At 44.6% G+C, this 286,163-nt stretch overlaps 5 protein-coding genes across 5 annotated transcripts; 2 read left to right on the top strand and 3 right to left on the bottom strand.

Annotated features, from left to right (window-relative positions):
* Positions 1–40,134: 40,134 nt before the first annotated feature.
* Positions 40,135–41,992, bottom strand: LOC128943856 (homeobox protein SIX1). The gene is made up of 2 exons (XM_054286792.1): positions 41,433–41,992; positions 40,135–40,423 (listed from the first exon to the last, which is right to left on the bottom strand). The coding sequence occupies exons 1-2, from the start codon at positions 41,990–41,992 to the stop codon at positions 40,135–40,137; spliced, it is 849 nt and encodes a 282-aa protein (XP_054142767.1).
* A 27,574-nt stretch (positions 41,993–69,566) lies between these two features.
* Positions 69,567–75,623, bottom strand: SIX4 (SIX homeobox 4). The gene is made up of 3 exons (XM_054286775.1): positions 74,791–75,623; positions 72,774–73,462; positions 69,567–70,363 (listed from the first exon to the last, which is right to left on the bottom strand). The coding sequence occupies exons 1-3, from the start codon at positions 75,621–75,623 to the stop codon at positions 69,567–69,569; spliced, it is 2,319 nt and encodes a 772-aa protein (XP_054142750.1).
* Positions 75,624–76,829: 1,206 nt separating this feature from the next.
* Positions 76,830–195,732, top strand: MNAT1 (MNAT1 component of CDK activating kinase). Its single transcript, XM_054286765.1, has 8 exons — positions 76,830–76,933; positions 110,964–111,116; positions 112,710–112,783; positions 121,093–121,196; positions 125,746–125,886; positions 131,456–131,581; positions 160,117–160,238; positions 195,534–195,732. Exons 1-8 carry the CDS (start codon positions 76,845–76,847, stop codon positions 195,652–195,654), a joined length of 930 nt encoding a protein of 309 aa, XP_054142740.1. The 5' UTR covers positions 76,830–76,844; the 3' UTR covers positions 195,655–195,732.
* A 1,806-nt stretch (positions 195,733–197,538) lies between these two features.
* Positions 197,539–204,893, bottom strand: TRMT5 (tRNA methyltransferase 5). Its single transcript, XM_054286769.1, has 5 exons — positions 204,820–204,893; positions 202,244–202,893; positions 201,841–201,965; positions 199,729–200,383; positions 197,539–198,768 (listed from the first exon to the last, which is right to left on the bottom strand). The coding sequence occupies exons 1-5, from the start codon at positions 204,822–204,824 to the stop codon at positions 198,704–198,706; spliced, it is 1,500 nt and encodes a 499-aa protein (XP_054142744.1). The 5' UTR covers positions 204,825–204,893; the 3' UTR covers positions 197,539–198,703.
* A 210-nt stretch (positions 204,894–205,103) lies between these two features.
* SLC38A6 (solute carrier family 38 member 6) lies at positions 205,104–240,115 on the top strand. The gene is made up of 16 exons (XM_054286755.1): positions 205,104–205,262; positions 205,780–205,901; positions 206,601–206,674; positions 210,806–210,858; positions 213,740–213,779; positions 223,138–223,216; positions 227,622–227,704; positions 228,175–228,233; positions 232,840–232,905; positions 233,106–233,159; positions 234,672–234,751; positions 235,419–235,519; positions 237,477–237,601; positions 238,457–238,601; positions 238,718–238,812; positions 239,872–240,115. Exons 1-16 carry the CDS (start codon positions 205,104–205,106, stop codon positions 239,950–239,952), a joined length of 1,416 nt encoding a protein of 471 aa, XP_054142730.1. The 3' UTR covers positions 239,953–240,115.
* The last annotated feature ends 46,048 nt before the right edge of the window (positions 240,116–286,163 follow it).

The following is a 286,163-nucleotide window of genomic DNA, read 5'->3' as shown; positions in this document are numbered from 1 at the left end:
CTCATTATTTTCCAACTTTTTAAAGCTATTTTTTCCAGCAAAATTTCAATTTATTACTAGTTAATCTAATAAACACTCCTATTACAGTATTTTAGCTATTTTCTGCCATTTTCTCTAGGCTTTGATTCTGATGGAAAATCATTGTCTCTTTGCTGAAGAGGTGAGCCACACAAACTCTGCTAAAAATCTTCCCCACAGAGGCATCCTTGGTGCGCACCAGACTTGATGGATATTTTTGTTTACAAGCATTAGATCTTGCCTATCCCTTTTCCTTCATCACAGATTGGCTTTCAAGTGTCTCTCCTCAAAATTAAGTGTTTGTAGGACAGGGGCTTTAAGAAGATGAAATATTAAAAATTAAATGTTTTTAGCGCAGCCTCAGAGTAAAGCGAATGAGCCGCTCCGCCTGCGGCCTGTTTTGTTAGAGACAAAGTATTTGTTCTATTACTTATTGATGCTGCTAATTGCCATCTGAGGGTTTGGAGGGCCAGGGCAGCAGCCTGCATTGCTGCATGTGGAGCCCTTCTGAGATAAATGAGCTCTGAGAAGCAAAGAATTTGCTGTGGCAGCCCTGGGATATATGCTGCATTTTGCAGTACGTGCTGTGTTTTTGCAGTGGCACCCAGTGCTCTCCATCCTCTTCCAGAGAGAGAGATGCTAGTGCTCAGAGTGCTCAGCTCTTTTTTTTTTTTTTTTTTTTAGGAAGCCACAAAATGCAGTTGCCTCATTTTAAAAGCCTGAATTTAAAAATGCTGACCCAAGAATTTAAGTTTAGGCCATGCTTGAATGCTTGCATGTTCACTTTCCTGAATCAAAACCAGGTTCTCCTCCCTCCCTCGTGCCCACACTCATCACACACATCCACACACACAGAGGGCTGTGATGGAGGGAGCTCTTAGTGTTCTGTCTAAACTAAATGTCCATTATGGAAATAAACATGCTGGAGGAAGAAAAAACCCGCTGCATCCACATTAGCCCTTGAATAGGTTATTATTTTACATGTACAGTTTACAGCTTTTCATATAGCTGGTACCTCTTGTATTGGAGCATGAACATTAACCTTCCACAGCTCACCTTGGTTTGCAAACTGCAGGAATCAATTCTCCTGAGATGGATGTTCACATCTAGTTAGCTTTCTGCATTATCTCAGCTGGAGAGGTCACTAAAAATAGTTGCATAGCACTTTAAATTTTTAACAGGGAGACTATTATCGTTTAGCTCCATCGTCGCTGCTTTACCTACCACGGTTCTTCCAGCTGAAATAATGCACAGAGCTGGTAGTGGCTAAGTGTTTTCAGAGTTCATGCACTGATGAGCAGGACAGCTTGGACAATATCTGAATTGCTAGCAACAGCACACTGAGCAAGCTGCATGGGCAGTGTAACACGGGTTCAGTAAATCCCCACTGCTCCAACTATTTCATCAAAAATGCCTTTTTTTGCTGCTCTCCTGCACTGCAGGGGCAGGGCTGACCTGTCACTGTGTGCTGCCCTGCTCCTGCACAGTCACATCATGGCCAGCCATCCCCAGGCTCCCTGCAGCCCTGCTGGGGTGTTTGGGGCGCCAGGGAGCATGGAGGGAACATATCCACACTGTGTGGGCCAGGGTGACAGAGGAAAGGCTGTCCTTAGCAGTGCTGCAGCACGATTTTCACTTGATAGCTTTATCTTCATTGCTTTCAAAAATTTCCTGTGCTCTGGTACGAATAAGTCACCTTGCCAAGGCCCTCACAGCCTTCCAGGCATTACAGCTGGCTGTTCTCGTGTCACCTCTGTGTGTCACCACATACAGGGGGTTGTGGGGATGCATTTTGTCTGTTCAGGTTTGTCTGTGTTACAGAACCAACCCAGCCATTGGGAGGTTTCTGAGTTCCACCTTCCAAGTACAGACAGGTGAGAGCACAGGGCCTTGGCCCAGCTGCTCACACTGGCATTGTGAGATGTTTTCTCTTATCGAATATTTATTTAAGCCATGAGGGCAAGGCTCAGAGCAGACATGAAATGCCTGGCAGCACTAGCAGAGCATCAGAAATCACCAAGAGTGATGGAGCAGAATGTCTCCCTCATTACATTGCAAAGTAGACATAATTAATAAATTGCTTTCATTTCTTTAGTAAAATGGTATTAATTATTTGTTGCATAAGTACACAAGCAATACTTCCTTCAGTATTAATTGCTGAGATCTACATTACATCTTGCTATCAATTCAAGCCAGAACCAAACACATCTTAAGAGCAGAAAACAGGTTCTTGTTGACTTCCATGGCCATTAGATCAAATCCTTCTATAGCAACTTGAGAATACAGCTCTCAGGGCTTTAATTACCTGGATATTAAAAACTTTTTAACAAGCTGCACAACAGAACCTAAGAAAAGTCTTTTCCCACCCTTGCATTCTGCATCATATCTCCAGAAGAGGCTGAGCTGCTGGGCATTAAAAACATCCAGAGAGCAGCTCTCACTGCCTTGGACCTTGGGGAGATGGACTGGAGATGGTTCCCTTCTGGAGCAAGAAGGAAATTCCTGTGATGAGTAACAAGGTGGATAAAATCATAGAATCATGGAATGGTTTGGTTTGGAAGGGACTTTAAGCTCATCCAGTTCCAACCTGCTACTATGGGCAGGGACACCTTCCACTATCCCAGGCTGCTCCAAGCCTTGTCCAACCTGGCCTGGAGCACTGGAGGGATGGGGTATCCACAGCCCCAGTCAAATTAAAATTAGCCATTTAGCAGAAGTCCAGGGTTATTTTCAACAGCCAGCATTTTCATCTTGGTGAGGGATGGAAGAAGTACACAGCTCTGGGTGTTGTGTGGTGTTCTTCCTGACTCTCATTTCTGCCTCAAAGAAGTTTCAGAAACTGCTCTTTGAAAAATGAGCTACCTGTATTTTTTACCTTGCAAATTTTTATTCTCGAGGAGAATCCTTCAGTGGGTGCTGTTCTCAGCAAGTCAGGACTGATCACATCCAGCTGGCATCTCCCAGCAACCCAGGAGGAAAGCTCCAGCTTCCAAGGAAGCTGATGGACCTTTAAGTCAGGGATACACCAAATTAACCAGGCTTTCAGTAACTTAAATTAACCAAGCTTTCAGTAAAAGTCAGCAAATGCAGAAGTCTGTGAGCTGAGGGCTTTGCTGACATGGTGGGTCAGTCATGGCCCTGGTGTCCCATGAGGACAAAGCACACAGACATCCTGGCACTGCCATTGCTCATGGGACAACACCCTCAGACCCAGAGTGCCACCCACCCCAGGGCTCCCTGCAGCACTGAGGCACTGGAGGGGCCAGACCCCAAAACCAACAGGATTTGGGGTGAGTCTGAAGCACTTGGGTGCTCTCATGGTGGCTCCTCTGCCCTGCAGTGTCTCTTTGCTCGTCACAAACCCTCCCTTGCCCATGTGCTCTTTGCTTCAGCATCTTTTCAACCCCTGTGGTTGAACCCCTCCTTTCTGCTCCTCCTCTTTTCCAGCCCTCTCCCATCACCCTCTCCCCACATCTCTCTGGAGCAGATCTGATCCCCACTGGGGCTCACAGAAACACCTGGCACCAACCTGGACCCACCTTTCCCACAGCCCCTGGCTGTCCTTGTCACACCAAGCCCAGAGGTGAACCTGGCCTGGCAGAGGAGGAGCTGCCAGAAAACAGCAGAACATCGAGGTCCTGGGAGGATCCCCACAGGGAGGGACTTTTGAGACTTCAAATCCTTTGAAAAGGATTTCCCACTCACAAATGTCCCTTTGAATTGTGAAAACTTTAAAGCTTTTTCCACCTAGAGCATCTCAAGTCTCAGCACACCCAAACGTGGTGCTAATTGGCACAGCATCACCTGTCTGGAACCTCTGCTGGGAGCATCTTTTCTTACATCAAATATAAGAAAAAAAAGTTAGCAAAAAAACCCACATTGTTTGTCTGCTGCTGTAAAAGTCACTTATCTCTTAGAAGCCTGTGAACCCCAAGGTCTTGAATATTAATTCAGAGATTTTCCCATTATTAACAATTAAAACATTGACTGTTTTCCTTATGGATGTCTTCTCTGGGTATAAAATTTACAAACTGATGTAAAGGCTGCCACATATGAGAGGGATGCAATGTTGACTCAAATGTGTTATTCAGAGTTTATGGGCATACTGGGACACTCCATGGATAATGCATTTTTATCTTGGATGTTTAGGGCTGCAGGGGAAAGTTTGGGCCAGCTGGAGGAGACCCCAACAGCACTGAAAGAAATAGAGGATTTCAAAGGGAAGGAGATGCTTTTCTGGTGGGTTTTCAGTCTCTACCCTCACTCTACTGAAAGACTCCAATTTCTGTGAGTTATCTCAGAAGAGCATTCCCACACTGAATTCCAGCAAGGTGAGCATGGCACTGCAGGTGTCCCAGTCCATGCTGGGTGCAGAGCATGGCAGAGCATTGAGGGTGGCCTTGGTGGCACAGAGGAACGGAAATGATGCTCTGTGACACATTCAGAAGTGTTTGCACCCCCCTTGCCATCCCCAGTCCTCTGGGAGCCCCTCTGGGTGTGCCCAGGGGGAGATGCTGGCACTGCCCCCACATCTGATTTCAGAGCCCAAAGCCAAGGGTTCCATTTCCCCACTGACATGAGCAGGTCCTGGTGCTACTGCTGGGGCAAAAATGGGTAAATTGAGGCTGAGGAGAGGAGGAGGTGCTGGGGCACACAAAAACCAGCCCCCAAGGACCATCCTTTGCCTTTTGGGAAGGGGCAGCAGCCTGGATTAGGGCTAAACGGATTTGTGCTTGCAGGACCCTGGGTCTCTAATTGGGTTTTTGTTTTGTTTTTTTTAATTCCTGTAATCCTGGATGATTTGGAGCAGATGCTTCAAGATTACTGACAAGGCCCAAAGGTGATTGCAGGAAAAAGAGCCAAGCTTGGGGGCTGGGGGTGCTGCTGTGCTCGGGGGGCTTTTCCCCTGCTTAGAGGGGCTACAGCACCAGCAGAATCACAGAATCACAGAATAACCTGGGCTGGGTTTGGCCCCGCACCAGCATTTGGCGTTGCTGGAAGTTGCTTTTGCTCTCTTTCTGGTGAATAATTTGATGTTGTGTGCCACAGCCTGCAGGTGGGGGAGGATGGAGCCCATTTCCCAGGAGATGCTGATGGGAAAGACAAAACCATACGGAGTTGCCAGAGAGATTTCATTTTCCCTGCCTGCTCCTGAGCATGTGTGAAAATCCCCGGGGTGCTGGCAGCAGCCCTCACACCTGAGAGCCCCATGTGAAGCTGTGAAGGTGCCCTGCCAGCCAGCCAGGGCTGCAGCTGATCCCATGGGCAACCCACCAGAGGAGGAGGATTCAGCTGCTGGTGAGTTTAACACATCAAATACTGGTGGAGGCAGAATTTTTAAAAGGCAATAAGAGAAAATATAATGATTTTAAACTAATGGGGAGTACATATGAGGAAGAAATAGTTTTTGATGAGCGTGATGAGCACAGGTTGTCCAGAATTGGTGAATGCACCATTCCTGGAAATATTTAATGTCAGGTTAGAGAAGTCTCTGAGCAGCCTGGTCTGGTTGAAGGTGTCCCTGATCACTGCAGAGGGATGGCTGGATGGCCTTTAAATGTCAATTCCAGCACAAACTATTCTGTGATTCTGTGAAAACCTGTTAAACAGAGGCTTGGTCTCAGCTTGGCACCATCCTGCAGCTCTTCTCCAGGGCTGTGGTGGAGCTGAGCAGCTCCTGGTGACACCAAGGGGCTGCATCAAGCAGAGGGACAGCAAGAGCCATGGGACAGGAGGGCAAGAAACTTCATCCAGGGGATAAGTCAGGGATTGTTCAGCCTGGAGAAAAGGAGGCTCAGGGGGGACCTTCTCACTCTGCACAGCTCCTGACAGGAGGAGACAGCCAGGTGGGGATTGGGTTCTTCTCTCAGGTAACAGTGACAGGATAAGAGGGAACGGCCTCCAGTTGCACCAAGGCAGGTTTAGATTTAATGTAATGTTAAATAATCAACATTATTTAATGTCAATTTAATCTTAATCTTTAATTAAGATTAATCTTAATCTTTTATTAAGATTAATAAAATTCTTCATGAAAGGGTGGTCAGACATTGGAACAGGCTGTGAGAGTGTTCACAGGGGTCTCAGGATGAGGGAAGAGACAAGGATCTGACTCCATGTTTCAGAAGGCTGATTTATTATTTTATTATATATATTATATTAAAACTATACTAAAAGAATAGAAGAAAGGATTTCATCAGAAGGCTGGCTAAGAATAGAAAAGGAAATAATGATAACAAAGGCTTGTGGCTCGGCTCTCTGTCTGAGCCAGCTGACTGTGATTGACCATTAATTAGGAACAACCAACATGGGCCAATCACAGATGCACCTGTTGCATTCCACAGCAGCAGACAATCAATGTTTACATTTTGTTCCTGAGGCCTCCCAGCTTCACAGGAGGAAAAATCCTAAGGAAAGGATTTTCCATAGAAGATGTCTGTGACAACAGGCAGTGGTGGAGTCACCACCCCTGACTTGTTCCAAAGGTGTTGTGGATGTGGCACTTTGGGACATAATTTACTCATGAACACGTCAGTGCTGGGTTATCAGTTGGACTTGATGGTCTTAAGGGTCTTCTCCAGCCTCAACAATTCTACGATTCTGTGAAAATTCACTTTCCTCTATACCAGCTCAGTGAATTCTGAGGATATTTCAAAAACCCCAGTCAATAACCACCCTCTGCACAATGTACAGATGCATTGAGGATGATGACCAAGAACATTTGGATTTTCTTGGCCCAGCAGCACTCTGCTGTCCATTCATTATCTCTTCCTTCATCTCTTCATAGCTCCAGGTGGGATGAGCTGCAACCTGCACTTGATCTTTGGGAAACAGCTGCCTAAGCTATACAAAATGTTAAGAGACTGGATCCAAAAGCAAACCTGTGTTTATGGGTCCCCAGCAATAATTTTGCAAGCCTCTAATGCTGCAGCTCCAAGCAGCCATTTAGGCTAAAATCTCTTCCTCCACCTGAATTATTTAACAAATACCATACAAAGACATGTATTATCTGCAATATTCATAGCCTTGGCAGCAGGCTGGAAACACTTGGATTTGCACAGGGTTATTCAAGGCTTTCCTTTGAAGACCAGTAGATTTCCTTTGCTCCTCTGTCACTGAGCATTGCCATACAACATTAATAGCACATAACTGATGATTCATAGGCCATTTGTGAGAAAATGATGGCTCAGAGGTGGTTGCAGTAAACAAAAGCATATCTTATCAAGCTTAAATGAGATGTGTGTGCAGGCTGACTTGTGTGAGGCAGAGATGAACTATGATTATTAGGAACTACAAGCCCCAAGCCAGGGAAGCACTTAAGCACAATCTTCTGCCCCATTGGCTTCCCAATGGGAAAATGGGATTTTTTTCCCTCTGAAATAATGCCTGGGATACTTCAGGGTGCTCCCAGGGTGTGCTGGCCCATGGTGTGCAGGATGTGGGGCTGTAATGACCCTTTCCCATGAAAGCTGATGATGGCAGCAGAGTCTTCCTCACGGGACAGGTACTGTCTGCCTCCACTGCTTGGAAAGGGAGGGAAGAGTTTATCTGGCAATGTTAACATGAAAGGTTTGGATAGAAAAGCTCACAGCCAGGCAGTTTTATTGCTGCTTGGCAGAGCCAGCTGCTTAGAGAGGCTTTGGGTCAGGCTATTTAAAGGCACCATTGATCCCCAGCCTGCTCCCTGCAGCCACGACTCTGAGGCCAGAAAGGAGAGCTCAGGCCTGCTGAGGGTGGCCCAGAACAGCCCTGCTGCAGGAGAGCCTGCAGGTGAGGATGAGGATGGAAGGTGTGTGGGATGGAGGATTGTTGGGCTCTCTCACTGGTCAGAATGACCCCAAGAAAAGTTGGAAAGTCTCTTTTCCCAGCCTGGTGCTTGAAGGAGGAGTCAGGGCTCTTCATTTCTCAGTCTCAAGGTTGTTTATTGTTCCTTATCTATAAAATTCATTCTCCTGTCCTGCTGAGGTCTGCTCAGCAAGACAGTCCAGGCACTCTGCCTGCCCCCAGGGCAGTGTTATGTCTTTATACTAAAAACTACATATACAGTGTTTACAATTACTTCCCAATACCCATCACCTATGTTAGACAGTGAGCTTCTACTCAATCTAAAAGTGCCAACATCACAGCAGAAGAGGGAGGCCCAGAAGAAGAAGGAGAAAGGCTGGACATGCCCAGATCCCTCCATCTTGCCCCTCAACCCCCCATACCAAAAACCCCAAAATCTACTTTTCCACCCTGTGATAACTTCACTGTTATCCTACCTAAACTGTTGTGGCTTGCAGATCTTCATCTAAGGTTGGTAACTTGCTCCATGGGCCATAATCAAACCCACAGGGGCATCCTGGGCTCTGTGCCAGGGTCTCTGAGCCCCCTGGCAGGGTCTGGGCTGCTCAGCACAGCCAGAGGGATGTCCTGGGAGCTGACAGAGGATGAGCAGGGCTGTGTCTGTGTCCCCTGTGCCCTCAGGCTCTGGAGCTGCCTCAGTGTCCAGGCTGGGCTCCCCAGGCTGGCCCCAACCATCCCTGCTCAGATCAGCCTCACAAACACTCCCTGTACCCACCCTGGGCTGCTCAAGGCCTGGGCACTGAGGCGGCAGCAGGAGCACGAGATCCCTGTGCTCAGGGAGGGGAGCCCATCAGGAGGGCTGGAGGAGCAGCTGGAACTGTTGGGATTTTTTAAATTTTATTTTTCTCTCAGTAGTAATTGTTTTTTTACTAGCTAGTGATAGAATTATCAAAGAATGGTAGTCATTTGGATTGAAAGGGATATTGAAGACTATTTTGTCCCATACCCCCTGTCAGGGACACCTTTCACCAGACCAGGTTGCTCCAAGCCCCATCCAACCTGGCCTTGAACACTGCCAGGGATGGGGCAGCCACAGCTCCTGTGGGCACACTGTGCCAGGGCCTCACCATCCTCCCAGGGAAGAATTTCTTCCTAATATCTGATATAAATATCTTTTAGTTCTAGTTCTCTTTTAATTTAAAACTACTCCCTCTTACCTCCTTGTGTAAGTAATTTTCCCACTTTATTATAAGCCCATTCCTGGTGTTGGAAGGCTCCCATAAGGTCTCCCCTTCCCTTTCCAGGATGAACATCCCCAGCTCTCTCCCCTGTCCCCACAGGAGAGCAGCTCCAGCCCTCTGAGCATCTTTGTGGCCTTTCCAACAGGTCCATGTATACCTGAGGCAGAGCTCTGGGTGAGATCTGACCTCCAGCTCCCACTTCAACCCCCTCTGCCTCACCAAAGCCTCTCCTGTTCACTCAGCCACTTGCTAAAGAAAAAACTTAAATTTGGGTGGTGGTTTGGGTACTCATGCCTGCTGTTGTGTCCCACAGACAAATTCTGACTTTTTGGGAGAAAAGTGAGCTCTTGGCTGTGGGGTGGGGGTCAGGGCAGGGCTCAGGGTGCTACCTATTGTTAGTAGATATTTAGAATAAAGACCCAACAAGATAAAGGCCTTTTGAGCCTCTAAAGGGAGGAAACGATGCCTCAGGTTTTGGCTTTTATGTTTTTCAGATTCTGTGCTGCTTTGGTGTGTAGTTCTGAGCTTCATATTAGGGGGTGGTGAGCTCTGTGCACAGAGTAGGGAGACAAAACAATTCCTGCTCTAGCTGGGGACCAAGGACAGCCAAGACAAATTTCAGGCCCAAGAGTGTAAAAAACGGTGGAATGAAGAGAGAAAAACAAGGATGGGACTTCATAACCTAAAGCTGTAATTGGACAATTAACTCCAATAGGCAAATGAAGCAGAACTTATAAAAGTGTGTGACCTGTGACCAGTTGTCCGTTTTGTGACCATTTTGGTTCATCTTGGATGTAGCTCTGGCTGGGCTCTTGTGCTGCCCAAGGTGGATCCATTGAGACCTTTAATAAATCCCTGTTCATTCTTTAACTCAGTCCAGCCTCTGTTCTGGGTCAGCCTTCACACAGCATCACCCACAGCTCCTGGAGCAACAGCTCCACCATGTGAGCCAGGAGCCTCCAGGCACCGACTGCTCAGCTCCGCCTTTATTCACTGCTAAATTTGCATTATCAGACTCTTTTTTTTTTTTTTTGCAAGTGTAAAAATATTTAAAATATAAAATATAATATTGGAATATAAAATATAAAAATATTTCAAAGAGTGAAATATTTAAAATATAAAATATAACATTGTAATATAAAATAGAAAATATTGTAATATAAAATATAAAAATAATTAATATGAAATAAAAGTATTTACTATAAAATATAAAAATATTTAATATAAAATATAATATTTTAATATAAAATATAAAAATATTTGCAACCTGCAATGTTGCTGCACTGCAGCTCCTCAGAGCCTGCAGTAATTCCACATGGGCCCTGCTGCTGGTCTGACCCTGTGTCTGACAGATCACTGTGGGACACAGCTCTGCTTTTATTTCACTGCTTAATTTGCATTGTCGGATTTTTTTTTCAACAAATGTAAAAATATTTTAAATATAAAATATAACATTTTAATATAAAATACAAAAATATTTTAACATAAAAATATTTAATATAAAATATATAACAATTATTTAAATATATATATTTTAATATATTATTAAATATATATAATTTATAAATATATATAAAATAAAATATATAATTTCATTTCTAAATTATATCTATTTTATAAATTATAAAATATATATAATTTTAAATATATAAAATTAATTTAAATATAAAATATAACATTTTAATATTAAATATAAAAATATTTCAAATAGCAAACCTACACACTGATGGTACCACCACCCCAGCACACAAATCCACAGGGCAGCTTCTCCTGGGTTTCCACAGGAGGACACACTGATCATGGCAGGAGTGAAATACACATTGTTATTAAACACATTGTTAAATATTGCAGCCTGCAATGTTGCTGCACTGCAGCTCCTCAGAGCCTGCAGTAATTCCATCTGACCCCGTGTCTGACACATCACTGTGGGACACAGCCTCCCCCTGATTCCCCTTTCCTGCTTTCCTGTTCCACTGTGGGACATAGCTCTGCCTTTGTTCACTGCTTAATTAGCATTGTCAGACTCTTTTTTTTTTTTTTGCAAGTGTAAAAATATTTTAAATATAAAATATAATATTTAAATATAAAATATAGAAATATTTTAACATAAAAATATTTAATGTAAAATAATAAAAATAATTAAAATATAAAATATAACACTTTAATATAAAATATAAAAATATTTCAAAAAGCAAACCAACACCACCACCCGCACACACAAATCCACGGGGCAGCTTCTCCTGGGTTCCCACAGGAGGACACACTGATCATGGCAGGAGTGAAATACACATTGTTATTAAACACATTGTTAAATATTGCAGCCTGCAATGTTGCTGCACTGCAGCTCCTCAGAGCCTGCAGTAATTCCATCTGACCCCGTGTCTGACACATCACTGTGGGACACAGCCTCCCCCTGATTCCCCTTTCCTGTTTCTGCCCCAAGGACAAGGTCACCCCCTTGGCATTTTTTGGTTTGGCTTGTGGTCTCTCCATGGGCTGCAATGGTTTAATAGTCCCGCTGGAGTCTGCCTCTTGCCCAAACACTCCCAGCACAGCAAACCACAGAGCTGAGTTTTGTGCTTGCTCAAATTCCCTTACTCAGGGTCCCATCCCACCCTGCTGGGGCTCCTGTCAGTGCTGAGCCCAGCCAGGGCTCACCAGGGCCGCCCCAGAGAGGTGAAGAACGGGGTGTCACCTCCAGAAAGCTCAGAGGAGCTCGGGCACACCCCAGGGATGGTATCTGTGGGATGAGGGCTGGCAAACCTCATCCTCCAGCCTGGTCAGTAAAACCACGGGGTTGTGGAAAGGAGGGTCTCTGGGTTCACTCTCAGGCTGTGTTTGGTGTTCCCCCCTCCCTGGGGATCCTCTCTGGCTTTGCTGCCCTGCACAAAACAAACCTGACCCATCTGGATACACCAGCCCCGCGTCAAGCCAGGAGTTTGCTCTTTCCTAAGGTTTTTGGTGCCTGCTGCCATTCCCCATTGCTCTCTGCTCCTTTTCCCTCTCCATCCCCCTTGCTGCAGATGTTTTGCAGAGAGGGGAGCACACTGATTTCCTTAGTGATCCCCTGAGTGTTTGCTGTCTGTGCCTGCCCTTTCCTGATGAGGTTTGATGGACAAACACCCTGGCAGGGCAGTGGTGTGTGTCAGTGTGTGTCAGTGTGTGCCAGGTGTGTGTCAGTGTGTGTCAGGTGTGTGTCAATGTGTGTCAGTGTGTGTCAGTGTGTATCACTGTGTGTGTCACTGTGTCAGTGTGTGTCAGGTGTGTGTGTCAGTGTGTGTCTGTGTGTGTCAGTGTGTGTCACTGTGTGTGTCAGTGTGTGTCAGGTGTGTGTCAGTGTGTGTCAGTGTGTGTGTCAGTGTGTATCAGGTGTGTGTCAGGTGTGTGTGTCAGTGTGTCACTGTGTGTGTCAGTGTGTATCAGGTGTGTGTCAGTGTGTGTCAGGTGTGTGTCACAGTGTGTGTCAGTGTGTATCACTGTGTGTGTCACTGTGTCAGTGTGTGTCAGGTGTGTGTGTCAGTGTGTATCAGTGTGTGTCAGGTGTGTGTGTCAGGTGTGTGTGTCAGGTGTGTGTGTCAGTGTGTATCAGTGTGTGTCAGGTGTGTGTGTCAGTGTGTGTCAGTGTGTGTCACTATGTGTGTCAGTGTGTGTCTGTGTGTGTCAGGTGTGTGTGTCAGTGTGTGTGTCAGTGTGTATCAGGTGTGTGTCAGGTGTGTGTGTCAGTGTGTGTCAGTGTGTGTCAGGTGTGTGTGTCAGTGTGTATCGGTGTGTGTCAGGTGTGTGTGTCAGTGTGTGTCAGTGTGTGTCACTATGTGTGTCAGTGTGTGTCAGTGTGTGTCAGGTGTGTGTGTCAGTGTGTGTGTCAGTGTGTATCAGGTGTGTGTCAGGTGTGTGTGTCAGTGTGTGTCAGTGTGTGTCACTGTGTGTGTCAGTGTGTGTCAGGTGTGTGTCAGTGTGTGTCAGTGTGTGTGTCAGTGTGTATCAGGTGTGTGTCGGGTGTGTGTCAGGTGTGTGTGTCAGTGTGTCAGAGTGTGTGTCAGTGTGTGTGCCAGTGTGTGTGTCAGTGTGCCAGGTGTGTGTCAGTGTGTGTCAGGTGTGTGTCAGTGTGTGTGCCAGATGTGTCAGTGTGTCAGGTGTGTGTCAGGTGTGTGTCAGGGTGTGTGTCAGTGTGTGTCAGAGTGTGTCAGTGTGTCAGAGTGTGTGTCAGTGTGTGTCAGGTGTGTGTCAGAGTGTGTCAGTGTGTGTGTCAGATGTGTCAGTGTGTGTCACTGTGTGTCACTGTGTGTCAGAGTGCGTCAGGTGTGTGTCAGGTGTGTGTCAGTGTGTCAGGTGTGTGTCAGAGTGTGTCAGGTGTGTGTGTCAGTGTGTGTCACTGTGTGTCAGAGTGTGTCAGGTGTGTGTCAGTGTGTCAGGTGTGTGTCAGGTGTGTGTCAGGCGTGTGTCAGTGTGTCAGGTGTGTGTCAGAGTGTGTCAGGTGTGTGTCAGTGTGTCAGGTGTGTGTCAGAGTGTGTCTGACCCTAAAGGACAAATCCCACATCCTGCCCTTTTCCCTCTCCCCACGGAGGGCTCAGCATTCCGAGCCATCCCACGGAAGCCCCAAACCCCGCGGGATCTGAGCCCTGCCAGAGGAAGCTCAGGTCTTTTGATGCCACCTTGTGGAAACCTCGCTGTCCTGCTGGCACCTGTGCCCGTGTCACCGAGGGACGGCGTTGGGGACGGAGTGATGGGACCCTGGACACTGAGAATTTCAGATTTCTGTGCTGAGAGGCACTGAGTCCCAAGAGAACACTGCATTGACCTGAGGCCGTGGAAAAGGATTCCAAAATTGCATGATAGAACTGGGATTGTGGGTGTGGAGTTGGAATAGAAGTGTGTCATGTCACATTACACACTTCTTTATATATATTACTATAATATATATTTATATATTTTTATATATATTACTATAATATATATTTATATATTTTTATATATTACTATATATATAAATATATGTATACATTGCCTCCACCCTAAAACCTCCATCTTGCTTTATATATATTACTATATTCTAAAACCTTAGAATATCGTAATATATATATAAAGGAAGATGGAGGTTTAAGGGCAGAGGTTGGTCCTTCTTCTTCACCTTCTTCTCCATGGGTTTGGGTGGTTTTGTGTAATTGGATAAAAAAGTCCACATTGCGGGCAGTGGTGGTTGGGTATTGGGTTAAAAGTAAAAATAATTTAGGTGCCATTTCTTAATTGGACAGTTTATCCTTAAAAGGCCTTGTAGAGAGAGAGATGGGGCTCCATTTTTAGTTTGTTAGAGTGAAGTGCTGTAGAACTCAGGGTTTGTGAGGCTGTAACATGGATAAGAACTAACAAACATCTGAGTCCCAAAAAGAAATTCCATCTCAAGCATTTAATCCCAACCTTGGCAAAAAAGAAGTTGAGACTCCACTGGGGTGCAGGTGGCTGGGGAACATTTTGGGGTGAGGCTGGGTGCAGCTGATCTCACTGAGGCTCAGGTGTGACCGTGCTCACAGGGGTCTGAGGATGAGGGAAGAGATGAGGATCTGACTCCATGTTTCAGAAGGCTGATTTATTATTTTATGTCATATATATTATATTAAAACTATACTAAAATAATAGAAGAAAGGATTTCATCAGAAGGCTGGCTAAGAATAGAAAAAGAAAGAATGATAGCAAAAGCTTGTGTGTCAGACCAGAGAGTCTGAGCCAGCTGACTGTGATTGGCCATTAATTAGAAACAACCACACGAGACCAATCACAGATGCACCTGTTGCATTCCACAGCAGCAGATAACCATTGGTTACATTTTGTTCCTGAGGCTTCTCAGCTTCTCAGGAGGAAAAAATCTTAAAGCAAAGATTTTCCATAAAATATCATGGCTACACTCAGGTATGCCCAGAAAAGCCTGGAGGGATGAGGATCCTCCCGTGTCAGGGCAGGCCAGGCTCTGCTGGCACTCAGTGTCACTTGTGTTGTCACCACAGCAGTGACAGGAGGTGACAGGGGGATCCTGAGTCTTGTGTCACATCCAATGACACAGCCAGGGGAAGGCAGATCAGCTGTGGGCATGGGAGTGCCTGCTCTGGCTTGTGCTCCATCCCCCTGTGGCAGGAGGAGCAGCAGGAGAAGCAGCTGCCCTAAAGGGATGCAGAGAGCTGGAGTGAGCCTTGCACAAGCTTTAGGCGAGTAAACCCAAAACTGCAGGGCAAATTCATTCCAGCTCAGCAGCCAGAAAGGTGAAAGTTCCTGCCCGCGGTGTTTGGAACAGAAAATCCTCCATGATTGCACTGCTGGCCAAGCCTGCACTGGACAAATCCTCTACAAGGGGTAACCAGGTAATTCTCATGTCTCCAGGTGTGCCCTTGGCATTTTAATACCTGGACAGGATCAAGATCTTTATTAAATTGACTTACAGGTGTTTTGTGCTCATAAAAAATACCCAGAAAAGAGGATCTGTGCGTGCCCCATCTGCTGCTGCTGTAAGGACTCCAAATGCATCCCTCCCAGCAGAGCATCCTTGCCAGCAGGCTGCAGGGGATTTATTGGATTTATGGATTTATTGGAGGATGCCAGAGGGAACTCCTTCCTCATGTTGGATCTGGACAACAGAAAAGCCAAGATTTTTCCTCTGCTCTTGATTCACCAGGCTCCTGCTTCACTGCCTCCAGCAGGGAAAGGTTCTGTCTAATCTGGCCGATAAATCAGTCCCTGAGGGGCTCTTCCCTGAAAGACAGGCAGAGCCCTTCCCTGGCATCACACAGCATCAGACATCCCACAGAATACAAAGTTTGCCTTAAATATCTCTGTGCCTTAAATATCTCTGAATATCTTCCTATAACCCTATGTACCCTGATTTCAGCCCCTATCAGCATCTTCTGATACCCAATCCAAGCATCTTTATGTTGTTTTAATTTGGGAAGTGTGGACAATGAACATTTGAAAATTTTCTTTTAAAATTACTTTAAAATCTGAAAATAAATAGAAAGATTATGTGTCTTGGTGTGTTATTCTGTATTTAAATTTGTCTTCACCTTATGTTGGTTCTACACTGGCTTACAGTTTAGAAATCACGATAACTTCTGAAACAGTAAAAGCTGCAAACTAAATGACCCTAAATCAGGTACCCACATCAAATACAGTCAGTGGGATTACTATCCAGGTCATATTTCAGAATTTTGGCACTTTCAAGGTGCTTTTGCAGACTTGTATTACCACCTGGGGTACTTTGAAGGAGTAAAACTCACATAGGAAGGCAGCAGCAAAATACAAGCAATGTTTGTTTTCCACCACTGGGAAGGGGCTCCCAGGGATGCTGCTCTGCCATTTGCATGGCTGACAAAAAAAAATGGGATTTATTGAGAGAATGAGGAAATGTCTGCTAAATTGTGTCCTGCACCACAAAACTTCTGTTTGGATACCAACAAGTGTGAAATCCCAGGGAGGGAGTCATAACCAATGCCAAGACAAAAGCTGTGAAAATGTGACCCTCTGAAAAGTCAGGTTAGGAATTCTTTCCTAGCAGCAGTTTTCAGCTTGATATGAATGTTATCACTTGAACATTCCTTGGTTTGTACCACTGGGATTGCCTTTGAAAAGGCATGGCATGATCTCATGCTTTCCTTTCCTTTAAAAACCTTTGGGGTTGAACCACAAATGGTATTTTCCCCTGAAATCCTGCTCCTCTGCCCAAGAGGCCACAGAAGTGGGCAGCAATACAACATTCCTTCCCAGGTCTGAGGGAAACACGTCTGCATTCATAAATTTAAACATCTGGCCCACCACAAAGTAGGTCAGAGCTCATCTCCCAGGGAAGGATTTGTCAGAGATCCAGGGAATTGTGTTCTGTCCCTCCTGTGTCATTTACACTGCAGCAAACTCAGAGCAGCTGGTCCCCCATAGGTGCTGACTGTGCCCTGAAGGTGTCAGTGCTCCCCTGGAGGGGAATTAAAGAGCGACTGATCCCTCCCCTGTGTGTCCTGCACAGGGGGAATGTGGCACGTTGGTCTGTGATGCCACACCATCAGCACCAGTCTGTCCCTGAGCCCTGGCAGGCCAATGGGAACGAGAAAATGTGGGGGAAATTCTGTATTTCACCAGTGCTGTGGCTGCCAATGGGAATGAGAAAATGGGGGGGAAATTCTGTATTTCACCAGTGCTGTGGCTGCCAATGGGAACGAGAAAATGGGGGGGAAACTCTGTATTTCACCAGTGCTGTGGCTGCTGCTGGGTGCCTCCAAATGTCTCCAGGCAAAGCTGTCACCCCAAGGTTTGGATGGCATCAGGTGTGGCCATGGCCAGCTCTGTGCTGATGTCTCTGTGACTCCTCTCTCTTGAACCTGAGCACTGCTCCAGCCTGGAAAAAAGGTTCCCCAAAAACTTGTATATCTACAGAAAGGGACAAGAGCTGATAATTGAAGCCACGTCTGCTGGAAAGTCTCTCTGTCAGACTGCTCTGGGCTGGGTATCACCTCCACATCTGCTTGGTGTGGTCAGCACTGTTGAGACAGAGTGGAAATTTTCCAGAGCAGAAATCCATTTTAATTTAGGTGAAATGTACATCTTTGAGTTAAGTCTGTAGCTTGCAAACAGAGCTGTTTGGTATGACTGCCTGTTCTCACAAAAACCTGTGCTCTAAGAAACTGCTTCAGCTGAAGCACAGTGTCACAGAGGCATTTTATGGAAAATCCTTTCGTTAGGATTTCTTCTCCTGAGAAGCTGAGAAGCCTCAGGAACAAAATGTAACCAATGGTTATCTGCTGCTGTGGAATGCAACAGGTGCATCTGTGACTGGTCTCATGTGGTTGTTTCTAATTAATGGCCAATCACAGTCAGCTGGCTCAGACTCTCTGGTCAATCACAAGACTTTATTATCATTCCTTTCCTTTCAAGCCTTCTGATGAAATCCTTTCTTCTATTCTTTTAGTATATCTTTAATATAGTATATATATAAAATAATAAATCAGCCTTCTGAAACGTGGAGTCAGATCCTCATCTCTTGCCTCTTCCTGGGACCCCTGTGAACAGCACCCCAGGACAGAGATAAGGGAGGGTCCCTTGAACTCTGAAACAGACAGAGAGGCTGCAGGAGACAGGGCAGGATGAGCCAGGAGTCCTTTCTGATAAAAAAACTAGCAGCAAATGTAATGCAAAATCAGTAAAATAAATAAGTATAAATCTATTGTGAAATTACATGCATATGGATTTAAAAAATAAATAAAAAAAGATCTGGAGTTCCCAGAAGTACTCATGTCCTTTTAAAAGAAACATTCCTCACATGCATCCAGCACTGTGATATATACACCAGCTTTACAAATTTCACAAAAGTTGTGGAGTTTGTTTGCCTCCATAAATCATTGTGGCACCAGCCTGGGGACATCCTGCCCCACCTGCACCTGGCCTTGCCCTGCTGCAGCAGATCCCACCCTCCCGAGGCACAAATGAGGGCCCCCTGGCCAGAAAACTGCAGAGGGAATGTTTCATGCTGGGATATGGGATGTGCCAGCTCCCCTGCCCTGAAAGCTGCAGAGGGAATCTCTCAGGACCTGATATGGGATGTGCCAGCCCAAGTGCCCTGAAACCCACAGGGGGAATGCCTCAAGCTGGGATATGGAATGCGCCAGTGTAGGGGGAATGTCTCAGGCTGGGATATGGGATGTGCCAGCCCCACTGCCCTGAAAGCCGCAGGGGGAATGTCTCAGGCTGGGATATGGGATGTGCCAAGCCAGAAAGCTGCAGGGAGAATGTTTAATGCTGGGATATGGGATGTGTCAGCCTCTGTGCCCTGAAAGCGGCAGGGGGAATGACTCAGGCCACGATATGGGATGTGCCAGCCTTGCTGCCCTGCCCACCCCAGTTGGCTCCAGCCGCTGCTCCTGCCCTGCCCATCTGCCCCTGGGAACAGATCCCAGCAGCCCTCCAGACACGTCCAAACCCAAGGAAATGCCCCAGGCACAAGCTCCAGCCCGGAGGGGGCACAGAGGGGGCACTGCTGGCCAAAAGCCCCGGTAATTGGAATCCCTGCCCGCAGGCAGCGAAGGATGCTGCGGTTCCCAGCGGGGAGAGGCGAGCACTGGGCTGAACCCCCGGGCCAGGGGCTGCTCACAAAGCACCCAGAACACAGCCCTGACACCCTCAGAGCTGTGCCCAGCCCCGGGAACAGCCAGATCCGATCTCTGTCCCCTTCCCTGCAGGGCCCTCCCAGGCCAGGCTGACCCAGCCCCGCATCCCCGGGACGAGCTGGGCAGGGCACCCGGGCTCAGCACGGCCCTGCACCCAGAGCAGAGCAGGAGCAGTGCATTGGCCCCGGTTTCCTGGCAGAAAATCGGCAGGAAATGGCTCCAGTCCCAGCTCCCCAGAAATGGGTGTCCAGGTAAAACAGGGTGGGAAGGATCCCAGGATGCCAACAAAGAGTTAATGATGGAAACAAAAATGGGGAAATGTTTAACGGGGCAGAGACAGACATGAGATGGAAGAGGCCAATAAGGACTAATTTTATTTCTCTCTACTCATTAATTACTAATTATTACTAATAATTACTACTTATTCTCTCTAATTAAAAGGGGTCAAAAGCAAAGTGTGGAGCTGAGCCTGGGTGTTACCCCATCCATCTCACAAACAGGACAGGCTGTCAGCCCCATTTCCAGCACCGTCCCTCCTCTCTGAGACTTCATTTGAATATTTTTCCAAGGATTCTGGCACTGCCTCCGTGTTGCTCACCAGACCAGAGCCCCACTGTGCCTGCAGGAAGAGACAGAACCTTCACTGTTGCTTCCCCAGGCTCTGCAAGCACGGCTGGCACAGGGCTCCTGGAATTGCTTCCTTCATTTCCATTTAATGAAACACCCTGGGAGGAGAGGCTGGCTCTGCCCTCAGGCCTGTCCTGGCTCTTTCTCTCTCTCCTGTGCAGGCAGGACATGAAAATTGGGACATGAAAATTTCATCTACAGGCACATGTGGGTCTTGCTCAAGGATGAGAAGCATCCATGGAGGGACCTGTTTGGATCAAAGTGTCCATGGAGCCAGCATGCAGGAATGCCCTTTTAGGGGCTGAACCCCACAGTGCTGGATTGGAAACCAGAGGAGGAAAAGAGTAGAACAAAAAACATAAGACTTCCAGAGATGGTCCTCTGCAGGTGTGGCTGGATCTTTGCAGCCCTGAGCTGCAATGGGTGCTGGCAGTCAGTGCATTCCCAACCAGGGATAAGGGAAAACCCAGGTCCCTGGGATGGATATCTTCATGTACAGATGTGCCCCTCTGCCATGGAGTCCAAAGGGATGGCAGAGAAATGAGAGAATCAGATAAATGAGGCTTTTTTTACTGGGGAAGGGCAGGGAAGGATGTCTGTGCATCACTGCCAGAGATGTCCTGCACTGAGAGTGATTTCCTGGAAGAAATTTTCTGAAGGAAATTTTTCCCTGAGGAGATTTTTCTGAATGCAGAAGACCCAAATTTCCCCAGGTTAGAACACGAGTGCAACATTTCCCATTGTTTTCTAACACTTGCTTTCACCCCAAGCAGCAAGCAAGCTACAAAGGATCAGCTCTGCCTATAGAATCGAAAATCCAGAAAAAAAACCCACACAAGCAGAAAGTTCAGATTTATTGCCAAGTTTTGATGCGGGAGGGACAGGACTCAGTGCCTGTGTAGTGAAACATTTACATTTATTCTGCTGAATCAAATTCAGGCTGGATGTGACCCTCAGGAGCCCCAACCCTGGGGACAGACCCAGTGGGGAGCCCCGACCATGTCCCCCCAGCCCTCAGGTGGGGCTCCCATCCCTGGCCATGGTCCAAGGGAGGCTGCTCAGAGTGCACAGAGATGGGACGTCCATCATCTGGAGCTGATGTCCACAGCACCCAGGCCCCACCTCTCATGAAGCCCTGCAGGCTTTGGCCTCAAACTGATCCAAAATTCCCATGTTTTGGTTCCTTTCAGCCAACTGAGTGCTTTTCATTTTGATTTCTTCCCCTCCTCCCCTCCTCACCCCAAAGCTAAAAGATCCTGACAGCTTGGGCCATTGTGTCAGCTGACTTTCCCTTCCAAAAATAATACTATTTTTGATGCAAACTCCTCAGCCTGCTCTGTTTTAACTCTCTCCAGAGCCCTGTAAGTCTGTGAGTGCAGGGATGCCTGTGTGTCCTCTGGCACGCTTTTGCACATGGAAAGAAAGAACTTTTCCCTACCTGAACGTTCCTGTTATTGAACCTCTTTGAAGTGGAGCAATAAAAAGTCCCTGTGCCCATGTGCAGAGCTCCAGACCAGCCCTTTAATGTCTCACATGCAAATTTCACTGTAACTGTACCAAAAACTGTGGAAAGCTGCTCCAGATTATTGCACTGGTCTCATGACTGAGTTGTTCTTCAAATAAATCCTACAGATCAGAGAATGTCCCCATCCCATGCTCCAGCTGGGAGCGTCTCCTTGCTGGGAGCTTTCTTTGCCCCATGGCCATGTGGATCTGGGCACCTCACTGTCAGAAAGGATGGAGAGAGGAACACAGAGAATCACCAAAAGCATAAACTATATAAAAATCTGTGCCTTTGCACTGGAATAAATAATTTAACAAGGGAATCCCTGACATTTCTGGCGGCAAATGCAGTGTGTGCTGTGTTTATCTGCAATTCTGCAATGAAATACCCAGAGCCACCAGGGCTCTTTGATGTGTGTCTTGGTTTGGAAAGACAGGAGTCTGCTAAGGAAGGCAGGAGCCTCCCCTGAAATGGAGAATGTAAACCCTCCCCACCCCTCTGAATTGCTATAAATTTTAAATTAAGGGGCTCTCCGGCAAAAATATGGGAGCAGGAAATAAGAGTTCTTTAGTAGGGAAGAAAAAAATCAAAGGATAAAATAAACAATGCAGTACACTAGAATAACACTGACAGAGTCAGAACACAACCTGACACCCTGTGGGTCAGGGTGTTGGTGGCAGTCCCGTTGGAATTGTGGCTCAGCCCTCCTGCAGTGTCAGGGGTGGTTCTGATGGAGCAGAGATCCTGTAGAGAAGGATGTATTCTTCCTCTGAAGATCCAGTGGGAGAAGAGGCAGCTGCTGCTCCTCTGGGGAATCCAGTGGAGAAGCCGTGCTGGTGTTCCAGAATCTCCAGATTATATCCAGGTAGGAATGCTTGGCTCCTCCCTCTGGGCTCACATCTCCCAGTGGGATGCTGTAGTTCTTATCAGTCATGCAGGGACATTCAATAGCTGTTATCAGCAGATGTCCCCTCCTGAGGGAGGTGTGATTGTGGTGACTCAGAAAGAGAGATAAGGCAAACTGCCCACTTGACAAAGGTAATCTGCCATACAGATGGTAATAGAAAACATCTTGCATTGCAATCTTCAACAATGTGAGATGTTGCAATGCCTTTTTCACCCTGCCTCGCTTTTCCTCCCAGCGAGACAGAAAATAAAGCAAAAGCCAGAGGTGGAGGGATTATTGTAACCCTGGTGGCAGCACTGAGGGCAAAACCTCATTCCCACAGGGAATGTGCACTTAGCACCCACCTGTTTGCCCAAAATCACCCTCCAGACCATGCTCCCAAACAGGGGACGGTGATAGACCCCAGTCATTGATGTGGTCTCAGCCTGTAGAATAAACTTCTCCTTCCACCTCCCTCATGGGGATGTGTCTCATCTGAAGCCCCCAAAAACACCCTCAAAAATCCCTTCTGAGTGAGCAGAGAGAGCATGCACAGAAACATCTATGTATGGGACAGTGGTGAACATGGAAGGAACAGAGCCAGATTTGGGTGTATTTATCCTCAAAAGGAAAACTTTCTGGGTTTTAGTAGGCAGAGGCACTGGCTGGCCCAGCCTGGCTTTCAAGACACCTCAAGACACAACCATAAAAAACTCCCCATAGCAGGGCAGGGGTGGTTGGCTGTGGGGTTAAAAGTAAAAATAATTGAGGTGCCATTTCTTAATTGGTCAGTTTGTCCTTAAAAGGCCTTGTAGAGAGAGAGATGGGGCTCCATTTTTAGTTTGTTACAGTGAAATGCTGTAGAACTCAGGGTTTGTGAGACTGTAACATGGATAAGAACTAACAAACATCTGAGTCCCAACAAGAAATTCTGTCTTGGGCATTTAATCTCAACCCTGACATAAAGAAGTGAAGACTCCACTGGAGTGCAGATGACTGGGGAATATATCACTGGACATGAGTGATGTGGGTAAGGCAGATCCCAGGGCTGCTGGAGATCCTCTCTGTCACCTTGGGCACATCACTGCTGACCCCTGGAGTTTCTTAGAAATGGGATAACTCCTTTTTCCCCCACTTCCTTCTCCTTTTTTCCCCCACTTTCTTCTCCTTTTCTCCCCAACTTCCTTCTCCTTTTTTCCCCACTTCTTTCTCCTTTTTTCCCCCCACTTTCTCCTCCTTTTTTCCCCCTCTTCCTTCTCCCTTTTTTCCCCCACTTCCTTCTCCTTTTTTCCCCACTTCCTTCTCCTTTTTTCCCCACTTCCTTCTCCTTTTTCCCCCACTTCCTTCTCCTTTTTTTCCCCTACTTCCTTCTCCTTTCCCCCCCCACTTCTTCCTCCTTTTTCCCCACTTCCTTCACCCTTCTGCTACAGGAGCTGCCACATTCCTACCCCAGCCCCGCTCCTGCTTGGAGCAAACCCAGAATCCAAGGTTTCTCCCGTCCTGGACCAGGCTGGGGTCTCCAGATGATGTTCTGGGCCCAGCCCAGCTCCACGAGAGCCCTTGCCCAGTGCAAACAGAGATCTCTGCCCAGCTCCAGCCAGGGAAAGCAGAAAAACAAGCAGGGAGAATAAACATCCGGATGAGGGCTGAGGAGGGAAAGCAAAACACTGCGGGGAGCCAGGAATAATAAGAACCAAAAACAAATAGAAAAGAGCTAACAGGAGCAACAGATCTAAAAATAAAATGAAAGAGCAGCAGCAGGGTGGAGGGGCTGGGATATTTTGGGGTCTGGCAAAGCTTGTGGGGCTGGGATTTGCTGTGGTGGGGCTCAGCCCTGGGGCACAGCCAGGTTCTCCTCTCTCTGCCTTCCCTCCCTGAGGAGGGGGAGGATGGAGGATGAAGGCTGGGACACCCAGGAGCTGTTTGGGTGGCAGTGGTGGCAGCAGGCTGCTCTCCAGCCCTGCCACATCTCCCTGGGGCCAAGAGTGTTTGCTGCAGTGCCCATCCTAGGGACAGATGGCCCACCCCAAACCCTCCTCAGTCCCTGCACAAGGTGTTCATCCCTCCAACCTGCCTCTGTGCTGGCCCAGGGTCTGTGAGGCAGGGGCCACATCTGCTCAAGGACTGGGGGGAGAAGATGTGACCCCTGGACACCCCAAATCACTGATGTCCTTCCAGGAAGGGAACCCTGGAATCCCAGGAATCCCAATATGGCTCTGCAAATCCTGTCAATCCAGAGCCATTCCTTTGCTCCAACATTTATCTCCAGAGGTAAAACCACTGAAAATCAAACCACTAAAAACCCATTTGTTGATTCCCATTCCCTGAACCCCCCAGGTCCAGGTCATACAAAATCAGTAGGGGAGAAAAATATTTTTTTTTCTTTTTTTCCCCCAAGGAATTAGCTGGCAGAGGGAAGGTTGTGCAGGACAGACTGAGCCTGGCTGTCCCAGGTGGACAGGGAGCACAGGCTTCACAAACCCTCAGCAGTTTGGAGATAGGCAGGGAGCCACCAGAGGTGGGTTTAAATCTCCCCCTGTGATGCCACAGCCAGGCAGGGACTGATCTCTGCTCTCTGCAAGCTGACCATGGCGCTCCTCTGCATAAAAAACAACTTCCTTCACATTTCAGACATTTGTTTTTCCTTTGTGGTTGCCCCCATTATTCCTCTTCTCAGGGCTGGGAACTTGCCCCCATCTCCTTTCTCTGCCCTCAATGCTCTCCTCGCCCTGGCACCTCCTCCAGGTGCCACTTCCATGGTGGGAGCTGCAGGGACTCTGGGAGCATGGAATAAAATAAACAATAAATAAAATAGTCTGGGAGCTAGAATAAAACAAAACAAAACACTTTGGCCACCTCTGAGCCCCTGACTCTCAGTTCCCTCTCTCAAAGGCAAGATAAGCTGGGTTGAGGCTCTGCTGCCACCAGAGCCACCACATCCAACCTCTTCTCTCCTGCTCCTGGGAGCCCACGGGCTGCAAGCCTGCCTAATCAGAACCAATGGCGAATTTTAAAGATGAGGAAAAATAAAGCCATGAAATTAGAAGAAATCAGTCAGGGTGGAAAGCCACGGAGGCCACATGCCAGGAAAGTGAGCTGCCTGCCAGCTTGGCACGGAGTGAATGCTTGGCCTGTTGGGGTGAAATGCCAGAGCTGGGCAGGCTGAAGAGGCACTTTGCACCTTCAGGGGGAAAGGACCAGACAGAGCCTGGATGGCAGATGGGCCCCAAACACTCACTTGGAGATGAGGATGGCTGTGGGGGAGGATGAAGGGACCTGGCTGGGGTTTGTCAGCACAGCCCATAAATGACAATGGGGGACAGGGTCCCTCTGAAACCAGAGCTGGAGCTGCACAAAGCAAGGGACAGTCCCCAAAGGAGTGCTGAGGGCTGTGGAGCAGCAGGAAAAGGCTCCCAGCAATGCAGGGAGCATTGGAAAAGGAAGAGAGGGATGCAGCCAAGAGCAGCATGTGATGCTCCAGCCCTGAGAGTCGGATGTTCAAAGGGCAGTGAAGCCCCAAAACTCTTTCCCTGCTCAGGAATGGGACCCCCAAATCATCACTGAGTGGTGTCCACCTGGCACAGCCAAGTTCAGAGCCTGTCCTGCACAACCTTCCCTCTCTGAACTAATTCCTTACGTAAAAAAAAAAAAAAAAAAAAAAAAAAAAAAAAAAAAAAAAAAAAATTTTCCCTGGGCCTGGGTTTTCAGGGAATGAGAGCCAATAAATGGGTTTTTAATGGTTTGATGGGTTTGTACCCAGCAGGGCAGCAACACCGGGGCTCCTCACTGGGGACAGAGGAGATGGGAGCCCATACATCCCTGCCCTGATCCCTGCTCTGGCAGCGTGTGCTGGATCCAGCCCCTCCCTGGCTCCTTTCCCAGCTCCCCAGGACCCGGCACAGCAGAGAGCAGAGCAGCCCCTCACACCCAGAGCAAGGAGACAGAGAAAGGAGCAGCCATAGCCAAGTTTCCCCCTGGTTTTCCTTTCCCCCTGGTTTTGCTTTCCCCGTTCCGTTTTGGCTGGGTCCAAGGGCAGGGCTTGGGATGCAGCCTCTCCCTGCTGCTCCCAGCGGGGCTGGAAGGAAACGCCGGCACCTCCCTGGCTCTGAAAGCTGCACCCGGCAATTCCTGCCTGGATCCGGGATGGGATTGAGGGAAAGCTGCACCCGGCAATTCCTGCCTGGATCCGGGATGGGATTGAGATAAAGCTGCAACCGAGATGGGATTGAGGGAAAGCTGTACCCAGCAATTCCTGCCTAATTCTGGGATGGGATTGCAGGGAAAGCTGCACCCGGGATGGGATTTCAGGGAAAGCTGCACTCAGTAATTCCCACCTGGATCTGGGATGGGATTGCAAGGAATGTGGAAATGTGCTGCTACTTTGTGTCTGTGCTGAGAAAATAATGAAAAAAAAAATTTAAAAATTGGATCATTGAAGTGTGAGTCTGACCTGTTAAATATGAGGATTTTCCTCCTAAAAGTCTCATGGTTTTGTCCATGAGATTCCAGACCCCAATTCTGGGCGGGGTGAGTTTTTCCAGCAGGTTTCTCCTGAAATGCCCAGCAGGCTCCTGCACTGGTCGTGCCCATCCCAATCTCTGCTCCTGCTCAGGGATCAGCTCCTTGCATCCCTCCTTCCCCAAACCGGGCTGCCTGTGAGGAATTGATGCATTTCATGCCCTAACCCACACAGGTAGAGGATTAAAAGGCAAACAGGGGCTGGGTGCTCTGTGCCAGCTCTGCTGGGTCCCCTGGCACAGCCTGCCCAGCTGCACAGCATCCCAGCTCGGGAGCTGACAGCACAGGGGAAGGGCAAACTGAGCTTTGCCATGGAAACATTTGTTCAGCAAAGAATTGCAAATTTTCATGGTGAGTATCTGGTTTCCTCCAAACTTAATTGTTGTTGTTTCTGAAAGCTGCCCAGCCGGTCTGGATCTGGCTTTCGTGAGCATTTTTTTCTCCCTAATGCTTAATTTTCAGCAACTAGGATAACTGCTCCCTTTTTTTTTTTTCAATATTTATTTTATTTTTATTTTTTCTTTAGGTTTCTATCATTTTTTTCAACATAAATGGATGCAATGGCAGCACTTTTGTGCTTTTCTGCAGGGCACAAATTCTTGCTGAGAGGTTAACAGTAATGATTAAAGAATCACAGAAGGGTTTGGGTTGGGAGGGACCTTAAAGGTGATCATGGGCAGGGACACCTTCCACTATCCCAGGTTGTTCCAAGCCCCATCCAATGTGGCCTGGAACAGCTCCAGGAGTGGGACATCCACAGCTTCTGTGGGCAACCTGTGCCAAGACTTCACCATGCTTACATAAAGAATTTCTTTCTAATATCCTAAATAATCTAAATCTCCCTCTTTTGATGATGGGTGACCCAGGAAGGGCCACTTGGATTTTTAGGCTGAATTGGAGAGGTGGGACTGAGCAGCTGCTCTGAGGACACAGGGGAAATTTCAGGCTTTTCACAGGGCCAGCAAGAAGTGATGACAATTCGGGATAAAGCTCCTGAATGACACATTTAAGCAGAGAAGGAAGGAAAAGATCATGTCTGACAATCCAGACGGATATAAGAGATAATTCCTGCAGGGTGCTTTTCCATTTGGGGGTGCTGGCACATCCCTGTGCCCCTGGATGTCCCTGTGCCCACGATGTCCCTGTGCCCACGATGTCCCTGTCCCCACGGGTGTCCCTGTGCCCACGGGTGTCCCTGTGTCCCTGAGTCCCTCGGGCTCACCTCACTCCCCGCCTGTGACCCAGCGCTGCCTTTTCCCCGCTGGAGTTTTCTGGCTTAACTCCATTTTTCCAGGCAGTGGGGAGGCAGGGGCTCGGCGTGTCCCCGGCAGGGCTGTGCCCGGTGACAGCAGGTGGCACTGCAGCCCCAGGAACCGGCCGCTCCTGCATTCCCTGTCCCATTCCCATTCCTACAGTCACACACACTCCCACTCCTGTATTTCCACCCCTGTATTTCCATTCCTGTATTCCTATCCCTGTATTCCCACTCCTGCACCCCTGCACTCCCACTCCTGCATTCCCACTCCTGCATTCCCATTCCTGTATTCCCACTCCTGCACTCCCACTCCTTTATTGCCACTCCTGTGTCCCCACCCTTACACTCCCATTCCAGCATTCTCACTCCTCTATTCCCATTCCAACATTCTCACTCCTACATTCCCACTCCTCTATTCCCACTCCTGCAGTCCCAATCCTTCACTCCCACTCCTTTATTTCCACTCCTGCATTCCCATCCTTGTATTCCCACCCCTGTACCCTTGTATTCCCACTCCAGCATTCCCACTCCTTTATTTCCACTCTTGCGTTCCCACTCCTGCATTCCCACCCCGGTATTCCCACTCGTCTATTCCCACTCTTGCATTCCCACTTCTGCATTGCCACCCTTGTATTCCCACCCCTGTACCCCTGTATTCCCACTCCTGCACTCCCACTCTTTTATTCCCACTCCTGCATTTCCACTCCTTTATTCTCACTCCTTTATTCCCACTCCCAGCTCAGCACTCAGGCTCAGAATCCCCCCTGGCCCTCCAAACCTCATCCCCCAGCTGTGCCCCCACCACCCTCCATGGTTTCACCCAGTGAAATCCCAAGCAGTGGAGTTTGGGATGTCATTTCTAAGCCATGCCAGAGCAGGGTGTCCAGGGAATCCCGTGCACGGTGAGGTTTTGGTGCAGGGGTGAGAGCTGGAGCACAGGAGCCCCATCCTCGCTCTGGCAGCTCTGCTTTTTTGGGATGCAGGAGGCTGAACGTTGCTAGTGCACAGGGAAAGCAGCAGGAGGGAAGCAGTCCATGAAATCAAGGTGATCTGCCTAAAGTGCAATCACAAAGCCACTGCAAACCTGGGGGATTTGGGCAAAGAACCTGATTTGCTGTAAAACCATGAATGTGAGGGCAGCATGTAAAGAAAACCCAACATCCCTCCATTAACTGTGCTGATTTATGCCAGTAAATTTATTCCCATCCCTCCAGTTGTGCCTGCTAAGAATAAAACCAGGGATGCACCACAGCCTCTGCTCCCATCCTGTAACTCCTCTGTGAGTTCAGCCTTTATTTTTAGCTCGGCTTCCTCGGGGCTCTGTCTGATCTGATTTCTCCAGGGAGAAGATTTTTCCTGCTGGATGCCACCCTCCTGCTGGAAACCCCCAGCACTGCTGAAGGGCCTCACCTCCTCAAGCAAAGACAAATGGGTCAAATTTGGTTTCATAATTGGCAGCCAAATAGACCAAGACCTAAAGAAGCATTGTGGGGTGAGACAGACGAGTGGCACACAGATATGGCAGAGCCAGGCAGTGGCTCTGGGAAAGGCAGGAAGGAAAATGGGATGTTTTCCTTTTTCCTCGCTGTGATTTGGCTGCTGCGCCTCTGCCAAGCCCTTGGTGACAGGCTCCAGGGCAGATCCCTGCCAGGGCTCGGTGCTGGTTCCTGCTGGCTGCTCCTGGATGTTGTTTCTGGCCAGCAGCGGGCTGAGCTCATGTCTTGTAATTGCTGGGTGGGCTCGAGGAGACCACTGCGGCTTCCGAGCTCCCGGGGAAAGGGAGAAAATGAGCGGGATTAAGGAATTTCACAAAATTACAGGCGTTGTCGTTTCACATCAGCCTTGCCAGGAGCACCAAGCCCTGGAGAAGGATGGGCACTGCAGGACACACTGCTGTCCATGGGCAGGACTAAAGGGTTTGGTTCCTCATCAGTCTCACAAAAAACTGTGAGTGTGTGTGTGTGTGTGTGTGTGTGCATGTGTTTGTGTGTTTGTGTGTGTGTGTGTGTCTGTGTGTGTTTGTGTGTGTGTGTGTCTGTGTGTGTGTTTGTGTTTATGTGCATTTGTGTGTGTGTGTCTGTGTGTTTGTGTCTGTGTGTGTGTGTGTTTGTGTGTCTGTGTGTGTCTGTGTCTGTGTGTCTGTGTCTGTGTCTGTGTGTGTGTTTGTGTGTGTGTCTGTGTGTTTGTGTCTGTGTGTGTTTGTGTGTGTGTGTGTCTGTGTGTGTGTGTCTGTGTGTGTCTGTGTGTGTGTGTCTGTGTGTGTGTGTGTTTGTGTGTCTGTGTGTGTCTGTGTCTGTCTGTCTGTGTCTGTGTCTGTGTGTGTGTTTGTGTGTGTGTGTGTCTGTGTCTGTGTTTTTGTGTGTGTGTTTGTGTTTGTGTGTTTGTGTCTGTGTGTGTCTGTGTGTCTGTGTGTGTTTGTGTGTTTGTGTGTCTGTGTGTGTTTGTGTGTTTGTGTCTGTGTGTGTTTGTGTGTCTGTGTGTGTTTGTGTGTTTGTGTCTGTGTGTCTGTGTGTGTGTGTGTCTGTGTGTGTTTGTGTATTTGTGTCTGTGTGTCTGTGTGTGTGTCTGTGTGTCTGTGTGTGTGTGTGTCTGTGTGTGTTTGTGTGTCTGTGTCTGTGTGTCTGTGTGTCTGTGTTTGTGTTTGTGTGTGTGTGTCTGTGTCTGTGTCCGTGTATCTGTGTGTGTGTCTGTGTGTGTGTGTGTTTGTGTGTATTTGTGTGTTTGTGTGTGTGTGTGTGTGCACATGCAGCCTTTCCAGGGCAGGCAGTGGCCCTGGGAACACAAGATTTAAGGGATATACACAAAATTTTAGGGATCTATCCCACCTGCAAGCTCAGTTTATCACAGATTTCTCTCTTATAGCAGGATTATAGCTGAGGGATGAGATGTCAGAGCAGGGGCAGCGCTGGCATTTATTCATTTTTGGCCAGGTCTGTCTGTTGAGGTGCTGACACCTCATGTCAGCTCCCTGCCTGGCTCATGCAGGTTTTCCTGCAGCAGGGAGAGACAGAAAGGCACAAATTCCCCTGGAAAATGCCGACTGTGGAGCTGCAGCAGCTGGGCAGGAGTCATGGGAGTACACACAGCACCTGGGACTGCTGCTCACCAGGATTTTTGCCCTTGGTGCAGGAACTTGGCATGGGTTTGGGAGCCCAACCTGCCTCATGCACCCTCCCAGCTGACATTTCTGCTGTAAATGTTCACTCAGCAGCGTTCAAAACTTGTGAGCAGTCACTACACGGTGCTAAATGCTTAAAACAAACACAAATCTCTTTCAGGTGCTCAAGCATTGTCCTGATTCTGCTTCAGGGCACAGGATCCGAGCATCCCCCTCCCATCTGAGTGAAAGGAGGTTCCATTTCCAGCATCACCGAGCAATTCCTTGCTGCCACTTTTCCCATTTCCTTTTCCTTGAGGAAAGGGCTGACATTCAGAGCAGGTGGGATCTAATCAGCCGGATGCTGCGGCACCTGGCCCAAACCACGGCTTTTAGAACCACAATAGAGACAAAACCCGCTAAAAATCTACTTTTTACCTGTAAACAAGGGTCTGATCCTGCACATCTTGCTCCTGGGAATGGCTTATCAGGTGGGTTGTTCCGCACAGCGGCTCTATCAGGTGCATTTATCTCTCTGGGTACGTGTATCTGCATAGGAGATGTTTACGGGTTCTGTCTCCCGCTCAGCAAGGCCATTAATCATCCCCTGCTCCACCCAAAACACCCCAAAAGCGGCGATGGCCGCTTCCATTGCGACTCATGTGATTCTGATTCGAGGCTTTATCACACCAGAGCTGCCAACCGCAACTCCCCAGACCCCAAAAAACCCCCACGCTGTTCTCACTGAAAACCAGCGAGGTTTGGACCAGAGCCCGTCGCTTTCCTACCGTGGCTTCAGGCACCAATTGTGATACCTTGGGGACAGCTCGCCCCGGGGCTGGTGGCCTTTGCTGGCATCGCTGCCACATCCGAACCCGCCGGGAGCCCCATCTCGGCTGAATAACCGCGATCGTATTTCCACATGAAAGTGCCCAGGTGGACAGCCCGACTCCGGCTGGAATCCCTGCGGTTTCCATGTTCAGCAGGGAACAATCTTATCGGGCAGATCGCGCACAGAGATAGCGAGCCCCGGGCTGGGCTGGCACAAGCGCGGGTTGCCTCAGCCCTGGGGAAGGCTCTGCTCCCTCTCCCAAACATTTGTTTGTTTTCCCCACCGCGGGTTTCAGGTTCTCCTGGTGACCATCACCCCAGCTTCCCTTCCGTGCTCATTGTTTGGGAGCTTTCCTCATGGATCACTGGGCAGGAGGTTCTGCTTAAATCTGGCTTCAGCCCCCGGCCCCTTGCGTGTTGCCTTGAGAGCTTTCTTGCAAATATTTTTATTTTTCCCCATTTTCCTATGGTCCTGCTGTGTTTGAGGGTGGGACGGGCCCCTGTTGGGGCTGGATGTGGTTTCCCCCTCCCTGGGCACACCCATTTTGGCCGCTTCCCCTCCTGCCAGCTCCTCTTTCAAACCTGGCAGCTGCGTGGGCACCTGCTCCCCGCTCACACAGGCAGGAGGATATATGTGTAATATTCAGGATATTCCCTTTCCCTGCCTCACCAGTGGCTGCAGAGCCCAGGGACGAGGACAGAGAGGGGTCCTGGGCAAAGCCAAGCCCTCAAAATGTCATCCTGAGCATCCCAGGGGGTGCAGAGCCGGATTCAGGGAATGCAGGGACAGCCCATCCCCTCCTGCAGTGCCACCCCATCCATGCCATGCCCTGTGCCAGGACAGTCCCTGCTGTGGCAGTGGCAGGGGCTGAGTGCACCCATCACACACCCATGAAGGGTTTCTGGGAGGTCCCTTCCCTTCCCTTCCCTTCCCTTCCCTTCCCTTCCCTTCCCTTCCCTTCCCTTCCCTTCCCTTCCCTCTCTCTGTTTTTCAGTATCTTGTCCCCAAAGCCTTCATCCTTTAGCAGTTCCTTGAATAAAACATTTCCTTGCTGCAGAAAGGAGAGGGAAGATCATTTTCTGCAGGGATCAGGAGGGTGTTCAGCACTGTGGCAGCACTGCTGCAGTTCCATGAGTCCTGGAAAGAGTGGCACAAAATGTGTTTTGGGTTTGAAGTTGACCCTGCAGCTGCTGCAGAGCCATGGTGGTGTCCACCTTGCACTCCCCTTTGCTGGGGGAGTGTGTTATGTCTCAGTCTCATTCACAGGTTTGGCTCATTTTGCCTCTTTTCCTTCTGGTTTAGAGGATTTTAACAAATCCCCCTTGTACTGGTTCCTTCAGATCTTCAGATCATGCAGCATCACCTCTTTTTCTTATCCAGGGCAGATTAGCAAATTCAACACATCCATAAACCAGAAGGGAGCACTGTGATGAGCTGGCTGGACATTTGGTGTGGATCAAGGGGCTAAACACTTCCCTGAAATTCATCACCTTGTGGGGGCTTGCTTCTCCTCCATCCTAAACCCACCATGTAGGATCTTGCTTCTTCTCCATCCTAAACCCTCCCAGCTAGGCCTGAGCTCAGCCCTGGGTGGGAGCAGGCTGCAGAGGGGTGTGGGGGTGACCACTGCTGTCCATCCTCACCATGGCCATCACAGCTTTGGCCCCTCCACTGTCCCAGGCTCCTGTGGGGTGATGCAGTCACACAGGCCAGCAGAGAGCCCCAAAATCCCGTTGCTAAAGCTCTCCTCAGCCCAGCCCTGCCTGCTGGGGAGCTCTGAGGCAGAGAAGAGATGGGGATCTCTGAGCAAGGCTCCTGCAGCTCCCCATCTTCCAGCCCTGCTTTGCCTTTGCCCTCCCGGGGGTTTTTGAACCCAGCCCAAGTCACCCTTGGGGCCTGGGGGGCTCAGGAGCAGATCCTGCACGCAGGGGTGGCAGATAACAGGGTGACAAGGGTGACAGACACAGCTGGGGCAGCCCCAGGGGCCATCAGCCCCTTGGCCAGCCTGTTGTTCTGTGTGTCTGTCCACTCCAGCTGGCACTGTGTCTCCTGGGAACAGCACAGCTCCAGCATCCCCTGTGCTGTTCCCCCCCAAAATAATCCCATCTCCCCATCAGCTCCTCCTTGTCTTGTGGAGAAGCTGCCTCTAAAAATAGAAATCCATAAAATCACAGAAATGTGGAATGGTTTGGGTTGGAAGGGACTTTAAAGACCATCCCATGGGCAGAGACACCCTCCACTCAACCTGCACAAAAAAAAAATATCACCGTGCAAGTCAGGGTTTGTCCTTTAGGAAATGTCCTTGCTCAGAGCCCTATCCAGCCTGGCCCTGAGCACTTCCAGGGCTGGGAGACCCCTCCAGGCTCAGGCAGGGATGTGTGTCCAGCCTGGGCTGTCCCAGCCATGTCCTTCATGTCCTTCCCTCACTGCTCACCCAGCAGAGCTCACTGGGGTGGCTGGAACAGGGCAGAGCATCCCCAGCCCAGATCCACCGGGAAGGGCAGTGCTGCAAAGCCCCAGGGCTTGGATGCCACCACATCAGGGGACAGAGCTGTCCCTGCCATGGGCACTGCTGAGCCTGCACAGCATTCCCAGCCCCTGCTCCCCTTGGGGCTGCTCCTGCAGCTGCTGGCTGGGAGACCCAAACAGGATTCCTGGTAAATTCTGCACTTCCTTTGCGCCAGTGCCTCTGCCCAGCCTAGGAGGGCTCCCAGGAAGGGAACAGCACTTTATAAACTGAGTTATTTCCCTCTTGAATTCTTTCTTTTCGTGTTTCCCTGCCATCTCTCACAGAGAGATCTTAATTCCTTAAATACATCTCTGATTTGCTCTAGGATGATGCTGCCCCTGTGTTGAAGGAAGCTGCACAGAGGCTGTGTCTGCCAGCATCCCTGGCACTGCCACAAAACCCCTCCGGTGCCCTCCTGGTCCCTGTGACACCCAGCACCCCTCACAGGGCAGTGGGAGCAGGGCTGGGGGACACAGGCTCCCCTTGGGGCTCAGCAGAAACACCCTGATAGTTTGCAGATGTGATTTCATTTTTCAATTGTTTCTAATTTTCTTGGGCTGTTTTTATTTTTTTGTTTGGTGTGGGGGTTTTTTTTGGTTTTTTTTTTGTTTGTTTGTTTTTTGGGGGGTTTTTTGGGTGTTTTTTTTCAGTTCTAGAAAAGAGACAATTTCTTCAGGGAGTGTTAGCCACAAGCCTCATTTGGCATTGTGTTTTAGTCAATTGGTTTTGTCTCCTATTAGGAATATTGTGTTACATAATGATAAGATGCAGTGAGTTATTATGGGGACTATAAAGGGAGGCAGTGTGGGAGTGCAGAGCACCAGCCCGTCACCTGCCCTTGCTCTGACCTTCAGCAGCTCTGTCATCTCCCCAGGTCTCAGTTTCCCTCCTGTAAAACAGGTCTGATCCACGCTCCAGCCATTATCTTAAAAGCTTTTCCATCCTGAAATCAGAAAAAGAGGAATTTTCCCCTTTTCTTCCATCCTGAGATGAAGGCATGAGGATTTCCACATGAAATCCATCTGAGTCTGAGCAGACACCACAGCATCTCCATCCCTGCAGAGCTGGGCTGTGGATGAGAAGCTGAGACAGGGATGAGGAGTTGTTCTGCCCACAGAGGTATTTTCCAAAAGCGCTGGACAAATGAAAACAGGAAACCGTAATTGAACTAAATCTGCCTCTTTAACCTCATTATTAGGATTGGGATTATATGCTTCAGAGGAAGTTCAGCCTCTGTTTAAAACTTGAGGAGGTGTGGATGAATGGCATAAACCACAGGGAGAGAGGGAATGCTCCTGCACTTGGTGGAAAGTCCAGCTGGAAGGACAGACAGACAGACAGGGTGGCAGGGATGGGGGCTCAGCCTGGTGCCCTCCTTTCAAGCAGAAGTTGGGGTGAGCACTAAAAACCTCCGGGCAGCCTGGCAATTTGCTCTCTCTGCCTGAAGACTAAAGCAAATTTCCCTTCATTTCCATATTTAAAGCTGTGTCCCCACGCAGCCGGGAAGGACGGCAGGGTCTCAGGTTACCCCGTGCTCTGCCCACAAGCCCTGCAGATCCGGCCTGGCCACCTCTGCCCTCCCCACACAGCACCTGGCGCCCTCAGAGAGCCTCAGCCCCAGCAGGAACAGCAAAATCCATCCCTGGACACGGATTGCCACAGCCAGGGTGTGCAAATTCTGTGTCCTGCTGCTGTTGGTGACACGGGGAGGCTGCAGCGCCTGCCCTGAAGGCTCCTTGTACAGAGACCAGTGTCACCCCTCTGCAAGCCCTTCCTTGGGTGCAAAATCACTGACAGCAAAGCACTTTGGGTGGGCAGACAGAGAGGTTTTCCACCTGTGCAGCATTCATGAGTGCAGAAAAGCAGGAGCAAGGGAGAAGCTCAGAGGTGAAGAGTTATCTCGGGGCGTGCGCTGTTTCTTTTACAGAGCCTGCAGATCCTGGAGCACTTCAGGAATAGTTAAACAGTTGTTAAATAGTGCTTTATCTTCAGGCTGGATAACAGCAGAAGCAGCCACTGGCTGCCTAGTGACAGGCAGCTCCATCAAACACCTCCCCAGGAGAGAGGGGGTTGGGATGCCTTGGCCTAATCCTGACAGCACCGCACACCTGGACTCATTCCAGGTGCTGACATCCCCAAAAACCTGTGCTTAAAATTAAACTCTGGCTGTTCAGGCCTGGTTTGCAAAAACACAGAGCACAAATGTACCACATTTTGGCTCTGGGCTCCTGGAATTGCAGCTGGGGATGTGCAAGCTTTAAGGAGCCAGGCCTGGAAATGCTGGATTTAAATCCAAGGGCTGAGCAAGCATTCACTCCTCACCCAGCAGCTCCTGTGGAGGGTTTGCCAGCACACGAACCAGGGTTGTGGGGGCAGAGACTGGGACTTGGGGGGCTGGTGGGGAAGGGGATTGGCAGGAGCTGCAGCAGGACAGGGCAGAGCAGAGCTGTGGTTTGGGGACAGGACAGCGCTGGCTCAGCACGACCCAGGAAATTAAACAAGGAGAGAGCAGGGAGCTGGCTGCCTTTCTCCTTGGGTATTTGCTTTTATACACTGAATTTCCTGCTTGGGGAACCCCAGTGCACCCCACAACGCTCCCCAGGCTGTCCCAGAGGTGGGGATGGGCTGGGGATCACCGGGCTGCCCGTCTGAATCCAACAGAGGAAGAAGCGCTTACAGTGGAGGTGACCTTTCTAAATCCCTGCTTTGGACAGACATTTCCAATAAGTGCTGGAGAAAAGCCTGCCAGTTCCAGCTTTCTCAGCCTGCTCTCCATTTTCCTTCCATCCTCTCCAGGCTGAATTTAATCCGAGAAGGTTCCTTTGAGCTTTTGTGTGTTGCTGGGGGAGATGTGGGCGCACGAGGGATCGCGTTACAACTTTCATTTCCTGAAATGTTTGAGGGAACATCCAGGGTTTTATCCACACATCAGGCAAAGTTGACGGCTCGGATTTCAGGTCTTGTCACTCAGCTGTCACCAAACAAATGAGGCTCTCAGAGCTGGAGACGGGGAGAGCTACCTGCTATTCATGACCCCGACAGCAGGTGATCACTCATGGGAAAAGCAGGTAGAATTAATCATTCTGCTGCTCTGTTTCCTCCCCTTTTTTGGCTGACCTGGACACAGTGTGAAATCTGTCCTGGGGGGGTGAACGGGAGTGGGGAGGGGGCGAATTAACCCCTTCCTGCCGGTGGAAACACAAAGCAGAGCTCAGTGAGACGGAGCCTCGGGCTGCTCCCCGGGCTGGCTCTGCTGTGAAAAGCTTGCTGCGAGGTCAAGCCTGATCGAGGAGAGCTCAGCAACCTGTGCCTGGCTCGGCTCCAGGGCCGCCCTGCTCCTACCTGACGGCTGGCCAGGGAGGTATTTCCAAGGGGATGCCCTCAGCACCCTCCATCCCTCCTTTCCACCTCCCACCTGTTGCCAATCTCTCCCTTTTGGGAAATGGAGAGCAGGGGGTGGGAAGGGCTCTGAGGTTGGGGGGCCTGCGACTACCCCCGGGCTGCAGGTGTGTGCTGGAAATGGGGATTTGGGCAAGGGGAGCATCTCATGGCACCTTCCCCAACCTTCGACAGCCAGCCCTGTCCCTGCCTACACGCCTTTGAGCTGTTTGCTTTGAAAATACCTCCTGGTTTGGACTCCTTGCTTGGCTTTCCCGCCGCGCAGGGCTGCGGCCCCGGGCAATATTTATCCTTCCTCTTCACCGAGCCCGCGGTTTGGGAAACAAACGGAGCTGGAGTTTATCCATCCTCCAGGCGTGGAGCCCGCAGCTGCTGCCCCTACAAACATCCTGCATTTCCCCGGGGGCTCCCCTTTTCTGCCCGACGGGCGGGAGCGGCTGCGCTGGATGGGACCCCCGGAAGGTGATGAAGAGCCCAAAAAGGGACAAGAGGGCGAGCCCGGAGCGGGGACACGGACTGTCCCGTCCTGTCCCCACTGTCCCGGCGGGTCGGGCAGCAGGAGCCGCCTCCTGTCCCCTTCCCCAGCCGGGCTCGGGGTCGCTGCACAGCAAGAGAGGGGCTCCGTGCTCCCCCCACAATTCGGCTCCGCAGTGCAGCGCAAGCAGCTCCGTGCGCGGCATTTGCGCGCCGTGCCCTCGGTGCCGCGCTGTGCCCGCCGGACAGGAGGTCCCCCCTAACCCGGCCATGCCCCCCAAAGCTCCGTGGGCACAGAAATCCCGGCGGGATCCGCTCCCGCTCCCCCGAGGGGCGGCAGGGAACCCATCCCAGAGCCCCGGGCCGGCTCCCCCTCTGTCCCCGGAGCCCAGCGCGGTGACATTTATAAATAAATCCCATCTCCGCCGGGCACGGAGCCGCTGTCCCGTCCGGCGGGGATCCCCGCGGGGCTCCGCGCTGCGGATGGCGCGGGAGGGACGCGGGCGAGACCCTCCTGCAGAGGGTGACATTTCTCCATGGCCCGAGACCCCGAGCACAAACACGGCCGAGACTCAAATAAACACGCACTAAATGATGCAAAACGCTGACAGGGGGGACCGGCAGCGGCGAGGCCCCGACGGGGCGGGCCGGGCGCTCCCTCCCGGCCGGCTGTCCTGCTCTCAGGGGGCACAGCGGGCTCCACGGCTCCTCTGTCCCCGTCCTTGCTCCCTTACCGAGGCGCCGGCTCCTCCTCAGCTCCGCTGCAGCCCGTGGGGACGGGGCGAGGGCGGGCAGAGGGGCACGGGCTCGCCCCCGCAAAGAAAAGCGCAGCCTGGGTGTTCTGCCATCAGCGTTGTTTAATTTAAACTGTTTAGGTACAATAGAAAATAAACCCGAAAGCACATGCGATTTTTGGTAACAAATACTCGAGACAGGCAGCGTCATCCGCGGGCTCTCTGCAAGCCGGAGGGCGGGCACGGGCGGGAGAAGGCAGCGGGGAACCGGCGGGGCACTTTGGGAGGAAATGGCCGTCGATTTTATTATTACTATTATTATCCTAATTTTTAGCCGCATCGATGCGTTTCACCACCGAAGAGGAGAAAAGTGGGGGACGCGGGTCCACGGGAGCCCACCCAGTGTCTGCCTCGCACGGCCGCGGTCAGACACAGGCACTTGGTAAAACTCTAATACTGCAGCTTTTGATATATTTTTTTTCACTCCTTTTTCTTTCTTTTTTTTTTTTCTATATTTTTTCTTTTTTTTCTTTCTTTTTTTTAATTTAAACTACATCGAAATCTTTTTGGTAAGGCTAAATATGAAAAATGTAAACGTAACTTCCCCTCCCTCCTCCCACTCGGCCACAGGGCTCGGTGCAGCGATTCTCTCCCTCTGTCCCCGTCCCAGCTCCTCGGGGACCGGGCCAGGCACCAGCAGCAGGGATGTGCCGGCCGACCCTGCCCCACCGCGCCCGCGGCATTTGTTTGGGTACAATCGGATCCAGCAGGGATTGGGGTTTTTATTTTCTTTTTTTTTTTTCCTTTCCCTTTTTTTTTTTTTTTTTTTTTTTTTGTAATTCCCGTTGGGGCCAACTCGTTTGAACTCGAAGGGCCGATGAGGGTTATTGCCGCTCTCTGCGTTTGGCTACGTGGAAAAAAAACAATAATTAAAAAATCGTGGTGATAGTGGGAGACGCTGGGGGGGAACTGGAGCCAGAGCCGGTGTGGGGCTGTGTGAAAAGAGACGAGAGTCCCGTTAGCAATCAGCGGGTGACCTGTAAAACCGGGTGCTGTCCTCTATGTACAACCCAGAGCCTCTGTCCCCGAGCAGAACCTCCTCTCCCGATCCTCTGCCGAGGCCCTTTAGGATCCCAGATCCACCAGGCTGGACGTGAGGGGTCCCAGCAGCGAGTCCTGGAGCTGGTGGCCTTGCAGGCTGTGCGGGGTCTGGGACGCGGCCAAGCCGCTCAGGGAATAGCCGGAGCTCCTGGCGTGGCTGAGGTTTCCCTGCAAGAGCAGGACCGAGTTCTGATCCGGGCTTTGGGGAGGAGAAAACTCTTCCTCGGAGCTGGACATGAGCGGTTTGCTCCCGTCCAGAGGCGAGAGTTGGTTCGGTTTGTTGGTGGCCGCGTTGTTGTTTTCCGTGTTCTCTCTGCGGAAAGGCAAAAAAAAAAAAAAAATTAAATTTGTATAAATAATCGCAGGACGGGGATGTTAGGGCGGGCACGAGGCGGCGGGGATGGGCGTTGTGCTAATGCCCACCGTAAATCCTCCCCGTTTAGCTCCAGCGTGGGAGCAGATGCTTCTCAAGGGGGGGAAAAACAATCCTAATAATTTCACAACGGATCGTCCCTATTTCTTTTACCCCTCCTACAAATAAATCCACCGAACGGCCCGATAATTTAGGTGAGGAGGGAAAATTGGAGGAAGGGGGTTTTTTTGAGGGGCGGTTTTCCTTTCCTTTTAATTAAAAATGAAAGTGCGGCCCGGGCCCGAGCTGGGTGCGGGGTTTTCTCCAGCAGGCTCGGTGGCTGGAGGAGATTCCCTCCGTGGCTCTCTGTGTCTCCGGGCCGAGCGGCCGCCTCGCACCGAGGCCATCGTGTCGCCTGCCGGGGTGGCCTCGGTACGGGCGGCCCGGCCAGCGCCTCCTCATCCCGATCTCCCTCTGCTTCCCTCATCTCGCCATCCCGGAGCTGCATCCCTCTCCTCCTCCGAGCTCCAGAGCTGCCCTGCCCGACCCCGGCCGCACAGGACCCGGCATCCCGAGCGCTCCCCGGATCGCTCCCGGCTCGCAAACAAAGGCGGCCGAGCGGCCTGGAACAGCACGGTGGGGGCTGCTTGCTGCCCCAGGGCAGGTGAGGACGAGTGAAAAACCCATTTGGGTTTCCACGGAAGGGGAAAAGGCAACGCGGTTTACGAAAAAAAAAAAAAGAAAAGAAAAAAAAAAAAAGAAAAGAAAAGAGAAAGAAAGAAGAAGAAAATAAAAAGGAAAAAAGCGGGGGGGGTTTTGAAGGGAACTGTGTGTTTTCGTCGCTCCGATCCCATCCGGCTCCGCGTACTCGCCGCGCTCCCGGAGCAGCTCCCGGGGTTCCCAAACGCCCCCCGCACGGTGGAGGAGCAGGGAGAAAAGCGGGGATCGGGGATCGGAGGGTGGCACGTACCTTTCCTTCGCCTCCGCCGCTCGGTCTCGCTGCCTTCTGTTCTTGAACCAGTTGCTGACCTGGGTGGTGGTGAGGCCGGTGGCTTCCGCCAGCTCCCGCTTCTCCCGGGGGGACGGGTAGGGGTTGTGGGCGTACCATTCCCGCAGCACGCCCCGGGATTTCTCCTTGAAGCAGTAGCTGGTTTCCTCGCCGTCCCAGATGGTGCGGGGCAAAGGGAATTTTCGGCGGACGCGGTATTTGCCGACGGCGCCCAAGGGTCTGCCCCGCAGCTTCTCGGCTTCCACGTAGTGCGCCTTCAGCCAGAGCTGCTGCAGCTTGGGGTGGTTGTGGGGAGAGAACTGGTGGCTCTCCAGGATCTTGTAGAGCTCGCGGAAGTTGCCGCGGTGGAAGGCCACCACCGCCTTGGCCTTGAGGACGCTCTCGTTCTTGTGCAGGTGGTCGCAGGCCGGCAGCGACCAGAGGAAGCGGCCCAGCCTCTCCAGGTTCCCCCCTTGCTGCAGCACCTCGCACACGCAGGCGACCTGCTCCTGCGTGAAGCCAAACGACGGCAGCATCGACATGGCCGAGCGCGGCGGCGGCCGCAGGACGGCGAGGAGAAGGAGGAGGAGGAGGACGAGGAGGAGGCGACGGGCACCCCGCGGGAGCGCGGCGGCGGAGGGGCGCGGGGTAGGCGCCCGCCGGGCCGGGGCCCGGAGCTGATCCCGATCCCGGTGCCGGTGCCGGCCCCAGAGCGGGGAGGCGCTGCGGCGGCCGAGGGCGGCGTGCGGGGCGAGCGGGGATGCTCGTCGCGGCGCCGGGGGGAACTTTGTCCCCGCTCCGCCGCCGCCGCGCTTAAAGCGCCCGAGCCCCCGCGCCGCGCTGATTGGGCACCCCCGGCCCGGCCCGGCCCAGCCCGGCCAGCCCAGCCCAACCCAGCCCAGCCCGGCCCGGCGGGCAGAGCCTCGGCACGGGCGGGCGGGGCCTGGCGGCGGGGACGCGGCCCCGGACACGGCCCCGGCCGCGGCTGCGCGTCCCTCCCGCCGCCGCCTGCGCCGAGCGCCGCCGCCCCGGGCGCATCCCCGGGGAAGCCGCTGCCGCCCGCCGCTTGTCTTGCTTTCTTTTTTTCTTTCTTCCTTCCATCTTTTTTTTTTTCCGCCCCAAAACTCCTGCCCCCCGCCCGCCCGCTGCCAAAGCAGCCCAAAGTATTTAATTACCTTCGAGCTGGGGATGGATAAATAATGCGATAACGCTTTGGTGAGGAGCTGAATAAGGCGCCGGGCCCGTGCGCCCCTTCCTGCCCCGGGGGGGCCCGGCGGGTCGGGGCAGCCCCGAGCAGACCCCGGGCAGCAGCGCTGCACCCACCGGCGGCGCTTTAATTAGCCTAATCCTCATTTGCACACCCCCGCTCGAAAGCAATTATTTAAAAAATTAGAAAACAATTAGGCTCCCTAAGCAAAGATAATCTATTGTCAGCAGGGAGGTGAGGACAATGCGGTGAGATAAGGGCAGGGCGCGGGGGGCCGGGGGTGTCTTTATGGCTGTATTTATCTTTGATTAGATAAGTCGAAGCCCGTATTTTAAGCACACTCCAGATCGCTTTGGATTCAGGAATGAGTTCGTTCCGCGGGCGCTAAGAGCCATCGCGGGGCTCTTTAAAACCTTTTTGTCCTCACTAAGACAGTCGGATTTATTTGACCTACCAAGTCGGATTTATTTGCGTTCAGTGCTCCGAGGGAAGGGGAGTCCGCTCCGGCCGCGGGGCTCGGAGCCGGGGCGCTCCCTGCCCGTTCCCTGCCCCATTCCCTGCCCCATTCCTGGTTATTCCCTGCCCATTCCCTGCCCGTTCCCTGCTCCATTCCCTGCCCGTTCCCTGCCCGTTCCCTGCCCGTTCCCTGCCCGTTCCCTGCTCCATTCCCTGCCCATTCCCTGCCCGTTCCCTGCCCGTTCCCTGCCCATTTCCTGCCCGTTCCCTGCTCATTCCCTGCCCGTTCCTTGCTCATTCCCTGCCCCATCCCCTGCCCCATTTCCTGCCCATCCCTGCCCATTCACTGCCCGCACCACGACGTGGGAAAGGCCGATATTTTCCTAAACCCGGATTGTTGTTTTTCCCACGTACTCCGCGTCTCGGTGCTGTTTAAATTAAGCCCCTGCCACCCAGTCTGTACAGCGACTGCACTATGTCCGCTGGAGTCAGGGCGCTTCCATATCCCATGACCATGTGTCTGGTAATTTTCCCTTGCCATTTTATTTTAGTACTTATGATGCTGCAGATGAAGTCTTAAAGAGCTGCAATGTCCTCCCAGAAGGAATGTCTACTTGGAACAGATCCTTATTGACAAGGCAGCTGTGTGGGGACCGGAACGGAGCCTTAAACCCGGCTCTAAAATCAACTAATACCCTAAAGTCTGGAGCAAGTGCGCAGAATTACGAGGCATGGGCTCGCCCGCGGCCGCGTCCTGCAGGAGCAGCGCCCTGCCCAGCCTAGGGGTGGGTTCCCCCATCCCTCGTTTCTATTGTTATTCATTTTAACTTTTATTTTCTTCTTTCTAGTGAGGGGCTCGGCTCGGGAAGAGCTCGGACCTGAGGGTTTGTGACTTCTGGATGAGGACGAGAGAAACGCAACGCGGGGCTGGGGAAGCCCCTGGGCGCTGTAACGAGAGCGGGCTTCTCTTGCCCTCACAGTTCTCCTTTTTTTGTGTTGTTCTCTTTTTCTTCTTTTTCTTTTCCTCCTGTAAAAGGCCGACCCAAACGAACACGGCTCTTGCCGGGAATAAGCAAATTATCCCGATGCGGCCGGCGGAAGAGCTGACGGACACGGGCGAGGGCTGAGCGGAGTCTTCCTCGCGATCCTTGAGCGGGGCTTTATTCTCCCCTCCCATCAAAATTCACAAAAGGAGGGGACAGACCCGCCGGGGTCTACCTGGGAGTTGCTGCAGGCAAAGAAGCTGAGCGTCAATGTTCCTTAAGGCTCCGGTGGTGGTTTTCCTAAAAATTGGGAACCTTTCATTTTGAACCAAGGGAAGAGGCAAATGTATTTCCAGAACCATCCCATTTAACCCTTAGAAAATCACAAAAGCAAAGACAAAAATGAGAGTTTCGAGCCGCTCAAAAAAAAAAAAAAAAACCATAAATAAGGAGGCAAAAAAAAAAAAAAAAAGGAAAAATAAGCAAAAAGCCACCGAACAGGACAACGGCGCTGAGCTGCCGCCGGCCCCTCTCGGTGTTTGCTTTGCCGGTGGAGCAGGGGCAGCATCACGGGCCAGCATCACCGGGCAGCATCACCGGGCAGCATCACGGGCAGCCTCTCCCCGCTGCCCGCCCGGCCGCAGCTCCCCGGGCTGTCCCCGCCGCCGGGCCCGGGCCCCTCCGCTGCTCGCCCCCATTGCCCGGGCACCCATCGGCTCTGTCTGTGCGGGAAATTCATTTATTCCCTTGTTTATTCGATGTATTTGCACAGCGCAGGGCGGGGATGAAGATGGAGCCCACGCAACGCGCTGCGGGTTTTTCCTCGATTTCGCCAGAAAATCAAAACAAAGCAGAAAGAAAAAGTAAACCAAATATATCCCCCGTTTCCTTCCGAGCTTAGAAATAAAGCTCTTCCCCAAGCAAAAGTAAAATTTAATTTTTTTTCCCTATAAGTGCGAGGGTCTAGAGGAAACAAATAGCGCAACAAAATAAAACCAGCAGCGGGTTTTGGGAGCCGCTTCTCGCCGATGAGAACCGGGGCTGGAGACTGGGAACCGGCGGGGCAGAAACACAACGCTGCCACTCGCCCAACATTTCGAAGGCGAAACCCAAAACCGACCCATTAAGTCAATGAGGTTTGTGTTGTGGAGGCTCCTTTCCCATCCACTTGCTGTTCTGAAAAATAGATCGCATTTCGTTATCTCGAGCGAGGATCTGCAACGTGATACCGGATCCGCGCCGCCTTCCCCGCCGAATGCGGGGCGCGGGGAGACAGCCAGCTTCCCGGCTTAGTCCCCAACAATAAAGGATTTGTGTTTTCTTTCTCCCCCTCTCTTTCCTCCCGCCACCCTCCCTCCTTTATTATTCTATTTTTTAATGAGGAAGAACAAACCCCTGTCCATATGCAGCGCTCTTCTCTGTGGCCCGGCTCGGCCGCAGACCGGTGCGACCTTTGATTACGTGTTGGTGAATTGCCCTCCCGACACCTGCACAAACAAAGGCGCTGTCCCTGCCCCGGCGGTGCCACCGAGGGGTCCCCCCGCGCCCCGCGGGGTCAGGCCGGGCCGGGGCTGCCCGAGGAGGGCCGGGATGCTGGGGCGGGACGAGGATGAGGATGAGGATGAGGATAAGGCCTTCCCGATGTGGCCGATCCCCAGGGCACAAAGGGCTCTTTCTTCGCGCACTTACCGGGACATTTTTTCAAAGGATTAGAGGTGATCACGCGTTGTTTTCTTCTCTCCGAGGGCCGATGCGTCTTTCTGTCCCTGTCCCCGCCACCTCCACCCTTGTTTCCTCCCGCTTTTGCCATGGCACCCCCAGATCCCGCTCCCCCCTTCCCTTTTCGCTAATGTACCTCCTGGACGCTGATTCTTTAAAGCTACGAAGAATTTCCTTTTGGGAGGTGAAACCCTCCAGCTCCTCCTGTTCGGAGGAAAGTGCTAGTGATGGTAATACGGGGTGACACTAAATAAACAGTTAAAGCAGGGCTGGAAAGATGGAGTTAATTATCCGGTGAGCTACATTTAAACCGAGACCAGGAGGGGCTGATTTGTTTTGGCGCAGGGAACTGAGAAGGAGACGAGCCACCGAGGTCTCCTTGCTCCTCTTTGGTGGCTCTTTGACTTGTCCTTGTGTCGCCAGCCCGGGGACCGCGGTCCTTTGGCCCGGGAGGGGGAGCCCCGGCCGGGACCCCCGAATCGCGGCCCGCGGCTGCAGCGCTGGGAGCCTCTGTGCGAGCCGTGCTTGGGAACAGGCGATTTCAGGGGGTCCAGAGGCGATTTTTTGCCGTGTTTGTTTGCTTTTGCTTCCCAGAAGTCAGATAAATTCTCGCCGGTGCCTGTGCTGTCAGGTAAGTCTGCATAGCAGCAGCCCCGCGATGTGCTTTTGTTTTTTAAATTTTCCCTCCTGCTTCTTTCCTATTTTCCTCCGTTTTTTCCTCCCTCTTTTTTTTTTTTTCCCCTTTCCTTTCCTTTTTTTTTTTTTTCCTTCTTCTTTGAGAAGTCTGATATTAATAATCCCCGTATGCCCCGCTTTCCGGGTCATTACGGTACTGCTGGTCTCTAATCAATCCTAATGCGATGGCAATTGGAGTCTCTGATGAATGCATCTCAGGTTTCTTGTAATGGCTCTACCACATTTTCCTGGACCTCCTTCTTTAACCTGAGATGCCAGGGGGACGTCTCCGTTCTCAGCTGCTGATTACTTCAAGATGTTCGGGCTGGTGTGGGGAGAGAGGCAACGAGCGAGGCAGCCTGCCCCTGAATAATCTGGAACTGAATTGGATGAGCCATTTCCTAAATCAAAGGACAGCGGCGGGGTTTAACTCCTTTTCTGCACGGGAGCTTTGCCGGCTCTCCCTGCAGCCTGCGCGGGCTGCGCCGCCTCTCCCCGCGTGTTCGTGTCCGTGACACGGCTTTGGGGTACCCGAGGGTGCGCAGCTCCCCCCATCAGCTGCAGCCCCCCATTCTAAAGGGGAGACCCCCACCCCTCCATCCCCAGCTGCTCTCTCCATCCCAAAGCCCCTCAGTGTCTCTGTGGGTTTCCAGCCACCCCACGGGTGTGGGACCCCACGCCGAGGGGGAAAAGGGGGAAAAGGGGCTCTGGGATCCCCCCGCGGGCGCGCAGGGACGCGCGGTGTCAGCGCTGCCATTCGCTTTCTCCCGACATTGTTTTTCTCTCTTTTCCCAGCGTTGGCCGTAACGCGAGGCAATGTTGGCTGCAACTTCTGCCTCTTTCCTAATTTTTAAAATTTTTCAAAAATAAAATACTGCCGCAGGAATTAGGCTGCGGCCAAACCAGGGTGAAGCAGGCAGGATGTTCCCTCGGGATGCGGCTCCTCCGTGGAGCAAAAACCCGCCCCAGCTGCCCCTCGGCAGCCTCTCCTCGGCCCGCAGCTGGGTATGACCCAGCGCCACCCAACACGCGTGGGCAGCTTCGCCCGCGCCCCCACGAGAGCAGGGTGTGCTGAGGGCGAGGGGCAGAATAATATCTGGAACGAATAATTGAATCTCCCAGCGCCGGATGCGATGTGGAAATGAACCCCCGGCAGAAAAGCAGCGAGGGGTAAATCCAGCGCCTTCCCCGCGGGCTCAGGCCCTGCGTGGGGAGGCAGCAGCGCGGGTGGGGTGTTTGCACCGAGGCCGTGGGTGGGTCCCCGCTGCACCTCGGCCCGGGTGCCGCATCTGCCGGGAATGAGTCACTGCAAAGAGAGACAAACCGCGGGCCCTTCTCCGCGCAGGGAGCTCGGGGAGGCGGCTCCGGCAAGGCCGATCCCCGCGGGCTGGACCGGGGGCTGGGCTGCGTGTCACCGTCCCGCGTGTCACCGTCCCGCGTGTCACCGTCCCGCGTGTCACCGTCCCGCGTGTCACTGTCCCGTGTGTCGCCCTGCACAGGCCGCCTGTGCGCTCCCACCGACCTGAGCACCCCCCGCCTGTGCCCGCACCCCAAATCCACCCGTGCGCGCTCCCCACCCGCGTGTGCAACACTCCACCTCCCCCGAATGCACACTCCTGTAGAGCTCCTCAAGTGGCACTGCCACCCTGCCCGCGCTCCCCTGTGTGCTCACACCGAGCCGTGTGAGCGCTCCCGCAGCCCGACCTGCGAGCACGGAGCCACCCGGGTCCCACACCCCACCCGCATCCGTGACACCCATCCTCATCCGTGACACTCACCCGCGTCTGTGACACCCACCCATGTCCCGCACCCACTCGCGTCTGTGACACCCACCCGGGTACCGCACCCCACCCGCATCCGTGGCACCAACCCGCGTCTGTGACACCCACCCGCATCTGTGACACCCACCCGGGCCCGTGACACCCACCCGAGTCCCGCAGCCCACCCGCACTCGCACGGACCGTCCCCACTCATGTCTGTGGCGGGGAGTTCAGGGGTGGGTCCCGTCTGTCCCTGCCTTAGGTGATGGCTAGGACGGGGGCGCTGGACACCGGGAAAACTGCAAAAAAACCCTTATTTAAAAAAGGGAACAATAACAAAAAGGGCAGCAAGGGTGATAGTTGGTTTTTGGGGGTTTTTTTGGGATTTTTTTGGTGCAATATATTGTTATAATGATTTCTCTGCAAAATGCTTGGAATAAAAAACTAAATTACATTTTGGGTCCTCCTCAGATCGAGGCAGGTACTTTGAGGCTCCCCTCCCTCTGTGCCATCCCCCAGCACAAATCCTTCTCCCCACCTGGCCAGCGCAGGATCCACACTGCTCAGGGTGATCACTGCGAGGGTGGCAGCTGGGCTGGGGGCAGGATTGACATCCCAGGCTCTGTTTGCCTGTGTGCTTTGCATTCGGGTGCTGAACAAACATTTCCATCGCTGGGGGACCGTGCCAGCTTCAGCAGGGCCCAGGGAGGAGGCACCAGCCCCCTTTTGGAGGGGTGGCTCAGTGGGACACGGGACTGTGGGGCCCTGTGGGGACCCAGTGCTGGGGGGCCCATCCTGCTCCCACCTTCCCGGTGGCTTTCCAAGCTGGCTGCGAGGAGGGGACCTTTCACCTCTCATTAGTGATGCCATCAGTGGCTGGGCAGAGCAGAGCTGAGGTCATGTTACATATGGCACACAGTCTGCTCAGCGCCGGCAAGGCCAGCTTTGAAATTTTAGAGAGGGGAAAGGTCACCTTGTGAGAGCCGGGTCTGGGGGTCCCCGCTCTGTCTGCGCCCTGGGTGGGTCTCCATATGCCTCTGTCTGGCCCTGAGAGATGCTCAGCCCTTCTTCTCTCCCACCTCCTGAATTTGCAGGGAATATTTTCACACTGCTTTCCCTTTTCCCTCACAGAAAGCCTCTCCCTGTGCTGTTTTATTTTCTTGTTTCTCTTCCCAGCACAAACCCGTCTCTAGCATCTGATTGTTTTTTCAAACAACATTTAATGCAGCTTTCCAGGACAAAATGAGTTGTCTGTGTTTATCAGCAGATCTCTGCAGACGGATAAGTTTACTCTCCTCAGACCTGGGTGTATAATTTCATAGACCTTCAAAAGTGTCGTGCTTCCATGGTGATTAAAACTCGCTCCTGAATCTTGCTGGGGCATTTCAGGTTTCATGCCACTGGATCTTAGAAAAGCACATCTGTACAGCCATATATCTTTCATCTGAAGGGCCAAAAAAAAAAAATTTTTTTTTTATTCCTACATATTTCGTATTTGGGAAAATATGACACATTGCAATAAATTAATTCCTGTAATTCACTACATTGAATTTCAGCAGGATCCTGTTGGAGCTTCATCTGGAATGATTCTGGAGGTGTTGACTGCAGGGAAGAAGTTCACCAGTTTCCCACGTATCACAACTGACAGGTAAGTTCATGCCCCTTCTCAGCCCTGCTGCAGAATTTTATTTTGCACTTTGTGTTTTTAAATATGTGGGGCCTGATCCTTAAGCTCTTCAAGTAACTTGGCCAGGAGTCTCTGGCATGCAGCTGTTGCAGGGAGATCTTCAAAAGGACATTTGCTTCTTCACAGGTCATAACTAAAAAGGCTCTGAATTAAATAGATGCTTATCTTAGAATTCAGGAGAAGTTGGAGCTGAACCAACATGCAGTGGATTTGGGATATGCCTTTCTGTCTGCTCCAGTGAGGCATCCAAAGAGCCAAATTAAAGGGAGCTTGATGTAATTTCCTGCAAATAGGGCTACTTGCATGGATTTTAATTTTTAAGTAGGAATATTCTGCCTTTCAAAGAGGGAATTTCGGAGCACAAGTATGAAAAGGCTTATTTTCAGAAATTGAGATGCTGCAATCTATTTATGGTTTTTTTGTCATAAACAATGTTTTCCTAGCATGGGGCTAAACTGTGCCCTTGGTTATTGAATGCAAATCTGCTGCTTTAAATGGAGTTCATTGCAAGTGGGAACGGGACTTAGCCATCATTTTCCTCTGCTGTCTAATCACTGTAGTCTGAAGAAAAGCAACATATGTATAATGGTAGCTGAGATGCAGGAGGGGTGGAAGCTTTCTACCAATGAGAACCACATTAAATAATTAATTCCCAATTGCCTTTCTGCATTAGTGCTTTTGGCTATAAAAGCTGGTCAGCTTTGTAAGGCCCCAGGCAATGAAACATTTGGTGCATTGTCAGTCCAAAAGTGGAGGTAATAGATATCCAGCGTGGCTGGAAAAGTGCTGCTCTCCATCCTGCCATTTACATATTCCAGCTGCACAGCCTCATTCCTCATCCCTTCCTCTGCCCTACTCAAGTTTGACAGGACAGCATCTCTTCTGAGCTGGCTGCTGGAGAAGCCCAAATTGTATTTATTCCATCAAAAAAGAGATGAACTTAACGCCTGAGTCTAAAAACGGAGCGCACGAAGCAGCTCTCTGTTATCAGCAGACAAATCTGACAGGTTCATAAGGAAAAGACTGAATTTCCCCCTCCTACCCCATTTTTACCCCCCCTCCTTGTCCCATCTGCTGTCCCCCAAGCCCAGCCTGTCACCTCAGGTCACGATGGGATCTTCGGCGCTCCTGCGTCATCCGCAAGAAAGGTCTTGCCACGAGAAATGACTTCAGAGAGCTTTGATGTGCAAGGCACCAGAGGCTGCTCCCCTCACCTCCTGAGATCAAGATACCTGTGCCTGTGTGTGTGAAGCTGGGGAAGAAAAGGAAGTGCTGGGATAAATTGCCTGGGGGAGGTGGGAGATTCTCTGTTTAAAAGCAGGTCTAGACAAACATCTGTCAGAAAATACCGACGTCTATTTGATCTTGTCTCTGAGCTGGGGGAAAGACTGAATGGGGCTGTCAGGTCCTTTTCAGCCCTGAGAGAACACAGTTACACACATGTATTTATATCTGCTCAGGTGTGTGTATAAATGTATGCATCTCCACACTTTCAGGGACAAGCTCTTGGCCCCTGTGGTAATTTGTGTCTGTGAATCTTGCAGGTTAATTAACACTCAGCTTTGCTCTCTCTTGGCTTCACCAAATTTGAGTTTCAGTTTTATTTTAGTGTCCTTTGTGCCTCGAGTGGATCAGATCACAGAGCCTAATCCCCTGATGGTGTTTTTCTCATGTTCAAGTGAAGTTCCTTCAGTTCTGGGAGATTTCTAGCAATTCCACTTAAATCCCAAAGCACAGCTGTGAATGCACGTGGGGTTGCACTTCTTAAGGTAAGGTTAGAGTAGAAACTTATCTTTGCCATCAGCTGTAATAGATGGGTGCTTGGTGAAGTTGTAAGGTTGAGCATGAAGACAGCACAAAAAATTTGGGGTTTTTAGGGTTATTTTTGTACACAATCACTTTCCAATGCTTTAAAGACAGCATGGTCATGGCTGCTGCTGGCACCCCTATAATTTCCTTCCAAGCATGCAGACCTCAACAGGATCACTAAGCTGCAGGGTGCAGCTTTGAGGAGTGTGCTGGCAGCTCATTTGTGTTTGTGCATGGAGCGCTGGGAGACACCAAGGGCCAGGACTTGTGATCCTCTACAAAGCTTCCAGTATTAATTATAAATACTTGGATTAAAATGTATTTTAAAAGGAGTTTTAACCCTGTGATGCTTCCCTAAAGGTGGGGTCCTGTGCAACTCAGCATTGGAGACAGAGAGTGATGGAAAACTTTCATTCCAGGGATGTAAAAAGGGATGTAAAACAGCCCTTTGCAGGGCTGAAGTGGAGCAAAATGTACAGCAATTTTCCTGTTGCTGCCCCTAGAGCACAATTACACCAGGCAATGCCAGTGTTCTCTTGACATCCTGGGGTGTGGAAGTTGCAGGAATCAAACAGCACAATTTTGTTGCAGAAATTGAACTCTGAATTCCTGAAGCCAAAAACTGGGATGAGCCAGGCTGCAAAGGCTGATCTAGGATTTTAGGCTCCACGAGGGTTTCAGAGGTGGCTTCTCCTGCTTATCCACCTTATCCTTCCACATGATCCCTCGCAGAGCAGAGCCCTTTGTGGCCACATTTGTGATGTCCTGGCTGAAGCCAGCTGCTCCTGCAGAGTGCACTGGTGCAGCAGGCTGAGCTCTGCAATCACCATGGAGGGGACACATCACTACATCTGCCAAGAACACAGAGAGGCAGAAACCTTTGTCTTGGGGACAGGCAGGGGCAGAAAGCCCTGATGGTGCCTGAGAACGAGCAACTAGAGCTCAGGAATGTGTCCTTGGGCAGCTGGGAGTTAAATTCACATTCTGGACTCTCCTAGCAGAGCTGAGCTCTCCTGCATGTCCAAGCACTGTGAGCAGCAGGGAGGAGCAGGGGAATGACGAACTCCTTGGGTGCAGGAGCCAGAGGGGCTCTCGCAGGGTGTGCTGTGTCCCAGCTGATGATGGGTGTGGGGCAGGTTTTGACATCAGGACAAGGAACTCTTTGCAGGCCAGGGCTTGGTCAGGCTGTGCAGAAAAGGCAGGGGGAGAGAGGGATGGTGACTGTCCCCTGGAGCCACATCCCAGAGGATGGTGACTGTGCCCTGGAGCCACATCCCAGAGGATGGTGACTGTCCCTTAGAGCCACATCCCAGAGGATGGTGACTGTCCCCTGGAGCCACATCCACGAGGAAAGAGCTGTTCCAGGGGGAAAATGAGCACACAGGAGCTGGATGCTGGGACAGGGAGTCCAGCACACGGTGCTCTGCAGCAGGGTGAGAGAAATCACACTCATTTTACAGAGGATCCCGTGGAAGTACAAAGGGCTCAGTTGAGCTGTTCCTCTTCTCTTATCTCACCCTTTTTTGGTTTAAACGCCGCTTTTCCAAAGGTCTGCCTGCAGAGGGTGGGGCAGGCAGGACACCAAAGGCAAAATTCCTGTTTGCCCTTCCCAGGTGTCACATTTGCATGCACCAGAGGAGTCGGTGTCAGATGGGTTTGGGGACAAGGCAGAGGAGGAAGAGGGGGAATCTTCCTCCCATTTTGTTTTGTACGTTCCTTCTGCTGGTGAACTGTTACCACCGTGGCTGGGGAGGTTTCTTCTGATGCCTCTTGGGTTTGCTCTGCAGCCAGCACTTCTGATTCTGTCTGGCCACATATTGTATTTGGCTGGTTGTCTCTCTCACTCTGAAAATTCCTAATTTTTTTGTTTAATTTTTTTTTCTTTGTGGCATTTTAATATCTCACAACTGGCACCTTTACCAAGAGATTAAAGGTCTGTAAACAAACAGCTGTTTTACAGGCAAGCTTTAACATAGGCAGCAGGTGAGAACCCCTTGTGAAAGAGAATTTGGGGAAAACGTCTTGAGTGTGGGTAATGCTTTTAAAATATTTCTTCCACAAAACTATGTATTACAAATAGTTCCTGAGCTAACACTCAAGTAAACTACTATGAATTATTCAGGTAATTAAAACTTTAAAGTAATTTTAGGGGAAACTAGGAGAGAGTGAAGCATTGTTGACCTTGAAAAGTTTCTACAGTGATGAGAGAAAATCCAGATACTTTTGGATGGGTGGTAGAGGCAGTTCAGTTGCTTCTACCTTCAACTTCAGGGAAGGAAAGAGAAGAGCCTCAAATATTTTATGCTAATAATTTTTTTCACACTCTGGTAGAAAGCCATTGGAAATGTGTCCAAGGTTGTGCTGGAACTGTCTTGGCACTGCAGGTCTGGCCTTTTTATTGAGGTTGGTGAAAGTGCTTCAGATCTTGGCCCTGGGGATTGGGGAGAGCTGGTGTGGGGATCATGCAGCCAGCAGACACACGCTAGGAGCAGGGATCCCATGGCAGGGAGTGGGTTTGTCCTCCTGTGAACTTGTGTAAGAGCAATTTTAACTCAATCCCTTTCCTTTTGATGATCTAGAGCAGATCTCTTTCCCTTCATCACCTGAGGGTTTCCATGTTCTGTTCTCCACGTAAAACTTCCCTCTGGTGAGTTCTGGGGAGCTCCTTTCCTGGCAGGGTGTCTCCCTGTCCTGCCTGGCCCGTGGTGTGGAATGCATTGGCAGCTGCTGGAAGGGTGCAAGGGCTCAGCTCAGGGGTGACAGCAGCTCAGAGCCCTTCCCAAGGGCTGGATTTGGCAAATCCCGAGGGCAAGGACTCCCCAGCTCCAGGGAGCAGCGTGGGCCTGGCTCTGCATGGAGCTGGCATGCTGGGGGACAGGCTGAGGCTGCGGAAGGGGCTCGGTTACAAGGGCTCCAGGACAGAGCTGAAATGAAGCACAAGGGACAGAGTGTGGAGGTGGATTAGCTAATTAATGCACAGCTAATTAGGAGGTTGGAGCCAGGCATGCAAGCCTTGCTATCCTCCTCTCCTGGTTCTGACCCCTCTCACTGTGAGTGTGACACAGGGAGCCACTGCAGAGCACTACAGGAAAAGTAAATATTGTTGTTTCAAGCAGGGAATGGTTTATTCCACAGCAGAACAGAGGCTGTGTTCTCTTGGAGAGCCCACATTGAGCTCAGGGGGTTGTAACTGACCCAGGTGCCAGTGAGGTGCCAGGTGTGCCACCCTAAACCCACGGGTGACAGGGGGATGTGTGTGGGGCTGCTGTGAGCACATCCAGAGCCTCCAGAGATGCTCCATCAGCTCCTCCCTGCCTGCAGGTCCTCTGCTGGGCTTTAGGCCAGGTGCCCAGGGCAGGATGGAGTCTCTGGGTGCCAGTGGAGCTGTGAGGATGCAGCTGGAGCAGGCACAGGAGCCAGAGATGCTGGGGGAGAGGAGGGCACAAGCTCTGCCCTTCCCCACTGGAGCTCTGTGATCCTGTCTATAATCCCCTTAGCTTCAATGGCACCATGGTGATTTACAGCTCTAATGCTTTGATCCAGAACATGATGGACCATGGGACACAAATTAAAAGATGAGAGATGAGTGCAAAGCACAAGTTTCCATTTGTGGCCAGCTATTTTGTGCAGACGTGACAGCAACCAGGTGTGAAGATCCTGCAGGAGATGAGGGGAAAACCAAACCAGTGCAAGCAGATTTGTTAGAATGTGAATGGGAGCACAGCAGAGTAAGTGCTATTAATAGGATTTACACAGATTAGTAAACTAATCTGTGCATTTCAGATTGGATTTCATATTATGGAAAAGAAAATTAAGCCACATACCACACAGACTTTCCAGGCAGTGATTTGTGAGTGTGATCTCTTTGCTGGTACAAGTGGCTGCTCAGCAAGGCTGTGACAGCTCTGATGGGTGGGTCAGTGTAGCCATGATATTTTATGGAAAATCTTTTCTTTAAGATTTTTCCTCCTGAGAAGCTGAGAGGCTTCAAGAACAAAATGTAAATGATTATTTGCTGCTGTGGAATGCAACAGGTACATCTGTGATTGGTCTCACGTGGTTGTTTCTAATTAATGGCCAATCACAGTCAGCTGGCTCAGTCTTTCTGTCCGAGACAGAAGCTTTTGTTATCATTTCTTCTTTTTCTATTCTTAGCCAGCCTTAGGATGGAATCCTTTCTTTTACTCTTCTAGTATAGTTTTAATAAAATATATATAATAAAATAATAAATCAGCCTTCTGAAACATGGAGTCAGATCCTCATCTCTTCCCTCATCCTCAGACCCCTGTGAACACGGTCACAGGTCAGGGACACCCACTGGGAGCCAGGAGGGGGACAGTGCTGCAGCATGCAGAGCTGTGCTGGTGGCTTTGGGAGACACACAATGAAAGGAGCAGTTTGGTTAAGGAATGGCTCTTAAAATGCATTGCCAGGAGGTAAAGCAGTGCCCAGCCTTGGCTGCATCACCACTGGTGCAGAGTTGTGTCCTCCTGGCTCAATTAAAATGTGAAGCTGTGGCTACCTCATCCATGGAAGGGCTCAAGGCCAGGTTGGATGGGGCTTGGAGCAGCCTGGTCCACTGGAGAGTGTCCCCACCAATGGGATGAGATGAGTTTTAAGGTCCCTTCCAACCCAAACCATTCCACATTTCTGTGAAAAATAACTTTCCCTGCTCTGCACGTGGAGTGAAGAGGAGCAGAACTGGTCCAATGTCACTGAAGTGGGGAGTAAAGGGCTCCCCAAAGGGAAGGGCAGAGTTCCATTGCTGTGCCCTGCTCCTGGTGCCAGTGTGCAGGACCTGGGCAGGGACGGGGAGGTGGGAGGCATTGGCACAGCTTAGGGAGAGATTGAGCACCCAGGACAATTCTGAGCAGTCATCTGTGTAAGCTGAAAATTTCATATATTATGTATAGATTATTATTATTATTATTATTATTATTATTATTAATAATAATAATAGTAATATATTCAGATTATAGAATATAAAACCAATAGATGTTACATATGAAAACATAATATATAATATATGTAAAATATACTATACATTTAAATATATATTTCAATATATACTGATTACTATTTATATTTATATATTTATAAAGATATAAGATTTATAAATAAATATTTATATATTATATTATACATTATACATTATACATTATACATTATATACTATATACTATGTACTATATACTACATACTATATAATGCATTATATTATATATTATATATTATATTTTATATTATATATTATATTATATAGTATATATATAATATAATATATAATGTATAATATATAATATATAATATATAACATATAATATATAATATATAATATATTATATATTATATATTACATATTACATATTATATATTATTATAGAATATATTTTATATTTTTATGTATATGTTTATAAATAAATGTGTTTGATCAGTAGAGTCTGGCCTCAGTATTTTGACTGAGCTATTCCAGGTGGGTGAACCCCAGCCTGGCTGTGCCTCTTGCCATGGAGGAGGGAATTGCTGTTACTGTGTTTATACTGATGGGAAGATATACACCCAGGTATTTAGGAACTAGACTTTTGGTTCCAAGTGATTAACATCAGCTAATCTTGGGATAGTTACAGTTCAAGCTGCCTCTGAGTAGGGCTTGAAAAATAAAGTCTAACTCATCTTTCTCTTTGTGCTTCCTGTTGTTTTGCAGAAATACAAGTATTTGGAGCATTTAAATGCTCATTATAGTCAGGACTGAAGGAAGAGCACCATTTTACTTTCAAATTTCTATTTTAGGCCAAAGTTTTGAGGCAGAATGAGCTGAGCAGCCCAGTGATTTTTCTTCTTGCAACACCTTGTTAGGTTGCAACAAATGAAAATCCCCAAATTGGTTTGGTTTGTCTGGGAGAACAAACACTTTGGATTTTTCCAGGGCCAGGGCTGAGGGTGGCAGCCAATAAAAGCCACCTCAGGTTTTTATTACTCAAGAAGGTTCCTCTCCCTTTTTCTGCCTCCTTTCCCACAGCCCTTGAAGTTTCCTCTGGTCCTTGCTGTGGGTGATAACTGAGCTGAAAACCATTTGTTACAGCTGGGGGCCATTTGCTTTGTGCTAATTATGGACACACCAAAATGCAGTTTGTGTGCAGAGATGTGCTGAGGTGTGGTGTGGAGCTGGTAACCAGTAACCTGCCATGGACTGGTGTGTGCTGCCAGCCCTGAGAGCTGCCAGCAGCAGGGTGCTCTGGAAATCCTCTGTTGCACAGGGATGTAGAATGAATTGGCTGGAATTCCTTGAAAACAGAATTGCTTTTACAGTGCCGATTTTAGGAAATGCATCTGTATGTCATTTTTGGGAGGTTGTTTTTTAGGTCAGTGAAATGTGTCTCTAGCTTGAGTTATACTGAGGTTTTTTTTATTTTAAATCAGCTATTAGGTTCACTAATTATACTGCAACAGTCTAGGAAATTATTTCAAAAGCCTAATCATAAGTTTATGGAAATTTGAGCCCAGAGGCAGCTTTGACAAATATTCTCTTGAATTTGTAGACTATTTATTACTTTTATTTCTAAAATGGCACCTACTTTATACCCTTGTTTATTTTCCTGAAGTGTCTTGTTACACAAAGTGCTATCAGACCCAAAGGCTTGGAGAGAATGAGGCAACATCAGATTTGAGATAAAATGCAGATAAGATAGATACATGGATGGATGGATGGATGGATGGATGGATGGATGGATGGATAGATAGATAGATAGATAGATAGATAGATAGATAGATAGATAGATGGGATACACCCAAATTTATATGTATTCTGGCTTGGAGACCTTCATTATCTCCAAATTTATTTTTGTATTTTAAAGCTAGGAACTTAAGAATGAAGTTGAGCAGGAAGTTGTGGCCATAACTCCTTTCCCTACTTCCCCTCTCTCACCATCTACTAAATATTGCAAAGCCCATAAATTGTGAAAGGTGACAAATCAGATTGTTGCTTAAGTATAAGATTGAGACTTGAGGCCAGGAGATTTCAATCCTGCATTACCTGGAATATATAATTACTGACAGACTTGTTGGGATTCAATTTCTACCAGCTATAAAGTGGGATTCTCAAATTCTGTCGTGCCAGCCTCGTTGCCTTTGATGACATGATACCCTGCTTGGAAAGGGAAGAGCCATCAGATGTGACACAGCTTGGCACCCACCAGCCTTTGGTGCTGTTCCATGCCCCAATGAACTGGGGAAATGTGATCTGGGCAAAGCCTCTGCAGGGTGGGTGGGAAATTGTTCTGAATCAGTGATTGTCTTGTGCTTCCAGGTCAAAATATCACCATCTCTTGATCAAAGTGATCTCTTGATCAAGTGTTTCAACTCAGCACAGCTTTGGGCTGTGTTTGCAGGGACATCTTGGATGTTGGAAGAGGGTGTGCTTATTAAATACAGATGAACTGATGGTGCTGTGCACATTTCACAGGGTGGGGACCTGGATGCTGCAACATCTTTGGGTGCCTGTGCTGGAAGCCGAGCTTGCAGGACAGGAGGCGCTTCTTCCACTGGGTATTGCTCTGGTAAAACCTAAGCAGGAGTGTTCCCTGGTTTTGGGCTTAGGTATAACTCTCCTACTGCTTCCCAGTGTTGTGAGTATGTTCAGCTGCTTATTTCACATCCATTTGTGCATTCATTGTGCAGAGTTAACCTGAGCCTCAAGCCTGGAGATCTTCATCCCATTCCTTTGGAAAAGTCAGCCCCAGCAAATGAAACCCCTTGAGAGTTGCTCAGGTTTGTGTTTGTTACCCAGTAATGGCAGCAAGAATTGCTCACCTGGGCATGGTGAGAGGCTCCCGCTCCTTCCACATTTCTTCACCAAGATCTGAGCCTTTTTCACTTAAGTTTTGGATCAGTTTGGGTTACAAAAGCAAGTCTTGTTTCAGGTGAATGATGCTCATGACAAACAAGGAACAGTCATTTGGTGGTGATCTGGAGGACCAGACCAGCTGCTTATTTCACATTCATTTATTATGGCTTCTAAAAAGACCCTAAAAACTGAGAATAGTTAAGAGATGAACAGAAATAGGCTCTACCCTGCACTTTCATCTGAGGGTCTGCTCCTCATAACCCAAACTGGTGTAAAATGTAAGTGAAAAAGACTCAGATCTTGGTGAAGAAATGTGGAATGAGCAGGAGCATCTCACCATGCCCAGATGAGCAATTCTTGCTGCCATTATTGGGTAACAAACACAAACTTGAACTACTCTCAAGTGGTTTAATTTGCTGGGGCTGACTTTTCCATAGGAACGGGATGAAGCTCTCCAGGCTTGAGGCTCAGGTTAACTCTGCCTTTGGCTTGCACAAGAAAAAACCCCACAACAGCCACAAGAAACTGAGGCCAGGAGGGATTTACTGAGACCTGCTGAGCATGGCAGGAGGTGCCAAATGTCCTGCTGACACCCCTGTGCTGGGCAGTGAGGTGTCCTGCAGCCATGGAGGGCTGGCTGGTGCTGTGACCTCTGTCCTGGGAGCAGGCACGCTGCAGCCCTGCTGCTCAGGCTGTGCCTGGAACGTGCAGCATGCCCTGGGCTCCTGGGAGCACTTCCAGGCCCTCCCTGATAAAGCCAGACCCCAAAATAGGCTGCTATCAGCAGCCTGCTGCCAGGTGCTGCTGGTTTTGCAAGCCCTGGGTCCCACCTCATATCAAGAGGTCTGCAGGGCTGAGGGGAAGATGGCAAATGGGAGCAGCCCCTAAAAGCCTCCCTTGGAATTTATCTGGTGGATCCTGGGGATTTCACAAGCCAAAAAATGCCATGGGGAAGATGCTACAGGGCTGAAGCCCCTCAGTGCTCACTGACCTGGAGGCTGGCCCTGCTGGGGTCTTGCATCCAGTCCTCGTGGGTGGATGCGTAAGAGTCTTATTTTTCTGATCTGGAGTTCATTGCTTTCTAGGCAAAGTTGGGGCACACCAAACCTTGAGGGTGATGTAAGGAGGTAAAACACCTCAATGTTTTGAAGCTCTGAGGAGAACAGCACTACATTAGTAGGGAAAAGGAGGAGAAATGCCATAGCAGCCCTCAGAAGCTGATGTGACTCCCCACATCACAGGGGTGTGATGTGCCTAAATCCTTCCACGTGCAGGTGGTGTCACTTCCCCGGAGTTTGCAGCTCTCTCTTACTGATATTGAGTCTTCCTCTCCTCCAAGAGCAGCACTAGCAGGGCACTCAGCCCCTTTGCCTCTGCTGTTCTTCTGCCACAGCCTCTGAGCCAGGAGACAGCACATTTAACAGCAGCAGGTCACATATCTGAACCTGTCTGTGGTGGAGTTTTGGGGCTGTGCTCTAATATATGTTACCTGCAAGAAGAAGAAGAGGCTGCACCTCTTGCACAACTTCATAGTGGACCTCAAAACAAAGATATTATTTTTTATTCTTAATGTGGTCAGTGCTCAGTTCCACCTGCATGCGTACAACACAACAGATAATGCATTTTAATACAGACAACTTGTGTATTTGTATGAGCATTGTGAATGTGCTTGGGATGGTGTTGAGTGTTGACTTTTAGAACTGCCTTCTGATCCCCTACCTTGGTTTGATCAAGCAGCAGTAAATAGCAAAATCTCCAGTATTTACCCTAGGACATGACTAACATCCAAATTGTCATTTGTTCTCAATGTGCTCTTTTGAGAAGCCACTGACTGAGGACGTGCAAGAGCAAGGACATGCACAGCTCAGGCTCTGGACTAACCCACCCTCATTCCCCTGAGCATTTCTCCCCCTCAGGCTCTGGACTAACCCATCCTCATTCCCCTGAGCATTTCTCCCCCTCAGCTCCTTGGGCTTGGTGGGAGGCGAGTCAGACCTTTCTCAGATTGCCTTGATCTGGAAGTGGGTGGCTCTGGAGTCCTCCAGGGCCTGCATGAGCATCACCCTGAGCTACAGATCCAGGCAGGAACAGTTTTTGGAGGCTGAGTGCTTGGGGGCTCTGGGATGCTGCTCCAGGGCCAGTCTGGTTATCAGCAGGGCTATTGGTCAGCATGGGAAGGTGGCTGGAAACACAGCAAATAAATAAAAGCAAGCTCAGCTGTGGTGTCAGCAGCAAGTCCTGCTGCTGCTGTCATGGGATGATGCATCCCAGAGGGACTGGGCTCCCGAGGAGGCGCCATGAGCCGGTGGGCAAAGCAACAGGGGGAGGCAGAGACCTGGCTGTGCACCCTGCTTGTGCCACCCACCCTGCACAGCCCCGGGCACATCACCTCACCTCCCTCCCTCCCCTCCTGCCTCCTCCCATCCCTGTGAGCCTCAGGGGCTGCACTTACGGCTGCAGGCAGTGCAAGGGATACCGTGAACATGGAATTCACTGCCTGCCAGCGCGCAGAGCAGGACGGAAAATGATGCGGTGTAACATTCTGGGAGTCCTTTCCTAGCACAAGGTCTGTCACAAAGCACTTTGGCTGCCACAACAAAGCTTATTGATCAGCCTCAAGTGTTTCAAATTGGGTCTTTCTGCCCGAGAAGGAGCAGGATGGAGAACTGAAGCACTTACAGGGGAGAATATCATACATGAGTTATTGAGTAACCATCAGCACGGCTCCAGGGCTGCTCTGTTCCTCCGGACTGAATGCAACTTCTGAGCATTTTATCTCTTTTCTTCAGCGTTTTCAGGCTTGTGCCAGCTTCTGTAGCATATAAACTAGGTGCTATTTTTATTGAATCTGGCTTTAGTGCTGTAGATTTTTCACATGTGTGTTGGTTTTTTATTGTTGGTCTCATTCCTGAACTTTCTGGCACCTCTAAGTGTGAAATCGGTTATGTGCACGTTGCTTGGCAGATGAATTCCTATTTCTGGGAATCATTTTCCTTCTGAAATGTATTTTTATATTAAAAATGTGATCTGTATCCATATACTGGCCTAAGATTCCAGCCCAGAGGTTTCTGCAGCCAGAGATCACCACAACAGGGGATGCAGCCTGGAAGGAGACCTCTGCTTCCCAAGCTGTGAGTACTCATATTAAAATCTTGTTTTACTGACCCAACCTCTGCCTTTTGGAGCAGCAAAATCCCCTTCTGATCTGGCACCAGGGAAAAATCAAGACAAATATAGAGGATAATAAGTGACGTCTTCCAGCAATGTCTCCCTGCTGGATCAAGAGAAACCACCCATCTCCTGAGCCTTCCCACCACCAGCTCCATCCCAGCTACTGCCTTGGCAGCTCCCCCTCCTCCCTGCAGCACCCCAGGCCCTGTGGGAAAGGCAGGGGCTCAGGGATCCGGCTGCCCACCCTTCCCAAGGTGCTGTCCCCCCTTTTTCCATCCGTGCACAGGCTGCCAGGGAGGAAGGAGCCGTGGCTGTGGGTGGTTTTCTCGCCCAGGGTGACCTGGAGCACATCTGCGGAGCGCTCCAAAGCAGCAGGAATGCGCTCCGTTAGGACATGATTCATCCTGCATACCGCATGGGTGGCTGCTCAGGGAGAATTTGGCCATTTGCATACGCTGCCGAGAGACCTTCCCCTTCTCCTCCTTGTTCCCAAAGCCCTGTGCTTCATCCAGAGCCCCTCTGGGGGCTGCACAGCCACAAATCCCTGCCCTGGGCATTGCCCTGGCAGTAATGCTCCTGGAGCACCTCATGGTAAGGCAGAAGCTGCTCCAGCCAGGTCGAAGGATGGCTTTCAATCCTCAGCAAAGCTGGGACGGAGCTGCTGCTCGGGGATCAGTTTGGGATTTGCTCTCTGCAGGCAGGAAAATCCCATCCTGGTTCTGCTCAGGCAAAGGGAGTGCCGCGAACACACTGAGCCAAGCGCCCGCTTCTGGGAAGGAAACAGGAATTGGGCAACCAGGCAACTGGCTCTGGCTTAGGGCTGCTCCAGGGTAGCTGGATTATTTACTTGGGCAGCTGCAGAGCCGGATCAGCCTGGAGAAATGAGGGAGATGCTCCCCGGGCTGGGAGGGGATCCCTGCGCTTGGCCAGCGGAGCTGCGATCCCTGGGAAAGGGGGAGGAATGGTGAAAAACAACAAGGTCATGTCCTAAAACACCCAGGTAACATCTTAAAACACCAAGGTAATGTCTTAGCAAGTATAAAAAACACAAATTTCATGTCATTAACTCTATCTATTAAAAAAAAAGAACCAACTCCCAGACCTCACCTTGCTTCTTCTGGCCTAAACCCAGCTTAAAGGGATGGAAGGGTGTTTTCCTGCTGGCTGTTAATTATGTCTAATGTATCTAAAGCTTCAGTGAGGGAAACTATTTCACCTGCACAGATTAGTCTATTTGGATTTATTGTCCTTCATTTTGGCACCAAAATGGTAACCAGGCAATGCTGGTACTTGGAAGGCAGATCTGAAGTAATATGGTAATGTGCTTAAATCCTTTAATATCAGGGGAACACAGCATTTCAAGCTGTTCTCAAAAGGCTGCCAAAACCATGTCTGACACTGTGTGAAACATTTTAAAGAAAAATTTCAACAAATAGGAATTTAGCAAATAGGAGTACACCTACCCAAAAAAAGCCCCTGACACAGAAAGCATGCCAAAGTCATGGGAACCACAAGTAAACACTGACTAGTCCTAACTAGCAGGTGGAAGTAGATTTTAATAATATCTAACTAATTACAGTACAAATTCGGTTTGAGACAGAAATAGGTTCAATATGAGGTATAAGATTTATGTTTTTTAATTTAGTATTTAAGAATTCTGACAAAACCCCCTCAAGTCGACAGAAAGTCTCATTCTTGCTTAAATAGGGTGCAGATCAAATCCCTGGCAAGCAAAGACACTCCCAGTTGCCATCACCTTTCATGATGAGTCATTAGAAGCCAAGTTTCTACTTCAGATTGCTTTTCCAACTCAAAATTCAAAGCCCTCACACGACATCCAAACAGAAATATTTACACAAGATGTGTATAAATATAAAGTTTATTCAGTATAGTGTTTAGAAAAATAAGTTCACATCATCTCAGAATACAAATAAAACACTTAATTGTCCAGGCACAAACCCCTATTACAGTACAACAAACATACATACTTTAGATCTCTTTGGTTGGGTAATTAAGCACAGATTTGTTTGATGATACACTCTGGGGCAGCATCACCTAACAGTGCAGTAAAGTTCTTGATTATTCCCTCCTCTAACACGTACATTCTGCTTCAATTTAATATTTGTTGTAAGGCACAATAAAACCCATACTGGAGAAATAACTGGTTAGTTCTGGACAAACAGTACATGCAGCAAAAGAACAAACATCCTCTGAATGGGAATCCTGAAAGCCGGAAGATTCACCCCCTCCTTGAGTTCAGAAATTTAAGAAGCAAGTTTTAAATTATATGAAACATACAACTAAGGTACAAAATATCCTTCAAGATAATAACTGCTAGGAGATACAGGAAGACTTCAGGCATCCTTGCTTTTAAAGATATCATTATTTTTGTTTTCAGAATTATAACATTACTATTTTTTGGGATGATTTGACATTCTTCTCGACCACAAGCACTGGGCAGTTCATGTCCCCAGAGCCCTGCACACAAATCTCACATGATACTGGAGGGATGCACCCCCCCCTTGTTCATCTGCCCTTGCTGAGGAAAGTGCACAGACACTGGAAATCTATGTACATGAAAAGCTCCTGTGCACACAGGGCCAAATTCCACCCTGAATTATTTAACTGAAAATCATCACTGAGGTGGTTTTACATGATTTGAAGTCAGAACCTGTCCATTACTGTCATCAGTCTCAGACTGAGAGCAGCAATGACAGTTCCAGACTCACCTCTGGGTGAAGCCACTTTCTGATTGAGTCTTCCTGAATCCACAGGGAGGGGAAAGCAGTAAATGGGAAGAGGTATTTGCTTCGATAAACTGTGACTGTTTGGTTCTACCCAAGTGCCAGCCTTGTGCTCTGGTTTGTGCTGCCACTGTGTACTGGGCCAAATCCATCCCTGATCTAACACCAGTGAAATGAATGGACCATATTCCCAGCTGGCAAAAAAGGACATTAAAGTCAATGGAAATGTGCTAGCTTAGCCTAGCTGAGGACCTGGCCAATGCATGTCTGTGATTTACATTGCTGAAATGTCCTTGCAGGTAAGACCACAGGGATAATGCTGCAAATAGTCCACACAGAGCATTCAATTCATTGTGTTTCTGGTTTTCTGCAAAACTCTGGGTGAAACAGAGGCAGCTTTAATCAAAAGTAGTAAAGAAGAGAGGGGTTTTTAACATCATGCTTTGTTAAGAATTTCCTTAGGCATATTTTTCAAAGCTGAGTCTGGGACTAGTAAAGCAGTAGAATTTGGCAATGTTTTCTGTAAGATTTCCAGTGGACTTAGAAGCTACAAACATATGTGAAATGATCCTTTACTCTCATCCATAACAGAGAGGGAGGGAAAAGAAGGAATGTGTATGCCAGGTAGACATACCATCCATTTAAGTAACAGAATGTGATAATAAGGGCTGTCTGTGGGGCTTGGACACTCACTGCCTTCCCATGTGTGGGAGATCAGCATTCAAATCCCCTAAACACCACGTAAAAATCCTTGCTTTGGGAGTCAGTGGAGCAATGCCTTATTTACAGCAGCCAAAGATCTGGCCCTGGACACTTTTTGGGGCTTTGAGTACTGTCTATTGAGAGCAGTGAGCCTGCCTGCCTGAGGGCCACAAAATAAAAACTTACCCTTGTAAGGAATAAAAACTACTTATTTAAATTTCTATTTTAAACACACTGTACCGTGCAATGAGTCTTTATATTGTGCATATGTACCTGCAGGAAACATGAGGTTATAACTATGTTATCTGGAGGGAATGACACTTATTTTCAATGGGAGAAAGAAAGAAAGAGTAAAAGATAATAGGAAGTTACTCGATATCTGGAAGACTAGAATAGATTAATCTCACTTTGTCCCAAAACACTGCTTTTATGTACATCCTCCACTCCAACTGGAGAGTGGGAAGTCTCCTATTAGAAGTACCAGACACTCCAAGAAACGTGCCACTGTAACAACATACACAGTTTTTCACATCAACTGTGCTGCAAAGCCATGGAATTCAGAGCCTCACTAACACAACAAATGCAAAGAAGGAAAAATTAAAAATAAAGTAACAGGTACTGTTGTAACACCACAGTCTCTTCAATTATGAGAGATGATCACACCAACAACTGCTCTGAAATATTCCCTAGCTTGCCTCCAAATATAGTCTGAGCTTCACAGACCAAATGTTAATCCACCATCAACTCCTTCAGAGCCAAGCACACGTTCTCCATTAAAATAATAGCGATAGGGGGCATTTCTAATTTTCCAAATGGCTGAATGATTTCATGCAAAGCATATACAGCTACTGTCATCACCACCTTAGTTACATGGGTGCAGAAGAGGTGGGAAACAGACAGCTCATGCTGGGGCCCAGCAAACAGATAAACAAGCAGAGTGGTTGGGAGAACTCTGGACTATCCGATTCCCTGCTCACACGGAACGTCAGGGAAAGCTGTGCCAGGGGAACATACAGCTCCATGTCCTGCTTGTGATAATCTCTGCTTTAAAGCACTTGCCTCAAACCCCCTGCTTGCCTGGGAGCACGTGGGGACAGCCAACTGCTGATGGGCTGCTCCCGCCTGCGGAGCGTCAGCGGCTCCGTGCAGCTGCAAGCGCTGCCCTTGCGCTCTCCTCCTTCCCTTTCCTGCCCTTCTCCCTGCAGCCCTGGCTCACAGCACGGGCTCCAGTGCACACTGACAGAGCTCAGCCTCAAGGTTCCACAGAAATCCTTGCAAAATAGGCAATATAGTGCAAAACCACAACGAGAATGCCGATGCCGTGCTCACGGTGCACAGAGAAACCTTCATTCCCAAAAGCTTTCCATGGAACCAGTTAAAACCAAGACAAACACACTGGGATATGCCACCTTAATTATCTTTCCTTTCCATTTTCTTTTTGTCCTTTACAAGTGATCTTGTTCTGTCCTGAGCCTGCTTCAGAGCCCACAGAAGCTCATGAAAATGTTTCCTATTGCCTTCCAAAGGCTTTGGAGGAGGCCCCTGATGAGGATGAAGACATGCTTTAGTTATTTTATATATTCACATCAAGATAAAATACAACAAAACCAAATCCACCAGCATTAACAGCATGTCACTTCTGTACATCTGAATTCTTACTGTTTTAAAGCTATAAGGATGTGCTTTTCCATGCCACAAAAATAGGAGGAAAGGTTCAGATCTGCTCCACCTGGCTCCAGGGAGAAAGGTGTGGGCACCATCCCCAGCCAGGCAGGGACCTCGGCTGCTGCAGCTCCCACCACAGCTCCCAGGCTGCTTCTCCTGGAGGATATTCAAAAACACACACTCAACTGCACTCCTGGATGGGGGCCTTGCTGCACCAGCAGCTGAAGCTGTCCCACATGGGCTCTTTGGCCAATTTATGAACACAGGGTTCCCTTCCTTGCCTTGCCCATCCAACCTTTCCTGCTCATCTCACAGAGCCAAGAGCTCAACCCTGTGGTCCCCTCCTGCTGATGTGGGGCAGAAGGACCCATCCTTGCCCCTCTGCACTGCCAGGAAATGTCACCCACCATGTCCAGAAGCCTCTCAAACCTCTTCTTACTCGTGCAAGCAGGGGCACCCAAAGTCAGGGGGTCTACTTGCAGAAGTAAGGCATCAGGATTTGGCCCTGAGGACGGATATCTGCAAATCAGTGTTTTTATTCCTCCTGCCACTGTGCTTTAGTAACAAAGATAAGGCCACTAGGAAGAAAGGCACGTGGAATTCTGTAAAAAATACACAAAAGGGTTCAACTAAATCGCAAAGTACTAACAAAACAAACAAAAAAAAAAAGCCCTGAACACAAAGACAGAGGGGGTAGAAACAGTGACCTCCTGGGTTTGTGAGACTGGGAATTAATTTTCTAGTTTCAGTGTGATTAACATTTTACTTTTACAGTCTATTGCTTGAAAAAAAAACTACAAAAAAGTAAAACCTTGTCAGAAATAACTACGCTTACTTCCTGCTCAAACAATAAAATAAATTAAACAGCCAGAAAACGTTTTCCTTTTCAATGCATTGTGTCTAAAGTGAAAGGGAACATAAACCATAAATAAAATCCATTGTACTAATTAAAAAAAGTCTCCTTTATAAGAACTGAAACAATATTTACATTCATACTGGATAGAAAGCTTCTGAATTGCATAATTAGAGTTTCAAACGACGCTTTTTCTGGTGCACTGACAAAATGCTAGCTGTAGCATTTAGAAACCTGTACATGATTGATGTGAGACTTTTGGTTTAAATGGAAGTCTGCTGGAAAATAAGCAAACATACCAGTAACAATATTATGATTTTGTTTTGTTTCTTAACCTCAAACAACATAAAAGTAGCCAGAGAGGTATCGTCTAGAGTTCCTCAGAAATCTCTCAATGCCCATGGACTGGAAGTAAACAGAAAAAAAAAAAAAGTCTGCATTGTTTCTACCGTTTTGGAGTGAGATTTTTGTTTTCCATCTGAAGCTAGGAGTGTATACTTACTGTTAAGAGTATGTTGTACTATGGAGAGTCTAGTTAAATTTTCAGGGTAGTATCTGGTAGCCAAACCTGTACCCGTTCCTCAGTACTTGCCCTGGCCATTTCCTTTCTCCTTTAACCTGTTTAAAAGAGAATACTGCATGCAAACCAAGCGTGGCAACCTAATTCCATTGCTGGAGATTCCTCTGTACATTGATTCAGACCACTTAAATGTTCTTCTGGTTTCTAAAAATGAAAAAAACCCCACCAAACAAAAAAAAACCCACAAACACCCCACTAGGTGTTTGTTAGGGCCTCAACAGGAGACTTATCTATTAAAACAGAAAGCAAGAAAAGAAAGAAGCTACAAGTCTTGCATAACTTCATCCATCTGAACTGTCTGCAGTTTGGCAAGTTCTTTTTTGTCCGTTTCCAGTTCTTCACATACCGTGTCAACCATGTTGCTCATAACATACTTAGATTTGGAATCCAGCATCATTAAATTGCCAGTTGACTTGCTCTCAGAATTAGGCAAGAAATTCTCTTTGACATCAGGTACAGCTTGCAGAACCAACCTGTGCTCTCTGCCAAAATCCTGGTGCACTTGTGCAGGGGGGTGGCTGACACGGTCTGCACTGGCTGAAACGATTTCTCCAAGCACGGGCTGTGCTGTGGAAATGGACAAGAGATCCTGACTGGTGATGAGGGGACAGTTCTGGAGGGTTGCATAGTTAGTGTTGCTGATAGATATCACTGTAGAGGTACTGGTCACGGGTGAAGACATGGCCTGGCTCTCTGAGATACCAGAGCTCAGTTCTGCAGCATTTAAAAGAGTCGGTGGAGTGAGGGAAAAATTGTGTGAGGGCGTTACATTCACTAAGGAGGAGGCCAGGGACTGCAGCCCTGCACTGGATATATTTTCAGAAGACATGTTGACGCTCAGTTGTGTGTTCTGACTGACTGGCATCAGCTGAGAAAACACCAGGCTTCTTTCCAGTCCTTCTTGCTTGACAGATCCTACAGCCTGGCCCGAGTTGGGAACTGTATAAACCACTGCACTCGGAGTGAGGGGGCTGAAGAAAACCTTTCCTTGCTGCACTGTTGAAGATTCAGTCGTGAAAGTTCCTCCATCAGATGTGCTGGGGTTTGCTGAAACATTACCTAGAGAAAGGAAAGCAAAAGAAAAGAAAACAGAGTTATGCAGTCCTGGTCTTTTTTACCTTCGCAGTATACACACACACTAATATTTCATGCAACACTGCAGAGCAATTTTTGTAGCAGGTGAGAGAAAACTTGCTGTAAAGAAATCAATGCTGTTAAAAGAAGTTGCTTCTAGAAAGTTAAAAAAAAAAAAAGAAAGAAGTTTCTGATATATTAGATTAGGTATCTTTCAGACTCTCATTAAGGAGCAAACAGTCCCCAGCCATGTGACTGAAATGAATGTGCTTTGGCCTTCACTAGTTGCCACCACTCAATTTCCATCTAAGAATAGAAGCATGAAAAGCCATTAAAGATAGTTCAGTGACAGACTACAGCTTGTGTGTGGGAACTGGAGACACGTCACATGAAATCCACTGCTGCTGGGGAGAACCTGCCCGAGCCAACGCTCACAGAAAACACGAAAAACCGGTAATTTCTATTGGTCTGACTCGGTAATAATCCTCAAGCACTCAGCTCTACTCCCTTTCACCTTGCTTTTTTGTGTTTTTCTGAAATCCTAATCCTGCCACATCCACCATGCTGTGAAAAGCCACCCAGCACTGCCTGCCCTTGCTGAGAGCCATGGCACTGCTCGTGTGATGTTGCAGTGAGCCAAAGCAGGGAGAGGTGGCCAGAGATGACCTGAAGTTGTTTTCACTGGACTTGCCATGTCAGTTGTCATTATGGTAATTCCTAAAATAAGAAATACTGGCTCTTGGGACTGAGTCCCACTTGGAACACCTCTCTTTCTCAAAAGCAGTTTAATGATAAGAGATTACAGTTAGACACAGCTGAATATTTTAGAGCAGCACTGAAGATGAATTTCTCACATGGGGAATATTTTAATTCCCTATTAATTTTGGTTAATCAATTATGATTCTTTGAAAGATGTTATGCATATGGGTAAACTAGAATAACAAAGCCAGGTAACTTGAAGTTACCTGTCAGTATTATTTACTGGCTTACTTGAAATAGCCTGCAGCATGCTTCACTTGGAATAGGCAGCCAGCTATCCATCCAAGACAAGCAGAACTTTTCCCTGCACCAAAGATATGGTGGATCACTCTCCAGTGGGCAGTCAGTACTTTTAACAATGGGAAAAACGGTCAGAGAAGAGCTTATTATGAATCTTAGGACTTTCAAACACAATAGTCCTACAATACTTAAAAGGACAGAACTTCTTTCTCACCTTTGCTGGCTGTTAGTTTATGCCTTGGAGCATGTGGATTAAGTGGCTTTAGTAATTACAGGTGGCATTCAGTTTAAGCAAGATTAAAGAGAGAAGACATTTAGTCTACGTGCCAATAACTTCCAGTGCCTGTGAGTGCCATATTTTAGGACCTTATAATTGTGCACCCATTTGAAAAGTGGTTGCACAGCTTCACTGTTCCTCTCTGTGCTTCAGCAAGAACAATTCACACCCTATACACATTAAATTCAAAGAAGCACATGAGCATAATTTGACTTTCATTACAGTATTTACAGCTCCTGAAACTAGAGAGAATCATTCCAGTTTAATGACTTTCATAATCAAATAAATATAGTGGCCAATGAGTACCAAAGATGTTCAGCTGTGCTTTTTAACTGATCTGCTTCAAAAAAGGGATCCAGAACTAGGTTTGTGCTCCCCGGGATTCTTCCTGGCCAGCTGCAAGATTCAGGCTATGGTATGCTAAGACCAACTCTAAAGCAAACTTGGGGAGGAGCCTGCACACTTGGCACATGAACCTGTGATGACATATTTCCCTTGGACTGAGGGCAGCTTTATCCTCACATTTTATATCTACGAGCTAGTGCTTACTTCTATTGTTCCCCTCAAGTTTAATCTTTCTTAATTATGGAACAGAAAACATACAAGCAACTGCTCGGTCTTGTTGTGTCTACAATAATTCAAAATGTATTTTTGTGAAATGCTTTTGTTAAGAAAACAAAAAAACAGAACAACCACCACAAGAACAACAAGGGTAACAATTTCCAGCTGCCATAATTTTCATTTTTATGAACCTTCTCATTAAAAGAATTCAGTGGCAAATGGGGAATATTTTGAATTACTGAAACATGTAAAATTTACAGATATTTGTGAAGACTCCTATCACAGACTTCTGTGAACAGCATGAGATGAAAGGGGTGTAAATTACTAGACCTCCTTCCATGCTCTTAACAGAGCAGCTCAGCTTCATCTAACAATCTGCCCATGAGCATAACTCACTATAAAGGAAGGCAAACAGTATTATTTGATGTTCTGTGCATGGCCACGACTGAGATACCTTGTTGATACTTTGGAAGAAAAGGACCATAGCCTCTAAAATGCTAAACGCGCCTGATTTCAACTTTTCCTCACACCTCTTAGTGCAAGAGGCAAAGCTTTTACCTTGTGAAGCTGCCACAGAAACTGGAGGCAGCTGCAGAGAAGAAAAACCAATGCTTCCGTTCAGCAGCTGGCCATTTGTTCCTGAATTGGGGATCTGGACAATGCCATACTGGTTTATTTGGACAGGAGCAGTAAAAGTAACCACGGAGCCTCCATCCTGGGAAGCAGCAGTTTCCACGCCTTCCCTTTTCACCTCTGAGCTCGGTATCAATCCTGGGAAAGTGACTGGGATGTTGCTAGGGCTGAAGGCTGCTGTGGCATTGGGGACTGAAGCCTGAAGGAGTTTGAAGTCTTTGACATCTTCTGAGGACGATGAGGACAGTATGTCAGTGATGGACACCCCGTTGCTCACGACGCTGGCCGCAGTTTTGGGCGAATTTAAGGTAACAGTCTGCGAAGTGCCCACGCTGAGTCCATTGAGTATGACACTGTTGGGTCCCTGAAGAAACGAGCTACCATTCAGGAAGACAGGAGAGGTACTGGCAGGCATGAGGTTCCCGTTCAACAAGACGCCGGACGAACTCAAGGCTATTTTAGTGTTTCCAAGCTGCTGCATGTAGACAGGCTCCATGTGGCCGGGAAGGCTGAGGCTGGTAACGCCGTCGGATGAGCTGGAGAGTGGATGGGGAGATAAATCCTCCCGCCCCTTACTGGATTCATCTTCTGTGCTAGGGTTGCCATCTGACTCGCTACGGGAAAAGATGGAGAGATGACATTGCATTACCATGGCGTACAGGATCTCTGCAGCAAAGGGGACTTCTTGCTTTAACATAAGTATGTGAGAGTTTCCACGAACAATTTTTTAATGTGTTTTGCCTTTACGAGGCACTTTAAACGAATATTTAAGGCAAGGGAGGAGTTTTCTTAGAATAGAACACATCAAACCAAACACTCGCCCAAAGGAGAAACTTTACAGACTGGGTTATGGAGTTGTAAATAAATTCCTCCACCCCGGCGACCGAAGGGGGCTGCCTGGGCCCGGGGTGCCCACACGTGTGAGACGGGCCGCGGCCATTTGGCAAAGCGCTGGGAGGTGAGGCAGGGCCGGGCAGCGCCGCCAGACGCTGCGGGCTCAGCCTGGCGCCCCGGGCCCGGGGAAAGGGGCAGACCCCGGCCCGCGCTGCCCCGGTGCCGGCGGAGGCACCTCCGGCCGTGCCGGGGGGAGGGACGCAGAGATGGGGGGCGGCCTTTGTGCCTCCGCCCGGGGCTGCGCCGGGTTTTTTCGCTGACTGGTCCGCCCTCGGCTGCATTTTTCGGTCGCTCTCCCCTCCCTCCCCCCTCGGCCTTTGATGTGTCCCGCGGAGAGGGGCCGCGGCGGCACAATCGCGCCCTTGGTTGAGAAATGCCTTGGGGCCCCCTCCGCCGGCCGCTTTCCCTCCTTCTCTCCCCGCTCCCTTCCTCCCTCCCCTCCTCCCCGCGCTTTCTCCCCCCTTTCCCGTCCCTTCCCGGAGGAAGGCGGGAGCGGGGAGGTCACCTCCACCTGCCCGCGCCCCCGCCGCGGGGCGGGGGGAGCCGAGCCCGAGCCGCGGGCGGAGCGGGGCCGGGGCCGCTCCCGGGAGCCCCGGGAACCGGCCCCGCTCCCCCGCTGAAACCCGAGCCCGGCCCGCTCCCGAGTCAGGTTTCAAAACAGAGGGAGCGCCGGGACCCCGCGCGTCCTCCGGCCGTCAATGATTAACTCTGTCAGGCGCGACAATTGAATAAAAACAAGGAGCGGGGGGAACGAACACCCCCGTCCCGTCCCCTCCCGGGAGTCCGCCCCGCGGCTCCCCCGTGCCGGGAGCGGCTCCCCGGTGCCGGGAGCTCCCCCGGGAGCGCGGGCCGGCGGGTCCGGGAAGTTTCCCCGCGCCGCCTCGCACGCCCGGGCCGGGTGGGTGTGTTGGGAACGAGGGAGCGGGGAGGAGGAAGGAGGGGAGGACGAGGCGCACCGAAGGTAAGCGCCATGTTTGCAAGGGAAGAAAGAGCCGGGAGAGGGAAAGGCAGGCGGGAGAGGGGGCGGGGAGGAAAAGTTTTCCCTCACCTTTTGGACTGGGTCTCGGAAGGGTTGCGGTCCCGCTGCCTGCGGTTCTTGAACCAGTTGCTGACCTGGGTGAGGGACAGCCCGGTGATCTTGGCCAGGTTGCGCTTCTCGGCGGGCGAGGGGTATCGGTTCTGCTTGTAGAGCTCCTTGAGCGCGTTGCGGGACTTCTCCTTGAAGCAGTAGACCGTCTCCTCGCCGTCCCAGATGGTCCTGGGCAGGGGGTATTTCCTCCGCAACCTGTACTTGTCCACCGCCCCCAAGGGTCTGCCCCGGGCTCGCTCCGCCTCGGTGTAGCGAGCTTTGTACCAGAGCTCCTGCAGCAGCGGGTGGTTGGAGGAGTCGAAGTTGTGGCTCTCCAGGATGCTGTAGAGCTCGGCGTAGATGCCCTGGTGAAAAGCCACCAGCGCCCGGGCTTTCATCAGGCTCTCGTTGCCACGTAGCAGATCGCTCGGGGGCAAAGACCACAGGAACCTGGCCAGGCGGTCCAGGTTCCCACCTTGCTGCAGCGCCTCGCACACGCAGGCGACGTGGTCCGGCGAGAAAGCCAAGGGGGTCTGCGAGGAGGAGGAGGAGGAAGAAGAAGATGAAGAGGAGGGAGAGGAGGCAGCGTGGTGATTCCTGGCCAGGAGTTCCGTGTGGAGCAGTACCTGTTCCGCGGCTCCCTCCTCGCCGGCGGCAGCGGAGCCTGCATGCTCCATGGGGAACTGGGCAGCGGCGGGAGGGGGCGGCGGCGCGGGCCCGTCGGGGGCTTCGGAGAGCATTTCCATCACATTTTCCTCCTTGATCTCTACCGCGATCACGATGTCGTCCGTGGCGGGGGAGGCAGAAGACATGTTTCGGTTTGTTTTCCTTTTTTTTTTCTTTTTCTTTTTTTTTTTTTCTTGTGTGCTCTTTTTTTCCCCCTTCCTCCCTCCCCCCCCCCCACCACGTTCCCTTCTCCTCCTCTCCCCCCTTCCTATCTCTCTCCTCCTCCTGCTCTAGCCGATCAGGTTTCCCCCGGCCCCGCGGTGACCATCCGGGATCGCTGCTGTATCCCGGCCGCGCTCCGCCGCTCCCCCCGCCGCGACTCCCGCACCCGCCGCAAGACTATGTGGCCCCGCCCACCTCTGCCCCGGCCGCGCCCGCCCATTGGCTGCGCCGCGCCGGGAGGGCGGGGCTACGGCGTCTCCATGGCAACCGTCAATCAAGCGGCCGCGCTCCTCTCTCCGCTCCCCCCCCCTCTCATCCCCACCTGGAGCCCCCGGGGAGCGGTGGCTCCGTCACCTGCGGCTTTCCCTGGGAGGGAAAGGGTTAAATCGCTCCCGGTGCTGTCTGCTGTCCTTACTGGGGGTGAGGGAGTTTTGCTGTGTCCGCTTCTGGGCCCCTCACTTCAAGAAAGTCATTGAAGTGCTGGAGCGAGTCCAGAGAAGGGTAGCGGAGCTGGGAAGGGTCTGGAGCACGAGTGCTGTGGTGTGGGCAGCGCTTGAGGGAGCTGGGGGTGTTTTGCCTGGAGAAAAGGAGACTCGGGGTGATTTTATCGCTCTCTGTGACTCCCCGAAAGGAGGAGTAGCCAGGTGAGGGTCGGGCTCTGCTCCCGGGCTACCAGCGACAGGACGAGAGGACAGAGTCTTAGTGGAGGTTTAGGTTGGACACTAGGAGGAATTTCTCCGCAGAAAGGGTGATTAAACATTGGAATGGGCTGTCCAGGGAGGCGATGGAGTTACCATCCCTGGAGGCGTTTAAGGATAGACTGAACGTGGCACTTAATGCCATGGTGCGGTGGACACGCTGGTCTTTCCCGAAGTGATTGATTCCGTGCTTCCTCTTGGTTAGTCAGGGGTAGGTGTCTCCCGTCTCCCGCTGTTATACCCGGAGCTCTGGGGCCCGGACAGCGCCCGGACAGCCCCGGCGCTGCCCCCGGGCTCCTTCCCGCTAGGGCGGGCGGTGTCGGGGCCGGGCCCGGGCGGCGCACGGAACGCGCGGGGCGGCGCTGGGCGGCGGCGGGGCCGTTTGGCGGCGGCACCGGAAGGCGGAAGGCGCGGCGGGAGGAGGGAGGGGAGCGGGAGGAGGCGGCCATGGACGACTTGGGCTGCCCGCGGTGCAAGACCACCAAGTACCGCAACCCCTCGCTGAAGCTGATGGTGAACGTCTGCGGGCACACGCTGTGAGTGGCGCCGGGCCCGGGGGGAGCGGGGCGGTGGGGCCTGGGGGAAGGAAGGGGTCGCTCCCCCGGCCGGCCCGGGGGTGGCGGCGGCACCGGCTGTGCCAGAGCCGAGCGGCGCTTGCGGGGCGGCTCCGGGCCGGTCAGGCCGCCTTTCCTCCCCCGGAGGGTCCGTGCCAGCCCGGGCTGGCCCCGGTGTGGGTCTGGCTGCCCTCGGTGCGTTCTGTGCGGCGAAATTGCCGGGAGGGACCCGCGGGACGCGGCGGGAGCTCGGGACACGCTCCTGTCCCGCTCCGCTGCCGAGCTGCGGCGTGAGAAACGGGGAAAAATTACATTTCCCATGGAGTTAAACATTTATTGTTTAAAACTGTGCTGGAGTAGTAAAGAGTAAAGGTGTTTTGTTGTATTATTGTAATGTGTTAATTTTGCTGGATGAGGAGTGCTTTGGTGAAGGTTTGGTGCTGGTTTGAATGTTGGAAAATGCTCTTGCGAACCGGTGCTGATGGCAGTCTTAACTCATTCGTGGTTTTTCCTTTTTTGTTTTATTTGTTGTGTTTTTTATTTTTTCCCAAGACCAGTCATTACTTTTTTCCCTTTTCTCCCAAAACTCAGCTCTTAGATAGTACTCATCACTGGCTGTTGCTGATTTTAGTCACAGATAGTCTTGCTGATTTAAGTCACAAATAACCTGAACTCATTCACTTTCGGATCTGGAGACCATCCTTAGTTAGTGTGGAAGTTTGAAAGGCTGTGCTCTCAATTCTTTCTGGATGTACACCATACAAGGCCAGTACTGCAGTAGCAGGCCTTTAATATATTTTTTATTTTTGTCTTGTCATCTTTCCTGTGATGTGCATGTTTTTAAACCACGTGTGAACTGCATTGAAAAGATGCAGCCTGAGAGCTTTTGCTTGCCTTGGCACATTGCTGTAAGCGAACAGGATGAAGGAAGTCAATTATAAGGAAGGATTTATCTTGTCTTAGGAAAAAAATGTTACTTTTCATTCTGTTCCCTGCTCCTGTTCCCTTCCCTGGCCGTGGAGGTGCGGTGGTGTGGCAGAGGTGGCCTCGGCAGTGTCCCTTTGGTGGCAGCGGTGCCGGAGTTCCAGGGGTTTAGAGCGGTGCCTCAGTCTTGCATTGACCAAGGATCAAAGCAATGATCAGAGCGGTCCCCGTGTGCTTCCAGGCTCCTCCAGAGCCTCTTCCAGCAGAGGACAGCATGTCTCAGTTTGCTCTCCTGCTTTGCTTCTCTTGCTTTGGGCTTTTTTTGTAGCTGAGCTTTGCTGGAGACAATTAATGCTGTTTTCTGCTTTCCTGGCTGCAGTTGCTGACACCGTGTTTGGGGTTGGTATTCTTGTCTTGGTTCTTGTTTCTGCAGCCCAGCTCTTGTTGTTTGCATCTCTGTGTGGCAGAGCAGGAGCTCTGGGTTTGTTTTTGTTGCAATTAAGGACTCTCCATCTCAATGTGGTTCAAGTGTGCCACTTTTCTTCTGTGTTTTCCTTCCAAGAGCTCCCTCAGGGTTGTGGATCTATTATCGTTTCCATGCAGTGTTACAAAACCTTCATGCTGGAAGTTGTTTCTGAGTAATGGTTAATGAATTTCCATAGTAACTCATCTAGAAGCTCAGATGACCCACCTGTGAATCAAAGGAAGTAACTGACTTGTTCTCATAAATTCACATTTCAGTCACAAGGAAGGAATGTTTAATGAGCTGACATAAGTTTCTGATGGAGATTTATCCTTAGTCAGTCTATTTTGATATTTTGCAGTTGTTAACATTGAAAATGCTACTCCTAATTTCCAATCTAAATTTATTTGCTATAACTGAAGCATTTAAGAACTCTACATGAATTTTATGCACTTGTGAACTCTTTATTACTTCTCTTTTGTAGGAATGTCTGGAATACTTTGAGGGCTTTCTCTTTGGTTTTTCACTCTGAAGAAATCCCATTGCTTCAGTCTCCTCTCTTCAGTGACTTTTATGTCTTTTTTTTTTTTATTACACTTGGGGGTTATTCTCACTGGGGTTTTTTTAAGGCCTTTTCCACTTGGTTTGCATTTTATTGAAGCTGGACATGGTGTTCCATGTGAGTTATTAGTACAACAGCCAGACTCAAAATTATTTTGTGTTCTTCTCATTTTCTGTTCTTTTTCATTCTTTTCCTGCCTGCATTTCATCCAGGCAGGATGATGACTCTTGATGTATTTAGTTTTTTTGCAGTGATATATTTGATTTATATTGAACATAAATCCCAGATTCTTTAGCACTTTGCCACTCAGCACATTGTGGGCAGAACAGAATTCAAGCTTGCTTTCCATGTTATGTTGTACAGGTTATTATTATTATTATTATTATTATTATTATTATTATTATTATTATTACCACCTTTTTGCTCTGTTAGACAAATTTGTTACTTCAGGTGACTTTTATTTGCTTCAAGTGACTGTGGATTCTGAGCCCCTCCATCCAAGTTCTTGAAACTGTCTGAGGTTATTCTCTGTTAACATCCTGATATTTTCTGATGTGTAGTTTGTGGGCAGAATGTCTGGGAGATGTTGGAAATTGTTGCTTGTCACCATAACAAATCCAAGTGAGGCACAGCAAAATATGAAGTTGCCTGCAGTAAATTCATTGCTAAAAACCCTTTCCCCTGGTTACTTTCTGTAACAGTGGAGAATGTGAAAAGATTAAAGCCATGTGAATGGGCTTGCTACCAATTTTCTCTCAGACTGAAGTAATGATAGCTTATCTCTGGGTGTGGGTTTCTAATCATCTCTGAGTACTTCAGTATGTTCTGCTTTTGTTTAGATTGTATGGCTTTCAGTTTAACAGTGTCAAAAGTCCAGTTAAACCAAAACTATATAGCCTGTAGTTGCTGTTTCACTGCCTGTATTGTTACTGTGCCATTGGAGGGAATTATATTCCTTTGATGTGATTTGTTCCTAAGAAATTGTGTGTTGAATCTCTCTGTTCTGTTATCTGACATATACAGGAGATAGGTTCTTTCCTCAGATTATTTTGGCATCTTCCCAGGATCTGATGGCGAGCCTGACTCTGGTCTGTTTTCCTGTGTCCTTGTTTCCTGCTCTTTAGAGGCAGGTGCTTTAGTCCTTCTTTAGGTTTTAGAGCTTAATGCAGAGAGCAGAGACGCTCCAAAACTTCTTTTGTCAGTTTTCAAAGGGTAAATATTACATCTATCAGATCAGATTTGAGAACCTTGAAGCACTGCTAATGCTGTAGCCCTGGGTATAGTCCCCAGGTTTATGGACTGCAGGTCCATGGGTTTATGGAGGCTCATTAAGCTGTCTGCAGGAGCACATTGCCTTTGTGGTGCTTTTTGTTTGAAGTGTGCTGAGAGATCTGCATGGAAAATTCAGAGCCGTGCCTTTGCTGGCTCGGGAGTGTTGGAGCAGCTGCTGTAATGCATTTCCCAGCTCTGGCCTGGGCTCCTGCTCCTTCTGCTGTGCTAGGAGATACATTAGCCAGCTAATCCATCTCACCGAGTGCAGACTGATGCAGAAAATGCCCCAAGTGCTTTGGCATCATCTGTTAGAGATTTTCCCTCTCATTGGATTGTGGGTTAATGTGCTCCTGCTTCAGCTGTGCTTGCATTGCAGGCATTCTGAAGGAATATTTGCATTTTACCTTCAGTGCTGCCTCCTGGTAGTTTCTTTCCTAAAGTCCTGATCTTTCCTATTCTGTCAACTGTGCTGTTCCTTAATGAAGTGACCTCCAGTGATGTAATTTGCACTTGTGCAAAATACCTTGAATTTTAAAATATTGAGGAGCCTTTACTTGGCTGAGATGATTTGTCAGCAAGCTTCAGATCTTTGTTTCATCTGGTTTTCAGAAAGCTTGTGGTTTTATCAGGAGTTCATTTTGTTCATTTTGTGACTCTGTTTTCCCTTCTGAAGAACTGTGAGAGTTGTCTTCTTATGCCTTCTGTCAGGCAGGTCGTTTCCACTTTCATGTTCTTAGGTGCCCTCTGATTAGAATGAAATTAGAAGAGCCATTCTTCTTATTATGGTTTATTCCCCCCACCTCTTATATAAAAAAAAGCACCTCAGAATATCTGAGAACTTGTTGGGCAACACATGTCCTGTTTTTTCTTTCTTTTTGTGACAGATGGTTACACTGAGGGTTCTTCTTGCTATGAAATCCTGTGCTTTGGAGGTTTGGCTGTTTATTCTTCTCTTCCTCCTCACTTCATTCATTTAAATCTCATCTGGGGTGGATGCTGTGTGTGAAAATCCCTGTGCTGGCCTCCCATCTCTTTCCTTGTTGTGACCTTGACCCTGCCATCAGATTGGGTCTGCATTTTGGCAGCACATGCAGGTAGCATTTCTCCTCCCTCACCCTTTGCTTGAGCCCATGGTAGAAATCTCCCAGGGCTGCACTTTGGCTTGGGCAGTTCTCCCAAGGGCACTGGGGCTCTGGAATGTTTCCTGGCACATCAGAGTGCTGATAAGCACAGCAGTGGAGATAAGGGATAGGCAGGTGGCTGCAGAGGATGAAATCAGACATTTGGTCTTTTATAAACAACATCAGGTTGGGATTCCACTGCAGTTTATTCCAACAGAACCATGCCAAGGCTTACAATTGTGGGAGTGGGTTTTTTGTGGGGGTTATTTCGTAGTAGTTTGTTTTCCTTGGTTATTGCTTCTTGACCACTATCACCAAAAGTGTAACACCATGTGTTTTTGGCATCAGAGCAGTGTTAAATAAGCCTTTTCCACTATAAATCTTCCCTGTCACTGGGAGGGAGCATGATAAATTAGCAGTTAAAAGTTGTTCTAGGATGGGACTTAGTAAGGAAATGCTTAGTTCAAGAATAATGAATGTCTTTTAAAGTTTATTTTCTTAAGTATAACAGAGGTTCAAGGCATCAGATACTTGGCTTTAAAAAAACTTTTGTGCAGGGAAAAGTGTGTCTAATTATGGAGCAATGCTTGATTAAAGTCCTGTAATGCATTAGTTTCTAAGGTGCCCTGATGGCTTTGCTTTCTTTTAGAAGTTCACTCAAGAATTATATTCAAAATCCATTGTGCATGCATGACAATTTTTGGTTTTTCAGACAATTCCTAGAGTCTTTTCTAAGCATGCAGATGCTGGGTGCATGCTTGCCAATGGAGTTGTAATCCACCTGGCTTCACTTGAGACCATGAATTATCTTTTCCTCTGCCTGCTTGGATTTCATGGCCTGTGTTGAGTTTTAGGAGGCAGGTTAAGCATATCCCACTGATTTACTTACACAAAGAGGAGGGGAAATGTATCCACCCAAACCTGCATTAAAAGAGCATTGAGCTTGTTACTGCAAACAGGAGTGGGTAAAGAGATTTATTCCTGCCTGTAAACTTGGACCATATGGTCTGCAAGAAGGAGACACAAAAGTGTTGGTAAAAAAGGTGCTTAATTGGGGCTGCTGGTTCACCTTTGTTATCCCACTGCCTTTTGCAGGGAGCAGGAGGGAAACTGGTGTGAAAAGCTCTTCCTTAGGAGTCAGTCCTGGTGCTCCGGCTTGTAGAGAGAGGAAATGTGGGTGTCTGCAGACCAGCAAAAGCAAAGAAACTCCTTTTCTTCCCCAGTGCCATGCCAGCTCTTGTGCTGTCTTGACAAAGTGTCTTTTCCAAGCGTGGCATCTCTGGGAGACAAGGGCTCAGGGAGCAGAGCAGCCTCCACAGAAAGCTGGGAAGCTCCATTTCAGCTGCTGTCAGTTTGGTGGGTTTGGGTTTGTTCATGTTTTGCCACAATCTTAGATGGCAGCTGATGAACTTGCTTCATTCTAAGCTTTTCTGCTCTCTTTCCTGTCTTCAAGAGACTTCTGGAAATGTGTCTGAGCTCCTTAATAAAATATAGTTTTTTTTTTTTTTTTTTTTTTTTTCTCCTGTTCCCAGAGGGAGGTGTATTTATTTCTCATGTAATTTGTTAATAAGACTTCAAAATGAAGACAGTGTGGAAAAGCTGGCTGTCTCTAGGCCTAGCTTTGTGCTGCTCATGGGAGACATCAATTCACCAAGCTGTGCTGTGGGGATTCTCTAATCTGCCCTGCACCCTGTTAGGTGTTCCCAGGGATTCATTAGGGGGGAAGTGCATCCTTGGAGAGCTCTAATCGAGGTGTTAACAGCTGCAATGCGAAGAAACAGGGCTTGCATTATTTGGGTATTTATTTTAATGTCAGAAGCTTTTGGAGTTTTGTGGCTGTCACATTCCCTGGGAGGCAGAAGCAGAAACATCCCTGGTGGATTCAGGGGAATGGGGGCTCATGCCAATGTGTGGGGCTGGACTTGTTGGAAAACAGTTTGGAATCTTCTTGTTTCAACCCCTTCCAAGTGAAAGGATGGCTTGGCTTCCTGCTGCATTCTTCTCTGCAGTGTGGTTCAAGAAAATGCCTTTCTTCCAGGATGGGGGAAAGCCCTGGAGACTGTGGAAAATAACATAAAACTGTATTTCAGCCAAGGGAGTTTGAGTGGAGAACTCTAAACTGGAGGTAGGCAGTGAAGATCTGTCAGACCTGTAACTTTTAATTTGAGCATGTGGGAATTAGGGGGGGGTTTAAATATGCATTTGAATTTGATTTGGCAAGCTTTTTTTCTAAAGAAAATACCTTGAATGCAAGATATACAAGGACAATGATTCACGGCTGTCATTTGTAAACATAAAGGTTGGCTGTAACATGTATGAATTTTAGGCCAAAAAAAAGTGATGTGTGGGCTTTGGAGCACAAGCAAGTGTGAGTGTGCTGGTTCAGCCATGGAGTGTGGACTGAATATTTGTGAACAGCAGCAGGCACAAGGAAAGAGCCACCAGGCTTTGGTGCTTACCAGACCCTTGCAGGAGCTGCTCTGGTTTGCTGACATGACAGAAAATTGAGCTTTTTTTGGTCAGTTCATGCTGTTTGTAAAGAACTAGCAAATTGAAGTGGCTTGTGAATGGTTGGTCAGACATCAGAGGTGGTGCAGGGCCCTCTGTAGGAATCTGTGTCTACAAATGAGGTAGGAATAGGGTGGAAGGAAGGACCTTCCTATGACACAATGTTAATTTGGCTTTTTTAACCATGCTTTAAAATTGGCTTATCTGGGAGAGCAAGTGTTCTACTTTGTCTCTGAGGCTTGGTTTTTTGCTGTTATTACCACATCACACCTCAGTTTAAATCCCTGCATGGTAAATCCTTGCCTGTATGAAAAGCATGAACAATCTTGGTGGGTTAAAGCAGATTGGGACTGTATGCAGTTGAAAATCTCAACCAGAACTTGGAACTTGGTGTGGTCCTGAACATGCCTGCTTTGCTTTGGGGAGATAAGTAATGAAAGCTGTGTAAATCTATTTCATTCCCAGAAATTTCCACCTCTGAAAGAATTCTCTTAGTTTCTTCTGTGTGACTTGGGAGACACATCAGGGAGGTTTTTACTCATTTTGTCAGATTTACTATGAGACTTTAACTGATGCTTGATTGAAGTAATTGCACAATCAAAGCCTGTCTGCTTCCTCAGAGGAAGAAGCAATTTTTTATTTTATTTTTATGTTAAGTGGGATGTATTCCCTCTGAAAGAAAGCTTTTTCCTGACTTCTTAGGGAATAAAAATCTAGGTCATCTTTCTTCTTTGTATTTTTGGAGTTTTTCCTGTGGTTTTATTAATTGGGATTAGATGCTCTTTGGATCCAGTTCCATCCCATTAGGCTTCCAAAGTCTCTACAAGTCAGTCATGGGAGGTGATTAAATCTCTGCTGAAATACCCAAGAGGTTATTTCCTTCTGCCATCCAGTTTTGACAGTGGATATTTGCTTTTACATTTGGCTCTGAGTCATGGTATTGATACTTCTGATGAAGTGGTGTTAATGCCTCAGTTTAATTCTTTTGTTTGAAAACTGGCATATTTAGAAAATCATCTCTTTTCTCTGTTGAGCTATCAATTGCCATGTCTGCTTGGTAATACTTCTTGTCTGCTTAGCAAAGCTCACAGGGCTCTACTCTTCGTTCCCTGTAAGTACTTTTTGGAAATGTAAGTTATGGTTCTGCTCCTTGTGACCTTGGCAAAAGGAGAGCTGTTGTTTATATCCTGTCTCTCCAGTCAGTAAATGGAAAAGTAAATTCTTTTTTCTTGTTTCTGGAAATTCAGTCTGTTTGAATCTGCAGCCTGGATTGAAGACTTTACAGGAGCATGCAGTGACAGGACAGGGGAATGGCTTCACACCAAAAGAGAGCAGGTTTAGATGAGTTATTAAAAAAAGATTCCTTACTGTGGGGGTGGTGAGGCTCTGGGATAGGTTGGCAGGAGAAGCTGCCCCATCCCTGGCAGTGTTCAGAACAGACTGGATGGAGCTCTCAGCAGTCTGTCCTGGTGGCAGGGGATTGGAATGAGGTGATCTTTGAGGTCCCTTCCAACCCACACCATTCTCTGCTCCTGGAAAAGGGTTTGGGTGCCCACTTGAGGAGTTTGTTCCAACATGCTCAGCCCCTCCTGGTTTGGGTGAATCTCACCCTGCTAGGGTGAATATGGTCATGGTCTGGTAAATCTGTGGTGAGAACAAGTTCTTCTCAAAAAGAAGGCATAGACAAGAACTATTTAAACAATTTCGTATTAGGCAGGTTTTTCTTTTCTCTTTCTTTTAATTGCATCTACTTCATTTTAATTGAAGCCAATAATTCTGTGGGTTTGTGAGGAAGAAGGACAACGAGCTTGCTTCTGTGTGGTTGCATTAGCTGTCAGATGTTAATAAGCCATATGCATATGTTTAATATTTATGAAATTAAGCAAATAGATTCCTGAGTCATTTTAGGAAGCACATGTGTCTTGGTAACTGTAAATTCACAGCAGGGCAGGTCCAGAAGTGCCCTGTTGCAAATGCCCAGAAGTTGCATTTGTGTGCATGCTCTTTGTTTGGGGCTTTGCTTGGTTGTTCCTCCCCCTGGACAGCTGAGGGTGAAATCTGAAGAAAAGCCAGGTCAACATTTTGGAAGATGAATTGAATACTCTACTGTTCATATCTGGTGAGGAAATAAGGAAAAAAATTCCCTGAAAGCAACAGGCTGTGGCACAGGCACAGCTGAGCTTGCATGGGGACACTTCAGTTTCATGTTGCTGCTTCCCTCCCTTGGTTTGAGGATATGCAGGGAACAGACCCACTCTGGCTGCAATAAAAATCACAAATAGTAGTCCTAGCAGTGATCTGAATTTTGTAAAGACATTTATCTGGTTTCTCTTTTTAAAAAAATATTTTGCAAGAATTAATTTTGACGAGACCAGATCTATGAAAAGATCTATAGTGTATGCTGCTGTATATAACAAAATTAAACTTTGTCATAGCTGAAAACAAATGATATTAAATAGTTTTTTTTTTTTTATTATAATGTGTGGGGAGAGAATATATAAGGAAATTCTTGCAGGTTTTTTGTGTGGAATGAAGGTGAGTTCAGATCAGTGAGAACAGGATGGCTCTGTCACAAAGGAACAATGAGGAAGTCATCTGTCTGATAAATATTTTGCCTTCAAATTGGGGAACATGAGGTAATGATTTTTGCTGTGCCCACACAGTCCTGCCTCAATGGCTGGCACTAAGGTTAGATTATGTCTAAGCATTTGCAGAATCCTGGGCTTAACATGAGCATGACAACTTCTTTAAGATTTTAGAGAAGATAAATGGCTCTGCTGAGAGTTAGGAAATATTGGGATGTGACAGAGTGAGAAGAAATGTATTAAGGTGAAAGTCCCCAAGAATGTTGTGCTCTTCAGTTTTTTATTAGTTCCAAGAAGTGTGGCCAGACTGCCAGGGTGGCAGAGGAGGACTGATGTTCCTAGACAGCAAAAGGCAAGGGAGTGGTTTGGCCAGTGTTGACACCTTCAGACTGCTGAGCCAGAATGGGAAGTGTTGGGTCTAACTGGGCAGGAAAGTCTGGCACTGGGATTAGAGGTATTGCAAGAGCTGCCCTCAGAGCCAGGGTGAAGGAGGAAGATCTCTGATCCCAGACAAGTACAGGCAGACAAATGTTTAACTTGTCTTACTTGCAGGGTGTCATATGTTTATCTGTTAAAAAAAAAGATATCTTTGTGGGGATTAGGAACTGAACAATCTGTAGGTGTAACTAGTGGCTGGGTAATCTTTACTGTGAGTACATGAATAGCCTTGTGTAAACAGAAGAGTCCAGATTGTTCTGGGGGTAGTGTCTGTAGGCTTTAAAAGGCTGAAAAAATCATCCTTACACACCCTGGACAAACTGTCAGTGGCAATTGCGTAGTTTGATAAGCTTGTGACTGATGTGCTGTGAACTACAAATGGGAGGCTGCCTTTAAATCCACAAGATCCCTTGTTTTAGGGAAAAAATGAGAAGTTATCTTTAGTTTTGGGGTATGTTGTGTTGTGTAAAGAGAGAGACGGAGATTAGCAGGAGTGAGGGCAATGCCAGGGTGATGGGATGTTGCTGAACATTCAGCTGAGCAGGCTTGGAGGAATTCAGGAGCTGCAGAAATATTTGTTGAGCTTAGTCTAGAAGTGCTGCATTACTTTGAACTTTTTAGTTTCTACTCTTGCAACAAAATTTTGCCAAACAAACCCTTGATTTCTATTCTGTCTGCCTGGTTTGGGGGAAGGTAATATAGGGGGTGTGTGCAGAATGAGCTGCCTTCACATGGGCAGGATCTCAGTGGTGGGTGAGTGGAACAGCCCCTTGGAGATTTGTTTCTTGGGATGAAGTTAGGGAGCTCAAATTGCATGGGGTCTGTGGGGAAACCTTTGCTGCCAGCTGACAGATTTTGGAAGGGAACTTCTCTTCTACAGGGAGTTTGTGACTGGGAAACACCTTGTGGCTCTGGGGAAACTGAAATGCTGGAGTGTGGTCCAGAGGGAAGGCTGCCTCCCAGTCTGACTGTATGGCATAAATGAAAGTGCAGAGATCACAAGGGAGACTTGCTTAGGGAAAGGGACATGGCTACATGAGGAGTTGAGAGAAGGAGTGATGGCGGGGACAATCTTGGAAAACTGGGGAAAAACTGGAGCTCAGAAGTATGTAGCAAGATGTGAAGTTCTTGGAGGGTGAAGGCATGGGGAGGCTGTGGCAATCAGAGGTGAGGACAGTGAGTGTGTGTGCTTGAACATTGTGCTGTGGGGCTGTAGGTGTCTAAATGGAAATTTTCCAAGCCTGGGTACAAAAGTCTTGGCCAGGAGAAGAGGAAAGGTGCAGGAGGCACTCAGAGCTGTGTTCCCTCACTGGGCTGGAGCAGCACCTGGGTGTGTGAGTGCTTTACAGAGCTGGCCAAGTGCCTGGAGTGCAGCATTTTTAGGGGCTCTGCTGTGCCCATGGGACGCCCCTGTGGCAGTGCAGGCTCTGGGTAACTCCTCCTGCCCTCCCTGGGAGCCGGGCTTTGAGCAGAGGAAATCCTATAGAGCGCTAATGCTAATCACTCTCTAATCAGGAATGTGAAATTTGGGCATGCTTCAAGCATTAATTATCATGGCTTAATTTCCTTATCTGGTAAAGTGGGGATAATGCTACCTCATGGTGGTTTTGAGAAGGTCAGTTATTTAATGCTGACTGTGCATGCCAAGGAAAACTGGAGAGGGGGAGAAAAACAGTAAACGTGTCGCAGCAGGATTTGAGCAGGGCAGAATAAACAAGGTCTGAGGATAAACTGGCATTGCCTGAGTGTGTTAGCTGAGTGTTGCCTGTCCAAAAGGCTGAAGAGGTGGGATCCTAACAAACTGCAAAGAGCGCTCCCTCATGCTGGTGCCTGGCAGGCCATGCACTTAAACTGTGTGTTCAGAAAAACGTGTAATGCCCAGGCCATATATCATGCAGGTTGTTAGAGGAATAACATGACTTTGAGGCTCTGCCCTGCCTGGCTTAGTTGGCATAAGGTAATGGATATTGAGGGGAGGAGCTGAGTAGCAGCCTGATTGCATAAGCCTTTTTTCCAAAGGAAACTGGCTAGCACAATGTGGAGATAAAATAAATTTATATTGTGGTGCACGACCACAAGAGGGATCAGACCACTTGAATTTTCACTTTTTCAGTTTTGGTTCTGCTTTCTTTCATGTAGCCTGTGTTACATACGGAGATTTTAATTGTCTGACTTGCCAATGGTAATATGAGAAATTTGGTTGAGTAGTGGGCTTGCCTAGAGTTTGCTTTCTGTCTGTTTCTTGGCTTCAGTCTCTGCAGTAAAAACAAAGCTGAATTACTGCATGACTGTGATAAATAGATTTACATTTCTGCTTGCACAGGAAGTTCTCTTACTGTTTGCTAGGTAAAGCTTCATTTCCCATACTCTGTTTTTTTTTTAAAGTGAATATTCTAAGAAGTGACTGTGCTGTGGAGTTCAGATAAAATACAGAGCCTCTATTTTATAGGAGCTTGATCATTCAAACCTGATTTCTCTCTCCTGGTTTCTTTCTTCTGGAGTATCAGTTGTGTAATTGGCAAACAAATGCTCTCCTGAAAGTGACCATTCCTTGAATATAATGGACCACAGTTATTTTTTCTTACACCTAATTAGCCCAACATTTTGTTTTAAAATCCATTTGCTTTCTAGGTAGAGTAGAAAGATGCAAAGTTGCTTGAAGGAGAATTGTCCCAACTTGTTTCTACTGTGTCCTTCCTCCACAAATATAGAAGCAGCTCTATCATTGAAAATTTAATGAAGCTTTCATCAATACAATGCTGTGCCTCTTCATTCTCTGAAATGTATGCATTTTTAATGAGCTTCTAATTCTAATTCCAGGTAACAGGAACAACTGAACATAACCATAAATCTGATTTATTTGTGAACAGCGTGTCCCACATAATTTACAATTCCTTAAGTTGTCACTGATGACTTTTGGCTGCTTTTGGTAGTTTATTAAAAATGTTTTGTTTCCAACTTTTTTTTTTTTGTAAAAATCAGCATCAGCAAACAGAAGCAATGACCTTAAAACAACAAGGTGATTATCCCAGTGTTGTATTGGAGTATTTGCATTTTTAATTTTTTTTATTTTAAATTTCTTAGCAAGCCTGGGGTTAGTTCCTTAGTTAAAAAGTACAATAGTGGGAAAATATTTTGGATATGTGGGAGAGCTGGTAATACTGAACAAAATATAGTATTGTGATAATTAATTGCAGAAGATGGAAATAGTCTAGGAATAGCTGTGTACTGCACTCTGGACAGTCTCAGACTGGAGATATGAAGCATCCAATAATGTTGCACTGCTGGAAGAAGCAACCAGTCTTGCTTGGCTTTTTCTTACTGGGAGTTAATCATAATGCGGAAAAAATAATATTATTTACCAAATTTTATGCAACAATGACACCTATGAGTACATAATTACATTTTCAATTCAAATAAGAAAGCATTAACATTGAAACATTGTTTTGGTCATATGAAAATATTTTATTGTTCTATCTGCATTATTTAATTTATGGTCCTTTTATTGTTTCTCATAATCTTAACTGACATTTATCCATAAATATTTAATTTGTGTTTTGGATGTTAATTGCAGAAAAAGGCCACATAGAATGTGATGCCACTGAGTAGGGAAACATAAAATTTAATAACCAGAAACATTCTCTACTACACATAGCATTGCCTTTGTAATAATACAGAGAGTAATGTAGAAAGAGGGGATGGGATGAATACCATTCTTGGCAATGTGCAATTTTTTGTTTTATCTATTAAGTTCCTTGAAAAGAAATATTAGTTTAGTACCAGGAGGAAGCTGCACTTGCATGGCATGTGTTTGTATCCTGACTTCTTTTGACAGTTCTTATTTTCTTACATTGATTTCCTTGGAGCATTACACCAGCAGGATGTTTTTCCATATACATTTTTATAAACACTTTTTAGCAGCTTCACAAATGGAAGCAGTATGCTGAGCACGTTATATGGATATCCTGAACTGTTTCAGGTGTGTGAAGCAGCCCCACAATTCTGTTCAACCTTTGGAGAGACTCAGAACTTGTTGTCCTTGGTGGTGTCTGCGTGGTGCAGACCAAGGGAAGGTGTTGTGCTGGCATCTCCTGGGAGGTGCAGCTCTGGAGCAGCGTCCTTGGCACTGCCAGCCTTGGCACAGGCTTGGGCATCCCTGAGAGCCAGAGTGGGGCAGGGGTGGTGCCACTGCTGCCCTCAGCGAGCCCTGCCCTGGGGAGGGAGCTGTGGGAAATGCAGCACAGCCTGTGGCTTGGAATCCCTGATCTGGATTGTTGCAAGAACCCTGTTTTTTTACCTTTTAAATGCTTTCCTAAATGATTTCAGGGCTTTCAGAAACTCCTTCCTTACAAGTTTGGATCTGGTGTGGGCAATTAAATCTGGCATGTCCTGAAGTAGGAAAATGAGTGTTTGCTGTGTTGGTCTCTTCTAGAGACTTGACCCTGGGCAGTGCCAGCTCTGTGTCACTGATGGGCACTTCCACTGTGGACTGATATCCCTATTTACTGAATTTATGATGGCTAATTACAAAAAATCAAATTTCTACTTAGCATTCCTGTAGGGGGATACAGTATGAGTAAATGAAGGTGGTACAGAATGTAATCTTATCCCCCAATGAGTTACAGCTGGACCAATTACTAAAGATTAGGAGCAGGGCTGATGTTAACAGGCCATACCTATAGCCAATAAGAACAGTGGTATAAAAGAGTGGGTTGGTGGGATCTGGGGTCAGATGGCTGCTACAAGGGCCAGGAACAGTCAGTGCTTAGAGGAGCTGCCTACAAGAAACATTGAGGAGGTGTGAAACTCTGGTGGTATGGAACTCTTGCAGCATAATGATAATAGAACTCTTGATATATAAGACAATACATTCCCAGTTCCTGGTTGTTTGGAATGCAGAGCTGTACGTCAGAAGAGTGGATGAAGGATCTGTGTTAGCAAGGCTGTTGTTTTAAAGACTGCCTCAGTTCTTCAGGTGCTGGAGTGCCAGAGTAGCCTCACATGTGCAAGTAGTTCATGGAAATAGTGAAAAATCTGCATGTGATAATTATTTTCAGGACCAAACCTCTGCTATTTATTTTCCCTTCTAAAAAACGTACATCAGTGTTTCTGATAGTTGTTTTTCTGTTAAATAGTTTACTTAACACAGACAAACAGTTTATTTAAGATAAGTTGATAGCACCAGACTTGGAGTTTGTCCTAATACTGTCACTTCTCACATTTGGCTTGGACTATTTACCGGAAGCTGAAGGTGAATGAGATGAGGGAGAGGTGGAGGTTTGTGTCATCTGCCCCTTTAAATGTGATCAGTTCACATTTAATGGCTGTTGCTCATCTTCTTCTGAGTGATACCAGACCTTCTGCTTGCCAGTCTTGACTAGGTCAGATTTTTACTAGGGACTATAATAAATACACCAGTCCAACTTCATTTCATAATGAGAGAGCATTTTTTTCGTTCAAGACTGGAGCAACTACATTAATAAAACTCTGTTTGTTTTTCTGTCCTAATAGCTCCAGAATTATTTTTCCAGTTGTTTTGCGGACACTTCACCTAATTCAGAATGGATCTTTACTCTGTCTCACAGTTTCTTCAAGGATAATTCGAGTATTGTTGCCTGGAATCTGTTGAGGAATGCATAGATAGTGCATAAAAGCCACATTCCAAGCTTTGTTTTAGAGTTTAGCACCCAAAAGTTAGAAAATTGCAAGATAAGGACTCAGGCTTAGTGTGGTTCCTCTGTTTATGTGGTAAGATACTATTATTGACATGGAATGGTATTTTTCATCTTGCAAGATGTGTTTTATGCTGTAATCACAATATTTTAATCCATTACTTTTTGGACATATCAAACATGTACAATGAATAAGAGGAGCATTGATTTCTTCCTTTTCTTTAACGTTCTTGATATAAAACTTTTTGTGCCTATGTATTTCTCCTGTGATATTAAAGCAGTGCTGCCTCTTCTTTCTGATGAGAAAAATCAAAATGGTTTTATGGGGTCTCTACATTTTATATGTGCTAAAAGGGGAAGGGAGGTGGTGGAGTCACCATCCCTGGGTGTGTTTAACAAAGCCTGGATGTGGCACTGGGTGCCAGGGTTTAATGGAGGTGTTGGGGCTGGGTTGGACTCCATGATCTTGAAGGTCTTTTCCAACCTTGTGATTCTGTGAACTTCTTTTCCATCAACACCTCATCTTCAAATACACAGCCTGCTTCCCCAGCAAACCAAACCAGCCTTCAGAAAGCCTCCTGATGCCAAGTGTTAAACTCAGAATGTGCCAATCCCGTGAGTAGCTGCTGGGCGTTCCAGAAAAGGGTGTTTTCATGAGTTAAGGAAATGATACTTCAGCTTTTCTGTGCATCATAATTTTGGAATTTTTACAAGTTTTACCATAGAGTGTTAAGGAGTTGAATGGACTTCAAGATCATCTGGTACCAAACCCCCCTGCCATGTGCATGGATACCTCTGAAGGTCTTAAATTTTGTGTTACATTTACCTTTGCCAGGCATCTATAGTCGTACCCTTTCCAGTGGTTTTATTATTGCTTGGGCCAAAAATGTTATGGCTCTCTCCAGACTCTGTTTCCAGCACAAATGAGCTTTGTTACTGGCCAGGTTGGTGTAAAATATTTTTATGCTTTGGATGTGATCAGACACCACTGGTGATGCCTTTTATGTATAAGGACAACAGGAAGACAAGTGGTGTGGTTAAGAGAACAAATTAAAATTACTGGCTGCGGGAGTGTGGTGACTTCCACTGAGCCTCCCTGGTTACTCCAGCTAATTAAAATCCAGGTGTTCTGTGTCACATGCCTGTCCCATCCTCGTGTTCCAACCCATTTTTTGGCACTGAGTGGTGAATCAGCTCAGGAAGGTGATTCCTTTTAGGGTTTTAGACTTTAGGTTATCAGCTGAATTACCTCCTTGTGCTGCTCCTGGGCACAGGTGCTGTTGTAGCAGGGCAGATCTAAAATAGGATAAGCTACTGTAGGACTGGACTTGACCCTGCACTTGTAGTAGCCATATTAGATACCAGTAAAAATAAATATATGAATTTGTATGAGGTGGCTGCATGTATCTTTGCTGATAACTCCAGTGCTGTCCTGGTGACATTCCTGCAGCCTGAGGTGCCCTAGGTGTGTGTCAGCCATGCAGAAAAAGCTTTGATCTCACATGATCCCACACAATTTCCCCAGTCCCTGCTGTGGGAGTTCAGATGTTTGTTTTAGTTGACAACCTGAGCTTGCAGAGGCTCCATTTGTCTTTTGTGGCTTGGATTGGGATTTCACTTAAACAAATGGCAAGGAACTGCCTCCTCATGTTATGTAAAGTTTGCTCCTGAAAATAAAAGGATCACTTGTGGATTACTGCAAGTGTTGCAATTTGAAGAGAGCTGTGCTGGGGAGGAGACAGCTTTCTTCTTGAAGTGGGGGAATAGTTTTCAGATCTCTTCTTTTTTAGATATTTTCATGGTTCTTTCAAAACTTGTGCAGGGATTTGGTTCACAGTGGACTTGGAATGTTGTCACCAGTGTGAATGAAAAGCTGGTGTGAGAGATTACTCAGGAGGGTGCACAATGTGGTCCTTCAAAAGAGTGATGGGTTTTGTTTGGCTTATTTTTCTTCTCTACATAAATGGAAGTGAAGGTAATGCAAAGCCAAATCTGTTTGGAAGGTAATAGGAATGGCAGTGAAGCAAGTTTGATATTTGATGTGTCCTGGCTGTTGTCACCAAGCTGCTTTTTCTCTTCTCTCTCTCTTTTTTTTTTTTTTAACATGGTTTATATTGGTGGTAGGCAGAAGACCTTTCATGAGTCCCAACTCACAGTTCTCTGCAAGGAAAGGAAAAAGGCTTGGATGAGCTGTAGTGTAAAAAGTAAACAGATTTGGGCAGGGAAGGTGAAGATACATAGGAACAAGAACCAGTTTCCTCCTGATTTAGTTGATGCAGTGTCTCCTGCTATGGGACTGGCCCAGTTTCATGCATGAGTTTTCAGTGGAGCGCCAGGATGGGATAGGAAATAACCCTGGAATTAGAACTTCATAGAGCATAAGTTTCAATATTTGTGGCTCCTTATCTCTGTGTTATTTTTTTTTCACACCTCTCCCCCTGAAACAGAGGGGCAGCTGGTGTCAGGGGCTGTTTGTGCATTATCACAGAGATCACATGTGTGCAAGTCATCTTTGTCCCCTGGCTTGGGAAGCCATCCCACAACTTCTGTCTGTGCTGGTGTGCACAGAGGGAGAGAAGAGCAGGAAAAGTCTCACTCCCATCAGCATCACGAGAGTACTGTGTGTCCCCAGGAGCCTTAACCTTGGGGTCTTTTCAAAGCAGAATAGATGCTGTGCAGGTGAGTCAGCCTTTTGTGCTAAGGGCCAGGTGCTTGACTTATTTTCAAGCTGGCATGCTGGGACACACTGGCATTCATCACATTTGTAAACACTCAGAGCTGAGGAAGGCCATTGTCTGTAACCGGTTTTCCTTAATGCTCTGGGAGTGACTGCCTTGACGCATTTTCCCCACGTGGCTTCGGCAGCCTGTGAAACACAGAGGAAGCGTTTCTGCTCTGTGACCTTTGCAGCAAAGTCATCCTCAGGGAGGACAAGCAGGAGTGAGTGTCTGCATGTCTGCACTTCTGGTGCTGTGCCCAAATATGTGCGCTTTTGACTCCAGAACAGGGAGTGAAAGACTCCGTGTCTTGGGCCAGCCCTTGGGCAATGCAGTTCTTGTCCTCTCTTTTCTGCTCTACGTGAATTTGATGGTTCACAAGTCGTTCCTGCAGAGCAGGAAGAGAAATCTTATGGTTTTAGCAGTGGAAAGATTGTTTCTGGTATTGGAGTGGAACAGAGCGGGTTGTGGTCTGTTGTGCTGAGTTCTAGGTCATGTTTAGGCTCTCACTTTTCTGGATGAGAGTTCAGGTTGCCTTTCAGTAATCTAGGTCCAAGTAGTCTAATATTAGTCTAAAACCTCATAATTAGTTGTTGTAGCATTTGTTTTTGGACAGAGACTGAAGAGTATTTGTCTGTAGCAAAGAACAAATGAAAAGTAGTTCCTGGTGAGTTTTTTACAATATGTGGCATAAGGATGGCCTCAGTGCTGGGGCTGCTTGCAGAGATGAATGTTGGGCTGTGCTGGACCCACACAGTGTTACTAGGGAAAGCAAAAACTCCAGTTAGATGGGATTTATCCAGTACATGTAATAAGTGTTTTCTCAAGTGTCTGTACTCTGTTTTTTTCCTTTTCTCCTCTCTGTGTAGTGGTTTTTTTGTTTGCTTTCAGTAGACCATTGTCTTGAGGGGGTCTGGTCCTGCAAACAGTAATGAACAGGCTTTTTATTGACTGGTGATACCTGTGAGACTGTTCAAATAAGTTTATGGGGCTGAATCTGGGGCCTCCTTGAAGCCCACCAAATACTGAGGGTTTGAGACCTCAATTCCAGAGTGCCTGGAAGCCACTTCACCTCTCCCAGTAGTCACTGACTGAGGGATTAGGCCATTTTTTTCATAGAAAGATAGACCTAAACATATTCACATTTTGACACATTATATCTGAGAATGTACAAGCTGTGAGCTGTTGTTCAGCCACACGTTTTTAGCTTATCAATGATGAAGTCTTGAGTGTTAACATGCCTGTTAAATGGATATTTTGGGCACGTGAAAAGTGGCTTAATTGTATATTGTCAAAACCAAAGAACCTCTTTTGGCCTGAGCATTTAATATACCATTTAGCCTCACTTGAATCTGGTTTTGATAAAAGCTGCTGAGCAGAAATCACATGGGTTTGTCTTTCACTGCTCAGTGCTGTGAGGCAGGTGCTGGTGACAGTCTGAGCTGTCAGACTTGGTGCTCAGAGTGACAATTGCTGCCTCACTAGCAGAACCTAAACATACATTATCCTGTTAGTGCATTCACATCTTTGTGCAATTAAACTTATTATGTTTAAGCTGCCTCCTCTGTGTACGTTCCCACAGTTTTAACAGTTTATCTTTTAAAGCCTATGAGAATTTGAGTGAGATTTAATTCACCTGCACAGCCAGGGGCAGCAGTGGGGTGTGATTGTGTCTGTGTGGTTTAAGTGCAGCTGCCCTGAGCAGTGAGAGTGCTCCAGTCAGTATTGCCAAGGTCTTCAGCAACCAGATAAGAGGGCGTGACCAGCAGGAAATACTCCTTGGTGGGGGAGAGTCTTTGTTCCATGAGAACACTTTCAGATAAAAGGTGAAAATTGATCATCTTGGCATTCCCTTGCTTTAAAATTACTCAAGGGCTGGTCAGCAAGGAAGTTTCCTTGCACTGTTTGATAATACTGATTTCTGCCAAAACCCCAATATTTCACACCTATCTCAGTTCTATTGCTTGGAAGTTTTGCAGATGAATACTTGTCAGTTCTGGAAGCTGTAATATATATTGCTGTTAGGGTGATATTTTGGGGTTGTGTATTTTTTTGAGTAAGCATCTATGTCTCAAAACCATCTGAGTCATGTATTCTATTTTTTAATAGAGTTTTGAAGGCTCAGCATGTTGTAGTGGTTGAGATATGACACTAAGCATAAAGAGCCATTGAAATGCCTCCTGAAAGGAGGGGAAAATATTATATCCCCAGGATCACTGAATCAATTTACACATTTATTTATTCATGGTGATGGGCAATGCTTGTTTGCAAGCTCATTGGGGTGTGTTGATGGGTTCAGTTTTGGGGCTGGCATCCCCCTGCCCCAGTTAACTCAGGGCTGCTGTTGGTGGGGAGCAGGTGATGGTTCTGCTTCACCTGTACAGACAGGGCAGGTCTTGCTCTCTTGGGTTCAGTCATCTTGGGAATGTGGCACAATCTTTCTGCTTTCCATGACCACCTTCAGCACTTTTTTTCACGCAGGAATTTTGTTGAACTGGTTAAATTTGTGCATTGGGTTCAGGTTGTGCTGTAATGGGTGTCACCAAACTCGTTTTACAGGGGTTTCCAAGGAAAACACCCACTGTGGTGTTTTCTGCCCTGGGTAGGCTGTAAATGGCTTTTTCTGTTGAGCTGCAGTTGCTTTTCAGGTACCTGAGTTGCACAATGGCACTGACTCATGGACCACAGCCCCTGTCCCTAACTGGATTCTTTTGAGGCTTTAATTGTTGTGTGCAATAACCAGGGTGCAATCTTCAGTATCTACAAGCAATCCATCTTTTCCTTGTCTTTGGATCCCTTTTGTTTTATTTTTACCAGTGAACTTGGCTCATGGGCTTTGTGGGAGCAGGAAAGGTGATCACTTTTCTGTAGCATCCTAATGTTTCTTGGAGAAAATAATGGGAAACTATGGGATGCCTTACACATCTCTCCAAAATGTTGCATGTGGTTTTAGGGGGTGGAAGCAGCATGAGTTGCCCTTTAAAATTGAAAGTTAAGGAAGTAGCTGAAGTTCACAGGAATCTGAGAGCTTTAGAGAAATTAACAAAAATGTGGTATAAATAGCAGGAATATGAAATAGCATCATAAAATGGTGAGAGTAGATTTTCAATGTGGTATCACCTTAGAGAGTAATTTTTGGGTAGAGAAAATGAAATATTTTGCACATGCAGCTTGCTTTGGTCAAGAAAGCTGGAGGTGGGCAGTGTTACATGGGTACCCCAAAATGTCAGGAATTGGAGGGGTCATTACTTTCTGAAAAACTCATCCTTTGCGGTATTTTGTGTCTTCACTGGATCTCCCAATTATTGGTCATCATGGATTTTGCTAGTGGCTATTGTGTTCTGGAAGGATCAACACAATCAAAAAATCACATGTAAAATAGATGTATTGGTTTTTAATTTGTTTTTCAAGTGGGTGGTTGTGAAAAAATCCTTTTCATTATTGTGTACAGCTTACAATTTGATTGAGATTCAGAGCATAAAAAGCATGAAATCCTGAATTTCAAACTTCCTTGAGCTGTGTACTCAGGGTTGTTCTCCCCTGATTTGTTTTAATTTGACTGCTTTAGTGGCACTAGATAATATCAAGCATTTATTGTGTGTGATTTATATGGATAGGGAAAATACCATACACACTTTCTCAGGCCAGGAACAATGTTCTTTACACATGGCATTTAATACAGTTGTGAGCCTAAATAAATGCTGCTTTTGAATATGTGCACAGCTCCTGTGTAATTATGGAGCAGTGTGGTTTATTAGGAGAGAACATGCAGCATTGTGGAGTGCTCCTCAGCTGATGGTTGGATAAAACAGATCAGCTCAAATATTGTCTGGAACTGATCCTCTGAATTCTGGGCCAGATTTCCTTTCCCTTACTTGTTTTCAGTGGCTCTGGTTAGTCAGGGGGAGCGGTGGGCTCTGGTGGCACAAAGCTCAGGGATGTAGCCATGGATAATGGTGGGGTTTGGTTGTCTGTGTGATATTTACAGCTGAAGTACTGAATGGAAATGGAGAACTCTTGTCTTTTCCGTTAACATTACACAGAGATAGGAATGAACAAAAATACTCTGCAAAATGAGTAAGTTAGACCAGTCCCACAGAGGATGCCAGGTGGGGTTTATGCTAAAACAGGCATTCAAAAATACTCTTCCAGGCTATTTCCACACATAAAAACAAGGCACACACAAAATCCCAACAATCTGTGCTCTGAATGTTCTGTACAAGGGAGGAACTTCACATAATGAAGAACAGATCTGTGGATATTTATCTGACTTCAGATCATTTGACAACAATTTGATCATGATCATCTCACCAGTGTGGGGAGGCAGCTGTGTGTCCTCCTCCCTCCTGTCCCAGCATCTGCACCCTCTGCTGAGGAACTTCACTGGGGTGTTCTGCTTTGTGTGGTTTGTGGCAGAATGGGTACTGAGAGAAATGCTAACAAGAACAGAATGTATTTTGTTACAACTTTTTTCCTTTCATCTTTTTGATCCTCTGTTAATACGAGTTGTCTCGCTTCTGCTCCCTCTGTGCAACTGATTCTCCTCGTTGCTTTTCCTACTAACAAACACTGAAGGAATAAATTTGCATCACAAGTTTTTATTGTGATAATATTCTTTGAAATGTGCTGCAACTCTGAGAGGACAGCTCGTGTTTTGTCTTTGCAATGGTGAGTAATGTGTTTGCTCACTTTGTCCTTTGTGTTTGATAACCTGGGAAGCTCCCTCCAAATTCACTGGGGTAGGGCTGGGTTTTTATTCCCCACAATCTGTAGGAAATGATTGAGATGCCAACACAACTAATGAAGGCCTGATATGTTCTCCTTATTTTTAATACCTAAAAGTAACTGCATTGAATATGACCTGACAGTTTAGCTTCAAAAAGTTTGCATGACATTCATCAAGAGGTTTAATATCTAGAATAGCAGTTGCCATTTATTTTTGAGCTTGAAGAAAAAACCATTTTTTAAAAATTATTAGATTTAAAATGCAAAATAAGAGTTCCCTACCATGCTTTAAGTAGGTCAGGATTTCTGCCACCCTTAAAAAGGAAATTGAAACCTGACCTGCTCAATGACCAGGGTGGGATGGGGGAAGGAGGTTTTGGTGTGTTTTTCCTTTTTCTTTTTTTCTTTTTTTGTTTCTAATAAGTCAAAATATATTTGTTTTTTGAGATTTGTTTCACTGGCCACGTGTCGCATATTGTAGGGTATTTCAAGACATCCCTGAAATATTTATCATGCTGTGTCCCACCAAGAATGTAATGTTAAGGTCTCCACTGTTTATGAAGCACAGTCTATATTTTATCTCATGCTGAGAAAAGATGTGATAATGGTTGTTTTGGGATTATGTGAAAATGAAGTGAGGAATGACCCTTAAAAATTGGTAGGAAATGGGAGATTCCCAAATGAGACCAGGGAGGTGGGGAAACAGAATTGCTGCTCTGGGGTTTTTCTAATGAATATTGTCCTTGCACTTAGAATGGGGAAAATTAAGATTAGGAAGAGAAAGAAGCATTTAAAGGAAGTGCCATAAAAATCTGTGGGCTGCAGAAATGAAAGCTGACCCTGTAATTTGGGGCACTTGTGTGTGTCAGTGGTGCAGTTGCAGGGAGTGCAGGCACAGAGCCTGGGAAGGTGCCTGGGATGCTGAAGATCAGCAGTGGATCAGAGGTGCTGGGATGTAAATGAGCTTCAGCACCAGGTGGCACAGCCACCCCTGAATGAGACACCCATGCCACCAGGAAATGCTTTACTTGGTTTTGGGCTCATTCTTTACACTTCTTTAACTTAAGGTTAAAAAAGAAAGTAGATTTGCCAAAGCATTTCTTTTAAAAACATACTTGCCTAGGCTTATTTCTTGAAGGATTGAGTCTGAGTTTGGATGAAAGATGGCAATAAAGTGTTACTGGTTGCATCTTTTGTTTTTCTGCATCTTACTGTTCAGAATAATTTGGGCTCTGCTCTGTGAGGTACTAAAGGAGTTCATAGAGATCATTGTTCCTTCTCTGGTGTCCAGCTATTCAAATTGCAATAGTAAAGCCAACAGAGATTTAGCAAGTCATTCTAAATGGTGCTTTAGGGCAGGGAATAAATAATGTCCTAATCAACTGAAATTCAGTAGGGAATGGTGATATGATGTAAAATTTAAATATATCTTCATTGGTCCAGAAAAACCATGTGATCTCAACAGCAAAAATACTACTGAGTCTTTGTAGTATTCAAAGGCTGCTGGGGCTTTTGGTGTCACTGAAAGGCAGCAGCCTTGGAAAGCACCAGGTTCCCTGAGCCTGTGTTGGACTGGAGAGGAGTGGAAGATGATTTGTTGAGTCATGACCACCACCTTGTGCTGCAGAAAGGATTTTTTACAGTAGAATGTATCAGGATTTTTGCTAGTAGAATATATCTCCATGACAAATTGCATGTTCTGTCTGAAGTAGGACAAGCTGGGGATTCTCACTCCAGGTTCTTTGTGTGTTGTATTGGCTATTAAGGACAAGCAGAATGGTGTGATTTTACCTTTTCTCTTTCAACCATGTAAAAAATTGATACAAGTGAATCCAAGTGAAGTGAATTGGGTTTCTGACATATATGTGTTATGGGTTATGCCAGATAAGAGAAATTTCTTGCTTTTTGATAGAAGAATTTTAATCTCTGTTGAATTTGGGAAGACTTCTTTAGACTGAAGGCTGAGAGTGATTACTGTTAAGAGCAGAAGGAGCAGATGATTGAATACTGAAAAAAAAATTTAAAGGAAGACAAGCATAGCCCAGATGTTCTAAGATGCACATAGTTTTAGCTTTTCTCTCTCTTTTTTATTTTTCTTCCTAAACTATTACTGTTTCAGGTTTCAGTCATTAGAGCACATAACCAGGACTGTAGATATGAGTGGAGACATCATCTCTACCAAATCTGGTTACCTATTGAAGACTATCAGGTCATCAAATCCTCCTCTTGATAACTTACAAAACTTTTTAAAACTAGTAATGTTAATTTTTTCAAACTATTTTTTTGTCCTGTTACTCCTGTTGATTCTGATTCCAGACCCCCTCTGATGTGAAAAATACAATTTCCAGTAAGAATGATGAAAAATACAATTTCCAGTAAGACTGATGAAAAATACAATTTCCAGTAAGAAGTTCTACTCTATTAGTTGGACTTCTTATAGTTGAGTAGCTTTTTCGGCTGTTTTTCCTGAAAAGCCAATCCTCCTAATCCTGTGGTTATCCAGTTGCCTTTTTGTGCATTCATAGGATGAGCTCATCTGGTTTGAGTGTCATTGACCAGAACCACACTGATCACTTCAGGTTAAACCTCACATCCTGCTGGGGACTGAAACACCAGCAGCTCTTCTGCTGCCACCCTGGGTTCCATGAGCCTGTTCCTGACTGTCCCACATGGCAGGGGGACCATGAGGTGTTATTTAATTGGTTTAGGGCTGTCATTTTCTCTGCTTGCTGCTCTTTAAGTGATGAGCTCCCAGTGGCTCTGTGACTTGGTTCAAATACATGAATTAATTCATTTTTTTTCAGTTGCGTTGCTTTCTGTTTCTGTTGTGGAAGGGCTTGGCTATAAAGTAACCTTGTGTGCTTTGTGTAAAGTATTCTGAAAAAATTTGTCACGGTCTTTTGGCTGTCTTAGTTTTAGAAAGTCTAAAAAATAGTATTTACCCTCAGTCTGCTACCCTGTGTATTATTGCATGGCTTGTGTTTTAACTGTTCATTGACTCAGCTTTTTAGAGGTGTGTTGATCAAGCAACTTGTTGGGTATGCTGAAATAATAATGATGGACACTTTTTGGGTCTTATTTCTCTCTCCTTATACTTTTGGTTCAAGATAAACACACTTCCCCTCAAACCACAACACTGAGTATGCTCCAAAAGCTTTGGAGGAGGGAAGGAGAAATTCCAATAAACAGAGAGAAGAGCAGCTTTTTATGGCCTCCCACCCAATGGAAATCCCTGGGATCTCAGTTCAGGGATCTTGTTCAAACTGTAACCTGCCTGTGTGGTGCACCCAATGGGAGAGTTTATCTGGTGAAAAATAACCCCAAAATAACTGTGTGGCTGCACAAATGTTGTCCTGGCCTGAGGGAAAGGACAGCAGGGGAAGGACAGTGCTCAGCAGTGAGGTTACAGCAGCTTCTCTGGTGTTGCTGCTGATTTAACATGCAGGGATACACTTCTGCTGTTCCCAAGCTGAATACATAAACTCAGGCTTGTTGGGACTTCTGCTGCTTATCAGAATGGCAGATGATGTCTTAACCTTTGAGTTTGGCCCTTCATTTGTAATTAAATAAAAAGAAACACTTGATTTTATTGTATCATAAACCAAGATTTATGCAGGAGCTCCCACTTGGTCATGGCAACTTGTTCTTTCAGTCACTTCAAACCAAGCAAGTTTAGTGGTAGGGAGGATATAATTTTGTTACATTTTGTTTTTTGAGCACTGATAGGGGTTTCAGAGCTATCCAGGACGTGGCTGATGCAGTTATTGCTCCACCAGGCTGTTTTTTCAGTTGTTTTTAATTGTGTGTGCGTACACCCACACTGTCTCTGTATTTGAATAGCTTGAGGAAACTGGACTGTGTACTTTTCATGCTTCAAGTCAAACACAAGTCTCTGCTCTTGGCAGGAATCTGGCTTAGTTCCTCCCAATACCCAGGAGAGATGAGCCAACATTTGTAGATCACTCAACAGTATTTTTGTGAAAGATGGGTCAAGATTCTGATTTTTGAGAGATTTTTCAAGCCTTGCATGTTTCCCATTGAGACCCCAAACCACTGCTGTATTTTGAAAGACCTTGGTCATATGCCTGGCTCTCTGACAGATGTGTCTTATCAATTTTATCTTCCTACTCTGAGATTAGACATGAAATATGGGAGTGTCTCGTGACAAGCCTCAGTAATGTGGTCAGGATATCCCATCATGCCACAAATACCTTTTAATGTTTTTCCCCTTTTACCATAAAGCCACATTTCCTTGTCTTGTTCCCACATGCTGTTGTTGCACTGTTAAAATGTGTTGAAAATACAGGACAGAAGGTAGAAGTCTTGTTTCAGTAAAAGATTTCACATAAAAGATTTGTTGTGACTATTTTGGGACCCCCAAGTGTTTATTTTTTATTTTCTATGTTTTAGTTTTTTTCCATGTGATTTCTGGTTTGTGTAGGTGTTTGGTGTGATAATGCTTAGAGTACTTGGTACAGTAAGATCTGTCAGCTCAGCCACATGGTGCAGGACTTTCTCATGAGGGAAGAAATGGATATGAAGGGAGACGGGGGCAACATTTCTGGTGTGAGATCTCACACTTGTTAGTGGCAAATATGTTTGTCCTGTGAGACAATGGGTGACGTGGAGCTGGATTGTGTCTCAAAAGGTGCAGTCTTGGCAATTTGGACAGGCCTGGGAGATTTCATAATTGTGACTTAAGTTCAGGTGTGCTGTGGGTAGCTGTTGATCCTGATAAACATTTTAATTTGATGTTTGCTGAGAACTCTGAAGACTTGCAAAGTTCTCACTGAAGGAGAATAAAGCACAATAGCAAAGGTTATTGACGCAGCTGAATTATTATTTTAGTGCATGTGTTTGCCCAGTAGACCATAATGGATTTGGAGTAGTTGTTCTGGTACACTGAGTAAATTCTGGGTCGGTTTTGGTGTGCCTAGTCATTGTGAAAGCACTTATTTCTCAATGCCACACAGCTGCTCTTGGAGTGTCAGGAATGGCCTGTCAAGTGCTGGCCTGTTGTTTGGCCAAAGTGGCAGAATGGTGCTGTAAGACACGTTTTTGTGATTGTGTCCTTAACTGACTAGGCAGCACTATGTCAGGAAAAAACACTTTATTTAAATACTCATAGAAATATTTTTTCTGTACTATCTAGAGTTAATAACTTAAAAGCTTCTCTAATTTTTTTTCCCTAGGGAAAAAAGAAAGGCTCATCTGTACTGGATAAAAGTGATTTAAGTTTTAGCTTGCTGCAAATTCTCTTGTCAGGTCCAAGCCCCTTGAAATGGTTTTGTAGTAGAGATGTTGAAACACGATGGGTGGTGGAAATATTTATTATTAATTGACTCAGTATGTCTTTTTTTTCCCCTTTAGAAATACCAGTCAGTCAGGGCTGTTGTTCAGCCACTACCTGGTCTGCTTTATTTCTGGTGCAGCTGAGAGGAGCTGGTCTGTATAGCAGAGTATGTACATGGGAGTTTGGAAAATAAAGGTTAACTGTGCCTGGATGTCTCCTAAATTTTTGAGATGTCTGGGCTCATTTAACCTCCTCTTTTCTGCAATGTGGAGCAGAACTTGTCTGACAAAACCAAAATGAAACAGAAGTGGTGTGCGTGCATCCTTTTCCCAAAAGATATAAACAATCTAGAAGGAGGATTGTGTTCTCAGGAGCTTGGCAGATGATGCTGAGAATTGACATAACACAGATAGAGGCAGAGCACCAGAGTCTCTTTTTGCTTTGTTGCTTAAAGGAGGGAGTTCAGATCAGCTCTCTGGAGTCCTGGTTTGAAAAAAAAATGAAATGTTAGCAAAGCAATCTCTGAGATTTTGTGTCACACTGTGACTGGGCTGAAGAGAAGGGAGCTGCAGATCACTGCAGATAGCTTATCAGCAGTGTTTAAAACCCAAAATTCTCATCTGAATCTGATAGAGTTGTGGTTCCTGCCTGAAAGCTGTGTCCTGTTGCCATGACGAACTGCAGTCTCTGCATGGCACAGGGGTTCCTGTGAGACCTGTTTGTTTACTAGTTGAAGACAAGGCCCATTGTGTGGGTTTTTTGGGCCAATTAAGGTTTTGAGATCATTGTGAAGTTGTCTCCTCACAAGGTAAGGAGAGCAAAATCCCCTCTGATAGAACTTTACAGAATCTGGACAGGATTCTTCCTTCTCCCAACTCCCTCTTGTATCTGGCAGTCAGGGAAGACATGGCCCTAAAAACACAGGCAGCAGCTACTGCAAGTACCTGAATAAGGATTTATGGATTCCTGAAGCTGAGGTGTGAAAAGGAAAAGCCTGATTTTTATCCCTAACTCCCTACTGATCTCTTAAGCTCCTTTATTCTGAGGCTCTCAGAGGTGCTTGGCGTCACCGAAGTAGAACTTTTCTTTCCTCTGATTTTGCTCCCTGTCCTGTAGCATGGCAAAAAATGGTTTTATCTGGGTTCTTATGGATCTCAGAGGTCATGGCTGCTGCAGACTCCAGGAAGAACCTGTGTTTGTGGGTCCATCAGCCCAGAAAATGAAGCTGCAGTGGCCAGCTGCAAGTCATTGATGAGCTCTTGGCTGCTCCGCAGAAACCACTGTGACTTGTTAAATGTACTGAGGGCTGTGAAATAAACAGGTTTGACAGCTGCTCTCCCCAGATTGGGCTGTTCTTGTCTCAGTTCAAGAATCTCTGCTTGACAATATCAAATTGTCTAATCCAAGCTAAGCAAGAAGCCCAGGAATGTTTCTAGAAGCATCTTTGATTTAAAAAACTAGATGTCATTCTGTAAGCTTTCTCATGCGTGTGTTTTCTGTTTTTTAATATTCCCTCCCCATAAATCAAATCATTCCACTTCTATAAGTAAATTTCCCTCTGACATTGATATTGAGGAACAAATGGAAGCATCATTTTTGCTGATTCTCTCCACTCCTGTTGTTTGTGGTTCAAGTCTTGGCTATGTATTCAAGACTGCATTATTATTTTTTAATCTAAACTATTTCTTCCATAGTAGAGAGGATTGTTTTGTTACTTGAAATTACAGAAACATCTTGGTTATAAAAGCTGAAGAAAGAGAAGCTTAGAAGTTCTAAGTGTTTGATACTGTTTAATGAGTCTACTAAAAATAGGCTTTGTAAAGAAGGTAGCAACTCATTCTGTAATACTCCTAGTCAACAGCAAAAGCCATAAAGTTTTTTTTTACTGAAATGATTAATGGCTGCATATCTAAAGTTCTGCAAATTTTTGTAATGCTCAGCAGAATCTATAATTTTGAGAGAATATCTTGTGTTCCTGCTTGTGGAAAGAGCTGTTCTTTAATCTGTTTTGTTTGCTGCCTTGCCAGCCAAGCTAAAAAAGTGAGCAGCACCATCAAGCTGTGCTAATGGTGTGAGCCATTTCCATCCTCCAGCATCCCAGATTCCTTGTCTGCCATCATCCCTGCATGCAGTGAGTGTGTGCATGTGTCAGGAATGCAGCATTGGGCACCAGTCCTGTACCCTCTGAAGACACTCTGTCCAAAACAAACACTCAGTTCCCTGTCAGTGTAATTTAGTTGATAAATATCTTAACAGCTTTCTGGGGAGGAACCTCTGCTTGTGTTCTGCAATGTACCAAAAGCATTTTTAGTGATCCTGAAGTTCTTGGACATGAGGGCCTGTAGTGCTGTTTGTGCTTTGATGGTGCCAGACCATGTAGATGCTTTATTGTTTGCTTCCCCCAAAAATGTGGTGTGATAGACTGCTCAGAGACTGGGCCTTTTGTTTAATATTTTATGGGGATTAAAGAGAAGAACAACAGATAAAACCACTGTCCATGAAATGAAAATGAGCATTCTAATGTTTATTGGTGTTAAAGACCAGGACACTTCATTGTTCCTGCTTGGCGTTACTGATAGCTGTCCCTGTTGTATGTCCATGGGTAAATCCTTGGGCATTTTCTGTTCGTATCTTCATCATGATCACATGTTCTCAAGGTACAAACTCCAGTCCAAAAGGAAATGATTTGGTGAGTGTGTGAATTAGAACACAGATTGCAGGAGAAGCAGCAGCATCACACCATTTGTTTAGCTCTCATGTGAAGCTGTTGTCTTCAGACAAACTCAGTATTGAGCAAATGTATGGATATGATTTTTAAAAATACGAACATTTGTCTTTGTTACTTTATATATGTAGCATATCTGCATACATAATACACATGCAAATGCAAAATTGCCTTTTAAGGCTCCTTATTTAGGAAAGCACAGGGCCATTTGTTTTAGCCCTGATTTGAAGGTGAGTTAAGGAGGTGCTTTGGTGCTTTGCTCATTTGGAGAAAGCCACATATAATGTGTTGGCCAGTGAAAGATGTACAGAATGGTGTGCTGCTTCCATTGTCAGCTGTCCTTACAGTAAGGCCTGTGGGGAAGAGTTGGACTTGGAAAGAAAAGGAAGAATCTCCTGAAATGATGTGGTTTGAGGAGCTCTGTAATACCAGCTGTGGTGTTGGGGTTGTCCCTCTGTGCTATTGAATAAGTTTCTTTGACTTTGAAGTCACAGAAATTGCTACATATTTTAATAACTAGCTAACTAAATAATCCAAGTGGAAGAAAAAAGATGTATTTTTGAATTTTACAGTTCAAGATAATTTTTTCTCAAGTCACATTTTGAAATCTTTATTTGAAGATGTGAAAGAATTCATTAAATCCACCTTTATAACAATGTGCCTCCGTGGTGATGACACATGCTCTGACATTAGTAGTCTGCAGTGAAACCAAAAGGAATTCCTTGGAGCAGGGTTGGGCAAGTGGCTTTTTTCCCTTCCTCAAGAATCAGATGGAAATGTGTGCCCCAACATTGCCATTGGTGGCAGAGTGGCTGCTGTTTGTGGGAACAAGGATGACAGATTTGTTGGGAAGGAAGTTTGGGATCTGTGTGAATTATTTCTGTCTGGAGATGGGAGAGGAGGCAGGACATGGTCTGAGTCCAGCTCTGCCCTTGACTTGTCCCATGCAGCCCCCTTTGAATTCAGAGGGAATTATCTCCAAATAAATATCAGGGTGGATGCGCACGAGTGAGTGAGAATGCAATCACCTGATGTGGGATCCCCATAGTGAGGTGTTGACTCATCTTTTCATGTGTGGAAAGCTATTCTGCAGCCTTAGGAGCAGTGCTTTCAGCTGGGGAAGGCATGGAAGCACTTGTGTGAAGTGCTTTTCCAAGGAGGGATTTTTTCCACAGTCAAGTCCTGTGCAAACTTGAAGTGCCTTTGATTTAGGGAAGGGGGGAGTGAAGCAGTTTCAGGTGCTGCTGTCTGTGAATGACACCCTGCACATGGAGCCCCTGTTCTGTTGGTCCTCAGGCAATACTGTGATAAAAAACAATGCAAACACCTGCACTTGGATCCACCTGCTGAGCTCTGTCTCTTTGCTCCCTGTTCTGTAACTTCGGGAGAAGGAGGCAGGGACTTTTCTGTGCTTTGGCTGCTGTGTTGAGAGGCACAAACAGCCAGAGCTGCCAGAACAGAGACAGTGAAGCTGTCCTTGTGTTGGGTTCCTGCGTGCACAGACAGGTTGGGGGAGGCAGGAGAAATCCCTTTCCCTGCCTTGCCTGCTCTCTTGCATTTACTCTTGCTCCTCCTGTTGTGGGGACATAAATTGCTTTCGTTATATTAACATGATATTTATTTCTCATTATTTTATTGAGTTCATGTCCCAGCAGCTTCTAAATTTCAGGCTTAGTGTGCTAATGAAGTTTAATTGTTCCCTACCCAGATAATTTGTACTTATAAATACACTTTGTTTTTTAACTAAAGGAATTCTGGGGCAGGAAAATGCCCAAGTTAATTCAAGGTTTGCTCTTTAACATTTGCAGCTGCTGTGCAAAATGCAGGCTGAAGCTGTAGTTATCTGTGTTAGCAACAACAAAAAAATTGCCTTTTTTTTTTTTTTTTAAATTGTGAGATACAATTGTGTTTGTTTTGCACTTTCTAATCTTGAAAACAGAAGCTGGGCAGAACTGGTTGGCTCTCCTCACCTCTGCTTCTGTAAGGACTGGAACCAGTTTAGTTGGGGACAGGTCAGCAGTGTGAAAGTTTTGTTTAAGATCTTTCTCAACTATGTCAGTGTTGTTTCTCTTAACTTGTTTAGCTTTTTTGTGCTGGGTTTGTGAAGGTAAAACATGGCTTAGCCCTTAATGTACAACTGTTTTGGCTTCAATCTAACAAAGCTATAAATAGGCTCCCCTTTGCCTCCCTAGCAGTAGGAAATGACTGCAGCAGGTGTTGTCCTCTGCTAGAAATTTGCACATTATTACTACCCAAGTACTTTTTTCTTAAAATCAGCTTTTTTGTTACGTGTTCTTCCTTTAATAAATGCCAACTGACGGGTCAGCAAGTATCTTGTTAAAATCTGAAGTCTTCATTAGGTCAAAAGAAATAAAACCAGAAAGGTATTTTTGTTTTATTTCTGTGCAGCCTCTGTGTAAAGTTTATTTTACATGCAATTTAAAAAAGTATTACCAGAAGGCACAGGAGAGCTGCATAAAGCTGACTGAAATGGTTTTTATTCTTTTGGCTTTGCTGGGCTGGATTTTAACTCAGGTTTGTAGCAGTTCCTCTGTGATAGGACTGGCAGATGCTTGGAAGTCTGCAGGCAAGATTTGTGTCCATGCTTGGATTGAGTTCTCCTTGCACTGCAGCATCAAGAAAATAAACAGGGTTTTTGTGCAATGAGGTCATGCCTAGAGTAAATCAGGATCTTGCAGTCTGGTCCATGTGAAATGGGTTTGCTGTGTCAGTAACAGCTTCCCCTTGATCCAGACCCCATCATTTGGTGCTTGGTCCCAGCAGAGAGCTGGGGATGTTTGGGCAGGGAGAATCAGAATCCATGTTTGTGCTGCTGAGCCTGTTCTGCTCAGGAGGGAGGAGAGCCTTGGCCCCCTGCCCCTGTGGGTGCTGCAGGAGGAGTGAAACCAGGGCAGATGTGCTGTGCCAACAGCAAAAGGGGGCACGCTCCTGTGTTTCAGTTCTGTTTAACACTCTGTGCCTTTGCACCCCTTCCTTTGTCCCACAGGTGTGAGAGCTGTGTGGAGCTGCTGTTTGTGAGAGGGGCTGGCAACTGCCACGAGTGTGACACCCCCCTGAGGAAGAGCAACTTCAGGGTGCAGCTCTTTGAGGACCCTGCTGTCGACAAGGAAGTGGAAATCCGGAAGAAAGTGCTGAAAATGTGGGTGCCACCATTTAAAATAACAGAAAGTGGATGTATTTCATGCATCAAAAGTTTTAAGATTTGACTTGTTCAGTAGTACAGAGGAGATTTTAATTTTTTTTAAGTGACAAACCATAAAAGTTGACTCCATTTATCATGGAGGGATTTCAGAGAATCTGATTTTGTGCAACAATTGAGAGCTGAATTCTCAATTTAGCCTTGAGGGATTCCTGCTTAGCATTAGAAAATGTTGAGTGTTTCTATGTGGCCTTCTTTGGCAAAGACTTGGCTCCAAAATGGAGATGATTAGATATTGAGGGGGTGAACATGGCAGCAGAGCCAGAAACAGGACCTTGATTGTTCTGTTCCCTGGGGACCTGTTCTGAGAGTTGAAGGCCAATTCCCTTCAAAATCAAAATGGGCAAAAGAGAGTTCACATGGTTTTTTGCTTCACACAGCAATTGTTAGTGGAAGTGGTTCCTTGCAAGCCTGGTGTTACCAGTCTGTCATGCAGATTTGAAAGCTCTTAAAATTGAGATAAATGAGGTCTGAGATTGCATCTCACTCCTTGTGGCCAGTAAAGCAGCATTTTATAAGGAAAATATGGGAGCCAGTTGATGTTTTAATAGAAGAAAATCTGATAAATGTAACAACCCAGAGAGAGCTGTGTGTGCCGAAGTGAACTTACAGGTAAATTATAAGCTTGTCAGCCTTTATCTAAAACTTGGGACAATAGTAAATGAATCATATGTTGATGAAAGTGTGCCACTGAATACCAAGCATGGGAAGCAGTATTTTGATGTTGGATTTTAAAGTCTATTGAAGTTAACAGAAGTCAAACTGGAATAAGTCAATTAAACATGGAATAAAGTTTAGTTAGAAGAGAAAATGCTGGAAAATTCTTGGCCTACTGGGGTTTGCCAGATTAGTTTTTAGGAGGCAGAAAAAATGCCCTCAAATTGGAACATGGCCTCAGTTGGGATTTTTGTATTCCTGAGTGTCACACTCCACAGATCAGACAGAATCTCAGCTTTATATTTTCTTGGGAAGATAGTCTGCCTGTCTTGGCTTTCAGAAGCTGCCCATGTTCTAAGCCAGTTGTCCCTTCATCTTTTTACTTTCTCCAGCTCTGAAGAGGTGAATGTGAGTGCTGGAATGGCCTATTGATATGAGATGAGATAATTGTGTAGCATTTTCAGTTTGCTGCTGACAAATGCTGTCTGTTGTTGGCACAAAGCCAAAATCCCTTTTCTGATTGTTCTAGAAAAGCTTTTTATTTTTTGTTCTCTGTGGGTGTTGCTGTTGTCTCTGCCTTTGTTAAGAGGCTGACTGGGAGTTACTCTGTCTTGGCCTCTGTGCTCATGTTTACCTGTAACCCTGGAAAAGGAATTGGCAAACAATAGGCAAAGATAGCAGAGATTTCTTCCAGGTTCCTCCTTTCCTTTGGAGCAGGCACTTCTGTCTCCCAGTGAAGATTCTGGTCAGTTTGGGAGTCACAAAGCACACAGCAGATAAAAGTAGATCAATGCTTAATCAGCTTGCAGCAAAAGCTTTGTTGAATGGAAATTGCTTCTTTCTGTGTTTTATAAATACTTTTCTTTTCTCTCAAAGATACAATAAAAGAGAGGAAGACTTTCCCACTCTAGAGGAATATAATGATTTCTTGGAAGAAATAGAAGAAATTGGTAAGTCTTAATGCTTGAATTTTTGATGTGCTGTGCTTGTGAGACCATAGGCTTTTATCTTCTGACTCAGCTGCCTATGAGAATGTCTAAGTTCAGTTTCTGTAATATGATTTATCACAGTATCAGATTTTTATCTAATTACTTTTTTTCTGGATTTAATCATATTTGTTGAACTGTAGGACATTGTTAAGTAAAACATTTTATCTGCCAGAGAAAAAACACAATCCAATGAGGAAACCAAGCTGGGAAAAAAAGGCTTGCAGGGGACTGTCAATGCTGCACTGGCAAAGATTAAACAAAGAGAGGAGAAATTGAAATTTTCATTATATCCCTCCATTAGCTTTATCTACCATGACAGAAGCCATATGGTGTCTTTCATCATTTTTGCTTCTGCAAGTACAGTAGTTGAAGCTGCTTTGAAGCTGCTGACCTTACATACCACTGTGGTAGCATTTTATGTTGCTGTGCAGAAGGAGAAGGTTTAGGAACAGACGTGGATTTCTTTCTCTTTGGATTAGCTGCAGCAGAACTTTGCCCTTTGGGGAAGGGACAATGTTATCAACAGAGTTTATTTTCTTCTTAGTTAGGGTGACTTGTGATTTATGGTGGAGTGATGGGTTTTGCTTAGAAAAACAAGGATGTGTTCAAAGGAGTGACTCCTAAATGGTTTGTTCTTGGTTTTTATGAGCTGCTGAGGCTTTTCTTTTTTTTTGACCTGGAGGAAGAAGAGGTGACTTAGAGACTGCAGGAGGGGCAGTGAATGTGATTTGGAGGAAACCATGGAGATGACACTTTTCCTTCATTTTTCTCAAAGGAACCTTTGCTGCTTTTTGCACTGTGGTGTTTTGTAGAAATGTATCCAAACACTTACTGCTGTGAGCAATGGATCATGTTTTTGTTGGCACCAGGATGCTGAGGCTGGGAAACACCAGTCACACTCACATGGTCCAGATATCTGGAGGAGATGATGTGGGTGTAGCTTTGTTTGTATGTTTTTTGGAATGGTGTGGGGGAAAGGAGGGAGTGAATAGAAAGAATGGCCAGAGGATCCTGGAAGAATCTGTGTGCTCATGGGAAGCAAAACTGCTTTTTTTCATGTAGCATTAAATATAATTTCCCACTTAACTGCTGTTGCAGGACTTTTTAACATCTCTAACAAGGGAGTTGAAGTTTTGCCTGAAATTGTGTGAACCTCATGAATTTGTGCAGGATGTGAAGGTTTTATAGCTCTTGGGATTAGGTGGTTACATTGCAAATGGTTCCTAATCTTGTACTGGGAACTCGGTTTTAGAAGCAGCAGAAACCTGGCTGGTCTTGGTAACCTTATGAAAAAAAATTATTTGGCCAATAATTGTTTTGGCCCTGCAAATGCATAGTGAAGAAGCTTGATAGAGTTTTTAGGAACTGGAGTTAGTTACCTGAGAGGAACACCTAAAATACTAAAAGGAATTGGGAGTTCAGCTGCATCCTAGTTCATTCATGTGGCTGCCAGGGTGGTGAGAGGAAGGAAGGGATGCAGTCAGAAGCCTCTTTAATTTTCGCTGTCCCTGAGTTCATTTATGAAATCCCAACTCCAGACAGACCCCAGAGGACAGGCTGGATTCAACAGCACCACTTTAGGCAGGAGTTCAAGCCGTGTTTGCTCTCCCTGGTGACAAAGCCCATTGCACATTTGTCCCCAGGCCCATCCCTGCTGTGGTCCTGGGCAGAATCCCCCACCTGGCACTTGTCTGATGTGACATTTTCCAGTGCGTGTTGTGAATGGTGTGACTGTACAGAGTGTTAAAAGCCATTGTCTCTGTATGATAATTTCACACTTTACTGCTGAGAGGAGTTATTTCATTTTTGTGTGTCTCTGAATTCCCTGCTGGCTTGCTCATGTGGAAAACTGGGCTGCAAGATGGGAAAGAAAGGATGTTCAGGGCAGCTTTGCCTTGTGGAGCCAACATTCAGCAGACTTGCAGTAGCTGCTGGTGCTTGGGAAGGTTTCCCCTCTGCTCATGCCCCAAACTTTTTCTGTGAGAGGGTCAAAGTGCAGCTTCACCTTTTTTTCCCTCTTTGCTGGAAGGTTTTGTTTCTGGAGTTGTTTTAGAGGGTTTTTAATGAAGTAGTTGCTTAGCACACACAAAATGTAAACATCCTGTGAAGGTGTATTTCTTGTGACCCTCATTCTGATAGGTTTTCCAAATATTCCAGGTAGGTCAGCTCCAAAACTAGCAATGGGATGAGACATAGCAATTGCTGGCCTCACTTAAAACACATTTTCCCCCTTCATATCAGCTGTTTTTTACCTACAGACTTTTTCTATTGAAATAGAGGAGTTGGATGGTGCAGCAGCAGTGTGTGTGTGTGGGAAGGTCAAACAAACATTAGGGTAGTCACCTTTTAAGATTTCTATTATAAAAACCAGGTTTTTGAAGTGGTTTAGAGTGTAGCCACTGAGTAATGCTTTGGGCTAAGATGTGTTAAACAAGGCTTTAAATAAAAACCATATTTTAAAGCGAGTTCTCCCCAGAAGAAAAATCAGTTGGGCAATTTGAGAGCATTGTAAGCACAGTTTGTTGTCATTAGCACTAGGAATAAAAATACAGTGAAAGAGTTAAAACCTGCCTTTGGGAAAGGTGTGGGCGACATGTGTCTGAGTGAGTCAGGACTGTGCCCACATGGTAACAGGGACCTGGTTAAACCTTTGGGTGTTGCTACAAGTCGCACTCTCTGGACACAGTGTGAATTTCGCTTGCTCTTTCTACAAAGTTTTCTTCCCCCGAGCATTCCTGCTTCCCCAGAGTATCTCAGGCCATTTTTCCAAGCCCTGTGTGAGAGCTCTTGGAGCAGGACCCGCCTCGCAGCGAGTGCCTGGCACCTTCCCTGGTACCTGCGTGAGGCCCCCAGGCGTTACCGCAGCACCATTGTTCTGGGGAATTGCTGCTTTTTAAAAAGCATTCAGCTCCGAGAAGGCTGCTCTTATTTGTGTGTTCCTGTATCTCCCTGATCCTCCAGGACTTTATGCAATACTCTCACAACACTTATCTGACAAGTGATCCTTGGGTAGGAAGGGTTTTGCTATCTCTGATCACTTGTGGCTTGTGCTGTTTATTGTGTTGTGGTTTGGTTTTTCCCCCTCTGTGTGTGTGTGTTCTCGAGGATGGTGTTGCTGGTCCTGACACGGGCAATAACACAACTGGAAATTGGGCAGCTTTATCAAAAATCTGTTTCAGTTCACATCACACTGGTTCTGCCAAAATGGTCTTTCTTAGAGTGATGGGGCTGAGTGATTTCAGTCATTCACTTCTGGCAAAGGTATTGAGTCAGTAAAAGACCACTGAGGATGAGCAGAAATAATCATTGATACCTAACTAGACTTTTCTGGCTTAACTGTGGCTTTTCTTTTGTTTCTGATAATTACTTTGTTATAATCCCAGAAATGTTGGTTGGAAGGGACATGTTAAATTCTTTTCCATCTTTTCTCTCCCTCACGGCATTCCTACTCCTTTTAAAAGTGCAGGGATCAGGCTCAAAAGCACAAGGGAAGTTGCCACAGAACCCTGGGACATCCCAGGCAGAATGAGGATGAGGTTGTGTCTCCCTCTGTAGCATTCTGCCATATTCCTAGCCTGGGATTTTAGGAAGATGATAATTTAGGAGTTGTTTGCAGTAGGATGGGAGGAATATTGTTTATAGTGAACTAATGCTAGAAATTTTCAGCCTTAGTATAAAATAGGGAGATTTTGAGGAACTTAGTCCTGCAGTGCAGTGGTATTCATTCATTCATTCAATTATTGTGCCATTTAATTAAAAGTTTTGTCTTATTTTCTTTTTTATAACTAGGAAAATATTTTTCCATTTGTTACAGAACTGTATAATGAATGCTGTTCTTTTGAAAAACAGAGAAAGTCCCTGTAGAGGCTGAATTTCAGAACTTGGGAGTTTCACCTAAATAGAATGAAATGCTTCACCAAAAAACACAATAGTCTTCCTGTTATACTTAACAGATGTCTCAAGGCAAGTCATTTTATAAACCAACCAATGTGAGATGGATAAGTAGATAAATAATTGTTGCATACAAAACAGCTTCTGTTTCTTTTCCCTGAAGGGCTTCAGGCCTCTTATATCGGCTTATGCTATATTTCAACATGGACAAAAATAAGTCTGTCTTCTCTTTGAAACCTTTTCAAACCAGCCATCTGCTTTGCCACTCATATTCAGATCTACACCAATATTTTTTCAGGGTAGGTGTAGCATGTGAGTTGGGATTTTTAACTCTTTCTAGTTTTTCTACTTCTATTTTTTTCTTTATTTAAAGGTAAGAAGTTCATTTAAAATAAATTTCTGGCAAAACTCAAAGCAGGCTGCATAGTGCTAGCTATGTTGAAGTTTGTATGTTGAGTGATAGCAATTGTGTTCTTTGGTTTTATAGTTGTTGACCTTTAAATGCCAAGTAACTTGGAGGGGACAAGGGACAAGAGAGGGAAATAATATCTTAATTATTTTTTGTGCCCTAGTGCCCCTTGCAAAGCAGACTTGTCAGCTGTATTGTGAGGATACAATGGCAAGAATTTGTATTCTATAAATATTGATGAAAAGATGTTTGAAGCTCATGAAAAATTTATTAGAAAATGTGTTGAAAGATGTTTTGGCTGCTGGCTGGCCACTGGTAACCATGCAGTGTCAAAGAGCAGCTTGTTTTGCTGGTAGGTGTTTATTGTAGAAAAGATGCTGTTTTCATGTACTAAAGGGCAGCTGTTGATGCTGAAATTGGTGTGGGCAGATCCAGGTTGCACTGTTACACTTTCCATTGTTTTGTGGGTGTTTTTTTTTTTTTTTTTTTACACTTTTTTGCACTCTTTTACTCTGTTTCCACTCTTGCAACAAAATGTTTAAGTGTTTCAACTCTTGAAATGTGGACAGGTCAGTGTTGAGGAGATGCTGAGACCAGGACAGTGTTCCTCATCAATGCCTATAGATCAGTGTTCTCTTGTCCAAATTTCCTCTGGCCTTTGAGGAGGCTGGAAGTTTGAATTTCTGATTGCTGGTGTCCCACAGTATCCTTGAGTGACAAAGCAGGAGAGGATGGACAGAGCAGAGTCAGCGTGGTGTGAGCAGATCTGACTGCTGGGAGGGTTGTGGCTGTGGCTTGGTTCCAGCCACAGCAGGAAAACAAGGGGGATAAACACTTCCACCATGAGCAGAGCAGTGGGCTTTTAGGGTGAAAATTTCCCTAACATTGATGCAGAAATAGATTTTTTAGATAGAAGTGTTACTTCCTGTGAAGTACCAAAATACAGCCATTTTTGTAAGCAGCTCTCAATAAAGGTAGGCATCTGTAAGTGTTTAAAACATTCCTGCTTTTCCCCAGTATGAATTTTAAATTTTAAGCTTCTTGTTGTACAGACCAAATGGTGACCAGTGTAACCTATTAAAGATAACTGAGGAAGAAGCCAAAAAACAAACCCTGAAGGTTTCAAGCAGCAATAACTGCAAAACAGGGATCATCATCTTATGGCTGGATTTATTTTTAGAGAAATATTCACGATGTTCAGGAGCCTGAAGGCAATTTGGCATCTCCTCATGCACCTGAAGGTGGCATCTGGGCATCCTGCTAGCCCAGCATGGCTCACGTGCTGTTTCTTTCTTGTGTCATCACTGGAGAGTTCAGAGAGCTGCTGTGTGGAGTGAGGTTGTAGGAAATGCTGACATTGCCGTGCAGCTGCTGTCACTGCAGAGCCCTGGGGTGATTGTGTGCCAGCATTTTCACTGATACTTCTTCTCTGCCCTAATACTCAAATATAAAACTTCTTGTCAGTGGGCAACTGTAGGCTGGAAATTTGGATGTCAGATCACCATTGCTACAACCAAGAAGTGTGTGTTTGTCACAATATGAAATAGGAAAATGTTATTCCTTTTGGAGGGGAAAAAAACCCCAGAACATTTGGGATGGGTAGCTTGCTCCCAAAAACCAAGGAGCTGAACTTTGAATGGCTTGTTTGGGTTATGGCAGTGCCCAGAGGTCGCAGCTGGGGTGAGATAAAGACAGGAGGGAGAAGTGCTGCCTGGATCTATGGCATGGAGATACAGCAGGTGGTGTGTAGGGGAAGGGAACCTTTATTCCCCTTTTTCTGGTTCTTGCCAGTGGGAGACCTCCAGCACAGAGGCCCAGTAGCAAAGTTTGTAAATTCAGCTCAGGTGTTGATTCTCAGATTCTTAAAGCACAAACTCAGCCATCTTAGATCTTCCCTCTGAACTGAGGATGCTGGGGTGGGGCTGGAAGAGTTCAGCTGATTCAGGAGCCAGACTGAATTTAAATGTCATTCCTCTTGATACTGCTTATTATTCAAAAAATGGGAAAAATAAATACAGGTTTTTTTATTTTTAAGGTTAAGAGGTTATTGTATCTTGCTGAGCCCTTTTTTGTTGCAGTTTGAGGAATTGAGTATTTTTAATAAGAGTAAGATGATGTGGTGGTTTGGTACTCCTGGAAATAGAGTATTCCAGTTTCCATCTGTACCCTTTTATTACTTCCCTGGTACCCTCTCTGGCTCTCAGCCCCTGTGTTGAGCCAGTTCAGGTTACTGAAGGGTTTTTGTTGACATTGCAGAGTATCTGAGGGAGTTTTGGAATCAGAGCAGGGAAAAGAGTAAGGCCTGTGCTTGGGGAGAGGGGCATAACAGCAGGAATGCCTCCCTTGGCAGCCAGAGCTGGGCTTGTAGCACTGAGCTGCATCCACAGCTCCACCATTTAGGACCTTCCTGTTTCTTCTCATCTCCATTTGCTCCTGGCATTGATTTCTTGATGTTTCCTTCACTGCTCTCACCTTGTTTACCAGCCTGGGCTACTTTTGGTTTGGTTTGCCTAGAACCCTCCTAAGTGTTCATTTCTGCCATGTTACCTGTGGGGAGGATGGAAGAAGGGACATGATGGTCTCCAAACTGAGATGTGTGTTACCTGATGAGTAACAGCAGAGTTCATTCTGTTCCCTCTAGCAGCCTCATTGGTTCTTTATTCCCCTTTATTGTTACCTGTGGGGAGGGTGGAAGAAGGGAAATGATGCTCTCCAAACTGAGGTGTGTGTTACCCTGCTGAGTAACCACACACTTCATGCTGCTTCCTCCTGTTCCCTCCAGCAGCCTCACTGGTACAGATGACTTGGCAGTGGTGCCTGTGCCCAGGCTTAGCTTGGCCCTGGTTGCCTAAAAACCTGGGAAAAGAGAACTGGACCCAAAGCTCCCAAGTGCCAGGCTGGTGTTTGTCCAAGAACCTCCTTCCCTTCGGGGTGTGACACAGCGCGGTCGCTGCGCGGTTGTTTCTTGTGGGGGATTTATCAATGGCAGAACAAATTTCTCTGCTGCTCTTGCAGGCAGGTGACAGAGCTCTTGGAGGCTTGGAGTGCTCTGTGCTGGCTCTGCTCAGCAGCTCTGAGGCCATGGGCATGAGCCGAGCATCCACTCAGGGTGGGGATCACCAAGAGACTTCCCAGTGATAACGGGTTCAGTTGGAATTCACTTGACCCACAAGTGAACCAGTGACCCAGAGGTGAAGGGCTCAGGCATTGTATCAAATTACAAATCATCCAAACCATCTACATCTTTCAAGCTGTTGATTATAGAAACTGTTCAATTTCTTGAGATACCATGTGTAGATAATTGGGAATGTTGTGCTAAACTGTGGAGCTTGCTGGCCGTCCCTGCTTGCTCATAATTACATGAGATATAGTCTGTCACCACGGAGAGACATCAAAAGAATGTCAGCTGACCTATTAATCTGCAAGCATCTGCAGATTCCTCATAATAAAGGTAATTGTACTTTGGTGCCTTTTAAGTTATCAGGCAATGTAAATTTTTTTTTTTGTGTACCTGAGAATTCAGTCACTGTAGTTCTTGTGCATGAGATATTCCCTGGGAAATGGAATTACTTAATTTCCAACCTTGTCTTCATAGGGCTGTATTTGATCTAATTTAATTTTATAGGAACCACCATATTCTTAGCTATAACTGCTACTTGGAAAGGTCAGTGTTTTATGAATACTATGATGATTATTCATGTGTATCATTACAGTGTCACAAAATGCTATGCAAGATTCAAATTTTCATCTCCTACAGATGTGGAAACCTACAGAAACTCTGCTGGCTTTTGTTGGAGTGCAGTGACTTAGCAGATTCTCTGTCTTTATATGGCATGTTTAAATAAGTTCTGTTACTGCAATGTTTATATTTGGCTAGAAGGGATACAGAGCATAAGAATAGTGTTTCTTTGTCATAGTCATGCATGCTGACCTAATACTTTTGCTTTCTGTCTTTATAATATTTATGCAGTATTTAACTTGACCAACAATGTGGACTTGGAGAACACCAAAAAGAAAATGGAGCTGTATCAAAAGGATAACAAAGAAGTCATTCAGAAGAATAAGTTAAAACTGGTTAGTTAACTTCTCTCCCCTACAATTTTATTCATTTGTTAAAGAATTAAAGGATTTGTGGAGTACTTTCTTAAAACAAATCAAAGCTGAAAGCACTTACAGGGTTCTTTGTATTTAAATATTGAGGTTGAAATGTAGTTGTGCTTTATTTTGGGGAGGGCTGGAGGAGAGGGGCAGCAGCAGAGGCTGTGTGTAATACATCAGCAGGCATGTGTGCTGGCAGTGGCGTTGGACAATGGCCAGGAGAGATGAGGTTCATTCCTACACCAGGACAATCGTTCCTTTCTCATCTGAAGGAAAAAAGAAATCCAGACCCAGACATTATGAAGCTCCCAGGAGAGAGTTGTAAAATTGAGGCAAAACACAGGCCTGGTTTGTGCAAAATTTGAAATGAAAGATGTTGAAACAAACATTAAAACTTTTGTTCAAGAGCTGATAACAGTAACATCAGGGATATTGTATATATAATCTGTATGCAAAACACAGGGTTCTTTGAAGATTCATTCATTAAATTATGGCTCACATATCATTTTGTTCTTTAAAAATAAACTTGCATGCATTTATTCCTGTAAGAAAAGTTTAATCTGTTAAATGTTTTTTCAGCGTAAAAATACACATTGTTATCAGTTCTTGAAGGAAAATGTCTGCCCAGAGTGTGACATAACAAAGGTTTGTGTTTGTAATCCAGTTGCACTAAGGACTTGCTTTCAAATCAGTAGGGGTGAAATCCTCACTCCCCTGAAGTCTGTGGCAAAACTCTGGGTGATTTCTTTAGCTCTAGGATTTCACAGGAGGAGATTGGAATCTGAAAAATGTTTGTTTGAACCTCTTCCTTTTAAAGGCAAGGAAATTTCCCTAGGGGTCCATCTCTGATCTGTTATCCTGTCTCTGACACTGTGCAATATCCTCTGCCTCAGAGCTTGAGGAGACCTGCCAGGGCTTTGGCTGTGTCTTATTTTACAGTGGAGCTGCAGCCTCTGGGGTCACAGTGGGAGCAGCTCTGCCTCAGCCCACCTTCCCTGCAAGGACAGGGGCTCTGACAGCCTGGCCAGGGGCTGGCTGGTGCTGTCAGGCAGCTCTCTAATGCCCTGTACCCCTCAAGCACTTCTGTTTGCTGTGCTCCACAGTCCTGCTCTGCTGGGCAGGCCTGTGTGAATCCAGACTGACTGAAGAGCTGGAAACATTTCTCCTTTTTTTTTTTTTTTTTCTTTTTTAACATTTGAAACAGTCATAATTTCTTTTTCAACAACTGAAACATAAAAATAGACTTTACACAGTGGTTATTACAAAAGCTGCATGATCTTGTCCATAAATCTCCCCCTCTCCTAAAAGCTGAAGGGTTGCTTTTCCTCTCCAGCTCCTCTTAGCAAGTTTTGAAATGTCTTTGCTCATGTGTGATGAAAGGTGTCCTCCTTTCTTGCTTAACCTTCTTATGGCCAGTCATTGTCCTTCTATTCTTGTCTTAATTTTTCTGTCCACTGTAGTAGGTTGAGGGATATAGATGTTTTCTGTCCCTCTTGTTTTTGTTACCCTTTGCCTGCTCCAGTGTGATTTGTGTTTGGCAGGCAGAAGGGGCCAGAATTGAATGCAGAGATTCTTAATGCCTCTCATAAAGGAAATCTGTTTTCCCATCTCTGCTGGAAATACATTGATCCTGAGACTGTTCTTCTCTTGTAGTTTAGAAAAAAAAGTGAAGATCTTGGTGTTCTTGTAGTTACAAATTGGTTTTTTTTTTTTTATATATAGATATTTATATACACTTTTTATTTATAAAACCTTTCACCCTGAGTGCAACTTTTCCACTGTTTCTCCCTTAAATATTTGCACTTCTCCAGTCATAGGGCAACTTGTTGCTTCCTACTTTATCACTAGATGTTTAATTTCACTTGCTGCTTTGTGCAGTCTTGAAATAGTTGTGTCTGGATTCTGTGATGTGAATGTGCCTGTTTTCCCAATTATCCTTTCCTGAATGTGGCAACACATGATTTTACTTTCTATTTACTTCTTCACTTGTAGGCTTGAGTTTACTCCAGGCTTCACTGTCATCATCTTTCCCTTCACATATTAGGACTGTGTTTAGATTATCTTTAGTCTGGACATAACCCTTGCTGCCTGTTGAACTCATCTCTTCTCTTTTACTGTTTAAAGAATTTGATCTGACACATGATAATTCTTCCATTTTCCTGTAGTCTGCTCTGGTTTAGGTTTGTTTATCAGTTTACTTATTTCAGACCATAATTTTTCCAGGCTGTTTCTTCAGACTAGGTCTGTCAGCACTTCCCTACAAGTTTTCTTCTGTTTCAGTGCAAATTCGAGGCAGTCTTTAGAGATAAATGTGGAAGAGCCTTGGAATGTCTCAAACACCATGAGCTCTTCTGTCCTGTTGACCAAACTAAATCCCTTAATTCTCAGACATAACCTTAGTTAGAAATTTGGGGATTTTCTTGATTTTTTTTTTTTCCTTTCATGAAATGCAAAGACAGCCCAATTCCAGGTGGTTGCTGGTTGGTGACCAGCTTTTTATCAGTGTCACTGCACCAGTTACAAAATGGAAGCAGCTTCTGTTGGCTTGGTGGCAGGTGGTGACATCTCCCAGGAGTAACTGGCTCTCACTGGGACCCACTGGCTCAGTTTGTCTGGTGAAGGGGGATTTTTTTTGGCAGATTCTGGCTTTTATTAGGTAGCTGTGCCTTGTGATATGACTTTATGATTAGAGCAAACTTTACTATTGTCTTGGCCTTGATAATGATCTCAGAATCCTAGAAGAACTGAGTTGGAAGGGACCCACAAGGATTATTGGGTCCCCAAGAGTCCCACCCTGTGCCTGAGAGCATTGTCCAAACCCTCCTTGAGCTCTGCCAGCCTTGGTGCTGTGCCCAATGCCCTGGGGAGCCTGTTCAGTGCCCAAACACCCTCTGGATGAAGAACCTCTTCCTGATATCCAACCTAAGCCTCCCCTGACACAGCTCCAGCCATTCCCTTGGGTCCTGTCACTGGGTGCCACAGAGGAGAGATCAGTGTCTTCCCCTGTGATGTTCTGCTGAAACTCCTTCCATCAGTAAATCATCCATTTAAGTTGATAAAATTTTAATTACTTTGCTGTTTTTTACTGCATCTCCCTTTGCTTTAGTATGTTAAATGGAGAAGATCTGGAAAATGTTTCCCGTATGTTTTTCCTTGTACCTTCTAGCAACCAAACTGACATTCTTTTGATCCACCTTCTTTATAAAATTGTTTAATCCTCTTATTTTCCTCTCTCTCTAAGCCTTCTTCTGTTGTTTTATTTTCTCTGTGATTTTCAAGTACAGATTACCTAATAGTTTGCACATTAAAAAAATCCTTGCCAAGCAATAGCTCTGTAACAAGAACTTGTCATTTTGAACTAGTAATCTTCCTTTTCATCTCGTGTCACGTGTCTGCAATCCAGGTTATAGCAAAAATTCTTTATTTTCTAAAAATGTGACATTTTCACAGTTAATGCTTAAATATATAGGCTTCCCTGTTAATATTCACATATTTGTAATTTCTCATTTTTCTTCTACACAACTGATAAGCACAGTGTGCTTTGCAAAGAAGATGCAGCTGATGAGTGGGATGATCAAGAGCAGTATTGTGGGATTATGTTTTTGTTTATCCTACTTACATCATTGAGTTATGGGATGTGTGGGAGCTGAGGGGGGCTCACTTTAGAGTGAAAGTGTAGGGAAAACTCCTTCTAAAACATTTAAGGAGTCAGATCTGACTCCAACAAGCAGCAAGTTAAAAATCTTAACTTTACACTGGGCAATGAGGAGGTAAAATAATCATCCATAATCATGTTAAAATTCTGCTTTAAAAGGTGTCCCGTTCTTGGCTGTTTTTTATGGCCTGGAAAGGCTCGGGATGGCCTTGGACAGCCCGTGCTCCAAAGGACGAAAAGAGTCTTCAGGTTTTTTCTCGGTCTTCAGTGTTTATTAGTTTTTTATCTACAAGATTTTCTCTCGGCCCGACAGAGGTCTGCACAGCAAGTCAGCCATGAGCACACTGAGAGCCCTCGGGGCGGTCACTTATCTTTATACCCAAAACTACGTGTAAGATATTTACCTATTTTCCCCAATGCTTTTCACCCTTATTGACAAGTGCACTTTTAGTAAGAACCAATCCCAAAGTGCCACCACCACCACAGAAGATGGAGGCCAAGAAAAAGAAGAACAGGACACGCCCCAATTCCTCCATCTTACTTCTCTAGACCCCCCTGTATCAAAATTCTAAAACCTGTGTTTCACACTATAATTAACCTATCCCTTCACCATTTATCCCAGTGAGATCCTCCCGTCCTCATACAGGTGTCATCTCCTGTGCAGGATCAAAGTCCAGCCACCAGACACTTTTGGCAACATTCCAGGACCTCCGAGCCCCCCCAAGGGTGGTCTCGGTGACTCTGCACCTCAGTCCTGAGGCGCTGAGATCCCACAAAAAGGCAGAATTTGGCTGCTTTCCCCTTGCCTGGCCTGGCTGGGCTCCTTGGGGGCAGTGGGGGTGCTGGAGCTGATTCCTGATTTCCCCTCAGACACGGGAGCAGGAGGAGCTGGAGGAGGCCCTGGAGGTGGAGCGGCAGGAGAGCGAGCAGAGGCGCCTCTTCATGCAGAAGGAGGAGCAGCTCCAGCAGATGATCAAAAGGAAGAATAAACAGGCACTCCTGGATGATCTGGTGAGTAACAAAAGCAGAGGTTTTGAAAGCTCAGTAGCATTGACATCCATCTCTATCACTGTGTGGAATTAACAGATCTGTCCCCCTTGCCCTGTTCTGTGTGTTTTGTGTTTCCATTCTCGCACCTGTTGTTTATTTCAGTGGTGCAAACCACTCTGGTTGTAGTAACCTAGGGGCTGGATGAAGGCTGCTGCTGAGATTTGTAGCTCAGCTCTACCTCTGTTGGCTTGTTAAGCAGTTCTGAGGAGTGGCTGAGGTGTGTGGAAGCAAAAACGTCATCAGGAGAAACTTCTTGGCTCAGCCACCTGTGCAGTGGAGATGGTGGAGAGCAGGGGATACTCATGAGTTATCCAAGTACTGCTCAGCCCTTTCTCAGTCAGAGCACCTTAATGATTGTTGGTTCCTTTCTATGCAAAAACTACTGTGACCGTGTTCACAGAGGTCTGAGGAAGAGGGAAGAGATGAAGATCTGACTCCATGTTTCAGAAGGCTTGATTTATTATTTTATGATATATACTATATTAAAACTATACTAAAAGAATACAAGAAAGGATTTCATCAGAAGGCTGGCTAAGAATAGCAAAGGATGGAATCATAACAAAAGCTTGTGGCTCGGACAGAGAGTCTGAGCCAGCTGACTGTGATTGGCCATTAATTAGAAACAACCAACATGAGACCAATCACAGATGCACCTGTTGCATTCCACAGCAGCAGATAACCATTGTTTACATTTTGTTCTTGAGGCTTCTCAGGAGAAAAAAATCTTAAAAGATTTTTCAGAAAATATCATAGCTACAAACTACTACAATGAAAAGTTTTCTGCCTTGAGTGTGTCATGTTCTCTTACTGCCACTTCTCCTGTACAAGCTGCTCCTTTTGAAGTGAATGAAGTTTGTATAGACACACAGAGAAAAACTCAGACTGCTTTTAGAAATTGAGGTAATCTTGATTAATTTACTGATTCTGCATCTGAAATGCAATAATGTGTGGGCATAGAGAAACTCACTCAATGTGTTACATAAACAAGGTTCACATCTCAATTTTTTCAGTGTGTACAGATATGCACACACACACATTCACAGGTTTAACATCCATGAGGACAGTCTGTGTCCACACAGCCTGTGTGTAACCTTGAGGGAAATCAGAAAAAAGAAGTATGTATGCATACATCCATGTGTTCAGCTGTGTCAGTGTGGTTTAAAGCTGCTTGGCATATCCAAATGATATTTTCTCTCTTATATCAATGCATCTCACACTAATACAGGATTAATTCCTGCCTTGTAGTCTCAGTTCTTATTCATGATACTGATGCTTTTATACTTTTCCTGAGAAAGCAGAGTTCCTCTCTGAGCCAGTGCACAAGGCTCTCACATGGAGAGAGGATCTAAGTGAAATTTAGGAGTTTCAGGGACTCCTGAAGAGACTGATGCCTTTCTTCAAGCCAGGATTCCTGACAACCTGTTACTGGTTTTCCTTTTGTAGGCAAAAGCAGAGGTGAGCATAAAGCTTTTTTTTTTTTTTTTAAAGTCAGGCCTTTATCTTTACATCCAACAATCTATTTTCACTTTAAAGGTAAATGCTTTTACAGCCCACACAATTAGGAATAGTGGATAAAATAATAAAAATTCCACTATGAATTTGAATTTAATTTCTCAGAATATGGATTTGGAGTTTCTGACTTTTTAAAAACCTGTTCTAAAACACACTTCTAACTGACTAGAGACCAGTGACTGATGTGTGGTTGTTTGTTTAATTTTTTTTCTAACACAGCATTTAGTTTTACTGGAAACCATCACCAGGTGGCTTGCAGAAAGAATAGCTATAAATAACCCTTAAAACATGACTAAAATAAGTAGTTTTTACTGTGATTGCATGTGTATTGCTATTAAAACATATCCTAATATTCTAAAAACAATATAAAGGTGATTTTTAAAGGCTGAGGGAGGAAACTGCACAGTTTCGAGTTGTGTCTCTGTTTCTGAAGGGGCAGTGTCAACTTAAATTCGAGCCAAAACTTGTTTTGTAATATTACTAAGGTTTATAAAACCAGCACTAAAGTGTTTGTGTAATGACTTACAAAGTCTCTGGAAAACCAGTGGTTGTTAAAGAAATAAACATTTCCTATGGTCTCTGAAATCTGAAAATGAAACTGATAATGAATAAAACTCAATTGAGAAATGCAGCTCAAGCCAAGCAGAAGCAGCAACAGTAAAGAATTAACTTAAATAATCTTACATCTGTGGCTCCTGGTTCTGTACTAAACTAAAAAGGATTCTGGCTACAGAAATACCACTGGTAGCACCACTGACTCTGCAGGATTGTGAGAGCAGAGGAAGGTGAGAATCTGACATTTTATAAACCTTACACCCAAATCTTCTCCTTTGGACAGATCACCTGCTGTGGTCAGCCTACAGCCCACACCTACTGGATCTTGGTAATTTTTGTTTTCAAGTTTGCCTCTGTCACTGGGCAGCAAGAAAAAATTAAGGACGCATTTTTTGTGTTGTACAAGTAGAGATGTCAGGAATTTTCCTTGTCAAGAAATGAATTTAAACTTTGGTGCTGAAATCTTACAAAGCTGCAGATCTCATGGAATCATGGAGATGTTTGTGTGGAAAGGTCCTTGGAGACCATCCAATTCCAAACCCCTGCCATGGGGAGGGAAAGCTCAGAGCCCCATCCAACCTGGCCTTGAACATTGACAGTGTTGGGGCATCCACAGCTCCTCTGGGCAACCTGTGCAGGACCTCACCACCCTTTGGAGAGAATTTTTTCCAATGTCTAATCTAACCCTGCCCTCTGTCAGTTTGGAGCCATTCCCCTTGTCAGGCTGTTGTAAAGGGTCTCTCTCCATCTCTTTTGTCAGCTCCCTTCAGGAACTGGAAAGCCACAATGAGGTCACCCCAAAGTGTTCTCTTTTCAGGCTGAGCAATCCCAAAGGCCTCATCCTTTCCTTGTGGGAGAGGTGCTCCTTCCCTCCCACCAGGTCATTAGATGTGTTACTTATGGTGGTTTCATATGGAGGAAAGATCTCAATTGTGTGCAAAAGTGTTTGAGAATGCTGTACCTCTTCAAAGAGCTGATCATTTAGTTACTCCAGAGGCACAGAAAAGTGTTTGGTGTTCTAAATGTTGTGCAGTGTGCCCTGGTTTGTGGCCAGCCTGGGGAGTGCAGGGGCTCCTGCAGAAAGGACCAGGCTCCATGAACCCATCCTTGGCTGGGAACAGGGAGGGGAAGGCCAGTGGGAAGTGCTGGAGAGATCAGCAAGGCATCAGGGGGACCCAGGCTCTGCAGGCCACTGGAAAAGCAGTTGGGTCCTTTTTGCCTCCCTAATTAGGCAATTTCTGTGTTACCTGCATTGTAGGCCACCTCTTTTTACAACAGAACCTCTCACTTTAAAAGCACAATACCCTATTGTGATTTAGACTTGCGGTCTCACATGTACTTTGTGCATCACTGGGAGAGCTGTATGAGTGTTTTATTTTGGGTTGTTGTTAGTTTGGGGATTTTTTTTTAACCTTGGATAATCCAGGCTGAGTAAAATATTAAAGCACTTTATTTATGTGCTGTACAAACTCTCTCACGTGTATAGAGAGGATTCTAAGATGATCTCTTGTGTTTTATGGGACTTGCACTTTCCTCTTCAACAGCCCATAATTCCCAGGCACAATGGGAGAGGAGCAGGTTTTCCCTGGCCTGTGGCATAGCTTGGAACCAGGCAAAGGCATTCAAGAGGTCAAATCCACACTTTCACCAGAACCTCAAGGGTTTTGAGACAAATCTTCCAGAAATTGTTGTGTAGAACCAGCTTTGTTCATAGTGTGGACAGTTTGTTTTCCCATACAGAAAATTGCTGGTATGGATAAATACAGGGTTGGAAGTTCCACGTGTGTTAATAGTTAACAGAAGGGCTCTGGGCATATTCAGAAGGACAAACAATCAGGATGTGGTGCCTTGCTGGCACACTGTGGCTTTCCCACAGTTGTGTAATCTGGTTACTGCTCATTGTGTGAACTCCTGAGAAGTTGGTTAAAAATTGGCTTCCTTGAATGATTTTATTAGAAATGCAGTGAGTGTTTAAGGAATATGAATGACAAAATGAACAGGAGACTGCTTTCCACTTTTTCCTTCTCCCCTAACATGTTAAATCTGGTCATTGAAAGAGTTCAACATCTTTAACCTCTGCTGACAGCACATGCTGCTGCATGCAGGTTAGAGATGTACAACACTTGAAAGAAGCAGACTCTAAACTTTGCATTTGTGGTCCAAATTGTCTCCCAGTTGTACAGAAGTTAGATATCTCTACAATTTAGTTTTTTAGCATCCTCCCTCCCTACAGAAATGCGAGCAGGAAGCTGTGCCTTAGATGTTGTATTTGTGCTTCTGGGCCAGATCTTGTCTTGTGAGATTTTTCTGCTTTTATCTTGCATTCTAGTGTTAAGGCAAAGTGAGTGTAATAAAATATAGAGAGGGAAAAAGACTGGAGAGTGATGTGTACAATGTGACTGTTCTTCATGATCACTTCAGAGGATTCCTCTGGGTACCATGAAAACAGCAAGGCATCTTGTGGCATTAAAAACATCCAACTGCTTACCTTCAACTGAATAATGAAAAAATCACAGTCCTGTTAATAAAATCTGCTTGGTTTTGTGAGTGACAAATATAGTTCCTAGTTCAATATTTGCTTGGCTCTTTGAAACAGGAGGAAATGTGATCTGTGAGAGCTTTAGGAATAAAATCCTGTGCTAGAGCAGTCCAGGAAGAATCTGAACTTCTTCCCTGCTCTCAACTTCATGGCAGATCTAGCCAGGAATTCTCAAGGATTTCTGTGTGCATGTAGATAGTCACATTAGTCTCTTAGAAAATTACTTAGCCAATAATTTCCTGACTCTCTCAAAAATACACTTCCATATATGTACGCTAATAATCATTCTGTTCTGACAGTTTAAGTAATTCATTTGCCTAACTATTCATTTTACTACTTTTTATGTCTATGTATGTATATATATTTAAAAATTGGCTGGCCTCCCTAAAAATAAGTTGCTGAAGGAGAAAATAAATATGCTGTTGGTTGCACTCACAATAGTGCCATTGTGCAGAGCAGAGCAAGGATCATTTCCAAACGGCCTCAGGTGAAATCTAATGGGAAACAATTTCAAACTGGTCTGAGTTCACTGGGAGAAAGAATGTGTCTTAGATAAACATCTGATGCAAGTTATACTACTCAGTATTATTCCTTCTCTGATTAAGTTCTAATTTTTTTTTTAATTTTAATAAATATTGTTGTGTTGGCCAGTTGGAATAAGGAGCCTGTTATATTGTCTTTAATGTGGATTCTATAAAAATGGTTGTTTGCAGGTTATTCTGATTTATGGGGTTGCTGCAGCTTTTTCTTATTACTGAAAATGATCCTTTTCTGTAAACTCTTTCTGAGGGAGAGGATACTTGGCATTCTGCTGTTTTCCTAGTGATGGCCTTGCAGTCACAGCTTGCAATTTGGAAGAATGCGCAGTGTTAATTAGTATTTGTTTTTGTCTAGGACTCAAATTTATTCCTCATATGTTTACAGGAGAGCTCTGATCTTCCTGCCTCTCTGCTCTTAGCTCAGCATAAGGACAGATCTACTCAGCTAGAAATGCAGCTGGAAAAACCCAAACCTGTCAAACCAGTCACGTTTTCCACTGGCATCAAAATGGTAAGATTTGCTTATTTGGTTTTTTAAATGCATTTCAGAAGATCAAGGAGTTCCTCATATGAAATTCAGAGGTTGCTTAAACCTGAGTTGCATGTTACATGAAATAGACTGTTTGCTTCCAATTAAATAAGTAATTAGGAATTAATTGAAGAATTTCATCATTGTGTTAGTTGGGATATTGTGATGACCCACCCAGCAGGGTCATCACAAATATATGGAACACTTTCATTGTGTAGTTGTCAAAAAACAAGCTATACCTCTCTCCCTGTGAAGTTCTGGTGTCCTTGAATTATCTTTCTTGTTTGTGTACCAATTCTGGAAGTTGAAATTTTTGAAGTTCAAGAATCATCTGCATTTTCTTCAGATTTTATTTTGAGCACTGGAGTAATCTGTATGAGACTGACAGTCTAGAAAATGGTGCCAAGGTTAAGGACTCGATTTTCATTTTTATTTGGCCTTAGGAAGCAACAAATATTTTTGCAAATGTCACCTTAGGGTGGCAGCTGAAGATCTCTGAGCATTCCTGTTGTGTATCATGACATGGCACAAGCACACACCAGCCTGTGTGCATAAATGTAAAACTGGGGGTGGGAGCACCAGTGACTGATCTTTTCTGCACCTTGCTGGTTTTCTGCTTTGTATTGTTTTAAATCTCTTTTTAGACTTTTTTAAAATCTACTTTTTTTAGACTTTGTGTTTTAGAATTGATAATGGCAAACTGAATGTCTTGAAAATAGCCAACACTCTCTACTCAAGAAACCAAGAAGTCAGCAAAGCAAAAATCTGTGCATCAAGCGAGTTTCCTATCAGTAATCAATTTATTTTTGCCCTGAATATTTGTGCTGTGTTCATTATCTGTTAAGGTGTTCACAGTGTGGAAGCATTTGCAGCTTATTTTTCCAAAAGCAGTGCCAGTTTTTGCAAGGCTGTGTGGATTGTTTTCTTGTTTTCCCGTGGTGTAAATTGATATTCTTCCTAGTTCTTTTAAAATCTAACAGTCTAGGGGAGATTGATATGCTTTGTGAGAGATTTTCTGTCTGTGTAGAAAAGCCAGTAGACAGAAAATGCCTCTTGTTCTGTTTAAAAAATACTGTCTGCATGGCTGTACTTTTTCTTGCTGTTAAAAAATATTGCCAGAATTTCCTAAAGCTGTGTCTTTTCTGTGTGCAAAGGAAGATCAGCTGATGTATGTGATGAGGACAGTGGAAGTATTTTCTAATTTGTTTAAAAATTAATATTAAATGCAGTATGTGGTAAATTAATATTGAATGCAGTATGTGGTAGTGGACATTTGAGATCTGCAGCCCTAAGTAAATTTCATCCAGGAATGATGAAAGACTTGGATGAAGAGATTTCCAGCAGCAGGACATTTAAATCCTAATGTCTGGAATAATAGGGGATATGCCAGATAACTAATTGCTAATTCATTACTGTTCAGAAAATGTGAATAGCTAAATAACTTAATTTGTTCAATCTCAGGAAACAAAAATTTCCTCACCCTGATTGATCTCAGTCCTTAATTGAAAAAGAACAATTTAATTGTACTTATTTCCATTAATGTTTTTTAATAGTAAGGTTAAGGATAGAAGCATTTGAAGTTGGTGACTACTATTTATGGGAAATGGATTGCATCAAAACCAACAAAATTACAGGTTTTGCTTAGAAAGATGAATGTTTCCTTATTTTCTTTACAGGTGCTTGATTTATTTATTACATGACTTAAAAAAATAGAAATTCTATTACACAATAATAACAATATTGATACTCTGAACAATAAATGAATGAAGTGTCTAACTTTGTAATTTTTGAAGAAGTTGGTTCCACAGCCTGGGAATGTTTCTGTGGGTGTTCTGCTAGGAGGCAGCTCAGTGCTTGGAAGCAGATGTTGAATTTCTGTGGATATGTGCAAATTGGCATTTACAGGGTTGCTTTGACAAACTGGCCTCATTTGAATGAGATGTGTTTTAATAAGGCTAAATGCAAAATGAGAAATAGGAGAGTAAATAAATCCCCAGGCTGGTCAGGCTCTGGGAAGAGGATTTGGATGTTTAGCTAAGCAAGTAAACCAGTTTGACCCTCAGCCACAGTGTGTGGGGGGCCTTGGGTATGTGAATATTCCAGCAATAAATAGGAAAGGACTTCTCCTGAATGCAATGTTGGGGAGAGTTGTGGACTGCAGAGTTCTGCTGGCTGCATTTTGAGTGCAAAAATCAGAAAGAACGTGAAGGGGAGCCACAAAAGTCCGTTCAAAGGTAGAAAATCTGCTCTGTGTGCTGCATTCTGCCTCTGGTTGAGGAGATGGTTCAGGGATGACTCAATTTACAGTGAGTACCTCCTTAGCACAGAACATGCCAGCTCTGAGCAGTACAGCATTAAATGTAGTTAAACAAATACCATCTAAATAGGAACTGAAGGAAGGAATAAGACCAAAAGTTCACACAATGTTCTGCTGGTTAATTGGCCTCACTGTTAAAACTGGCTCTGGCATGCCACAAAATCTCAAATTCTTGATGTTGTCAGATTAGGATTGGGGTGCATCTTGGAGAGTTGCTGTCGTTATCCAATGCAAGTTTGCTGGCCTTGGAGCAGGGTTAGGTTTGTGAGAAGCAGTTCTGCTCGCTGCACATGATCCAGGAGGGTGGGTTCTGTGACAGCATCAGGTGAATTCCCGCCTTGGGACACGCTTGTTTGCCAGGCTGAGTGTTTCCCTGAGAACTTGAGATGCTCAGTGCGCTCCTTTTGCGTAGGTTCACCCACGTGGAGTGGGTGGAACTTTTCTTGTGCTCTTTGTGGCTGCTTTGGCTTTGTTCCCCTCTAAACCACGGGGTTCACACCACTCCTGTTGGTGGGGCAGCTGGAGGGGAGCACTGAGAATTTCTTAAGAAATGCAATTTTAATTAATGCTCTGGCGCAAGAGTTCTGCAAATTCAGGACATTTGTGTGAAAAGTCTGGACTGTGCCCACTGTCAGAGGCTTAGCAGTGCACATTTAATGAATCACTATGTATGCCCTTCCCTGGGCTTTTATTTTTTCCTAATAGTTTGGCCACTGACCTTTTCTGATGGGTGTTTTCCTCTATTTTGTTTCAAAAGAAGGGAAGCCAGATAGAGCTAGCTGAGCTGCTGGCTGATCCAGAGCTGGTGTTTACACAAAGGCTGTGGAAATATGCCACTTGTGGCAATCCACTGGGGCTTTTTTCAGCTTGAACAGGAGTGTTTTTCCCTGGTCAGAGCTGTTCTTCTGCCTGACTGCTAATCAGACATGTTTCTTGGTGTCTGAGGTAGGAGCATGTCCATTCTAGTCTCCTGGGCAGTGCTCAGGGAAGTTGGCTCATTTAAAGTGTCATTTTAGTGCTGGGAGTTCCTCGGCTTGCAGGGGGAGGAGGGGATGTCTTTCTCTTGTAAGCTAAGCAAGAGCATCCCCTATAGCATGAGACAGACAAATAGCTCATGGGGACAGGGTCTCCTTCACTTTTCCTTCTGTGAAATTCCTTTTTTTTCTTTTTCTTTCAAGTGGAAACAGTTTTTCCTCTGTAGTCTGCTCTTTAACTTTTCCAGTAAGTTCTAGCCTCTGTGCACAAAGTTTACATTCCAAATCCATTTCAATTTACCTCTTTGAGTCGGGGGAGACAGTGCTGCCAGGCTTTTTTCCTTATCATGTTCATCATATTAAGAAATATACTTTCAGCACATCTGAATATTTTAAAACAATCTTATTAAATCAAATCTCAAATCAGGGTAAAGCTACAAAAGAAACTGTAGCAATCTTAATTGCTGCAATATTGCTAAAAATGAGATTTCCTGTCAATTGTGGTACTTCAGACTTTAGCAGATGTCAAAAAGAGCACAGTTGTCTGAAATGAATGATGTTTCCAGCATTTCTAGGGCTTGTCAGGAGGTGCAAAACAAGGTCTGGCAAGAGAACCATTCTGTTTCTTGGTGAATGTAATGACCATTTCTGGTTGTCAGGTAGCTTTAATGTGGAGCTCATTTTTAAGGTGTAAAAGAGATGCTCTCATGTATTGCAGACAAATGGCAGTTTGCAAATGCAACAGGAATGAATTGTTTTACATGAATTTAGTTTCCTTCTTATGTCTCTAGTGTTTACAGTACTGTAGAAGGCTTTTCTAGGTCTGTGATTTACCTCAGCATTGTGGTTAAAAATGCATAGAAGTGTGGATGTATTTAATTCCTCCTCAGCTTGTTGAACTGGGAGCACAGAACCTTTGAGTCCATGGCCCAGCTGTTTCCATGTTTGTAGAAAATCTGAGTGCCTTAGACTGGCTCAGCTGATGCCATCTCCAGCACATTTCAGGCTCTGTGTCTGTCCCTTTTCTTTTCCTTCCAGTTCTCTAATGTTTTTTTTTTTTTTTTTCCCATTTTCAAGAAGAGAAACATTACAGAACTGGAAGGACTGTCCTGGACTTTCCCCAGCTTCCCAGGACACTTAGCCTCTAGTGATGGTATTCTTGGAGTGATCATGTAGTTAAAAACTCAATTACCTCTAATTGGATTGCCCGAAAATGCTGGAAAACAACATAGGTGTATTTCTTGCATTTTATACCCAAATACCTCAGAATTAATGTAATGCATCATTGACCTTCCAATTCTTACCATCATTTTTATTTTATTACTTAATAGCAGTGGGAATATTTATTAATAGAACTATTAGTGCAGAGTGCTTTACCATGACCAGGATGGTCCCCAGCCCAGTGAATTTGCAGTTGAAATAGATGTGTCAGGGAGGGAGGGGAGGGGAAGCAGATGCCCGGAGGGGATGTTCTCACCCAGGATTAGCCAGCAGAGCAGTGCAGGAAGGAGGAACAGGATCCAGCCCTGCTGAATTCCTCAGCCCTGGCTCTTCCGCTGAGCCGGGCTCCATCTCCTGTCAACAGCACCCCTGAATGGCAGCGAATTAACAGTGAAATATCTGCTCCAGCTTCTGCTTCCCCGTCCAAATCACAGCAGCAGTGTTAAATATAACTTTGTGGCTCTGAATATTGCCCAGATTTGTTCCAGTTCTTGCAGTTTCAGGTTATTTGTAGCTGGATGCTGGGGAGAGCAGCCCGGAGCAGCCAGAGGTTGCAGGAGGGAGCAGTTGTAGAACCAATATTTCAGAGGAATGGATTTGTGTCAGACACAGGATGTCTAGGACACCTCAGGAATGTGTGTTACCACTAAGCTGCACATAACAAGTGTTAGGGAAGAGATTTTGTGCAGTCTTACACTTGCAATATTATTCTGATGGGAAATAACCTTCTTATTTTACGTTATGCGGAGTTGTTTCTTTTAAAACATTGACCTCATCAGCTCAGGTCAAATTAACTGTTCTTTATTATTGCCTTTTCCTGCAATATTGCTTCCTGTGCAAACAACTGCTCCTGTTTTTCAGTCTGTTTCTTTTATAGCTCGTGGAGCAATTATCCAAAATCCTGTTCCAAACTCAAAAAAAATCTGTCAAAATACTCTTTTTAATCAATTGTGCTCCTTCAAAGTTGCTCAGACATAGGCCAGGTACTCTGAGGTAAGTGAGGTGCATGTCACACTGTGGTTTAGGCTACAGCTATTCTGCAGCTCCTGAGGGGGTTTTGCTTTGCCAATTCTTACTGCTCTGGTTTGCTTGGTTGGTTTGTTGGTTTTGGTGCAGTGTGTTTTAGTGTGTGTGGGGTTTTTTGGGTGCTTTTAGTTTTTGCCTGAAGTTAAAAAATAAAGCAATCAAGGCTTCCTTCACTGTTAGCTCAGCTGGTGTATCTTCAGACTGGAACTGTTCAGATGGAATTGATTTCTTTGAGATGAGTGCCAGTTTGAGTTTAATTCATATTTTGTTTTTAATCTTTGTTTGGCTCATACCAGGCACATTTCTCTTTTGCAGCTGGGTGGAATATCTCCCTCTTTGCAACTCTTGGTAGTTTAGAATCACAGCAAAATTACAGCACTTATTTTCAAGAGTAACTAGTGGGTTTAGGCATATAGATACTTTTGGAATAGGCATAATTGTTTAGAGAATGTGCATGTAAAGGTAAAATTTCCAGTGGCACTGAGCATTCTGTGTCTGTAGCTGTGTCCCAGCTCAGACACTCTGGGCTTGGTATCAGGAAGCAGAATCCCTTTCCCATTTCCAAAGGCCCCAGTCAGGGGAGTCACAGCATTTTCCAGAGGATCTCTGATGGAGGTTTTCAGGGAAGCAGCATTCCTGCCAAGCAGCTTCCCTGGAGCAGAGACTCACAGGGGTGCAGGCAGCCCTGGGACAGGTGGGGTTGTGCAGCTGCTGAGCACCATTTCCTGATTCCTGTCAGTGTAGATTGCATATTGCTTTAGCATTGAATTTTTGTCAGCAGTAACAGTGTCTTGTTTTTAACAATGAGCATTGATTTGCCAACGAGGATTTCTGAATATTTATATCACTATTTCTGAAGAGAGGAAAAAGAAATCATGGCTGCTGGATCTCTACCATTTCTCACAATATATGGATATAAAATTCAAATATATAAACTGAGAGACACCAAATATGCTGGAAGCTCTAACTCAAGTTAGGATTAACATGCTGGATTTAAAAAGTAATCCACAGTCCTGTGACCCACCTACTGCTTCCTTAAATCTCCTAAGTTTATAAACACAATATGACTGCAACTTCCGAGTAGCTTGATGGAAAATGATTAGTAGTAGTAAATACATTTGTCATACTAAATCTCTAACCCTCTGTTTAAATAAAGATGTTTTGTTAAGAGTCAAGCACATACATGCTGAACTGTGCTTTGAGTTTCTGAACTCTGGTTTTGAAGTGTATGCCAAATAAACTTTATTTAAGTGATCTATCATCAGAATGCTTCCTGTGCACTCCAGCCCATGGACTGAAGTCTGAAACATTAATTGGGTTCTGGCCTTACTAAGTAATTACTGTTATATCAAAGTGCATAAACATTCAGCACATGATGTTGACTAAATGAATTTTGTTCTTTATGTTGGTAAGAAACTGTTTCTGGAGGAAAGAAGGCAAAGTAAATGACAGTATTTGTTATTTCTCCTCCTTTCATTTACACAGCAATGGCCTTGGAAAGGGAGACTGTCTTTTGAAAATGCAGTGCTGTGTCTCCCCATAGCTCTCTGCAGGATTTTAGTTTGGAATGCCTTAGGAAATATGCTGTAGTTGAAATTAAGCTGTTTGGTGGACAGACATAATCAGAACTGCTTGACTTGATTCTTTTTTATGGTTGGGCTCTCTGATTCTGCTCTGTTAAAATAATATTTGTTCATTTGCTTTAAGGCTCCTTTACATGGCTGAAGCAGCACATGTTTATGTACACATATTAGTATAAATACAAATTAGACCCATAAGTTTGCACAGCTGTAATGACTGGAATTTAGTAAATGAAATTATGCCAGCAGTGTTAATGGAACAGGACTGAATGGCATGACCAATGTGCTTGTGAGCTAAAGTGTCTGTGGCCAGCAGTGGAGCAGATCGGTGCTTTAGCTGTCACTTTTTGGAATGAAGGGTTAGGGGTTTTTAAATTTTTTTTTTTTTTCGTGGGTTGTTCCTTTGTTGGGGTTTTTTTTTGTTTTGAGTTGATTTTGGTTTTCATTTTGTTTTGTTGTTTGTGATTTTTAGTGTCCTGTTTGATTTTTGGAGCTGCCCAAGAGCTTACTTGCATGCCTGACTCTTCCCCATCGTTTTTCAGAGGATATTTCTGTGACATGCAGCATGTTCTGGTGCCATGGAAAGGCTCACAGGGAGAAGGGAGGCTGCTGGGGGAGTTCAGCCAAGTTGTCATTTGCTTCCTTGCCTGTTTGGGAGCAGGCACAGGGACAGAACAGCAGGAATGGGCTGAAGGCCCTCATGTAGGATGCCCAGATTCCATCCCAAGCAGCAGCCAGACCTGCCACCAGCTAAGATAGCACAAAGACACGTTGTAGAGTAATCTCAGGAAAATGCCATTTAAATCAGCCTGAGATCCTCCTGTTTCTGGCTCTTACAGTTCTGAATGTACCTTTGCTTGAGTAGGTGTTACTGTGAGCAATAAGGAGGGACCTGACTGAAAGAAAGAAGGTGGCTGAGAGGAGAGCCCAAAAAAACAGCTGGCAGGGAAATAAAGAATAATAAAAATTTTCTCAATCATTGTTTGTTTTGGAAAGATCGTGCTTTAAGCACATGGAAATACTTTACACATTTGAGAAGTGCTGACTTCCTACATGCCTTGTGAAGGAACAGCAAATCATTCATATAATGTAAACACATTTATAGATTGTTCCAATATAACTTTTTTCAGTGCTGCTGTTCTTTTTAACAAGATACAATTCAGTGCATGCTCTTTTGATGCTATACTTTGGCCAAGAGTTGCAAACATCATAAACATTAAATATTGGAGTTTGTGCTAAAGGAATATTGCCAAGTTATTGAACCACACTTTTAATGCAAAAAGTTGTTAAACAGTGCTGTTTGATGCACTGCTTAAAAGTAAACCCATGAGAAAGTAGTGCTGGAGTGAAACAGAAAGAAATAGCTTGTTCAAAATTGCAAGTATAAGCTTTATGTTTTATAGAGATGATAAAAAATGGGAGTGAAAAAAGTCCATCTGTGAGGATGGAATTTTAAATCAGGGAAGAAAAATGAATAAAAGAGAAGCTGTGGTGGCAGAATTGCAGCAGGTACTTGTGAAATTGTATAATCATAGTGCTGGTCTGGAGGGTCATGGGGTCCTTCCCCTTGCCGTGAGGCAGGGCCAGGGGCACTTCATGGCAGGACCTGTCCCAACCTGTTCTGAGAGACCTCCTGAGATGGGGGCTCTGCAATCCTGGCCTCTGGTAGCACTTACTGCCCTTGCTTTTACATTTTAGGGGAAATCCAGTAAGTGTGTGTCCTTGACTTGACACAAGCTCATTTTCTACCTAGATACATGCCCAAAGTTCTCTACCTCTTTGTAGGGGCTTGTAGGAGCTCTTAGGAGATGCTTTACATCCTCATCCTTGAGGATGACTATGTAAAGAGGACTTTACAGAACTAAATGTTTTAGAATTTAGGTCTTAAAAATAGTTCAGGCACCTTAATTGTAATTTAACAATAAAAAACCATTGATTTCTTCTGGAGATGGTTGGTAGACTGTCTCTACTCTTACAGACTGGATGTGCAAAGACATTCAGCTGAGGACTTTTAAAGAGGGAAATTCTTTTAAAGAGAGCAGCAAGAACATTTAAAGAACTGTAGTAAGATCACTGAAGTGTTTGAAGCCATTTAGGGAAGCTGTAGTACGTTTGTAAATGTGCACAGAAGTAAATGTGACCTTCCTGCCATGATCTTTTTTTTCTTAGCACTTGTCTGCATTTGTGAGAAGATCACGTTTGCTTCTAATCCTTTCTTCTGTTGCTGCTGATCAAAGCAGTTCTGGCATTCCTTCATCTTCTCTGTTGTGTACCTGGAGGAGCCCTGGTGACCTGAGTGGGGAGCAGGGCTGGTGGCTTTGCAGAGCCCTGAGTGAGAGCAGGGCTGGTGGCTTTGCAGAGCCCTGAGTGAGAGCAGGGCTGGTGGCTTTGCAGAGCCCTGGTGACCTGGAGTGGAGAGCAGGGCTGGTGGCTTTGCAGATTCCTCTGAGTCAGCACTCAGCTGGGCCATGTCTGTTTGTCCTGCTCTGACAGACTCGCCTGTTAAGGCACATGTGTGCAGCCTTACCTCCCAGCCCGGTTCCACTCCTGGTTATTGCATTTCTCCATGAACCAGAATCCATTTGTCCATGTGGAGTGTGTGGATCTCACAGCACAGTTAAAAGATTTCCCATGTGCCTAAATTTTCTTCCTTCCCTCTTCTCATGGCTACTTTCAGACAAATTTTGGGTAAGCACAGCTTTTCTGAAATTCTCGCCAGACTTGGTCATACAGGGAGGGCCAAGAGGAGGATGAGGCATGGCCATAGTGGGAGGCAGTTCCTGGAGGGAATATGGCAGTGAAATCAGGAGCAAGTGCTGACAGCAGCAGTGGAATCAGGGCTGCTGGGATGGGGAGCACAGGGCAACAGCGGAGACAAACTGGGGAGAACATGGGGGGGCCATGTCACCATCACTGAGGGGGAGAATTTGAGGCAGAGGTCGCAGAAATGTGGCTGTGAGTGGGATGGGAGTTTCTAGACAAGGGCTGAGTGGTTTCTGCACAAGAATTAGGGAATTAGATGAGACAGAAGGATTTGGGGACCTGGGGATTGTGGTACCCATCCATCACCATCAGTTCCTGTGTGAGAATCCTGTTCTCCGAGGTCAGCCAGGCTGCTGTGTGTGCTCTTGTGTGGCTTCCAGTGTGACACCCACACCCACACACGTGCTAAGCAGGGTTCTGGCTGTAGGCAGGGGTGAACAGGCAGAACTTGTTTCCTGCAGCATCTTCAGTTTTGTCCAAAGTACACCAGCCTTACTGATAAATTAATTACTAATATATTGATTTCTTACAAAGAAAATATTGTCAGTGTGTTGGTTGGAGCTGTGCTGCATTCTGTGCATGTACCACCTTTTCTGTACCTTAGCTTCTGCATAAGTGCACACAGCAAATAAATAAAAGCAAAGTTCTCTCCAGGGTCTCAGAGAAGTCAAATTTTGAGCTTTCAAAGGGCATATTTATAAATCAAAAATTAATTTAAAAATTGAGATGTATTTCAAAGCTCTTGGGGACTCTAGTTTTCAATAGTGATCATTACCATCCAAGTGCATCTGTATTGTGCAAGGGTACTTGAAGAAAGATATTTGGATCAAAGAGATAATGTTTTCTAAGGAGACTTCAAAAGTAATTTTCCTTAAAAATGTTTGTTCAGGTGCAGAGGGTGAGAGAAAGGAATATTGTTTGAGGCAGTGTTGGACATCAAAAGGTGCATGTCGCCATGTATATGGAGTGATTTTCAGTCAGGGTGTCTCTGGAAGGGAATATTAACAGCTTTAGCTAGTAAGGAAACAAATTATCTTCTTCATGAAGAAGTGCCTTGGTCTTTGAAAGTCTGGCTTATCCTCATTCCTCATAATATTGTGGGTTTGTCAAGGCTTTTACTTTAAGGGCAAAAACCGTGGGTAATACTGAAGTAGAGAAATGACTAGCTTAGTTTATTGTTTTGCTTTGCCTGAACACTGTTGCTACACAGGTAATTCTGTATTTGGGGGAAATGCAAGGCTCAGGTGTAGCTTGTGACCCATTACAGTTCAGCAGAATGTGTGGCAATGCACTAAAACCCTCTGCCTCTTGCAAAGTCAGTAATAGCATGGTAATAGGCTGTGTTTTATGCAGGCCTCTTTTTTAAAATATAAAGTACTCAAGAATATTGTGGCTACAGAGAAAGCTGCTTTGACTCACTGAGACAAATGTGTGCCGTGGTATGGGCAGGAAATGGAAGGACAGAGAGCACATGTGGAACCATCTATCTAAATTAGCTGGATGGGGGCCAGGAGAGTGGAACTTGCAACATTTGCCATGATTAGTAGAAAATGAAATGGTGGTTTTGTGTGAGAAGAATGATTCTTGTTTTATTCTGGGTGAGTGAGGTAGATCCTGCAGGACACAGATGCTACATTTAAAGGTGGTGCATGTGGAATTGGAGGACTTGGAAAAGGTGAGTGGTTTGGAGGGAGGAACAAGTTAAAAGTGAGGGCTGTGCACAGGAGGAAAGCAGCATATATATATATATATATATATATATATATATATATATATATATATATATATGTATATATTTAGGTCTGAGGCTCATTCTCCTGTTTCATCTCTTGAAAGAGAGGCATAAATAAATAGAGCATCACTGCCTTCTCCAAGGCACAGAGATGACAGAAATGTGATCCTCTGCAAGGCAGTCAGAGGCAGTGCTCCAGCACCCAGGAGCTGCTGCGCTGGGCTCTGGGGATGTGCTGACAGAGCTAAAGGGGTGCATGGGGCACCTGATCCTCACCATCCTGGGCACCCCAGGGCTGGGGCTGCCTCTCTTTGGTACCTGTGTTTGGTACCTGGGCTACATAAAGCAAAAAAATCACATACATCCTGTTTGTAATGGTTCCCTGTGAAAACCCTTTGGGTTCAGACAAGCCAAGTTGGAATGATCAATCAGTAAATATTTGAAGAATTTTCTGTCTTTCTGAAGGGGTGGCTCTGTCTTGGCCTTGCCTGCATACCTAACATTCCTCTTTCTGGTTGTTTACAAGAAAACATGATTAGGATTTTCTTTTGTTATGGGGGAGAAGAAGAGCTCTTGTTTTGAGAGCTCATGAGAGAGCACAGAGGGGATTGCAGTGAGAATTTCATCCTTTTATTAACTTTACCCATTTAGTTTCACTTATGCCCCTTAATCTGCCACTTGATGGGATGATGCCACGTTGAATTTCTGTTTAGGTAGAATCTGAAGCTTAGGGTTAGGCCAAGAATTTATCACATATCAGGCACTTTTGGAATATGGGGTAAAAGCCCCCCATTCCAATCCTTAAGGTGCAATTTATATTAAAGCTTAATGTTGTCAGTTCAGTTTCATTGGTAGTGTTGTGTGCAGCATTTGCTTTCTGCTAATTTTTAACCTGTTTTGTGTCTGGTTAGTTAAGTGTATTTGAAATACAAAATTAAGCAGATGTGTCACTTTAAAGTAATATAAATATTCATGAGGAGTGTTGTACCCATTTAGCTGCATGTTGCTTTTAAATTGTAACCAATTTGAGCTGTAGGTGCCAGGTATAACTTTGGCATTGTCTCTCTATCATCTGCTTGAAAAATCTTTGGATTTTTTTAAAATCCTGAATAAAGTATTGGAAGGATCAGCGTAATTTTGTTTGTTATGAGGACCAAATCATAAATGTAGCTGCACTTAAGTTTTTATTTGGCTTATTTATGAAGAGACAAAGTACGTAGCAACTGCAGCTTTTCAAAATGTAAAATTTCTACTGTAGGAAGAAAGCTCCTTTAGAACTGCAGATAATTTGTCTATGTTGTTAAAGGCAGCACTCTATGGCCATGCTGGATCACCTTCTGTTGTTTTCAGTCCTTCTCTTCTCACCTGTAGCCTCAGAAATGAAGGAGTGGACTGTGGTGGAGGTGGCAGAGTTGCACCTATGGGGGGAAGTGAATTTAGACATAATGAAGTAAAAACCACAGCTGCATGTTCTGTTTGGAGAAACTCCTGCCTGCAGCTCTGGAGCTGTGAAAGTGCAGTCTGGACCTGGAAAGGTGGAAGGAGACTGTGTTTTCCTGTGTCTTTTGCACAGGGAAGTTTCTGCTGCTGTGCATTTTGCTGTCTGTGGTTTTGCTGGCAGAGAAGGAAGCTGGAAAGGGAAGGAATGGGCAGCTGGCACTTTGAGGAAGGGGAGAGAGAAGCCCTACCTGTCATGGCCTGTGGGTGCCAGCGAGAGACACACACAGCAGCCCTGTCTTTGTGCCCTGGGAGGGATGTGCGTGTGCATTGTCAATTGTCCATGACAGCTGACAGTGGGGGGAGGGAGCTTTTGAGGGGAACTCCGAGATTTGGATCAGGGAATGTGAACTTCAGTCAAAATGCTTCAGTTGTGGTTAATACCAAGTGACTGCAGCTAGTTGGAACATGACTTTTGGATTGAAATATCAATGCAACTTAGGTTGGGTGGTTTTTTGTTATGGTTTCTCCCTTCCCTAACAGAACATATTTTGCTGAAGGATCAATTGGAAAACCTGAAGGAATGTGGATGATGTGAGTGTTGGGGTTACTGCTCTCTCTGACCACTTTGGCAGACTGAGTTTATAAAATCTACCCCTTTCACTATTCTTTCATGTTTTTATATGTTCTGATTAATGGAATCTTGAATCTCTTTCTAATTATTTTCATAGGGTCACACAAAGTATTAAGCTAAGGCCATGGAGAAGAACTTTATAAATTCTTACTGCCCTGAAATCTAATTAAAAATCTGCAAACTTCATCATTCATCATTTTACCATAGCAGTATATTTCTTATGGAGACAGTCTAATATCCTGCAGCAACTTATTGGTATTAAAAAAAAATTAATGGACCCTTTTACGGCAATGTGTATTGCTACAATGTGGAATAATACTTCAGTGTTGTAAGTGAATGGTGTGCTAGGAAACACTAATCCCTTGTGTATAGTAACAGGAAGTATGAATATTACTTATTAATAATAATGTAAAACACCTTCATACACATGCTTTTTCCTGGGCACATCTACCTTTTGTAAACAACAGCAAATTTTAATTGCAGAAAACTGGTGAGAAGCAAGAGAGAAAATTAATTTGTGTAATTAAAATGATCCGTTTATTTAAAAGCCTTCAGAAGTTGTAAGAGATGGAACTTAGCTGTATGTGAGGGATGAATGTTGTGCAATAATGCCCCTTCATTCCCCTTTCATAATAAATCTCTGCAGAGTATTCATCTGAAGGGCTGGATGCCAAAAAGAACAGGTTCGACTTGTCTGTGAGGATTTACACCACAGTGAAATGCACAACTGCTTTTGTAGAGGTCATTGTGAAGGTCAGGGAGCCAGAACGCTCTGCTGAATGGGAGCAGCCTGGAACAATGGTGTGAGAGGTTGGGCTGCCTGAAATCACTGCTGAAAACCTCATCTCAAATGGAGCAATAAGCTGGAATCCTTAAAACACACAGCTTCAAAGCAGGCAGGCTGTTTTGCAAGAAGTGAACGCTCTCTTTTGCAGTGGTTTGCTTCTCCTACCCTCTGCTGAACGTGGCTCTGAGCTCAGAAAGCAAGAGTGTGCCCATTTCCTGACAATTAACATTGACATGACTGAGTGTGTCTAATGTAAACATCCTCAAACCATTAATAATTGCCTCTGTCCAGGTTAAAAAAAACAAAAAAAACACTCCGGATTTAACTACCTGAAATTGGGCTCACCTCTTTCTTACAAATAAGGTCTGAGTTTGGCCATACGGTCACTATGTCTTTAAATAAAAGATGATGATCATTTCAAATGGCAACCAGCCATCAGTGGGGTTTAGTGCAGAGATTAATTAGTAAACTTTGGAATGCACTACAGCAAGTGCAGCTGATTGGCAATAGCATGTGGAGCAGCAACTGGTGGAAAGCTGGTGCTGCTGAGCAGCAGAGGTATTTCCAAAAAGACTTAAGGGTGCTGTGATGTGCTGTGCTTTAAATGGCACTCTGCTGATTGCATCAAACCACCAGTTCTCTGTTCATGCAGTTTGGTAAATGCACAGATTAGAGAAATCTGGTGTGCATTTGGAAGGAAAGCAAGTTTTCTTGTGTTGTTTTGACAAGATGAGGTGCACCCCATGAAGAAAGTGATGCCCCTGAACGTCAGTTTACAGGGATTATGGTTTGTCTGTAGTGCATTTTACATTTTTGTTTTAATTAAGAAGGGAAATGTTAAATTCTAAGGTAAGAACTATTCTAAAAGGACACCAACATGATTATGGACAATTTAATGGTGATTGCAGTAAGCTGTCCCTTAGAATTCTACTCCACTTTTTAAAATTATACAGATTTCTAAATATGTGTATGTGCATGATTTACAACACCTTACTCTCTTCCTTTTAAAGTTTTAAATGCATGATTAGAGAAATTTGGAAACTTTCTCTGTAGGTTAACTTTCTAAAGAGGTTTGATCTATTTGGTGTGAGTAATGGACCCCATTACGTACAATCCATAGTTGAACTATTTTCTCAACTTGTTTAGCCCATGGGGTTGGGGGCCAGATAATGAACTTAGGGTGATTTATATAATAAATAACTAATCTTGAGATACTACTTGGGAGCCAGATAGATTATAAGAATTGTAACTTAATAATATTGTATTAGTCTTCTGATGCTGATCTTCATTTAGAAAATGATGGTCAAGCATCCATTTAAACTGGTAAGAAAACTCACACCTATACCAGTAGGTTTTTTGCTTTGGAAATGCCTCAGGCATGTGAATTAGCCTGGTAAAATCCATCTGGCTGCCTGTATCTTGAGTATTGAGCTAAAGTCTGCCCCTGTGGGCTAATGGGATCACTGAAACAGTCATATAAATTTTTGATACAGACCTGGCGGAGGTGCTTGATCTCATAAGATATGGATGCCCCTGGCTTTGGCCCAGAAAACCCTTCAGCATGTGCTTTGGAACCAAGCAAGCAGATATTCCTCTGGGCTTCACTCTCAGCTCTGTGACTTTGTCCCCTTGCAGTTCAGTCCCCAGGGCCCATTTGTGTTTCCTGGTGGGTCTGTGGGCCTGCAATTGGTGTCACCCACCTGGGTACAACCTGCTGCACTGCCCAGCTGCTGGGACAGTCCATGCAAGGACAGGGAGTGGAGGCTGGAGCTGTGAGGGTGCTGGTTGTTCCTCTGGAGGCCTGTTTGTGCAAGCCTGTGCTTCCTAGAGCGTGCTGTTTATTGCCACAGGTAATTGCAGCGCGGCGGATGGGCTCAGCTTACCCCATCAGGTTTAGGCTTGCTTGGCTTTGTTGGACTGGACTTGCAGGCCACAATCCAGGCAAAGTAACTGGAATGTGGCTGCTCCTTTGGCTTTGTGAGGCTCTTTGTGTGCTTGGAGCTGGGTAGTTCTCTAAGCTGAATCTGGGTCTAAGCCCCAGGTAAGTGGACGATAAAATTTTCTGATGGCAGAGAAATTTGTTAGTTTGACATACCTCTAAATAATTTCCATGTGCAAATGTGCACATGATTGGGGTATTACAGGGTTGTGCAAACATTCTGCGATAGTCTTTGTTTAAAACTGTTTAGCTCATGCCCTGGATTGTTTGTGTTTGGGTGTATCTGTGTGTACACACACAGAACAGAAACCTCCATGCACACAAAGAGCATCTCATTAAAAACAGCACTATTTGAGCACTGCAATCAGCTAATTACTGAGGTGTGTTTATTTTATCCAAACTGCTGTGTGTATGCACAGTATACACATCCAAGTACATTGTGGAACATTATGAATAATTAAAAGCAAACTGTAGCCCTTTACAGAAGTAAATGTAGGTGCATCCAGTGAAGCATTATCCTGGCCAGGCTGCTGGTTTGCTGTGACTCAACTATTGTATGAATTATAGAATGCTCTGTGTAGCACTTGAGGGCTGCCTCTAGTATTGGTCTAAATCTGAGATAGAAAAGATTAAACAAAGTCTGAATTTCTTTGACTTCACAGCAAACAGTCACTGCAGCTCCCTACTTGTGCTAATTTACTTGTGCTAATACCCTGGAACAGAGCAGTGCAGCTGCTGGAGTAGCTGGGCTGGGGCTTAGGTGATTTTGTAAGGTGAGCTGCTGTAGACTCTGGCAGGCTTTTGTTCCTTGTAGGTCTCTTGGTCAGTGCTCTGTCCTGGCAATAAATGTTTCAGCCAACACAGCAGCCCTGTGAACAGGAGATGTGGGAGAGAAAAGTTGATGAAGTGTCATGCTTTAACTGTGCCCTGAAATTAATGTGAAACTGAATGAGAAAACATGGCTTTCTCAGTCAACTACCATTGATAAAAGTTTATGTCCAGAGCTAGGGCCAAGTTATTTAGGCTGCTGGTGATTTAAAGGGTGATTTAAATTTGTTTGTTAAAACTTTTTTTAAAGCTTGCCGTCTTTTGCTGAAAATATAATTTTCCAGAGAGTTATACATCTTAAACTTAATTTTCTTTTTCTTGTCAAATCTTGGACAATTGAAAACAAACCCCCAAAACCCCACCCTGGATTATTAAGCCAAATGTGCCGTGAAAGCTTCTTGAACAGCTTGCCTTGGCACGCTGAAATTAATGTGGTTATAGTCCAGCCATGGTGGTGGTGGGGAAAATAACCTTCCAAACTGTCAGCACTTGGGAAAGGAAACACAAAAACCTATTATTATTCACATGCAGTGTAGAGTTTCTGATTTGCTCCCATTGACTGGAGCGATACGGTATCAGTTACTGCCATGGCTGGAGCCGGGTTTGTGTTTCACTAATGAGGTGGAGCAGCCATGCCGATGCACAGGAGCCCAGTGTGGCTGCATGGATGGCTTCCAGGTAGATGGACACTGGGAGGCAGTTTGCTGTGGTCAGCCAGAAAATCAGCTCTTGCTGGTGAGTCTGGAAGGGTTTGTGTGCGCTGAGTCAGTCTCTTTATATACCGGGGTGATTGCAGCACTGATTAGGCTGGAGAGGCTTGGCAAGTCCTCCTCGTGTGGGAAGCTGGAGTGCAAAAACTTGCCTAATTTTCTTTATTTAAATCAGTATCATCCTGCTTGAGGCCTTTTGGAAAGCACATCTAAGTGAACGGTGTTTTTAGTTAACAGAGTGTTCACAATAATAAAGGGCAGTTTCATTGGGAAAGGGGGTGCTGAGGGTTACTGTGCACAGGTTTCTGCCCTGTTACATGTGGAGAGACTCAATTCTCCTGCACACACATATTGTGTTTTGTCAAATCTCTACTTGAAAGATTTAATATCTTAAAATTTGCTTTATGATCAGCAATTCTTTGAACTCGCAAACAAGAAAGTGTGGATAACTTCAAATATCCATTTGAAGTCTGATTCTGAGGAATGCTTATGTTGATTTTGACCTTAGAATGTGAAGTTTGATCTATGTCTCAAAACTGCAGTTTTCTAGCAGAAATGTAAATACACTCTGAATTTTTTTAGGCACCTTTAAAGTGTGCTCTGTTTCTTGAAGACAGGGACTTTATTCCAGAGATCCTGGATATTCAACCCAGGGAAATCTATTTCTCTTCATAAGGCTCCAGATTCAGGAGCTGATCTCTAATCACCAAAGCTCACTTGCACGTGCTTGTGTTCAGGAGACACCAATCTGTGGTGGTTTGGACTTGAATATAACATTTTTGGTAATTGTGAAGCTTCATAGACTAGAGAAGGGTGAAGGGTGGGAGCTGATTGGGATGATTTAGAGTTTTATATAAGCACATAAAGCTGTAAGTTGTCTTGTTGTGTTTGAGTTTGAAAAACGCTTTTTAACTACTTTGACATCTCGCTTTTATTCTCAAACATCTGCTTTAGATTGTTTGCCATAAAAGTGTAAGAATTAATCTTGCCCTCATTTTTGTTATTGCTACCAGAAACCAAACTATTTTTATTACTTCTTGTATAGGGATTTGGACCCTGAACTATTTTCAGAGTTTAGGAGAAAAGGACTTTGTATTTTATTTTTTTTTCTTTCCCCCCTTTTGCACCCTCCCCCTCCCCAAGCTTACAGGTAAAGTTAATTAAATTATAGTTTTTAAGTGCACAAAGATGTTTGGCATGGCTTGTAAAACTGTGTAGTAAGCTCTACAGTGCTTTATTTGGTCCAATACTAAGAGTTTTAAGGGGATTCAAATGATCAGCTTATGTTGGTTTGTTTCTCAGAGCAGCAGCTGCCCTGAGCCAGGGTGAGCATTTGCATCATCTGTGGAGAAGCCTGGTACATATTTTACTGATTGGAAATAATTTTTGAAATTCAAAGAAATGAAGACCTTACTAATTGATTAGTCATTTGATTAACAAATGTTCTTAATGCTTGTTTTGAGGGCTTCCTTTTCCCTGGGTTTGCAGCTTGTTTGTGTTGTTTCACAGCAGCAGCTGATGGCATGGCCTGGGATGTCAGTGCAGTCCCTGACCCAGCCTTTGAGCAGTGCCTTTCCCTGGTGGATGTTGTTAAATGTCAGGGCACTCTGCTGCTGTGGCTCCATCCAGTACTTGTGCCAGAGCACACAGCAATCTTCCCTTCTACAAAGGAAGGGTTGTTTTTAAGGCAAAACAGTCTGTTGTAAGCCTATAGCAGGAAATACTCAGGCAGCCTCCCCAACTTGCTCGAAACGCAATGTTTGTCCTGCAGTTACTTTCACAGCAGTCTCCTCTTTCAGAATCTGTGACAACACTTGCTTTTTACAATTTTGAATACAAATGTTTTAGCAAAAGAGTTCACAATGAAACCAGTGAACAAGACAAAACAGATGAGGCATCTTTTTATTTTGTAAACAGATAAATACAGTTTTTCAGAGACTGAGTGAAATTGCCATGTGATTTTATCAATTTTTGCTACCAGCTTCTATTTTCTCTGAGATTGTAGATTTTTCATGGCATGAACCATTCCTTTGTCTTTGTGTTAAAGATGCCTTAGATATTTCTGGTTGTGTTTCAAGGAGTTAGGAAGCTGTAGCCACTGAAACCAGGCACTGCAGCAGTACACGGTAGTTCATCCATAGGAGGATTTTTTTCAACTCTCTCAGGATCAGGCAAGGCTTACAAACAGGATTCTTGGTCCTGTGAAGTTCTGTGAATCCTGTCCAAAGGACTGGCAAAATTCAGGTGCCATGGGAAGTAAGTACAGATAACTTAAAAAACTGTCGTGTGTCTGTGGCTTAGATTTAAGCATCATTTTGTTATACCCAGTTAAATGAAGTAGTCCCACAGATGAAAACTTGCATGGAAAGAAACTGAACCTCTCTGGAAGGACAAAAGAATAAATTTTGGGCAGATTAAAAATGCAGTTTCTTCTGCCCCAGGGGGTTCTTTTGTTTAGTTTGAGAGAATTAATGTTCATTTTCAAAGCAGTGTCATGAAGTTGTGTGTTATGTTTGCAGTGGGTCCCCTCCTGTCCTGGAATAGTTGGTTCATGTTTACTTGTGTGCTGTGCATGCAAATAGAAAAAGGCTAGAAATAAACTTCTTTTACTCTAAGTAATAATTTCTAAATATATTGCTAACAGTTTTCAGTGTTCATTTTAAATGTTGTGCTAAATACAGCCCACAAATATTGTGAAGATGCATCACATACTGCAAATGTCTGATACTTTTAGTTTTTTAACTTTAGACTTCAGTTTTTTCCTTTTGCCTGTTTCTAATAATTTACTCTTCCTGTTTTTCTATTCTGTTCATGCTTTTCTTTTCACCTGCCTTTATTGTCCTCTTCTTAATATTTTATTCTTTTTTTGGTGTCTGTTGCTATAAAAACTCCCTTGCTTTCTCTTGCCAGACGATCATCAACCTTTAGCAGTCCCTCCTTAAAGTCTAGCTATTCAAGGAATCTCACTTTATTTCTTCCCTTTATCAGGCAGACATAAGCTGTACTGAATGTGATGTTCTGCATCTTTATCAACATTTATCTGAGGCTGGATGCTCAGTAGAACAGGGAATATGTCCCTGACTTCCATACACACACAGTTACTCATCTTCTGTAGTCTGAGGTCAGCTTTCTGTATGGCTTTGTTATTTTAAGCAGTGCTTCTTTTTAAATCATCCTTCAGACTTTGCATTCCTCAAAAACAGAATTGTGGAGCTGTGGCTGTTTGGATGGGGGGAGCTGCTGTAGAGCACCCCAGGAAAGAGCAGACAGTTTAGTACAGTGATGTATGATTCTTTATGAGCAGCTGGTTTTTACAGTTTCCACTGTTCTCCAGGAAATCCTAGATAATTTTCTTGCATAATAGAGGGATCATAGCAGTGTAACACACAGCTTTAATTCAGCAAAGCAGGAGCACCAGTAGATTCACCTGTGCAGAGGCTCAGGCAGTTGTTGCTGGTTAATAAGCAAAGCTTTGTGCTCTGACCTCCACTGCTGTGTCTGTCCCTCTCTCATTGTTCATGACACACAAATTGCCATTTGCCATTTATTTCTACTTCATGTCCCTTGAAAAAATAGGTCTTAAATGTGTGTATTTAAAACAATGTTATATTAAAGCTTTAAATCCTGTAATTAGACTGGCTATTGTTGATAGTGGATACTGTGCTTTGTTGATAGCCAAACCAAAATGACCAAGGCTCCAGAAGTCTGATGGTAGAGATGCAACAAAAGTTTGTTTAGTTCTGCTTAGTGTACTGTATTACCAACAGGACTGGTGAAACAAACTGACCAAAACGTGGACCTTAAGTCACCTGTAATGAAACATTTCTCTGAAAATGGGAAGAACCTGCAGCCGTACCTTGAGAAGGGCCATGCAGTCCTGTAAAAGCCACTGTACAAAAAACCAAAAAAACCAAAAAAACCAAAAAAAATTAAAAAAAAAAAAAAACACCAAGAAAACAAACCCTGATCTGATAGTGAGGTTTACAAATTCAGCTGGCATTCCCAGGGTGTCCAAATGCCCCTCAGCAGCCAGCCCATGGCATGGCTCTTCAGTCCAGCTGAAGGTGGCCAGAGAGGCACCAAGTGCAGGGTAGAGGTCCTGGGCACAGAACAAAAGGAGCAGAAGCAATTGAGCTGTGTCTGGCACAGTGGCATGCACAGAACTAATTTCTGGGGAGCTGAAACAGAGTTGGGAGCAAGATGGAAAAACCAGTGCTGAAAACCAGGAGTGTGACCCTTCAGCTTATTAGTGACATGAAAATGATCTTGTGTTTTAATTCTTCGTTCCCCAGAATAACGCTGTCTTGTGTGCTGGGCTGTCCTTTGAGCAGTGGTGGGGATTTTGAGGAAAGCTTGGCAGATCCTGCCAGAGCTCTGGGGTCTCTGCTGAAAACAAGAGAGTGACTTATTGCAGCAAGCATGCAGAGTATCCCCTGAATCCTGCCTGGGCTGCAGGCAGGACAGTCCCAGCAGGCGCTGCAATCCATGGCCGTGAGCAAAGGGCACTGGGCTGTTCTGTCGAGAGAGCAGGCACTAAATCCTGCCCTGGCCCTGCCCCAGCACAATTGTATTGCAGCTTGTTAGAGGGACACAGGCTTTCTCCTGGGAGATTAGAGAAATGGGCCTTTTTGGCAGGAGCTTAAAGATAAGTCTGGTCAGGTAATTACTTATGTCAGAAAGTTGTAAAGGAAAATTTTGGAGGCAAGTAGAACTGATGGTGTGATTTAACCCATGTTAGTCCGTGGTTAATTTTGCAGGTACCTGTTTATGTAACAAATCACATTTATCTCTCTGTCTTTGTTCATAGCTTCTTCAGTGCTGTTGATCCCTTGGCTTATTTCTGTCATTCCTAAAGAAAGCACATGTTTTAAATCTGTTTTGGCATTTGAAAATCAAATTAAGTATTACCACGGAGGGAGATTGTTGTTAGGTGTCTGAAATCATCTACCACACAGAGAAGGGTTAGCAATGTTGTGTCTCTGATCTTGCCATTTGTGGTCAGATTTTGGTTTTGAGATCAACAGAAAATCTTAATATTGGTTCTCTTGCTTTCTGTCAGATCATTTGTTCTTTCAGTTTCTCTTCTGAAATATCCTCATTATCTTTTACTTCTTATAATCAAGTAAATAAATTAGATTTATTTTTGTTTTTTCAAGAGCAGAGCGAGAAGAGTTGATATTTAAGTCTTTGAAAAAGTTTCACTGGCACAGGAGTTTTAGGCCAACGAATAGAATTATACATTTTAGTTTGACATACTTTGTGTTTATTTAAAAAGGCTGTGGAAGACAGAGAGGGTAAAGGTTAAAATAATATTAACTGAGCCCTCCAAATCTATCAGTTTCATTCTCCTTTTCCTGAGTATTACTGTAGTCAAAGTAGTTAATCAGAATCAGAAGGCCGCTTTAGCATTGCTGACATGGATTTGTCAATAGTGAATTGAGAGGGTGGAAGCTGGAGGGGGAGAATAAATCCACAACAACCCAACTTCTGGCTCACATCACACCTCCAAAGATATTTACATTGATATCTGTAAGAAATTGTGTTAACATGAAATCTTTTCAAAAGCTGAATTCTGTTACCAGCTTAACAGTAAAACAGTTTTCCTAAGACTGCTTCTACTGAAAAATTCATGGAATTTATAGTTTTGTTTTAATGTTCACTTGAAAGCATTTGGATAATTGCACGCTCAGAGGATGGTGTGTTTCAAAGGGTCTTTGTACATGGCAGGACAGAGAGGTTAACAATGGAAGCAGAGCTGGGGATGTGTCCTGGCATTCCACAGCCCTTGGTTCCTGCTTTGGCCAGGCTCAGGAGAGTGACCTGGCAGAGAAAAGGGTTAAATAAAAATAACATTGCTGCAGAGGGGCCGATGAGATGCAGCGCGAGCGCCGCTATTTCTGTTCTCTGACGTGTGCTGTGGAAGTGGGCTGATAGCAGAGCTCGGTGAGTCCCATGCAGAGAGAAATTTAAAAGGCAAAAAGATTGGCTCCACCAACTAGCCCAGCTGCTGCTAGTGCAGAAACTTGCCTTGTCTGGGCAAGTTTTACTGACCCCAGTCTCTGGCTTCTGTCTCTTGCCTGGAGATGTTTTTGTGGCATAGCTGTTCCTCCTCTTTCCCCTACTAGTGCATTTTTGGTGTGAGTCTACTTTCTCCTCCTCCTTGGCTCTCGAAAGATTTCTGGGAAGGCTGTCAGTTGTTTCTTTTTGCTGCTGAGGGAAGCAGGTGGAGGAAGGCAGTGTCATTTTGGAGCCACGGACAGGGAGAGAGGGCAGGACAGGGAGAAGTGTGAACGCTGCAACGTGGGCTGATATTTCTGTACTCTGTGGTAAAATAACCTCCTTCTGCTAGCAGGCAAATACTGATGTACCTGGCATCTGCCAAGAGTCCCTCCCCAAACCTGTGTGAAAGGTGCAGTGATACACTATAATTTTGATGTTCTAACAGCCATAATTGTTCCTGAAAGAGTGTTGTTTTTGTTTAAATAAGCTCCTTGTTACTGCAGGGGCAGCTCTTTGTATGTAATCCACAGCTTTTCTTTTATTAATGCCATGTTGTATCACAATCTGAAACCAAAACTGGCCACTGCTTTTGTTTCTTTTTCAGTTGATAGTTGTCTCAAACAGTCTCTCAGCCAGTCAGTTTTACTTCTAATACAAAGACATTATTCAACCCCCCTCCCAATTTAATCCTGTATGTCTCTCATCTGAACCCATACAGCACATGAATAGAATGTCAGTTGCTCACAAATCCATTGCTGTGCAGGCTTTTATATAAACAAAGTCCTAAGGATAAGCAAATGCCTTCCTTCTAATTAGCAGCATGTTTTGTGGTTCCATACATTCCAGTATGTAATAGACAGCTCTGGTGCTTAAAATAATCCCAGGGAAAACACTTGTGTGCTGTGAAGATTGGGGTGGGAGGGGGAGGAGGCAGGAAAAAGTGTTGTCTGTGTTCTTGGAAGCCTTTTCTCTCTTCATTTGCATGCTGTCAGCTTCTTTTACACAAACATTACAGCATCCAAGGGGAATTAGAAATACTTACCCATGACCACATCAGATTTTAGGTTTGTCAGGAGAAAGCAATGCAGAAGCAGGACCTTGGTCCCACTGCTTTCATCTTGGTTTCAGCATGCTGATAAATGCCTCCTAATGCTGGAAAGAGGTAAGGCTGACTGTCTAGGTGGAATACAGGAAATTTAAAAGTCTTACCTCATAGGTTAGAAATGGGTTTTGGATCTGTAAAAGTGCTGTGTAAGTCCAAAGTAACAGTTATTGTCTGTTGTGGTGTCTCTAAAGTTACACAGCAGCTTCCCTTTTATTACCAGTCTGTTATGAAGTGGTTTGGGACCATTGGGACAGAGAGACAAAAGTGGGATGCTTCTGGTCAGATGACTCTTAACTGAGATAATAGTGGTCAAATTGAGCCTTTTAAGTTCAACAAGGTTTTTTTGTGAGTCAGCTTATCCCAACAGCAGTGGTAATAGGAAAGGCAATGGTTTTGGTTTGCATCCAACCTTTTGCACCAGTCTGGGCCATACCCAGTTCTGGGACCTCACTAACCTGTGTAGGGCTGAACAATTGAAAGTCTGTAAGGTCAGGAGCCTGAAGGCCAGACAACCAAAGGGCTGGAGCAGCAGCTGATGATGGGGCTTTTTACCCATTGCTGAGTGGAATGTAATCCACATTGCCAAAGCACATCAGCTAAAGTTGTGATTTTGGGAAACAAAACCAAATGAGCTGTTTCATACAGCTGCATAATTTCCTTGAGGTGCAGATCTGCTGGCTGCACACAAACCAGTACAGTCCTTTTGCCATGGAAATGCCATCCTGGTTCCTAATCCTTGCACCTTGGCCCTTGAGGGAGGTGAGAAAGACACAGGAGAGAGTCAATCTGATGACCCAGAAATGAGCTGCCAGTGTTTAATGGTGAAGATAATCAACTATTGCAGTTAACTTACCTAGGGGATGTACCTGTACATCAGATCACAGTGTGATCTGAAATCTGTCTGAGTCTAGATTGGATGCCTTTCAAAAGAAGGTGCTTTGGCTGAACTGCCAGTCCTTGGGTTTCATACAGGAACACAAAATGTCCTGGCCTGTGCCGGACACGATGTCAGAGCAGCTCAAGGGGGGACAGTTTCTATAATGCAGCTCCTCTTGTGACATTGTGCTGTTCTCCAGGCTACCACAGGGAGCTGGTGATGCAGTTCCTGCCCCCTGTGCCCCCCATGCCCCTGGGGTGCTGACCAGTCAGCCTTCCCACCATTCATGGGCAGCTCCCTCACAGTTCCTGCTCAGTTATCTGAGAGATAATGTCCATCCTGATCCCCCGTGACCCCAGCACCTTGGGAACCCCACAAAGAGGGGAAAACAAATGAAACATTTTCATCCTGTCCTCCCAGGAGCTTCCAGAGGTGGACATCTCTGTAGCAGCATAAATGGTGGTGGGCAAAAAGGCAGTGATGATCCAGTCCATGTGTTGGGAGCCTTCCTGTGTCTCTTGGCCAGTGCTGGCAGAAGTTGCTCTCATTAACGAAGTGTCAGGAAGGCACCAGTGCAACTGTGCTGACAGTGAGCAGCTGTTGTGGTGCTGTCCTCAAGGGATGGGTGCCTGCAATCTGAGATTTCTCCCTTTTTCTGCACAGAAGTCATTTCCCAAAGTATTTACCGTGGTTTTGATCTTTGCCCAAAACCAAAATTTCTTTTCTATGGCTGGAACAAAATTTGGATTTGGAAAGAGCGAGACTCTTCACTCACCGGATGAGGTTGTACATATGTAAAACATTGGTATGACTTTCCATTTTTTGTTTGGTTAGAGACAATGATGTTGCTAAAAATTCAAATGTAAGAGTCTCATTTAAGCATTACTCCCTTGCAATGGGTGTAACAGGCCCACATAAATGTAGCCACAAAGTATTATATTTTAATAAACTTGGATAGATTATAAATAGACAACTTCTATGTCCTAAAATATCATGAAGTGGGATTCAAGCTGAATTTTTAACCTTTCTTTTCCTACTTTTTAAAAATGTGTAGTAATATTACAGCAATAGTTTGTAGCACAGAAATAAACATGCTGGCCATGAGAGTTGGAGTGGTGCGTGGCTGACTGGAAATCTTCCTTCCCATCTCCTCTCCAGGACACTGTCCCCATACCAGTGCCAGCAGTGGCCTCTCCTGTCCCCCAGGCAGTGCAGAAAAAGCCTAAAACTCTATTTTCATCACACACACAGGGGCTGTTTGAATGGAAAACTTGAGCTGCTGATATTTCCGTGGAGATCAGCTTAGATCCACGATAACACTTCTCAAGGACTCATGTTTTCAGTTTTCTTAGCTATTTTCTGCAACTCCCAAAACAAAAATATCTCTGCTCCAAATTCAGAAAGGTCACTGTCTTCAACCACAAATTTAATTAACAGCTTTCCCCTTCTACAGACTTTTTCATTCCCCTCTTTAGTTAATTTTAACCCAATGTCCCACTTTAGGAGCCTGTGTTTTCCACTTGAGGGAGTAGATGCTCAGAGGAGTGGCCCCAGGGAAGCTCAGCTCAGTAAGTGATCACCAGTGGGAGCCAGGCTTATACACAGCATTCCCATCTCCTGTTTCAGACAAAATGTCTACAAAAACAATACTACTGCTTTGCTAAATTCCTGCATTCTGCAGATGGGAAACTCAATTTCTACAGGGAGAGCCAGGCTGGTTTGGGGCAGCTCACGGTGCTCTGTCTTTTTGCTGCTGCTGCTAATTTTTGTGAGCACCATAGAATACAGTAGAAAATTGAAACTGTGTGAAAGATCAACAAATCAGTGTAGAATGTCACGCAGCAACATCTGTTAACTTTGGCTCTATCTCATATCCTCCTGACCCCCTCCTTCCCAGGCACAATCTCCTGTTTTGTGAGAGCTCTGAGTGATAGGGGCTTGGAGGGGAGGGGTGTGCAAATGGCTCACTGTTTCTCAGCACTCTGAAGGTCTTGCAGAAGTACCATCTGGAGTGAAAGCTTAATGTTTGTGTGTTTCTGTATTTTTAGTTATGAAACAAATGGGAATTTGCTGAATGAATTAATTGTATTGCTCTGTAAAAGTCTATCTTGAGAGCCATTATGTATGGGAGCTTACAAAGCCTGTGGAGAGAAAGGAAAGTGGCTTCCCTTTCTAATTAGGGCTTTCAGGAAATCATTGATTACAGAATCAAGTAGGGTTGTTCAGAGACATTTGTTTGATAGTACTTCAGATAAATGAAATTAGTGCCTAATAATAATTTTGCTAGTGACACTGGAAGCAGATGTACTTTCTAATGGTAAGCTTGCCCTGAATAAAGCTTCTTCCCCTCTTCCTTCTTGTCCAATTATAGCTGATGAAACATCACTTCCAATCTGTAGGTCCCAGTAAAAAAAATCTAAATCGTGAAAAAGTGAGTGGTATAGTGAACAGTATGTTCTTAGTGGGAAGGTGTTTGTCTGTACCAAGGTAATGCTTGTTCTTATACTGCATATAAAAAAAAGTCAAAACAAAACTTTGACCTTGATTATATGTAGAAATATTTTACTTTTTTTTTTTTTTCCAACAGGGTCAGCATATTTCATTAGCTCCCATTCAAAAGTTAGAGGAAACTTTGTATGAATATCAGCCTCTGCAAGTGGAGACCTATGGACCACAAGTTCCAGAGCTTGAGATGTTGGGAAAGCTGGGGTAAGTAAATCAGTGCATTTTAAATCCCATATTATGGCATTGTAGCTGGGATTGTTACCATCTTCAGATTGCCAGGGATCTTTTTTTCCTTTCCTTTTTTTATTTTAAGGGATCTTAACGAAATATTAGACTTCCTGCCCAACCAACATTTTGTTTGGGTGGATAAGCAGAAATTTTTGGTCCTCTTGCCTTTATAGATCTATTGAGAGCTGGACTGGATTGCATTAGTGTTTTTAAGGTTGTCCTTGGCAGTCATAGTGAAGTAGCTGTTCATTTTCAGTTGCACGGTATTAAAAAATAAATAAATAAAAATCTGGGGCTTAATTTACCCAGCTGTAAGCCAGTAAAAATATTAAAGTTGGGCTGTTTGCCATGGAAAAGGGTAGATTTACTTGTCGGCTGCTGTCTACAGTCAAACTGTGTTTGTGAGAAATGAAGCACAGAGCTTAACTTTGTCAAAAAATATAATGCAGGGCTGGTCCAGCAGCTTGGCAGCATCGTGGTGTGCATCCATGTTTGAGAGAAAGGGAGTTTGGGAGCCTTCTGTGCCTGGGTAAGGGGGGCTAGGAAGTGCAGGAGTGATGTGCTGGTAGCTGCAATGCCACCTGGATACTGGAGCTGCTGGGAGAGTGTCACCCAGCTCATCAAGGCCTGACCCTCAAGGTCATCAGCACTTGCAGTGCCTGGAAACTGCAGGGCAGAATGAATGTGCAGGCTGGCAAGGCAAGAAAGAGTTTAAAAAAAGAACAGTTTACCTTTGGCTGTGCAATCTGGGAAAACTGAAGCCACAAAGTACTGAACAAAGTTGAGGCAATTGAGTGTGCAGTTTGGGAGACCACTGAAATCCAAACAGGAATCCCATCTAGCTCACTGGCATGGGAGAAGCTGTATCTCATCCAGGAAATGACAGAGGTAGATAGGCTTAGGAGGGTAAATAAGCAACCTAATGGTGCTTCAGAAAACTGAAGTGAGAAGTGACAGTGAAAACTGCCTGGGAGTGAGGCTGTCTCCATTTTTACTGTTTCTGTGTCCTCCTGATGCCTGTAACTTTTATTATCTTCTGGTTTAAAGGATTTTCTCTGTAAAGTGTTGTGCTGCCCCAGACCTGGTGCCTCTAAATGCAGTGGACATAGATGACTGTTCCTGATGGATTTGGACACCAGCATTCATGGGGCACAGGCAGAAGTATTAATTAGGAGTTCAAAGTTGGGCAGAGCCTGGCTCAGCCTTCACCACCTGTTTGGATGGAGCACAGCTGTGAGGGACCTCCAGTGTGAGAGGGGCTTGGAGGCCCCTTCAGCCTCACCACAAACAAGAGAAAGATGCAGGGAGGATTCCCTTTGCCTGTGCCCCATGAATGCTGGTGTCCAAATCCATCAGGAGCACTGTCCTTTATGTCCATTGCATTTAGTGGCACCACTTCTGGGGCAGCCCAACACTTTACAGAGCAAATCCCTTTAAACCCTGCAGTTGTGTCTGTGTGGGATTCAGAGCAGGGTTTGCTAACAATGCCACAGTCTTTCCTTGGAGATACTTTGAGAAGTGCCATTTTCCTCCTGTGAGCAGGGGCAGCCAGGCTTGTTGGGCTGAGGGGAGCAGGGTGGCTGTGGCAGCAAGGGGAGCTCAGGGCTGGCCGGGTGGGTGGGTGGGTTGGTGGTGCCCACCAGAACAGTTCCTCTGAGTCCTGAGGCTGTTTGCCCTTCCAAAACAAATACATCAGTGCTGTGGGTTCCCAGCCAGCACAGCTCTAACCCTATTCCATGGGGTGTCTGAAATACCTCAAGGCGTGCAGGGCTGTTGCTTTGTATGTTTGTGTTTCTGTGTTTATAGGAACTCGTGCGCATTTCCTGTTGGTGCTGAATGCTGCACTAAAGTGCCTCTGTCCCTGCTTTGGGGCTCTTGAGGCAGCTGCATGCAGCTGCCTGGGTGAGGCAGAAGAGCTGGGCACAATGTAAACCTCTCCAGCTAAAGATTTTTAGTTTCCTGTTCATTTACACTTATAAAAGGCCAGGCTGGATGGGGCTTTGAGCCACCTGGCCTAGTGGGTGGCATCCCTACCCATAGCTGGGGGGTTGGAACTGCATGGTCTTTAAGGTCCCTTCCAACCCAAACCATTCTGTGATTTTAAATGTATTTAGTTGGTTTTATTTATTTTTTAAATTTTAGTTTCTCCCTCTTTTAATTTTCCTGTTAATAACTTTTAGCCTGACATTTATTTCTGCTAAATAGTTCCCTCAAATGTGCAGGCTGTTATCTGAGTTTCTGGAGCCAGAACTATTGCAAAGACAATTGTCAACGTAGTGACTTTTGAATTCACTAATTTATTGACTTGTTTTTCTTAGTGATACATTTTTTAATCTTCAAAACACTCAGCAGAATGAATTTTTTGAATATTCCTTACCATCTTGCCTTCTGCAAGACCTGCTTTAGGTTTCAGCATTTTTTTTCCTTAGTGAGTTGCTGTAATGAAGGACACAGCTGGCAAGAAGGTTTTAGCAAAGAGCAAGAAAAAGGGTGAATACTTACAGGGTCATGTAGAACATTTGTAAGGAATCTTTTGTAATTAAAAAAAAAGCTTTTTAAGATGACTTGTATTATTTGCTTATTAGGCTTTTCAAAAAACTTAATGAGCTGACCATAAACTTGATTTTGCATTTTTCCACTGTTCTTCTGTGTGGAGTTTGCATATTTTGCAAAAAAGGAAATTTATGTTCAAATTGTTCTTACAAATTTGTTTTCAGTTTTCCCTGGGGATGTAAATCTTCTTTTTTTTTCTTAAGCACTGCAGAAAAGCATTAACATCCTTGTGCATTTGTTTTGTTAGGGTGTTGGAAATCTGAGAATAATAAAGATTTAGGGTTTTTTTTTCCCCCAACACAAATGATTGGTGTAATGTGCAGGGGTTTGTGTCCTTCAGCCCCCCATGAAGGTCACTTTGGCTGCTCAGACTCCAGGACCAGCTCATGCCTGTCTCAGCTGTCACACGGAAACGTGACTTGGAAAAGGGGAGAGGATGCGTGAGAGCATCTCCCAAACATGTGGTGCTGCCCTTGGAGGAAAATGGGCTCTTGGATCACTGGAACATGCCCATGCTGGGGCTGGCCTCTGCAGCTGCCTGTCCCTCCCCAGTGACTTACAGCCCTGGCTCTGGGTGGCTTTGTCGCTGCTCTCAATTACTGAAATGCACTGGGAAATTATTGCTTTGTGCACGGAGCTGGGGGCAACCTGCTGATGTGTTTGAGAGAGATCCCTGCCTTATCAGGGCTCTGCTGGCATTTCTGCTGTCACCACAAACTCCTAGTTTGGACTGAAGTGGGACGTGTCACCTTTTGGTTCAAATCTGTTGAGTTGCCTTTTGGGGAGCAGAGGTGTGTGGCTGCAACAGAACACTTGGGCACTTGCTTTACTTGGAGGTTTTCTTAGATGGGCAAAAAAGTCCTGTCTCTTTTCATTTTATTTATTTTTTTTCTTCCTGATGTTTTAGCTGAGCATGCTGAATTTGTGTGGTTGGAGGTCTGCATTTTTCTTACTGGAAAACAAAAGAAATGAAAAATATAACAAACTGACATTCCAAGTAGTGAAAGAATAACACAGGATGGGGATGGAAAGTAGTGTGTTGCATTAAAAATGTATGTTTGATGTGTAGTTTTGATTCTAAAGGAAAAACAAAACAAAAAAAGCCCCTGAGGATGCAAATGATGTTTTTTTGGAGGTCCTGAAGAATGTAAAGACATTCCTGGCAGTAATTATAAGTCTGTCTAACAGGAGTGGCCACACAGCAGCCACCAAGTTTTACAGCTGTGAAGAGACATACACAGGCTACTTAAAAATTTGCTATAAATTGAAAATCTGCCTATGTGATTAGCATTTTGGGTAAAAATATGTAAACTTCATGACTCAAGGTTTAGAAACCTTGTTATCTAAAGTGGATCATACTCAACACAGTGCCAGTCATATCCTCACCATTCTCATAAAATTGAGGTAATTTACAAGTCAGGTTAAAAATTTCTCTTTGCAGCAGACCTTGTAATCAAGTCAAGCCTGGTCTGCTTAAAATAAAATTGTGTTTGCCTACTTAGCTTTGGAGAGATCCAAGCTGAATATATATATGTGTGCATATAAAAAAATCTTTTTTTGGGGGAAAAATGTGACTTCTCTTTGATATATCAACTTGTTTTCATGTATAATCACATTGTAAGGAACACCCTGGTTAATGTTTTGTTTAAATAAAATGCAGAAAAAGAAGTTTAATAGTGAACACTAATGAGGATAGGTAATATATTTTGATAAATTAAAAGTTAAATCTAAACAGAACATCATTTTAAGACTTGAGGGGTAAGTACTGAAGCAGAGTGGGAGTGCTGTGAAAATCTCTCCATACAATGAACATGTTTTAGCCCAGTGGGCTTTTTCTTATGAACAACTGGATTGATTCATTCCCTTTTTCCTAGTGTAGGACAGCTCAGGCATTTTAAATTTCGCATTAAGATGAGGTTGGGTTTCATATCTGTTAGAGCTTTGTTAGTGTTTAATTTTTAACCTTCACTTCCAGTGGAAAATTTCTGCATATTTCTTTGTTGTACAGTGTTGTAGTGTAATTTGAAACACATGTAGAGTTCTGGCACTTAATCTAGAAATGACTCGTGTAACTTCTTTGCTGTCAGTCATTGTGATATTTTTTTTTTTAAGTGAGGCAATAGTCAGGATGGTCTCCAAACTATTCTTACAGCATAGCTGAGCTGGTCTTTGGCTGGATCAGCTTCTGCTAGAACCCTGTCAGTGTCTGTGTAGGGTTGGAGGCAGAGAAATAACTGAGAATTGATTTTGAATGGGTGACAGGATCACTGGGCTTTAAAAGTCCATAGCAGGTGATTTTTCACATCTGCTCTGTCACTGGGGTATGGAGATATTTCTTGAATCTTGGAAAAGGAGAAAAGCCACAAATGAAGGGCTGATTTGATCTGCTTTGGCCCATTGGTTTTGAACACTGAATTCATTCTGCTCCTTTTAATGGAATTGAGTCTCTCAATAAGCTCAGTAGTCAGAGTCAAAAGATTGAGTAAGAGCAAGGGAAGCTTGTCTTGCCTTGGAGGGCTCATAGAGGGCTGCACTCCTTGCAGGAATGCTCTTGGCTACCAAGGCATATGGTCTGAATTTCCCAGAGTCTCCTGTTGCAGGGCCTGATCCTCACTCAGCAGAGAGGTTTCTGTCTGCTGCAGAGGGTTTGGCATTGGGCACCCAGTGAATGAGAATTGGCAGGTAAGGAGTGATTATTGCTTTAAAGACTCAGCTACATTTCCATACAGCCTTTTGGTTTTTGTTCATTTTATCATAAATAATTGAATAAAAACCCATGAATGGCAAAACAAGTACTGTGTGGGTGCCCTTTTTTGGGATCATGAACATGGCCAAGTGTGCTGCTCTCTCAGGGCAGGCAGCAGAACTGCCTGTAAACCATCTTGACCTGGTTTGATACAGAAACTGTCTGGTATTGCTTTAGCATTCCCCAGAAATCCTACAGCCTTCATTTTAGGATTTTTGGAAGGATGCAAATTTAATATAGGGGAGGTAGATTAGCACCAATTTTTCCAGCTGAATGGAAATCAAGGAGTGCAGCCTTTAGTAAGTCTGAAATCTTACTGTTTAAGGAATCAGCTTTCTGGCAGAAAAGTCTCTGAACATTTCAAACGACACCCCATAGAATATGGTGTTTTGCATGGAGCTCTTCTGTCAAGGTCATTAGCAATTGAATATATTAAAAGTGGACTGCTTATGAAATGGAGAGTTTTGCTTCCTGCCCGCCCACCTGTGGGTATAGTGTGGGTTCTGTAACTGTAAAAGGTCTCAGGAGGGTTATAAAAGCAGAGAATATGGAAAATATATAAAGAAACAAAGAAGGAAGCCTGCACATACCACTCAGTTTCTTATATATAAAGCTGGCTGTAGCTGTGTGTGTACCACTAAATTAACCTCAAAAGCTGGCCCTGACAGCAGAATGTCCATGCTGATTGTTTTTGTTGGCCTTTGCCTTCAAAATTAACTCATCGATCTAACACGAGTCTCTGTGCTCGCAATACCGGCCTGGCCGTGTTTTTTTACTTTTTCATGCAATCATGGAAAAAATATGTTTCTGCTCGAAGCAGTTGTCAAACAAGCTTCTTTCATCGACAATCAGACACAGGGCAGCTGAGTGAGGCTGTTTAGTCTAGAATAAATACTCGTGAGATTACAAGGTCGCTGTAGGAAATGTAATTATACCATTTCTTCCAGAATAGTCTTTCTGTAGCGTGGGCTTGCTGAATACTAAATCATACATTCATTAAAATACTTAAATGTGAAGAGGAAAAAAAGAAAAAATCAGAGCCTTAATGAAATAGAGATTTGTCTGCAGACTGTTATGAGATCAAGCAGTAAATATTTGAAATTACTTCCAAAAATCAGGGTGGCAATATTGGCTTTATTATTGAGAGTGTGTAGGAGGCAAACCCTGATTTGTCTCTGCAGGTTTGGAGGCAGTGCTGCTAAGTGGGCAGCTGAAAGGTGTCAGGCAAAGCTGTCTGCTGATGGATTATAACGTGTCAGGAGGCATCCAGCAATTGTGTGGGCCAAATGCCCTATTTTCTGTGCTCTTTGTGTCTCAGCAAATCAAAGCCTTGTTACTACCAGCCACTTAAAAAGACCTGATTGTCTGTGGCGGTTCTTATCTGTTATTGAAAGCCCTTCTTTGCTTTCATCCTTCCCTCCATCCCCTGCATTGATATGACTGTGGATGTCTGGTTCTCTTGTGGCTCTGTATATCCACAGGCTTTCCTCCTTAGCTGCTGGATTTTGGTACAAGTTAAAAGTTTTAAGATTTCTGTTGCATCTCTGAAATGATGCGATAAATTTGAAATCAGTGGGTTTTATGCTCGGTATTTTCCTTTTCTTTACATTTTTCCTTCCCTATTTCTCCTGCACTCCATCATGTTGCCCTTTTTGAGTCTTTCTCTGGCTCCTCAGCCAGATGGATAATTGCACGGGGATTGTGTGGTTGCCACAAGAAAAACAATATGTTTTGCACATGCAGGAGATCTGTCCTGATTATCTCTCACTTCAACAGCAGCAGGGCCTCAGTGTCCTCCAGTTTTTGTAGTTCTTCCTGGGACAGAGCCTCCAAATGCTTTTTTTGAGTACAGAGGCAGGAACACAGTGATGGGGAGCCAAGTCTGCCTGATGGAGCCTCTGGGAGCTCATGGATATCCATTGCTGAGCTCCTCCTCTTCATCAACATCTGAGCATTGCTCCTGCTCTGTGCTTGGCTGTCAGGAGAGGTGGCACAACAAGGACTTGCTCTGGGGCAGTCTGAGAAAACCCTGACATTTCCTCCTGAAGGGTCTATTTGGACGCAGTAATCTTAAAGACCATTTAGTCTTTGATATAGTTGAAGTAGAAAGGTGATGAAGATCCTATTTGCCTTCTGAAGCATTTTCATTTGTAAAAATTCATTGCAATAGAAATTCAGAAAGGAAATGTGGAAAGGGGGAGAGAGAACCTTCCTTCAACGCTGTTGTTTTAAGGGGGGGGGGTTATATAAAATGAAAACATTTAGCCATAGACAGCCAGCCAAAACAGACCCATAAAGAAAATAAAGCCAGAAATTTTGCATCATCTTGACTCTGCCACTGATAAATACACTTGTAAGGCAGCATTCTGCTGAAGATTTTGTTCAGGTATCAAATGGCTGAAAAGGTGAGTTATGAGTTTCCTTAGACGGCAGACGGAAGCATTGGGGGGAAATGTCTTGCTTGAAGCTTTCTGCAGCTTTTGAAGCAGCAGTTTGTGGTTCTTTAACCTCCTTCAGTTTGTGGTTCTTTAACCCCTTTCAGATGGCTTTCTGAAGGAGTCTCTAATGCTTAAAGCTTCTCCAAACAGTGCTTGGTGCTAGCAGTGAGGGATCTCTTCCTGGAGGAGCAGGTCAGATGGCAAAGTCAGTAATTCCAGTGATAAATTTCATCCTATGGATGAGTGTAACTGCTCTCAATCCTGATAATGATGGATGACAAGATTTTTAAGGGTTGGGCTGGCAGTCTCTGTTTTCTCATTTTGATACTGACCCTGTGGTCCCTCAGATCACACTGGAGGAAAAAGTGGAGCCAGAGAACTTTTGCTAAGAATTAATGGTATCCCATCACAGGTGTGTTCTTCTTTATTTTTCCCAGTTTCCTTAATAAAAAAAACCCCAAAGCCATCCAAGTCTTCCACACCCATAAGAATTGGAGTTTCTGGCTCCTTCCATTCCAGCAGTTTGTGCTTCTCTCCCTGTGGCTCTCACACCTGGAGAACAGCAGAGATTTTAGGGGTAACTGGGACCAGAGCTACTGCATGGGAGGGAGTGGTTGCATATGGAAGTGGGACCCTAAAAATTCCTTAACTGAAGCTCTTTGGATCTTTGAAATTGGAAGATGTCCAAGGACAGGTTAAAGGTTATCTCAGGTGCCTTTTGAAGTAAGAAACTCATGTCTTTTGGGTCAAAGGGGCAAAATACATAATATGAATTTCCTATCATGCATTATAGCTATTCTTGATTTTTTTTTTTTTTTTTTTTTTTGTTAGTGGTGCTGCTTAGAGGGGGTTGAGGAATTAAAATGGTTGGCTGGAGATTATGTACACAAATCTAGGAACCAATTTCATGGCTTTGGTTTTAAAGCCTTGCTAGTAGTTATTTGAAAACTGTTCTAGGTAAACAAGACATGCAGTGCCAGGCTTCCAGAAAGAGTTGAGTTGTTCACTTCTCCCTCTTCCAAACTGAAGCATTTGAGTCAGGCTGTGTTTCTAATAACAAAGCAGAGGTTTGAACATAATGGGACTTCACAGCTGAACTATTGCTCAGGCTTGAAGGTAACACCACCATATTTTTGTTTCTTTAACTGGTATTAAATGTAAAAACATAAATCCTTTTCAGTGGGAGAGGAGAAAGGGAGATGGTTTTCATTTGGCATAATTTCCTGTGAGCCGTGGTTCTAAACAAGGCCCATATTTACACAAGACAATACAGTTTTACATGTACTGGTATATCCAGCACATTTTAAAATTGTTTAGCCAGCCCCAGGTATTAAATACCTTCACAATAAATGTGTTTAATAAAAGTAGATGAAGTTTGAAATAATTTTTTAATAATTTTACAGTAGAAACACCAGTTAAATCAACCCCACTGCAGTAATAAATGTCACAAAAACAATTAATTATAGTTGCTTGCCACTGCAAAATCAATTGTGTAACTGTTCTTCTAAAACTGACTTTTACATTACTAAATCCTAAACACTACACTTCTGTAACTTGTCAGAATCAGGTTTTGGTTAATAGATATTTTCAGTGATGTAATGGGAACTTCTGGCATGGAGTCAGAATATAATGGACTGTGATTAATGTTTTAATAAGCACTTTTCTTCTACTTATGATGCAGCAGTGAAATGGTTTCCTGCTTAGATTGATAGAAAAGCAGGTGTGCATTCATACTTTTTTCTTTCAGTAAGAATAAGTTTTTCAATGCTTCTGCTTGAAAACATTTAATGTTTTTCCTTGAGTCAAGCACTGCTGGTTTGGGGGTTTCAGTTTGTTTGTTTTAAATCCAGCTATTGCTGATATTTGTCAGCTGAAAGTGGAGAGGGCCATGGAAACCTTTTCAGTACTTAAAGTAATTGCTTTGTGAAAAAGGAAACTCATTAGTTTAAAAAATAGTTTTGATATATTGACATTTTCTTCAGTGGAAGGATTTGTTTAAAATAGTGTTGGAGTAATTTGAAAGTGTGCAAGAACACATACAGTGTTGAAAATATTAGCAGGTTAGATTTATTATGGAGGTTGATGTAATACACTTGCTACATCATGCTGGGTTACTTTTGTCCTGGAAGTGGTTGTTATTTTGTATTTTAAATATTTATGTTTTTAAAAAAAATTAATAAATAAAAAAAAGGTCTTTTAGTCACTGCTTTTAATGACCCATCAATCCAGAGTTTTTACAGGTATAGCTTTTTTTGCTGAAAGATCAAATCAGCTTTTGTCCTGGTGATGTTTTTTCTAAGATGATGCTAAAGGTGAGAAAATTCTTCAGACTTTTACATCCTGATGATGGTTGTGCACTTGGTCTCCACTCTTCCTCTGCAGAAGGTTATATATACATAGAAAATATACATCAACCACAGAGCATGAGGACTGCCTTCTGTGGAAAACAAAGTCATCCTTTTTCTTTCCTTCTCCTCCGTCCTTGTAAACTCGATAGGAACAATGGATATTCCTGTGATGAGGAGAGAGGAGGGGGTGAAACCTGTAGAAAGAGGGGCTCCCATGTCTTGCTGGCATCATTCCACCAGCCTGGCTTCCAGGCCCCTCTGCTCTCCCCTCTGAGAGCTGGGTGAGCCTTTCTGGAGGGATGGAAGAGGTGCTGAGGCTCCAGTGCAGGCGCTTTTCTCTCATCTCCGGAATCTGTCGACGTTAATTGAGATTCAAGATAAGAATTTCTCCATCCCTTTGTTCTTTCCCCTAAACCTGCAATCTTACTGACTCCTCTGTTCTCAGGAGCATCGACCCATGCTTTAATTTTTCCATTAACTTTGGAAAAAATGCAGATATCAGCATACTTGTGTTTTTAATATTTATTGAGAATTTAGGAAGCAGCCTCTATACCTTGGGTTTGTGCCAACTCTCTCTACTGGGGTAGTGTCTGCCTTGCACAGAGAAGGTTACTTATGGTTTCCTCTATTTGCTACTGCCGCATTTGTCTAGTTCTCCCTTAAAAAGATGCAGGAGGTGAGTGCTGGCTGCTATCTTTATTTTCTGACTCTCTTCCAGAATTCATGAGGAAATGCTCCTGAATAAAGCCAAAAAAATTCTACACCTCTTCTCCCCTTCCTGTCATTAGAAGGTTCTCTCTCTCTCTCTTCCCCCTCTTTTCACATTTAGGTCCTGATGGATTGGGCAGATTTCTTGCTCTGTGGTCGTTGATTCTACTAATTGTCAAAAGCTATTCCAGAAATGAGAGAGAAGAGATTTTGTACTCTGAGGCCATCTCAAAACTTGGAAGCATAAAGGCTCGGCTGTTCCAGACTCTCTTCAGCACACAGTTAATTTTGGAATGAAAAGTCCAACAGATAGAGAGTCTGCAAACAGTCTGAAAAAAGGAAACCATGTCTTGCCTTTTTATTTTTTCCCTTGTTCCATGATGTAGGTGCATCCTGCACTTTTCTCCCCAGAAGCAAGGCAAGTATTGTTGTGAGGGTGTGAGTGCAATGGGGATTTTGCTTTCAGGACTCTGCTGTGACTGAGCAGTTTGGGCTATAGGGTCCTTCTTGATCTTTTGGCTTTTGTCTAAGAGCAGTCACTGAAATTGTTATTTTTGTATTTTGCATTTATTACCTCTCTCTGTTTTGCTCACCAGAAGTGCTCTATAGATTTTTGGGTTTGCTGTATTTACTCAATTTATCTAGGCCTTGGAAAAGCTTGGACTAGCAGAAGAACACACAAAATTGGTGTTGTCCAGTTCTGCAAGCATCTGAGCAATTGTCAGTGTCACAACAAATCCTGGAGGAGCAAGGATAGCTCAGTGCAGCTCCCAACTCACCATTTTCACCAGTTCTCCCAGTTAACACCTCCAGCCTCCTTCCCTGCCTTCTCCAAGGAGCTGTAGGAAGTTCACATGTTCCTTGGCTTGTTTTTGGCTCTGGTGTCAAAACACAAATCTGAAAAATTCCCATTGAACTTGCTTGGGTGCTGAGCCTGGTGGGTTTAAAAATAAATAAAAGCTCCACACAGGTCCAGTTCTGCTCCCAGCCCTGGCAGAGGAATTTGTAGTGGCTGCAGTGGGAACAGGACGAGACCTTAGAGAAGTGCCTTTAATGTTCCTCCCTGGGGCTCTCAGGATGGGCTGTGTGCGCTCACAGGGCTCAGGGATGTTTGCAATGGAGCAAAGCGATGCAGCTGCCTGGAGGACAGAGGGTGGGCAGAGGAGCCCTGTGCTGGTGCTGCAGGCTCTTCATCCCCCAGTTCACACAGATTTGGCTTTTCTGGGAGCTGTTGGCTGCTGGTTGATTTTCCTGTATTTCAAAACAAATGCTGAAAACTTGCCTGGAGCTCTGTGCTCAGATCAGCTGCCCATATGTACTACAGCAGCAGGTTTTTCAGGCTGTCTGCCTGGTGATTGAAGACCAGAAAAAGAAAAGAAAATCAATGTATTTTCCTTTAATGCTATTTTTATCTCCTTAGAAAAAGACTATGAATGGGGCTAGCCAATACATGAGATTTCAGTGTTCATGTATGGATCCATATCATGCCTTCCTCATGCACATGTGCATTGTTTCTTTTTGGGTTTTTTTTGTTTTTATTTTCTTTCTCCTATTGGTGCTTTGGTTCATTATCTGAAAAATGGAAATATCTGATTTGAAATATCAGCATTAGGTTCTGGGAAGTCCTTGCTACTTCCAGTAGAGAGAACCACGCAAGCTGGGCTGGCTGGGTGGAGGTGATTCTAAGGCTCCTGGTGTCTGCAAAGAGCAGTGCATCCTCTATTTTGGGCTGCTTTGAAGGATGTTATTTGCAACAAATCCCAGAGTTTTTGTTGACTCATGACTTATATTTTGGTTTTATTCAGCATTTTTTTTGTCCTTTGAGGGCTCCAGCAGCTGAAGCAGCATCGTCTTACCACAGGGCAGTTTCAGCTGAGCCTGGTGTTTGAAATGGCAACACTGCTAAATGCTTGTGCCTTGTTTTTAGAACACCATTGCAGCTGCCAGTTTCCTTGAGAAAGCAAAAACAATATGAAAAGCAAGAAATACAAATAAAGGAGAGGCTTTAAAATACTTCTGATGTGGAAAAAAAAAAAACCCAATACCCAAAAAACAAAACAAAAAGCATGCTAAATTTAGCAGAATTTCTTGAAAGGAAAGTGACATCTAAATAAGCATGTATGTTCCTGAATTCCCTTCACCTTTTCTCCAGCCTGTACATAAATTCATTGATTAAATTCTCTCTTAATGAGCTGTTGCCAAAAGTTTTGCTTTTCCTCTGATAAAAGGCTTGGGTGCTCCCAGAAGAATAGCTGCCACATGGTGAGTGTAGATACAGGGGAGGATGAGAGCTCCCCAAAACTCTTCCTGACAAAGTGGTACAAAGAAACTGCAGTAGTACCATTAATTTTTCCAGGGAGAGGGTGGGATTTAGGGTGCAAGGAGTTACTGCTTTGAGGGGATGATCTGTGTGCCCAGGAAAGCTGCAGTTTCTGCTGGAATGATTTTATTAATACATATGTTTGTGCATGCAGATATTGTTATGGATCATTTTACATTTACAATGTGATAACTCCTTGCTGTTATTGGTGGTGTATTATTAGGTGTTCTGTAGGTCTGCAGTGCAGTGATTTTTTTCAGCAAGTACAGCTGAAGCTCAGTGTTTTGCCCCAGAAAAGAGAAGGTAAAACTCAGAGAACTCACTGCAGAAAATCAGAGTGAATTCTGAATTTCCCTACTCGATACTATTTTGTGTCTGTACCCACCTCCTTGCCTCCAGAAGGTACCAGACCTCAAGTTTTGTACATCAGCCACTATTATCTGTGTTGTTTCCAGAATTAATTAATTTGTGGTGCTGTTTTGTGTGACCTGTTCTTAGCTCCTGGCTGTGTGACCTTTGCTGTTAAGCTGTCTCTAGCTGGAAAAAGTCCATTTTAGTAAGTGCTACACAGATTAATTTGAATCATTTATCCATTTCCCCAGCCCCCTCAGATTTTTTGACAGATGTACATTCTGCAGTGGGGGACTTTTATATTTTCTTTTAGATGGTAGATGAAAGTTGTTGAGAATCACTGGGATAAAATGAGATCCCTGCAGGGAAAATACCTCTGTGGATGATGAATCCCCATTTACACTTACTTCTTAAGATCTATCAGTGTAAATCATGCTTAATTTTTTTTTTTTTTTTGCATAGCACCTATGAAAACTAATTAGAATATGAAACTTTAATAAATAATTACTGCCTTCTTTTATTGTAAAGCTACAGTGAGCTTGCACTTTTCATTGGGATGTGTCATTGAGGGGTGTGTTAGTTTTTGAGGTAAAGAAATTTGAGATCAATATTGCTTCAATCCATGGGTCAGTGTAGAATATTTTCAGTGGCAGTGCATAAATGCCACTGAATGGCATTTAAATGGACAGGGCATACAGCAGAAACTTTTGTGCTCCAGGGATTGAGGGATATAATTCTGGTGCAGGAGGACAGCTAACTCAGAAAGGTGAGCACAGGACTCCTCTGGAAACATTACCAGATTATTTTCCTTAAAAAATTGAATGTTTTCTATACAGAAAATGAGGAGTTTGCATTGATACAGATTTAACCTCCATAGAGAGTTACAGGAAAATCCTACAAAACCCGTGCTGAAGTTTGTGTGTGGGGCTGTATTTGGGATGGCTTTCAGGGCAGTGCTGCAGCAGCACAGAGGTGGTCTGGGAAGAGCCAGCTCTGCTTCCCCTGTGGTTTTTGCTCTTCCATGGCTCCAACTGGTAGAACCTTTGTAGTACAAGAAGTTCTCACTCACAAAGGGCATCAGGTTAGGCTGTAGTAGATTTATGTGCCATAATATTATTGAAGCCTTTGAAAGCGTGCACGGCGCTGGCGGGGCAGATAATGCCGGGCTTGTGTGGGGCTGCTTCAAAGGGAGCTCAGTGGAGAGCTGGCCCTGCTGCTGAGAGATCAATACAGCGCTGTGCTCCCTCCCTTCAATCACATCAGCAGCCTGTCAGGGTGATGCACTGCTCACCAGCTCAATACAAACAGCTTGATTCTGCTAGGAAAGGGATTTTATTGGACCAAACCCCCTTTCTAACAGTGTCAGTGTGCCTTTGGTGTTTTACTTCAGAACAGGTCTGTGCCCAAAGAGAAGTGACATTTTCATCTGTGATGTGCTCTTCATTGCTGCTCAGGGATATAAAATCTGTGGAGTGCAGGTCCACAGTGTCAGGCTCTCTCGCTGGTCAGAGTGACCCCAAGAAATGTTAAAAGTCTCTTTTCCCAGCCTGGCACTTGAAGGAGGAGTCAGAGCTCTTCATTTCTCAATCTCAAGGTTGTTTATTGTTCCTTATCTATATAATTCTTTCTCCTGTTCTGCCAAGTTCTTTCAGCTGTGCTGCTGAGAGCAGTTCTTTCAACTGTTCTCAGCAGGACAGCCCAGGCACTCTGCCTGCCCCCAGGACAGTGTTATGTCTTTGTACTAAAAACTACGTGTACAATGTTTACAATTACTTCCCAATACCCATCACCTATGTTAGACAGTGAGCTTCTACTCTAAACCAATCTAAAAGTGCCAACATCACAGCAGGAGATGGAGGAGAAGAAGGAGAAAGGCTGGACACGCCCAGATCCCTCCATCTTGCCCTCCTGAATCCCCATTCTAAAAACCCCAAAATCTACTTTTTCACCTCATGATAAATTCACTATCATTCTACTTAATTTGTCACGGCTTGCAGATCTTCATCTAAGGTTGGTAACTTGTTCCATGGGCCATAATCAAATGCCCACAGGGGCATCTTGGGCTCTGTGCCAGGGTCTCTGAGCCCCCTGGCAGGGTCTGGGTGCTCAGCACAGCCAGAGGGATGTCCTGGGTGCTGACATCCACCTTGATGCTGTTTCTCCATTGTGCAGGCAGTGAGTGCTCCCAGTCCCTGGCTGCCACCTGGGAGAGCTGCATTACTGGTCTGGCTGCTTTTAAAAGCTGATTACAGGAAGGGCATTTCAGTAGAGAAGTGTTTTCATTCCTGCTTTACCCACCATGCTGCTTTGTGTTCATGTTTTAACTGGAGAGCTGCATTAAGCACGTTGTGTGTGTTACCCTTCTCTCCTCTGCTGCCTTTAATTATGAGGTTTATACATTGATGTACAGCAAATATGAAATTGGAGCTAATGGGAGGTGGGTTTGGGCCTGAGCTATAATGCCTATAAAGTGTGATGAGAACTGGCAATTGACTTATGATGCCAAAGAGTGGCATGACATGCAATCTAGTGACATCCCATTGAATGGTGTTCCACAGAACACTAATATTTTATGTAGCTTTAAGATAAAAGCTTGGTTATAGCACTCAGTGCATAAACATGCATATACCTGTTTATGGCTGTATGTTAAAGCAGTGGCCCACACTGTTTCTTACATTTCTTGTTACAGCAAGGAGCTTATATATCTTAATAGTACAAGAAATTAAGCAGTTCAGGAGCACAGAGCAGGAAAAAGTCCTACTTTAATTTTCTGCAGATGTTTCTGGTGATTGAAGACTAAAGGAGGTTCATAATGAAATAGCAAATTGCATGAAAGAGGTTAAACTTCAGTACAAAGTTAGGGTGCATTTTATTATTCCAGGAGAGTGTATACTAATAGAATAATCACTCACCTCTTGTCTTGCAGCTTTTGACTTGACATAGCCATGGACCTTCCCTTTAAAGCACAGTAATTTCTGTATAAGCTGTTTGATCTGTCAAGTAGGTGTAGGAGCTTGTGTCAGACTTGAAGAAGGGAGCAGATTCAGCTCTGACAGATGATTCAAATACAGTGAAGTTAATTGACTTTGCCAGGGGAGAAAATTCTTCCTCCCAATTATGTCAAATGCCAGACAACTTTCCAGAGGTGTGGAGAGAAACATGCCTAAAGGACAATACTGACACTGCTTTTCTGGTAGCTGCTTGCTCTGCTTTATCTTTATTTTTTAACTTTTTTATTATTTAAGCTTTCAAGGATAAAACAATAAAATCCACTAGCTCAACTACCTCTTTGTTTGAGGATTCTCAGACCTCATAAATCCATTGCCCCTCTGTGCTCCTCAGGACTTTCTGCCTGGTTTTGTGAAGATAAAAACTTGTGAAGCAGCGAAGTCTCTGGCTTCTTATTTTTCTGCCAGTGTTAGGTGTTCTGCTTCTTTGGCTTCCTAGGGGCATAATTTAAACTCTGTCAGAATCAACAGGTTTCTGTCACATTCTAAGATTTTGGTATTTGGAAGGCAGGGGAGAGGACTGGGCTTTTGACTCTGTTTGCTGCTCCCATGTCAGACCTACAGCCTGTCTCATATATGAACCTCTGCAGTTCTGTGTTCCAGCAGCACATGATTCCTTTACAGAAATTTCCTGTCATTGCAGAGGGAGCCAGCAAGGCTGTCATGGTGTAGGGGTTATTGCTTGGAGGAATAAAACTCCCCTTTTCTCCATCCTGACACCTTTTCCCCTCTCAGCCCCATTTTTGTTTGCAGTTCAGGGATTTTTCCACTGCAACTCGTGATATGTGTTACTGCCAACAGATGGTAAATAAAATAAATAATAATAAGGGATTGATATAGACAACTTTTAATTTTCTGTCACCTTCTTGTGAGGTTGTGATGGACAGCACAGCACTGGTGGGCAGGTCATGCACAGCCTTCAGTTTTGTTTCACAGTGAAGGTAGAATCAGTTCAAATGTCCTTTTCTTTTGGGGCCCAAATCTAAGATATCTATAAATCTAATTTATATAGTTATATATATAAAAAACTATATAACTATAGATATATAACTATATAAATTAGATAAAAATAAAAAATATAAATTAGATCAACTGTATAAATTATATATAAAATATAATATATATTAAAATATAATATATATAGTTATATACATATTGTTATACATACATATAAATACATATAAATATATATAAACTGGCCTTCTTGTTCAGTAACTGATATAGCTTTTTAAAGAATAAGTTGGTAAATCTGACAGTATTTATATTTTATGTGGTTGGGTTTTTTGGTTGCTTGTTGCTGGGTTTTATATAGTTATAGATATAAAAAACTATATAACTATAGATATATAACTATATAAATTAGATAAAAATAAACAATATAAATTAGATCAACTGTGTAAATTATATATAAAATATAATATATATAAAAATATAATATATATAGTTATATACATATTGTTATGCATACATATAAATACATATATACAAACTGGCCTTCTTGTTCAGTAACTGATATAGCTTTTTTAAGAATATGTTGGTAAATCTGACAGTATTTATATTTTATGTGGTTGGGTTTTTTGGTTGTTTGTTGCTGGGTTTTGCCTTACAAAAGTGCCTAGGAACATAATTGCAAGTCAGACACTGTACAACAGGTCAGAGGTGTGGAACAGTCCATACCTCAAGTGGAGGATGCCATCTTTAAAAGAAAGAAAAAGTTAAATATCATGCAATAGTAGCAAACTATCTCCCCTTTATTCCTCCTGCACTTGACTCTCTTCCTGCTAAATGTGGCAATACTGTCAAAACTTCTCATTCTTTTGGCTTCTCCCTGTCAGTTTAACTGTTCCAGACTTTTCAGTAGCCAAGAAATCCGTTCTGTTTGTGGATTCCAAATTTTTTACTCATCCTTGCATCTGGTTTTGTTGCCTTAAACCCCAGATACTTTCAGATTGACACAATATTGATCACAGTTGCATTTGGTTAAATTTGAGGTTAGTTTACATGAGTCACTGATGAAATTGCATGTGACACTTTTTTGGACATGGGGAATTCATTATCTTTAAAATTATTTTTTGAGAAACTTTATTCAGCCACTAAATACACTTTTATTAAAACAAGCCTTTAGTGTGCATAATTGAGATTTGGAATCATGGTGTTTGTTTTTTCACATTTCTTGGAGTGTGCTTTCAGTTTAGCTAAACTAAACACCATTCTATTTAGGGCATAATTTTAAGAATATTTTTGTAATTCTGGCAGCAAATGCTGTGACATTATAATTATGCCATAAGCATTCAATGTTTATCCATCATAAACTGGCTGTAATCCCAGTTCTGGAAAACAGCTTTCTTGTTGCTCTGGATTCTTCAAGTGAAGGGGCATTTTTGTCTGCAGAAAGGATTTTTTTAAGGAAATCCACCATTTGGATTAGTTACATACTAAAGCAACTCAAAAAGAGAAATCTGTCTTCCCCTCTAAGGTCATAAATGATTTTTGAAGTTTACTTGAAGGAAGTTCACTTTTAAGGACAAGTTGAATACTTGAACAGCAGATCCTGAATACTGTTCGGAAACAGACTCAATTCTTGCATATATTAAAATATTGCACTCACTGAAGCACCTAAATTTAAAAAAGGGGACTGGTTAAAGCAATACAATGTAATGCTGCTAACACAGCTGTTAATTTGTGGGTTTGAAAGCCGGGCAGGCCCCAGTGGTTCCCCCAGGAGCCAGTAATGGGAGCAGCACCCTGTGGTGTCCTGGCTGGCTGTGACTGCTCCCTCAGCAGCTTTGCAGCTGATGCTCAGCCCAGAGCCTGCCCCAGGTGCTTGTGCTGCCCTTCAGAGGCACCTCGGGCTGGAGAAATGTGTCACAGTGATCCAAGAGAAATGCAGGGACAGCAGCTCTGTGGGGAAGGGGCTGGAGCAGCCCAGGAGGCAGCAGCCTGTCCTTGGGGAGAGAAAAGCCACCAGGGCTGGGCCAGGCAGGGTCACCAGCAGCTCAGAGAGGGGGTGATGCTTCCCCTCTGCTCAGCTCTGTGAGGGACACATCCAGGATGCTGGGTGCTGGCCTGGCATCCCTGGTGCCAGGCATGACATGCTGGCAAGGAGGGATTGGTGATGCCTCAGCTTTAGCTTTTCTATTTTTCACGTTCTGTGCTGCTTTAGTGTGGAGTTCTGAGCTTCATATGAGGGGATGGTGAGCTCTGTGCACAGAGCAGGGAGACAAAACAATTCCTGCTCTAGCTGGGGACCAAGGACAAATGATCCAAATCTCAGACCCAAGAGTATAAAGAACAGGGACTGAAGAGAGGAAAAACAAGAAGGATGGGACTTCATGTTCTTCTAAAGCTGTAACTGGACAATTAACTCCAATATGCAAATGGAGCAGAACTTATAAAAGTGAGAGACCTCATGACTGATTGTCCATTTTGTGACCATTTTGGGTGTAGCCTTGACTGGGCTCTTGTGCTGCCCAAGGCGGATCCACTGAATCCTTTTAATAAATCCCTGAGGCCTTTTAATAAATCCCTACTTTATTCTTTAACTCTGTCCAGCCTCTGTTCTGGGTCAGCCTTCACAAGGCATCAGTTCAGTATCTGTTGTGTGAGGTGAAACTGAGGGAACCTTTAATCTGGAGAAGAAAAGGCTTGGAAGGGCCCTGTTGGTGTGTGTGAATACCTGATGGAGGGCAGGGAGTGAAGGGGACAGAGCCCAGTGCTCCTCAGTGATCCCAGTGAGAGGACAAGGTGTCATGGACACAAATGGAATTCCACTGGAATGCATTTGCTGCAAGGGAGGTCAAACACTGGGACAGGTTATCCAGGTGGTTTTTGGAGTGTTCCTCCTTGCAGATACTAAAACTTGACTGGACACAGCCCTGGGCAGTGTGCCTGAGCTGACCCTGCTGAGCAGGGAGGACCAGGTGGGCTCCCTGTGTCCCTTCCAGCCTCAGCCTTCTCAGTGTCACTGTCCTGCCGTGATTCCATGGCAAGGTGAGAAGATTTCACCAAATAATCTCAGCAACAAGATATGTAAAATGATACTTTAAAATAAAGAGATTATTTATTTCAAACTGATGACTTCTAGAGCAGAATTCACTAGGAAGTGTCTTTTTGGCTGCAGGCTGCCTTCATCATCTTATTTCCTTTTTCCAGAGGTCTCAGAGGTTGCTCCATCTGTTTCTAAAGTGGGGTATTGGATGCTGAGGCTGGTGTTGCCATCAGGTGTGGGCTTGGTGGCATGAAATGAGTGGAGCTGCATTGGTGTGAGACATGATGAGTGGTACAGCTGTGTCACCCTGAGATTTCAGAGGTGATCAAGTGTTAAACTGCCTTTCTGTTCCTGCATCCCCCTGCCAACTGTGTTCTTTCACCACTGAGTTTAAGCTCTGCAGGAAAAAACACTGAAGTACAAAGGTGCATCTGCTCATAAAAGAGGAGCAAAGGTGCATTTTCTGCTCATAGAAGAGGAGCAGATTGTCAGTGTCCTGCTGCTCCCTGGAATGCTCAGGCTGCCATGCACTCACTCCCTTTTCTGCTTCTGGAAAGGGATGGCTGGGGTGGAGGGGGTGTGAGTCCCACCCAGCTTTCCTTAGCTGGACTGTTAAACACCTTTCTTTAGCTCTCACTCAGGTATGCTACTGAGCTTGCATAATGCCAACCAGATAAAAATTCAATTGTCTGTAGCAAACCCAGCAAATGGCATCACTTTGTTGTAGCAAAGAGCAAAGTGTTTGTCGAGCCTTTGATCTCTAAAGTGCTCTGATTTGGTGAGGTCATGTTGAGGAAGCACTAACAGGCCTTTCCTTGAATTTTGTATGTAAAAGGGAGAAGGGAAAATGGAATTGAATGTGTGCTTATTGTGATAATTAATTTCAGTCAACAATTAGCTTGCTTTTTGAAGTTCCTGCACAGGAGTTGGTATTGGAATGGGACATTGGCAAATTACTTTATTAGTTTTTATTGAAAATTAATACATCTGTCAGCTTTTCAGTGCAGGGCTCATTTTGCTCTTCAGATCAGTAAGACTGCTGGCTTCCCTTTCAAAACTAATTTTCTTTATTGGTATATTTGCTTATGTGTCTTTAATCCTTCCAGTTACTGCTGTAGAAGATGTGGGAAGGGGAAGAACACTTGGTCCCTGAAGGTTGCTGTGAGCCAGCCACTGCTGGTATGAATGAAATATTTTCATACAGCATAAAACTTTATCTCAAAGAAAGTCTTGAGAAGTTAAAATAATGGTAAATGTTCTCTAGACTAACTCTTGCAGGGGCTAAATAGCCTGGCCTTGCTCCAGGAAGGCACTTAACAATGTGCTTAACTTTAAGCACATTGAATATTCTTCCTGGCATGGGGGAAAAATCAATGAGGCTGCTCACATGCTTAAAATAAGACATGTGCTTAAGTGTCTTTCTGGAGCTCAGCCAGAGCATTCAGCCTGTGAGATGGGCTGAATTCTAACTGTGGGCAAAAGGCAGTAGTGTTTCATTTTGCTTGTCTTGTGCCTTTCTGAAGAATGCATTGATATTGTCTGTGTTTATTTTAATTGGCCTCCATTTCCCATCTAAGCCCTACCAACTCCAAGGCTCTGGGAGTAAAATAGATGTGCAACTTAGGGCTGTCAAACAGCTTGTCAGGGGTAGTACTTAGACTGTATATATTGCTCTAGAGCAGGAACTGAACTTCAGAAAAGCTGGGAAAAGATGAGGTGAAACATGATTGTTTTCTTTGGTAGCCAAGGTTTTAATATGGAGAGAAAACGAAGAGGAGAGAAGAGAAGGGCTGGTGACACGTCGCACCTTTTCAGTTAACATAGTTGCTTCTTAGGAAACATTGAAGAATGCAGACAGATGCATTAATAATCTGCTGGCAGTGGCTGTAGCCTTGGCAAGTCAGCTTTCCTACCTACTATTGATTTTTCTGACTCTCAGGCAGCAATTTGCAATGGGTGGTGTGATCCCTTACCCTCAGAATGGGCAGGGAGAGGAGCTGTCACAGCCAAAGTAATTTTTACTTTCTAACCAACCCCTCCTGTTTCTTCAACAGCATCTTTTCCTGCTTAGATGACAATTTCCACTGCTGACAACTGTGAATGATAAAATATACTATATTTAAACACAAACAGCCTCCATGGCTGGAGGTGCAAAATAACCCTGCAGGATGCACTGAGCCCTGAGCTGGCACCAGGGGAAGCACCCCTCAAGTTCTCTAAATCTGGGGTTTTACTGCTTGGAAATGGAAAAGCAGTGCAGCCATGGGCATCTCAGAGAAATCTTTGCTGTCAGCTCAAACTTGCACATCTGAGGAGGCAGAAATGTCATTCTCCCCTGCTGCCTTTTGTTTTCCAGCATTTAGACAGTGCTTGGCTTTTGCTTTCCCTCTCTGTGTTTGCAGCTTCCTCCTAACATCACCAAGGCAGGGATGGATTTGATTTATAGAGGATGAGAGGGAAACTTGGAGCAGCTGGAAAGAGAGTGGCCAGAATAAGGAAAATGGAGTATAGATGTTTTTTAAAGGGTTAAGTATGTAAAACTAGAAACAAGCAGTTTAATTTTTTGTGTTGTTACAAAAGTATTCCTGAAAATGCACCTCCATGAGGGAGCAGCTGCCATTTTTATCAGATCTTTCCCACATTGGGTCTGAGCAGTTTGGAATGAGTTTGTTTGTAGGTTGTTGTTTTTCTTTCAGCTGCAGAAATGTGTTTGCAGAAAATATAGCACTGCAGGCTGCATTTCAAGTTTGCTTCAAGGTAAATCACAGTGTTTGTTTTTATGGTGTGCTTGGCCATTTATTTCTTTAAACAGTGAATTTCTTTTTAATTGTGTAAAAGCTTAATAGAATCATATACAGAATTTCATCTGAAGTGAGTAGGATGTGATTAAAGGTCCAGATTTAGTGTGTGTTCACATTCTGGGATAGCTTAAATGGTGAAATAATGTGCACTAGGGATATCAGAGCCAGAATTAGCACTGGAAGAGTGGATGGAAAAGGGGATCTTAGAACTGTTTTGCTTTCAGCTGTTTTCCCCTTAGCTTTTCTAAAATCAAGCTCAAGAAGCTCTGGGAGTGTATCTGTCTGCAGGTGTCTTCAATGTGACAGAGCCTTCTGCCACCTAGTGTTACTGGGAGCTCTGCTCAGTGGGAGAATTTATTAAATGTCATTTTTAGCAGCAATCCCCACTGATTTCCAGGCACTTTCTGTGAATGTTTAACAAGGCACTTTCTGCAGCAGTTTCAGAACCAGTTCAGTCAGCAGGCACAACTTCTTTGGAGACAGATTTTTGGGGATGCAGTTTGCAAGTTGAGTTGTTAACAAATAATCCGTGGAGAATTTCTGCAGTTGTGGATGTCACTGCTCTGTAACAACTCTGTTGGTATTTTCTATGTGAAACTAAGGGGTCCTGCCTGACTCAGCACACTCCTGTTTGATATCTGTGCTTCTGCTGTTTCAGGACATTGGATTAGTCTGAAAGCAACAGAAAATTAAAATTAATTCAGCAGAAATCATATAAAAATGGTTCAATTTAGACACTTAACTCATTGTCTTTTTAGAAGAGTAAAATGCAGATCTGCTATCATCACTGCATTTTCCCCTCTAGAAATTCTACCAAGGCACAATAGAGAAGGACAATAAAATCCAGAGAATTTCACCCAGATTTCACAATAGAATTGTTAAGCTGTTAAAACAGAAAAATAGCCTTAATGATGCTTTATATTTAAGCCAAATAATAACAGCTCCTACCATATGCTGACAGATAGGAGGAAATTGCCTAGGATTGAAGGAGTGGGTTTTTCCCCCTCCATTCTCCTGTAAAAAATATTTTCAGGAGAGCAGAGCAGCTTTTCCCTCCTCCTTTCCCACCTGGGAGCTGCCCAGCAGCAGAACCTCAGGAGGCTCAGGGGCTCTGCATTACAGCACAAGGCAGCTGCAAGGGAAATCCACCTGGTTTTCACCTTCTTCTGACCTGAACCATCTCATCTTCTTTAAATACTGTCATTCAAACTGCAACATTTGCTTTCAACAATTACGCTTTCCACATTTTGCCTAAAGAAAAAAACTTTGGGTTCTTATTAGCTGAAATGAATAACCAAGAGTTCATAGTTTTTCATTTGAGGTAATTATTAGGTTTGGCAGCTTGCTTATCTGATCAGTATCAGCAGCTAAAAAGCCTCTAGAAATTCTTGTGCTATTTTGAGTCATATTAAGCTGGAATTGCCATATGAATTCATTGCTACTCAGTCAGAACAGAGGATGCTGTGTCACAGTGGAAACAGAACTGACTTTCTGCCTGAGGAAATTGTATTTCAAAGCTGAGGTTATAGCCACTTTTCCTGTGTTCATATGATTTTTTTTCTGCCAGCAGTGTTTTGGGGGGCAAAGCCTTTTGCCATGCCTGATTCACCCAGGGGCTCTGTTCTTCCCTGCTGGACTAAAGCAAGTCCTTAAATGCAAGAAAAACTTGAAAAGCATTGGGTCAGTTCATTTTCCAGCCTTGGGCATGAAATGCAGGTCCTTAGCAGCACTCCTGGGGCTAAAATACCTCCTGTGTGCTTGGAGCCACCTGGACTCTGCAGCTGTGCCCTGAGCTAGTGGGTGGCATCCCTGTGTCCATGGCAGGGGGTGGAACTGGGTGACCTTTAATGTCTCTTCCATCCCAGTCATTCTGTGATAAAATCATGACTGTCCTCATCTGTTGCCTCAGAAGTGAGCATCAAGCAAAATGTGTTGAAAAGAAGGAGAAAAAAGTGTCTGTGCATCTGCAGCCTCCTTCTGTAGGTGTTCCTGACTGAGTGCTCTGTTCTGAAAGGCTCCCTTTGCCTACAGATGCATAATTTACATGGAAGCTGGAGGAATCTCTTTCATGTAGCTCTCCCAGAGCCCCAGTTCATCAATATGGATCTGTGGCTGTGTGCTGGGGGATTCATGGTGCTCTGTGGGGTGTGTGGAACATGGGAAAAAAGGCAGAGCAGGAGGAACAGGAGGGAATTTTTATCCTAAAAGAAGAGTTTGTGTGTCCAAAAGAAGTGTCTTTCAGAGTAAAAGCTGTGTTCTCCCTTCTTGCCTGTATTCCCAGAGTCCAGCCCAGGGAAGACAAGACACAGTGGTGTCTAAAACTGAACTTGCCCCGTCCTTACATAAAAACAGATAAGTCTATGAAAACAGTCTTGACTTAGGTGGAAAATTACAGAACAGTGGTTAACTTCCTCAGAATTGTAATATATATTTAAACACATCCATGTTCTTCTTGTGCCCTTTGTCCTAAACACAGTGTGTGGGAGGAAGAGTGGAAAGATGAAGGATTTGGAGATCAGTCTATGCCAGAACATTTCCACAACACATTAAAAAGAGAGCTGCTTTGCAATTACAGAAATGGTGGCTTAATGGTTGTTTTACCCATTGAAAAGAAAAAAAAAAATCCAATATCACAGCTGAGAAAAGGCCCTCGTGTTCAATGACATTCTTCCTGGGGTCAAGGATGAGCAGAGCCTGATTTAGTGAGGGACTGAGTGCAGCTGCAGTGCAAACCATGCCAGTCCTGCAGTGCTGTGCAGGCTGAGCAGAGCCTGGTTTAGTCAGGGACTGAGTGCAGCTCCAATGCAATCCTGTCCAGCCCTGCAGCCCTGTGTGCAGTCTGGGCACTGCAGTGTCCTTGTGCTCTGTGGGGCCACTCAGTGTCACTGCCATATTCCTGAAAAATCCCTCTGCCAGGATTTCTTCTCCTGGGAAGATGAGAAGCCTCAGAGAAAAACCAAAATTATCTCATTTGCTTCTCCCTGTTTTGCTGCTTTGGAATGTGGCTGGAGATTGCATGTCTGATTGGTTTCATGGGAATTGTTTTTACTTAATGACCAATCACCATCAGCTGTGTTGGACTCTGAGGAGTCAGTCACAAGTGTTTCGTTCACATTCTTGGTAACCTTCTGTCTGTATCCTTTCTTTATTCTTTTGTATAGTTTTAGTATAGCATATACAATATAATACAATGTAGAATAGAATAGAATAGAAATTAGCCTTCTAAGAACATGGAGTCAGATTTACCCCTGGAAATACCACACCTCAGGGCTGCTCAGCTGCTGCCCTTGCAGCTGTTGGAGTATCAGTGCTACGATGCCCAATGGGCAGGAAGAATGAAGAACTTCATGATATTAGAAGGTTAATTAATTACTTTATTATACTATATTATACTGTATTACAGAATGTTACACTAACGAGACCTATCACTAACTTACTCATGGCTGTCTCCAGACTGACAGTCCACACATCTTGGACCTGATAGGCTAATTAACATAAACAATCTCTACCAGAATCCAGTTTCTAAATTCTTTCAGGTAAACAACCTTCCCAACACATTCTACCATGTGCAAGCACCAGGAGCAGCAAATGAGATAAGAATTATTTTGATCGTTCTCCTCTCTGTTCAGAGGGCACGTGAACGCCACCCTGGAGCACTTTCAGTGGGGGTGATTGATTTAGTGGATGTGGAAGTGCAGGGCTGGAAACCTGAGCGAGGAGAAGGCCTTGGTGCTGGGCAGGGTGATGAGAGCCCCGACAGCTGGCGGGTGACCCCGGGCTGGTGACAAATGGGGCACCAGGTGCCCCTGCCCAGCCCGGCCCTCTGCGGGTACGGAAGCGGCTGGCGCTGAAGGAAGGCTTCCTGTGAGCACGGCTCCAGAAATAAACACTGGCCTCTGGGACAGCTGGGGGCACGGGGGTGAGCCATCCAGCAGCTCTCTGGGGAGGAGCTGAAGCAGAAATCCTTGCAGTTTAAAGGGAAAAGGGAATTAATCCCAATGGTAGTGGCTGCGCGTGTTTTGGAGCTGGCAGGAATGTGTGGTGTGGAGAGGCGTGGGTGAGCAACAAGAAGGGAAATGTTTACGCAGCACAGTCAGTGAGGGCTCTTTGACATGTGCGGAGCCATCAAACAACTAAATACTTCACTGTGAAGAAAATGGGATGTGAGAAAGCCCCCCAATAATCAAAGAAAGAGAAGCCAATATAGAATTTATATAAAATATCCATTATAGAACTGAAACATGTGACCAAAAAGAACTTGCATAGCCTTTAGTTTTCCTTTGCTTGCAAAGGATTTGTGTATTTGCAAGTTCTGCTTTCCATTTCCTGTTTTTATTTTAAAATAGGCAGTTGTGTGCTAAAATGGGGAGAACTTTCAGATAATCCTTGTCTTGAATCCACCCTGCAGCAGCACAGGAACCTGTAACCCACATTGCCTCAGACCTGCTAGGATGTTCCTCCTTTCTCTAAGGTTCCTTAGTGGGGCTGTGATGTACTTCAGCAGCTTCAGGGCTGTTTGTTTTTCTTTTCAACTAAAAAATCCCCAACAAAACAAGATGACCTCTGTCATCACTTTAACTTTGAAACTGTGAGATTCAAGATTTCCCACATTAGCTCAGCATCACTGAGTGCTCCAAAGACAGCATTGGCTGCTCTCTTGCCCTGGTATTCACATTTTCTAAGGCTGGAACTGTTATACCTCATCTGAAGTGATGCTGCCTGATCAAATGTTAAGAGAAGCTGATTAAATGCAGCATTTGATTATTATTATTATGCAGGCACCCACTGTGAATTGTGGGCTCATATGAGGGGCAAAATGTGTTTCTCAAACATGCACTGCATTTACACATGGGAATTCCGGTTGAATGTGAATCTCTAGCTTGGATAACTCCTCAGTGAGAAGAGGAGGTTTATTTAATTTGTTAATATTTGTAACATCTCCAGGTGTAATGGGATTTACAGTTCCTTTTGAAGATGGAAATAGGTCACTTGCACCATGCAGGGAGTTTATGTCCCATTTCAAAGTAGACAGGTTACAGTGCTTTAACTTGGTAATCTCAAAGTCTGTGGTCTGTTGTACTTGGAGTTTCTAGACCTTTCTCCATGAAATAGCTGTATTGAGGTGGTGCTTTCCTGGGTAGGGCTCTGCAGTGGGACTGGAATTGTCCAAATCTCATTTTTCTGGCAGTGCCTGCAGGTCCTGGCCCAGGGCTGCACCCAGCCTGCAGCAGAGGAAATGTGCAAAATGCATATCAGGGCAGAGGAGTACAAAGCTTCCTTTATTCTATAAAACCTTTTTCATCGTTAGTTTCCTGTCTTTACACTTTAAAACATCCACTTCTTTTAAAATTATATCAGTTTCTGGGAGGCGGAAGGCATTGCTCCTTTTCCTTTGATCTCCATTTCTCTGTAGCTTTTCATCTTACCTCAAGGCAGCAGCACTGGCTTCTCAGTTACCCCAAAAGCAAATGTTTATGTGTTAAATAAATGCAAGTACCTGAGTCTGGTCTCACATCTATTTAAAAACCAGGGCAGCAGTAGAATTGCAGTGCTGGGAAAATGCTGGAGAACCAGGTGCTCTCTAAAACTTTTCTTCCTTTAAAACTCTTTTTCTGCCAGTAGAAGAGCTGGGTTTTTATGAGGAGCACTGAAGGTGTATTTTGAGGTAGCTGTCGTAAAGAATTCCACTCCCCAATGGATTAGCTTTGCAGTGGAAATGGTTGGTCTCTGGGCTCTGGATTTCATCACAGAAAGAGGAAGTTTTTAGGGAAAGTAGTATGGGAAAATCTGATTCTGTTCTCTTCCCCCACCCAGGAGGGCTTCTGTGACTTTGGGCCTTTGCATTTAAAGGTTTTTCTAGTCCAAGGTTCATGACTGCACTCACCAGTTCAGATGTAATCTGTAATAAATTCTCTGTGATTGGTCATTAGATATATCTTATATCTTACAGAACATGTATGGGTTTCACCATCTACAGAGGAAACAGTTTATGTGAAACATCAATTTAAAGTGCTGCAGTTTTTGCATTAAAGTCTCAGAAATTCCTTTATTGGTCACTGCAGCAGCTGACTGGGAGGGAGCTCTGAGCCCAGGGTGCTGCTGGGTCACTGCTGCAGCAGGACTGGTGGCTTTGGGTTTCCAGGATCCAAAAGGTTTGCCCTTTATAGAAAGGACTTTATAAGGGAGAAGAGGATGGGGGAATAACTCAGCACCAATTTCTACCTTTGGGGTCAGAACTGGCTTTATCAGCAACAGCTGTTTCACACCTAGTATCACATTTTGAGGCTCTTTTTGCCTCTTTCAGTGTCTGGTAGCAGAACTGTGTCCTGTTCCATCTTAGCTGAGGTGTGCTGTGCCAGACCTGCTTTGTTTTCATTTTAAAGTACTTTGTTTCACCACACACAGTCTACACACACTCCTGCCCTGAGAAAACTCTGACAGTGCTTGAAACACACTGCTGTTCAGAAAAAGCAGATGGAAGAGGTTAAAAAGAAGCACTAGGAGTCCTGTATTCCTCCTATTGATTTTTTGGGCTGGGGCATTTCATGTCTTTTCTACTGGGAAAGTTTATTTCTGCTAGAACAGAGTTCTTCACTCTGAAAACCTAAAAGTTCTTGGAGCTTAAACTCATAATTATGTTTTTTTTTTCTTAATCCTTAACTGTAACAAAAAGAGATCCATTAGAGACAGAAGGCATCTGCTTTTGCAGAATTTATTGCAAGATGAAGGCAGTAAATTACCTTGCTGGCAATCGGAATTGTGATGAGTAAGCAGTGGTTCTGCAGCAGGTTCCTGGGGCAGGGTGAGGGAAATGGGCTGAGCAAGTTTGTGGCATGGAGAGGGGTCTGGCATCCATCTGACACCTCAGAGAGCAGCACAGGTTATTGATGATACCAAACCAGCCTGGCTCACTAAGCTGGGTGTGCACAGCACTGCTGTCTGCAGGTGGGGCTGCAGGGGTGGTGCCTGTGCTGGATCACTTGTCTTGGCAGGAATTTATAGTAGCCAAAACTGTTGTGCTATTTAGAGTGTGACTGTTCCTTGTATCCCTGCACTGTGGGCTGTGTTCAGTCCATAAGGTTCCATAATCTGGGTGAAAATGTGGTTTTTATCTCTCTATTTGGGCCTCACCATGCTTAGCCCTGTTTTGATATCCACACTTAATGCTGTGATTGTATACAGAGAAGCATTGAAAAAAACCCCAAACAAATAAGAGAGCTCCTGCAGTGATTGCACCTATTAAATGGATTTTCTCCCATTTGTCTGTGGGGTCTGGAGGTGGAGGAGAGGAGTGCCAGGGCTGGCAGTGTGACCTCAGGCAAGGAGGGCTTGGGTTGGGCTCATGAGGAGCCCTGGCTGAGCTCATGGCTGTGGTAAACTTGAATTTCTGTGTTCAGCAGGAACTTCTGATACCAGTCACAGCTGGTGGGTTTAAGATCTAAATACAGTCATGCTGCCCACATAGTGCCTGCTAAAATGGGTGAAAAATTTGCTTGTTTGGTTTTTTTAATTTGAGGATCAGGCTTGTAGCTACTCCCTGGAATGATGAATTGGTGTTCTGGGTTTGAGTACCAGCTTTGTGCCTTGTGTTTTTGCCCTGCCTTCATCATATTAATCTGAGAGAGGGAGAACCACGCCACATTTGAATATCACCAATGCATTTCCTGGGGGTGTTTAGTGGAGAACAGCAGTGAGCTGGGCTCATTTTATAAACAAATCCTGTTTGGCTGCACAGCCTGACTGTGGCGGAGCTGAGCAGGGGAGCTCAGTTTGTACCTGCCCAGGGATGGAGAGGAACCAGGGCACACACTGCTCAGCATTCCAGGGCAGACACAGCCCAGCTCCTTCTGTGCTCTGTCCTCTGGTGGGAGCCAGTCCCTGCAGCTCCTCTGAGTAACTCAGCAATAGCTCATCCCAGGGATTGGTAAATCTGGTGAAAATGTCTCCAGAAAGGCTCAGGAATGCAGCAGCCCATGCTACTGCCTTCCTAGTGCTTCCCAGTTTTCCAGACTGGAGTATTTTGCTTGCTTCATGCAGTCACTATTTATTATTTAAATGATGAATCTGGAAAATTTCCCAGATCTAATGTCTGCCCCATTACTTTATGTCTTGGATGCTGCAGATAATCAGATGAGCAGTAAATCTACTCTGTGGAATAGAATGAAATTATTTCTTTTTTTTTCCTTGTCAAACAACTTGTGAATGATTTTTCTTTTCTTCACTACCATTAAATACCTAATAGGTAAAAAAAATCTGTGTGCCAAATTCAGAGTTATTCCATCTGTATCTCTAAGTGATGCATCTGCAGGAACACCCCTGGGAATGTGTTTATCTCAGGTGGCAGGAAAGATTGTGTGAAATAATCCCCAGCACTGGTACTTTGATACTCTGGGGTGGTTTGGGGTTGTTGGTTTGTGTTTGGTTCTTTTCCTTTGTTTAGGTGAGGGTTTTTAGCTTTGTTTGGTTTCTGGTTGGTGTTTATTTTAGCCAGGTTTGATTGTGCTGTTTCTCCATTCTCTCTGATTGTTCCTGACGTTTTTCCTGAGTTTCTCTGGAGCAAGCCCACCCTGCTGAGCAGCGAGGGGATGTTTGCCAGTGGCCCTGGTGCTGCTGAGCTGCTGTTGGGTGCTCTGGCTCTCAGGAACAGCAGTGCAGGGGCTCTGGGGCTCCCTGGAGGCACAGGGGGTCACATCCGCTGCCACACTGAGCCCAGGAAGCTCTCACAGCCCTGTCCTGGCGAAGTGGTTGTGACACAGCCTTGGGAGAAGGGAAAACATGAAGAAAACCCTTCCTTGGAACAACCAGCTTGATTCTGAGCCTCCAGAATGAGTGTGAATTACACCTCTTTCCTTGAAAACAAGATTTTTGTTGTTGTTGCTGTTTTTTGGGTTTTTTGGGGTTTTTTTTCCCTCCCACCCCTCCAAGGTGATGAGAAAGTGAAGGTCAGGAATGAGCCCCCCCAAGGTTCATGAAGAACAAAATATGATGTGTTTGGACTGATGTGAAAGCTTCATGGGGCAGATCAACGTGCAAAGGCTGCAGCCAAGGCAAGGAGGCTTGTTTGGGCATTGCTGGGAATGGGAAGTGTGAAATGCTGGGGCAGGGAACACACAGCCCTTCAGCCCTGCTCAAAAATAATAGTGCAGGCTTTTTTTAACTTCAGAGTTTAGTCTGCCCTCAGAAAAAACAAGTTACATTAAAAAACTGCGCACCAGAAAAAGCAAACCTCTTTTTCCTGGTCTCTGCTTATAAGATTTACAGGTACTTAAAATAAACCTATGAAAAACAGACCCAGTGTGCTGGAATTTGCTAACTAGTGAGAGCAATTACCTCCAGGTCCCAGGACCTAAGGGAGCTCGGCTTTTTGGAAATAAAAGTTGGCAAGCCCTTCTTCCTGCTGCTGTTGTAAAGGTGTACATGAAAAGATGTGCTGACCTCTGCCAGAAACCCCAGGAATCCAGTTCAGAGAGATTCTCCTGTGGAGGGGATGGCTGGGATCAGGCAGCACAGATGGGGAAAAGGCAGCAAAAAGCATTCACTGCTCATTGTGTGGCTTCGGCGTGGCAGATTCTTTGCAATTGCCTGGTGTACCACAGTAATTAAATGGGTCAAGAGCAGTAAGTTCAGATACTTAACAAGAAAATAAAGACCTCGCTTGACAGCCAGCAGCAGGCTGTGCTTGTTTCACAGGAGTAAGGAGAATTAGGGCAGGTTGTGCTGTAAAAGTCGATGGGAGCCTTTTTGGCAATGAGTTTGTGTTGCTGCAGAGATCACCTCCCAATTAACTGCAAGTGCTGCAGTGGCTGAAGTCAGCTTGTCTTATGAAACTAATGCTCCAATTTCAGATGTCCTAGAAAAAGGGAAACAATAGACTCTGTTTTTCTCCTTTCAGTGATATGTAAGTAAGGGAAGATAAGAAAAGTAATGAGAAAGACACAACCAACCTTTGTTAATGTTGAAAAGTAAAACACTCCCATTTTCACTGGACTGAGGGGAAAATGAAGTTGTGCAATGAAATAAATATGATAGAAGTGGAATTCAAGATGGGAACTGATTTTTGTAAGACTCTCTGTTTTGGAGGGTAGAGGTAGTTTCACACCAGCATTTTGAAGGAAATTATTTGTTGTTGTCAGTGCCCATCATTCCTGGCTGGGGAAAGGAGCTCCTGTTTCCCACAGCAGTTTTAAAAGTCCTTTGGGAAGGATGAGATCTTCCTCTTAAAATATTAAAGGACAAGTAACAAGAATCTTAAGAAAAAAATGAAAACCCATAAAATGTGTTCTGCCACAAACCAGGAGCTCTCTGCAGACCACCTCCCCTTGCAAATTAAGAGATGGGACCAGCTTTGTTGCTGTGTTTGTAAATTCTTTTGGACTGAGCACTATTAAAAGGGTTTCTTTTATTATTACTTTGTGCTCTCCTGTCTGTGCTGATGGGAACCAATGTCTGGCAGTGAGGGCCAGATTCTGTCACAGCTTGGTACAAAACACCTCAGCTCAGTCACAGGAGGTAAATTCAGTCTCAGCTTCAGCATCTCACCAAGAATCCCTCAGAAACATTGCTCATGTCTGTGCATTGTGGTTATTAGGTGCAAGAAATACAGTTTTTAAAACTGTAATTAATCATTTCTCAGTAATCTCTTTTTCTATGCTTTTATGGCATCAATGGGTATGACTGTTTATTATGTCTTACCTATAAAATCTGACCTGTTTTATATACTCTTTATGGAAACAGTGTACAGTCATAAATTAAAAGATGCAACTGTTTTGGATATTTTACTGGTGGTCCTGTATTTTCCTGCCAAAAGTGCAGCTGTTTTAGGTTTCTTGGGATAACATTATAAAAGGCTGTGTGCGTTTTGCAAGTTTATGCTTGGATTGCCAAGCCAGAGGTGGAATGACTCAACCTTCCCAGGAGCAACATGTACCAAGTGAGGGATCCAAGCAGCGCCTGGAGCGCCCCTGTGGGGAGCACTCGGTGTTTATGGGGCTGTGCCTGATGGTCAGGGTGGGAGATGCTCCTTGTGCTGCTCCTGCTGGGCTCTGAGCTGTTTGATGGGCTTTGGTGCACAACTGGTGGAGAATCTGTCTTGAACTTGTCTCGTGGGGTGCAGGAGCTGTGGGGTTATGAAGCCATCCTTTAGCAGGGGCTCTGCGTGTGTGGCTGGGGTGGAGCCAGGGGGAGCCAAGAGTGGTAGTGCCAGCACAGGCAGCGTTTGTGCTTCCATGTCAGCCCGTGTTTCCATGTCAGTTTGTGCTTCCATGTCAGCTCCTGCTTCCATATCAACTCCTGCTTCCATGTCAGCTCCTGCTTCCATGTCAGCTGAAGTTTCCATGTCAGCTCCTGCTTCCATATCAACTCCTGCTTCCATGTCAGCTCCTGCTTCCATGTCAACTCTGGCTTCTATATCAACTCCTACTTTCATGTCAGCTCCTGCTTCCATGTCAGCCCATGTTTCCATGTCAATGCTCTGGAAGGTTTGGGGTAGAATTAGATGGCTCTGCAAATGGGTGATGATGATTAATTAATGGGGAAGTTTAGAGCCTTTTTTAGCCAAAGTGATGGTGGCCTCCCACAGATCTGATTCCCAGAGTCAGAGGGCTCCAGGCACAGGTAGGAAGCAAAGGAAGCTCAGCCCTGTGGTCATCAGAGTAACCAGCACAGTCAGCCTGGGGAGTGTGTGGCATTAAGTGGCAGAGCTGAAACCCTCCTGGTGGTGTCCTTGTCTTGGCAGGGCCTGTGGAGTGGGGACGTGAGCCACCCCAGAGCGGGCACAGAGAACACAAACCCTGGGTGTCCTTAGCCCTGTGCCACCAGGGCGCTGGCTGGGGCAGCCTGGCTGGAGCTGTGTCATTGCTGTAACTCGCAGAACTTTTATCCTGCTGTGGGCAGTGGGCTCTCCATCTCCTGAAAGGTTCTCTCAGCCCCGCTGCGCTGTGAACTCGGGGTGTTTGCTGTGTTTCTGTGTTTCTGTGCTCTGAACGGACACTGACGCTGCTCTCTGCCGCAGGTACCTCAGCCACGTTCGGGCCGCCTCCCCGCAGGACCTGGCCGGGGGCTACACGTCCTCGCTGGCCTGTCACCGAGCCCTGCAGGACGCGTTCAGCGGGCTCTTCTGGCACCCCAGCTAGCCAGGGAGCACCGGGTGTGACCGAGGGACACCCAGCGGGGCCGGGAGCGACCCAGGGCAGCCGAGGCGGGGCGGGATCGGTGCCGAGCTCGCTGCCCTGTGCCCCCCTCTGGTGCGAAACCGGCTGCGCTCCAGGGTTCAAGGGAAAAACCAAACCCCCCCTGCACCAGAGCTGTGTAAAATGGCAGAAACATTCTTGTGGAGGGGGAAACTCGTTACTCATGTGGCACTTTGCTGAGGGAGGCTGAAGCAATAAGCCACATCTAATGGAAGATGTGAATAACTCAGCTGTGTACGTTTGAGGCTTAAAGAAATACACTTGTAAATTTTTTTTTTAAATAAAGCCAGACTTTAATAAAGTTTGTGGTTTTACTCTTATTGCAGGGTTTTATTTGCACAAGTTTTTAAATGCCATTTTGATTATAACATTTAGTGTCAATATTCAAGCCTGCATTTTCTTCCCATAAAACTAGTTTTCCCAGTTTAGACAAGTGGGTTTTTCCTCCTGCCAGCTGGATGAGACAAGAACCTCTGGAAATATGCTGACACAGCCTCGTGTGGGATCCTTCCTCCCTGTGTCACTGGTTCTTACCTTTGCTTGGAAAACAAAGCTTTAGCTCAAGGTCTTTCAGCTGAGGTGCTCTAGAAGCAATCTAAGAAATGTCAGTACAAGGCAAAGTCACTGAAGCAGTCAAAATTGTGGGGTTCCCTTTTGGGGTTTGTTTGTTTTGCTTTTGTATGTTTGCTTTTTCCTGTTTATCTCCACTTGCAACTTGTCTGTCATAAACTCAGGAGTTTCTTTAGGAGGGAACATCCCTCTGGCTTTGGGGATGATCCCTGCACCTGATGTGATCCTTTTTGTATTCCCGGCCTGCTCCCTGTGAAGGAGCCATGACCAGGGGCAGGAGGTGGAGGCTGCTCAGCACAGCCACCTCGGGCCATGTTTTATAGCTGCTGAATCCTGCTCTGAGGAGTGCACTAGATGGATGTATTTTTTCTATGCTGTAATAAAGAGATGAGTGAGATCTATTCCAGACTTGGTGTTTTCTTTTTAAAGAAAATGGGGGGAGATGGCAGAATTTCCATTGCCCTTTGAAATCCCCTTGGTTGTGCCCAGAAGAGCTGCTGACAAGGAATGTTCCAGAAGGCAGAGGTAAGATCAGACCCTTCCCTCCTCTATTCTGTCTCCCCTCTCCCATCTCACCAATGATCTCTTCAGATTCACTCTGTAAAGCCCCAGGTCATGCCCTAATGAATGCAGAACTGCATATGCATATTAATATTCATAATTTCAATACACTCATTAACTTGTGTGTAGCCTGGCTGTTATTTATTGTGTCATTTCTTGTACACAGAACTGGCAGCTGCACAGAAAGCTGGAAAACCCCTGGTTATGAGCACAGTGATGTATCTGCTAGACTGGTATCTGAACTGAAGTTATGCTGCTGGAATAACACTGGCATTTGGTTCTTCAGGGAGAAAAAATTTTACCACTTTAAATCCTTCCCTGCCCTGACACTTTAGTGAAGGTCAGAGTTACATATTTTGGCCCAGAAATGGTTTGTGTTGGTGCAGTGCTGCCAAGCCCTGAATTGGGGCTGTGAAGTCACAGGGATCCCAGGGTGGCTGCACCATCCCAGAGTGGTTCAGTCAGTGCCTTATCACTCCAGCAGTGCTTGTGGGGGGCCTGGAGAACAGGAGCTGCCTTCAGATGTTTGTGGGAAGGGGGAGGCAGCAGCTGGAGAGCAGCAGAGCAGGGACAGAATCGCAGCACAGCCGTGCCTGGGAGGAGAGCACGGGCTGGAGCTGCAGGGCTGAGCAGGAGGGATCAGGATACTCAGGTGAGCCAGGACAGCCTCCCTGGGGATGGATAAATGAGATCCTGCAGGAACCCAGCTCGAGGGCTCGCTCCCAACACAGCTGTGCAGCCAAGGGAAGGAAAGGCCGGCACACAGAGACACCAGCAAAACAAACCCGTGGCCCTTGGTGGTGTTTGGGTGAGAACCAAACATGCAGCAGGCTGCAGGCTCAGGGCTGGGGCCACAGCAGCAGGGCCACGAGGGTGACACACATCTGGTGGCTGGGTGTGAGCTCAGGGCCTGGGCTGAGGGAACATCGCTGAAACGGAGAGGGCGAGCCGAGCGCTCCGGCCAAAGAAACTGTTTGTGGTTGACATTGCCCAACAATAGTTTGGATGGGTAAGAAAAGGAAATCAAAGGCAGAGGCTTTTCAAATCCCTGCAGAATACAAGCAGCCAGGCAGAAAGATCATCCAGGGAGGGGAGCAGGCAGAGGTGGGGAGAGCTGGAGAGGGCAGAGGCACAGAAGCCACAGGAGGACGTGGTGTCAGGAGGACAGAACTGTTTTTCAGGTGCTGGTTTCAGCCTGGAACTGCAATGAGAGCATGAACTTCATCTGCAAACATGCAAAAGACATTAAAGTTTTTCTGGCTCTAACCATGGGCAAACACAGAGTCAGGAGTCAACTAATCCCTAACTAAATCTTGGTGTTAAAATGAATTTTTTACTCAAAACCTCAGGATGTTGGGCTATCAGGCCCTTTTGGTATCTCAGGTTAAGCTTTTGAAAGGTTACCTTGCTTACACAAGAGCTGTTTGTGCATCTGCTAAGCATAACCCAAATTCTGAAAGCAGAACACATCTGTCAGGGAGAATCCAGGGCAGGGGTTGCATCACTCACCTTCCCAGACCTGACAAGACACAAGAGTCTGTTCTCCCCACAATCTGCACATCATCAAAATGCTACAGCAGAAAACCACCCCAGGCCCTGCCACTGAGTTAGCACAGGGTGTGAAACAATAGAGAGCAGGGAAGTACCAAAACACATTGATTATAAGAGAATAAAGCTTTAATTTTTTGTAGTAGCAATTTCAGTCAGTCCCACAATGAGAAGAAAAGGTGACTGCAGGAAGCAGGGCTCCCAAAATAAAGGTGTAACTCAATGGGAACACAATTCTGCTCCTCATAACTCAAGGGGTAAACCAGAGACACCCCAAATATCCTTACACAAACTGAGGCAGTCACCATAGTCTTCAACTCAATGCCTTCTCTTCTGAAGAATCTTGGCTGGTACAGAGACGTTTTGAGGCTGGTTTTGCTGGAAAAGGTTAGAAAAAGCAAGTTATTTAATGTACAGTAAACAGCGTGACCTACCACAAGCTCTGAAAAAGGGAGCTCTGGTAAGGGATTTAACAGGAAGAGATGAGAGTTAAAATGAGGATTAACAATCACAAATGAAAACTGTTAGAGCAATAATGGGGAGTCTTTACTGAAAGCCAAAAAAGACTTTCCAAAAACCTGTATGGAGCTGCATTCTGACCTACATTTCAGTGCAACCTGACAACAGCATAAAAATAAGTGTAATGGCACTTAAACTTTATAAAAACCTCCAGTTGGTGTACCTGCAGATGGGAGCCTCCCTCTGCTCCCTTTGTCATGGACTGCAAAGCCCAACATCATTGAAACCAAGCAGTTTCTGAAATGAACAATTAAAAAAGAAAACCCACGAAACAACCAAGTTCAGCACTGAAGATCTCCAAGGGTCTCAGTTAAACTCAGTCAGGGACAGAACCTGATTGTGCTGCTGTGGTGACTGCAGAGCTCACTGTGTGTGTGAGCATGAGGAGGACAGAGCTGGGAGCAGTCCCTTGGGAGTGCAGTGATCTGGGGAAAGCACAGCTCCAGTTGGAAGGACTGAGCTAACAGGGCCGTGTGCTTGGTTTGGATCACAGAGCCACTGGATACCCTGCAATGGAAGGGCCCACAAGCATCACTGAGTGCCCCACCCTGAGGCAGCAAGGTCTGCTTTATGGCCTGTGGGGTGATCCTGTCCAGTCCATTTTTCTGGGGAGCTCATGCTGGGATCAGAGGAGCAGGCTGCTGTTAGCACAGCGAGGAGAGCCCTGCAGCTGCTGCACACGTGCAGGCCCTCAGTGCTGCTGGCCAGCTCCGTGCTCAGCGCCACAGCCAATGTCACACAGCCACGGGGCTGAGCAGGTGGGAGCAGCACAAGGTGCAGCCTGAAATCCCAATGCCCCGTGGGGGGTTTGCTCCTTACCCTCCTCAGGGCAGGGCCTCTTGTAGAGCACGTCTGCTGGGAGCTGGAAGCTGAGGCACAGCATCTCCTTGTTGGGTGCCACGTTCCTGACCAGGACAGCGGAGCAGCGCCCGGCCAAGGAGGTTCCCAGCACGGCCTCTGCCCTCTCCTGAATGTCCCTGGCCGGGTCGCTGTGCTTGGAGAAGCCGTAGCAGTGCACGGTGGGGAGGCCAGCGGGGCTGCAGGGCTCCCCCACCAAGAGGTGCCTGAAGACATCCAGGAACTCCACAGCCAGGGCCGGCAGATTCATCACGATGTGGAACGCGGTTTGGCGCTCCTCCCCCGGCAGCGGGAGCTCCTTGCTGAGCTCCTCCCTCACCGGCCCCCGCAGGAAGGCCCTGCCGTCCATGTTGAACGCCTTCACCTGGCCGTGCACTTTGTTGAGCCGGCAGTTGTGCAGCAGCCAGGAGTAGGAGGCGGGGTTGAGGTCGTTGGCGAACACTCGGCACCTCCTCTTGGCCGCCGGGATGGCGAAAGGGCCGACGCCGGCAAAGACATCGAACAGAACATCCCCGGCCCGGAGCAGCGCCACGATGCGGCCGTGCTCCGTGGACAGCCGCGGGTTCCAGTACACCTTGGAGAAATCCAGCTCGTAGGAAATGTTATTTTCTTTGACCTGCAAGTCCAAAACGTTTGGTTAAGCCTCTGTGTTCAAATGCCAGGCAGATTTAAGCATTATCCTAATTAAGAAAATTAAGGTGCCTTATCAAAAGGTAACATGCACATCAACATTGTCCCACTGGTGGCATATGAGAATCTTAAATAAACAGATCTTAAATCTCTACCAGATCAACTCATCAGACACTGATAGCTGATATCAGACACTGATATCAATCCTGATTGCTGGCATTATGCGGGTCTCAATCACCAGGTGGAAATAAAGCAGCAACTTCAAATGACCCTACAAAAATCTGAGGGTTTTCAAGAGCTTTGTGGCTGGCTGACAGCTCCTTTATTGAAAGCAGAGCTTGGAAAGAAGCCTCAAGCCCTCCTTTGTGAAGTGCACACAGTAAATAAGTGTCTGAGAATGATAGGCCCAAGCACAGGAACCGTCAGCCAAATTCAAAGCCACTGGGAGCCAGTTCTGCAGCTTGAAAAATGCTGCATTTCATCTCCCAAGGTGACAGGGTCTGGAGGCTGATCCAAACCCAGGCTCTGGGATGACCACTGTCTCCAGCACAGACCTGAAAAGGAACAGTATTTATTCAGATGAGAGTGGGATGCAAGCTAATGCTCTCTTTGCACCAGCATGTGGAATTGTCTGATTCCAAAGTAACCTGGGATCCAGATCTCCACACTGTTTGCTTTGCCAGCAAGAAACAAAGTGAAGTGTCTGAAGTGCCTCTGCACTCCTGGATGCAGCTCCATGCCGTGCCAGGTGTGTGGTGACCCCATCTGCACAACATTCCATTGTCACTGCTGCCTTGACAATCCAGGGGCCTTCTCTCTGTGTGAACAGGATGTTCCACCAAGCTGTTCAACTTTTATTTGGTAATCTCATTTTTTCTCCTTTGAAAGCATAAAGCTGCTAACAGATAAAATATTTTTGTGGAAGCAGTGGCCGAGTTTCCATGTACAGACAAGAAGCCCTATGTGAAGAACACTTGGCAGTCACACAGTGATTGCACCTGATGGATGTCAGAGCAGAGGAGACAGGAGGTTTGTCTTGCTGCTGACAGGAGAGGAAAAAGGCAAAGGCAACAAAGGCAAAGGCAAAATGTTGCCTAAGCTGCAAAGTTGGTAAGATAGAAATTTCTGTACCAGCCACTGTACAAGGCTTGGTGAAATCAGGAAACTGGATTTTCTTAGCTCAAATGCACATCACTAAATCTAGGCTGTGAACTTGGGAGAACACATGCCTTCCTGACCCCTGTGGCTGAGTTTGCCCTGGGCAGAGCAGGACAAGGGCATGCAGCAGGAACAGCCAAGCCTCAGGCTCAGGCAGGTGTCAGGAAGGGCACTGTGCACAGGAATGGTCCCAGCAGCATCCCTGCATCACACCTCTCCAGAAGATTCCTTTGGGTTTTGTTTTAGCACATTAAATTTAAAACACCAGGGGAAAAGGGCCTGTACCTTGGTCACCAGGTTGCTCTCTCCAGCAAGCACTTCCATTTCAAAATTCCTGTATGTGCTGCCAATAATGTTGGTTTTATTCACTACACAGGTGACTCCTGGATTCTTGTCCATTATCACCTGGCCTGAAAGAGAGGGTGGGAGATAATTATGATTGAGGGACCAGGACCTTTTAATGTTGGACAACAGCCACAACAAAGCTGCTGTTTACAGGTGAATTACCAAAAGTAGGTGTGTGCTGGAACAACGAGCCAGGGCTGCAGCTGTGCCCTGTCCAGGGCACACACTTCAGCTCAGGGCAGTGACAGCACCACACTGTGAGAGCTGTGCCCCCCAGCACAGCAACTTTTTACCAATACACAAATGGCACAAACACCTTCCACAGAGGAGCTGTTGCACCTACCAATGAGGTGTCTGTAGGGCAGCTGGTGGTCCCTGAGGTTCAAGTGAGCAATGTGGCCCACACGGCTGAAGCCAGAGGTGACCTCCTGGCCCTGGGGAAGGACGGCCCTCAGGATCTCCTCCGCCTTGAAATTCTCATAGCCCAGCTCCAGCTGGTGCTTGCACACCTCAGCAGGGACACTGAGCTCCTTCAGCACCTGCTGCTCTGCCTCCCCTAATGAGAATTCTGGCACTTTATGGGGATCCAGGATAACAAATCTGCTGTCCTCATCCTCTGGGTCCTCCACCACGCGCTTGAGGCCGGGGCGCTGCAGCACTGATTGTTTCAGGGATTTCACCACTCTGTGCACAATTTCCTTCCTGACTTTAAGAGCTGGAACAACCAGAGTCCTTCTGAAAGCCTCTCTGTTGAGCAGTGTCATCCCACGCACTCCAGGATGTGGCAGATACAGTTCTGGATCAGTTTTATCCTCCACGGTTTCGGGCATTGTGAACAAAGTGTTTTTTTGAACTACTACAAAGAGCCCAGGTATTGTGCCAGAATGTTGTGCCAATAGCATCCAAACTGCTGGAAATGATGGATTTGATGCAGCTGTTCTTAAATGATTAGTTTTCAGTAGTCTGGCACAGTATCCCAATCTCCACAAAGTCCTAGAAGAGAAATTATTCATTTTATAGACATTATGTAATCATTCCATTTAAAAGGCTGCAAATCACATGGATTTGCTGTTCTCTTAAACCAGAATTTCCATCTGTACCAAACAATCCACAATAGCTTAGTAAAGCTCTTTATTATGAAATATATGCTGCAAATTTGTTATTTTGCAAATGTACTTTCAGACTCAAACGTTAACCGACTTCAAGCAGTGAGATAATCCCCTCCTGCCAAAACACAATGACGTCTCTTTGTTCTAATAAATGTGATATTAATCTCAGTAAGTCAAATGGAAATATTTCTACTGTCTTGATCCTACTCCTGTTGGATCCCTCCTATGTCTGGTAAAATCCATTACCAAGCAGTGGTTGCTAGAAAACAGTTATTAGCAGCAGTGGTCATGGTCACTCTTGGGTGATTTCTGCCTCCCATGCTCCAGTGTAAGAGGTTCCATGCTCTGTAAGAGCTTTGCTCCACGAGGGGTGTCACAGGCATCTTTTATGTAAAATCCTTTCTTAGGATTTTTCCTCCTGAGAAGCTGAGAGGCCTCAGGAACAAAATGTAAACAATGGTTATCTGCTGCTGTGGAATGCAACAGGTGCATCTGTGATTGGTCTCATGTGTTTTTTTCTAACTAATCGCCAATCACAGTCAGCTGGCTCAGACACTGTCTGAGCCACAAGCCTTTGTTATTCATTCCTTCTTTTTCTATTCTTAGCTAGCCTTCTGATGAAATCCTTTCTTCTATTATTTTAGTATAGTTTTAATATAATATATATAATAAAACAATAAATCAGCCTCCTGAAACATGGAGTCAGACCCTTGTCTCTTCCCTCATCCTCAGACCCCTGTGAACACTGTCACAATGTGCATGCCAGAAAGGTCATCCATTAAATACAGTGTCCAGCATAAGGTCCAGAGGAGGAGCATCAGTAATGTCTGTTCTTGCCACTGAGCCCCAGTTCATCCATGGTATGGAAACTGGAAAAGTGGCTTCACACTGCTCGAAATGGTTTCCTCCACTACAGACAGATCAAAAGGGCCAAATTTTCTTCCTTGGCACTGGCTGCTCCAAGGCAGGAGCCAATGGTTTAGTGGTGCTGGAGGCTGGCGTTCCTCGTGACGTTTTTATAAGCTTGTTTTGAGAGAGACACTCTGCAGGGAAATTGGTTCTCCTGTCTGCCCCTCTCCAGGGTAACACCAGGCTGTGTGCTCTGTCCTCCACAAACCTGCTGTGCCAAACCCTGCCCAGGCTGCTCCTGCTCCCATCCCGGCCCGCCCCATCCCAGCTCCACTCCGTGCATCCCCCAGGCCGCCCCTTTCCCTGAGCCAGGCTTTTGGCAGAGCACAGCTCCTGAAAGGCACACGGCATTGCTCACCCTGTGCACAGGACAAATCCCTCATCCACAGGCCTGAGCATCCCCCTGCTTCTCCTGGGGGTGGAAATGGGTGGTGTGGGTCCCAGAGAATCGAATCGGCTGGAAAAGATCTCTGGGATCATCGATTCGAACTGTGACCGAGCACCAGCACGGCACGGGGTGCCTCGCCCTATGTTTCCTTTAACACCTCCAGGACAGTGACTCCCCCACTTTGCCGGACATATTCCCATGTCTGATCACCTTTTCTGTGGCCAAATTCTTTCTAATGTCCAAACTAAGCCTTCCCTGGCGCAACCTGGGGCCATATCCTCTCATCCTGTCGCTTCTCGGTACTGCATTAAACCCACAAGACAGAGCCGCCCGCAACGCTGGATCTGGCTGGAGGCCACTGCCGCCACCTTCCCAAGGCACCCATGGAGAGACACCATCCCTTCCCTCAGCACATGATCCGCGATTATCCCGTTCTCCCCGGTTATCCCGCTCTCCCCTCAGGGAATGTTCCCCCCTCAGGGAATTCTCTCCCCCCGCCGCCCCCGCCCTCACCTCATGCCGGGCCCCGCGCGCCTCTCACGCGCGTCATCGCCGCTGCGCCGGGATGGGCGGGGCTAGGCGGTGACCACGCCTACAATATCCCGCCCATGTCCCCTCAGCGGGGCGGGGCGGGGCCAGGAGATAACCACGCCCACAATATCACGCCCCTCTGTGTTCCCTCAGCGGGGCGGGCACGGCCCCGCCCCTCGTTGTGGCCACGCCCACCACACGGCCACGCCCGCGGTTGGCCCCGCCCCCGGCGCTCCCCTCAGAGGCGCTCGGCGGGCGCGGGGGCGATGGCGGCGGCGCCACCCTGGGGGTCCGGGCGGGTTCGGCCCCTGCCCGCCCGCGGCTGGTACCTGTCCGCCCGCGAGCGGCGGGAGGAGGACGGCGAGGAGGAGGAGGAGGAGGAGGAGCGGGAGACCGCCCCGCTGCTGCCGCCGCCGCCGGGCAGCGTGCGTGTGAGGGGCGGCGGGGAGGGAGCGCCCTGAGGGGGCTGCGCTGGGCGCTGAGGGGAGGCTCGGGCGGCGCGGGTTCAAAGGGCGGCGGGACGGGGCTGTGACGGCAGTGACAGCACCGGGGACAGGAGAATCACCTGGATGGGGAGGGGGAGATCAGCCTCTGCTCCCATGGCTGCTCCTGAGCCCTTCGCTTCCCTGCCTGCTGAGCGCTGGGAGCGCTGCCTGGGCCCTGCTGGGGCACGCAGGGACAGCCGGATCCCAGCCCTGAATGCTGCCCTGCTCGTTCTGCGCTCTGCCCTCGCTGTGCTCCAACCTTGTGGGCGTCTTGGGATGCTCCCGGGGCAGCATCGTGTGTGCACAAGGATCTGCGTCGTGTCAGAATGAGAAGTGAGATTTTAGATTGGAGAAGGAGAAGTTGACTGTTGCCTCCTTCTCCCTTGAATTTCATTTTAGGAAAGATCAAAAGATTTCCTTCACTAATTGTGCTTTTTTTTTTCTGTCTTTTTCACAGAGTTCTTCAAGTCATGGTTCTTCCTTTGCTTTCTCAGTGTTTAACTTAATGAATGCAATCATGGGCAGTGGGATACTTGGCTTATCCTATGCCATGGCCAACACAGGGATCATGGGGTTTAGGTAAGTTTTCAGTTTTTACATATACTCACTTCTAAACTCCCACTGTAGGTTTGAATTAAAGAAAAAAAAATACTGAGACTCCTGTGCAAATCTGAGGAAGAAATAAATAGCTTGTGCCTTTCAGAATTGTTGATTAAGATCTTCCCCTTTTTGATTTAGTCATTCAGATCTGACCTAATAAAAGTCCTACTCAGATGTTACATTAAATTGCCACAGGGTGGCAATTTCTTGGCCATTACTTCTGATAGATTGATATTTTCCTTTCAAAAATCTGGTTTCCTTTAGCTCCAGGAATGGGCCTTGTGGAGTAGGATGGATATGGCTGAAAACTCTGAATGAACTCGTGCTTTTGTTTGCACTTTTGCTTGTTGCAAATGCTGACCTGTGGGTAATGGGGCCAAAGTCACTGGAATTGTCACTTTGTCCATTTCCTGAGCATTGATTTCTCTTCACTGGGGGATGTGTTTGTGTTTGTGTGCACACACAAACTCCCATGGTTATGGCCATTCTGTAATCCACACATCAGGGCAACTTGGCAAGTATTGGGAAGATCAGAAACCATGTGAACCACAGTCAGCAGATAAAAGCCATAAAATGAGGAAATCCTGTAGCTTAGTTCTTGCAAGAGTAGCATTCTTAAAGCTCCAAAGTGCATTGTACTGTGAAAGTGCTTAATTGTGAATATTTTGTGGTTTTTAGTATCTTGCTGCTGATTGTTGCCAGCCTTGCTTCTTACTCTGTGTTTCTCCTGCTCAGTATGTGCACTCAGACAGGTAAGTGCAAAGCATTTATCTGACAGTGAGCTCTCAAGTATTTCCTCAGTTTTATCACAGAGACATGACCAGTATAAAAATTGCAGTTAACAATGGTGTCTGATTGACTGATCTTGAAATAATTAATGTTTTAACAATGAATATCTGCCATTTAAAACCAGAATTTTGAGTCTTTTTATGCAAAGCCAATGCCAAACTGATTGGTTTCTGATTTAATTTTTTTTTCCAAATGCCTCTCTTATCTTTCCTGAGGGATCCTGTATTTCTGCAGCAAAATTACTTTGGTGCTGGCTGAACCTCACTACTTCAGTGAATGATTAAGAGCAATAAAAGAGCAGCCTTTCATTCTCCTAGGAGTAGTGCATATGTTTTTGTCCATGGTTTGAAATGGATACATTTCAGGTTTTTCAATCATATTGGATTATCATTGTTCTTGTGGTGCTTTATAGGTGCAGCTTGTAGAGCACTTTTGATGCTGAATGGGAAGTCATGGTGCAGCCCTTGGGAACTGCTCAGCTTTGAGACAGCTCAAACAATCCATCCTAATACCTGCAGTCAGATCTGCTCCTTTTTTTAATTCCTGCTTCTTTTAATTGCTGCTGGAACAACTGAGTCTTTCCTTGACTTCTGCTACACACAGATCACGTTACAGCAGGAAGTTTCCCTGCTTATTGTTTCCCTCTCATCTGTTTTCCTCTCTTTTCAAAGGTGGTGGGAGAAAGCTGCTGCCTCTTTCCTCCTTGGCTGTGTTTTCTTTAGCTGCCTTTGGTCTCTCAGATGATTGCTTCCTGATTCTTCTCAGATCTGCTGCTCCTGTCCCCACCTCTGGAGGGATCTTCTTCATCCATTCTTAAAAATCACCCCTCAGAGGTAGGGCTGCTTTTATGCTTGGTATTGTTGGCTGCTTGATGATTTGGGATTAAGGGTTTGGTAATTTTTTTCTCCTGTTGGAGTGCTGCTTATTAGAAAGGAATCAGAACCTGACACATGAGGCTAGAGAGGTACATGAGAAGCAAAAAAAAAGGGGAGATTCAGGTAATTTTAATGGCCTTTTAAACCTCTTCCTTCGGGCTGAAAAGTTCTGTATTTTCTGGGCATTAAGTGGCATTAAGCTGTTGTGTAGTAAAAAATAAAGAGATTCCTCCAAAAGAATTGTGATGAGGGGGAGAATTAAGGATTTAAGTTCATTGAAATAACAATTTGGATGTTCTGAGCTCAGAGGCCTGATATGAATGAAGGCTTTAACTCCTCAGTTCTTGTCCAAAGGCAGCAGTTCACCTCAGGAAAGCATTTCTGAAATGCATGCAGCTGAAAAATTCCTCTAGTCTGGAACTAATAATTAATTATCACCTCATGCTGGCAGGTAGGACTTGCACCACAACTATGTCTGGATAACTTTGCTGGATTTATCACCTTTTGTGGTTTGATTTTTTTAAAATAAGCTTTGAGATCATATTTTCTATCATTCCTGTCAGCTATTGAAGTAATTAAATGTTAGCTAGCATTCCAAGTTTTTCCTTGGAACACTGTCTTAAAAAAATGGGAAATACAACCTTTGTACCTTGACAAAGTAAAATCTCTGTACGTGTTTGATTCCAAAGTACTTAATTAAACTTTTTCTTAAAAAAAAAATCCATATTAATTTGTAAACAGTGTTGGAGTATTAAACTTAATCCATGGGAAAAAATTGGAAGGAAATTTCAGTATTTTTATATTAAAAACAAGCTAGAAAAAATCAAAAGGTGATGAACAGAACCATTGAAAGTAAACTATTATTGTAAACTATTATTTGTAAACTATTATTTAGGAAAGAGGTGACCTATAAAACACCTTCTGAAAAGAAAGCACTAATTCCATTTCAAACAGAGGCCAGGATTTATCAAGCACAAGTATTTTAGTTGCAGTTCAAAAACAAAGAATTGTCTTCAGTTACTCGTTTATGTTGGTCTGGACTTTGACAAAATCAAGTGATTTGTGTAGACCAAAAGGCTTAGCAAAAAAATATTGCCAAGTGTCAAGAGTTGAGTTGGGATTAGTTTAGGCAGTGTTTGTCCTGTGTTAATTCAGTATGACCTGTGTTGGTCTGGGCTGATAAGGGCTGAGATTACTCTGTAAAGCAGAGGAATTGGGAATTTCAGTGGGATGCACTTTGAAGTTTTGTGGCTGTTTTGTACTTTTCATTTTAGGAGTCAGTCACAAATATTGCTGGCACTGTACTGGCCCCTTCACATTTAAAGGGATAATTTCCATGGAGTGTTAATAAATGATAAAAAATAAGCTAATCAGGGAGAACTTACTTATCTTTATATAAATTGCACTAAATATTTTGTTCCATATATTATTGAAATTACAGAAGGAATGTGATCAGGTAATAGGGCTTCCCAGTGTTTACAGGACTAAGCTGATTACAGAAACAGCTACTACAGAAAATACTCCAAGGTTTCATATTGCTCTTTTGGAATTGTGTGGAAAATTTTGTTCTCTTTGCTCATAACTCCTCATACATGTGTATTTATTCACCATGTATATTTATATTTATTTATTTATAATATATTTATTGCCATGTGGTAAAAACAACTTGCTCTTAAATATGTTTACTATTTTTCTGACTTTTTTTTAATGGCAATGAAGATGGCTACCTAAAATACTACTAAACTACTAAAATACTACTAAACTACTAAAAAAAGCACCTAAAATGCTTTTTTTAGTGGTTTAGTAGTGATTAGCTACTTTATAAATGGAAATTAGGAAAAACACAGGGTAAAACCTAGTAAGACATATTTTTTGTTGAATGATATTTGTTAGAGACAGTTCCAGGTTTATGCTGAGCACTGATTCTGGCTCATTTAGTTTTGTTATATTATTTATATTGTGAGAATGTGCTGGTGTCTGTAGAAGAGCAGAATGGGAAACACTGCCCTTGAGAAAACCATATGAGCAAATTCATGAAGTTCTGTTGGGTTTGGTTTCTGTTTGTTTTTGTTTTGTTCTGTTCCCCTCTGGGGCACTGCTCTGATTGTGTGCAGGACTAAAATGAAATAAAACCAGCTGAGCTTGGGCAGGTGTGAGGCTCCAGTGCTGCCATCTGATCCCATGAGGTGCCTGTGTGTCCCCTCCTTGTGGCATTCCCAGAGGCTGGGGCTTCTCTCAGGTGTGGAAAGCTCAGCTTGCACAGCTGGGGCTCAATTAAACTGTGACAGGAGCAGGAGCAGGGTTGTACCAAACAGAACCAAGGCAGAGAAACCAACCACAGAATTATGTGGGTTTCAGATTCATTTTTCCCTCTGAGGCATTAACAGCTGTTTATTATACCCCAAGAAATGAGTGGTGTTTCTCACAAAACTTTCATATCTTTTTGATACTGCTTGAATTTCTGATAACAAAATACAGAGTAACAATGAGAGGCTTTAATCTGAGTTCCTTCTCTCTGAGAGAGGATTGTTCTGAGTTATAATAGAAGTGAGCTTCAGCTAAAACCCAGCAAAATTACACAGGAAACCACAGGCTGTTTTCATGTAATTATGTAAGTGGGGTGCAGGTAAGGGCAGGATTTTTGTTTTGCTTTGGGTTTTCTTTTGGGTTTTTTTAATAATAGGTTTCAGCTAAAGAAAGTGTTTACCTTCTGCTCTCTTGAAAATAGATAGGAGCTAGTAAAATAGCTTTTACTTCTTAAAAGCTGGGAAGATGGTAATATTTATATTTGTAGAAAGATGAAAATTCATCTTCTGTTGTCATCCTAATTTAAAAAAAAACCTGCCCTTTTGAGATATAAAATACAAAAATATCTTTAGAATATCTAATTGCTAATGCTAATTTCATAATTCTTCATCCACAAAGAAAATCTTTGGGAGAAGGCAATTAATGTGCTATTAATGTACTAGTATTATATTTTAAATACTGAAACTGCAAGTACTAAATTGAGTTTCTGAAGAGTCTCTGAATGTTTGAAATAAAGCTGTATCTTGTAGCAGGAGTACAGGTGAATATAAAAGCTATTTTGTAAGTAGAAAATGCTATGAAATATTCTTTGAATCCTGAATTTTATTAATTTTAAAAGGGCCAGAAATAGAGCTTTCAATCCTTTCAAGTTAGAGAAATTTTAGCTCTTTTCTTTTTTTCCCTTACCAACAGCTGTCACTTCTTATGAAGACCTTGGCCTTTTTGCATTTGGATCAACTGGAAGGGTGAGTATTCATTTTTACCTGTTTTTCTTCTTGGTCTCATGCTTTTGATTTGCAGATATTCTTTGCATAATAAAGAAATATAAATAAAATTAACAGTATATTACTAACACCATAGTATGCTGAAAAATCCATGACAGCCTGAAGCTTTTAATTTGGTTTCATTTTGTGTTTCTGCTCTTTGGAAGCCAAACTTGAGTTAAATTTACACTCCTGAAATGCAAGATTTTGTGCTGCTTTCCTGTCAGGGTGTTCACTTTTAGTTGTCTGTAAAAATTGCTCACTGGCATTGTTGCTCAAGGTTCAGGTTTGCTACAGTCCTGCCTGTGCTGTAAAAGTGTTCAGAGCCAGGGAAGTGGTGGATTTGCTGTTGGTGTTTCAGCATTTGATAGGATCTGAGATAAGGGATGGGTTTTCATGTCATTCCCACTGTAGGAACAGCTGAGAGTCCAAATAATGTTTGTTACTTGTTTCCTTTTGTTTAATAAGCTCTTCACATGAATGTTTCTTACTTGTTTTGTTTCATAATTATAAAAACCAACAAAACCCCCAAAAACCAAAGCAACCAAACAAAGCAACCAAACAAAGCCACCATCAAACATAACCATTTCTGATACAAGATTAATCAAAATGTTAACTATTATTTTAACTCATTATTTTAAACATTAACTATTATTTTTTAGTAGTGTGTTCTGAATCTCTCTTTCCCAGTAACGATGTTACTGCCTGTGAGTACAGCACATTTAATGGGAATTTGTTAATTGTGAATTCTGTGCTCTGTGTTCCAGTTACACCTTACTGAAAACAGATTTTTTTACCCCACACGAGTGTGATGTTAATGTTTTTCTGAAACAATGCAAACTTTTAAAAATTAGTTTGCCTTAACAGGCTAGAGACTGCTTTCTTTTATCCAAATGTCAGTGAGGATTAAGCCTGAGCTGTCAGGTGTTTGTAAGGCTTCCATTAGCATTTATAAGCAGATGAGTGTAGCCTGAGGATCAATATTTATTGATCAAATTAACAAGTGATCAACCTCCAGAGATAATAAACCTTGATAATAGCAAGGAAGAAGACAGTTATTTTTTACAGGAGCTGTTCTGTACACATTAACCATGAGCCATTACTTGAAAAAGTCATAGAAATGTAGAGTTTAAGAAGAAACTAAAATGTGACTCTGCCTTTGCCCTGAAGCAGGGCTGAACATATATAAACCATTCCTGGCAGATGTTTGTCTAATCTGTTATTTAAAAGCTGAAGTGAAGGAGATTTCACAGCTTCACATCATACTCAATGTGTGTATTTTCTTTTTAAATTCTTCTTAATACACTGTTTCATTATTTGCAGTTTAAGTAATCCATGCTGAAAATTATCTGGCCTTTTATTTTCAGTGTGCATGGAGAGCACTGGAATATTTCTGTGTTGGGAAGCTGTTCTTTTGATAAAATAATCAAAATTCACCAAGCTTTCCTAGTGAACTGGTGTTTTCTGGAATAGTTGTGAAACATCTTTGATATTTATACACTTTTCTTAAAAGTTGTTTGCTTTGCTGCTTTTGAGTGTATTATCTCAGACTGTTTTCTCTTTGCAATCCAGTAGCTCTAAAGTCCTGTATTTGAGATCTGCTTCCTGAATGCCTTGCTTTTAACTGATCTTGTTGATTTTTAGGCTTTTCTGCTTCACCACAACCATTCTGAATTCTTATCTGTCCCTGAATAGTTCTCACTTCAGTCAGGCACAGATGACTTTTTTGTTTTGTTTGTTTTTCTCTGCAGCAGTACTGAGTTCTCCCTCACACACAGGGGATGGCACTGCCAGGGCAGTGCAGAACCTTGCTTTATTTGGCAGCTTGGTTTGAGTAAGCTACTGGTTAACTACTCTTGAACTAGAGCAGTTACTCAACCTGCTGATTTCCTTTCAAATGTATTTTTCTGAGATTTGTTAGCATGGAAATATTCTGCTGCTGGAAGATTGCTGATTCTCCCTTTCCAAAGGTGTGAACTATTTGTTTCCATCTATGACAAATTCCAAGATATCTTTTTTTTTTTCTTCCTTTCCTTGGTGAGTTTTGAACTGATTTTGAATTAATTTAAAATCTGAAATTATTTTTTTCAAAAGGCCAGATTTGTATTTCTTCTCATTACTGTAGCCTCATTTTTTTTCCAAGCTGACTTCATGGCAGTGCTTATTTAGGAAATGTCCTATATCAAGAAGAGCAGTGGGCAGAAAGAAAACTGAAGCTCATGATCATGGTATTTTGCAGCTAAACTCAAAAGAAAACAATGGAAAAACTTTATAGCCACTTTGAGGGGTTTTTTTTTCAGTTGGAAATTAATTTTCTTGGATTCAGAGAAGTTTTTTAATAGCCTGTCATCATTTTTGCTTCCATATCAGTCCAGTATGAATAACCACAAGTGTTAAGGAAAAGACTATCTTGTTTACAAGTTTTAAAAAACAATGACATTCCTGACAGTCAGAAATATTCAGGAATAAGGAAGTACTGTACAAATCTCTGCTGTCTGTCAGAGATAAATGATAGTTTTCATTTGTATTCACCTGATATCAGTTAGAATGCATTTATGTTTTCATTGATTTAAAAACCTTCTCTTGTGCACAACAGCCTTCACTGTATGATTACTCTTGCTTTGTCTCACAATAAAAATGTGATATTTTCAGGAAGGATTTTTGTTCCCATGTTCATTTTGGTTTGTGCTGGTTTCCATGTGTTAAACTCCTCACTAAGGAGAAGATTCCCTTCCTTTCAGGACTTTTTATCACTGCTACATCTGGTGTGTTTAAGATAATACACATGTGGTTTATGCCTGCTCTAGACATATGATTTTAGTTATCCTTCTTACCCTTTCTAAAGAAATCAATTTTTTTATAGGTCCTTGTTGCAACTACAATAATTATCCAGAATATTGGAGGTAAGAGACTTCATATGCTCAGTATTAAATCTGTGACAGGCTTCAAAGCTCCACCAGCGTCAAAGGCAATAATTAAAGTATTTTTAAGAAACTGTTTAAAAGGACAGAAAATTAAGGGAAAGGCTTTGGTGATGGTGCTGAGCAGAAGGGCTGTAGTTATGGGATAGATAGGGAATTTTGGGGGTTGGCTTCTCTGCCTGTTGCTGCACCCCAGGGTGTGGAGCACATCCCAATGAGCTGCACTGCTCCTTGGGAGGAGCTCAGGCTGCAGCATCTCCTCTCTGCCCTTCTGTACTTTTGGATCTGGAGCTGCATTTTGTCAGATCATGTGGTTTGGGCTTTGCTGTTGGAACCTGCTTGTGCATTTCAGTGATTTGTGCAGCAAGTGGATGTTTACTTAGCTATGATGTTTCATATGTTTTGCATTAATGGCAGCTTTCTTTTTTTAGCTCAATAACTTGTTTTTTGGGGGAGTTTATCTTCCTGACTTATATCATGTGGGCTGTCCCCTTCCACTGTTCATTATTTTGTCTTTCTTGATACATGGCATAATAAAACAAACACTCCCTGGTTTTGTACTTGGACTCTTCCTCAGGTTTGCTCACATACTTGACAGTCACTAAGTCTTTAGAAATTATTTTTCTGAAAGTAGAAAGTTTGAAGTCTAATAGAACAGTTTTATTTTTTCTTTTGTTGTAAATGTTTTGGATGCTTTCTTTTAAATGAGGGAATTATCTAATTTAAAAGCTCCCTCCTCTGTTCCCTACCACCATGGGATACCCATGTTCACATACATCTGCAGAAGGAAACAGCATTCCAGTGCTCTTCTTTTCTTTAAGATTACTGTCAAGTCCAGATAATTCAATGATTGCTGGTTTTTGTCACTGTCTAAGCACCTAGAACTAGAGAAAGTAACTGTGTTTTCATTATAAACTTGGAATATTTTCTTGTACTAAAAGTTCCAGTATAATGAAATGGCTGTAAAACGCCAAGCATTAATTTTAGGCAGGAGTGACCATAGCAATTCCAAGATTAAGGACTATTTATTCATACAGCTTTTAGAGGATGTTCTGTAGCAATGAACAAATCTTTTCATTTCCTTTCCTGTTTGAGTGCACCTCTGAATAAACAGTACAAGAGAAGGAGGGATACACAGAGCAGGTCCTGGAGATTCTGGCATCATGAACAAGACTGTTGTCAAAGGAAATACAACTCTCATTTCTTCTTCATCACAGTCCATAATTTCCTCTGTGCCATTTTAATAAAATTCAGCTCAGTAACTCTGGAGCCCCAAACCCCAGTGCATGCTGGAGTCAAGTCCCCCATGAAGGTGACTGTGCTGCAGATATGAACAGTTCACTTCTCACACAGCTTTGACTCCTAAAGAACTGCATGGAAAGAATATTACAGCGACTTGAGTGGGTCGCTGGGGTGGTGAGAGATGGACGAGAATCTTGTTTCTGGATTAGAAGGTTGGATTTATTGATATATGATATATAATACATTATAACTATACTAAATAGAATAAAGAGAGAAGTTGCAGAGCTGCTAAGCTAAGCTAAGAATAGAAAGAAAGAATCTATAACAAAGTTGTGTCTAGGGACTCTGTCCCCAGCTTGCTCCTGTGATTGGCCCTTAATTATAAACATGGGAACATGAACTAATCACAGGTGCATCTTATTGTATTCTACAGCAGTTGATAACAATTGTTTACATTCTCTTCTGGGCTTCTGCTTCCCAGGAAATGCAGAAATCTGAAAGAAAGGATTTCTGTGAAAAATGTCTGTGACAAAAGAAAACAATTTTTGTTATATTTCTGGTCCTTCTGCAGATTTTACGTGGCAGAACTGTGGAGTGTAGTTTGTTCCATGCTGGCATTAAGTGTAAAACCTGGGCTCTGCCTGTCCTGCTGGTTTGCTGTGCTCCCCTCTTTCTGTCTGTCTGTCTGTCTGTCTGAAGGAACCAGGAGCCCTGTTGGGCAGACATCCACACTCTGTCAACATCTTTGATTTCAGAGGAAGGCTAAAAATAAAATTGTTTTGTGTTACCTCTGCCACCATCAGCCCTGGGTGCATTGCATCACACGGTATCTCATTTCAGAAGTGATTAGAGAGCATGAGATAATGAAAGATGGCTTGTGATTAAGCAACAACACCAGGGTTATTGTCACTATCTGCATCTTGTCTGGGCTTTTTTTAAAGTTTGCTCTGATCCCTTCTAAAAATAGCCTGAGTGCAGAAGTGATTTATATTAATTTGTGGTGGAGAAAGCACTTTAGTAATAATTTTAATAGTTATGCTTTCCAGTTTGTCATCTTTGTGTGTTTTTAAAAGAAAGCTTAATGTGTAAATTTGAATTTGACATTCTAATTGCATACACTCAGGGAGTTGTGTAGATAGGGGAATTGATTTTTTTCTATTACCAGGATACCCAAGGGGAAAAAACCCCATTTTTGTACAGCTGCAGGAAAGCATGATTGGTCAAATTAAGGTTCAGATTTTCAAGTACATTTTTTTGTTTGGAATTTTAACATGCATCTCTAACATGCAACTTTTCCTGCAGATTTTTAATTGTCCCTTGGAAGGCATTTAATGAATCCATGTAACACAAATCAAATCTATTAAAGTACCAAGTTTAACTAAGGATGCACCAGGACACTGAGTTGACTTTTCAATATCCAAATGTAAATTATTCTAATTTTAATGCCCTAACTGAAAAGAGTATTAAATATGAGCTTAGAGTGACTAAACTTGGAGAACATTTGCCTTGCTTTCCTTATAATGAGTATGTTCTTGTAAATAGGTATTTGTTAATGAGGGAAAACAAAAGGTTGAATGGGATGGCCAGTGCTGCTGATTTTTACATTCCATTTCTCAGTTTTTTGAGAGATGATCCTTTAATGTAATCAGTCCCAAGAACTGCCTTGTTCCTGACAGGGCTGTTTGGTGTGTGGGGTGCAAAGAGCACATGGAAAAGGGAAATGTCAAACTGCGCTTCCCAGGCTGCTCAGGTTTGTTCATCTGCTCCTCCCAACCCTTTCCTGTCACATCTCCTCTGCAGTGATCTTCCCTGTGGCCATTTCTCACCTGCTCTGAGGAGGATCTCGAAGGCTCCCAGATGGTGTCAGGTGCCCTCAGAGAAGGGACAGAGCCCTTGAGGAATTGCAGGCACCCAGGGAAAAGGGAGGCTGCTGGAAATGCTGAGTTCCACGGCTCTGCTGCTCCAGGAGCAGCTGGGGCTGGGTGCATTCCCTGCTATTGTTCAGTGGGGTTGTGCTTCTAGGAAGTGATGGATGAGGCACAGTGGGCCAGAGCTGTGGCTGGCAGTCACACAGCCCTTCCCTCTCCCCACCAAGGAAGTTTGGGAGATTCCCAGGTGCAGGGGAGGAAGGAGAACAGCAATTTCTCCTTCTAGAATTGTCCTTTCTGTGGATGGGACTGAAAAGAATGACAGTCCACAGCCATGTACCCAAGAGAAAATCTTTAGACCTCCTAAAGCATGTGAAATAAAGTTAGAGAAGGGCTGATTTTTAGCAAGGCTGGTGGAAAAATGGAGACAAACACAATAAATTATTGCACAAGAGCAGCTCTCAGCCCGTTGGCAGCACTAACAAATGCCAGCTCTGAGCTTAGCAGGAAGCATGTGGAGTTCTGCAGCGTGCTTCCCAGGCTGGGGCTGCCATCAGCTGGAGGTCACTGCTGCTGAGGTATGGCTGGTGGCTGTGATCACACAGACATCACTCCAGACTGCTGAGAATGGGAGTTTAATCATTTCAAATTTACTAACAGTGGGATGTTGTGCTGCAGTACAACCTGCAGTACCACCATGTAGCTTAGGTGGTCTCTATGAGGATTTTTGCAATATATATTTTATTCAGTTTCTTCAGATAACCTGCCTTGGCTTGTCCCCAGGTTGCCACTGCAGTCATTCTTAGGAACTAAACTTCCCAGACAGCTCTCTTACGTTTACAAAGAATTATTTGTTCTCTTACATAAATACAGTTTAATTCAATGTAATTTCTATAACTGGTGCTTTTTGTTTTTTTGTTTCCACGTGTCCTCAAAGGTACGCACTTTTCTTCTTTGTGAGAATCAGTGATGAGGACAAAACTCAAATTCTGTGTCCCTGGAGGGATCCCCAGCACTGCCTGAATGCTGCTGGGAGTCACAAGATTCGTTCCAATGGGTGATGCTGCTCTGTAGATTTTATGGCCTGTTCATCCAGCCAAGGTGACAGGCAGCACACAGAGACCCTGCTGTGGGTGTAAGACACCCTAAATAAGTATTTACAATCGCGTGCTTGGTATTTTTCAAGCTTCCCGGAATCGGTGGAGAGGCGCAGCCGCTGCGCAAAGCAGAAATTTCAGAGGCAGCACCACCCTCTGCTGGCCTGGGCTGCCCTCCCGGGAGAGCTGCCGGCAGCCCGGCGCCTCGGGAGCCTCCAGCTGCTCCCGCCGGCTTCCACATCCCCTGCCCTTGGTTTTCTGAGGTAAACAGTGAAATATTTCATTTAGCTCCCCCTCCATATATATATACATATATATATATATATATACTTTCTGTGAGTGCCTGCTTAGTGGTGCTGTGCAGAGACTAATAAACCCCTCTTTTTATCAAGCTAAGTGGGCATTTTTTAATTGCAAATTATTTTCTTTTTTTCTCCCCTCCCAATTGATCCATTCTGCAGTTCACTTCTAAACATGTTTGCAACATTTCTTTCAAATTTAAATAAAGCAAATATTTTTTCAGACTGGAGGGGCAGATGGGAATAACCTTTGTGTAATCAGGGAGAACAATACTCCAGAAACTTTGACAATGAATGAACAGTGCAAATCATGGAGGAATAAAATAAAATAAAACAAAATACAGCTTTTTTTCTTTTTTTTTTTTCATGCTGAGACCTGCATCCTTAATACCTTAAGAAATTACTGAGCTTCCTTTAAGTATGGGAAATCTAATTCTGTTTTCAAACAAACTCAAATGTTTGTTTTCACAGCATGGTTTACTTTTGACCTGAAAGCCTAATTATCCTGACTGATTCAAAGTGAAGATTTCCAGTGCAGAGCTGCCTTAATTAAGGGCAGGTTTGTCAGCTCCTGTACTAATTTAACAATTGATGACCCATGCTCCTGTGTTTTCCTATTGCAGTGAATGGAAGGTTTGATATTGTGAAAAATATTAAGCTTGCTTTAAATAATAGAAAAAAAATACAGAAATATGAGCCTGCAGCTGAATGGAATGGAATATGTGATGAGCTATGCAGGAAACTTTTCTGTTCTTTTAGCCTAAATGTACACTTATAACTAAGGAAGTTTTACCAAAATAAATCTGCTGCCTGTGTGTTCCATGTACAATAAGGATTTTTTGTTTTTTAAGCTTGCTATAGGTAAGTTCCAGACTAATTCAGGTAAAAGCTAAAGATAGAAGGAAAAGGAAGCAGGGGAACAGAAATTCATCAGGATGAGTCTCCATAATAGAAGGACAAGCAAAGAAATTGACAACTTGTTTGAGTTTTTGGAATTTCTCTGTATGAACAAGGATTACATCTTCTGTCACACACTCCGTTCTAAATCTGTATTTAAAACCAAAGAAATTATCCCAACATTGTTTTTTAAAGCTTTCACTAAGGACATATTAAAACCAGTAACTCCCTCTCTTCTCCTGGGGGAAGTTTGGAGGGGAGCTTGTTTCCATCTTTGCACAGTGCTTAAAAATGCAAGACATTTACAGGGCTCTGATACCATCACCTACAGTGGCAGATGAGGAGAAGCTGACCAGAAGAGTCACTCCCTTCAAGGAAATTATTTAGAAGGATTTATCACCATAAATTCTATGTTTACTTATAAGTTTATTGTACATTCTCTGACTTCCTTGCTATGGACTTTAGCACTTGGTCTCTTTTTGGGTAGGATAATCAGAAAAAGTTACACTTTTTTTCTTTTAACCCAACAACCACCCACATATTTTAACTTTGGGCTACCTCAGAAGAGGTATTTTGAGGATTATTTAAAAAACAACCTTTTCTCTAGCAGCTGTTTTTTCAGATAGGGGTGCATATGGTCAGTGTTAAGCAGTATTGGTAGCACAGCACAGACATTCTGAATAATGTATGCATGCTGTGTGTATTTATAGAGTCACAGCTCATGCTGGCACTGCAGGCTGCAGTAATGCAAGTGTAAAGCAATTACTCTGTTTTATATTTTAATAAACTTTTTGGTTTTCTGTCAAAGAGCTAATAGCAAGTTTTGAGATCATGGCAGAGTGATAGGTATTTTAAGAGTAATATTTCTTACACCTTTCAACACAGTGTAAATGTACAGAATAATTAACTAATAACATAATTATGATTTCTGCTGAGTTCTGGTGTATCAAGGCCTGTTGGGGAGTTCAGAACTGTTCTCCATTAAGTATCTCTAGGTGCATACTGAAAATTACCTCAAACTAACTCAATACATGCAAATTCAGAACCTGAAAATTAGGAAGTGTCCATGTGAAGTTGCTCACTTAATTCTGGTTCAGCCCTTGTGGCATCCCCCTCTTGCTGCAGCCTCAGAGCAGGGCATTGCAGAGGGTTTGTTCTGCAGGAAAGCTGGAATTCAGTGCTGGAATAGGTGTCTCATGGCAGCATTTCAGGGTAAATCAGAGCACAAGGATCTTGTGCTTTTTGTTGTGCTCTCTTGTGTCACAGCTCAGCCTGTGGCTGTGAGATCTCTTCCTTCCCTGGCACATCAAAGCTGCCAGGGAGAGCTGAGGTTTCATTTGTGCAACACAACCTGAGTCAGGGAGGTGAGGTTCAGATTGTTATTTGGGGCAAAGGATATCTCACTTTTTGTCTGTCTCATTCTGTGCTCTCAGTTCCTCAAGTAGAAAAAGACTGTCACATTGTTAAGCTTTTCTTGTTTTAGTTTCATCTTTAAAAAAAACAAACCAACCATGCTCTTTGCTCACTCTGTAGTGTGTTGCAGAGTTACACAGTGGTTTGTGTCTTCATGCCAAGGAAAACTATGAAGAGTTTTTTCTTCTGAGGAGAATTAACACTGTGTTTGCAAATGAACCAAAAGCAGAATTTGGCTTTTTTAACTGTTTTAAGTATGGGCATCTTCCTCAGAGTGATGTACAAGATTCAGGTCTTGTTTAAACAAAAATCAATATTTAAATGAAATAATTTTTTTACCTAGGATTCCAACATCAGGATATAAATATAATTATTTAATATACATTTTAATATTCAATAGATATTTAATATATTTTAAAATATTCAATTAGTAAAAACAAGAGAATATAAAAAATCCTGCTATGTGAGATTGTTTCCCACATGCCCAGAGAAAGGAAGAAAGATGCACACAAATGTTCAACATGCACAATTTTCTTGGTGCAGGACTGGCTCCCTCCTTAGGAGTGGAATTCAGTGAAATAAGACTCCTCTCAAAAACAAAGAGTGAGCAACAAAGGATAAGTGACCCAGTGATTAGCCAGAGGCTAATAGGAATGCAAGGGCAGAGTGACAGATTGCATATTGGAGGAAATCTGATCTGGAAATTAATTTGAAGGCTTCTGCAGTGGAGACTGCAAAAGAACTGGGTTTGAAATCTTTCTGAAGGACATAAATATATGAAAATTCTGACTTGCTTGTGTATAAAGTGTTGTATCATACAGGAGGGAAGGCTAATGGGTAAATAAGGTTGAATTGCAATTTAGAGGAATTTTCCTTTCCCTCCTTCCCCACTTCATTTTTTAAAAAAATTAGAATGAAATATGCAGCTGCCTGCAACTTAGCATGAAAAATTGGGTTAATTTACTTACAAATTCTAGTGATCTAGAAATCTGCATGCTGTAATTTTCTCTGGTTGAAAATATGCTCTGTTATAGGAGAGTAAATCAGGACAGCAGATAAATACCTCAGCACACACAATCAACAGCTGCATGTCACTAAAGATACATAAACATTGGGAAAAACCAGAGCTTTTAATTGTGAAGAAGTGAATATTATTATTTAGTGACTTACCAAATGGTTTTAATTTAACCTTGTGGTAGGTAGATGTCACTTTGTGTTAATAGAATTCTATTTCTTTATTGGGACCACCTTACTTTTTCTTAAAAATTTAACAGTGACTGCTGTAGTACAGCAGTGTCTGAGTCCTCACATCTTTTAAGATTCAAAAAAGTCCTTAGATTAAAAAAAACCCACAAACTTATTCAAATATCAGCTTATGAAGGTTTGCCTTTTCAAAATGTAATGTTTTAATTTTAAAGCATGAATAAATACACTGTGGTAATATTCTAAAGAATTACTAAATACAGAACAGTAAGATTTGAGTACAACAGATGAGTTTTTGTCAGGGATTGAATGTAACACTAAAATTACTATATACTATTTACTAAAATTACTATTTACTATTATTAAAATGACTTGCTGCTGCAGGATGGAAATTAGTTTCACTTAGGCTTTGATGCTCGTTGAAGCTGTTTGTAAAGCTTGATTTTTTGAGTAGTTCTCTGTTGGTTACATAAAAAAGCAACATGAAGAGTATGTGAAGGAATCAGACTGGTATAAATTGGGATTTAAAAACCTCTCATTCATTCCTTTGATCACAGTATTTAGTGAAGGAGAAAAGTGGCACTGTGAAGGAGCTTTTGGACTGCTTTCTGCTGAATAGAATTAGAAGCACTTAATTTCAAGTCAATAATCCTGTAAGAGTAGCTAATAATTTCTCTTCTGCTTCACAGTTCCTGTACAGTTCTGCACTTGCTATTATTGTTGGGATTTTGTTGGTGATGGATTTGTCATGAGAAGCAGGGATCCGTCACTGATAATCCTCTTAGCTCTAAGGGCCAAACCTTGCAGTATATAAAAAATCCCTTTCAAGTCCTATACTTGTGTTTGAATTTCTGCCTTGTATTTATTTAGTACAACAGCAATTGAACAACTATGAAAACTCAGTCTTTAAAAAACCCTGTTGTATTGAGAGAAACAAATATTATTTACTCTCATCATGAATCATGTCTCATGAAGAGGAGGGAGGATGCTGCAGCCTTACAGTCTCTCTCTACCCTGTAGGTCTGTATTCCAGGTAGAAGGACAAGCCTATATATTACATTATTTTGCCTTTTAGTCCTTTGGGTTATGTTTTCCTTGTTTCAAGACTCACACTGTAAGAGTCTCTTTGGAAGCATTAGCTGACATCGGTGCAGAACTTGCAGCTATTTTTAAAGGAAGTATATGAGAAAATAAATTCTGGTTCTGGTGCCGCGGTGTCTCACGCGGAGCTGAGATGTTCCAGGCACAGCCCTGCTGGTGCAGCCCTGCTGGCTGAGATGCTGCTGGTCCCCTGCTAAATCTGTCCTGCTTCTGTTTGCAGCCATGTCATCTTATCTGTTAATTGTCAAGTCTGAACTTCCTGGGGCTGTTGCTGGGCTTTTGAGCGGAGCCGAGAGCGGGTAAGGAAAAATGCTTCGAGCATTCTGTGTTTGTCCTGAAGAAAAAAGAGGTCCAGCACTGCTGAAAGTGATGTGTGCTGACACTTCTCTGCTCTCACACTTGAATTTAAATAGTCATTTACATGAGTTGTTGGAATATGAAATGTATTTGGCAAGTGCAGGTCATTTGCAGCACACACACACAGAGCGTGATTCTTTCCTCATGGTGATTTCCTATCCTACGACCTTAAAGTCAGTGGCAAAACTCCATCTACAGGAATCTCCTTCCTGTAATATTGTAAAAGGGGAAGCAGGAAGGTGCTGGGAGGGAGAGGAGAAGAAACATTTCCACTGCTGTCATGTTATCACTTCACATAATTCAAAATCACAGTACAAAAAATGGCAGGCATTTATATGGAAATATTTTGTTGTCTCGCTCTAGTAATTGGACTTGGCTTGGGAAAAATGCCAGGTTTCCAGACTTGGTTTATAATTCCTAAACTTGGCTCCCAGTAAAGAAGTTATTTTTTGCAGTTGAGCTGTAAAGGAGTGTGTCCCTCACATTTCCATTGGAACTGTCACAAGAAATCGAAGGCAAACACTGCAGCTTCAGCACTGAAATATCTTGTTTGAGTTGTTCCATGCTCCTGTCATTCCTTACAGTGTATCTTGGAGTGCCTTACAGCTGTTTTTCCAAACTGCTATTTTCAGATGTTTTGAGCTCAAAACTTGCTCTGGATTGAAATGTGCTGAAATTGTCTCAAGGCTGTGTGATGCTTGTATTATTTCTGAATGTTGTGGGTGAATTTTAAGTGGGAAATCAGTTTGTTAAAAGGTACTTTAGTTAAATTTCTGTTTTATCACTTGCCACTTCTGGATTTTATAATGAGTTTGAAAAATTAACTGTGGCTATAATCTTGCTTTCTGCCCTCTGGGCCCTCAGAGTTTTAGTAAGGTTTTTTGTCAGTTTTCTCTTTTTTTCTAAACTATTACATTTTATATGTGTATATATGTGTATATTACATTTTATATCTGCATGTATGTTATTTTTAGTCTGCTAATGTATCTCTTCCAGCTGTGGTAGTTATCAGCTTTTCATTTGGGTGCTTTAACCTTCTCCTCCAAACTCATATTTCAGACTCTTCATACACAGTGGTGTTGAGCTGCTGCTCTATCTGCTGCATGTCTAACCCAGTCTGTCTAACCCCAGATTTAGGATCTAACATCTCTTACAACTGGTTTTAATTTTATGTCAGCTCTGTTTATGCAAAGTGAATTTTCTTCCAGCAAAGATACATTTTGAAACAGCTTAAGAAAACTCCTGGTAGGTAGAACGTGGAGGTTCAACCCTGTGCTGCTCCAAGGGTTGTTCTGTCTGAAAAAAGCCCTGTGAAAACTTCGTTAAGGTGCCTGTGGGATAATGCTCCCAGGTTCTACCTCAGATCTCCTTGATGTGAGCACCCAGGTTACAGTGTTGAGCTGTTCATTACAAATTACATTACCTGTTGCGATCCTCAGTGATCTGCCAGCAGCCCTGCTTCTTCCTTAGCTGAACCTGCAGTTGGAGGTGGGAATGAAGCTCAGCTTTGCACTCAGAAAGAGCTGAAATTGTCCATAGGAATCCCAACCACAGCTCCATGCTTAGGTGATTGGCAACCTGGTCTCATGCAGTTTCTGCCTCTGTAAATTGGAGTTCTTGCACCAATCAATGTTTATTTAACACAATTTCCCTCCTCTAGTATTTGTCCAAGCAAACTGTTTCAGTGCATTTCTCAAGCAGTATTCCAGGAATATGCACATAAGTGTGCCCACATCTATATTTAATTTCTTTTGCCATATGAATGGCCATGCTACATCATAATCTTTTGTTTCTGTGTATTTTTTTTGCAGATGTTAAGTGTACATTTTTACTAGCTGACCTTTTAAATGGTAGGAAATTGTTCAACAAAAATAGGTAATCAAATACCAAGCCTAAGAAGCAACTTGTTTATTCAAAGGGCATAAATATTGAATAGTTTGATTCACTTTTTTACCTGGAGCACTTGTTTCCAGATGGGATTGCACAACTGTTCTGTGTTTGTTAAGTCATTATAGCATTTGATACGCTTTCATTTGGTGCAGAATTTATCTTAACTGGAGTTGGGATGTATCAAAAATGTCAGTTAAACTATCTGTGAAAGTATTTTATATGCATAAACCCTCCTGAGCTGTGCATTTGGGAAAGCCATTTACAGAATGGTCTGTGCATTAAATTATTTTTATAGGTAGAGGTTAGCAGGTGTGCACGTGTTTGAGAGGCTCAGAGCCAGTCTAACACATCCTCATGTCTTTTTAAAAAACAAAACCACACAGTATGAACACTTACTAATGTGAGTGGAGATGTTTCTGTCTGCATAACCAGAATTCCACATAGTTTTGATGACATGAACATAGTTTCAAATGAGGATTGTGTTAAAAAGTTGTAATTTGTGAGCCCTCTGTTAACATTTAATGACCCTGTCAGAGGATGTGATTGATGCAATTAAGTTGTCTTGCTTGTGTGTTGTATAATTGATATGAACTGAGAGTAAGATCCTAATTTAGAACATATGAATATCTTGTTCTGTTGAATTCAGGAATGAAATTAAAGCGATTTATAAATGTCTGCTTTTAGTTAAAATAAGGGGGAGGGAGGAGAAACATCTGCATGCCAAAGCTTTTTCAGCACAGTCAAGGATTTATATTCTGTATTTCATATTTTGAATGCTTTTCTCATGTAGGATTAAATTTACAGATTAGATTGATTTTAAAGGCACTATCAAAACATTTATTCTGCCTTTGGAAAATAACAGCATATTTACATCAGTACTTTGAGGAGCAAATGGACACATTTTCCAATAACCAGCCCAATATGGACTTTTTTGAGGTCTTTTTAAGTATAAGAAGTGGTATTCCAGAATGAAGCAGTGTACAAAATTACTTTTTCTCCTTCATTTCCTCACTGCTATTTTCCTCTCTGTCCCCCCCCCTAAACAAATGGTTCTTCATTTACCATAAAGTAACCAAAATAATTTTCTGTCTGTTCTGCTGAGCTTGTGAACCTCAGTGGCAGCTGTGGGTTTGCAATCAGGAGATTTAAACTGAGGTCCCACATCTCCACATAGTGCATGATCCTTATGCTCTCTGCCATGATGCTGATCCTCCTAATCTGAACATCACCAGACTGGAAAGAAAGAAAGAAAATGTTTAAAAATGTATGAATGATAAATAATTAGAATAAGAATAAGAATAAGAATGAAGAATAAATGCTACAGCAAGAAGCTGATTTTGGCAAAGTTGTTTCTTTACTATAGCAGTAGCAGACAGAACGAATAATACACTTTTTGAAGAATGATGTATTTTCACTCATTTTTAGTACAGACATTGTCAGCTAATGGTTGCTTTGGGTTTGATACAGTGAACATGCCCTCAAACTTGAAATTTCTCTGTTTACATTACACCTTCTTTCCAAACAAGTGACTCAAATGGCTGTCCATTTTGTACAGCAGTAGTAAAAATACCTGTATGATAATTCTGCTTTAACACAGGTGTTATGGGACTTCCCTCATGATAATTTGAGGTGCTGCCTGTTTATTAGGTGCTAACCATATCCTGGACTAAATAAACTGGAAGGTCAAAAGTCAGGGTGTTTATAGGTGGTAAAGTTGGAGGCTGATGTGCAAGATATTTATCAGTACAGGATATGGTTATTGCCAAGTCAGGGCAGGCACCCTCAGAATGTTTCTGTTCCTTAACAACTTATCCATCTGTGCTTTCCTCACTTCAGAGATGGGATTTTGGTGCTTTAAATATATTTTAAATGTGTGAGGACTTAATGTGCTTCTACAATGCTTTTTTAATGTGTGGTTTTATGTATAAACATTCTACCAAATTTCATCAGCATAATTTTCATCCCTTCTGTCCTTTACATCTTTCATGGATGTAGGCAAGGAAGGGCAGCTCAGCAGTGAGTGGGAATTGATGTTGCTGTTTCTTCAGGTGTGTAAATGTGCAGCTCATTGTAGCCCAGTTTTAGACACACACTGTGCTGTGTAAATACTGCTGGAAATCTCTAGAGTATGAAATGCCCTTCCCTCTGACCATTGCTGTGAATCAAGGCAGGGATTTGCATTTTGTGCTGATGAGAATTATGAATTGGCACACATCAGAGCCCTGATCCATGCAGACACTTGCCTGTGGAACATTGCTTGCAGAATGAAGATTATCTGGGAGCTCTGTTTTATATCAGTGTAGAAACTAGGAGTACAAATCCATGTAAATAGCATGTGAGACAGGAAATTATTTTTTCTTGTCCTAGTGGTTGCTTTGTCTAGGAGCACAGTTCTAAGTTGAACATATTTTTAGGACTCCTGAGCTTTGTATCAAACCTAAATCAATTTTCCACCAGGTCTTGGTACCTCGATGGGAGGCTGCTGCTGCTGCTCACTTCAGTCTGCATTGTTTTTCCTCTTGCCCTTCTTCCTAAAATTGGTGAGTAATTAAAGGAGAGAAGAGAATATTATTCTACTTGAGTAGCAATTACAGTTGAAGACTTTAAAACCTTAATGGCTTATTTATTTATTTAAACTGGCAGGGGGCTGCTGGTGGTGGTGATTACTTCAGTTGCTGTAGTGTGTTCTGCCTTCCAGCCCTGCCTAGTTAACCTATTACTTGGGTTGCAGTAGTATTTTGTCTGCAATACTAAAATAAAATCTTTACAGCAGAACATTAAAGAGCTGCATTTACTTACAGCATGCCATTAGTGGTAAGCCAGTTCTAATTCTGCCCTACAAAACTACATAAATGATCTGTGACAGGCACTTGGAATGTTGTTATTCTGAGTCCTAAGCCCCAGATACCAAGCACTGTAATAGAAAACATGCCTAAAATGTAAAGCTTTAGCTGTACATTAGGATCACTTTCCTTATAAATTCTCTTTTATTTTTACTGTTATTTTACAGGCTTTCTTGGCTACACAAGTAGTTTATCATTTTTCTTTACGGTGTACTTTACTCTTGTGGTAAGTTAAAAAGTCTCTGCACAGCTTCTTTTTTTTCTTTTCCTTATTGTTTGAATGTTTTCATAAGGCTGTTTGGAAATTAATTGTCTTTCCCTCCCCCTTAATTTTTTATGTGAAATTTAGAATTTTCTTCAAGTTCCGTATGTGCTTGCTTAGACTGATTACATTTGTTTTGCTGAGGCTGGGAATTGTGTATGAACTTCCAAGCATGTGAAAAGAGTTAAAATAATTAAATTTTGGGCTGGTAAATATAACAATTCTTTTTTTTTTTTTTTGCTGATGGTGCAGCAAAGGGAGCTGGCACATATATTTTTGTTTCCCTACTAACAGAGGAATGGAATTCTGTTTTCTTAACTTCTAACTACTACTTACTGCAACTAGTACAGCAGAAAATTTAATATACTCCAAAATAAATTAAATTTACATGTATAATGGAGTGACAGAGTTCAGAAAAAGGCAAAGAAAACTAGAACTTCATTAAGGCAGTTTACAAGATTCATTAATATGTCAATGACCTTATTCTCCTCTCCAGCTGAAAGGAAAAGTTCTTTTCTCTGAGCCATATGGGGGTTTTTGACCCTGATGTTCACCCTCTCAAGGCCCCTGTGAGGTAGATGTTTCCAAATATCAAAAGTGAGACCTGCTAGGCAGATCTAAGAGAGAAAATGTGCCTTTAAGTTGCACTTTTTTTTCTTTTTAAAGGGAAAAAGTGTGTTAATGCACATGTGTAATATGTGGTACAACTGAGCAGCTCTCACTCTGTCATCTATTTCATCTTTTTGAATCTTATTTGGGAGCCTGGCAAAAATGTTCCCCCTCTGCCCTGTCACTCTGGCTTGCATTGACTTGCATTTAATACCTGTTTTACAAAGGGATAAACAGAGTTGAAGGCAAGTTGAACAAACATGCCATCCAGGAGACCAAGGCAATCCATTAGGAACTGAACCATGTGATAAAACCAAACTTCAAAGCTGTCAAAACATCTCCCTAGGGTATCCCTGGAGAGCTGCAGTGTTTGTAGGACCTTGGGAAGTATTCTTCTTAAGCTGAATATTGAGAAGCAGCCACAGCCTCTCCAGAGTTAATGGAAATTCATTTGTAATATTTATAAATTACCTTAACTTTTGACCTCTCTCCTAAAATTTATCTTTAAAAGAAAAAAAAATGGAAAAAAAAGGTAAGAAAAAGCACTGAGTATAATGCTGACACAGGCCTTTGGCTGAAGCAAGTTGCAAGAGTTTTAAAACCAGTTCAGCTCCTGGATTTCAAAGGGAATGTGGATGGATCTCTGAGGAGAGCTGCTGTAATGGGTGGATGCATTTGAAAACAACTTCAGTCCTTGAAAAAGCAAATGTGTTAGCAAGAATTGTGTGCAGCCATGCCAAGCTGGGATGAGTTAAACTAGATTTTAGTTTGTGATTCTCTGTGAAAAGAGTGGGTACAAAGTGCTAAGGGAGGAGTACAGACTGCTGGATTTTTAATGAAATGTTAAAGTTTGTGTGCTTTCTCTTTCTTGTTAAATGGCAAAGCAGCAGCCACAGTAAATCTAGCTGAGGTCAAGGTTTTTAAAGCCATTATGGATATTTCCAGAAAACCAATACTCTTGACAGAATATTCCCTGTGACTTGCTCAGGCCCTGAAAGTCAAAGGCATTAAATGTGGTTTAGTTTTCATATCTAATTGCTTTGAAGTGGGTGATATGTGCTGTTGAAATGGTGTTTTAGTTTGCACACTGTTAATTTCTGTGTGGCAGATATGTTTTAATTTGTTCCAGAAGAGAACTGTGTTAGTCATATGGAAGTGATAGAATTATATTTTGCATCTACAGTAATTCTGTGCCTTTTCAAGTGCACACCATCTGTTCAGCTTTTTGCCAGCAAGGCACAATTTTACTGCAGCCTGCAGAAAAGAGACATCAGTCAGTCTGGTCAGGGAGAGCAAAGGGCTGGAGCCTTCTTTGTTCTGGGGCTTAAATGTCCTCTCTGTGCCTCAATATCTCTTCCTTAAAAGCCAAAAAACTGGTTCTAGGCTTTACTTGCAAAAATATTGCAGATACTGAGATGAGCTGATCTAGGAGAAAAACAAGTGTGTGTAACAATTCATTCAAAGCCAGATTCTGTGAGCTCCTGAGCACTTTTGTTGCTGAGTTGTTGAATACTTCCCTGCCTTGAATCATCCAGAAAAAAAATGTGATTGTTAAAATTTTTGTTATTCCTTCTCTTCTTGCTGTGTATATTGGTGAAGCATAAAGACACACTTGTATTTTTTTGTGTGTGTGGAGACAGCATTATTGGTAGTTTGTTCAGCCAAGGTGTTAATGATTGCTGATGGTGTTTGTCTGAATCTCTTGTTTGTGTTCCCAGCACAAAACACGTTGCACATTGGGGGCCTGCCACATGCAATGAGTGATGTTATGCACAGACAGCTTTGCCCAGTGCTGTCAGTGCTGCTGGAATAAAGGGATTCCTGTTTTCCCTCTGCAGGGTACAAAAAATCCCTGAGAATATTAGAACACTTTGAGCCTTTAACTTTATTCTTTAGCAATGTGTCTGGTGTGGGCTTAAAATACCCTTTTTCCACTAGAACCTCTCTTGATTTTTAAGTTTTTTTTCACTTAAAACCAAACATTTTTTGTACTCAAAGGAATGTTTATATGAAATAGGCTTAAAGTTCTAGAGGAGGGTTGTGGTGCCTGCATGACTGCTCAGCTAACTGGGCTGTGCTGCCAGCTTAAAAATCCTTTCCTGTTGGGGAAACTCTTTAGACTACAATTGGAAACCTAAATACATTTAAATAATTAAGCAAGTGGGCAAAAATAAATAGAGATTTTTTTTAAAATGCACCTAGTACATTTTATTTTGTCTTCTTTTATTTCCACAGTCTGTTGTTAATCTGTATTACATTTATTTTAGCAAAATGTTCTCCAGCCTTTTAGGTTTGGCTTGTCTGGTCCTCCCTCTGCAGTGTTTATATATATATTTGCTCTTTAGCTTGCAGGAAGTCTTCCCCTCATCACTGCCAGGCACATTTTCCTTTCCCCAAACCTTGCCCTTCAGCTCCATGCCCCTTCCCAGTGCCTGTTCCAGCTTTAGACAGGAGTGGGGAGTTCCTACAAAGCTGATTACTTTGGAGCCTGCAAAGCCTTCTCCTCTTTGTGTGCCTTTAAACAACCCAGCCCAAGTTATATTTTAGTGTTTGCTGTTTGCAGGCTGCTGTTGAGCAGGCTCTCACCTAGTTCCATACCTTGACTGAGTTGTTCTGTGCAGTTTAAAAAGTGTTCCTGCCACAGTTTGTGTACTCACAGTTTTCTTTCCCCACACTTTGGCCAGAGGTGACATTTGCTTGCCTCTCCTGGCACTGGTGACAAGAGGGAGCATCTACTCCTCTGGGAAACAGCACTTGGCAGCAGGCAGGGCACAGTTCCCTGAGCCAGGAGAGGAACTCCCTTGCATGTTATTCTTCTCATGAATCTGAGTCTTTAATTAAGTTTTTAATGATTTGCTCTAGGCTTCAAAAGAATTATAACCTCTGCAGCCAGGCAACTACAATAGGAAATTAATTAGGGTGAGGAGAGCAATGCAACTATCATTTTAAACTGGGCTCCTGAAAGAGGAGGTAACATTGCTTACTTTAATTTCCCTTTGATTTTCAACCCTGTTACTTGGCAGTCCCTAAACCAGCAGGGTGTAGCTGAAGGCCCAATGACATTCTGGGACAATAATTGCATTTATTGTTTTTCCTTTGCTTTCTAGTCCAAACCAGATGTTTCTGCCTTTCAAGATTAGCCCTGGGCTCTGCTCTATCTCTGTTGAGGGCTCGTGTGCTGCGGGTGCAGGCTGGGCTCTACCACAGCAGCAATCCTGCCTGGGAGGGGAGTCTGCTTGCATTTCAGCTCATGGCAGAGCCCACTGCAGTGCCCTGGAGTATTCACATGCTTTTTGAGCAGAGAGAAGCTGTGAGACAAGCAGAGAAGAAGGAAAACACAATTCTTATCCTGCTTGCTCTGCTTGTGTTGTGTTAAAGTAGAATGTAATATAGAGATTATTTACCCAAAGTGAATGTAATATAGAGAATGTAATATAGAGATTATTTACCCAAAGTGAATGTAATATAGAGAATGCAATATAGAGGTTGTTTACCCAAAGTGAGGATGCTTTGTTCCCTTGGCCTATCAGGGCCAAGAAGTGTGTGTGTGTCAGAGAGAGAATGAGAGATGAGTGCAGTGTGAGCAGTTGTAAGCACGAGTGAGTGCAGAGCAAATTCAGTTTAAATGCAATGTACATAGTACAGTGTAATACAGCCTTCTGATGGTAAAGTCAAATGCATCATTCTCTCTCCCCTTTGATTTACAATAGTGCCCCACCTCCAGAAGCCTGGCCCATGAGGCTGCCAGCTGTGCAGGGTGAGCAGCTGCATGGAATGGCACTGACAGGCTTTGCTGGCCAGTCTCCTCCTGGTGGCCTGGGTGCCAGGCAGGGCTGCTGATTTACTGGGGGTGCAGCTCCCTGCTGGGGGTTCCAGCAGGCTGATACTACTGCTATGTGTATCTAAATTGAAAACTGATTTTTAGGATATCATTCATACATGAAATATGGTGTGTCTGCAGGTTGTGATTAAAAAATGGTCGATTCCTTGTCCTCTACCTCTGAGCAGTGCCATAGAGACTTTACAGGTAAAGTGCATGCTGGTTTGAAGTTCTAATTTTATTAGTAAACTGTATTGCTTTTTTACATTAACACTTTCAGAATGGCTTGCAATTTAAATTCCTTCTTTTATTAATCATCACAGAATCTGAAAAGTTTCATGTCTGTGGTTTGGGCTTATTCTTTCATTATGCCTTTTTTTTTTTTTCTTTGCATTTATGTTTTACAGGTTTCAAATTCTACTGGGGATTGTAAAGCAAAGCTCTTTCATCTTTCAAAAGAGGTAATCTCTATTAACAATACACAAACTTAAAGGGGGGTGTAGGTATTTAAAAAATTGGGGTTTAAACCTTACCCAGGGTAAGCTGTCCTTGTGTAAAACTCGTTATGGGCTGCTGAAATATTTTCTGTACCTGCTGCCAACTGCTATCCAGTCTCACTTCTTTTTTTTTGTATGAAAGCTGATTGTCCAAGTTAGCATTTATGAAAATATTTTGGAAATATGGCCAAAGAAGAAAATATAACAGCTGAAGCAGTGGTCAGCCTCATCATGCAATCAGATCAAGCCCTCAGCTGGAAGTTGGTGCTGCTTGGCTGTGTGCTCTTGGTTCCTGGCAGGGTAGAGCAGCTTTCCTGAAACCAACCTTAGTTTTTCCTCACCTGAAGCTGATCCTTCAGGTCTGCTGCAGTCTTGTGCATCTCATTGGGTTCCAGCCCTGGTATTTGTTAATTAACATGGCATTTAAATCATGTAACACCCAGCAAGGCTTGCAGGAGGGGAGGTGTTATGTAGAGCCCTGGTCTCTGGGGGGTGAAGAGGGAGGGAAAAAGGTAAATCTGGGATTGGCCTGTAGTGACATCTAGGAGGGATGTGGCTGCACTTCTCTGAAAAAACAAAAGTCCACCCTACCCTCCCAAGAAAAAGGAAAGGAAAAAAAAACCTTGGGCAGTGCAAACATCAGACAAATGTTGTCTGTAGATCAAAAAGAAATGGTGCTTTGGCCAGAAACATCTTATGTGAGATTCTGGCCTTTTGTGCTTTGAAGACTCTCGGGACTCATCTCTCCTTCTTTTTAAAATTGCCTTTATCAATAGAAAGTGGCAAATCTTTACCAGCATGGGCCTGATTATTTCAGCACAAAAGTGTTTGTTATAGCACAGCTTATTCTACTTGGCAGTTGCAGTAAGCTGTACTAGATGATTCATCTCTTTTATTACAAATTTTTGGAATAATACACCACTAATTGTGTGGTTGCATCTTTAATTACATAATTGTCTTAAAACTTGAGATGCCAAAGCATGTTATATTTCCTGTTAATATTTTCTGTTATATTTTATATTTCATCCAAATTTTTCTGAAGGAGTAATAAAATAGTGAGGTCAGGGTGAAGGAATCAGTAATTTGACAGCCATGGATATTAGAATTTGGAAAAATTCTTAGAGAATTTCACAAGTGATACACTGACTCTGGGACACATCCTGCTCTTTCTACAAATGTACTTGGCTTCAGTATAGTGAAAAAAGAAAATCTCCCAGATTTTGGGTTATAGGCAGCATGACTTCAGATGAAGAAACTGAGCTATGTCCACTTGAACTGACATGACTTGAAAAGGTTGAATTTTTGTGGACTGATTAGAGACACCATTTCTGTCTTGTGGAGATTTATCTCAAAGCATTCATCTGGAAATTTTTCCACTGACTTCCAGCACTTGAACTGAATTCTGAGTTCATACAGATATTTTTCCAACCAGCAGTAACAGCAAACAACTTACAAGATGTTTTCTTTCTCTTTCAGAGTGCTTATGCAATACCAACTATGGCCTTCTCTTTTCTGTGCCATACCTCAGTCTTGCCAATCTACTGTGAGCTCCAAAGGTAATGTATGAACACATGCAATATTAAAATAGAATTATAACCTTTTTTGTAATACTTTCCCTGAGTATTTTTTATTTTTAGATCAGTGCAGAATTCGCTGCAGAATAAGGAGCTTTCATGGTTTTGGGAAATGTACAGTTTTAGTCTGTCCTGGCTTTTTCTCTCTTAGAGGAATGAAAAGTAACAAATGTGGTTCCATCATCAGTGTCAGGATATTGTCCTGCCCTGGACAATCAGGAGGAAAAAAAGGTCATTTCCTAAGATACTTTAATAGCCATTTTTTATGGCTGTAACTGAACGTGCATTTGGCCATATCTGATCCAATGATGATTTTGACACAGATTCTGTTCCTGTCTCTGTACAGGTATCATCCTGGTAAATCCCAGTTTTCATTTAAAAGAGACACTGGGAAGTCTAAATTCCATACAAGATGGGGACAGTGTTAATTGTCTGCTTGAAAAGTGCCTTTTTAATAACCAGATTAAAAATACTTTCAAACCCCCTAAATATCAGTGACAGCACAGACCTCAGCAAATCAATCCTCAGTGGCCTTAAATTAGGCCAATATTTCCTTATGAAATGCAAGGTACTGTATAGATTGTGCTGTGTTTAATCAGCCTCAATGCAGTTAAAACACCACTAATTTCCTTTTCTTTCTCCATTTTAGTCCATCCAAAAGGAGAATGCAGAATGTCACTGTCACAGGAATTGGGCTGAGTTTCCTAATTTACTTCATATCTGCTCTCTTTGGGTACCTGACATTTTATGGTAAGTGTATTCTTCAGGTATTCCTTAGAACCAAAGTTAATGATAAAAGATAAATGTCTTCTGCCTGGAATGCTTCAGGCACTAGAACACTTGAACCCTCAGAATTTAAAAATTCAAAAGGAAAGGCTTTGAGCTGGGTTTTCCAGCACTGCTTCTGGTTCCTGAGCCAGAAATGTGTTTTTGATACATGAACTGAACCAAGAAGTGCACATTTCCTAGAAATGTTGTTGATATTTGATGAAGTAACTGTACCTTTTTATTAGCAATAAGAAGAGTGGGTGGGGTAGCAAACACTTGCCCTACCAAATTCTACAGACATTTTCATTTGCTGTGCAATTTAGGTGACAGTGTGCTGCAGTACCAATTTAATTACTCTACATTTGGACTTCTGAATACTCCTGGGTACAGATTTTCAGTACAGTTTAAACATAGATGATTTTTTCTGTCTGGCATTCTTGTACTTCAGAAAGATTTCAGGCCCCTTTTTGTAAAGGTCCATCCCAGCCCTGGCATGAGTAGGTGAGTGTCCATTTCATACAGCAGAGACAACACAACTGGTTTGTTGAATTTCCTCTACTTGCTGGTTCTGTTGTAGTTTCATACCAATGCTGTCACATAAATGCATCACAGTCATCCATGAGGATCCTTCTGATGTCTTCTGAAAACTCTTATTATGAGATGTTCACATGCTAATCTTCATTGATTGGAATGAATAAAAATTCTTACAGGAGACTGTAAGGCAGTGAATGAAAGTTCTGATGAGGATTTCCTCTCCTTTCAAGTGTTTCATAATTCTTGATTGTGGGGATGAGATGGTGTCTAACAGAGTACCAAGAATATTGGCTTTCAGTATATAATAATTCCAGATTTTTAGGGACTTTTGGGCCTTTTATCCCCAAGTATAAGCATGTCTGAAAATATTCCCTAGATATCCAGAAACCTTAGAAAAATTATATGAGGATTTTTGAACGCCCTAATGGTCTGTTGGCCACTGTTTGCTGGCTGTCTCCATGAGGTTTGCTGGAGAATATAAATAAATACAAATTTAAGTGCAACTCAGAGAGGTTCAGTAGGCAGTGCAGGGTAATCATCTATCCAGATGAAATCTTAATAAGAAGGGAAAAAAATAAAGAGGAAAAAAATAGTCCTGGAAGCCATCCCAGTTCCTGTTACCTTTTCTGCCATGATTTCTTTGTGACCAGACCCTGCCTTCACCTCTCAGTCTGTTTCACTAGGAATGGTTTGGGTTTTCTGCAGGCTTGATTTCCTTTAGGGACTCTAAGACTCAGGAGCCTGAAATGCTGGAATCAAGAGTGGATGTCTGTAAGAGACTTGTGTTGTTTGTTTGGATTTTTCCCCTTGCAAGCTTCTTCTTCTTTTCACTTTTTGGTTGTCTTGTTTAATTAACTTACTTCTTTAAACAGAGAAAGTCTGTTCCCTGTTCCTAAAACACCAGTCTGAGAAAATGTAAAACATTTTATATTAAATTGGAAACAAAAGAACAGTTCCCTCTTTGAAATGAAGCATGTTTCATCTCTCTGTGGTTCAGATGGTTTCTTCTGTTTTCTGTGAATTTGAAACTTCACAGGGTGACCAGACTTTGAAAATTTCAGTGTATTCTGAAGTCCAAAAAAGCAGATTTAAGATTAAAAAAGAAAAAAATCAGGGGTAGCAGACTACTCTCAGTGCTCTGACTTTTGCTGTTTAAATTTCCTCCTTTTTTTGAAGCTGTGTCCTTCACATTTGTGTCTTTTCTTTAGGCATCTTTGGCTTCAGCAGAGACTCTGCATGGCCTTACCTCCTGAAATTTTTAATTTCCCTGAAGATTTTCCTTCCTAGTGTATCAGTAATGCCAGAGTGTATCTGCATCCCACAAGCAGATGGATCCATTGGAATGTCACCTTAATTAATTAGCTCCCCATTGATTAACAAAGCAATTAATTTGTTTTGTTTTCAGACAAAGTGGACTCTGAGCTGCTGCAGGGTTACTCCAGGTACCTGCCCCACGACACCATCATCATGACAGTGAGAGCAGCCATTCTGTTTGCTGTGCTCCTGACAGTGCCTCTGATCCATTTCCCAGTGAGTATTCCTGAGGGCTCTGCAGCTGGCACTGAGCACTGGGCACTAATGTTTTGCAGACTGCAGTCCTTGAGTCACATCTAGTCCTGTGTATCTTATTCACTTGTCAAGTGATTGATCAAAGACCACATATTTGCATATGTTCCATGAAAGCTCCAAAATAACAGCTAACCACTAAGCTAATTTGTGCTCTTGAGACAGATTTCAGATTAAAACTAGCCCACAGCATTGTTTCTAATTTAGAGAATTCAGAACTTCTAAAGTTTATTTAGTTTGATTTTTTTTTTCCCCTCTTAAATTGAGTTTTGCTGACTTGGTTTTTCCTTTCTACATGCACGCACCCACACACAAACACACTTGTACTTGAAACTCAATTTGATTGTAAATTAAAAACACATATAGACCTATTTCACAAAAATAAACTCTAGTTTAGCTTATCAATGCTGTAGTAGAATTGAAAATCCATTCTTTTAGGAACTGGCAAAACTCTGTGTATGGAAGCACTGTATAGGTTATGTATCAGTTGACAACATGCTGACATTTGCTACCAGGCATTTTCAAAGAGACAAAGACTGTCCCCCAGGCCTTCTTTTGTCCCTCCAAAAAAGGGAGGGACCAGTCATTTCTTCAGACTAATGACCATGTGATAAATCTTGCTTTAATGCTGTAATAAATCTACACTACAGAGAGACAAAGCATTAAACTATTACTGATCTTCTGGCATTTTGATTTTTAAAATGTTCTTTTACATCTGGAATGATGTAATTCTTCAAGTCATGAAATTGAGGTAAGATCAAAAAATATGTGTGTGTATTTATGTATTTACCCACACAATGTTTGTCTTTTATTGTGCAGGCAAGGAAAGCTGTGCTGATGGTATTTTTCTCTCATCTTCCTGGGTCATGGATTTGCCATATCCTTGTCACCTTAACACTGAATGCAGTTGTTGTTCTGTTTGCAATGTATGTGCCAGACATTAAAAATGTATTTGGAGTAGTTGGTAAGTTCTTGTGGTGGTTGGTTTTTTTTGGGTTTTATTTTAATTCAAGAAATTCAGTATATGATTCTGCAATGTGCTTCAGTCTTCTCTAAACAAAATCTTTCTGTTTATTAAAGGTTCAACCACATCAACATGTTTGCTTTTTGTATATCCTGGACTATTTTATCTTAAACTTAACAGAGAGGACTTCATATCACCACAGAAACTTGGGGTATGTTTTCTGTTTTCTCATCTGCACTAATAACATTTAAACAGCCTCATTTTAAATGCATTTTAATACACAGTGGAGCACACAATCCAAGGGGCAAAGCTCTTGTTTGCATTGCAGCTCACAGAATCTCTGAGCATTTTCTTTCATCCCTCCTGGTAGCTCTGGTCTGTCTGAAACTCCTTCTTCAGCAGAGTTTTTTGGCAGGCAGTGTGTGCATGTACTGGGCAATTGGTCTGATATGTGCTTTTCCCTGTAGTTTTCAGATGTTGGCTTTTAATCCAGCTTCTGCTCAGTTTTTACCTCTAACTCTGTTGTCTGAGCAGTTGGCACAAATCTAAATTGTATTTAAGTGGAACAGTTTTTGTGCTTGTTTTCTATAAAAGACTTTGCAAAAACATCTTTGTTTTTGGTTCTCTTCCTTTTTGTTTGGTTTTTTTTCTCCTCTTTGTGGTTTCTCTTTTGTTGTAGTAGGTTAAGTTCTGAGCTGGAATTTGTGCAGGAGCCTGCTTTTTGCACTGTAACTGTCTGTCTTCATTTAACCACTGCTCAGCAGAGTGGCCAAGATGCTGACAAAATGTTTATACATAGTTTTTCTGCCATTCTTATGATTCATGGAGCTGCTCTTGTATTGACAAAACAGGGAATCTGAAAGAAAATATAATAATGATGCCCTCTGACCATCTAAAGTCATGGCTAGTTCCAGCAGATTGGGAACCTGTTATAAATCAGCAGGCTGCAGTCTCTTGAACTGTGGTTTTATCATCATCTGGCTAGTCAAAAATGTTAAAAATCCATTGTAATTTTAATTGTATTTTGAGTAAAATATGAATCAGTTTCTCCATTCCTTTAGAGTTCTAAAGGGCAAATTATTTTTTGTGCAGCTGGATAGTGTGACTGCTCCAGGAGTTCCCAGGGAACTATGCCAGGCTTGGTTTAGTTTCCCACTAAGCAGATTCTTTGTGTTTGAAGACTGAATAATTTGAAACAGTACAGATTTATTTTAAAAGTCACTATTTGTACCTGTTCTTGGCATTAATTTTTGCTTTTCTTTCTTCACAGGCATGTGCCTTGGTTGTTTTTGGCATTTGTGTTGGCCTTCTCAGTTTGGTTCTGATAATTTTCAATTGGGTTGATCAATAAGAGCTATTGACAGTGTGACCTGAGCTCCAGGGGGACAGCAGGGAGCAGAGAGGTGCCAGCACTGCTGCAGTGAGTGCTGCACATCCCAAAGGGACACTGACCAAAGCTGCCAAGGAAGAAGCAATGCTCCTTTCACCTCCTTTACTGATGGTCCTTCTTTAATCTTCAGTCACTCTTCAGTTACTGGGCAATTCATCTTTGCCATTCTAAAATAAGAGGTTTTGATGATGTAATAAGGACAGGTAAAAAGGTCTTGAAAATTTCTGCAATGCAAAAATGGTTTAGGGCACATGGTGAAAAAACCAGAAACTTGAAATAACTTGTCCTTTCAGAACAAGGTGAGCAGACATTACATCAGTCTTTTTGTGCATAGTGTGATTTGTGCACATAGGATAGTGCACATTGTCCTAATCCTTGAAATATTCCTGTTGCTTGACTAATTTCCAAAATTTCAGCCAGTTCACATTAAGAACTTGTTGACTCCAAGTGTTTACCCGAATTTATCCTAAGATGGATCCAGAGACCAACTGCCTTAGCTCAGTTTAATGGGCATGTCATGATAATATTTTTTAATTGTTTTTTCAAGTACAGTTTTTCTGTGTCAGCACACTTGAATCATCCTGATTAATTTTTAAATTAATTTTGCCCATCAAGCACAATAGCTTTTAGTAGCATTTCATTTTGATGTTTTCATTTTGTAGTTAATAATAGACATTTTTCAATTAATATCTACTTTTGAGTAGTACTCAAAGTACCTCAGTATTCCTCCAAGTGAAAAACTTCTCTTTTTCTTTCTTACTCCCATTTTTACAAATCTTTCAGGTTTGAACTAAAGCGTTTCTATATTTTATGTTCTTTTGTGTGTCAGAGAAGATTTGGGCTTAAAAGATGACAATCTGCCTCTGCTGAAAACAAAGGGAAATTTTACTTTTATGGAACCCTAATTTTACCTCAGATGTCTGTGAACTTCCATGTAGTCTTTTATAATTCCTTATTTTTTAGGCCCCTGCATGTGAAAGCAGTTTCCAACACCAGGTGGGCTTTGAAAATGATGTACCCACAAGAAAAGTTTTCTTGGGTACCCACAAGAAAAGTTCCTCATTTTAGTAGATTGAAAGCAGTGGCTGAGACCATGGGGAGGTTTTTAGCATTTCCTTCTCTCAGGTGGGATGTGATGGCCCTAAAGTGGCCTTATCTCCTCAGAGATTTCATGCCCTAAGGAATCAAAAGCTGATAGATCCTGTCCTGTCTAAAGGGGAGGAGCAGCAAAAAGCAGAGTTGGAATCACCTTCTCCATTCCTGATTTCTCCTGCCAGCAGATCACTTGGCTCTCTCAGGGTCCAGGAGTTACTTTTCATTTTGGATGGATGGCCTGAAGCACCCAGGTGCTGCAGGTTAGTGCTGCTTCAGAAATCCTTTTTGCTTGGAAGTCTCCTTCTCCCTAGGAGCTTAATTTAGAAACAGACTCTGTGGTGAGGCCAGGGAGCTAACTCAGAAATTTTGGTAGGATCCCAAAGAAAAAGATCCCTGGAAAGGACTGCAGTTCTTTTTCTATCAAAGTTTCTAGCAGAGGTTTCTTGAGTCCAGGTGAGCCCTGTAATAGTTTGGCAGTACCAGAAACAGCAGATCCACACTTGGCCAGGAGTTCCCAGCTCTCCTGTGGCACTGGCAGTGGTTCTTGTCACATGTTTACCCAGCAGAAAACCAAGGTGACCACAAGATGTGACATTATCTGCCTAAAAGGTGAACTTGCCTTTATTTTTCCAATTCAAACTGCTGCTAACCAGGTGCAGCTGCCTTCCTGCCTGTGGCTGCCCTTTGATGGCTGACTCTCATGGGCTTTGTTACACTGCAGGGATTCAGATGCTCATGGAATCTCTGGCCATGTTGTAGAAAACTAAATATATGCCTTGTAAAAGTGTACCTTGAGTCAGCACTGACAGCTGTACATCAGGAAGTGATTTGCTGTCTGACTGAACCAGAACTTCTTTGGAAAACAGGAGACCTTCCATTGATGAGAATGAACTCAGGGATTTTTGTCAGACACTAGAATTTAGGGAGTGTATTTATTAGAAATTTTATGGAAATTGTTTCTCATTTATTATCTGCTCTTGTAGCATACTGTTGAGTAGTTCTGGTAGGTCATTACTGCAGTCACTTTTATTTTAAACTCCAACCAGTAATGCTTAAGTCTGAATACTTAGATTATCTGTGAGGGGAGAGAAAGTGGGCAAAGCTTTGCTGAGCTTTTGCTTTTGCCTCCTCTCCCTGAAAAAGCTGAGTCTCACCATGCACTGTACTGCTCTGTTGCCCTGGGGCAGTTTGGTTTGTGTGCCTCACCTTGAAAATATGACTGAGAAAATACCTGAAATAGAGTGTTAATTTTACAGGGGATTCCTTAGTGCTGCAGAAATCACTACAGTATTGTTTTTAATCCTTGGTATTATCCCAACCAGCCTGGCTGCTGACTGACTGTCCTGAAAGGTAACTTTGGAATGATGAATTCCAGTCTTTGAAGTTGATGAGGATGAATGGAAGCAATTCACAGCTCTGCTGAGCTCTGTTATTATATTTTGGCTGCAGAAAGGAGAGCACAGGGGTTTACAGAATGCCTGTTACCTTTCATCTGAGAAAAACCCTAGAAATGCTGCTACTTCTGAGTTTCTGCAGTTCATAACTTAAAATATGGAGAGGCAGAAAAAGAATTTCTGTTCCCAAATTTAGAAGATATGAGTGTTGTTCACAATGAAAAACCAGAGTAATTTATCCTTCTCACCTCCCACAGCTGTGCTGTGCTTTGTGTCTCAAGGGTTTTTCTACAATTGTGCACTTCCATGAAGTTTTTGAGCAGAAGAGGCCTCCAGTGTGGTACTCTCAGTTCATTTAAATGCTGACAAATATTTGCTTCATTATTCTTGCATACAGATATTTTTTTATTCCAAATTTCCAGATTTATGAATTTCAGTGATTCTGCTTTATTGCTTGTCATCAGCATTTTCCAACCTTCTTCACTGAAGACTTGACAGGAACGAATGAAGGGACCCACAGCATTTCTGAACCCACTTGGAAAGGTTCCTTTTCCCCAGTTGAGCAGGAAGAACAATGTGAGAGATGAAAATTAACTGGTTGCCTTTGATTTATTTTCTCCTTTTCTCCTATTTCCATTCCTTGTCCATTTGGAGGCTGCTCAAGTTTCAGCTGGACTGTGGTGAGCTGGGTGTGAAGAATGGTTTTTGTAACCAGCATGGCAGGAAGGAGGCTGCTAAACAACAGAGCTCAAAACTAGGATTATTGTAGAACTTCTTAGTTAGATTTAATTTAACACTTCACCTGAAATTTTTTTCCGGTTGATTTTGGTGTTGAAACCATTTAGTGCAGCTGCTCTCCATACAAAGAAACCTTTGGACATGTTTACTCTTGCTGCCAGTGGGAGAGAATTTTCAGTATTATAAACTGCAGTTTGTGGTGGTGGTTTTGATATTTGTGTGCTTCAGTGGTGTTCATCCAGCCATGCTTCATGTGGAAATGGAATTCCCAAAAGAAATTAATAATCATCTGGATGTAAAAATTGCCCAGCTCATGTCAAACCTGTGTGTTGTACAACAGATTTTCTGTTCTGAGTTCTCTTTGCCTCAGAGTCACTGTGGAACAGCCAGTGTTCCAAAAAATGCAAAAAATAAAGAACAGTTTACACTCTACACAGCTGTGTGTGTGATCCCCACTCTGTTGTGCAGCTGATGTTCTGCAGCACATCCTGAAATGTTCCCAGCTGCCCCTCCCAGGCCAGTCTGCTCCCAGGGATGGATTCTACTCTGAACTGTGCTCTCCAGAACACCAGGATGCAACAATGAGCAATGCAGTTACTGTCCTCCCAGGTGTTGGTTCATGGACAGCAAAGCTGCCTCTTCTGTGCTGTGAACAGGAGCTAGCAGAATTTATTTCAGAGGCTGGTGTTCTTCAAGAATCAGGAGGTTGGAAGTTAACAAATGTAACTAATTCAATGTCTCTCAGCTGGAATGAATGCATCTAACCCAAACTTACTGGTGGTTTGGCTACAACCACTTGCCAGGTAGGAGCTTACCACAAACAGAACTGACCCACACATGAGCATGAGTTTTAGAGCTTTTGAAAATGTCAGTTGTAGTGGAAGGTTGTAGGTCTATCAAAATGCTTTCTCTTAGAAAGGTGAATTCAGTGTTCTTCAATATTTATTTCACAGCTCTGTGCCAGCACTGCCTCTGGGATGTGGGGAAAGGGCGAGCAGTTGGCCTGGGGTGAAAAACTGCTCATGGAGACCCTTGGGATGGGCCTTGCTGAGCAAGGTGAGGGTCAGTGATGGGGAGCAGGCCATTCCCTTACTGCAGCATGGATGTCCTTCCTGGCTCTAAGTCTCAGTGCTCTGCAGCAGCTGTGTCTGTGAGTGCAGCTCCCAGCACTTTGCAAGGTCCAGGGGAGTCCTGTGTCTAACCAAACATGGAAACCCCCTCATCATTGTGCTTCTGCCTTGATTCCAGAGCTGCAGGAAAGTTCACACACGTGGAAATGAGTGCCAACAACTCTGCTCACTTAGTGGTGTTTGCCCCAAGTGGAGCTGGCACCAAGGAGCACAAAGCCCAGCATTTCCATCAGTGCAGGATGGAGCCCTGTGCTGCCCTGGCTGTTTTGGTGCTGTGTCCTGGCTGTGCTCAGGATGAGGGAGAAAGGCTCCTGCCCCAGCACCATCCCTGCTCCCAGCACCTGGTTTGAATTCTGAGCTTGTTTGCACATGAGGTCACACTTTTATTGTCAGCCCAGCCAAGGGCAGGATGGTTCATCTTGGGAAGGTTTGCACTGAGCCTTTACATTGCTGCCATTAATGCCTTGCCCAGCTGATTCCCATTCCACATTTCAGGCATGGTTTAATTGGAGTCACCAGGTGATGGACAGGGAGGTTGGTGTGGTGCCTGAGCAGCCCAGGGGGCAGGATGACTTTTCTGGAGACAGGGTGGAAATTCCTGCTCCACACATCATGGAGCAAATCACAGATGTGGCCAAGGAGAGTTAATGAGCCCTGGAGGCTCTGGGCTGTTCCAATCTGTGCCTTTCAGGAGCCCATCTCACTGCTCCATGGACTGATGTGAGACTGGGTTACTGGGCTCCCCTTCTCTCTGCCCTCCCAGGTGGCTCCACTTGGTACTGGGATTTACACAGGGATGGAGAAGAGATTTGGGATGTGGTTGTGACAACACAGAACCTGTTGGGCTGGAGTTGAGGGCCTTGAAAATCTCAGGCGTCTTCTGTCACTCTTAGCTTTGGGGTGTTCTTTGGGCTGAAAGTGGGGTTTAGTGCAGCATTTCTGGGTGTGTGCAGCTCCTGGCTGGGAATCTCCTGTAGGAAAAGGGTTAAAGAGCCTCTGTTACAGCTTCCTGCAGAGCTGGCACTGGGATGCTCTGGGACTCACTTTTAATGTTTTGCTCCTGGTTTTGATGAACAACCTCCATCCTTGTTAAAGGGAAAGATGAGTGAATGCATGGGGTTTATTCACTTCTCAGCCCACACTTCTGTAGTCCATTTCTCTTTTTCCAAATAAAACAATCAATGTTTGATCCTTTGGGCCAAAGCAGTGAGCAGAATTAGCTGCACATGGATGGGTGCAGACACAGCTTGGGCAGAAACAGAGACAGCTTGGGCAGAAACTGTGCCAAGGGGATCCCTGCCGGCCCATGTGTGCATGGCACTGGGGCAAACTTCTGGAATATTCACCAGGATAACACCACCTCCTCTTGGTGCATTCCAATTTCAGGAGTATTCCCCAGGATAACATCTCCTCTTGCTGCATTCCAATGTCAGGGATATTCCCCAGGATAACAGCTCCTCTTGGTGCATTCCAATTTCAGGGATATTCCCCAGGATAACATCTCCTCTTGCTGCATTCCAATGTCAGGGATATTCCCCAGGATAACACCTCCTCTTGGTGCATTTCAGTTGCTGCTTGTGGTGTGGTCACAGGAGGCTCCTCACCCTGAGCTTTGGGAAGGGGTGCAGGGGAATTCCCACTGTTGCTCACTGAGCAGGTGCTGACCAGGTTCTTCAGCACCTCCAGAGGTGCAGGGAGCTGTGGTGAGGTCCCATGTGGTGGGTGAGGGCGCAGATGGAAGATCTGTCTGGGAGGGACTTTGCTTTGAGGTCACCAGAAAGGATTTGAGACTCAGCACTCCCACAGTACCTTCAGCAGGGAGCTGTGGCCTTCACTGCCCTTTGGATATTGGCATGTTTGAGTGCAGGGTCACAGTAATATGTGGAATTTATGCCTCCAAATTGCTGCATCTTCAGCATGTTGGTTCTTTACCAGTGTGTGCTCTTCTGGGGAGCAGTGCAGCACACTGAGGTCCTGCTTGCAGACGGCTTGCCAGGCACTGGTGGAATGGAAATGGAGAGCTGAGAGCCCTTTCCTTACATGATTTCATATTTATTCATTACCCCTGTCACATGAGGTTGGGCTGCTGTGGATTTGGGGGGCACAGACAGCAGTGAGGGGCAGAAGGAGCCCTTGCCATGGCACTTTGGGGTGCCAGTTGTCACCACAGCTCTGCCCAAGGACTGAGGGGGGATGAGCAAGAGCAGCCTCAGCTGGTGCACAGCCAGTGACACCATCCAGGGCAAGCAGGCCTTGTGCACAAGTGATCACCACATGGGATGAGGGAGAAGGGCCCATGTTTGAGGGACACCATCCCACAAGGTGCTCAGAGTGCCACTGCTGGGCCCAGCTCAACAATTGTTGAAATGGTGCAGTTTTCCTTTTGGTGTTTGCTGGCACAGTTTCCATTGCTGTTTACAAGTCAAACATTCTGGAATCATCTGAGCAACAGGAACATTCATCTGGTACTTTTCCAAGGGGAGATTACTCTGATGATGGTGGAGAGACATTGTCTTGGCCTGGGGAGCCAAAGATGTCAGTCTTGCCATTCCTTAATCTGACAGCTCAGTTTGGTGAGTCAGAAACCAAGGAATGACATTTCCCTGGGGGATGCAAAGCCTCAGGCTGAAACTGCTTGGAAACCATGGACAGATTTTTATTTTTTTTTTTCCACCCACAAATACTGAAAGCTGATATTCCACCTTCTCCCAGCCCCTGGGGCTGTTCCTGCAGGGCCTGTGCCTCGTGTTTGCCGTGGCTTATCTAAACAAGGCCTTCCCTTTGAGCTGAGGTGTCGCTGCACATTCTCCAGCACGCTGCAAAGGGGGAAACATTTGGCTTTAGCACTTCCCTGCCACCCTGTGCTCCTGCTGCAGGGGTGGAATACAAACACCAGGGTTTTAGGGGTCCCAGGGGAGGCCAAGCAAAATTCCTTGCTTTGAAATGAACGTTAATGCTGAGAAATGAAGTCGTAATGCTGAGACTAAAGAGACTCCACGTACATTCATGTTTTGATAGCTCAGCATTATCCATTAGGCTCCAGCAGCTGGAATTCAGGAGCCTGTGGAACAATCTTTGAATGGTGATTTTAAGTGTTTTGTGGATCTTGTGCACGTTTTAGCCCCAGTTTTGACTTGCATGATTTGCCTCTCCTGGCTTCAAGGAGAGCTGGATCAGTCTTTTGAAGGTGTTTTCTTAAGGGAGTTTACCACTGTGAAAGCACAGTGGAGCAGACTTGGCTATATAAATCAATTTGGAAGTGACTTATAAAGAGCTTAATTTGCCTTGTATTAAAATCCCTTGTCATCTCTCCACTCCCTCCAGCTTGCTGTTAAATGATCTTTTGGGAGAGTGAGGATTGAAGTCCTTTTTATACTGCAGAAGGAACGTGCTTGACTGAAAAATCTGAAAAAAGCAGGGTCCAGTGGACGTTACCTGGAAAAACACACGAGGTTTTGTTCGTAATTTGGTGAATTTAAAAGCTTTTTGTTGTCCTGTTCCAGCACAGGGGCTTAGAGTGACAATAAAGGGCATGAGCAGGTGAGGGTCAGGCCCTTTTCCTGGTGGCATCCTGGAGCTCAGAAAGCCTTTAGGAGCCCAAATGCCAGGGGCTTTCAGTGATTGCTGGAACCTTCAGGATCCAGGCCCTAAAGAGGGGCTTCTTCTGGCCAGGCTGGGCTCTGACACAGCCAGGCTGGTTCTGGAGCAGCCACAGAACTGCTGGAGGTTGCTGCAGCTGCAGGGAGGCCAAGGCTAAAGATCACCAAGGCACAGAAATTCCCCAGGGAAGGAGGAAGGTATTGTATTTTCAGGGAAATGCCCCAGTGAAGGCAGGAATGATGCATCAGACTCCATGTTCTCAGAAGGCTCATTTATTACATTATAATACTATATTATATTAAAGAATACTATACTATACTAAAGAATACAGAAAGGACACTTACAGAATGCTAAAAAGATAATAATGAAAACTTGTGACTCTCTCCAGAGTCCTGACACAGCTTGGCCCTGATTGGCCAATGAGTCAAAACAACTCACAGCAGAACCCAATGAAACAATCACCTGTGGGTAACAATCTCCAAACACATTCCACACAGGAGAAGCAAATGAGATAAGAGTTGTTTCCTTTTCTCTGAGGCTTTTCGGCTTCTCAGGAGAAGAATCCTGGGCAAAGGGATTTTTTCAGAGAATGTGAATGCTGCAGGAAGGTGGCTGAGAGGGGAGGGGAGGAGGAGCAAGGTGAGGAAGGATTTGTTGGGTTGTCTCTTGAAAATGTGGAGTGGCAAAATGTCCATTCAGAAGCCCGTGGCACCATCCCTGCTGTGCAGGGGCTCTGTGGGCTGGGAGGGGACACAGCCCCTCTCTCTGTCACCCTCTGTGCCTCCCTGGGATCCTTGCCTGGTTTGCTCTCCCCCCACCATGGTCCCATTGTGGTGACCCATCTTGGAGCCTCATCCTCCTCCTTCAGGGAAACCAGAGGAGAGCCTGAGGCCACAGCCTGTCACCCAGCCCTTCTGAGCTGGCCCAAACACCCCTGCCTGTCCCCAGGGGTCTGAAGGAGCCCCAGGAGGTGGCTCAGTGTGGGTGGGAGATGCTGTGAGCACCAGCATGGGCCCTCCCGGGCTGCATCCCTGCAGTGACTCCACCAGCACTGACACTGGGATTGTTTAAGCACTGGCACTTCCCTGGGGACCAAAGCTGGCCCTCTGTGATGGGCACAGTGCATGGGCAGGGCACCACAGGGCCTTTGATGCATCTCAGCAGCTCCAGCTGGTTTGGTCTCTACTGATAATAATGAAAACTTGGTCTCTACTGAGCTTCACTGAGCCAAAACCACTTCAGTGAGCAGCTGTGGGAGCTGCCTGCCCCAGCCTGGGTGTGGGGCTCAGGGGTGGCCTCTGACAGGAGATCTTGGAGCAAAGCAAACCTTGCTTCCAGCTTCCCTTTCCATGTGGTGACTCTTTGTTGCTGCCAACAGTGACAAACAAAACTGAGCTCCACCTAAGGGTGTTGCAGAAAGTTTTAGAGCTTTCCCACCCAGGCTGGGCTGATTACAGACTCATCTTTTCTGCTTTAATTACACCACACAGACACCCAGGTTGCTGGAAGGATTTCTGAAACAAGCCTGGAAAGCAGCAAGTGTCATTGTCAGGAGCTGCTGAGCAAGCAGGGTTTAACAGGGTGGCACAACTGTTTTTCCTTCTATTCTCTGCAAAACAAGGTGCAATCACAAGGACTGAGGGGAGCCATATGCTGAACCTGCATTTCTATTTTTACTCCCCTCCTCCATAATGTTCCAAGAATAATTTTTTTAGTGCACAGCAGGGTAGGAAAAAACTCGTGCTGATGGCATCTCAGCTATCCCCATTGTGCTGGGAGGAAGGAGGCAGCTGCTTTGCTGACCTGGCACTTCCATGAACCCACATTCCAGGTACCGAGGCCATTTGCTCATTGGGGCTTGTTTGACGAAATGGCCACCAGGGTTTATATTTAGGTCCTGCCTGTCCTGCCAAGTTCTCTGAAATTCTTCTAAGTTGAATGAAGTTGGAGGGAGGGGAGGGTGGGAGAGGATCAGCTTGAAAAATAGAGCTGCTAATCTGCCTGTGGTGCCTCTGGGAGAGCCTTGGGATGCCCTGTCCCCCCTGGGGCTCTGAGCATCCCATCCTGCTGGGAGGAGAAGCAGCTGGGGCAGCCTGGGGCTGGGGGCTGCCCCACAGAGCCTGTGGCCCCTGCTGGGGTGCCAGGGGAGGGATTGAGTGATGGGGGAAGGATGGGAGGAATATTTATAGCTGGTGCTGGGCCCGGGGTGATCACCATCCCAGGGATGTGAAGGGCACAAGTGTTCAGGGCAGCTCCCCAAGGACAGCAGGATGCAGGGACCAGGAGCACAGATGTCCTGAGGGTGAGGGCAAGGGCTCTGCAGTGCCATCTCTTGCTGGGGAGAGCCCCCAGCCCCTCCATCATTTAAAGCAGAACAGAGAAAAGGGGCTGGGAGGACAGCTCAGACCCAGGGATGGGCAGTGGGTGACCCTAAAGCCATCCCTGGGCTGGGGCTGGGCTTATCAGGCACCCAGAGAGCTCTCTGCTCCTGCTCTGACACACTGACCCTGCCCTCTTCTTTATTCAAGCTCTCCTTGAGGATTGCATGGCTTCCCTTGGACTGTGCTTCTTTGGTGATGCTGGACAAACTCACCAAAACAAAGGTTTTGGGTAGGAAACATTGCCCTGGACCCCAGTACCATCATGGGAAAAGCCAGAGCAGCCCCAGCCCTGCAGCCAGGCCTTCATCTGCCCTGGGCATCTGCTCCCTTCCCCTGGAGATCTTGGGAAGTGACCCCCAGTGACTGGATTTAATGTTAGTTCAGAATAATTTTCACCTTTCCTTGGATAGAACAGATTACCTCCTTCAGAATTCACATGTCTGCTGATACAGTTGTTTTTCAGTGTTCTTTTATGATCATTTGTCAGTTCCCAAATCTGAGTCCTGAGTTCCAGGGCAAGCAGGAGAACTGTTCCACACCACCAATTTTTACCACTTCAGTAGGAATGCAAAGAATTAACCATGCCTGATCATTATATAGACACTGTCTACTTTAAGGTTGTGCCAGCAGCCAGAATTTAATCTTTTAAAACAAAAAAATCCTTTTACTTCTCATGATTGTAAAATTTAATCTTTTAAAACAAAAAAAATCCTTTTACTTCTCATGATTGTAAAATTTAATCTTTTAAAACAAAGAAATCCTTTTACTTCTCATGACTGTAGAGTGGATCTGGGACATCCAACAGCACAGTCAAGGTGCAGTCAGTATATTGTAGTGAAAAACCTCATGCTGCTCAGTGCTGGCTGAGGAGCAGAGCTTGGAGCTGCCCAGGGGGATGGATGCTTGGATTTGGTGAGGAATTTCAGCTCCCTTTCCATTTGAGATGTGCCTGATGAGCCAGGGAGGGCATGAGAGGCAGGAGCCCTCAGCCCCCCATGCACAGCAGGGAGTTCCAGCAGCTCCTTGTGCTTATAGAGAGGGGAGCACTGCAGGGCAGAGCTGACTCCCCTCCTGCTGCCTGCAGGGAGCTCTGTGTGTGTCCCCTGACCCAGGAACCGCACCCAGGCTGCCTCCATGGTGATGCCAGGGGGTTTGGGAGGGCTGGTTTGGGGTTTAGGGATGATGAGCACTGGATGAATTCCCCAGGGGCTGTTCTGCAGCCCTCAGCAGGCACTGCCCCTGAGGTTCTGCTGCTCAAGCTTGACTCTGTTTGCTGCATGAGGATTCTCTGACTCTCCACAGATCCATGCCTTGCTCGCTTTGTTTTCTGGCCAGCTCTGCTTTCCTGCCAAGGGAAGGGGCACAGGAGATGTCTGGCTGTCACAATTCCCTGTCTGTCCCTGTGTGCCAGGCACCTGTCTGCCCAGAGATCCCCCCAGCTTCGTTCTTTGGGGATCTCTGCCTTTGATTTCAGCTCAAATTCCTCCCTCCCTTCCTCCTCCTCCTCAGGCTGCCAGGCCCACATCAGGGCAGGCTGGGTCTAGGAGCCCTGGGCAGATATTTCTGAGCTGACAAAATCCACACCAAGCTGAGTCTTGCTGCCTTTGTGCTTTCTGCAGAGAAATTTGTTGACATCTGTGCACCCCAATGGGCCATGTCAGTGTTCCCTGTCACAGACATCTTTTATGAAAAATCCTTTCCTTAGGATTTTTCCTCCTGAGAAGCTGAGAGGCCTCAGGAACAAAATGTAAACAATGGTTATCTGTGGGATCTCAGTCTCTCAGAACTGGGGTGCAGGGTGAACAAGACTGCCCCTGGGGGGCTCGAGAGTCCTGGAATGTTGCCAGAAATGTCTGGTGGCTGGACTTTGATCCCACATGGGAGATGACATCAGTATGAGGACGGGAGGATTTCACTGGGGTGAATGGTGAAGGGACAAGTTAATTGGCGTGTGAGATAAAGGGTTTAAGATCCCTGTACAGGGGGGTCTAGAGAGGCAAGATGGAGGAATTGGGGCGTGCCCTTCTCCTTCTTCTTCTTCCTCTAGGCCTCCATCTTCTGTGGTGATGTTGGCACTCCAGGATTGGACCTTACTAGGGGAACACTGGTTAATAAGGGTAGAGGGTATTGGAGAAAAATGATAAATATTGTATACGTAACTCCGGGTATAAAGATAGGTGACCGCCCCAGGGGCTTTCAGTGTGTGCCCATGGCTGACTGCTGAGCAGAACTCTGTCAGGCCAAGAGAAAATCTTTTAGATAAGCAATTAATAAACACCGAGACCGAGAACAATTCTGAAGCTTCCTCTCGTCCTTTCGAACCCCGGGGGCCCAAGGCCATCTTTGGGCTTTTCCCAGACCATCTAAACAGCACCCAAAGTCCGACAGTTATCTGCTGCTGTGGAATGCAACAGGTGGATCTGTGATTGGTCTCATAGAGTTGTTTGTAATTAATGGCCAATCACAGCTCAGCTGGCTTGGCCTCTGTCTGAGCCACAAACTTTTGTTATCATTCTTTCTTTTCTATTCTATTCTTAGCCAGCCTTCTGAAGAGAACCTTTTCTTCTATTCTTTTCGTATAGTTTTAATGTAATATATATAATAAAATAATAAATCAAGCCTTCTGAAGCATAGAGTCAAATCCTCGTCTCTTCCCTCAACATCAGACCCCTGTGAACACGGTCACAGTTCCCCTGCCATGGAGGTGTGGCACTGCTGGAGGGGACACACAGCTCCCTTGAGTTTGGCATGGCCAGTCTCCATCCAGGAGAGGGCAGGTTGCCACACTGTGGACACACCTTGCTTTTCTCCAACCTGCTGATAGCACAGTCTTTTCATAAACTCTGATATTGCAAAAAATGTGGGTAAAATGTTTTTATTTTTTTCTTTATTTTTTCTTAAACCCTCATCACTCGGTCAGCTTCCTGTGGTGTTTTCAGAGTTATTTGTCTGTGCATTTTTCCTGAGCAATACCAGAGCTCTGCAGATCTGCTTGGTGGTGGGGAGAGTCCTCTGCCATTCTGCTTGCACCCCAAGGTTCAGGGAAATGCCACCCAGAAAATGTTGCCTTTCTGAAAGGTTTGGCTTCTTGTGATTTGAAATATCAAAACATTTCAAACCCAGATATCAAATACCTCAAATATCTCAGGGGACTGAAATCTATGGGAAATGATGGAAGTTTATCTTGAACCAGCGCAGCATCAGTCAGATATTGCTGCTCCTGCAATGCCAAGAGTAGCTGGTACTGCTGCTGGAACAGTAAGAGCAGGGTGTCCTTGATATATCTGCTTTGCTCAAAATTGCAGTTTTATGCACTGATGTCTGTGTCATAAATTATTTTAAGGGATTCCCAGTGAATTTCATAGAAATTGGCATTTAATTTGTTAAAATACAGCTACATAATGAGCTCTCATAAGATTGCCTCAGGTAAAACCACTGCTGCAGTTTGCCTGTCTGAGCCAATGGCTCTGCAAGAAACACCTCAGTTTGCATTTCACTTTTAGTAAATTTTTTCTATCAGCCAATGTTGTGAGGCCAAGAGCACCAATTGCAGAAGTGTCTGCTCCCAGCATCAGTGAGTCCTGCTGGGAAATGGGGTTTCAATGATGACTTTGAGGCATATTTCAGTCTTTGGTAATCATGGCTAAAGCTGTTCTCTGACCGTTCCATCCTGATATGGCTCATGCAGAGCACAGCTCATATCACAGAATGGTTTGTGTTGGAATGACATTAAAGCTCATCTCAATCCTACCCTCTGCCATGGGCAGGGACACCTTCCACTATCCCAGGCTGCTCCAAGCCTCATCCAACCTGGCCTGGAGCACTCCCAGGGATGGGGCATCCACAGCTTCTGTGGGCATCCTGTGCCAGCCTCTCACCATTCTCACAGTAAGAATTTCTCCCCAATACCTATTTTAAGTCTCACCTCCTTTGTTTCAAAGCCACTTCCCCTTGTCCTATCACTATTTGCCTATGAAAAAGTTGCTCTCCCAGATCATCTCAGCTTGGCCAGTTCTGCCCTTTGGCCTGGCATGGGAGGTTGGGCACTGAGACCCTTGGAAACCCCTCTGTACATCCAGGATGGAGCAGGGCTGTGCCTTCATATTCTCATGGATAACACAGGAATTTGAGTTGGTGTCCCTCTCACAGGGTCCCTTTGCTGGAAGGAGGGTGTGCTCTTGGGCTGCAGCAGCCTTTGGAGTGCTGGGAAGAGACCCCTTCTTCAGGGTCCTCCTGCATGGAGGATGGGGAGCATTCACCACTGAGGAACACTGCAAATGCTGCTGAATGCTGCCAGGGCTTTGGTGGGGTGGCTCTGCTGCTACTTCAGGGGAACCACTGACTTTGGCTTAAAAATGCACACCTCTACCACTGCCTCTCCTGGTTCAAACATCACTCTGAACTGTTCACCCAGAAATAATCGGGTTTGTTCTTTGGTGCTCTTGCCTTGTCCAGCTGTGAGCAGCAGCACATCCCACGGATGCTGCTGGGGCCCAAAGGCTGAGGTTTGCTTTTTATGCCAGGTCAGGCAGGTTTGCTGTGGAACCTTGACAGGGGAAGAGCTCCCCTGGAATTTCTGAGTCTGCTAACACACGAGGTGGTGTCCATAGGTGGTGTGGTGAGGTTGGTGCCCTGTGACTGCTTGTTCAGTGCAATAAAAATATATTGGGTTCTTAAGATGTTGACCAATGGGTTTGGGAAACAGATGATTGATTCCCACAGCTGAGAAACAGGGATTGTAATTTGTTTTGCCAGAGGAGACCAGTTTGACGGATGAGTTCATTTAAGGATTATGCTATAGATAGAGCTGTTGACAGAATGAATTTGTTTTTATTTTTCATCAGTAGGTATAACACAAAGCAGAACTAATTGAAAGTAGTTTCCTTGTGGCATTCTGGTTGTGTTTCTTGCTTTAAGTCTTTCACACACTGTAAAATTACACCAAGGGCTTTTCTTCGCTTCCATTCGCTTTCCAAGTTTTCCATCCCTGTTGCGCGTGGGCTCCCAGAGTGTCAGACACGTTGGGAAGCTGCAGACTGCACAAGAAATGGAGCTGGGCCATCATTCATTAGTGCATGAACGTTCTGGTGCACATCACAAATCCACACTGGGGTGTTCTCACCTTAGGGCTGATGGCAGAGCTGAAACATGACCGCCCTGGCAGATACTTCTGATGGTGTTTTAAACAGTGACCTGAGCTAAATATGATTCCTGTGCGGAGTGATCTCGTTCTGAGCGAGGCCCAAACCTGGAAGGTGATTATGTTTACCCAAGGAGGTGTTCTGGGGTTGAAGGAAGGTGTTGACTTGAGTTCTGGAAACAGCTTTTGCAATCAGCCAGAGAGAACAAATCCCGGAGTTTCTTCAGGGATTTGGCTCGCTGTGTTCATTGCTCTCTTGGCCGCACTGTTATCGCGGGCTGGCTGATGGGAGAGGGCTCAGCTCCCCGAGTGCTTCCTTTGCCTGTTTGTGGTTATGTCTGTGCTGAGATCATGCAGGCTGTCAGGGTAAAAAACTGGGCTCTGTGGTTCAAACCCATCCTACAGATTTGATCTGTGGGTTTTGGCTTGGGTTTTTTTTCTCTCTCTTTCTTTTCCAGTTGTGGTCGAATGAGAGTTTTCCAGAGCTGACTGACACGGGGCCAAAGAACAGGAATGCAGTGAGCACAGCAGTGCCTGCCAAACCAACAGACTCACCAAGGCAAGGGAGAAAACACCCCCAGCCTCTGCCACCGAGGCCAACACCTGAGGAGAGGAGCCCATGTGATTCCAGGATTACATTGCAGGCTAAATCCTAGCCTCCACTTGGCCTCAGACCTGAACTTTAAGCCCCAGCCAAAACATAATCTGAATCTGAGCACTGGCTGTTGGTCTGTCTCATCTCCTGCTCCTCATATGTGCAGTCATTCAACAGAAGCTGAAATGTGTTTTCCCTGCCAAGAGCCCTTGGTTTCCAAACAACTACATCAGCCTGGTGAGTGATGGAGTTTCCATCAACTGCTGTAGGCCAAATGCAGTCATCTGAATTCAGGTCTTGGCAGGTATAGGAACTTGGAGTTGTCAATGATTTTTATATGAAATGGTAATTAATTACAGTTTCTCATCCTGTGCTTTGGTGCTGTGAAAGCTCTTGGAACTGCAGATGAATGGGAGCTTTTTAATCTCTCAGCTAGTGAGATTTTCTGTGCTTTAATTGACCTTTGAAATAATTTAGTCTGGGCTTGGATCTGGGTTAAATATAGCTGGTTATTTTCACTCTGAGTATGTAATACATGAAAGAACCTAGGTATCCTTTGAATGTGTTTTGACAAGTGCCCTGTCTGTGTGCAGGTATGTATTTATAAACATTAGTGCTGCATGCACTAAAATGACACTTCCAAAAGCAAGTACTCTCTTTCCTGTAGCAAAACATTTGCCTAAATGTTGTGTTAGGCTTCCAAAAAATGGGCAGTTCAAAGACAGTAGGACACTTGGAGAGTGAGCAAGGAGGGGATGTGGATTGAGCCCTCAGTAGTCAAGAAGTGAATATGGAGCTGTTACCCACTTTATACCATAAAGCCAGGACTAGATGGTGCCTAAAGCACTTGCCTGACAGCAAAGTTAAAGGCAGCAAAAGGAACTATCATAGAATCATGATATGATAGATATCACAGAGTCATCCTGGGTTGGAAGGGGCCCACAAGGATCATGGAGTCCAACTCCTGGCCCAAACACCCTGTGCCTGAGTGTTGTCCAAATTCTTCCTGAGCTTTGCCAGCCTTGGTGCTGTGCCCAATGCCCTGGGGAGCCTGTTCAGTGCCCAAACACCCTCTGGGTGAGGAACCTTTTCCTGATATCCAACCTAAACCTCCCCTGACACAGCTCCAGCCATTCCCCCTTGGTCCTGTCACTGGCAACCAGAGAGGAGATATCAGTGCCTGCGCCTCTGCCTTCTTATCTAAGAGGTTTCATGGCACTGCAGAGCACCTCAGCAGTGCTGTTGTGGGGGATAAAGCTTGAAAAGGAGAGGATTGCACAGGCTCATGGAAACAGCACAAACTGTGCCTGGTCACTGCAGGAGCTGTTTGGATACAGCAGCTGCCTTCAAAGACCCTGAAATACCCTGGGCTGGGAGGGTGGGACCACTGCCCTTCCCTCTCTGATACTTATTTATCCAAAGCATTTATTACTGTCTCCTGTCAGAGATGAGGTGCTGATGAGGTCCTGCTATTTTTAAAGATAATAATTGTTATCTCCCTAGTTTGTACAAGTCCATGAATCCTTAGGATCTACTGCCTGCAAAACAGAAGCAAGATCTCAACAGTTTCTTGCCACCAATCCTTTGACTAAAGCTGATTTCAGTTCAAAAAAGAATCAACAGCAGCAACAACAAAAAAGAAAAATAAGTTCAAAGTATTTGGCAACACTTTCCTTTGTGTTTTAGAGGCACAAAATCCAGGGACACTTTGCACTAGACCAGGTTGCTGAGACCCCAATCCAGCCTGGCCTTGAGCACTTCCAGGAATGGGGATCAATAACCTCTTGTGGCATTAAAATGTGGGGGAGTAGTTACTGGGTTAGCAGGGTGTTAAAATAAAATCTGAGTTTAGTCAGTGAGACTCAAGGCTCAGTCACACTTGTACAGGTTTGTAGTTCATAGGAATGGGCCAGATTCCTGTAAGCAGCTGAATCTGCTCCTGGTTTTCACCATTTCTGGTGTTTTAGGAGCCACCAGGAAGCCACCTGTATAGCACATCAATACTTGGCCAGTGCATATTTGCACATTGTGTAAATACAATTATTTGGAAACAATTCTGTTATTTGGAAACAATTCCTATCTTGCAGGGATCTGCTCCCTACACCCAACAGTTGAATCTAACCCAAAAGAAAGAAAAACTGTCCATGGAAGCTGAGTCCTCCATAGCAGAGGAATCCTCTGGTTCTGAAAGAGCTGATGCATTGGGGTGGTGGCAGTGCCAGAACAGAGCAGACACCACCACAGGATCTGACCCTTGAGAGCTGCCCCACTCAGCTCCCTGAGCAGGGAAAGCACTTGGGGCTCTGACCAGGACCAGGCTGAATGGCATTGGACTTGGTGATCCTGAGGGTCTCTTCCAGCCTGGTGATTCTGTGTGAATTTCACATCCTTCCTTCCTGCCTTTCACTGCCTTCCTGCCAGTCATCCCTTCCCATCTCATGTTTGATGGAGGAACAAGATCCCATCTTTGTTTGTTTGAGGATAATACCTGGAGCCAGAGCCTCCCCGAGGAGCTGGCTCTGGTCCATCATTACCCTGCTGTTTCTGTAGCCATTTACACCCAAATTCCTTCTCATTTGCATCGTGCACATGTCTCAAGTGTAAATGAGTGTCTGGAGTAGACCAGCATCATGTCTGCTCTGCTTCCTACTGCCTGCTCCTCTCCAGATTGAAAGATCTGGCAGGCATTGCCCCATGGAACTCCCACCTTCTCCCTTGCCATTGGGGTGGGGCAGTGCAAAAAGATCAACCCCAGCCCAGAGAGTGTGACTGCAGCAGTGGGAGTGAAGGTGGGAGCATCACACGCATTCTTTGGGAGGGAAAAGATAAAAATGGCCCATTCTCAGAGGGCAAAGCAAGCTCTGGCCCTCTGTCCTGAAATGTGTGATCTGAGTCATCAGATTCCCTCCTGCTGTAACTGCTGCCACTTCTCTGGAGGTGGAAAGCCCTGCTAGCTCAGAGCCACCAGTGCCACTTGGCAGCTGTGGTAATTTACAGCAGAAAAGGCTCCTCTGCAACTTGTCAAGGCTTGATCTCCAACTCCATCTGAAACACTTCTGCTCCTCCAGATGATTTACTGCTCAAGCACAAGGTGGTCATTTCATCTCTCCTCTCTTCCCCCTTGGATCCCAGGCACAGACTGGATCCCCCTTCCAGGGTGTCGTGGAATGAGGGAGGTAAAAGCCGCTCCATTTTTCCTGAGCAGCTCTGCAGGGAGGTGACCACATAGCTGATGGCTGTGTCCATTTTGCTGGCACCTCCAGCATTTTACACCCTGTCTGAGTCTCAGCAGGCTCCCCACGCCTGCTCATGGCTCTGCAGCCCAGCCAATCAATTGGTTATTTATGGCAGGCACGTCTCAAAACTGTCGGGTCAAGTTTTCCTACCCTGATGTATTTTGTTCAGAGGAGCACATAAATCCTCTCCTGCCATTTGCAGCTTAAACGTCCTGAGTGTGAAGCCAGCGGGTTAAAGTTTCCAGCAATAGTAGCAAACTGTATTTTAAAGGGTTGTTCTCCTGACTCTGAGGGGCTTGGGCTTTTTCTGAGTCATGAATCAGTTCACACTGCAAGATCTATAGGCATTAAACTCTCTCTTTGGTGTCCTTTAGCTCTGCAGTCTGAAGTCATAAGCAAGGAAATTGAGACTTCTTTACTGTTTCAGTGCTTTTCCATTTAAGGTGCTCTTCTGGGTCACAATGACATCTTCATTAGGTGCTCTAAAGTGAGATACAGAATTCCTGCACTTTCAGTCTGGTGCTGCCGCACCAAAATTCATAACCTGGTGAATGGAAGGATGAAGGGCTTGTGCAAAGTGAATGCTGGATTTTGTTATCAAGCCTCTAAAGACCGTAATGCTCCCATTTCCTGGAGCTGTGTAAATCTTGGTGCCAGAGCAATAAGAGTTAAACACAGCCACAAGATTTCCCAGTCCTCAAGACCTTCCCAATTTTGAAGGTTTATGTACCAACCACTGAAGCACAACTGTCTAGAGCAGCAACTACTATGCATGAAGGGCATCTCAGAAAGTGTGGGCTAATTCCTGGGCACACTCTTTGCAAGTGGATGAGAAAGGATCACAGTCAACTTCTTGTTCAGCCTACACTGGTATCTTTTCAATACATCTGCATGTTTAGAAATGAGAAAAATGGCTACTGTAAAATGAAGTGAGGGAAATATAATAAAGCCATGAACAGTGTGCTACATTTCAGGGATTTGGAAAATAATTTGCTTACAAAAAAATTAATGACACAAAGTGGAGGTTTTGGCTGGTCTCATGGCAGAAAATAATTTTCCCTGCCAGAATGTAAGCAGCCTTGGAACTGGTAGCATACTGCAGGCACACCTTCAGCTTTCAACATTTCTACTGTTTGGAAAATATTATCTGACAAATCAAAGCTCCTCATTGTGGCCTTGCCCACAACACTTGCCCAAATCTAACTTTTAGATTTAAAATTAAATCTAATTCAACAAATTTGGACTGATCCACAAAATTTCATGTGATAAAATGAGGCTGGAATCCTGTGCAAGATAGTATAGGACTCATCTTCCTTTCCCCAGAGCTCTCAGAATAACGTTGCTGCTGAACACTGATGAGTGTTGTAAAAGGACAAATATGAACAGTAGTCCAGCCTTGAATGGAGGAGGAGGAGCCCTGACTTTTCTGAGCTAGTTTAAAATATACTGAATTTGTGTGGACTGCTGGTTGCCACATGATGGTATTACATATGTTCCTTTAGGTCCATGTCCTTGGCATCAGGAATGAGTTCTGCTGACAAGAAGAACAATTTCCACCCAAGATGACTCAACATTTGCAAGGCTTTGTGGCATTTCTCTGTTTACAAACACAGACCACTTAAGCTCAGCAAATTTTTTAATGCACGGGCATTCGTGAGCGCAAACAGAAACTAATAACAAGATAGAAACACCAAAGCGTTAACCCTTGAGTGACCTCTGAAACAGCTGCATGGGGAATGTGGGGCTTTAAAACCCTCTTTCTGTGGCACTTCAGTGGGTGGCTTGGGGAGGATTTTCAAAGATGAACGGGCCCTTGTTAGAGCTGGAAGTGCACAATGCATGCACACGTTGGGAAGGCAAGGAGGCACCTGGAGAGGCTGTGGGACAAGGAGGTGCCCTGGCTGTGGGAGAAGGAGAAGGAGAAGGAGAGGGAGAAGGAGAAGGAGAAGGAGAAGGAGAAGGAGAAGGAGAAGGAGAAGGAGAAGGAGAAGGAGATGCCCTGGCTGTGGGAGAAGGAGAAGGAGCTGCCCTGTGTGTGGAAGGAGGAGAAGGAGCTGCCCTGGCAGTGGGAGAAGGAGAAGGAGCTGCCCTGGCTGTGCCGTGCTGTTTTCAGCCCCACGGCTGCGCGGGGAGCGGCGCTGTGGGTGGTGGGAGTTTTTAAACCGATTTTCATCAACATGATTAAATACTTATTACATGAGTCAGCCATACGGGCTGCATTAAAGCAGTGAGCTCAGGGCTGAGCCTCCTCGTGTGTTTATGAAATCCATCTGGAACCAGGGATGGCTCGGGAGAAGGAGCGTGAATGCAGCTCGGTGTGACAGGAGCCCGTTCCCCTCCCAGGAGCTGCACCAGCACACACTGCACTCCTCGCCCCACACTCAGGGAAAAGGGCTTTTATTTTTCTTTCTGCACATTCCTGGGCAAAGAACCAAGGCCTGCCATGACTTTGACAGTGAGACTTTAAATATACCCTGTCGGGATGTGACACAGGCACCTTTTTCTGGTGGCAGGATATAACACAGATTTAAAGAAAAAAAAAAAAAAAAGTAGATGCAAGCTTTTGCACGGGAGGGAAGTATACCTTGAAAGGAATGGCTTAATGAACTTTAACCAGGCTTCCAAGATCTTTATTAGTTGCCCCTTTATCAAATTAAATTCACACTGTGCTGGGCAGGTTAAGTACTGCGAGTTGATGTCATGTGCTAAGTGCCAAAGTAGGCTTTAATTGGCTGTTTAAATGAGAAAAGGGCTCCTGCTGTGCAGCACATGCACGTACACACTGAACAAGGTACCAGACTTTTCTTAAACCAGCTGGGGAGGTTTTGCTCCGTGTCAGCTTGAGCCTTTTCTCTACCAGGACAAATAAGTGAAGGAAAAGTTGCACAGAGGTCCCTAAGCTCTGTCCCCTGGGTTATAGGTGGCACAAGGTGTCCATGGCTGCTGTGCTTCAAGGTAAGCTGGATGAGATGCTCCTTCCAGGAGTGTTGTCCCATGGAATCACTCAGAATTGGCTCTTTCTGAGCAGCACTCCTGAGGAATGCCTGCTGGTTAACCTGGCAGGGTTTTAATAAAGGCTTTTTGTACTGGTCACAGCTCAATTTCATCCATCATGAATTAGTCACAGATGTCACCAGGAGTAGCCAGAACAGTAAAGGCCAGATGGAGACGAGCAGGTCACCTGTCCTGTAAAGGATTTTCATCTTACAAACCCTTTACAGCAGCAGCAGTGGTGACTGCAGAGTTAAGATTACAGAGCATGGGGGGTCCTTTACCTTCCCGGTGGGAATCTCTGGCCTCCCAGGAGGAGCAGTTAGTCACACATGGAGGAATCCTGCTGGCATTGCTTGCCTGGGACCGTCCCAGGCAGCCACTTGCATGACTAACAGCTCAGCCCCTTTGTGAGAGGGATGAAAAATGAAGTGGTGGTGGCGCTCCGTACTCCTGCGGCCCAGACAGAACAAGGGTGAAAGTGCTGCAGGAACTTGCTAAATTTGAACAGTTGTTTTCTGTTAACACATGGCCTTAAAAATGTGATTTGAGAAGCTTGTTAGAGAGTTAGTGTTAACATCTAGTCCCAGTGCAACTGGGCCCAGCTGGGTGACCAGCCTGGGGAGCATCCTGCCATCCATTCCCCATCCAGCTGCATCCTCCTGTCCCTCTCATCAGCCTCTGCTTGATCTGCCATGGTGGCAAGCTCCAGGGCTGCCTGGGAACACTCTCCCTGCCCATCCTGACCCACGGGGTGAGCAGCTGAACCCTCAGCTTGATCTCCACCAGATCTGGGGCTGGGGAGCAATGGCACTCGAGCACTGGTGACTGCTGCTTTCTGCTCTGCTGGGCAGTGATGCTGGTGGTGCCTGTGGGGCTTGCATCAGCATCACAAACCACAAATCTCTTTCTCTCCCTCCTTTGTTAAGCATGCAAAAATCAATTTTCCACTGATAGAAAGCCTTGCAGTAGGTCCTGCTCCCTTCCTCTCTCCTCTCCTGCTCCTGCCTTCTCTCCCAGCCCCTCTCATGTCCCCATCCCTGAGTTTGCCTTCTCCCTCTCTCTTTCCCACTGCTTCCCCCATTAAGCTGGACACTTTGGGGAACTCCTGTCTCCTCTCTGCAGCTTGCAGCTGATTTTCTCTGCCCCCAGGGATGGTTTTCCTAGGGCAGCAGCCAGCACAGAGGTGCAGAGGCTTCCGGCACTCGCACTAACCTGCATTCCAACATTAAAGATAATGGATACAATGGAAAATCAATGGAGAATATGTAACTTTATCCCATTCATAGCTTCATATTGCATTACACCATGGCCTTCAGATACATAAACATGATATATGGCTGAACTTGGCAGCAGAAAAGAACACAGGAAACAAATATCTTCGGTAAGAATCACAGTCTAGGTATAACTTATACAGCAAATAGGCCTGAATATCTTCTGGTATCCATGAATTTTTGCTTTGTAATTATTTTCCAGTAATATGCCAGAGTGTAAAAAATAAATCAAGGCTTTGTGCATATTACAGATTTCCCCTGAGTGAGATAAGAGAGAGAAAGAAAATGACTGCTTGACTTTCCAACCTCAGCCATATGCCAAAACTGTCAGAAATACTGCTTTTTTTACATTATATCAGTGGAGGAAATTGTAGCTGCTGTTATCTGCCCTTTGGTCAGGAGCACATTCTGCACCTTGGCTAATGTGCCTTTGTGGTGCAGCCACCTGCACTTTTTCGGGGAGTTCATCTAATTACAGAGTAGATGAGTCAAGCTGCATTTCCTATGGGCTGTCTACAAACATAGGAAGTTATTAATACTGATTAGCTGAAAAAGTCCAGGTCTTCTCCAGGACGTTTCCTGGCTAATATTAGACACACCTTCTGTGCTTGTGAAGGTGTGATGGCTGATAAGAACCAGTAGTGCGGCCACCGAGGTTGTACAGCCGTGGGTGCAGCGTGGCACAGACTGTCCCAAAAGGTATTTTTCTTACACTTTTGGATGTATTTGAGCAGACAGGCTGGAATAAGAGTAGGAAGCTAAAAGGAGAGGGTGCAGCCCTGAATAAAGTGATGTGCAAGGTTCCTAGGAAATGATGAGGGAGTGGCACGATGCTGCCTTGCCTTGGTGCCTGGCAGCAGAAGAAAGTTATTGGGAAATTTTCCTTTCACTAGAAAGAAATATGTCCCCAAAGGAGAGCAGAAAGTTCCTAGGAGATGTTGTTGTAAGACTTGAGATCCTTGTTTTGGAAGAAGATGAAAAGAAACTTGACTGTTAAATGAGAATTAAACAGCTGTCGCCAAGCTCTATCAACAGGCACAATGGAGACCTGCTGGGGCAGAGGTCCCTGCACGACCCCTGGGACAGCCAGGGCTTGGAGACAGACAGCAGGCCACGTGGCACAGAAGAAAGAGATGCTGCAAGGTCTATTTTCAGGTCTTCCATCAATCAGCAAATCCTTGCTGGGCTGTTTGCTGAGCCCTCCTTCACCCTGGGCTGGCTCCTCTGTGCACCCCACCAGGGCCAGGGGCAGGTGGGGGAGTCCCAGCTTCACCCTGGGCTTGTGGGGCTCCCCAGGACCCCCACACCGACCTGAGCCATGCCCCATGTCACCATTGTGTGTGAAGAGAGGGAAAAGGGGATGTGCTGTGGCCCAGAGGGTGGAGGGACAGGGGTTTGGTGGTGATGGGAAGCTCAGCTCGTGCTGTCCCTGCCTGAGCAGTGGCTGTGGCTCAGGGACACCTGGCCCAGCTCTGAGAGGCAGCAAAGGGGTGGAAATAATGAAGCAGCACAGCTGGCCCTGCTGTTGGCAGTGGGGACTTCACTGTGTCACGTGGGGATGTTCTGATGATAAACCAGAAGGCAGAAAACGGGACAGATGGGTCAAGTTATGGAGGTTTATCCAAGTCGTGCAAAGGGGAATACAGAACACAGCCAGAAAATTCTTGAGATGTAAGTGATTATACCTTGGAAAATAGGTAAAATAATAATGTCCCAGCAACGAGGACTGGGAGCCAGAAGAGCAGAGATTAAATGCTTTAAACATTCACAAAACAAATCTTGTATCACAGATGTCTTGATGTTTTATCTCTTGATTTATTTCACATTTGCAAGCCACAGAAAAATGGTATGTGATGGTTTTTCCTTTTCAGTTCCCACTACTGAGCTTGCAAAACTTGCCAAGTGTGGAGAACTTCACAGAAATCAAGAAGAAAAAGCTTCCTGGCTGGCTGGATTTTCCATTGCTTTCTCAGCTGTACCACAGTGGCTCCTCTGATTTATTCTGCAACCAGAGGGGACAACTGGGCACAGCATGGGCACATGGGATGGGGAATAGCGGCTGGCACATGGCACCACAGCTGCTCTGGAATCTGAGAAAAATTGATTTTAGGTGGAAGGGCTGTGTTCTCCCTGGGTAAAGCAGGAATGGGTTTGGCATTGCATGGGCATAATGGTGAAAGGAGGAGAAGCAGGCTGCAAAAACCTTTCCTCCCAAGGTGCCTTGGGTTTGTATTCTTAGTCAGACTGCATCATACAACAGGAAATTGTGCTTCCTTTCTCCCTCTCTTTCCTGGGTTTGATTTCAGCTCCTCCTGTGTGGCACAGCTAGTACAGGTGAAGTTATTTTACAGTATGAAGTCAGTGCCTCTCCAAGTATTTAAACTAATGTTTATAACATCATCCCCTGTAAAAGGGATAAGTGTTATCCCCCATTTTACAGGTGTGGAAATCAAGACAATTTGGCCATGGTGTTGAAAGGAAATTATGTTGAGCTCGTGGCATTGAATTCATGTAACTCATCCCACTCCTTGTCTGTGGATCAGAGTTCAGAGTCATCCTCTATAAATATCTGCCAGCAAGTGTATGTGAAATATAAAAAGCCTGCCCTTCCCTCAAACTTTGATTCAGTCTAAATGTATCCCTCTCATACCTGGTTTTACTATATTTGGTCTAAAAGCCCATAAGTAGAGACACACACAAACTTTGGGGTGAATATTGCCAGAAATGGGGATTCTACTGTTGGAGGCTGCTGCCCAGTCCTAACCTGTGCTTTTCGTGTCTCAGCTGCAGATGAGATGGAAAATCTGAGCTGCTTTGGCCAGAAGATTATCCTGGATTCAGATTCTCTTTTTTCCTCCCTTCAAACAGTGTGTACAATTACTGCAGTACTTTGAAATGCAGAAAAGCAAGATTCAGGAGCTGGGCTTTGATGATCCTTGTGGATCCCTTCCAGCTCAGGGTATCCTATGGCTTTATAAGGATCCTCCCATGTCTGATTGATGGAACTGAGATGGATCTGATTTATAAAATAAAATGACACGTACAAAAGTAGGCAAAAAAAAAAAAAAAAAAAAAGAGGGGAAAAAACTCAGTGAGAAGAAACTTTCAGGGAATCATTAAAAACCAGAAGACAGAATTTCTTCCTTATTGAATAGTTTTTGCCCAGGAACATTCTAGTCCTAAAGCAAATCCAGAAACTTTTGTGAGTTTGTGGCATATGACTTGTATCTTGAGAGTTTACAGCAGATTGCAACAGACTGAGATGACATTTAGGCAGCTGAAGCCACATCCACCAAGCTCTGTTTTGCAGGGAAAAAAATACCCTGCCTGGTGGGTATGTGGTGCTGTTGGGTGGCAGAATGCTTTATTATTATTAGAGATGGCAAGGATCTATGTGGCCTTTGTGCTTGAAATAAGAAATTTGCAGTTTGCAGCTTACGGGCTGGGCACTCCTTTGTTTGCTCTCTTTTGTATTGCCTGGGTTTCTGTGTGTGCATATTTCTGCTAATGCAAAAATAGAGCCTCTTTTATTGCAACACTTCACAGAATTTTTCCAGCATAAATGAGCCAGTTTCCAAATCAAAAGGATAAACCCTGATGAAAAGTTGGCTTCTGAATGTGAGATTGTTCATTGTGCACATTCCATTGGCTTTTAAAGGAATAAAAAAGTATTTCTATAATGAAGAGAACTCATATTTTAAGGGGGTTGTAACCCTTCTCTAGCAAATGGTAAAAATTGTGTCAAATTGAGGAGGGTGGGTTTTTTCCACCACTTTTCCACCACTTCTGGTTGCCTTATTCTTGCAGAATGCAAAGACGCCCAGTGAGTAGGATGGAAATGCTTAGGAATGAAAAATATCTTTGATTTCCAAACTTCTGCTCATCTTTGAGGAGCTGCCAGGTCTGATTTTGGGAATGTGAGAGGCATTTTGCTGACCTGGAGGCAGAACCATTGCTCACACACTGGTGGCTCTCGTGGGCTCAGCCAGGTCTCATCTGCCAGCCCTGCCTGCCCAGGGTGACAGAAATTACCTCTGCAGGTTTGAACCCTGATTCCTCCCACTTTGAGACAGGGCAAATCAGGTTTTGTAAAATGGAGCCAGCAAAACTCTTTAAGGAGTCTTAATTCTAAAGTACCTCTCTGCTTTTGCACTGATTTTATATATATATTTTTTATGATTTGTCATCTGTGGCAGGTACAGGGAGAGTCCCAACTCCCTGCAGTGCTTCTACAGGGCCATTGGTTCCCAAAATGAAAGCAGCAAAGTCAACAAGGTAAGCAGTGCTTGGATTGTGCCTCAAACAAGGAAAAGATATGAAAGATTTTTGAGCAAGGTGCTCCATGGAAAAAAATTACTCTAACAGAGAAAATCCTTAACTCTGCATGAGGAGAGGCTGAAATCCAGCCTCTCTACCTTTGCCATTCCTGCTTGACCTTATTGTGGCATCAGTGCCTGAAGGGGCCCTGCAGGGGAGCTGGAGAGGGGCTTGGGACAAGGGCATGGAGTGGCAGGACAAGGGGGAATGGCCTCAAGCTGACAGACAGCAGGACAGGGTTGGATACTGGGGAGAAATTCCTGACTGTGAGGGCAGGAAGCACTGGGAAAAGAGTCCCAGAGAAACTGTGGAGCCTTTTCAGCCTTTTCCTGGCAGTGTTCAAGGCCAGGCTGGAAGGGATTTGGAGCAACCTGGTTGTGGGAGCCCAGTGAATTCCTCTGGCTGCCCTGGAGGACTCGAGCCCCTGTCTGGGGGGCTCAGAGACCTTGGCACAGAGCCCAAGACCCCTGTGCCTTTGATTTAGCCCTTGGAAGAAAACAATTACCAACCTTTATATGAAAGATTACAAGCCACAAAAGTTTAAGCAGAATGATAGTGAATTTATCATGGGGTGAAAAAATAGATTTTCTGAGGTTTTCAGAATAGGGGTTCAGGGGGCAAGATGGAGGAATCTGGGTGTGTTCAGCCTTTCTTCTTCTTCTTGGCCTCCATCTTCTGGGTGATGTTGGCACTTTTAGATTAGTTTAGAGTAGAAGCTCACTGTGTAGTATAGGTGACAGGTACTGCAAAGTAAATGTAAATATTTTACACATAGTTTTTAGTGTAAAAAGATAACACCACCCCAGGGGCAGGCAGAATGCCTGGACTGTCCTGCTGAGCGGACCTCAGCAAGACAGGAGAATGAATTTTATAGATAAGATACAATAAACAACCTTAAGACCAAGAAATGAAGAGCTCTGACTCCTTCTTCGACTGCCAGGCTGAGAAAAAAAAGACTTTCTAACATATCTCAAAGTCACTCTGAGCAGCAGAGATTCTGAAACTTGGTCTAGTGGAAAGTGTCCCTGCCTTCCACCTTGGCTCAAAGATTTCTGCCAGCTGGGGTGGAGGATGAGAGGCTGCCCTGTGCTCTCACTTCCCCACCCATCTCTTCCAACAGCACTCCTGCTGTCAGGACTGACCAGCAGAAGGTGAGAGAAGTTAATATTTAGTTATTTAGTCTAAAAATAGATTGATGCCACCTGCAAAAGGCTAAAAATATAATCTAAAAAAAGAGACTGGTGTCTTGTCTGATGTTCCTCCAGTTACATAGTGCTGGGTGATGAAGAAGATGATGATGCAGCAAATTAATTCCTGATTCTGCAAGTGCTTTTGAGGAGCTGAAAAATTGCTTGGCTAAGGTGACAGAAGGGTCACAGAGGACAGTGAAGTCAGCCTTCTTAATGTAGGAGCTGGAAAATTTGGCTAAACCAAGACATTTGTAGCACTTTTTGTACCCATCAATAACTCAGAGAAATTTGAATAAAGGAAATAATTAATTTTTTTCCTAAAATAATGCAAAATTGCACTGGGATGGGAAGGCTTCTCAAAGGTCTTTCTGCTTAGCTCAACATTGCAGTCTAAAAGGCTGACTGGGAAGGATGGACACACATGGGTCTGCAAGATTTACTGCAGATTGAGGAGAAGAAAAAAAAAAGAAAAAGCTGAACTATATAGGGTTTGTACAAGTCCTTGATAAATAGCTGGGCACCAGCCACTAACCTAAGCTGTTCTGGGGAGAGTCAAAATTTGAAGTGAAGGAAAAGGAAATGCCCTACTTGAAAGGATGGAGAAGCAGAAGAAATTGATTTGAAACATTGTTCAAACAAGAAAAACTGAACTGGCATACATAGGATGAGAAAGAGTTCTCTTACAGCCTTTCACTTTGCAATTTAAGAAAAAAAAATTAATCCTGGCTGCAGAAAAAGCCTTTAACCATACAAAACAATCTGGAATAGAATTTCAGAAGTTCCCAATATAAACTTCTCCCCCAACAGGTAATAGAGTAGGTGGCACGAAGCTGAAGAGTCAGATCAGGGGGAAAAGTGCATCATAGTGGATACCTGCACAGAGGTTCAGGGAATTTGGGCTTTTGTGGATTCCCACCCATCCACTGAGCATTTCTGATAAACAGCAGGATATTACAGAACAAGGAATGACTGTGAAACATGGCTTGCAGAGATATGAGCATGGAGGGGCAAAGAGCTGTGGAAAAAGCAAATGAAGTTCACAAAATTGTCCTTGGACTAGTGCCAGCACAGGGCAGTGCCTCAGAATGGGCAGTGTAGGACAATTTCTGAAAAGGAACCAGGATCTGTTTTTCAGCTCTCATAGAGGCACAGGTGGTAAAACTGATCCACGTACTGTCAGAAATAAGCTCATTAAGCAATCACTCCACTGACCAGGAACAGAAGAAGAGGCTTTATGTACAGCTGAGAAAATGGATTAACTGAGCATAATTAAACCTGAAGTCACAGAATTATTTGGGTTGGAAGGGTCCTTAAAGGTCAGCTGGTTCCTACCCCCCTGCCATGGGCAGGGACACCTTGGACAAAGGTCAGCCAAGCCCTGACCTTCACCCAGTTCACACCATGAAACAGGCTGACAGCGCCTGGAATGCTGGAAAATTAAACTCAATCATTTTAAATGCTGGAAGTTGCTTGTACAGAGATGATGTTAATGTGGATTCAGGTGGGCTTTTTGTAATGGATCTGGAAAAATAGTGGTGGATACAAAAGGCAGGAAGATAAAAGCCCTGCCCTTGGAGCACGAAAAATCTTATTTAAAGAGATGACTTTCAGTTTGAAAATGCACCATCCATGGATAGAGAGGGGCTGGTGGTATGTGTCATTTGTTCAGTGTGTTGTATCTACCTGAAATCCTGATGCATCCAAAGTCTTTGAAGGGGAAGTCATAAACCTTTTAAAAGTGGTTTCTGATAAGAAATGTGACGAGCCCTGAAAAAAAAAATTACCTTTCACATACTGTGTGGGAGAACACCAGGGATGGAAAATAGTTTTTCAAGTTAAAGCATAGCCACAGCATGGAAATAAACTGCTCAGGAATAAAATTAAATTGGAAACTGGAAGGAGTTCTGTTCTGGATATGTTTTTATAGGAGAAGTGAGAAAGAGTTTATGAAAGAGACAGCAGATTCCAAAGGAAGAATAAATATTCTTCAGGGACTGTCTCAAAAGGCAAATGTAACAAAAACAAGCAGGAAAATTCAAATCCCCCCAGGAGGTTTGTACAGGAGAGAGCTCAGACTGAACTCATGGTATGAAAGCATCATGACACAAAGTAGAGGCTCCTGATTGTGGTTGTGCCATTTCTACCCTGCCCAAACTCCTTTTTGTGCTTGGTATGGACCCAGCAAGAGGAAGAGAAGATGGGGTGCTGCTCCCCTGGAAAACAGCCTCCCAAGGGTGTGTTTGGTCTCAGGTTAAGGTCTGACTGCTCCTTTCCTTCTGTAGTGAAACAGCTCCTTCATTTAGTGGCAGCCAAAAAGAAAAACGAAACAGAGCAGAGCACAGGGCAAATAATTAAAAACTGAGTTGAGAGGCTAGAAGGATATGGAGACATTCCCAGGACATTTCTATTTCCTATTATAAAGAGGCTGATGCTGTTTGATAGAGAAGAGTGGGCAAGAACAGCAAGGGATAAAGCAAACATGAGGCACATCCTGGAGAAGAACAAAGAACAAAAGGTTTGGGGCAGCGTGGGGGCAGCCTCCTGCTGTTTGATCCCATCACATCCTGGCACACGGGGATCAGTTTGCATTTCCTAAAAATAAACAGAATGGCACTGAAGTGGCATCTGACCACAGCTCAGCACATGTGTCCTCCTGGTGGAAACACCCCAAACCATCCGGACAGAGGGAGGTGACAAAACACCCACGTGTGCACACACAGAGTTACAGCTCTCCAAACATTTATTATTAAAAAATCACATGCTGCAGAATTGTCCTGTGCTGCAGCAAAAGCAAAACCCCTTTGCTTTCAGCTCCTCTCCAAAGAACTTAAAAATCCACCACAAAAATGGTGCTAAAATAAGGGTTCCTTTTATGGTACAACAGGTTCCTGGTTGTAAGGCAGGAACATGAATTTTGGATTTGCCAAACGGCCTGGAATTCCTTACGTTTCAATATTTCCACTCTCTCCTTCTTTGAACAGTCATTTCTTTTGATCCTTTTCTGTACCTCTTTGTTGCATTTCAGCTTTTGATACCAGTGGACAACTTCTGTGTAAAAAGTGAATTTTGGAGTAGTCTCGGAATACGCTGAATTTTTTTACCCTAAAACTCACAGGGGGTAATTCATGTCCTCTGTCCATGCTGGCTCTAAGGGAATCTTCTGTATTTTGAATGACAACTCCCCAGAAAGTATTTTTCTAACCCCTCACCCAGAAGCTTGGCCCTGAGCATGTGAAAGAAGACTTTGGATTTTTGGTAAATTTGGAATCACCCCGTATTGAGTCTTAGCCAATTTGTTTTCTGGGTGTGGGAAGGATTGCAAATGTTTCTTGGGATAAACCCCAAGCAGTGCACATGCAATGTTAAGAAATGTATGCATTGATCACAGACTTGTATCTGATTTTAGAAACCAATTAAGCATGTAGCATAAACCAGTGACCTTATTTCATGTCATATTCCTGAATGTCAAAGCACAGCATGGTGTCATGTCTTTTTTTATTTGTTCCCAGAAATTAGATTTTACTGAGAATCCAAGATATAAATGACTGCTTCTCCTTAGAAGTGACTGTGACTCACAAGATTCATACATCTTGAGAATTGCACTTAAAGAGCTGTTAAATAGTTTTAAACCTTAATGCAGACATTATAACCCTCAAGTCAGTGGCCTGGAGAAGAAGAATTCAAGCACATTTCATGGGAGTTTGTCACTGGCTAACTAAAATCCCAGAATATTTTAAAACATCATTGTTCAGGAGGGGGTGACTCCCAGTGCTGCCTGGCCAGCCTCAGGAAGGAATGTGTGTTTTGGTTTGGTTTTTAAATGCCTACAGGGTTTAGCTGATGAATGCTCCTCTCATCTGTGAGGAAGTTCCCCACTTCTTTTAAAGCTGACGTGGGGCAAGCTGCTAAAATGAATAGAGGTAAACTTTACAATGATATCAGATTTTTCCTCCTCTTTCAAAGGAACTCTAAACTGATAACTGTGGATTAAAATGTGGAATCTGGGGGTTTTTTTCAGCATCCCAGCACTGCAGCTGAGATGGGAGCAGGATGCGGATTCCCATGGCTTTTCCTACCTAGGTCAGTGCCTCAGGGCTCAGACCACCTGCACAGCACCTGCAGGCAAATTATTCCAGGTAATTACCCTGAAGATCTCCACTTGCTGTCAGCCTCCTCCCTCATTCATATCAAGTGCTGAGCTGTCAGAGGGACTGTGACAAGCATTTACCGTGAATGGTAGGGCCTCTTCTTTTCTCCAGAGCTGTACTGGAGGATTTACCCTGTTCCCAAGCTGGACAAAAGCCTTTAGAATACCACCAGCAACTACAAATGAAGTATCTCAGGTAACAAGAAAAGTGCTGATATTTTGAATTGATTTCTGTTGTGTCCTGCAGGACAAGCCCCAGTTTTGGTCTGTTCCCATCATTCACACTCATGGGACTTGGAAATTGAGGCAGAGGGAGGGAAGTACTTTGGGGTCAGCAAAGATGGGGCACTGGAGGCCACCAGATGCTGGTGCAGGGAAGTGTGGCAGGAATAACCAGCTCAGAGGGTTGTGTACAGCAGCAGTGCCTGGCAGGGTGCTAAACTCCCATGAAATAACGGATTTTTCCATGTTGGAGGTTGAAATGCTGTGTCCTTCCCTGTAGCACATTTTCCTCCATTTGAACCCTCTCGCAGGCTCTTGCCTGGAGGGCTCTCATTGTCCCCTGGCTGTGTCACCTTAGGATTTTAGCTTTTATATTTTTCAAATTCTGTACTGCATTACTCCAAGCTCCATATGAAGTGTTAGTTACTGGTTTTCACATTTTGGCCAGACAAAACAACCCCTCTAGGCCTGAAATCCAAGGACATCTTCCTGCCTCAGGCCCCAAAAGTGTAAATAAAAGTGAATTTGTGGGGGGAGCAAACTGGGGGTGTATGACTTCATTACCTGGAGCTGAAATTGGAGGATTAACCCCTGAATTAATCAAAGTTATAATTGTCTGAAAAACTTGTGGCCACCATCCAGCTTGGGTGAGGCCTCTGGAAGGCCTCACTGCCAAAGGTGTGCCTGTTTGCTGGCCTTTAATAAATCCCCACTTTATTATCTATCTATTATAATATAAATATATTATTTATACTAATCTTGACCAGCCCCTGCTCCAGGTACCACCACAAGGCATCCCTGTGCCAGGGGCAGGTGTTGATCCTGGCACTGTGTGATGATGGAGGTGACCTCAGGGTGTCCCCAGCCAGGGGGACATGGAGCTCTCAGGACACCTGGGCTGCCTTAGGAGATGCTCAGCCTGTGTCAGGACACTCAGCAGCGACTGCCCCTGCTTGTAAGGGCAGCTGTGGCCCAGAACAAGGGTTTTGTGGCCTGGGCTTTATCATTCCAGAGGCCAGCAATGCTCATGGTGTGGGCTGGCAGCTCCCTGTCACCCAGGCGTGTCCCCTCACACATCCTGTGAGGAGCTGCTGCCTCCTCCTCAGGCTCTCCCCACAAAAGAGCTGGGAGATGCTTTGTTCTGTCCTTTAGAACATGTTTGTGCATCTTTTTTTGGGAACATCAGGTGTGACAGTGTTCACAGGGGTTCTTGGATGAGGGAAGAGACAAGACTGTTGACTCCATGTTTCAGAAGGCTTGATTTATTATTTTATTATATATATTACATTAAAACTATACTAAAAGAACAGAAGAAAAGGTTTCATCAGAAGGCTAGGTAAGAATAGAAAGGAATGATAACAAAAGCTTCTGTCTCAGACAGACAGTCCAAGCCAGCTGACTGTGATTGGCCATTAATTAGAAACAATCACATGAGACCAATCACAGATGCACCTGTTGCATTCCACAGCAGCAGATAACCATTGTTTACATTTTGTTCCTGAGGCCTCTCAGCTTCTCAGGAGGAAAAATCCTAAGGAAAGGATTTTTTATAAAAGATGTCTGTGACAATCAGGTTTCCCCATTCTTCTGGCTTTCAGTCTTGTATCTCTCAACCCTCCCCATGCCTTTTGGAAGGGAAGGTGTGACAAGGTAGTTTCAGGTAGCTCCAGGGTTTTTCTGCAGTGGCATCATATGATGATTTTCCTTTTTTTTTTTTCAAGAAAAAGAAATGTTTAGAAACATGCCCAAGCCACAGATTTCAGATCAGGATACATATATTTTTTAAAATACCCCTAAATTTGGGACGTGCTTGCCCTAGAGCAACTGTTGGACTGTCTTCAGCCTTCTAAAATAGCCCTGCCCAAAATCCAGACTCTGAACCCCACCCTTCAGTCTCATGCCTTATTTAAGCAAAAGTGGAAACAGAAATAAAATCTCATTTTATCTGAGATTTTTGCTTCAAAACACTTATAATATTTTCAGTTTTGTTTTCTTAATAATTCATGTCTGCTAAATAAGTGGATCTTTTGACCTCTTTGCCCTCTCAACCAGCAGTTTTCCAAGCCCTGGCTGTCAAGGGTTAAGGAAAGGAGGCCTGAGAGAAACTGCCACTCATTAACTGTAACAGCCAAAATCCTTGAAATTGCTATTGAACTTGGAACCTTGTGTGCTATTGTTCTCCTCTCCTCTGCTGGAGTCTTGCATGATGGTGGTTTGGATGGAAACATTTTTGGGCAGGTCGTTGGAAAAACAATGGGAAAAAGCCCTTTTAAACCACCCTGTGAAAGCCAGCAATGGCAACACTGACCAGAGCTCACAGATTTAATTTTGTGCATCTGGAATTGAAGGGAAGCTTTCTCCCAGCTTGATGGCAAAAGTCCGCCTGTGTGTCAGGGCTCAGGACCAAACTCTTTCCAGGCATAAATACTGAGTAATGTTGCAGAACACCTTTGCAGGTGACAGGATTAAACATAAATTTGAGGAAACCACATTGTTGGTTTTCAGCCTACCAGTTGATTGCTGCTTGTCATTGTGAAAACATCATTTATTACAAGATATCTTGAGACACCTCTCAAAGTGTCAAAAGTATCTTGAGATACTTTTTCAGGTGCCTGTAGTGAGCACAGTAGATGTGGGAAAAGATTGAAGAACTCAGCTTGAGCACTGAAATCTTCTGCTGGATGTCTGCCTGTAAGTGCTCTGAAGAGGGCACAGAGAGAGAAAGATCAGAGAAAATTAGTCAAAACTGTATTTTCCCTAGTTCTTGGCCACTGGCAAGCAATAGTGGGTTTGCTTTTTTCCCCCTACTTGCATGCAGTGGGGCAGCCTGTGAAATGGCTTTGCCACATTATTTCAGCTTTGCTAAGGTATGCAGCTTGTGGTCCCTCAAAAGAACTCTACTCTCTTTGTCTTTGTGGAATATTTTTTGAGCAAAGAGATTGGACTTGACCCAATATTTTTCTTCTGGTCAGTTATGGTTTCCTGGCCTTCCAAAAGAGAACACCAAACCCATGTGAGTACTAGTGCCACACAAACCTTGTTTTAATTAAGATGACCACCAGATTCATGTGAATCCAAGCAGAAATGTGGGGCAATGTCCATGAGCTGCCTCTGGCTTACACAGGCTTGTTTTCCATGACACAGAGTCTCAGGAACCAAGCAGGATGTACCTGCCAGGAGTGGTTTGTGCTGCTGAAAACACTTTTGGGCAGCCTCAAAATGCTCCTGTTGGGACCCTTGAAGCTGCTGTGCTCTAGAGAAGTTATCCCCAGCTCTGTTCCCTAGGGAGCAGCACTCCAGGCTCCAGCAGAAATGCATTCCTAGGCATGGGATGGATGGAAATTTCTTCCCTCCCTCTCTTATCAGCCACTGCAACAGGCACAGCTCAGCCACAGAGAGCTCTGGAGTCTCAACTGACCCTGGATGAACCTTGTCATAAAATAATAACAATAAAAACAATACAGGAATATGAATGCTGTAAATCACTGACCTCTTCTGAGAGCAAACTGGATCTCTGTTAACGTTTTTAAAATTCATTTAGTGCTGTCTTTATGGCCAGCTTGTATGTCATCATGGCATGGGCAGGTCTTCAGCTGAAATAAATCCCAGAGCCTCCACTAAAACTGTCATTTCACTATTGATTTACACTCTCCTGAGTGAGACAGTCCCTGTGCTATTTCTATTCAGATAAGGAACTCGAGAAAGTTGTTATCAGAGCATATAACACTCTAATTATTCTGACACTGGAGACAGATTAGAAAGCAGATCTTTGGAAGCCTCTTGAATTGGACTGATGCTCTTTGAATTGTAAATATCTTCTGACTTGCAACTGTGATTGCACTTGCAAATTTATCAGGTTCTTAATGTTATTTCAGCATGCCTGAATAGCTGATTTTATTTGCCTGCTTTGTGATTAAAACTAATGGGAGCAGACCACAACTTCATGCTGTGTTTCCATATAGCAGAGTAATTACAGAACAGGCTTTGAAAATACATCTGCAATGCAGGTATTTCTCAGGCAGCTTTTTACTAGGGGATATGGCCACTTTTTTGCATGTATACTGACTTCCCATGTGTTTAGACTTTGATTATCCCTTAAAGCATGGCCAGAACACCTGTCAAAATACCACTTCTGTTCTTGGAGATTAACAAGTAATTTATTTCTTGCCATTTGCCAACTTATTCTTAGCTTGATACTCCTGTCTTGTATTTGATATGGACATATCTGTAGCTGACAAATTCAATTTCATGATAAACCTGACAAGAGCATTTCTGACAGAATACAGCTCTGGCTTGATTGTGTGTCTGGACATGAGAGAAATGGTAAGAGGGGGAAAGGCAGCAAATAGAGAAGGAACCAGAGACCTGAGCTGCAGCCAGAGATGTGCTTAGAGCCCAACCTAGAGAGAATAGCACAGAAAGGGACAGAGAACATGAGGGAGCAGCTGATTACAGTAAGATTTACTAGAAAGTAAGACCAGGTGTTGTCACCACATGTTATTTGATTCCTGCTCTGCTCAGAGAAACTAGATTTGGTTTATAAAAAGGATTTGAGTTCATAAAGAAGTTTTGATCATTAACTTTGAAAAATAACTAAAGTGAGTTTATTCTCTTAATGGAAACAGGCAGTGAGACACCCAGAAACCACTGAACTGCTGGAAGACAGCACTGCAAGGACCACTCAGGGCTTCAGCAGCACAGGATGACTTCACCCCTGTTCCCTTGGACCTCTCGTGGATGAGCAGAAGGGCTGAGGGGAGGCTGAGGAAAACCAGCCCCTTCCCTGGAGCATCAGGGAGCAGCAGATGGGATGGGGAGGGAAGCCAAGGAGCTGCTGAGCCTGCTGAGGTGTTCCACAGTGAGACAGGCCTGGCCAGGATCACCCAGGACATGTGTCCCACCACCAAGGCAGTGGGGATAGAAATCCTTGCAGGGAGTGGACAGGGAGCTGTCTGAACACATGGAAAAGGAGCATGATCCCTGGGCTGGGGTTGTTGATTATGGCTAGAAATGCTCATTTTAGAAAATGAGGTAAGTGTAATGTTACTAGAAAGTGGAAAGCTTCCAAGCCTGATCCTGCCTCATGCCCCTGCTGCTCTTCAGCTTGAGACCAGACACTTGGGGCAAGCTTTACCCTGCAGCGAATGCTGACTGTGATGCTGTGATCCCTCCCAGGAAAGGAGAGTTTGTGGTGGAAATTATGATGGAGCATGAAGTGCCATGGTGCTTTATGAGCAACACAGCTACAACAACAACCCCCTTACCAGTAAATAGGAAAAAGGTCCTCTCTGTCCAGATGGGGGGGCAGGAGATACAACCCCACTCTACGTAACACCAGAGACTTCCCAAATCCTACTCCAAAACTTTTAATCCCCTCAGTCCTAAACTGTTCAAAATTACATCATCATTTCCTCCATTTCAGACAGAGCTTTGCCCCTTCTGCTTCTTAGCTGCAGTGCAGCTTAATAGGACTCATACTTCTTCATCTTAAATGGAAAAATATATGTCAAGGCAAAACAAAGCCCAGTTTCTAGATCTCCACAGGGGGCAAGGGGGGTGTCCCATAAATCTGTGTGTGATTAAAGGCAGCTGCAGATTGACATGGACAGTTTGAGCTTGTCAGTCCCTTGATGGATGGCTGCTGCAGCAAGCCAGCAGTGGCAAGCTCGAGACAATGAATTTCCTGCACTTCCTAATCTCATTGCTGAGGACTGGGAAATGGATGCCTAATCAGCCCTCTATTGGTAAGGGCCCTAACCCAAACCCCAGCACAAGCACTGCAAGTTTTCAGCCTGGCCATTTTTTCTCAACTCTTTCAATCTCTTGTTTCAATAGCAGCAAATGTGGAGAAGGACAATGAATTCCTTTCTGGTAACCTGAGAATACTGGCTAATGGAAAAAACAAAAACTGCTCTGCAACTATATTAAATTTTCAGGGATTTTTCCCTCCTGCCCCCAACTGGCTGATGTTAACAATTTTTCCAGCGTCCTTGAGATTGCAGCAAGCAGCTTGCAGGGAAAAGAGAAACCAAACAGCTTGAACCACATCCTCAGCTGGCACAAACTGATGCAGCTCTCCATTTTACACCAGCTGAGAAGCCAGGGTACTGCTGCTTTTATATCAGATTCACAACAGAGTTACCATCATAAAAGTAAGATACTGAGATGAGTTTTGCTCCAAGTGACATCATAAATTTGTGGGGAGCAGGAAATGTCTTGGCAGAGCTGGATGGGGCGCTGTGCACAGAGCCCATTTGGCACCAGCAACTAAACCCAGGATCCATGGGGATGCATCCAAGGACAGAGTCTTGCATTTTGTCTCCTGTTTTTATGAACATCAAGCTGATCTGTGTGCTTAGAAATGGAAGTAGGAAAAATAATGATGAAAACACACATCCAGTATTATGGTTGCAGTTCTGGTTATCTACATGTTTCACTATAAAAATTGTGTGATTTAAGAAGAATGGAATGGAATGGAATGGAATAGAATAGAATAGAATGAATATTTCAGTTGGAATGTATCTACAATGCTCATCTGGCCCAACTATCCAACCTCTTCAGGGCTGACCAGTGCATTAAGGGCACATGTCCAAATGCCTCCTAAACACTGACAGATTTGGGGAATCATCCACCTCTCTAGGAAGTCTGTTCCAGTGTCTGACCATCCTCTTGGTAAAGAAATGCTTCCTGATGTCCAGTCTAAACCTCTCCTGGTGCAGCTTTGAACAATTCCCACATGTCCTGTCACTAGATATCAGGGAGATGAATCAACATTTGTCATAGAAAGAATCATAGAATGATTTGAGTTGGTGATATTGGTGTCCAGCACCATGTGGAAGGAGGAGGCACCTAATCTGAGCTGTGAATTGAGGGAAGTTTGCTGCTGGGCATTAGGGATCCTGCATAGTTTCAGGGTGTGAAGTTTATGAATAGGAGTTTGGGGATTTCAAGTTTGGATTTAGATACCACTCCTACATCTCTCAAAGGTGCTGTAAATACTCATATTTTTTATGGGAGAAGAGATATTTGGAGAACTGCAAGTCTGGGGCTTAAAATGAGCAGACATCCCAAGTTACCAGGGATGTACTGATGTCAGTAAAAGCTAAAACAAAAGAGCCTATTAAAGTAAAGAGGACAACTCCAATGTGCTCCAGAAGACCTTTTGGAAAAGCTGACTCCAATGTGCTCCAAAATTCAGTATTTGCTCACTGAAGACCTCACAGTTTGCATTTGGGGGACTGAAAGTTACTCCATGGAATTTAGAAGCCATGCTTTCAGAGGGGAATTTGAAGGACAAAACAAAGGTAAGGAACCTACAAAACTGCTGTTTTGTATAAACTGACTAGTAATTGCTTTTTGAGCAGTCTCTCTGTCTTCTGTATTTTAACAGAACCACAATACATATTCCAAATGGCTGGACTATAAAAAAAAACTTTGGCAAAAAAAATCAGGCTTGGCAGCAACTTGTTTCAAGACTTTGAAAATGAGATTAATGAGGAAGAAGGTGTTGAAAAAGGGGGACAGAGAAGATGGGGATTGATGCTATTGTAGCACAGCCATCCTTGTACCACTTATCAGGATTTCCTGCTTTTAATTTGTTTTTGCATTATTCACCTGGAAAGGAAAAAACCCTTAAGTTCATGCACTTCATTGGAACACACTGGTCTCAAAGAGATATGTTTGCTATTTTCACATGGGAATGGTTACTACTTGGCATTTATTCTAAATTCAAAACTCATTGGGTCAAACTCCTCTGTGTTGCAGCCTTCTCGAATTGCAGGATTTCCAGTCAGGATTCATTTGGCCCTGTGTGCTCTGCCTGTTTTGGCTTCCATATATTATGAGATGGTTAGCTCCATATCCCCTGAAGGATTATATTCTTCCTTGGGCCCAGAGCCCACTCAGGTCTCTGTGTTTCACTAAGCCAGACTGTAAAGAATAGGTGCAAACCCTGCACAGGAACTTCACTCATCCTATCAATACCATTCAAACTGCCCTTGAAAAGAACATAATTAGTGATGGGCTTGGTGTGCTCTTCCCAGCCATAAAAGATCTGAGCATTGAGTCCTTCTACGCAGCCACCCTTAATTTGGGGGGTAAAACCCTGCCAAGCCCTTCAGCACAGAGCCCATTGAGCAGTGCAGTTCCAGCACCTGTGCTGTTCTGCTGTCTGGGAAACATCCTGCACCTCCAGAGCTCAGCTCCTGCTGGGAATCCTCCAAAGCAAACTCCTCCATCCCCCTTCCAGGGCCACACATTCCTGATCCTGAGCTGCACAGGGATCAGGCAGTGCTGCCCCCACACCAGCACAGAGCCACTTACAGACAGATGGGCAGAGGGGAGGAACCTGGGGCAATGGGAATTTTGGGTAATGTGGTGTGGATCTCATGTGACAGATTCAAACATCACCACACCACCATGGAATTCTTTCTGCAGCACAACACTACAGATTCCTGAGGCACAAGGAGGAGAAGAGAACCATAAGCCAAGACTCTGTGCTCAACTTTTCTGAGCTCACCCTGAAGGTTACAGCCCAGAAAGTCTGAAATGACCCTCTGCACTGAACTCCCCCCAAATCTCCCTTGGTCATGCAAGTTTGGAATGGCTCCAAACACTTGGGAAAGGAGAAATAACAAATAAGAGCCTTTCTGTCACATTTCATCACTGTTTGATGAGAAGTGTTCATCAGGATCAGAAACAGAGCCTGATGTGATTTGGTTTCTAGACTGGCATGCACAAGAAGCGTGTATGAGGTCTCTGGGCACAGTTTTTCTACAGCCTTGAGTAAATCCCTCATTTCTCCTTTGCAGGCAGCATTTGCAGCCTGTTTCTATCTCTCTTATCCTGGCAGACTCGAAGGTGCTTTGTCAAGGCCATGGTTTGGAAAGTGTTAAGCAAATTTGGCCAAGGCCCATGGATGCTCCTGTAGCACAAGGCAGGAAGAGCAACAACATTTAATGAGATTCTCCCTCAGGAATGATGGAAGAAAAGAGAACCTTTCTGGAGCTGAACACTGCCATAGTTTGTATTGCTACAAAACTAAACTGAAGTTCAAGGTAAATCTGGTTTCTTTTGTTGTCTTTATTAAAGGCAAAAAATCTGATAACTTCTAATAAGTACAAAATGTAAATCTAAATGACTTAAGCTTCATAAAAAGACTGGCCTCCCATCTGGGAGTAGCCTGTGCAATTTTCAGTGTAAGAAACAGGCCATAACCCCTCCATAGGCAATACAATTAATAAAATAATACAATTATGCTAAGCCAGTGCTGACGATCATTTCAAGGGATAAGTATAGTTATTCTGGCTTGCAAATAAAAAACAAAAGTAGTTGAAAGTTAGAACACAGAGCAAATGGACGACTCTGAATCCTCCCTCTATTGTTAAACTGTACAAATCTATTGCTTTTCTAATAAATATCCCCAGTGCAGAGCATTTTCTTGCCAATATTTTCAGCAGTGGAAGCCAAGCCAGAAGGTTCTGAAACCAACATATTGGCATGGGTGGTTTTATTTCTCCTTCTTCTAATATACCATGGAATCTAGTTAAATATTTTTCCACTTCTTACTTCTCTCTGCTTCTTCTGGAGAAAATGTGAGTCCTATTTCCTCATAAAAATATCTTAGCAGTTGACAGGTTGGGTGTCTTTGATCCTGAAATGTTTTTGGATGATTTTTCTCCCCCACTTTGACTTTGTAATATAACGCTCCATAAAAAGTATATGCATATATGCAACTTTAAAAGGGGATCCTTATTTGAAATTAAACTTTTACACCAATTAACCTCCTCCCAGTGCTCTATAAAGTGCAGTAAAAACAGTGCTCTTACAGAGACCCTTGCAATTCTCAGATTGATGCCTCCCTGGCTGTGGAACCCAGAACATCTGCTTTAAATTAGCTCTGATGGAAGGTCTACTTGTAAATGCATGACTTAATCAGCCTTACTAAAGTAAATGGCACATACTGTAGCACAGGGTGCTTCAGAGTCAGACTCAAACCTGTCTTTCTTTTGAAGCAGAGAGGGGGGAAAAAGGGGGGGAGCAGAGGGGGCAAACTTTAAACCAAAGGCGATTTCTTTTTTTTTTTTTTTTTTTTTTTTTTTTTTGTCTTTTATGAGCTGACATGAGCAGACGTGTGGCTGTACCATAGCCAGTGTAACTCCCAGCACCATGTGCAGCTGTGCAGGGCAATTCTGCCTCGCTCCTCCCCATCCTCACATCCCCAGGCTTTCAGGCAGACCCCATTTAGGTGAAGTGAAGAGAATTCCGTGGAAGAGCTGCTGGGAAAACTCCTGGAAAACTCCTCCTTTGCCTGGAGGCTCTGAGCATCCCCAAGAGTGCCCAGTTTGTCCTGAGGGAAATCTAGGGGCAGCTGATCCAGCCAAGTTTGGCCAAGGATGTCTCCCCGCATTGCCCAGCCCCTGCTAACCTTCCCTGAGCCACGGGCTTCCTGTTGGCTTTTAACAGAGGGGCTGTGAAGGGTGAAGAGTTGCAGAAGGTCCTTATGAGGCTGAGTGACTGGGCAATAAAGTGACAGATGAAATTCAGTGTATATAAACAGAAAGTGGCGCTATGTGGGGAAAAACAACCCCTAGATTCATTATAAAAATGATGGGCTCTGAGCTGACTGTTATGACCGAGAAGTGAATCCTGAATGAAAACATCAGTTCAGGGCTCAGAAGCCACCAGGAAAAAAAAAGGTAAATTGAATGTTAGGAATGATTAGGAAAGGAATAAAAAGCAAAACAAAAATAATTTCATCACTTTCTATAGCCATGGGTCATCCACACCCTAAATAATATATATAATTATTTCATAATGTATAATTATTTCATAACATAAAATAAAGTTCTGTCCCCTCATCTGAAAAAGAAAAAAAAGAACAAAAAACATGTAATAAACTAGAAAAGTTCTAAAAAATGGCAAAAAGAGTGATCAAAGGCTTGGAGTAATTTCCATATAAGACATGACTGAATCTGGAAAAGGGAAGATTTAGGAGTGGGGGTATGGCAGAGATCTAGAGTACCACAAATGATAAGGAGGGGTTAAGCAGGGATAAACTGTTCACTGTCTTTTTTCCTGGAAATGTTCAAGACAAGGCTGAATGGAGCCTGGAGCAACCTGGTCTAGTGCAAGGTGTCCCTGCTCATCACAGGGGGGTGGAAATTGATGATATTTAATGTTCCTTCCAACCCAAACCAGTCTCTGATTTTTCCAGCACAAGTGGCCATGATACAGGGTTTGTATAAGGTTTAATCCAGGTTAAAAATAACACTTTTTCTTCACACAAAGGCAACAGAGCTGTGGAATCCCTGCCAGGAGAAGTTATGGATGCAAAAAGTTTGGTGATTTCAGGAGACAATGGTGAGAATTAAGAAGAGATGAGTAGGGCAGGGGATCAGTAGATGGGACCTAGAGGAACAGATGAGCAGAACAGCCTGAGCTGTTTGAGTCCCTGTCCATCATTTCCTCCAGCCTTTGGTCAGCATTGTAGTGCACAAAATGCTGATCGAAGGTAAATCTGATTTCTCAGATCCAGAGAGAATTGGATCTCAGCATCCAAAACCTGAGTGGATGTTCCCACTCACTTTCTGCACTACAGACCACACCTCCCACCCCACAGATGGATTCAGAAATCCTTCCGATACACCATATTACTAAAAAGCTTAGATTTTATTTCTTCTGAAAGAAAGCTCTGCAAGCTCAGCTTGTGCAAGTTTGGCAAAGCAGCTTTGTCTTCCCTTTCCTCTGTTGAGATGCTTGGGACTCTGAATTACTGAATTACTCTGCACATTGCAATATAAAAATATGGTTTCTGTGAGAAGCCTCCTCTCCCTCTGCTGGCTCCACTCAAACCAGGATTAAACCAGAGTTCCATGGGAGCGTTTCCTGGGGGCCTGCTCTCTGCTATCATCCATCATTTCTCTACAGCTCATTTTTAGATGCATTTGTTACAAGTTACTCTCTGGCTACACCCTTTTTAACGTCATAAATCTCTTGCCTTTGGCCTGTTTGGACACTGCCCAGTCCTCCCAGTGCCATTAATACCAGCCCTCCACTGAGTCATACCTCAGGAAAAAGTCTGTAATTGCCCAATTTCATGTTATTTCTTTTCCATTAGAAAGCCAAGCTAGAGGTGGCCATTTACATTTTTGGGGTAATACATATTCTAAATAAGGCCTTGTTGCTGTTTTCTTTTCATCCTCTTCCACTTCCTTTTTGGTTTATTCATTATATGTGATTCTAAAAACCCATTTATTTAGCATTGGTCTTCTAGTGTTGGAGAATGGGAGACATATTGATTGGTAGTTGCTCATGTGAAGTTGTTTAAATAGTACTTTAAAAGACATTAAGCAACATTTCAAATCAAAAACCACTCAGACACATGTATTTGGAAAGATACTGACTAGACTCATATTTCCTGTATTAAAATACTTGTATAAAAATGTGTTCTTTTCTGATTTATCAAACAAGCAAATGACCCTCTGGAGAGTTTCTGGTTCAGACATGAATACCTAAGCAAAATCTTGGTGAATCATTTGAACTTGCTAGAATTTTTCCATACGAAGGCTATTATAAATGTATCAATATTATGGTGTGATCTTATTCAATGCATGCCTGAAATCTGTATCACTGCAGTGTTGGCTCTGGAGATTTAAAAGGAAAAATGCACACAAGAACATCAAGATGTATGGAGAATATCAATTCCTTACACAAATTTGGTT

Source organism: Melozone crissalis, unplaced genomic scaffold, assembly GCF_028551555.1.
Source record: "Melozone crissalis strain CALT ecotype California unplaced genomic scaffold, PUWL_Pcris_2 ptg000056l_1, whole genome shotgun sequence".
Classification (NCBI taxonomy): domain Eukaryota; kingdom Metazoa; phylum Chordata; class Aves; order Passeriformes; family Passerellidae; genus Melozone; species Melozone crissalis.
The sequence above is the reverse complement of the archived record's forward strand: the minus strand, read 5'-3'. Positions and strand labels throughout refer to the sequence as shown.

Coding starts and splice junctions, on each gene's coding strand:
- TRMT5 (XM_054286769.1), bottom strand. Junction 201,966..202,243: donor GCCCTACAGACACCTCATTG/GTAGGTGCAACA, acceptor CCTCTCTTTCAG/GCCAGGTGATAATGGACAAG. Junction 200,384..201,840: donor AGAGCAACCTGGTGACCAAG/GTACAGGCCCTT, acceptor TTGGACTTGCAG/GTCAAAGAAAATAACATTTC.
- SIX4 (XM_054286775.1), bottom strand. CDS start 75,623: ATGTCTTCTGCCTCCCCCGCCACGGACGACATCGTGATCGCGGTAGAG. Junction 73,463..74,790: donor TCCGAGACCCAGTCCAAAAG/GTGAGGGAAAAC, acceptor CTTTTCCCGTAG/CGAGTCAGATGGCAACCCTA. Junction 70,364..72,773: donor TTCTGTGGCAGCTTCACAAG/GTAAAAGCTTTG, acceptor TCCTTTCTCTAG/GTAATGTTTCAGCAAACCCC.
- SLC38A6 (XM_054286755.1), top strand. CDS start 205,104: ATGGCGGCGGCGCCACCCTGGGGGTCCGGGCGGGTTCGGCCCCTGCCC. Junction 233,160..234,671: donor TCTTTCATCTTTCAAAAGAG/GTAATCTCTATT, acceptor TTTCTCTTTCAG/AGTGCTTATGCAATACCAAC. Junction 238,813..239,871: donor TATCACCACAGAAACTTGGG/GTATGTTTTCTG, acceptor CTTTCTTCACAG/GCATGTGCCTTGGTTGTTTT.
- MNAT1 (XM_054286765.1), top strand. CDS start 76,845: ATGGACGACTTGGGCTGCCCGCGGTGCAAGACCACCAAGTACCGCAAC. Junction 76,934..110,963: donor AACGTCTGCGGGCACACGCT/GTGAGTGGCGCC, acceptor TTTGTCCCACAG/GTGTGAGAGCTGTGTGGAGC. Junction 111,117..112,709: donor CGGAAGAAAGTGCTGAAAAT/GTGGGTGCCACC, acceptor TTTCTCTCAAAG/ATACAATAAAAGAGAGGAAG.
- LOC128943856 (XM_054286792.1), bottom strand. CDS start 41,992: ATGTCGATGCTGCCGTCGTTTGGCTTCACGCAGGAGCAGGTCGCCTGC. Junction 40,424..41,432: donor GCGGCGGAGGCGAAGGAAAG/GTACGTGCCACC, acceptor GCCTTTCCGCAG/AGAGAACACGGAAAACAACA.